General features: G+C 36.9%; 1 protein-coding gene across 4 annotated transcripts; it reads right to left on the bottom strand.

The window, feature by feature from the left end:
- Positions 1 to 91,765: 91,765 nt before the first annotated feature.
- LOC128860236 (Ig-like and fibronectin type-III domain-containing protein 2) lies at positions 91,766 to 279,161 on the bottom strand. Of its 4 annotated transcripts, none has more exons than XM_054097619.1 (19): positions 279,052 to 279,161; positions 184,285 to 184,379; positions 183,971 to 184,156; positions 183,775 to 183,906; positions 182,543 to 183,659; positions 182,257 to 182,470; positions 180,161 to 180,434; positions 179,809 to 180,039; positions 173,687 to 174,030; positions 146,175 to 146,319; positions 141,106 to 141,241; positions 137,567 to 137,759; positions 137,256 to 137,502; positions 136,494 to 137,172; positions 133,046 to 133,287; positions 132,645 to 132,883; positions 122,659 to 122,812; positions 94,716 to 94,741; positions 92,157 to 92,259 (listed from the first exon to the last, which is right to left on the bottom strand). In XM_054097619.1, exons 2-19 carry the CDS (start codon positions 184,364 to 184,366, stop codon positions 92,245 to 92,247), a joined length of 4,656 nt encoding a protein of 1,551 aa, XP_053953594.1. In that variant the 5' UTR covers positions 184,367 to 184,379; positions 279,052 to 279,161; the 3' UTR covers positions 92,157 to 92,244. The 4 variants fall into 4 exon arrangements, with proteins under 4 accessions (XP_053953596.1, XP_053953594.1, XP_053953593.1 ...); XM_054097618.1 differs by lacking the exon at positions 279,052 to 279,161 and adding an exon at positions 223,073 to 223,129; XM_054097620.1 differs by lacking the exon at positions 279,052 to 279,161 and adding an exon at positions 223,073 to 223,129 and having other exon boundaries at positions 183,986 to 184,156.
- Positions 279,162 to 288,358: the final 9,197 nt, after the last annotated feature.

The following is a 288,358-nucleotide window of genomic DNA, read 5'->3' as shown; positions in this document are numbered from 1 at the left end:
TTCTCTCTGTGAATCTGCTCCCCATTTTTAGGGATGCGAACGGCGAGTTGTTGTTTTTTTAATGGTGTCTTTATTTCTAACACGGGTACTTATTGAACCCTCCTCGCATGTAAACAAAATTATAGCATTGTTGTATTATAGAACTAAAATATATTAGAAGACCTTGCGTTAGAAAACTTTAGCACACGGACTTATTAACAATTTTTCCTGGTTCTAAGTTAATTTTAAGAATATTTTAAAATAAAGAGGAAATCCATTACTTTCTTGGTAGTTGGCTGCAGTGATCGATATCTCGTAAAGTGTAGGCCAAATAATTTCAGTCCATGAACTAAACTCGTAGTCAAGCTGACATTCCACGGTAAACATTTTTTTACTGTTGATGATGTTTATGGTATCGATGCTTCAACAGCTAATTTGTGCAATTTTGGTTTTGTCGATTCCGTTCAGATATTTTTGATTTTAAATTCATAAATTCGCTAAAAATTATTAAACATCGGAAAGCAAATGTCGGCGTTGCTAATTGTTTTGAACAGCTTGTGACTATGTATTTATTTTAATTTTTTTTTTGACAGGAGCGAGAGTCGAGTGGCGAATCTTCTGGTTGTCTGGTCGAACATTCTTTGCGTAGGTAGATGTACGTTTTTTGCTGCACAGAGGCGTGTGCGCAGTTTGGCTACAACATCTAATACACTAGAAGCGTGTCTTCCATCTATCACAACATGATCGATCTGGTTTCGCGTTTTTCGATCCGGGGACAGCCAGGTAGCTTGGTGGATCTTTTTATGCTTGTGTAGGCTAAATTTTCCGACTGTGGGACCAAAAATTCCCTCCTTGCCCACCCTGGCGCTGAAGTCGTCAAGCACGATTTTAATGTCGTGGCGGGGGCAGCGCTCATAGAAACGTTCCAAGCGCTCATAGAATGAATCTTGGGTCGCATCGTCCTTCTCTTCCGTCGGGGCGTGGGCGCAAATTAGCGAGATGTTAAAAAATCGCGCTTTGATGTGGATTATTGCGAGACGCTCGTCCACCGGAGTGAACGACAGTACTTGGCGACGAAGTCTCTCTTCCACAACAAATTCGACACTGAATTTGCGCTCCTTTACATGGCAGCTGTAGTAGACGTCGCAAGGTCCTATGGTTTTCTTGCCTTGCCCCGTCCATCGCATCTCTTGGATGGCAGTGATGTCAGCCTTTACTCTCACGAGGACATCAACCAGCCGGGCAAAGGCACCTTCCCCATTAAGGGACCGGACATTCCAGGTGCATGCCCTCAAATCATATTCCTTATTTCGTTTGCAGGGGTCGTCATCAGTAAAGGCAGTTCTCATCCGAGGCTTTGTAATTCTTTTCATTGGGGGGGATTTTTAAGTGGCGGGTCCCAAACCCAGCGCACAACCAGCTATCCTGGAATGCTTCGCCTTCTCACGTTAGCTCACTCCCGAACGGGTGTTCGGGAGCTACCCAGAGGATACGTGGGCTAATCCCGGCCGTTGTGAGCTGCTTGAACCATATTCAGGAAAATCGTCCTGGCCACTCCCAAGTGAATGGCGATCAGTAACTTTCCCCACTTGCGTGGACTTCTACACATGGAACCATCCTTGGCATTGGGTCAGTGAAATTTAAAGAATGCAAAGCATAACGCACAAAAGCTTTTTGGACACGTTCAAGCCTACTAATATGACAAGCATAATATAGTCTTCAAATGAAGAAGGCATATTCCATCTTTGAACGCACCAGAGACGTATACGAGGTATGTTCAAAAAGTATCGCGAATTTTCTGTTTTTTTCAAAAATTATTTATTTATTCATTAATATCCATTTTGTTCCCTTCAATGTAATCTCCACGATATATTATGCGCTTGTGCCAACGTTTTTTCCAATTTTCGAAGCACTTCAAAAAACCATTTTCTTGTTCAGCTTCTCCTTCGATGCCGTCTTTACCTCGTCAATCGTAGGTTGTCTTTTAATGGGCCTCTTCAATTTCGGGAATAAGAAAAAGTCAGAAGAGGCCAACTCTGGGGGATACGGTGGCTGCGGCATCATTAGTGTGTTGTTTTTGGCCAAAAAGTCGCGCACAAGCAACGATGTGTGAGCTGGGGCGTGATCGTGGAGCAAAAGCCAATTTTTGTTCTACCACAAATCCGGGCGTTTCTGGCGGATTGCTTCGTGCAAATTGCGCATAACTTGCTGGAAATAATCCTTATTGACCGTTTTACCCTGTGGCAACAACTCATGATGCACAACGCCCCTGCAATCAAAGAAAACGGGAAGCAAAATTTTTACATTCGACCGAACTTGCGGCATCTTGCATTGAGATGATTGAGTTTTGGTTTCCAGATCAAACCATAAACCCACGATTCGTCCCCAATTATGACCCTCTGGAGCAAATTTGGGTCGTCGCGGACAGAGTCCAACATCTCTTTAGCAATGTTCACGCGATGCTGCTTTTGGTCGAAATTGAGCAGTTTTGCTAAGAATTTTACGGGTCGCCTGCTCGTCATGCCCAAGTCAGTGAAAAGAATCGAGTGGCAATCGATATGTCTAGGTCCTCAGCAACTTCTCTAACGGTGATTCGACGATTGGCCAATACCATTTTCTTCAATTCATCAATTTTTTCGCCTGTTGTTGAAGTGCGCGGGCATCCGGAACGCTTTTCGTCGTTCACATCTTCTCGGCCTTCTGAGAACATTTTGTACCACCGATAAACTTTGCTTTGGTCCAAAGTAGCTTCTCCATATGACACAGTCAACATTTCGTTTTTCACACGAAATTTGATACAGGTTCTTTGATCCATCTTTTTGAATAGGTAAAAATCGAAGACGAGCCGAAGCATGTGCAAGCAAAGCAGCTGTCAACAATTAACTGAACATTCAAAATGGCCGAACTCGTCGGCATGAGTGAGAGACATGAGTACCAACATATCGCCACAAAAAATCGAAATTCGAATATACGTAACCTGCAAAAGTTCAAAATTCGCGATACTTTTTGAACACACCTCGAATAACAACTTTAGAGTATATGGATCAACAAAGTCCGAACTAAAAGGTCGAATAAGCGAAAGTACTGAATATGAAAAAAGAATTTAGAATCAAATACCGCACCAAGATCAATAATTTCACTTCGATTGCAGCAATGTCCAAAATATTAGGATCAATTGGAATGAAATCGGTTTTCAGTGATGTAATTATGTAATAGCAAGAATTCCAAAGATTTCTAAAGCGATGTATGTTTTTTATATACTTCATGGATATTTTTGGTTCAAACTCGGCACTATTTCGAGTCGTTTTTGCAGCAGCTGTCTGCAGAATGAGGTGAAAACATCTTATAGTCTTCTCCTCAGGTTTTCTGCTCTGGCCGAGGTAAAATTTAAGCATCTTTGTGCCAACTTTTATGCTACTCCTGCAGATATGACAGACCCAGATATTTCAATGAATTAATTAGTCAGTAAACAGTATGAATTTCATCAGTAATAGGAAGCGGCTAATAAAGCTGTGATTAGCCACCTTTCAGTACTTTATTTTTTCATAACGCTCAATATCAATATCCCCGTTCTGTCTTCGTTTTTTCTGTTAATTCGATTTCTCGTTGAAGTCGACCCTCTAACCAACCTAACTTTAAAAATCTTGCTAGTTATTTTAAAGTCTCATTGTCTGACCAACGCCTCTTTAATTCTCCAAGTAAATGCAATTGAATTTTTCTTCTTATTGGATGGAGAGAACATTATACTGCCTCAGCCAGTGTTAATATTGGTCGCAGCGACACCTGGCTGCCAAAATAAACTGCTACTCTGTGCCATTTACCGCAGGTATGGAATTTTTAGTTTAGTGGCAAGTTTTTTTACTAGTTTTCTGTGTTCTAAGAAACTGAAAAATGTGAATTTTTTTAAATAATTGTGAGTGCAAATGAAGCATCAAAATTTTAACTGAACTGACACACTGCACTTCCACTACATGTGCCCCATATGGTACATCGATACATATGCGCTCAATTTGTTGCATGTTGCTTACTTGATTGGTCATATAGATTTGGTAGTACTTGTACTCAAGTACAAACACTCACACACCCACGCAAATATACCGCTGCACAACAGATTGACGTTAAAGCTAACTCCGGGTGTAGTTGATTGAGTGGCTGAATGGTTGCATGGCAAACATTGTAGTCGCAGGCAATGAAAGTTCGAGTAGTTGCTGAATGTGTTGAAATGCATATAAATAAGAGGAATGATTGTAAGCAACACCAAGAAGATAAACTTGATGCGATGGTTCGTACATTGAAAGGGAGTCATTTGGGTTGAAGTGCTGCGCTCATGTCATCAAGTGAAGACCAATATTTAAAGTGATGCCACTACTTTTGGCCACATTTGTGGTTACTTGCAAATGTCAAATGGCAAATGGGTGAAACTTAAGGATCATTTAAATATGACTGTTGCATGGGGTGGGTGATTTGATATTGTTTAGTCTTTATTGGGAAAAATTGGGTCATCATTAATCTGTAGAGCTTGAAGAAGTGGTTGCGGTACTTTCACTTCGTTCTCTCTAACTGGTTTGTTTCGACGAGGCCACAAGGTGTCAATATCTATTAGGATTTCGTGCTAACACTTAAAATCACAGTTCTGAATCTTTATTCCGAGCTCTTGAAAATGTCATTTTCGAAAGGATAAGAAACGTTATTCACTGAAATGAGAAAGCTAACTACCAGAGAGCAGAATAGATGGAAGGATTAAAGTTCTCATTTCATATATACACACAAAAACCAATCGTCGCCCTTCAAACATACAGAGATGGACATACGAGTATATGTACATATAACCCCATTTAACAAAAGAAGTAAGTCAAAATAAGTTGACTTATTTTAAGCTTTAATTGCACATTCAACAAGAAAAGCACCAAGATCATAAATTAAAAGTAGTGATACATTACCATGCCAGCCATCATTCAGTTGAATTTGAAATTTATAGTTTTTGCAAGTGACATCTTACGTCAATCATATTTGGCACCTGTGAATTAGACAGTTGTAGTAGATATTGTTTTTGTTTTTGTTTTTTTGTCGGGACAGACTAGCAAGTACAGTACTCAGACTCAATTAAGTCCAAGGGAGCTCGGGTTCCTTTTTTAAATTTCTTTACATCTACTCGACCTCCGAAGAAATCTGAGTAGGTCTTGAGGTGCCACGGAGTCAAGGTGGTCGATATACAAACATAAAAGCAATGAAGTGCGTAAAGATCAGAAAAAAAATTTCCACCACTCAAAGTTATCATTTTTTATTTATATTAGTTATTAAAAAAAGCAATGTTGGATGATGAAGCGATTGCATGTCAAATGATCCAAGTATTTTCTATATTCTTGTTAGTTTTTCTGAAATTGGTACATATATTTCTATGCTCGAGTACATTCAGAAGTAAAGTGAACATTTTTTAATAATTTTGAGATTTATTCAATGTTGAAAATTTTGATGAAGAGTTCTGTGAAGATTTCGGCGCTTTTAAGCATTTTGATAATTTTTTTTTAAATATAAAAAAATGTATATACATAAATATTTAATTCTTAGAAATTTTATTTTGGAAAACAAATAAAGTGCTTTTATTAAGAAGTTTTGGGAATCATTTGTTTGCCACTTTTGGAAACCGCTTCCCCGCGAAGTTATTTCGTACGTTTGTCATTAATAGTTGAAACTGTGCCTAGTAATCCATAATTGAAATACCTTTAGGTTTTTTTTAACATTTTTATAATTTTTTATATTAAAAAACAAAAACCTAAAAATATTAAAATACAAAAAGAATTATTTCATTATAATTTTTATTTATTTAGTATTATTATTTTTGAAAAATGCCTCAAAGTCTTTTTTTACTTTTTTCACTAATAGCTGTAGCTATGACCCACAATCCTCAGGTGAAATATTTCCGGCTCTTTTCAACATTTTGTGCGTGTTGATTTTTTTATATCGAAAATAAAAACTACTGAAACAATTGGTTTTCGGAATAAAATAATTTGTTTTTGCTAAAACTTTTGTGAAAACCATGATACAAAACAATTGTTGAAAAAGTTTGTGAATTTTTTAGAAATTTTTGTAAATTACCTTCTCACTTTTTCCCTATTATCTGAAACTATAGCATTAATCGCTAAGTTAAAAAAATATTTCTTTGCTAATTTTAATTTGTTTTTATATTTTTTGAAAAACCCCTCCTCTCACAAATTGTTCGTTTTTTCACGAATAGCTGAATGGTCAATAATCCCGAAGTGAAATATATTTAGTTGTTTTCCAACAACATTTTTTTAAATTTTGTATTGAAAGAAAAACTATAATAAAGTTTTTTGGAATACAATATCATTTTTTTGGTAAACATTTTTGTGAAAAAAAACTTTTTTATCATTTTTGAAAAACGCCTCTCCTCAAAGTTTTTTCTTATTTTTTCCTTTCACAGTTGAAACTCTGACCCATAATTGAAATATCTTAGGATCTTCTAACATGTTGTTTTCTGTTTTTTTTTATAAAAAAACGAAAACCTAAAAACTTTAAATTAAAGAAAAGCATTTTTTGTTATACCTTCTGCTGAAATATGAACGAGACGTTATCAATAAAACGGTCCGCGGATGGCATATGGAAAAAATAATTTTTTTGTTTTTTGATAGGACTGTTATAAGCTTACATGGCAAATTTCAGCGTGATATGTCACATAGTTTGTTTTCTGTGCTACTGTAAACAAGTCAAGCTCGAGTGTGTTCTTCGAATTCTCTTTTATGACTTCAATTGTCTCAAAATGTTTTCCACGGAGCGGCAACTTGAGCTTGGGAAACAGGAAAAAGTCACATGAAGCCATATCAGGCGAATACGGTGCTTGCGGCACGATATTAACATTATTTTTGTTCAAATAAGAAGGTATTTGAAAAATGTCTCAAAGTTCCTTCTTCCTTTTTGCAGCAATAGCTGAGACTATGCCTAGTAATATATTTATAATTTATAGTTATAATTTAATAATAATACAATAATTTTTTTACAATAAAAAAAGAAAAAAATTCTTTCTAAAAAAATTTTGTTGGAAAAACATTTGAAAAAATATTACATTTTTTTGGAAACAAGTTACATGTTTTTGTAAAACAATGTCTGCCTCACATTTTTCTCTTTTTTTTCTATTAATAGCTGAAACTATGCGCAGCAACTCCTAAATGAAATAACTTCGACTCTGTTTAACATTTTTATGATTTTTTTGTATAACAAAACAAAACGAAAATTAAAAAAATTGCATTTTTTTGTTCGAAATGTTTGGGAGAAAAAATTGGTTTCATTATTTTTGAGAACCGCCTTCCCTCACATTTTTCCTACTTTTTTCATTAATAGCTTAAACTAAAGGGTTTTTCAATAAGAGGTGTTATTTTGACATTCAAAGAAAAATGCTAGTTTTTAATATAAATGATCGGATGTTTATTTCAGTATAAAGAGAAAGGTATGCCGTTGATAGTGGAAAATAACATCAGGCAAATGACCACCACGACAACGCTTACAGGACAATATCCTTTTCATGAAATTTTCCATAACCGAATTGGAAAGTGGTTGCCCTATGTCCTCGATAGCCTCACGAATTCCAGGTTTGAGGTCTTGAATCGACCCTGGGCTGTTGGTGTAGACCTTCTCTTTTACGTGGTCCCAAAGAAAAAAGTCCCAAGTTGTTATATCACAAGATCTCAGTGGCCAATTGTGATCACCTCTTCGAGAGTAACACGGTCCGGAAACTTTTCCCGTAAAAGATCAATGGTTTCGTTGTTTGTGTTGCAAGTTTTGTATTCACTTTAAGCCTGGTATTGACAAAAACTCTTAAGAATGTAGTGAGGTCTGACACCAAATTGCCATTTGCTCACTACTGCATTTTTCTTCAAAAAAGAGTTTATCTGGATATGCTTTAAGCGTTCCAGCACCATGGATAGATAAGCCAGGATAACGATTGACGGTTTTAGTAAGGAATGGTCTGGATATCTTCCAATAAGAATAAGTAATCCACCGGAACTTCCGCATTGTTTGTAAGCAGCCATAAGCGGAGAAAAGACAAAAAAATAAAAAAAAAAATTTTAAATAAAAAAAACCGGAAAAAAGAAAGAAAGAGAAAAAACCGAAAATAAAAAAAAAAACTAAAAAAATGAAAAAAATAAAATTAAAAAAAAAGAGAAATAAGAGGTCGTATATGATCTTATCTTGTGGAACAACTTCGACAAGCCCAAAAAACTAAAAGAGAATAGAATAATTGGAGGTTCGACTAAAGGCCTTTTGCGTTCAACCCAAAAAAATCTAATATTTATTAATAAATTATACTTCCCAAAAGTTATAAGTATGAAACGAGTTCCTTCCACGCGTAAACTTCATTACACCATAAGCACACACTTTCAATAAAAATTAAACTAAAAGCGAAAAAATAAAAAATCAATAAAAAATTAATGGTTCTCGCTGCAACATTTCCAAATCACCACTCGTAAACTAGTAATTTATCACCAATTTTATGTCATCGTCCCACTCGTGCCCACGACAAACGATCCACGATAGACGGCGTCACCGTAAATCTCACTGTCAACATGCAATTTTTCAACGCTATATTTCACATTTCAATTTGCTCTGCTTGCCATCCTCCCGCACACAAATTAGTTAGTTATGCTTTCATGTGCCCTACAATTTCAGCTGGATGATTATTTTGCAGCTGTTATTTACTTGCGGCAATTAATATGCCACATGCCATCAACCGTAGTTATGTAAATACTCGTATATACGTCGCACAATGGGCTTTGTGCGCCCATACAGTAGGCGAGCCGAATAATAATAATAATAATGGATAGATTTTAGGCTTGCCTTTGATTAGTTTGGGGAGTGTATTCAAGTTAAGACCGTAGTCATGTAATTAAAGCAAAGACAAATTATACGGCAAAGGGTGGCAATGGTAGGCACTCTGGTATTAAATTTGATAAATATGTGACATTTGTGGATATGCCTAAGACCTAGTCCAGATCAACGTGTCATTGGGAAAGTAGGTGGGGGAGATTCTGATGTATATCTGTATGCATTGCAATGCTATATTATTGGAGAGAATGTTTTTTCAGCTTCTTTTTAAGCGGTAATCTCGAGCACGAGTGAAGTGATTCTAAATATTTTCACGTTTTTTAGAAAGTTGCTATATTCTTAAGTGTGCAGTGTGTGAAGTGTCATAGAATATACCAAATAGTGTTGTGCACCCAGTTATAACATATTTCAGAAGTCCGAAATTGGTGTTACACAATATAAAAGAAGAAACTCAGACACTGCATAATGGATACAAAAAAAAAAACAAAAACAAGAATTTAAATATAAGGTGATCACAATGGAGGTACTTTTTCTCATAGCATTTTTTTGACAGTCAAACTAAATAAAATGATCATGGAACGACTTACGCTTCAACATCGTCTGCGATACTTGCCATCATCTATACGCAAAGGCCCAAAAATCTTCCGCAGAATTTTTCTATCAAGCACTCCAAGGGACGCCTCATCGGATGTTGTCATCAGCCAAACTTCTGCGCCATACGAAAGGACGTACAATTGTATTAAAAAAAAGACGCTCTGTGAAAAGTGTTCATCGCGCACTCCAGCCAACTTATGGTGTTCAGCGATGAGGACCATTTTTGGCTTAATGGCTACGACAATGATTGTCCAAAGTTATTCAAAAATGTCGTGTTTGGACTTGAGAGCAACTCGAAGCTATTCAAGAGCAGCCATTATATCCATTGAAAGCAAGCGTTTAGTGCGGCCTATAGGCTGGAGGGATCATCGGCTCATATTTCTTCAAGGCGAAGAAAGACGAGGCTGGCGTTTATGTAACAGTGAACGGCGAACGCTTTTGCGCCATGATAAACGACTTTTTGATGCTGGAAGTTGAAGTCCGCGATCTTTACAACATTTGGTCCCATACGTTCCGTGAAACAATGGATTTACTGCGTCGTTGTTTCGGCGAGGAATTTATCTCTCGTCTCGTATCTTGGCTACCAAGATCGTGTGATATCACACCTTTGGGTTCTTATTTGTGAGGATATATAAAGTCTAAATGCTTTGTAGATAAACCAGCTTCGATAAAGGTATTAGAAACCAGCAGTACAAAAGTTATTCAAGAGTTACCGATCGAAGTGCTCCAGCAGTTATTCAAAATTTGTGCTTACGGATGTCCGGCGCAATATTGCGGCTAATATTTGAAAGGAAAATAAATGTCTTGAGTGTGTTTGCACTAAAATAATACAGAACAAGAATCAATTTGATTTTTCATTGTTTCATTTCAATTTAAAACCCGATACCTTTGAATTTATGACCCTTTATATACAAGCCGCGAAAAAAGCACAACACCTCAATATTTGTAAAAAATTTAACTACTCATTTACTCAGCTTTTAATTGAATTTTTTTATAAAGACATAGTTCATTTTATAATAAAAACTATATTAATCTTAATATCAAAGTTTGTGGAAGATTAAAAAAAAATTTGACAAATTTTCATCAAAATTTTAAATCTGAATTTTTAGATATATTTCGAGTATTTAGTTTATGAGCCATTAAATATTGGAGTAACAAAATGCAAATTTCAAGTGGTTCGAAACTCTTATTGATTTTTTATAATTTTTTCCTTCGCGATTTTGCCTATTTTCTCTTTGCAGCAAACAATTTTGTGGCCATAAAAGCCTCACAAGCAGACTATGTGCAAACATAGATATGTTTTTGAGGCTTGAGACTTCGTTTTTTTCCTGTGAAAGCAAAAGAAAGTTGTAGCCTTTCTTGGTCATTCATTCAGTCGTGATGGATTTCTAAAATTCTGAAAGGTAAGTGAACAATTTTTTTTTATTTTAATTAATTTTACAGTGAATAAATTTATAGTACAGGTAACCCTCCTTCAACACGGCAACTTATAATACGGTGTCGCTATAACACGATAAGAAAATTGCAAAAACCTTTGTAAAGTACAGCGCTTTTACATCCGCGTCGAGGCTTGCCGTCTTTAAGCTACAGTGTTGCCCCTGAGATGTATACATACCTATCGCAGTGAGTGTTGAGGAAACTATTTTTTTTCATCTCTTTGGCCTGAAAACAAAATCGTCTCACGTTCCTAGTCGGTCGGCAGTCTGCTTCGTGTTCGGTGGTGTGCTAAACTTTTTAACTTTAAGTTTCAGCCCCAAACCATGTTCAAGAAAGATAAAAAAAAACGTTCAAGAGGAAATTTATTTACTTAGAAATAAGAAATCTTCATCAAAATCAAGAAATCAAAAGACGATCGAAAGGAGAAAAAGCTTCTCATTGGAAAAAGTCTTAATTTGAATAAAGCAACAGTCCGGACTATCAAAAAATATGAAAAAGAAATAAGAAGTGCAGTTGACATTCGCAAAATATGCAGCTCGCCCCCGGACAACAATAATTGAGAAAATAGTAAAGGCACTCAGAAATTGGATTGATGATTGCTGTTAAAAAAATCCATTAGATGGCAAACAAATTTATTAAATTAGAGTTGTGTTAAATTAAAATAAAATTTTTTGTATTTTTTTTAGTTCCTTCTTCACTCCACTCGGGAGCATAGGGCCTCGACAAGAGTCTTCCATCGTACGTGGTTTTGCGCTGTTGTTTTTGCACCGTCCCAGCTGATGCCGACAGCTAGTTCGCGCAACATCGACCTTCTCCAAGTGTTTTTTGGTCAACCGCGACCTCTACTTCCTTGCGGGTTCCAGTCCAGTGCCATTCTCGTGATATTATTAATAAAAACTAAGTTATTTATATATTGTAGAATTAAAAAAAAAATGTTTTTAAGGGCGAACGCCACTGTTGGGGGTCAAAAAATAGTCGAGTTTTAGGAATTTTTGTTTGTAAGTAGGAATGATTATTCGAGAATCAGACAAAAAGCAATTTATTGTATATGTATTAAACTATGTTGGTGCATATTTTTATTAAAAAATATTGAAAATTGATAAATTTATGTAAATAAATGTAACGAGTTAAAAAAAAAAATCACGTCATCTGGTGGCAGCGATACAGCAATGAATAATCATCTAAAATCAAAACAAAAAAAATTATTAATCTACACAATAGTGGCTATCGTTGTACGTAGCCGTTTTTTTTTTTTTTGATTTTTTTTTTGACAAAATGGTGGTGATATGAATTTCGATGTGTGTTTTTCACCATTTGTTTTATTTTCAACAGGACCAAAAAAATAGTTATTTTCAAAATTTTGAAAATCGGCTACGTACAACTTTAGCCGTGCGATAACAAAACTTTTGAAAAAAAGAAAATTAAAATCGGTTCATTAGTCTTCGAGAAATCGTTGCCACCGTATCAAAAAAAGTCGTTTCGAGAAAAACGCGTTTGAATTAAAGCATCGTATCGTAAGCCCTACGGGGCCCATCGGTGCTCACTTAAGTGCACATAGAATCAGGAATAAAGCGAATTTGACTTTAAAATTTTTACCATATTTTCCTGACTAACAATTTATGCAAAAAAAAAATTGATTTTTTTTAATTTTCACTGTGGCGTCCCCCCTTAATAAGTTTCCGGAACATAAGTTTTTTGTACTGGGTTTTGATTTTACACAGCACTGCAGCTTCTAGGAACCTATCTACCGTGCTATAGGAGGGTTACCTGTATACATATAATGGATGTATACTGTATCCAGTGGACCTGTATATGAAACTGCGGATTAACTTCAGTGCAGGCAGACCAAAAACAATTAGACCCCAAAAAAACTCCACATTTCAACACTGAAATTTCTGGAAATCATTTCGAAAACCCACGAATGTTTTATCAAATTTACCATTTTACTGGATTTCAGAATCAAGTTTTACGCAAGAATTTTTGAAAATAACGAAAGAGAAGTGAAAGCCAAAAAGACTACTGTCAGTTGATCTTCATCTGCGATCCTGAGTAGAGTTAAATACTTTATGGTTAGTAAGTGAGAATGTGGAGAGTGCCGCTCTACGAAGCTTTCACTAAATCTAAGCCCACGCCAATCTGACCACTAGAGAGTCTCTCAGGTCGTATTGACATCATAAAACAGGACGTTTTTTGGAACTTCTGCACTTAGTGGCGTTAATCGTCTCTACGTTGACGCCAGTTTGAGACACCAAAGGCGGTCAGGTCGTCGTCGACTTGGTCTTTCCAGCGATGGGGACGTTGTTTTTGGCGAGTTCCACTTGTGCATTTCGAAAAGAGCACCTGTTTTGCTGGAGCATTACTGTCCTTTAGATCAAAGTGATCTAGCCACTGCAGCCATGGAATTTTAAAGGTGCTTCACTTCGTCGATGTCGGCGTACAGCTCGCACAGCTAGTGGTTCCGTCCTATTCGATCATTCAGACAAATTGGAGCAGACATTATATGAAGAATTTTTCTCTCGAAAGCTCCTAATCGGTGCCAGCCATTTCAATGAAATGTTTATCATGTTAATGTAGTCATTAAATAGTAGAAGGACTTGATCATGATACGAGCTCCATGTCATAGGAATTTATCTGGAAACCAAGCAGCTGATCTCTTAACAAGCAGAAAACTAAATTTCTCATCAGTAAATTCTATGCACAATATATGTGTCGTGCGATTTTTGTCATATATCTGCTTGCAAGTGGGGAAAATCACTGTGTAAGCACGAAAAGTACTAACTACGCAGGCACACAATTGTGGGTAAAAGTAAGCAAAGGTATCCATGGCGTATACTTTATTTCGTAGGAGAATAAAAGTTCAACTATTTCTGTACGTTTTCATAAACAGCAAGGAGAAGTACGAAGTTTAGGTATGTAGTACTACAGATATTTATTTAGCCTTATTATATATTTTTCCCAAAATAATTCAGTAAGAAATTCCAAGGATATTCAAGTACAAATTTTTCAAGCACATTATTTTACCAAATTTATTCCGGCGAAAAGTAAAAAGAAATTTTGTTAAATAGCAGGATATTTCCGCTTTCCTTTGATGCCAAATTAAAATCATAGAATGAGTAGAAGTATTTAAAACCGTGTTTTGATACTGGTTTCTTTTGAAACTTTAAAGTCTTTCAAAAGAATTTAATTGCTGATAAGATGAAAAATGGAGTATGCAGTTAAATGCAGTCAAAAATTCAGTCAAGATATGTATGAAATTTTTCAAACACAACTTCCACCGTCTCACTGTGTTATATTATATATATTAACCTACATTGTCTATCCAGTTTGACAGTAACATCTCAAGAAGCGTCAACGGGCTTTACTTTAAGCCTTACGAATTGACACCAGCCTCTATCAAGTATGCATGCTTGTTCATGTTCTCAGTTATCTAAGTGCTGCTCATTTGAATCATAGATTCGAGAATGTCCAATATTTAGTCAACGTTAATTAATTCTCCCACGCTTTCATATCTAAGCTCAGTTGCTACGGTCACAAGTCATCGCAATAAATTCAAATTCAAATTTGCATTCATGGGCGTACACGAATTGTTAGCAACACGCATACTAAGTGTGGCATGCGGCATTTTGTAGTTGCAGAGTATGCATAGTGAAATGATTTGGTGCAGCTACGCAAATATAAATTTATACATTAAGGCTGTCCATTCTCTTGGAAATATATCACTTGAAGGGCAAAACAGTGCAGCTGCATCAGTTCAAAATGAGAAAAATCAAAATATTGTATTGGGTTGGGAATAAGTTCATAGCGTTTTTATATTGCCTTTTATTTTACAACGATTTGGTTGCTGTTTAGCAAAGGGTAAGTATTCATTCGATAGAATTCGTTCTTCCCTACAAATCTATTGTAGGTATGTTAATTGTATTTTTGAGTTATTTAATTTTTTATTAGCTTTGAGGCTTAGAAATGGAATACCCAGGGGGCAAAAATCAACGTTTTCGACACCTGCTCTTTTTGGTTTTCATCGAGGTCAAAAAGCTGCCAAAGCCGCCCGGGATATTTGCGACGTGCACGGAGCAGTTATCATAGCGGAGTCTACAGCACGGAAATGGTTTGCAAAGTTCAAAAGTGGGGCCTTTGGCACGTTCCACAGCGGAAGGTCTTCCGAATTTGATGAAGAACGACTCAACTCTCTTTTGAAGGAGAATCAGTCGAGAATTGGCAAAAAAATGAACACCTTCATTCAATGTGATTTACCGAAAAGTTTAGAGCCCGGGTGCCTCACGAGCTCAACAAAAAAATAATAATAAAAGAAACTCGCCTTCAAATTACTTCTTAGCTTCTCGCCCGCCATCGAGCAAAACGCGGTCATAAATAGCGGTTTTTGTACCAAATCATCACGGGAGGTGAGAAATGGTGCCTATAACTCAATATGAAGCAAAGAAAGAAGTGGGTGGCTCCAGGAGATACGCCAAAGCCAAGAGTCAAGCCGGATTTTCATCCAAAGAAGATCATGATATGTGCTTGGTGGGACTGAGAGGGCATGGTGCACTGGGAAAAGCTCGAAAAGAATGCCACAGTCAACAAGGAGCTCTACAATGCCCAGGTACACCGCGTGATTGAGGCTATTCGACTGAAAGGACCTGATCGTCATAGTCAAATTATGCCCCTTCACGACAACGCCTGGCCCTATGTTGCACAAGTTATCAGGGCCGCACTCCAAGAGCTCAAATGGGAGGTCCTTCAGCATCCGCCGTATTCTCCGGGCCTTGCACCGACCGATTACCATCTTTTCCAGGTCCTTAAAAACTGGCTCAACAACTTCTTTGACACCAAACCAAGAGATTTTTGGTGGAACGGCATCAATATATTGATTGAGAGGTGGGAAGAGGTTGTAAACAGCAACGGCGAATATATATTTTATTAACTTATTGATATAACTGTTGTTTTTTTTTTAAATAAAAATCTCCGGTAAAAACGCTACGATCTTATTCCCCACTTAATGGGAGTATATACAATACAAGGCGAAACCCAAGATAAATAAGACTGATCTAAAATAGAAACGACTGGAGCTTTGTTGTGATAACTTCAAGTTCATTTATTCGAAATAGTCCCCACTGACCTCGATACACTATTTTGCGCGATCCCAAAGCTTTTCGAAAGATTGTTACAGGTCATTGACCGGAATGTTGTTCAGGATGTCGGTACAAGCCTTTTGGATGGCCTCTACGGACGCAAAACGTTTTCCTTTCATGACCAAAGCAATTTTCGGAATAGGTAGAAGTCACAGGGAGCCACAGCAGGCACATAAGGTGAGTGATTGATGGTTAAAATGCGATTTCTAAATAAAAAAATCAGTCACAAGAGTGGACCGATGAGACGGCGCATTATCATGCAATAAGTGCCAGCTTCCTCCTTCGCGGTATTCAGGGCTAATTCAATGAATGCGATGCAACAAACGCTTCAAAACGCCAAAATAGAAAATTTCATTGACGGTTTGGCCCGTTGGTACGAACTCCTTGTGGAAAATTCCCTTGGAATCGTAAAAGAAAAAATGATCATAGACTTGATTTTTTACTTCTCCAAACGCGACGCCTAGTTTCAGGTTCATGTTGGAAATACCACGTTTCGTCACCAGTTACAATGTTGTAAACGAGGTTTTTCGTATGTAGAATTCTGAGCAGTTTTTGGTCCTCAGTTAACTTGTGCGAAATGAAATGTGCACAGACCTTTCGTAAGCCCAAATGATCAGTTAAAATGCGATACATAAATGTTTTGGAGATATTCCACTCCGAATGAATTTCAACGATCATTTCGGTTCATTTTTGATAAATTTACAAACAATTTTTTTGGAGTTTTCGGTGATTACTGATTTAGGGCGGCCTGTATGTTCATTGTCATTTAAGTCCTCGCAAACATCTCTGAACCGTGTTCACGACTCATGAACTCTGGCACTAGATCGCCAATCGACAATCATCGCCATACACTTTTTTCATTAATTCAAATGTTTCGGTTAACGTTTTACCGATATTAAAATAAAATTTGATATTAGCTCTATGTTCGAAACTCATTTTTGTACCGATGACACAAACATATTGACACTTTAAGTGCAATAGCTTCGCTTCCACTGAACCGAATGTCACCAAGCTTTCACTGGAAGTCAGCTAGGGATATAACTTCCAACGCACTAGCCCATCAAAAAGATGGCGCCATCAAAAACATTTTTATGACGCCAGTCTTTTTTATTTTGAACTTCACCTTGTATATGAGTATGCAAACACGTTAGTTCTATGACGTCAGTAAGAAACGTTGTATTTCTAGTTTTAGTAAATGTATAAATAAATTAATTGAAATAATGCACTTATTAGCTCTCGTTCCGCCTAAAACGCCAGAAATACCTGCCAAGAAATGCTCATTCAGGCCTTCAAGGGGTCTTATTAAATTGGCTTTTCAAATATTTCCATGCTTCTTATTGAAAAACATCTGCTAAAACTACTTTAAACTCAAAGTTATTTTCGACTGTTATTCTAGTGAAGAATGCTTATCATAGCCATAGGGAAACATTTTCTATTACATTCTATTACTGTATACCCACAATTTTTGCTGCTATGGTCGATTACCGCAGCTACTAGTAACGACCGAATTATTTATACTGCTTATCTTGAAAATAAATAAATTAAAATTTTACTGCTCCAATTGACGCTCCTTGTTAGCACATATGCAAGTACATACAAAATCATGCAATAGGGCATTAGTGGATTGTTTATTAGTCGATGTGTGTGAGTTTGCGCCTTCCATAGCAATGTTTGTATGTATGTATGCATTAGAGTGTGTGTAGTTGAGTGTAATAAATTCCAATGATAATTTAGACGCATATATTCTGCATTATCATTGTGGTTATTTGAGAATTTGCTCATGTTTGCTGGCGAACGCCAATGCCAGGCGCTCATGGCCATTTTTGATAAGTTTAAGTATCGTAGATACATACAGTTGAGTTTTGGGAATAGCCACAAATCACACGGAGCCAAATCAGGCGAATACGGTAGTTGCGGAATGATATGCGTGGAATTTTTGGCGAAATGGTCACAAAGAACGAGTGCAGTGTGAGACGGTGCATTATCGTGATGCAAAAACCAAGAGTTGTTGGCCCATAATTCTGATCTTTTCAGACGAATTGCTTCACGTAAATGACGCATAACGCTCAAATAATATTCCTTATTAACAGTTTGGCCAGGTGGAAGGAATTCATAGTGCACCACACCAAGAAAATCGAAAAAACTGTCATCATGACCTTTATTTTTGAACGACTTTGACGTGCTCTTTTCGGTCTGGCCTCCCCTTTAGCACGATATTCGCTTGATTGGTCGTTGTTTCAGTGTCGTAAGCATAAATCCAAGTCTCATCTCCCGTAATGATGCATTTGAGCTTGTCCTGATAGTCTGAAAGCATTGTTTCACACACATCGACGCGACGACTTTTTTCCAAGAAATTGAGAGTTTTCGGTACCAAACGAGATTTCACTTTTCGTAGGCCCAAATGGTCTTTCAAAATGGTTTTCACAGATCCTTCTGATATTCCGATCATATAAGTAAAGTCTTTAACAGTCAACGGACGATTTTTGAGCACTAACTCCTTCACTTTATTAACGTGTTGGTCATCTGTTGACGTCGATGGTCGTCCGGAGCGCTCCAAGTCATCAACACGTTCTCGACCCTCTTTGAAGTCTTTGTACCACTTATAAATATTTTTCTGCGACATGGTCGAATCACCAAAGGCCTTCTGCAACATGCTAAACGTTTCCGCAGCCGAAATTTCATTCCGCAAACAAAATTTGATGGCACTTCTCTGCTCAATCAAATCAGACATTGTAAAAATCGAAAAATGCACTCTTGGTCGTTTGGTAAACACAAGCGTAAATATATTACTGATAATGACATTCACATGAAAGTTGGCCCAGATGTTATTACCAGTGCTGCCAACTCATGAAAAAAATAACTAGAGCGAAATTTTAATCCCGGAAGTTTGACAAATAAATTCACCTTACTTTATGTTATGTTATGTTGTGTTTTTTTTGTTAAACATGGTTAACATTAAAAACTAGAAACAGCATCAAAGGTGCCGTCACACCAGTGGTATGTGGGGCATGCTCCCACTAACACTACAAGAACCCTTCTTACGGGCTGAGTTCCACCTTGGGGCCGTGGTAACATTTCGTCAAGGTGGAGCCGCGTTTACGTCTATTGACAAAACAGGTACCTGCGTCCAGCTTCCTCTTACATGGGCATATGGAGGTTATACGCTATCGATAGTATCCATTGCTTCCACTTCATAAATGGTTCTGCAGCAAATGGAACATCGGAGAAGGTGTCGTAAGTATTACCGACATGTCGTAGTCTGATACCGTCTTGAGCACTAAGCTCAGGCGTCTGTGATTTGTCGTCTGTTCGTAGATGTCTACCTTCAGTCAAAAGCTACTGCTGACTTCTTCGCTGCGTGTTGCGTTGCCACTCTGCGCGTTCCAGATAAAGCTCTATCATTGTTGCAAAATTTGTTGCTGCATTTCAGCAAATATTTGATGCGATCAGCTTGGTGATTAGATTTTTCGGGCACAGCTGACCACCCAGAAGTGATTCAAGCATTAGTCGCTCCTCTCTGAAACGATCGCAGTAGAATAAAATGTGTTCCGCACTTTTTATAGCCTTGTTGCAGTTTGGAGAGAACGGAGTGTCCCCCAGATTAAATCGATGGAGGTACTCCAAAAATCAACCGTGACCACTCAGTATTTGAGTGAGATAGTAGTCAACGTCTTCGAGTTTCCTGGTCACTCACTGGCTAATATTTGAAATAAGTTGACGAATTTGTTGACGATTCTCATCTGCTTTGTCATTCTTCTATCGAATGCAGTCTCTCTTCAGCTTTTTCTTCTAATGACGGCTCAATTCCTTTGACTGAATGTCGGCAATTACTTTTTGCTTCCAGCTGGTCTATGTGTCTATCCGTAAGTACAAGCGCAATATCATCTGCATAGCCTACAATAGTAACACCGTCTGGTAGTTTTCGTTTCAGGACCCTGTCGTACATGTCATTCCAAAGTATTGGACCAAAGACAGATCCTTGGGGAACCCCGCCAGTAATTTGGTATATTTTTTGGCCAAAGTCTGTATCGTATTGCAGAAATTTGTGGGTAAAGTAACTACGAATTATGCGCAGTAGATAACCCGGTACTCTTAGTTCTTTGAGAGATATTAAAATGTTGCCCCACTTTGCAGAGTTGAATGCATTTTTGATGTCCAGTGTAATGATAGCGCAGTACTTCATATGCAAGTGCCCACCACTGATTGCTTCGTGCTGAATGTCTGTCAAAGTCCTGGTCATCAGGTTGCCTTTCTGGTTTGAGGAGCAACATAAGTCGTTGAATCTTCCATAAAGTTCCCTCTCTAAGACAAGTTTCGTACAAATTCACAAAAGGGTGTGATTTGTGTAGCCATTTTTTATTGCATATGGAGGAAATGAGCAACACCGTCGTGGAAAAAAATTCTCGAAAACCAATGAGAAATTCGAGGCACTACAAACTTGCTTTTTGTTGGACCAAAATTGATTTTGCCATAAAACTGCATACTCAAAATTTTTATAAAAATTCTTATACAAAATTTTGAAATTTTGATGTAGGTAGGATTATCGAATTTTTATAAATTTTTTACGAAGTTTGAGACCTGGATTAAGGGGTTATATACCTTGTGTTTTTCAAAAAAATCAAAATAAATTTTATTTCTTTATCGTAAAGTACAATTCCTTGAGAACATTTTCCAAAAATTTCATAGAGATCTGAGCAATAGATCGAAAGTTACAGCGTTTTAAATTGTGCGTCGTCACGTCCTGAGCGTACGGCCTCATGCGGCGCTTGAAACTTTAAACGCGATTATCTCAAAAACGTGTTTTTCCAAAAATGCTTTTGCGGTGGACGCGATTGCAAAAAAAGTATTCAACCGATTTTTATAATTTTTTTTTGAAATTGTTCGTAATTGATGTCGCCTCTTAGTGAACGATCAACTTTTTATGTATAAATTTTTATTTTGCAGATATGAATTTTTTAATGCCAATTTTAGGACTGTAGAAGTGCAGTTTTTTAAAAACATGTTCCTATTTTCACAAAAATAAAAATATTTAATATATTGATCGTTCACTAAGAAGATATAACCCTATACTAATGAAATCTTTTCGATTTTTTGATTTCAGTTGACTTGGTGGACTTGAATCGCGTCCACCGCAAGCCTCTTCCAAAAAAAGGGTCTTGGGGGAAAACGCCATAACTCCGCCATTTTTAAATATTTTTACACAAACAAAGCCTTTTTTTTTTCTTTAAACATTGTAATATCCAATAATAAAAACTTTTATACAATAAAATTATTGCTACATATCTTTAAAAAAACCCAACTTTCGCTAATTTCACCGGACCACAAGGTATATAACCCCTTAATATGCAATCAACCATGTTTTTATAAGAAAATAACTTGAATTAAAAGATGAATAAAGAAATAGTGAAAACTTCTCACAATGTTGATGAATTATCGGATAAATACGGACTATATGATTCCGAAATACAATTGGGTGGAGAGATTCCGAAGAACAACAGAAGAAGAGGGGTGGAAAAGAGATATGAAACCTAGCCCCAATACGCTTAATATATTTACTGACGGCTTGAAAATGATAGACAGAGTAGGTGCAGGGACTTATCGCGCAGAGCTCGACATCAGGCGGCCAATTAAGCTCCCGGAACATTGCAATATTTTTCAAGCAGAAGTCTTTGCGGTAGGGAAGGCTGCAGAAATAGCATTAGCAAGGACATGGAGCAACTCCAATATAAATATATACGTTGACAGTCAAGCGGCTATTATGGCAATAAATCGTAATATATTTCATCTAAAAACGTTGTTAGGACCAGGAAAGCCATAGAAAGACTAGCCGCAGACAGACGGTTACACATCTATTGGTTACCCGGATATAAGGGCATTGTAGGAGCCGAAATTGTAGATGAGAGTGCCAAAAGCGCTGTTTACATACAATTCGACCAAGAACACGACATACTGAAACCTTAAAATACGTTACACAATGACATCATTGCGGACATGAGCATACGGATAGACAGGAGGTGGAATAACATTGTCGAACAAATTCAGGTTAGCAAAAATTAGGTCCATTCTGAGAGTGGCGGGTGAAAATAGAGGCGAAATTAGAAGACCCGTATCGCGCCGTTTTTTTATGTTAGTTCGAATTTTTTTTTAATCGGCCTTCGAAGTTCGAAATCGGAGCAAAATTGTTTATATGGTTTTTTGGCTATAACTCGTCGACTAATTGATATTTTTTCAATCTGTAAAAGCCAAATTATTGCTAGAGACCTGTGCAACAATTACAATTTTTGAAAAAATTGATTTCGAAAATTTTTGTGGTACTTATGAAACAATATACTGAAAATCGGCATTTGACTGCAAACTTCGAAGGCCGATTAAAAAAAAATTCGAGCTAACATAAAAAAACGGCGCGATACGGGTCTTCTAATTTCGCCTCTATTTTCACCCGCCACTCTCAGAATGGACCTAATTTTTGCTAACCTGAATTTGTTCCACAGTGTAATCTAGCCACCTGCAAAGCCGCGAAAATCCCTGTCTAGAAAAGAAAGCAGAACTATCGTAGGTATGCTGATAGGCCACAATTTGCCAGAGAGCGCACGCATACAAGATGGAAATTACAAGCAACGATAGCTGCAGATTTTGCAATGAATTGGAAGAGAGAGAAACTCTTGAACACCTTCTATGTTCTTGACCTGCATTAGCTAGAACCAGATTAAAATGCTTAGGAGCTCTACAGTATGAGAGGTTAGAATGTCTCTCGGTGTTAGAGCATCAGAGCTTACTTAGATTCGCAAAAATCGCAGGCTTAATACAAGAAGCCTACTACAAGGAAACGTAAGGGTCAAGCTCCATCTGGTACCACTAAAGACCAATAGGTCTATATGATGGCTTTCAGCCAGTCAGGTCTTATCTACCAGGTCTAACCTAACATAATCTGTCACAATGTTGAGCTGTTATGGTTTCTAAGCGGCCTGCAAATATTTACCTATAAAGTTATTCGCTTGCGCATGCAGGCTCTGCTAAGTGGTGTAATGCTGCTGGCATTTGCATTTATTTGGCTCACTGTTTACATATATTTTCATGAAAATGATGGCTACCATAACTCCGATGCGCGCTCGTACTGCATTACACCCGGCTTTACCCACCGGCTTGGCAATAATGAATGACTTGCGTCATATAGAAAATAGTGAACGATTAAATTTCCCAAATTACCACTTGACTGAACGACGGACTGTCGGTGCATACACATACTCGTCTCTGTATGCTTGACATAACAGGTAGCTGAGCGCAAATGTGGAGTGGGTGTTTGGCGTTTTGTGGTATATACCAGCTGTCAACTATAAAAGCACTCTTTCTCTGCTTTTCATCTTCTATGTAGAGACTATTTATTAAGTGTCGAGATTTTCAATGTCATTTCATTAAAATTCCAATTGGCGTATTGCATGCATACACGCGAGAAGTAGTTCAGTGCCTGAGTGACACGCGTTTCAATAAACACATATACATGCATGAACTCAATTATTGGAAGGTTTTCAAGAAATGCAAAAAAAAAAAAAAACAAAAAAAAAGGGTTTTCACGCATTCTTTACTACTGTTTAGCAATCAAGTTTAATTACCTCAAATTTAAAGCGTGAAATATTACTGCGCTTGTTGTTGTACTTTTCAGCACTCAAGTTTAATTACCTCAAATTTAAAGTGAGAAATGCAACTGCGCTTGTTGTGGAAAAATTTGGAAAAAGATCAAACCACAAATTCATGCCCTGTTTACTACCACTAACTAGGCCGGTCGCAATGGCGAAATACGAAACGCATGCCAGTGTACAGCTGAGGACAAAAAAATTCGGCCCGTAGAAAATAAAATAATGCTGCAGTATTTGCATATTATTTTTAATGGATATTGTTGATTTTTTTTTTTCTTCGAAATATTTTTAATTCAAGCGGTTAATTTTTATATACTAATATATCGGCTGTATAAAGAAAGAAAGCCATATTCCGAAAAACTAAAACCCATTTGAAATTTTGAATTCACTACGTTTCCCTAAGTAAAAATAAATAAATATGCTCTTCTATTTACACTGACAGCGTAATGTAGATCACCGGCCATCTTAGTCTAGCTCATCTAACGGTATTAACCATTAGTTGTCGATTTCTTTTGCCCTGGATCTCGTCGGCGTAATTGAATATGTGTCTCCTGGCGTGCCTGGGAGGTGGCTTCGGTTCAAGCAGGTGTCTACATGGGTAAAACCTGCGGTAGCACCCTAGCAGAAACTGTTTGCTGAGCAGTTTGTTGTGCTGCTAGTATACACCGGTATCAGCTTTCATACTGCTTAGTCGAAAAGCTGGTGAGTTGCGTTTTTTTTTTGGTTCGGCATCATAGTAGGATTCTGGTGGAGATTTCCGTAAATTTGGCTTATAGTTCCTTGTTTTGGATATCTCCTGACAGAGACATGGAAATGGATTCGAGTTCGGAAACAGCTTCAACGATTAAGAGGAAATTTATTCTGAAAATTTTTTCTCCCAAAATTTATCTAAATAAATACTGGGTTGAGATTTTCCTACCTGGTTTCCACCTCTCTTGGCCAACTTCGGGTTTTTTAAAAGTTCAGGTTGAATAAAATACCATAACTTGGGTATTAAATTCAGATAGCCTTAATACAAAATACAAAATTTTTATTATATTAAACTAATTTGATGTGGCAATCAAAATCAGTTAGTTTTGACAGCTTAAATTCAGTATCTTTTTTTAATTACGAAATTTTTATTTGGCTAGTGTGACGTGACAGTCACTCAAAGTTTTGTTGGCAATATTTTTTTAAATAAGGTTGCCACATAATTTTAAATTGAAATTGTTTCTTTATTTCATGAAATGTGATGCAAAAACCACTCAAAGTTTTGTTGCCAATATATTTAGTAGGGTTGCCACATTATTCTCAATTGACATTTTTTATTTATTTAATGAAATATGGCATGAAATGAGATGTATTTGTGGCAGCTTCAATTCAGAAATATTTTTCAAATGCGATTGCTGCAGAGTTCTCAATATATAATATATATTTGAATAAAGAAATGTGGCAATGATATAAAATTTAGTTCTTACAGTTTTAACGCAGAGATAGTTTTAGAGGCTTGATAACATTTAAATTATTTAAAAAAATAGAAAACGAAAGAAATCAACAATATCTTTTGGCAGCTTTAATTCAGTAATATTTCTAAATAGGGTCGCCGCACAACTTTTAATATAATGTTTTATAACGCAATTTTGCAATGAAAGTAAAGGTATTTATTGTCTTAATTCAAATATATAACATATTTGAATAGGGTTGTCGGATAATTTTTAAAACAAAATTTTCGTTTGATTAATGAAATGCGGCCAATTAATTGAAGATACTATTGGAAACTTAAATTTATATTTAAAAATCTTTAGGCAACTTAGATTTTGAAAAAGTTTTGAGTAGGGTTGCCGCTTATTTTTTTCAAAATATAATACTAATTTAATTAGTGAGACGTGGCAACCGAGTTAAGCGTATTTTCGACAGCTGTAGTAAAAAAATATTTGTATATAGGGCTACCGTATAGTTTTAAATATAAAGCTTCCATTTGATTAATGAAATATGGCAACCAAATTAAAGGTATTTTCGACAGCTTTAATTAAAAACTTGTATGGCGTTACTCCAATATGAAATCCGTATTATATTTATCATTTTATTTCAGAATATTCGTATAAGGTTGCCACACTTTTGTAATTATTTATCATCTAAATAAAATCTCTTAATATTAAGAGGCATCAAAGAAAAAGTAAAGAATGAATCATGAGTTAAAATTTTAAAAGGAATATCGTAACGAACTTTTTTTTTTTTTTTTTTTTTTATTGACAATTGTATTTATAGTTAACTATAAAATACAAAAAACAGCTTATAGCTATGGCTACTGCGGCCTTAAGCTAATATACTGGGTGTGTATATATGTGTATGTAGGGTGTTAGCTAAATTTCATTTAAGATATTACAATATTTTAAATAGTTTATAAGTTTAATAATGTTCTCTGTAGAATTGTTTAAAAGTAGATCAGTAGGTTTTGTGTTGTTTAGTGATTTTCTGTGGTTTGTAAAATGTGTGCAGTCGTCTAGGATGTGTTTGATGTTTGGAGCTGAGGTATTGCAGTATTTGCAGATATTTAGGTCTTTTTTTATTAAATATTCGTGTGTTAGTCGTGTGTGCCCAAGTCGTAGTCTAATTATTTTTGCTATTTCCCTTCTAGTTATGTTAGTATTATGTGTAAATGTGTGTTCATTGATCGCTTGCTTCTTTGGGTTAACAAATTTGTACCAGCTTGTTGTTTGTTCGAATGTGGAGTGTTGTGTATTTTTGAATATTTTTGTTATATGTTTTTTAATATCTGTGTGTAGGAGGTTCAGAGACATAGTTAGGGGGCGGTTTTGTGCTTCTTTTGCTGCTAAATCTGCTAGTTCGTTGCCCTTGATTTTAGCGTGTCCTGGTATCCATATGAGTTCGATTTTATTTTTGAATTTTAGTAAGCAGTTTCTTATGTAGTCTGTATAATAATTATTATTGTTTATATTTTTTATCATTTCTAATGAGGCTAAGGAATCGGAACAAATTGCAAATTTTCCAGGTGTTTGGCTAGCATATTGTACTGCTTCAAATATGGCTATCGTTTCTGCAGCAAAATTTGTGCTGTAATAAGGTAAAACCTTGCTAATTAATATTCTGTCATTGTATATAACGCTGAAGCTTGTTTGGTTTGCGCTCTTTGAACCGTCTGTGAAGATTAGTTTGAACTTTTTTTTTATAAGTTTGTTGGTTAATTCTGAGAAGAGTTTTTGGAATATTGTTGAAGGCGTATTTTCTTTTTTCCAATGGTGGAGTGATGTATCTATGGCATTGAAAGGTAGTTGCCATCCAGGAAATCGGGTGACGGTCTTAGGTTTATAATTGATGGGAATATCTAATTCCAGAGATTTTTCTATTATGCGTTTGAGTGTTGATTGAATTTTGTGTTTTCGTTTAGAAATTATTATTTTGTGTGTAAGTTTTGAAAGTGTTGACTGGTCATTAACGATTAGGTTTTTGCAAAGTTTTGTTGTGGCAAACTCCCTCATTTGTGTTAACGGAGGTATGCCTGTTTCGAACGTCATGTTGCGAATCGGTGTAGTACGGTATGCGCCTAAGGCGGTTCGTATAGCAGAGTTTAGTAATGAGTTGAGTTTGTTGATATTGGACTTAGGTGTGTAGCCAAAAAGGTATAATCCATAGTAAATTTTTGATACAATTAAAGATTTGGTAGCGGCAATGATTGAACTAGTGTTAACATTCAGTTTTGGGCTTGAAAGGCATTTTATTATATTCAAACGTTTATTTAATGAGTTGACAAGTTTTGAAATGTGGGCTTCCCATCTATATCTTTTATTAAATTCGATACCTAATATTTTTAAGTTTTCGGCGTTGTTTATTGTAAAGTTGTTGCATGTGATATTTGGATGACAGTGTTTTTTCCTGCATATGTGTATGTGTTTACTTTTTTCTGTTGAGAGGCTTGCACCTGAGTAATTGCACCAGTTCAAAATATCGTTGTGAATGTCGTTGAGATCTATGTTTGTATTTTCATGTTTATTCATTTTTTTTATGAGAGTGAAATCGTCTGCGTAAGCCAGAAAGTCTATTTCTTTGTGTAATGATAAAATGTTGCTGAGTTTGTGGTATGCTATAAGAAATAGTATGACTGAAATTGGGGATCCTTGGGGTATCCCATTCTGTAGTGGATATGTTTCGGAGAAGTGAGAATCTATTCTTATTTTAATTTTTCTGTTTGTCATAAAATTTTTGATATAGTTTAATATTTTAGGACCTATTTTCCATTCTAAGAGCTGGTCTAGAATGGTGTGTACTCCGATTTTGTCAAATGCTTTAGTAAAGTCGAGTGAGATGATTGACAAATGCTTTTTTTGGGATAGGGAGGACGTGATCTGATGGTCTAGATATACTAGATAATCAGACACTGATTTACCCTTTCTAAATCCAATTTGCTGGCTATGTAGTAGTTTGTTGCAGGAAACAAACCACCATAGCCGATTAGCTACTACTTTGTCTAATAATTTTGCGCAGACCGGATTCAAGGATATTGGACGGTAGGATTTGATGGAGGATTTATCTTGGTTTGGTTTATGTATAGGGAGGACGAGACTGCTTTTGAACATTTGAGGAATTTGATTGTTTAAAATGTTGTTATAAAGACAAAGTAAACGGGTTTTCATGGCCGCCGGTAAGTTTTTTATCATGGGGTAAGAAATTCTATCAGTACCTGGGGTGCGACCCTTAAGTTTTGACAAAGCTATAGAGAGTTCTATTGGAGTTATATCGCTTTCTATTTGGAGCGCAGTTTTGCTTGGGGTTAAGCTGTTAATTGGTGTTAAGGAGGAGTATTTGTGGTCTAAAAATGATCGTGTAAAGTTGGTGTCGCTGGCTTCATTTGACCAGTATTTTCCAAATGAGTTGGCTATTGTAAGTTTATTGGTTGTGGTAGTTTGGATTGGATCTTGTAGGGCTATACTGTGTATCGGAAGGTATGGTTTTAAGCCGCATAATCGACGTATAGTGTGCCATAACTGTCCAGTGGGTGTATGGGGGTGAATGTGGCTTGTAAATTTATGCATTGCCTTCTTTTTGGATAATTTAAGTTCCCTTTTAAATAGAGCATTTGCTCTTTTGTAATTTATTATGTTTTCAGTTGTTATGTGTCTTTTTACTTTATTCCAAAAGCGATTTCTATCTTTCTTCAATCTTTCGAGTTCTTTGTTCCACCAAGGTGTACATTTTTTCGTATTGTAATTCGTTTGAGGGATTGCTTCATTTGCGCTTTGGAGTATGATTTTGTGTAGCGTGACCGCTTCTTTATTTGTATTATTGCTGTGTGGTTTAGCTTGACATAGTATATTCGCTAGGGTGCTGAATTTTTCCCAATTAGCTTTATTAAGGTTAAACCTGGGTCTGATATTTATTGTGGTGTTTGATTGGTTGTTAAAGATGGTTGTGGTTATTGGGAAGTGGTCGCTGCCAAAAAGGCAGGATTCTACTTGCCAATTACTTTGCAGGGCTATGGAAGGTGAAGCTCTGCTGTTGCTTTTGTATTCATTAATATTTTGTGAATAGGGAAATAATCAAAGGAAAAAAATGCATATGGTTTATGAATTATTCCCATATACGTTTGTATGTGTGGGTATGCCATATATCAAAACTAGTGGTTTTACGACCACTCCAATAATTTCTGTAGCTTATCCTGAGTTTTTTTCAGAATTTTATTTTGCTGTTTCGTACTCGAATCCATCTTTTGGCCAGCCTAGCTTTACTCATCATATTTCAATTGCTTACCTTTTAATAATTGTCTTTGATTTTTAAAATATCATGGCACCCGAGTTCACGCTTTTTTAAAAGTAAATACCTGTGACGTGCCACACTGACCTCGAATAATTAGCGAAAACCTCCTAAAGCTGCATGTTTTCAACTTTTATTCTAAATGAGAATATTGAGTACTCCAGGTACACTTCAAGTAGCAGTTGCGTGTCGTTTTGAAACCATAATGTGGACCATTACCTGTGAAAAGATTTAGGGAAGAGAAAACCGTCTACAGCCATCCAGTGCTGTTGATGTAGTGGAGGAGGGGAAAGGGATCTAGGCTGGAGAACTTCTTCAAGTCATCCCCAAAGGGCACGCTAAGCAATCTCAAGCGCCTAGCCGCCAGAGCCGGACATTTGCAGAGAAAGTGTTCCACAGTCTCTTTCTCTGCAGGATCCCCACAGCTTCTGTAATAGGGGTTGTACGGAATTCCAAGCTTCTCCGCATGAGTACCGATCACTCAATGACCAATGAACACCGCAACGAGCTTGGAAATTGAATGGCGGGGGACTCTCAACACCTTAAGCGTTCGGTTTCTGTCGTATTGAGGCCATAGTGTTTTCGAAATAGCACACGATGAGACAGACCTTTATCTGTCTTGCGCTTTTTTTAGAAAGAAATTGTGCAGTGTCCTTTAACAACGGTCAAGGGGACACCGAAGCCTGAGAAGGGGACAGCTGAAACCGGTTCTGTCGACCCCTTTTTGGCAAGTTCATCGGCAATTTCATTTCCCTCTATATTCCTGTGCCCAGGAACCCAGCTAAGGGAAATGTTTCCTGCACGTTGGAGACGTTTGAGTTCCTCCTTACAAAATTTTACCAGAAGAGAACTGCAATACTGCGACGACAGGGCCTTGATCGCAGCTTGCCTATCGGAAAAAATATTAATGTCTCGCTCCCAACAGCGATCCCGAAGTATTTGACATTTTGAAAAATGCTGCTTGTTTCCAGCGGCTCATTTAGAGTAAGCCCCCGCCCCCGCTCCCACTCCAGACTCCATCTTGGATCCGCCAGTGAAAACCGAAGTATCAATATCCCTGCCGACTCTCCCCTCCTTCCAATCTTGCCTGCTCGGAAAGATAGCCCTAGCACAACCCTCAAAACCCAGTTTGCGGATGGAGAGATCAGTGCGAAGAATAGAGAAGGAAGTGGAGATCTGCTTCAAGATGCTATTATGTCCTACAGGAAGTTGTCTCCAGAGGCCATTCTCCTTCAATCTAATAGCGCTCTGAGCAGCAATGGATTTAATCTGCAGAATAACGTTGAGCGCAGCAGTGGGACATGTTCTACAAGTACCAGTGATGCCCACACATGCAGTTTTCTGCACTCTCTCTAGTTTAGTGGTGTTGTAACCCAGTTGTACATCCAGAGTCACATGCTTGAGACTGACCATTTTTTGCCAAACAGAGATTTACAGGTGTAGAAGGCTGTACTGACCTTCTTAACTCGATTTTCTATGTGCAGCTTCCAGTGGAGCTTGCGGTCAAATATTACACCAAAATACTTGACTTCCGATGAGAGAGTAAGATACTGGTTGCTTAGTCTTGGAAGCTTAAAAGGTGGAGGCTTGTATTTTCTGGAGAATAGCATCAACTCCGTTTTGTCAGAGTTGACTCTGAGACCGCAACTGGCAGCCCAACTACGAATATTGAAGACTTATTTCAAATATTTTTTTTTTAATCACACAAAACTTTAAAACCTAAGTCTTATGGTTTTTAAAGGAAAATTAAATATGTTTACATAAAAAGTTATTTAAATTAAATAAAAAACAAAAAACTTCTTAAGACTTCCCTATAAGCCTTTGTGTATGCATGTAAGATGTAAAGGTGATCAATTTAGAGGTTGAAATAAAATAACGAAAGTGAATGAGTGGGGAATCTTTATTATTTTTGTGTAGAAGCATGCGTGACTTGTATGTTTTAAAGTCCCTAAATACCAATTTTGAAACTCTCGCTGGAGGATTTCGCTCGGTATCTCTTGAATGAAAAAATCTACCTTTTTCTACCTGTCTTTCCCGAAATCCCTTATTACTTTAAGTCCAACTGGAACGTTATGAAAGGCCGACTTTTGGAAAGATGCTGGCCATGAAAACCATTAGCTCAAAGTCTTTGGTGCACTATTATTTTACTAATTTCACTGTTGCTGCCTAGGGCAGTTTTGAATACATTTTGCAAACTCATGCAGTCTATGCAGCAAACTTTCTTTAACTAATCTAATCTTTTCCTTTGCTGAGCCGACTATCATTTTCACACAACTGATTCACTTATAACTTGTCAAAAAGTATTTGAAGTAAAATCTGCTAAAATATATTTTTTCATTTGTTCTCTAATCAATTGCGTCTACTAACTTACATTTGTTTATACTTCAATTTTCCACCAACTGTTCGACAACTTTTCACAGAGCACAAATATCTCTGATTTCAATAAACCGTACAAAATTTAAAATAACTGGTTACTGCACACTAAAACACTAGTCTAAAATTATGTGATTGAGTTTTATAATTTAAAGTCAAAGCTTCTACTTATCTGTACGAACTTTTATGCTAGCCACTGTACATATGTAAAAGTATACACAATATATACAATATTACGCAAACGCCATGTCAAACTCTAGCAATGCACCATCCTAACTAGCTATTCGTGGTTTCATAAATTTATGTGGTCATAAGTCATTTTCTAATCGACATATTTCTATGCAAAATTATGGAAATTTCCAGTGCCGCAATTTATTTAAAATTCATATATTTAATGCCAAATACTGCCGCACACGTTTTCGCTTGGCGTCGCTCATACGCCTCGTTGACCACTTCATGCGACATTTTGCCAAATTTCGCACACACTTCGTTGCAAGCTCTAAGCACATAGGTTATTAATTTGTCGATCAAAATGTTGTAGTTGTTACGCACTTTAATCACTCATACGCACTGTTGAGTAGTTAATTAAAAGTTTGGTTTGAAACAAAATAGTGGAAGCTAATTACGGTTTGTACAATTCTGTGAGCAAAGCTTTCAATGAGTAAGGCTTTATTTTAATACACAAATATTTAAAAATATTTAAATATTAGAAAATAATTCTAAATTTGTAAAATTATTTAAAAAATAAATAAATGAGATGCAAAGCTATATAGAATATCTCAACAGGGTAGGATGAGTTTGTTATATAAAAGTGGAGAAAAATGTGCTTGCGAAGAGAAATGAATTTAGCAGATTTTGAGGTTGGGAGTAACATGGTGATATCTAATTGGAGGAAGCCTATCAATCAACGTAAGTTGTCGGGTATTGAAAATTCAGAGCAATAAGCACACAATTAGCCTATGATATGGGGATCAGATTTAAAACAGCCTCACCAGTACCTTACCTGTGTATTAAATTCGACTTTCTAAAAACTAATTAGAAATAACTAGAAACTACAATAATTAATTCCGTAAAGTCTTGAAATACAAAAGCGCTATAAGAATAGTTGAAGACTAATACCTACAATATTTTAATTAAAATATTTGGGTGCATCTACCACCATTTGGCTGCATCTACCTACGTTTTGCCTGTTGCCTGGATATAGCACAAAAGTAATATTTTGCATTTTTTTGGATGTCTCTGGTCTATAAAAAACTTAGTGGAGTAGTTCGTCGATTCCAGCCATTTCTTATGGACTGATGCGCTACCATGGTGAAAGGAAATTTTTGTACTTTTACTGTTTCAAACCAACGCAGGGTCCATTGATGGATTTAGCTTTCAGAATAAGCTATGAAGATAGTTTTTTCGGGCCCGAAAAGTTTTTTTATTATATAAAACTTGAAAATCTAGTTCTTATGGTTTTTATAGGAAAATGAAGTATATTTATATAAAAAATTATTTCAATGCGTGTAAGATATAAAAAGTGATCAATTTAGAGGTGGAAATAAAACAACGAAAATTGTTATTGAATGGGAAATCTTTAATATTTTAGTGTAGAATCGCTCATGACATTTAGTTTTTAAAGGTTTTTTAAAGACTACACCTTTCAAATATTGGCCGTAACTACGGTGTAACTCGGCCATCCGTAAACACGAATTTTGAGTGCCTCGCTGGAGGACTTCGGTCGATATCTCGTGAATAGCTTTAGTAATGGGGCCTTCCAGTACCTCAATCGAAGCTGGTTTATCGACAAAGCATTCTACAAAGTCAAATAAAGTTACAAATGCTTGATAGCAAACGATCTCGGTGGTCGATCCACTGGTCCGAGATGAGAGATAAATTACTCACCGAAATGATGACGCAGTAAATCCATTGTTTCACGGGCTGTACGGAAAGTAGCGCTATCTTGTTGGAACTAGATCTTGTGAAGATCACGAGTTTCTATTTCTGGCATCAAAAGGTCGTTCATCGTTGCGCGATAGGGTTCGCTATTCACTCTTAAATTGGCGCCAGCCTGATCTTTGAGGAAATATGGACCAATGATTTCTCCAACCCATAAGCCGCACCAAATGCTTACTCTCAATGGATGTAGTGGCTGTTTTTGAAAGGCTTTGAGTTGCTCTCAAGTCCAAACATGGCATTTTTGAACAACTTTGGACAATCATTGACGTAGCCGTTAAGTAAAAAATGGCCCTCATCGCTGAACAACATAAGTTGGCTTGACTGTGCGACGAACACTTTTCACTGAGCGTCGATTTTCGTAATTCAATTTTACGATTTGTAAACGTTTTTGTGGCTTACGTCTTCAATGCCAGTGAATACTCAAAAGTAAATATGTATTTTGTTTGACAGTAGTCACGCGTGATCTGCCAAAAAAGCCCTATTGGGAAAAGGACCGCCAATCCGATCACTATTTATTATTAATTCGTGTCTCTACCATTTCTTTTCATAACCACCTAATTGCTAAATTATTTATAATTAAAATACAACACCATTGTTTTTATAAGAGTATATTTCATGCCACAACAAAACTCATATAACCCCAAGTTTCAGACTTTATAAACTAAGCAAATTTCCGTAAAACCTTTCAATCTCTTAATCGGATTATTATGCAGAGTATCTTTGTGGCCACGTAGTCTGTGTGCCCATCGAACTTAAATAACACAAAGTACAAGTTTCCAGTGCCTAAAAAGGTCCGTTTGTTTTTTTGGCAATTGTTTTTTCGTTTTGGTTTCAAGCATTTTCCTCCATACAAATACTTGTTCGATTTTTTATGTGATCTTCGCTATTATTAAAAGCTAAAGGGTGATATTTGTTATTTTAGAGAAATCGATAATCGAAATTGCTTAGATGTTCCTAGTATTACCTTTTCGTTTCCAACAACAATAGGTCTCTTCGTAGTACACTACGTATACGCAACCGCACGCCTGCTGTTTTTTATTAATTGCTAGAGTGCCGGCAGGGGGGCGCAAAGAGTCGAAACGCCAAAACGCTTGATGTAGTAACCATAAAGATTCCAGTCAAGCGGGTTTTTCTTTGTTTTGAAGAGCAAATATTTTAATGCAAATTTTAGGCCTTTTGACACTTTGTATTTGATCTATGTTATTTAATGCAAAGTTTTTTTACCCCCCTTTGGTTTCAATACGCGAAATGCAATCTGGAAAATGCAACTCTTTTCACTTTGTGATTTATTAAGAAAGGCGCATTGATGGCCTTTTGACTTCGCGTTAAATAAATTTCGAACAAATATCAGTAGCTCGATAAGATTTGAAAGACAAAATATATATTTCCGTTGCGTAATGAAAATTGCTAGAATAAAGCGCAAGTTTGAAGTAGAAATGTTTGTTGTGCTGGCGTGCTTGCGCACTGGCGCCATACCTGTGATATCAAATAATCGCTACAGTCACTGAGCGGTGCCATGATTGAAGACCAAAAAAAAAATATTTTCCAAAGCCTGTAAAGCAAACTTTAATGAATTCATTCGCTAAAAATCTAGCAAATTTGCTTGTTTAGTTAACGAGAGCTTTACAAAAATATATAACAAAACTCCAAGCATAACTCATACGCCATGATGAACTCAACAATTTTTCTCATAATTATCCTTCAAACACAAACAGATGCACGGCAGAGAACAAAAAAATATGTGAGGTATAGCTTACGAAATATTTCGTTATTTATTTACAAATTTCTTAGTTTTTATTTGGTTTTCTTGTTTTATTTTTTAAGAAGACACATAGAAAGAGAAAATAATACCAACTTCTTTTCCCAGTTTCACGAATTTTTAAATAACGAACTGCACACAAAAATTTGTACTTGCTTCTCATACACTATTGATCTCTTTTTCTGTTGGCAACAATTTTTTTTACGAAATATTCCATTTACTTTTACTTGCGAGTATTTATGCAATCAATTAAGTCATTTGTCTGCCAATATTTGCACCGAAACAAAAACAAAATCTGCTGTTCAGCACACACATTGGCATAGTTGAGTGTATATATATACATACTAAGTAAATCAATCAAGAAATAAAAGCAAACAAATTGAATGATGAACTGGCACATCAGTAATTCATAAAATCACTCATACGCACTGTTGGTCTATCTAGGAAAAATATTTGTCGATAAAGTGTGCTTTGATTGAAAGAACATTGAATTTTATGTAGATTAATGGTCGCCTAAGTGTATTTTATGTGAAAAATGAATATTCTACTGTATAGAAAACATTCTTTGTTTGATCCCTAACGGCTGGTTGAAGTCATGTGTGTGTGCTACTAAAATTGATGAAATGTTTTGTTGTTATTAGAAAACTAAATAAAATTGTGGTTTCAGTTGGCATTCAACAATTCAGAAAGCTTTTCATATGCCTTAGTCTGTTTTGCACTGGAAGCCAACTGATAAACAAATACGGATGGGCATTTTTCTTCATACTGATATGGATATGGATATCAAATGAAAGCTGTTGATAAGTGCTTTAATACGGGGTAATTTTCATACCTATTGATGACTAGGGTCTCGAAATATATGCCAAAACGTGGACCCGCCGTGTCTTTGCACCGAATTGAACCAAACTTACGCACATTGTTAAGTAAGTATTGAAAATGGGATTCGTAAAGTTTAGTTGTAATTCGGAGCACTGGCAACGGGTACAGCGTTCTTTTGAACCAGCCATAATGTCGCTTACTTTTTTAACGCTTGGGGCGGAACTGAACTGTCAAATTGATAGTGTGAGTTACAATGTGTCAATATTTCTTTCTGATTTGGATGCCATAAGGAAAAAACGTAAGTGCAACATGTAAAAATTGTTTGTGAATTTTTTTGGAGTGGATTTTGGAACAGTGAATAATTTCTTACGAAATTTGAGAATTTAATGTGAAATCCGAATGAAATTATGTGTTCGTGGAAAAAAATTTTTTTTTCGTTTTTTTTTTTTTGAAAAATATAAATGGATAATGGTTAAAAAAGCTCCAATGCTTAATAAAACATATAAATTGAAACGAAAAATTCATGGATGATCAGGAAAAAAGACGATTGTTTATTCATATGCGTTGATTTGAAATTTAAAAACAATCTTCTTTTTTCCTGATTTTCAATTTATATTTTATATTTACTCAAAAACAAATAGAAAAACAAAAAATATTGTTTATGCCAAAGCGCTTGAATAAAGAATAAAGAAATAAATAATATGAAAATCATATATTTTCTGTTCTAAACCATATCTATTCTATTTTAGTGTGCCCAGCGAAGGGGGCCGGGTTTGCTAGTTTCATTATAAAGAGGAAGGTATGCCGTTAATAGTGGAAAATAACATCAGGCGAATGACCACCTTGACCACGCTTACAGGACAATATCCTTTTCATGAAGTTTTCCGTACCGAATTGCAAAGTGGGTGCCCTATGTCCTCGATAGCCTCACGAATTCCACCTTTTAGGTCTTGAATCGACCCTGGGCTGTTGGCGTAGACCTTCTCTTTCACGTGGCCTCAAAGAAAAAAGTCACAAGGTGTTAAATCACAAGATCTCGGTGGCCAATTGTGATCACCTCTTCGAGAGATAATGGTTTCGTTGTTTGTGTGGCACGTAGCGCCGACTTGTTGAAAATAAACGTTGTCCCGATCAATCCTTTTTTACACCTAACACCTGTTATTGGAAAACCCTTTATTTCTCAGATCTACTCGACTCTTAGCAAGAACAATATCCTAGGGAGGAGTTGAGAGGCCGCTTGCTTTCGGAACCTGACTAAATTAAAGGCCAGCTAAGCGTTGATAAAGTTACAGCCACAGTTTGGAGAAAAGTTATTTAGAAGAGAATTTCATTTTACTGTTAATGGGAAATCAGGAAAGTTCGAGCGACTTTGAACGTTGCCAGTACTTTTGGCGTTGCACTAATCTTATCTGCAAAAGTTTTGTTCTCCCTGGAAACGCCCTCGTGCGACTCCGATCCACACGTGTCCAGACTGCTCTCATGACTTTGCCCGTTTGTTTCCTTGTCCAGCACTCATTCAGTTTAGGCGAAGCCCAACTTTTCAGGATCAGAACACAGATAGTCAAGGGGATCTCAATCCTGTGATTTTCTGGTAAGATCATCGCCCGGATCTCCTATCCAGTTAGATTATTCGGCTGATGGTTTCCTGCAAAGTTCCTGTGGGCAGGTATTCAAATAAGCCTAATTTCAAAAAATTCGAAAGCGGCGGAAAGAAAAGCAGAGGAAAAGAGACTACAGTAATTATATCATAAAAGGAAGCAACCAATCCACTGCTTCCTTAAATACTGTTACCTCCGCTTTTTTTCAAAAAAATTAACAAAATAAAAGAAAACAAATATGGCGTAGCGATTAGTAAATAAAAAACGAGAATAAATTAGAAATGAGAAATCCATTTAAGTTATGCTTCCCTGAACTTTTGTGCTCAGAATTGTCACTAGAATACTCTAGTAGCCGCAACGTAGTAGGAAAAAATATATCCCACCCTACATATAGTGGGCAAATAGTGCAAAAACTTAGCGCACAATTTAATTAAAACTATCAAAATTGCAAATTATCAGATAATTTCGCCAGCTTTTCTTTTAATTCTCTTTTCACTACCTCCTTTCCTACTTGCTGCCTCGCTGCCGCTTCTGTAACCATCGGCACCACTTTGACTGTGCTTTTGGTACTGCACAAGTCAAGCAAAAACTTTTAGACCACCCATCCACGCCTTTATTGTTGACCGCTTCACTTCCTGACCACTTACCTGCTTCTAACTGTTTTATCTGCTTTTTTCTTATATGATTTCCTAACCAGCCAACTTGTTAAAGAAAATTTAAATTCTTTTTTTTTTTTTGTGCTTCTTAATGGAAAACTTTTCATCGTCTTCTACTTTTTAATGAATATTCTTTAATTCGCCAGCGAAATGTGCAACGGGCTGTTGTCGTTGTTTTTTGCCTCACTTCAAAGTTCAACGAAACTAACAAGGAATAATTTTAGCGGGCATTGTAGCTACAAAGGTTTCACTAACTAGCGAAGGAAGTATGCTGTGCAAATAAGGAAATAAGAAAAAAAAAGAAAAAAGGGCAGAAGGATACCGGAAGGAAGCCATAAAAAAAAATTTGCCTTTTAAACCAAGGCGTAACTCAACCCTTGAACGGGTCACGTTAATGACTTTAGAGTGCAGGGCGCGGAGGAAGAACTGTACATATGTACATATGAATGTATGTATGTATGTGATTAGTTTTGGCGCTAAGGGGCCATCTATGCAATAGTGCTTCATACGCCTTTTTCAAAAGCTTTTAAACAGCAATTTACATATTAAAATAACCAGCTAAAGGCACGCAGAAGGTCAGTTTAAATACGCGATGAGAAAATACCATAATTTAATACGCGATAGTCTTAGGGTCGCTTTGGTTTTCTAATCTCTACATTAAAGCAGATTTGTAAAGGCATAGTAAAACCACGATTTCGTTGTACTGCGATAGCTAATACTACTATGAATAGGTTATTAGCTAGTAATGACACAAAGCCTTTGGCGATGTATGGGCTGGAGCACTGCAAAGCTCGGAGAAAGGAGAATTTATAAATTCTGACGCATTAGCGGACGCAATCTAGCAAGTTTACGGCTGCCCTAGATATTATCCTCAATCCATTATTGTCGCTCAGGTCAAGTAAGCAGACAACACAGTCATTCTCTTTGTGTTTCTTGGGCTTTCGCTAGACTGAACGCGCGCGCGCCTTTTGTTTCACTGAACTACTCGGGTACGTCTTATGAAATTTGCCACTATCTAACTACCGCCTTTCGATCAGCAAGTGTACGGGCGCCCTGGTTTTAAGTATCACTTCAGCTACAGCTGTAAAGTTCTGGGTATTCACTGACATCCACATCTTGTCGTATTTGAAACGGGGTATGAGTTGCTGTCATACCTAGCAAGGCGTAAATATTTTTTAAATTTTCTTCAGCCTCGCAATTATGCGCGGATTTTCCAATTTCAGCTCGTGCGTTCAAAAATATTAAGCCGCACATATTATTTGCGACACTTAACTGATTTCATGTGAGGTGATCAAAGTATTTTGAATATTATCTAGAAACCGTCCAAAAAGAATACCTACAAATAAGGCTAAAGTAAGGCGTTCGCAAAAGGGAGTTCTTCGCGCTATTCTAGAAGCAGGTAGATGTACTGCAAAATAACTAAATAAACGTGGCACAATTTTTAAAAACCGAAAGTGATGAGTTGTTAAAAAAGCCACAAGTAGACATATTCAGAATTACGTAAAAAATAACCGCCCACTGCTCTTTGGGAGACCATACTAGGAAGATGTGATGGCCGTACCACTATAGTCGCAGAAGCTACAATTAAGAAGGGTCTAGGGAAACGGTCTTTTACTATCTCTGTGACTGCCTAAGCCCAGGTGCTCTACGAAAAGATGGGAATTCTCTGTGCTCAACTTGAAAGAAATTGCAGAAAAGGAAATAGACGACATGCGCAGATTCATAGTGAAGTCATAATGGTTCGACTTATCAAAAGTAGTGGTTCTTCAAGGGGTATATCAAAATTGCATCTTTTGTGCTAACTGCCACTCAAAAAACACACCCACCACCACCACCAAAGCTAGAGTACAGTAAGAAATAAACTGAAAATATTTCGGAAAAAATTTATAATTTTAAGATCTTTTCAATGTAGAAAATATTTATGGATAATCGATGTAGATTGATGATTTTCTATGTACAGAATTTTAAACTGAAATATTTTAGATTCTTTTTAATATTTTTATAAAAAATATCATTCTAGGTTTTTATGATACAATTAATATTATTTGAAAAAATGTATTTATTTTTATTGAAATTTTTTCAAAAGCAAAGTTTTAAGTCATTATTTAAAAAAAGTTTTTACAAATTAAGCCGGTGGTTTTAAAAAATGACCGAAACCTTTAACTATTTATTTATTTTCTTAAATACCTATAGGTATTGGCTTTAAAGCAAATTTCATCTTGAAACAATCGCCTCATTTCAAATGGTGTTTTTTGGTTGTTTCTTGAATGGCAAACATATGTACAGGATTTTCAAAAAATCGAATTCTTGTTTTTACAGATTACTATTCTTTATAGATTTAGGCGTATTTTGGGGCAAACTTATTGTAAAAGTTCCCCATAGATACCAAATTATGGAAGAAAGTGTAACGGCCCCACAAGAGTTTGATACGCTCAAGTAGCTGAGCGGAACCTTTCAGCCTGTTGGTTCTTTTGTTATTCTAAAGTATGTATAGGGACATCCATAAAACATTATGAGAGTATATGTAAATGTCATATGGGCGAATTTCTGCCATAAATAATAACACCAATCTATGAATCTTTATGTGGCGAACAATTGCTTGAAAAGTGCTTAGGTGGATTCACACAAAATGTTAATGAGAGTCTTAATTCGAAGGTTTGGAAGATTGCATCCAAATGTAGTCTACGTAGTCGGGGAGTAGTTTAAATATGGTAGCTACCAATGCGGCTGTATCTACTTTAATGACGGAGAAGAGAGTTTATTAACAATGGAAAGATTAGTTGAAATATCAACTGGATATGAGGGGTACCACTATTGTCTCGGAAAAAATTCCAACCACCTAAACATACACGAATCAAGGCTATGAAAGCAACAAAAGAGACCAGAACATCTTGTCGACTGAAAAAAAATAAACAACAACAATTGCTTACTGATCGGAAAAGCATACAATATCAAGCTGGAATGGGAGATTAAACGTAAGTTCATTTGAAGTTCTTGATTTAAATGCGCGCCACCTCGAGCGAAATGCACTTGAAAGGTTCATCGCGTTTTTCTCGAGACTTCTTAATATTTCTTGATGCGGTTTTTTTTAAATATTCGAAAGTTTTTTCTATATAGTTGTCGATGGATGGTATGACGTAAAACGCATACTTTTTTTTAAAAGGCCGTAAATTGCAAAATTTTTCGAAATTCAAAAAGCTGGCTCGACAGACTAAAACTACAACTTTATTTTACAAGGATTTCTTACTTTTTACAGATTCATCAACATTTCATGGAGAAAGGATGCAGACCGCGGATCAACTCTTTTTTAATTGTACTTTGGGTCACGTGGTTTTTTATATACTAATTTTTTTAAAGAAAAATTAAAGAAAAAATTTATAAAGTTTAAGTTCTAATAAATAATGCATTCATTTTTTTATATTTATTTCTTTTGTTATCTGTTCTAAAAACAGTTTTTCTTTTAGCGCATTTTTGGCGCTGCTGGGCGTATATAACCCCTTAATAGCGTGTAAAACGGAAATGAAAAAAGTTTTTTTATTTGTGCTTACAATATTGCGTTTCTTGATCTATTGTTAAAAATCAAAAAATTATTTTGACCATACGAGGGCCGTTCAAAAAATTTTAAGCCTTCAAAAACTGGTCTTCCAAAAAAGATATTTCGCTGGCAACACGTATTCCGGTACTCAAAGGACAAACAAGTTATTGTCGTGTGAGCTACGCTCTTAAAACAAATAATATTTGACAAAATGGCCGACGTTCAAAGAAAACCCCGTTTTTTTACCATTTTCTTGACTTTAAAGGTCCGAAAAAATACTAAAAAATGCTCTTTCCAAATCATCGCAGTTCACACGATAACGATATCAATTGTATGTCATTTAAATTTTATTTCATCAAAATCGCTTGAGTACAACCGGCTGCATCTGTGCTCATTGCCCATGTGAAGACTAGCTTTTGAAGGCTAACAACTTTTTGAATGAACCTCGTATGAGGTTGTTTAACAATTGATTACAAAATAAAGCATTCAAAACAAAAATTAAAAATCTTATTTTTTTTCGTTTTACACATTTTTAAAGGAACACCCAAAAAACACCATTTCAAATGAGGCGAAGGCCTTAAAAACGATTGTTTTTTCGTAACGTCTTCTTTTTTTAGTTTTGTTCACCGACAGAGGATTTTACTACTCAATTGCCTACTTAGTCCAAAGTAGCACTTGTTGGCAAGAGAGATTCTACGTTGGATTTCAAGGCTATAACGTGACGTCACATATTTATAAAAATTTTTAAAAATACCGAAGACATTTCTGTTAAAATCACTCTATAGAAAATGTGTGTACATAGCTCAACTTTTAGAAGAATTAACCACAATCTTTGAATTACTATACTTTGGCCACTTGACGAAGCTATGTCACCCTAACAAAAGCAATTAAGTACTTTGTGATGCTCTTCTGTTTTTTCTTTTGTGTACCATCCACTACCCTCTACTGATCTGTTCGCCTTCTATTTAGACGAAAGTTTAGTATTCTCCTATAGAGGTTATCAAATTTTGTATAGCCACCACACGAGGTAGACCATCACTATCAAATATATGTCCAGCTGGAGCTTTATGGCAATACCAGTCATCACCAAGTAATTTACAGAATAAATTTGAAGCCTAATGGACCACGAAATAAATTTTTCGAATATTTTGAGCAGAATGCTGCCGAATAAAACGATTTGTAGAGATATTAGCTATTCTAGTTGTGTCAAATACTTTTTTTGTTTGAACTACATTTAACCAGAAATACAGTTTTACAAAATATCTCAAGCAGATGCCTCTATATCAGTGCATTTTTTTGGAAACATTATTTTTTAACATTTAATATGTCCTAGGATTTGAGCTTAAATTGTTGTAGCTGTAATTTGAGAGCTTCACAGCAACGCTTACAGAATACAAAGCAATGAGACATTATTTTTCTGCCAAAAGAAATTTTAAAGAAAAAGCTTATATAAAAAAAAACAGAAAAATAGTGATAAGTGGTGAAAATGTTGAGGTGCTGCCGCTGGTTGTAACCTAAATGAGAATCGTCTTTATCACCAGCACTCCTTTAGCAAACCCACTACAGGTCAGCTTAAAAATAATCAGCTTATAGTTAATTGTTAAGGAGCTGTCTATTTCGTTGTGATTCCCATACATAACTAGTCAATTGAAGGAAAGTGAAGTGGTCACAGTTTTATTGGCTATTTGTTGTAAGTAGTGCACTTAAAGTTATTTTGAAGTTAGTCAAATTCGAGTTACAAGGCAGAGCGCCAGCTTAGAAACTGATTAAGGCAAAACAGCCTAGTTTGTTTTTATACTTTAGGTTTGTCTTCAAAGCAGTTGAGTCAAGCTGGGCATGCCAGTATTTCACTTGAGAACATTTAATCACCCACTAAAATTCCCTTAAATATTTTTCTATCCTAAATTTATTTGTGTTTGCATTCGAAAGTGCAACCAAGTTTTACTTGTTGAGTGCATTCTGCTCTACATTCCACTTTTCATTGATATGCAAGTTTTTTTTTTTTCAATTAATTTTAATTATTTTTCAGTTTTCACTTTCACTACTCATATACATACGAGTATGTGTTAGTTAATAAACAACAGACAACACAACATGGCTGCCTCAGCATGCCAACATCTACTCATCGCTATTAGAAAACTTTTGATATACACGAGTAAAGGTGCATATGCATGCACTCTTCTTTAATCCAATTTCCATTTACCTATATTTGCCAAATGCATTTAACCCTTTAATGGCTCTGGGTAATAATGTCTCACCTAATAAAAATAATTTAAATTTGTTCAAATGAGGCTGTACTACTTTTTACATTGGCGTATATTTTTTAGAATGGCTGCATGCATAGAAATTAATGGGCTTTATTTATAATAAAAAGCTTGATAAGAAATTCCTCTGTTCGGATACATTTTTACACAGAAACTACGTTCTTAGATTCGCGGAATGTTTAAAATCTAATTCAAAAGCGTTTTGGAATTTTGTAAATAATATTCCGTCCGCTTTGTTTTTGTAACAAATCTGCTAATACTCCAGCCGACGCCGATAATTTCCTCACAGAGTTCTTTAAATCCAATTTTGCATCGGAAAATGTTTTCTTCGATATACAACCATCTATTGACTTCGGCAAGCTAGTATGGTAAACTGAAGATGTCTTTAGAGACATTACTTGACTTAAATCTTCTTCAAACACTGATGCTCGTGGTTTGTCTGCGTTGTTATTCAAGCAGTGTGATTCTTTGCTATACCCTCTGTTGTCAATCTTTAACATTTCACTAACTTCGGGTACTTTTCTTGATGCGTGGAAATTTACTTTCATTTCACCCATTTTCAAGAGCAGTAATAAAAAGGATATTAGTAACTACAGCCCTATTTCAAAGTTTTCCGCCAACGCAAAGCTTTTTGAATGCATCATCCAGGATAAATTCCTTTTAGTTGTCAAGACTATGGTTCGTCCGGAGCAGCGTGGCTTCCTTCCCGGCCGCTCAACAGTGTCTAATTTAGTATTTTCGGATGATTGTATCGCTGCCTTCCAATCAGGGCACCCGGTTGACAGGTTGACCGACTTCTCTAAGGCCTTTGATCGGGTTTCTCATATGATACTAATAAAAAATTGTGGCTGCATTAGCTTCCCTTTAGCTTTCAAATTCAACTTTTAACGGAGAAATAAATCGAATAACTTAGAAATATTTGAGAGTTTCGATATAGGCATGTAACTGCATACGTCACTTTGGTTTCTTTATTTGTAAATAGGAGGCATCGATAAACTCACCAGTGCGAAGTGACACATGGAATAGTATTTCAAGAGGCACAACTAGCGCGTGACAACTTTATAAAATTTGATTTGAAAAAATCTGCGAGCAGATTGGCAGCACCACTGGAACTGCTAGAGAATTTGTTATTGCAAAAGACAGATGAGGGTATAAATCAGAACGATTTTTTCGACTTTATGAAATTACAAAACGCCTTAGGGTTGACATTTATACTTGATTCGAAATTAGCGATAGAGTCTCTGTAAAGGAGCCTGTCCAAACAGTTCAATTCTTTTATAATAAAACTGGTAATTATTATGGAAGGACTACTGGCTAAATTTTTTAACCTTTTGTGTATTATGGCAATTTATACAAGGTGAAGTCCAAAATAAACAAGATTGAGCTAACATAGAAACGACTGGAGCTTTGTTCTGATAACTTCGAGTTTATTTAATCAAAACAGTCACCTCTGGCCTCGATACACTGTTTTGCGCGATCCAAACGCTTTTCGCGAAAGTGTTTCAGGTCATTGACCGGAATGTCCTTCAGGATGTCGGTACACAACTTTTAGAACGCCTCTAAGGAAGCAAAACGTTTTCCTTTCACGGCCAAATGCAATTTTCTGAATAGGGGTGGATCGATGAGATCGTGCATTACCATGCAATAAGCGCCAGCTTCCTCCGTCATGGTATTCAGGGCGAATTCGGCGAATGCGATGCAACAAACGCTTTAAAACGCCAAGATAGAAAATTGCATTAACTGTTTGCCCCATTGGCACGAACTACTTCTGGACAATTTCCTTGGAATCGTAAAAACAAATCAGCATCGACTTGATTTTTCACTTCTCCAAACTCGATTTTTTGGGTGGTGGCTAGTCTGAGGCCTTCCATTCGGTACTTTATCACCAGTTACAATGTTGTGAAGGAAGCTCTCGTCTTTTCTCGCCTCTTTAATGAGGTCTTTCGAATATTGAATTCTGAGCAATTTTTGGTCCTCAGTTAAGTTTTGGGGAATGAAAGGTGCACGACCTTTTGAAAGTCCAAATGATCAGTTAAAATGCGATAATTCGATGTTTCATGAATTCCATCGACGACTTCGGTTCATTTTTGATAAATTTACGAACAATTGCGATTGAGTTTTCGTTGATTACTGATTTTGTGCTGGAAAGATCAATACATTGAATTTTTTAAAATCAGCAACCTCCAACTCTCTAAAGTATGCATTTATGCAAGAAGTACCGAATCTAACAAAAAATGTCCGCCACATGAAATCCACCATTTTACTATAAATTTGTTGTCTTTGTTTTGACAGGGATTTCGATTCAGCTCATCAACAAACCTTAAAAAAAAATATTTTACAAGTTTTCCAAATTTTCTTTTTAGTTTGTCAAAGGGTTAATTAGCAGCATGCAAAGTGGAAGAAAAAGAAAGAGTAGAAGTAGTTTGAAAAAGCCACTGACTACATCGCGCAAAATTGCCTTTCCAGAGTTAATAAAATTTAACCGGAATTCAGCAGCAATGCTGCGTTATCTACACTAGCAGGTGGCACAATAACAACTAATAACACACACGCACACATATACAACTGTGTGTGAGCAGGTACTTACATACCCCCATACACACACACACCGAAATGTGAATATAGGTGATTCAGTGTTTTAATGGAGCGTTTCGCCGAAAATGTGTTAAGCAAGTTTCCTCGTTGATTGTTTGTTTGCGTCTTGGCACTTAAGTTGAAATGCATGGACTTAAGAGGCAACTTAACAGTGTGTGAGTGTGTTTGTATTCGTACACAAGTACATACATAGGAATTCGCATAGGTAAAACGCGTTTTAAATATGCATAGCTACTCTGATATGCTCACATGCGCATCCATATAGAAGCGTATGATGCACCAACACACACACGCACAACACACGTACAAATGTGCGATATTTCTGTACTTGAATGTGTTTGAAAGTATCTGCGCTCCATTTAGCGCTTTGGCACCAACTTCTTACCTCTGGAAATTGCTGGAAGCTAAGCACAAAAACGAAAAGCAAAAACTAAAACACGAATTTTAAAAACTCTGTGGAAAGCAAAATCTACATTCGAGCGCTGGCACATCCTCGCCTAGCTTATTGACTTGGCTTGAAGTAGTTAAGTTTTGCTGCTTGCTTGCCTGAATTTTCTGAGATAAATTTGTTTGCATATGTAAGCGTATGAAAGGCTCATGTATATGCATATGCACATACACACCTACATGCAATCATAACTAACTTCATGCATACATAAACACGTATAAGTATCACATAAGCAAATGTATTGCATATGAAAACTTGCTTGTTGGCACTTGTGTTTCTGCATATGTATTAGTTGGCTAAGCTATTCAAATTAATGAGTACTTAAGCACAAAAACAACCACTAAAGTCCACAAAAGTGCATAAGCTTTGCATAAGTGTATGCTTATATGTACTGACAGGAGCTTATGAAAATTGGAGAGCAGAGAAATTTATAAACACCTTGCAGTGCAAAGGCAGACCACTCAGCAAAAAATCTAAATGAAACCAATCATAGAGAATAAACCATACTAGTTACCAAGTGACCTGAAATGTACTAGTTGCGCGATTAGATGTCAATTGATCCAAGTATTTTGGATATAGTCCCCAATTCCTCTGCCTAGAGATTGGACAGTGGTAAAGGATCTCTTCTTTTTTTCTTTGCAGAAGTTACACGTATCGTTCTAGACCAATCCCATTTTAGCTGCTGAGATAATGTTCCGCCAGAACTACAACCAATATTTTGCATTCCTTCCTTGGGAGTGATAGAATAAAGTTGGTTGTTTTCGTATTGCGAGCTCGTAGCATTATTTTGACGATTCTGTGGGAAGTCGAGGCTTCCCATATACCTATACTGTGTTTCTATAGTTAGTTCCTTTTGTTGTTGTTGTAGCAGTACCTTATATAGTTAGTTCCTCGTCTAGTTCGGTCTTCAAAACTGAGGGTGAGGGATATATTTTCGACTTACTCACCCCTAAGCAAGCGGATGCCTGCCTTAGCAAACTCGTTACCTTGTAATTTCTTCATATTCCCTTGTGCCCTGGTACCCAGTAAATTATGACCTGTCTACTTTCGCAGAGCTCGCCCATGTTGGATCCACAGTGTTGCACGCATCCGAGCTAGTCATTATTAGTGCTTCAATAGCGGCTTGACTATTGATGAAGATATTTGTGTGAGTATCGAAGGGAGTAAATCCAATGTTAATGTAGCTGCTTTTGACTAGGAAGCCTGAAAGTTTTTTCGAGATCAAACTGCGAGCAGAAGACACCCGCTCCTACTTCTACCGTCATTTTGGATCCATTGTTTGCCTGGTGATTCGAATTCTAAAATCCTCTGCCAACTATTCTGTTCTCCTACGAAAACCAGGCCTCTTGTCAAAGTTTACCAGGGGAATAGCGTAGTCTGGGCTTCTATAAATTGAGCAAAAAGCTTTCGTGAGAATTGTCCAGCCATCTTCAGTCTTCATGCAGATATTTTGGCTGAGTTTCTAACTACTCATTTGATTGGATGCCACTTGCAAAGTCTATGTCAGATACTCCTAAATAAGTGAGTTTCATCGTTCACTTATCGTCGATTTTTTTCTTGACCTAAAATATTTTTTGTGTGTAGAAAGTTTTTTTTCATTTGCCTGTTATAGTCGTTTATCATCGTTAGTCGTTGGTGAAAGCGAAGAATTGTGAGTAATTAAATTGTTGAGTATCTAAAGAATATCTGGTTGCCAGATATTTGGTTTTTAAGATTTATGTAAATGAAACTAGTTTTTGCAAACCATTTTAATTTTTTATTACATTTTGATTTCATTTATTTTTAATTAATAAACAGAGTGTGAAATTTTGAATTTTTTAAACTGACTATTGTCCTTATTTTTGCCACATACCAATGCTGTCTTTGCACAGGGTGTGCAGGGTGCCCGGTGGTAGAATTAGGAACTAAAAGCTGAATTAAAAAAGAAATATTAAAGTTTATTTGAATAGCTTTTGCAATCAAGTGCGCTTTCTTTTTTTTATTATTTCCTTCAAATGTTGACCGTTATGTCGGTTGCATTCTTGGAATCTGGTCTCCGTATTCCATGCGACTCGGTGGTGAAATGATGTCGGGATGCCATTAACCACGCGCACGATCTTCTCTTTAAGTACTTAGATGATCGCTGGGTTCGTTTCATAGACTTTACTTCTGGTGGTACCCTCCAGAAGAAAGTCCCTAGAGGTAAAATCGAGCGACCTGGGTTGCCAGGATATGACACCGAAACGGTTTATCAGTTTGTCACAGAAATTACTTGCCCCAAAAAAAACTGCTTCTTTCGAGAAGTCATAGTTAAACTATTACATTGCTTGACAATGCACACCATGCACACTATGGGATTGTGAACTGTGATATTTTAATAGCGGGTTGTGTCCTTAAGGCTTTTGCCTCATTTGAAGTGGTCTGTTTAGGGTGTTTCTTTAAAAGCGTGTAAAACGGAAATGAGGAAAGAATTTTTATTTTTGTTTTAAGTATTTTATTTTTCGATTTATTGTTAAAAAATAAAAATTTTGTTTTGGTCGTACGTGGTTCGTGCAAATAGTTGTCAGCCTTCAAAAAACTATCTTCCACAAAAAGGTATTTCACTGGCGACACAGATTCCGGAACTCATAGGTGTCTGAAATCAAAAAGACAAAAAGGCTCATTGTGAATGTCGTTATCGTGTGAACTACGATCTTAAAAAATAAAATAAAATTTGCCAAATAGCGGACGTTCAAAGATGAAAAACCTGTTTTACCCTTTTTTAACTTTAAAGGTCCGAAAAAAATGCGACCAATAACGGTTAGTTTTTTCCTTATATCGACTTCCATATAAATAAAAGTAGGTTTCATCACTCCGTACAAAATCGCTTGAATATTGGCCACAAAAATGTTTACTCGAATTGTACTCATTAGGCTTGAAATTGAAGTTTGAAAGGTAGAATCAAGAGCACCGAGAGATTTGATAACTCCTAAAACACTCAGGCTAAAAAGCCCATTGTATTTAAAGCTCTGAGGCGTAGATAGTCAAGGAGGAAAGGAAAGAAGCAACAGAAGGAAAGAGGTAGTTAGACCTGTGAGAATTTTCCAGATTCTTTGATAAATCTGAAAATATGCCCCACTTTGATATAACGAATTTTACTTGTTCTCATGACATCGAAATCTAAAATTCGTCGGAGAAAATGCTATCCGCCTCTTCTAAGCAAGACCGACAAATCGGGTACTCAATGATTTCAATGGTGGTCATATGCTGCCCCTATGGATTTCGTCCTGCAATAATACCGACCATCAACCCAACGTATTTTCTTCCAAGTTTTAGAAGAAACTTTGACATTTTTCTGTTCGGGCTTGTCACAAAACACTTTGCAGTTCTGCTGCGTTCTAGATTGGACTATCGCTCTTTATGTAAACTGCATACACAATTGCTGATGTAACTCATGATTCTTGCAGAACTGATTCCGATTATTGGCCCTGCTTCCTGTGGGGTAACCGCTGATCCACAATTGGCCAATTCATCGCCAATTTTATTCCCTTGAACCCCGCAGTGTCCTGGAACCCATATATGTACGAGCTTATTCTGTCTTGCAACATAATTAAGCTTCTTATTACATTCTTGACAATCTTTGAGGTTTGCTTTGCGTACTCCAGAGCCTTCAGTGCAACCTGACTGCCACTGAAAACTCTAACCGGTTTCCCGCTCCATCTCTTTTCCATCTGCTACTTTCAGAATGGAAAAAATGTCCGTTTTGCAAGCAGTTGCCATTCCTCCCATCGCGTAATGATACTAATTACTCTCGTTTCAGTACCATCCGTCTCCAGAGCCTATTTCATTCTTGGAACCGTCGGTAAAGAAAATATCTGTCAAGCTACACCTTCAGCCAAACATGTGTTTCCCAAGTCAGGCTCTTATCCGAGATTTCTTTTTTCCTTGTTCACTCCTCTCGGGAGCATATGACCTCGGCAAGACTTGGAATAACGCTTTCTTTACTGCTTACAGCGCCATCTGTGTTTCACATTTTTCTGCAGAAGGATTGTACAGATAGTTGAGGACTTCGCTAAATTTAGTGTGTCTGCGCTTTTACCGTGTTTTTCCTTATTTTTGTTTGTTTTGTTTAAATTTAAATCCAATTCTGACACCGAACACCCTGTATTTTGTATATATGCTACTGAAGATAATATATTTTGATTTTTATTTATATGGAACTGCACACTTTTATTGATGTTGTGTTAAAATGCGTATTTGCATATACACATCTTTGCTAAAAGCTATGCGCCGTCGGAGCATTCACTCAAGCAACAATTTTTCATTACAAAATGAATGTAAAGCAATTTTCTCCGGGGATAAGTTTGTACTATCATTATACATATGTATTTAGGTGTGTGTACTACGTGACTACATACAAATATTCGTGATACAAATAAATTGATAACATTTTTACCTGAAAACAATTTTGTGGGGAAAAAATGTATTGCCAACCGTCATGAAAATATCTACGCAATTTTATTGAATATTCTGTGGCAATGCTTAGACATGTGTCCTGATAAAAATAGTAGAATTTTGGTTGTAAGGTTCTACTCTATCTCTCCATTTCTGTTTTGAACTTATTTTTGCATATCTAAGTTTGTAGATAATTCTAAATGCCTAACTTGTTTATATTTAATTGAATTTGAGAAGCTGATTAAAGTTTGTACGCAAACATTTCCTATAGCAGCCATGGCTAAGTGCTACCAAAGGCACATACGGGCATATAAAGGTACATATATATTAGGCCGGGTCGATTTGTGGGGAGGCAAAAAAATCGGCCATTGCTCTGTGAAAATCTTATTCTAGGGGTCAAAATAAGAAACTTTGCCGAAGGAACCATACCTCTAAAATGAATTCTGATGCCCCCCAATTTGGGTCGAACTTTTTAGTTTCTTTTCTCATGTAAAGGCCAAAAATGGTGACATTTTGAAATGATTGTATGGGGAACCCCCCAGGGGAGTTCCAGGGGGTGTACCACTGGCATGGGTGGATCGGCCGTCCAAAGTTAGTGGGGGTCGGTCATACATTCGGACTCGATTGGAGCACTCTAAATGGGTCAAAGTGGGATTTTTCGTTCGACCCAAATTTGGGGACATCAGAATTTATTTTAGAGGTATGGTTCCTTCGGCAAAGTTTCTTATTTTGATCCCTAGAATACGATTTTCACAGAGCAATGAGCGATTTTTAAATCGACCCGCCCTAATATATATGCACATAGGAACTCATGCATGCACATCTGTATATTTATAAATTTCTGTATTTTCCCCCCTTAAAGCATCCACAGAACATTCACTTCTACAATTTTATTTCCACTTGTTTTCGGGTATTTTTACATTTTAGAATCTGTAGTCGTTCGACTACATGCGAAGAATTTATAGTTGAGCTATGCTGCATATTGGATTGTTTCGAAAATTTCTTAATCGTTTAAACATTTGAGTGGCTCAAGTTCTTCTAAACTATTCTGTTGTGTAATTCTATGACGAATAAAAATTGTATGCGAAAAGTGGGTGAACTTTTGACAAGACATGAATTGGCCTTTGCCTGGTTTCGCTTTTCAACAGTTATTTTTAGAAAAGGGTTTGGACTACATCCACCCAAAAGCTTAAGTATTTCATTAAAATTCAGGCACGCAATTTATTTAATTTCTATTCCAATTCGTTGAAAATGTTGTAGGGAGCGAGTATGCTTTATCAAAACACGGGTCTACGAGTGGTATAAGGCTTTTGCAGCGGGCCGTCAACGTCTTCAACGGATGCAAACGTCGACAAAGTCAAGGGAATGGTGCTGGAAAGCCATTAAACCACCATTTAAGTTTGAGGGAGGTAGCTCGTGACCTTAGCGCATCATAAAACCGCAACATTTTACACCATCAATTGGTTATAAGACCCCAAGTCGACTCGCTCCAAGAGAGGTGAATTTCTTTCAAAAAATTCATCCGAAAAAGGTGGCTAAAGACATCCTTGATCAAGTGAATTCGGACGCAACGTTTATCCAGTGCATCATAACAGGTGATGAGACATGGGTATATGAGTTTGACATCCAAACCAGTCAACAGGCGGCTGAATGGCGCTATCCACAATAGCCGAAACTTAAAAACCACGTCAAAGTCGGTCAAAAGTGAATGTCATACTACTCGTTTTCTTTGATTATCACGGTGTTGTGCACCCGGAATTCATTCCTAATGGCTCTACGGCAAATAAAGAATATTATTTGGGAGTTATGCGATGTTTGAGAGAGAATGTCCGTAGGAGACAGCCCGCAAATGCAACTGGAAAGAAAAACTCATGATAACGCGCCGTCTCACAAGGCTCATATTGTGAAAACTTTTTTGACCAAAATCTCGATATATATTATCGCACAACCACCGTATTCACAGAATTTATGCCCCTGTGACTTTTTCCTTTCCCCAAAACTTAAATTGTCACTCCGCGGACGCCGCTTTGAGTCGATAGAGGCCATTCGCTGCAAAGAATTCGCTGAAGGAGCTGAAGAAGACCTCTTCAAGCACGTTTAAAAGTGCTTTGATGACTGGAGTAATCGTTGGCTAATCTATGTGCATTGCTTCGAATGGAGCCTGGTTTGAAGGCGACAAAATAAATTTTGATGTTTCAACAATTATTTTCCGTTTTACTGAACAATGTCCGGTACTTTTTTTACAGAATGTGTACTTAGCCTTGCCATTCTGTGATACATTTTACAAGCATATGGGAAACAAATTCACACAAAAAAGTTTCGTTATATGTGCTTTGGTTTGCATGGATGGTATACTCATAAATTCGATTCAGTTTCGTGGCAAATTTCGCTTGTTAACAATGCAGTGGGAAGCTAAGGAAAATCGCTTTGCAGTGATTGCATTACAGAAGTGTGGTAAAAGTGCAAGTGAGCTTTACGAATAACTGAAAAAACTTAATATTTCGAGAATGTTTGCTTACCGCACGATCAATCGCTTTTCCTAAACGTCTAAAGTGACAGGGAGAAAGAATCCGGAGAAACCCCCTCAGAAAGCACAAATTCCCTCGGAAAGCAGAAATTATGTACAAAGAAATGAATGTTTCGATCAGATCCATGTCAAGACTAATTAGAGTTGATCTGCACATGAAAGTCTTCCATCGCTCAACTGGTCGAGTTGGATGTTTTTGCTGAGACTTGCTGTGTCATCTGCGTATGCAATTAATTGTGTAGTTATGTTTAATGTAGTCAGTTCTTTTTGCGCTCTTACTTCATCGATGGGTTGAAAATAATAAATGAGAACGTATCTCCTTGGCGCTTACACCTTTCTTGGGTGTTTGGCAGAGCTCTCCTCCTATTTGTAATGTGCGTCTTGATGTTATTCCACAAATGGAGGGAGCTACAGTTTTAAGCCGTCTCCGAACGTCAAAAGTTTTTTATGAGCAGCATTCTCTAGGCAGGAATACACTCTGTGGCTTGCCATTGGCTACCGAGGGGCAACTATCTTCTTCTTGATTGGCGCGACAAAACCGCTTGCGCGAGTCGTTCCATATACGTGCTAACCGGGGCCATTTGGAAACACCAAGTGCACCAAGTCCAACTTTCCAACGCAGAGGAGGCTTCCCTCTTCCGTTTGCTATCAACAGCTGTTACCGCATCGAAAGCTTTCAGCGTTTGTATCCATTGCTGCACTATGTCTATGTGGTCATGAAGTTCATACAACTCATTGCTCTATCGCCTGCGATACTCACCGTCACTAACGTGCAAAATTCCCAAAATCTCCGCCGAATCTTTCTGCCAAACACTCCAAGCAACGTATCAACCGTGTAAAGAAAGAGTTTGGTGTATTTGAACTTGTCTGTTCTCAAATAAACGGCAAATGGTTTCCCTGAGGAGGTTTATTATTGCCAGCCTGGGAGTCGCAAATAAGATCATCGTTTTCTAAAATCATAATCAACATCTTTTAGCCACTACATGTCTTTGTGAGCTTTCAAAACAACTCGCTCGTTTGCAACTTTTTCCAATTCTTTATCCCCAGTTGGTTGATGTCTTCCTCTAGTTCGTCGGCCCATATCGTTCTTGGTCTTCCTCTTTCTTTAGTGTTGAAGGCTCTGGCTTTTACAATTTTCTTCGACGCCCTCGTTCCGTCCATTCTTGTTATATGATCCAGCCAGCTTAACCGCTGCGTTTTGATGAAGTATTCCTTTTTCGTATTTAGAAGCTCGTCGAGCTAGTCGTTCCCACTTATACGCCACTCGTCTTGATTGCTACAAAGAATTTGTTCAGTATTTTTCGAAGGTTTGCAGTCTTGCTTAATCTATTTCAAGTAGTGTCCACGATTCAGCTGCGTAGCGTAAAATTGGTCTAATGATGGTTTTGTAGAGAGCCAATTATTATTGTTTGCTTACTAGCTTCGATAAAATCTCAGAAATAATCGAACATGAAACAATGTTAAGCCATTTGTGCAAAAACAAAGCCGCTGGAGCAAACGGACTTCAAGCCGAGGTGTCTGGAGGTGACGAGCTGACAAACCGCATGCATCAGCTCCTTTGCAGGACATGGTCGGATGACAGCATGCCAAGCGAATGGAACCTGAGTGTGCTGTGTCCAATACATGAGAAGGGTGATCTTGCAATCTGAGTAAATTGCCATGAGATAAGCCTGTTTAACATCGCATACAACGTCCTGGCAAGCGTATTGTGTGAGTGAAAGAAGCCCATCGTCAACAAACTGTTTGGGCCCTAACAGTGCGGCTTGAGACCTGGTAAGTCCTCACAATACACCAAATCCTGGAGAAAACTCACGAAAAACAACTCGACACGCATCATCTCTTCATCGGCTTCAAAGCCGCCTTTGAAGGACTAAAACGCTCACCATTCCCGTCCTTATATATGGCGCAGAAGCACCATGAAAAAGTTTTGGGAACCTTCGAGAAAAAAATTCTACGTAAGATCTTTGGCCCTTTCCGTTAGAGAGGAGTACCGCGTACGGTGGAACAGCGAGTTGTATGAACTATATAGGAACATGCACATACATAGTTAAGCGTGTTACAATACAGCGGCTACGCTGGCTTGGCCATGTCACCCGTATGAAAGAAGAATTTCCAGCAAGGTGAATTTGCGACCCTGTACCCCAAAAAAGAAGGCGTGAAAGAGGAAGACCACATCCCGTTGGAAATACCGAGTGCTGCAGGACCTGTCTTCACTCGAGATTTCCAACTAGCATCAACGAGCGCAGGACAGAAACAGCTGGCGCGTCTTTTTGGATTCGGCCAAACCCGACACATAGTTGTAGTGCCACCTAAGTAAGTATTTCATTGATTGCACGGCATAGCATAAAGTTGAAGATTGTGGATGAGCGCGTAGTCATTTGTCTTACTCCAGTATTAATTATAATAATTTTTAATATTTTATTTCCGTTTTGGGAATGGAACTCATAAGTTGCTGTACAAGCTCATGGAATTACTAATACGACATGCACCCTCAAGCAACTCTAATTAGCTATGATTACTGCTGTCAAATAATAGCAAACATTTTCCATGACACGGGCTCGTATGCACATTTGTGTGCTGTAACCACTGGCAAACCTTCTCCGGATTCACTTCTCCTATTGAAGAAGATTTTAGAAATGAAACAATGATTGGCGTTTTATGTATTTTATTTTTATTTTTTGAAAAGCCGCGTACAAACGTTTAGCATTTCTATTTGTATTTAGGTATATCTCCACATCTATTAAATTTCTGTCGCATATATATATAGATATGCCTCGGGCAAAAAAGTATTCATCCTCTTCAAGAGCCGCAACAACAATTTAAAAAGAGCGCGGGAGGGTGAAGAACACACTCGTTGCTTGCCTGCTTCACTATTGTGGGCCCACTTCGCGCTCTTCATTTGCCCACTTTGTGCGCTCTACATACCACTAGGGCAGCCACTTTGTTGGCATGTGAACTAACTTGCTGATATACATACATACATACCAACAAAATGTACAAATATACATGTACACACAATCACACATCCTATTCAAATTGTCTCGTACCGGGTATTATGTATAGGCATGTGAGCGTGTGTGTGTGTGCCCTCGTATACCGTGTATATATGCATGCATGTGTTGGCATGCCACTTCAACGCTTCAACACGTTCGTATAAATTTACAGCACGAGGCGGAAACTGCGCCATATTGTCTGTCAGCCATTATTGTCACACAAACGGAAGAGCGTGTTAAAATCCACCTCCGCGTTGTAAATGAGCATTGCAGTGACGAATCGAGTGGAGCGCAGGCAGAACAGGGAGTGAAGTGAGTGACGAGTGATGGAAAGGGTGAGAAGCGGGCGAAGAAAAATAGCACTAAAGTGGAAGTGGAGGCTGTAATGGCGGCAGCGCACAGTGGTGCCAGTAACAGCAGGAGCAACATGCTGTTCCGGTATTGCAGCCGCTCGTAGGCGTTGACATGAACTGCTACCGTTGTAGTGGATTTTGTTCGTTCTGTTGGATTTTCGCACATTTTTCGTACAAAAACGAGCAAATATTAATCGTAGCAAGTAAAGGTATTAATGATTGGTGCTTTGTTTTTTTTTGCAAGTAAAAAGCCAAAAAAAAAAAAATCGTTTAAGGAATTTCATCTCCCACCGGTCACAGGCGAATATTCTGGTACCAATTGAAACTTTTTTGCGATGCTGCGAGTATATAAAAAAATTTTCAGCTCGAGTGTGGATTTTAGTACTTTACAATGGCAATAAACTCTTGAAGGAGGTTTTCCAAATAGTCAAGTTTATACTCAAACACAAATGCCACTTTATTGGAGAAAATGAAAAAGACCATCAGAAAAAAAAACAAATTGGTCAAAAATCAATGCGACTTTTAAGTCACTTAAGTAGGTAGGTAGGTAGGTAGAGGGCTGTCCCCTCTCCTCAGTCTACATTGCCCTCATTGAATCAACCTGTGCCTTTAATATATCTAACAAGGCTTGTTATTTTTATATTGGCTACTACAACCAAGTTATTCAGGGAACTTTTTCCACTTTCACTTAAAGCCATTTAAAGTTTGCCGAAATTTTTCTCAAAGTTCTGACTAAAAAATATGAAAATTTAAAAATTTTTTTTTAATTTGCGCCAAGCTTGTAACTTGTCAATAAGTTCCTATGCTATAGTTATTTCAAGCTGTATTTATATAGTAAGTACAGGTATCCCTTGTATAACGCGGTCTTATACAACGCGATTTCGATATAACGCGATTTGGAAAAATTAGGTTTCAGTACAACGCGAAATTTAGGCTTATATAATGCGAAGGGGAAAATACATAATTATAAAATCTTAACACTAATTTGCGTACCACATATTTATAATATGTAATGTATTTTTAATGTAAACCGGGAATTACCCTTTTTTGCCTTAGATAGATAGAATAGATATTAATCTAGCACCTTATTACGAAATTGAAAAGGAGCTTAAAAAAACCACCCACCAAAAACTGATAACAGATTTTGCAATTATAAAACCAGTAGAAGAACCACAAGGTCCCACAACTAGTTTCTTATCCAATAGCGAAAACTATGTTGAAGAAATATCTTCTGATGAAGCTATTGCTCCCCCAAAACGCCCACGTGCAAAGATCTTTGAAGACAGTGAAACAGATTAATTACCATATGAAGTTTGAAGAATAACAATAAAGTTTTTAATAAACATTTAATTTGTTTTAGTTTGTTTTTAAATTTTTTGTTTTGTGTTTTTAATTGTGTAAGAAAGTCTGAACTTTAGTATTGAGTTGAAATATATGTGCATCTGTTATTTTGTATGTATTTTATTTAAAAAAAAACCTATTGGAACATAACCCCCAAATTTATATGAAAACTATGTTTTAGATAACGCGGAATTACATAACGCGCAATTCTTCTGGAACGTAACTATCGCGTTATACGAGGGATACCTGTACTTTCATCGTAGTGAGCACATTTGGAATTATTAAAATTTTGTATGAAATTCTTAGCTAACATATATGCACATATACATATATGTCATTCCCAGGTGGAACATAGAACCTCAATAAATAATTTAAAATTGGATTTATTTAAAGATAGGGATTTCACTTGCTTCCCAGAGCGTCCTGCCTATAGCACTTCTGCTTCTACAGGGTGGGCCATGTAAAATATGCTTATGAATGAAAAATAACATCGTTCAAATGACTGCCACAACTGGCTTTACAGTAGGTCATTCGATCAACCCAATTTTTAAGCACATTTTCGATTGTTTGGGCTCCAATTTCATGAATGGCAGCTTCGATTTCGTGTTTTAAAGCATCAATCATCTCTGCATGGTTCGCATAGCATTTGTCCTTAACGGCTCCTCACAGTCCAGCTCCGAGGCGGCCAATTGATATCGGAATTTCGGCTGATTATTCGGTTTTCAAAAACGGTAGCCAAAAGTTCGAGTGTAACTTTGGCAGTGTGGCAAGTTGCACCATCCTGTTGAAACCAAATGTCGTCCATGTCATCCTCTTCAATTTTTAGAAACAACTCGTTGAGAATGTCACGGTAACGCTCGCCATTTACTGTAACCGCGGCTTCTCGCTCATTTCCGAAAAAAATGGCCCAATGATGCCGCCAGACCAAAAACCGCGCCAAACAGTGACTCGTTGTGGATGCATTTGCTTCTCTACAGTAACGTGTGGATTTTCTGAGCCCCAAATCCGACAATTTTGCTTATTGACGTAGCCACCGATGTGAAAATCAGAAAAGAAGAAGAAGACTCACTACTTTGGAAATAGGTTTTCAATATTTCCCAATTTTGTTCAAGCGTATAGCGTCCCATTTCGTAAATGTCAAACCCTTACGTAAATTATGAACATATTTGATATGTCATTTGTGTTACCATTCTCAAAAAAATGGGTGGTTCAAAAAGCAAACGCTATATGGCCCACCCTGTACTAGGCTTCTTGCGGGTTCCAGTCGAAGGCTGCTTTGGTAATGTCTGCACTGGGTTTCCGAAGACTGGAGCCACTCCATTTCCATTTCGGACGCCGAATTTCAAGTTGAACAGGCGTTTGTTTCGCCATAGCCCAGAGATTTTTATGGGAGATAGTTTTAGGTCAAAAAATGCGCATGATCCAGTGAAGGCTGCGATTGATAAAAACTTGTAGGTCATTTATAACACTCAAATCTTGCATATAAGACAACTTATTTAGCATTGTACTATTCAACATTGGACATTATAGTATTCTGAGTTTCGTGCCTCTAGATATATGAGATGACCTCTAGACTTTGCCCATCAAACCGAACACTGCACGGCCTTTTGATATACGGCTGCGGCTTTCAGAACATAGTTACTTTTTAATATTTCTGTCTCAGTGAAATAACGCACTGACTGAAGTAACGTAAACATCGAAACCATAAGTGCTACAGAAAAATGGTAGCCAAAACAGTCCTAAGGAGTTAAACATTTTTTCATTAAATTGTGCGTTAAGTTCTTGAACAATGTTTTTAAAGATACCGTCACATTTACTCAGTTGGTGAAGCTCCTTGTCATTTTTGTCATGTGCGAAACCTATTGTGTGCCTATTGAAGGGTAAAATACCTTTTTTTATAATTTTAAATTATTTGGAATCTCGGAACATTGGGACACGCCGGAGCCTTTTAATACCCTCATTTTGAGATTAGACACACCGAAAAGAGACACACCATAGATCTGACGATTTATTTTGGAGTACTAAAAAAGGCTAAAATCTCTGGGCTGAGGATGCATTTAATTCAATGAATTGAGGTTCATAATATCAATATTAAAGCTTATTCGAAATCACTACAGGGAGTTAAACATTTAAGCAGCACGGGCTTCAGAGCTTTGAAATAAATCTACAATTTTGGCCGTACGTACACCGTAAATTTTTAGGTCTATAGCCATGACAACAAGGAAAGTGTTCATAAATCGGAAGACTCCCGCCCACATCAGATTCACCAGTTAGCAGTGTATCTACAAAAATGTATTCTTTAGTACGAGTTTTGCCCCAGTGGTGTCCTTGGTTCCTAATGTTTTGAAAACGAAATTAGTGAGACCATCGGTGTGAAGGCCGGGTACCTAAGATCGGTGCTAACTAATTTATTGCGAAACAAATTGAGCTCTATGCATGTGGAGGACGTATGACGTGAACCTAATAATATTATATTAAGTGCCAAACATCATAACAGCATTTCCAAATGAGCGACGAGGGGATATGACATCTCTTGCGGAAGTTACGTGAATTGGCCACGAAGATCGTACAGCTTGACCTCGCTAGACCATTTCTTTGAAGTTTTCTATATTTGTACGACTATGACAACATGGCAATATGAACCGATTTCACAAAGGTCATCAAAATACTCAAATTCAACCGTAGCTACCTGTATGCAGCAGAGTCCTTGAAATAAATAATAATTGTGTTAATAACTCACCCATAGCTTTTTTTATTGCATTCCGACTTGCATGCGACCAGTGGCCGGGAATATCGAGGATTCCTACAATTTCTTGGATAGCTCACAGGGCTAGCCAATATAGATAAGCTTCGGAAAATAAGGGAATAAATAAATACACAAGGAAAGGGCCAGGGAAGACTTGAGGAATATAGATGAGCCACACAAACTCCGGGGTGTTTCATGTTTTCAAACGTTGAGGAGAAAGCTAAAGCGGATAATTTTGGGGATTAATATTGCATTCCATAAACGCATAACAAAAAATTGCCCAAAACTTCTATAATCCGCTTCTCGCAGGAGTGCTCCGATACAATTGCTAGGACCGGTCCCAGATAAAATGATAATCAATTCAGCCGTTTCGGTGCGATTGTTTTGCGTATGAGACCATGCGCCTCAGAACTTTGGGCACACATTTTTTTAAGAGCCTAGGTAGTTTAGATACATTTTATTTAAGAAGCTGTTGAGAGTTTTCAAAATATCACTCTTTAAACGAGTAGCCTGACTCAAATTTCTCTCCGGATGTTATTATTACTTAAGCAATGTCTCAGAAAATATGTCCAGTAACGCGAAATAAATCAAAATTATTGCTTAAATCCTTTGCTCTGTTTTTGGCCGAGCTCTTCCTTCAATTTGTAGTGTGCCTCTTGTAGCTTTTTCCACAAATGGGTATAGCTACACATTTAAACCGACTCCGAATGGCAGATGGTTTTTATGAGGAGCTCTTTCGTAGCAGAAGTGTATTGGGAGGCAAGCAAAGGCAGCCGTGGGGGAAACAACTTTTTCTTCATTTTTCGTCTTTTACCGATATTTGAACCTACGTTTCTCCGAATTTCATATGTTAGTCACACACCAACTCATTTGGCTGCGGCGGCTCCCTTTTTTAGTACTACAAGCTAAACCGTCAAATATATTGATTTCGAATACGGGCACTATCGAGTGGTAGTTGCCCATATATCCTTTCGGCTATGAATCTTAGAATCGCACTTATTTTCCATGGAACTTTCCAATCATCTATAAATAATACACATTAAGTTCACGTCAGTATTAGCGATGTAAATTTAGTAGACTTTTTCGATTCCTGGATTTTCGGGATCTCGATATGACAATCCCGAAACCCCGGGACTAGTTCTGAGGTTTATTCATTCAGTATTTGACAAAAATTTAACAAAAAGAAAAAACATTGCATCAACATTGACTGAGAAGTTCTCGTAAAATATAATAAATATTAAATAAAGGGGCTTTAATTATACCATTTTATTTAAAGTAAAAATTATTGCATTAGCGACAAAGCAATAGACAATAGTTAAACATATATTTAGTACTACTTTAGCGCTTACATCCCTGACAAAGTAACTTAAGGGGTTAGGGGTAGTCAGAGGCCCGAAAAAATTACGATTTTCAATAATTTTTGTTTTTGCTAGTCAATTGCTTTATTTTACACAAATAAAAACATAGCATCAATATATCATGTTTTGACTTAACTTTAGCAAAATTTTAAATAAAAAAAAAATAATAATTGTAAAAGTTATTGCTGTTTGTAAGGAGCCCGTTTCTCCAGAAGTCCCATGCGGTGATTATCACAAGTCCTTGGAGATTCATCTAAAATCAATCGGACAAGAGAAATTCGATTCATTAATAGATAATATTGTGTCTGATCTAAGCTATTTTTTTTCAAAATTAAGAATATGGCGGCCTCAGGAAATATTTTTCAGATTTTCGACAAAAAAACCGACAATTAATTGTTAAAAAAATCGAAATTTTTGAAAAAAACCACCGATCAGGTACGAGTTTTTTATGTTTTTCAAAAGCAGTATAAATTTTATTGAAATCTACCAAGCGGTTTTTAGGTTACAGTGATCACCTGTTCAAGAAACATAATTTTGAGAAAAATGTATTTAAAGGGGGGAAGCCCATGTAGAAGCCTCAAAATCGGTAATTTTTTAAACACATTTGTAAAGGTGTTAAATAATTATATTATTTTTAAACTTTAACATAACTTTATTTAACCTTTCGAGAGTACAAACAAAAATTTGTTTAATTTGTTTTCCAAAATGGCGGCTCAGGATCATTTCTCAACGTCTGCCTACGGCGCGAGGTCCCAAACTGCTCTATTTATTACTCTTAATCTATCTATCTGAAACAAAAAAATGAAACTGGTTTTTTCTATAACATATTAACGGAAAGGATGAACATATAAAACTAAAAAGCAAGTATAAAATTAATTATAAAATAAGTCTTTGAAAAAAAGTCAGAATTTAGGACTATTTTATTGACATTTTTAACCCCAAAAACGTAATTTATCAACGCGAAATATCTGAAATTTTAGGTTTATCCTTCTGATAGTAATATACAGAAAGGCCTCACCAAACTTCACACAAATCAGTCGATAACTTTTTGAGTTACGATACGAGCAGTTTTTAAAAAAGTCGTTTCGAGATAATTGAGTTTAAAGTTTGAGGTACAGGAGCGCGTGGACCGCTCTCTACCTAGTTAGTGGGCTGTAGAGACTATAATATGAGGAATTTCCGCATGAAAATTTCTCAGTATATTATTAAGATACTATGCTTTCGAAATATCGAAAACAAAAACATCGACTTTTTGAAAATTTTACATGGACTTCCCCCCTTAAAGTTTTGCTATCGATTCCGGAGCGCCTTTTGTTAATTGTTGAATAACTCGAAAGGTATTTGTCGGATTCACTTCAAATTTTCCCAAAATATTTTACTTTAAGAAAATGCAAACAACCCAATTTTTTTTCTGACTATTCTTAATACCTTAAGTTTTGTCAAAAAAAGCTCGTTGCAAAATAATTAATTTGGTTTTTCAATGTCTTTTGTTAGTGAAAGAAAAAAGGTCTCAAACAATTTGAGCGGAATAAGCGGAAAGTAATAGGCTTTAACACATTTAAATTCAAATAATTAGTCCATGATAGTACCATAATCATAATGAAGAGTGCCATAATGCCATAATCCAAAAAAGCAAATTGTCGAGAGTACATCGGTTTAAACATTTTTTTTTCAGTTTTTCTGCCTCCCTAACTTATTGCAGAAAATGTGGGGATTCAACAGAGAAAGAGTCTTCTTTTGCAAATGTCCGGCTCTGCCGCCTGGCCGGGTTCAGCCTGTGTGCCTTTCGGGGTTAGCCTGAGACAGTTCTCTAGCCAAGCTCCAGTTTTTCTCCTTCACTACATCAACAGCTTGAGGAGGCTGTAGATGGGTTTTCTTCTTTTAAGTTGTGAAATTTTTTTCGTGGTCTAAGTTATGGTATGAAACGGCTCTCTAGTACCGTTTGAAGGTCACCCGTGATAGTCTTGCCATCTAACCTACCAACCTGCCTCTTTAAGTAAAAGTAGAAACATGTGTTCCTCATATGAAATACTCTTAATTGATATCGGGACGTATGGTTGAAACAACGTAATAGGGCTGTTTGTGGTAATTTCTGTATACCTAACGGGTGATCAATTAAGAGGAGTTTTTTTCATTTGCGTTTTTTTTACAGATCGCGCGCGAGTTGTGGCAAACTGTCATCGTGGATTTGTTGAACAGCGTTTGGCATTTCATCATGGAAAGACTCACACCGCAACAACGTCTACAAATTGTTCAACTGTATTATGAAAATCGGCGTTCTGTGACAAATGTTTTTCGTGCGCTTAGACCGCATTATGGTCAACATAATCGGCCTGCCTTAAACACTATTCGACATACCATCAACAAATTTGAATCCGAATATTCATTGGTGGATAATTCTCGACCGAATAGACCACGTCCAGCAAGAAGCATTGAGAATATAGCGGCAGTAGCAGAGAGTGTACGTGAAAACGGCGATGAATCGATTCGGCACCGTTCTCAGCAACTTGGACTGTCGTATGGAACAACTTGGTCAATTTTACGGAAGGATCTTCATTTAAAAGCATACAAAATACAGCTCGTACAAGAACTAAAGCCAAATGACATTCCTGCATGTCACCGTTTTGCTGATTGGGCTCTTGAAAAGATTGAAGAAGATCCGCTGTTGTCGAGCAAAATTTTGTTCAGCGATGAGGCGCATTTCTGGCTCAATGGTTACGTCAATAAGGAAAATTGCCGTATTTGGGATTAAGAGCAACAAGAACAGGTTCAAGAGCTACCTTTACACCCAGAGAAAACAACGGTCTGGTGTGGTTTATGGGCTGGTGGAATCATCGGTCCATATTTTTTCAAAAATGATGATGGCCGCAACGTAACTGTGAATGGTGCTCGCTACCGTACCATGATATCGGACTTTTTGCTACCTGAAATTGAATTTAATGATCTCTACGACATTTGGTTTCAACAAGACTGAGCCACTTGCCATACAGCTCGTGAAACAATGACTTTATTGAGAAGTCATTTCGGAGAGCAGCTGATTTCACGTTTAGGACCTGTGAATTGGCCACCAAGATCTTGTGATATCACACCTTTGGACATTTTTCTTTGGGGATTCGTGAAGTCCAAGGTCTATGCTGATAAACCAGCTACGATTGAAGCTCTGGAAGCCAACATTACGCGTGTTATTCATTCGCGACATACCAGTCGAAATGCTCGAACGAGTGATTGAAAATTGGACCTTCAGAATGGACCACCTTAAGCGTAGTTGCGGCCAACATTTGAATGAAGTCATATTCAAAAAGTAAAGTCAAAGAATGTCCTTTCAAATGATAAATAAAGGTTTTGAACATAATTTACATTTTTGTTTTTTTTTTTAACTATTGAAAAAAGCACCTCACGATTGATCACCCGTTACTTATCAAACATTCTTTTGGGAATAGTTTCTTTTAGAAAAGCCGGAAATCTCGAGATTAACATCCATAGTCAGTATGCACGTGATTATTAGTCCAATAACAATTAGTTGCCTTACTCTGCTCTCTCTGTCAGCTTCTTGTACCAGCAATCCTGAGTGTAAAAAATCGCTTACCTGTATGCTTTGCTTTAGCCTATGTATGAGTTCAACAGTGCACAGGACACTTGGCGTTTTTCCGTCATCGTTATTGTCTGCTTCATAGTCATCATTGGCATCATCAATTCGAAATTTATGCATTGACATCGACGAAACCAGCAATAGTAGCGCAAGGAATTCAAAAATCAACCACGACACCACCACCACTCAGACCGCAGTTTTGGCTGGTATCAAAAAGGTGTAAATGCTGAATGAAGTAGGCGAACGGGAGTAGCGTATAATTGAGCGGTGATACAAATTTTCACACACAACGGAATTGCGACAAGTGCTGCTATGTATGTATGTATATGGAGCAAGTTGAGAGGGTCACATGTTCAAACGCATATACACGTACAACATAGGACATATGTATGCAAATGTGAATGTTTATGTACTCAAGCATTTAAATATCATCTAAGCATATATGCAAAAGCAAACAGTTAAGAGCAAGTTTGCAGACAAAATGCCAGCAGGCAGACTAGTAGAATTCAAACACATCCACTATAACAAATATGTTAGCACACCCACATATGTACATATATGCAATACATATACATATTTTCAGAGATATATGCATAAATACGAACATATCTGGGTAAATTCTCTGCAGAATAAAAAAAAACTAGCAAAACAAATGCCTGGTTCACTATCAGCACCGTTTGGCCTACAGCAACTAGTTCGGTAATGGTTAGATCAACACCAGTTGAAAATTAGCCGGAGCACGCAAAGAGTACAATTTACATCCGTATGTGGGATAGTTCAACTAGTAGGTATGCTGGAAAAAGTTAGAGATGGAGCGAGTCAAATTAACTCACAATACTGCGACTTTATCACTATTTGGGAATTTTCGAAAATGGAGTACAGAGATCGTTAATGCCAACCCATCACATTTAGTATTACTTTCAGACTTTCCAAATACCTTTTTCCCCGGTGTAACTCCCTCAAAAGTGCTTTGCAGTCCTGGTTTGGCACCTAGCGATTTCTTTTTGTTCACGAACATCAAACGTCAATGCTTAAGAATCTGTCTGCTTTCAATACTTGAAGAATCTGTCGAAGTCTTTAAACACCTCGTTTTAATGGTATTCACATCCAAATTACAAAAGTGCTTTGAAAAGTGGTTCACGCGAACGCAGAAGTGTACAATTTGTTAATAATTTTTTTTTTAATAATTTTTATTTAATTAAAAATTAATTTTTAACTTTTTTTTGTCGGGACAGACTAGCAAGCATAGCACTCAGACACAATTAAGTCCATTCTATTGCACTTGGATTTACTTTTTACCAAGGAGCCAAGGTGGTCGCTTCTTAACACATCAGTGCCAAAGACCTCAAGCCTGATTCAAGCGAAGGCCGCGCAGACGCGCAGGAAGTGGTCCACCGTCTCATCCTCCCCATGCTGAGTAGAGTTCACTGTCTGAGATGTCATGTGCTGCGCCCATAAAAAGTGGCCCGTCATCAGTCCAACAATCTGCCTATGGTCTCCTCTGCTTATTGACAGAAGGAACTGCAACAGTCGGTCGAACATGACAGGTAACATCAGTTTATTCCATCTGCAGCCTCTCTCAGCCTGCCAAACTCGCTTGTGAGTTGTAGTAACCCATTTGCTAATCGTGGTTTTGACGGCTGCAGAATGGGCTCCGGGCCAAGAAAGCTGGCCTCAGAGCCCATTCCGGCTAAAGAGTCGGAGTTCTCATTATCCACGATATATACGTGATCCGAGACCCATGCTAGCATCAGGAGATTATGTCTATCGACATAGTTCAACCAGGATTTCCAGAACTCGACTACTTCTGATGTGCGTGGTGGGCTGTCTAAGACCGTGAGCGCTGCAGATCCATACAAATCTGCCTCTCCATCTATTTTTCACAACAAAGTTCATTGCTTCTTGAATAGCATACACCTCCGCTTGATACACAGATGCGCGCATTCCAAGTGCAAAGTGCAGTTTTGTCCCATGGATTCCACGTAGGCCACAGAGCTGGAGCCGTGATCGGTACTGGAGCCATCCGTGAAAATGCGAAAACAGTGTTTGCCGAACTCATTTTCAGAGTTTGACAACAACTGAGCCACTGGCAGCACCAAACTGTATCTCTTTTCAAGGACGACTCTGGATGGCATGGAGTCAAGGGGCGTGGTAAGGATCAGTGGATCGAAGTCCATGCCTACTCTGTTGTCCAATGCCGGACAATTTTTACTTAAAAAGTAAGAAAGAGTCCTAGTTATGAGTATTTGAAATCAATACCTAAGCCAAAAAGCACGAAATTTTGAAAATTTTTATAACTTCCACTTTTCAATTAAAAGAAAAAATAAAAATAAAAAAATAAGGCAGATAAAAAAAGTAGACACATGATTATCTCTTATTGCGATATATAACACACATAAAAACTTTTCAGTCAAATCAAAATTTTGGTGTTCATTTTTGATGATGAATTTACTGTTATATTCCTTTCATTTCTATAAGATTTTCTAAGAGGCAGTTTTTAACAAGAAATTAAAAGTTGCTCACTAAAAATTTTCACAAACCTGCCTACTTCGTTAAAGAATTCCCCATATGAGTAACCATATCTCACCACTCACACATATACATTAACCTGTATATTATCTCTTTTTCCGCTACCTCATAGCAACCAACTCTAGTTCCACTCCCCTTTTCCCCCAATCGACCTACAATGCTGGTAAACATACATGTATTTGCACTTCGGACTTGCTTTTTAGCTTTGGTTTTCCCTGATGGTTTAGCTTTATCTTTGCCATTTACTGCAAAAAAGTGTTATTTTTCCAAAAAAATCAGCTCAGTTTCGCATAAAGTTGCTTATCATCAGATTATGCTGTATTAGCGCTAGCTTTATATCTCTTTACGAGTACATACACACACCTGTATGCATTGTTGGCTTATTTTTGGTGTTTGTGGCAATGACTGAGTGGCATGTGGAAATTTTAAATTTGGTAGCATTAAGTAGCACACGGAAAAATTGTGTCAATGTTAGGAACTTCAAAGTTCTTGAATAAATTAGAGTGACGTTTTTAGATTGCGCGGTGGATAGACTTGTATGTGTGTATGCATACCTGCATCCATACATATATATAAACCTAAATGAAGATTTCTACAGGCAGAGAGAGAAAAATCGTTTGGCTGGCAGGCGGTGCAAAAGGATGGTGTTCGCTCGCCATATAATTATTTTAGTTCAGCGATGTATTCTTTTCTTGTTAGGTTAGTCATATCTGACTGATCTGAATAGATTTCACGTACACCACATGAGTCCGTAGTATAACCAGTGTTGTTGGAGTCGTGTGAAGCATAACTTAGGTCGTGATACATTTCTTGGCAAGAGCTTTTTTGTAATACTCATTAATAAGACGACGGAAAATTAGGTGAAGTTCTAAACCTTTATAACGATGAAAACTTAAAGGGACAGATACCTGTAAATTTTCGAAAACAAAATTTTTTTTTCATAAAATGTTAATATAATCCTTTACGAAAAAATGTTAGAACGTAAATTTAAGTATTTCTTATATTACAGATCGTCAACCGTCACGACTCTATTCATTTCGAGCGCTGGGAGGGGTATAGTTACGTTGTATTCAAACTTTAGACGCGTTTTTCTCAAAACTATATTTTTTGAATTGGCGTACACGATAACTCGAAAAGTTATTGACCGATCTCCCTGAAATTTTGCACACATCTTTTTTATGATATTACTTTCTAAAAAAAAATAATTGTTTCGAAGCAAAAGTAGTAGGAAAATTCGCCCCAAACCAAATTTTTTGAAGCATTTTATTCCGCGAATTTTTTTCCATTTTTTTAATTCATATAGAAATTATGACATTAGTAACCAAAAACCTTTTTGGTTTTTTGTATTCATGTCACTGATGCTGATGCTACAATGCCCGCCGATTGAGAAGCCCCGCTTCGACCTTCCTGGAAGAATTGAGTGTACATCTGCCATTTTAAATAATTAAAAAAAAAATTATGTACCAATTTTGAAAAAAATATATTGACTTCTTTATTTTAAAGATTTTTAATAAAAATCAGGGAAAATATGCAAAAATTAAATAGGTTAACAATATCCCTATCTCGAACAATGTTCAACCTCCCACAGGATTACCAAAATAATACTCGTACTTCCAACTTGCTCAACGAAAATAAGAAACTTTGCTTCATCACTCCGAAGGAAGGAGTGTAAAATATTCGTTGGAGTGCTGCCAGAACCTTCTCTCCACAGCTAAAATGGGATTGCTCCAGGGCGACATGTGCAACTTATGTGTAGAAGAAAATAATCGCATAAAAATTCTTACTGTTTAAATCCAGTTTTTTGCTGAAATGAATTTTGCAAGGCACTATAAATAGCAAGCAAAGTATTTACTAACAAATGCCTAAAAATCATGCGCCGAAAAAAATACAAAATTCTGCAACTTAACCAGCGGGAAACGCATAATTAAGTAAATCAAGAAAAAAAAATGGAGCTGGATTGGCCACACGCTATAAAAAGTCGCCTGACAATATGACAAGAGTGGTGCTAGAATGGAGTCCACAATGAAGCAGGAGTCGCGTTCGCCCCAAAATTATTGGATTGGGGAATAAGTTCACAGCGTTCTTTTATTTTACAACGATTTGCTTGCTGTTTGGCAAAGAGTAAGTATTCATTCATTAGAACTCTTTCTGCTATATAAAATTATGTTGATTGTTTCTTTGAGTTATTTAATTTTTGACGTGATAACGTCTTATAATTCGATTTAGCCGGCTGCACGCACGAAAAAATGTGTCGTTACTTTGCTCAATCGTCGTTACCTTGCTCAACGTTCGACATCTGGCTCTCTTCTACTTGAGTGAGCATATATATGGATGTATATGCGCATTTGTATATAAATTCACATACTTGTATTTGCATATGCCTTCTTCCTGTGTGCATGGTAATGAACCATTTCCCTGTTGAGAATAGGAGATGATAGGAAAAGTAGGAAATGAAAGGGGGTGTTTCGAGTGTAATGTGTCTTGAAAAAGGCAAATCGATGATGTTGCCTCTTAGTGTTGTTGACTTATTAACATCTGATGCACAATCGAAATCGAATATACCTTTCATGAATTTGATAAATGTTTCGTCATTTTTCTCGTTTGTGTAAATGTAACTTGACCTATTCCATTGCGATTCCATTTACCTCCTTCTCTATATCCATACAAAATATCTATCAAACAAATAAAATTAAAATTTTGTTTTGAAAATTGCTACCATTCCAACAGTATTTCCTTATGACGTTGTCACGTTAAACTATCGTCAGTAAACCCACTTTACAGACAACCTCTTTTTTTATTAGTTCTGAGGCTTAAAAATGGATGATCTATTTGTCTTCACGAGAATTCCCGACTTATCTCGCACAAAAGATATATTTTCCAAAATCCTTATAGACATAGACAGATGGGGTAACACTTCAGGTGCATCACTATCAATCACTAAATGCAAAACGCTGCACATCTGTAAAAAACATAACTGCCCTCCTCTTAACTTAGCTTTCAAAAATACACATATAGAACAACTCAATAGTTTAAAAATTCTAGGAATTATTTTTGATCATAAGCTTGGCTTTAAGACACATTGCTTAGGTTTAAGAAAAGACCTAGCTGCCAGACTAAGTATTATTAAACTATTAGCATCAAAGACATGTCAAATTCACACTAACGTTCTAACAAATGTCACAAAAGCACTAATTATGTCAAAAATTGATTATGGCCTGCCAATCTACGGATGGTGTGCCAAAAGCAATCTCCAAAAGATATATTCACCATACCACTCAGCAGTGCGCCGCAGTCTTAATGCGTTTCCAACTTCACCAACCAGAGCCATACTAGCTGAAGCCGGATTCTCCTCCTTAGAAGAAAGGGTAAAGGAAACCACGCTGAAATTGGTCCCCCGCCTAATGAATACAACAAATTATGTGCTATTTAATTGTTTTAAAAACATTTTAACCCACAAGCGGGTGTATAAACAAATATCCGCCCTAAGGCGCTGCGCAGCATTCTCCAAAAAATTAGATATTCTGCCTCCGAAAACATGTAACAAACCATCAGTCATCCTTGGTGGATCTTTAATAAATCAGCCATAAACGTTTGCCTACATCAGTATAAAAAGGCCGCAACTAGTCCTGAAGTTTACAGAGCTCTATTTCGCGTACAATTTGATAAGTATACTCAAGACAACTGGAGCTTCATCTACACAGATGGATCCAAAACCAATAATGTTGCCACATTTGCCGTAGTTTCCAACACAGGATTAATCATATCAGGTGGCTGGCTTTTCGGTGGAACCTCAGTCTTCACAGCCGAAGCACTGGCAATCAAAATTGCTATTGAATATGCGACAAAGCTGAAGGGGAAATTCGTAATATGCACAGACAGTTTATCATGCCTGAGTGGACTCCAAAGCGTAAACACCTCCAGTAGTCTAATTAAAAATATTAAAGCAGCACTAAATACTTATCATAAAAAGATCAACTTATTATGGGTCCCGGGTCATGCTGGGATCCCAGGTAACGAGGCAGCAGATGCGGCCGCCAAACAAATCCATCTCCAACCCTGCCTTACTTTTGCAACATTTGAAAAACACGATTCGATTAAGACCGTTGCAGCATATATTCAAAGTGAGAAAGATAAGAATTGGAAAGAATTTTCATCCTGGTACAGTAAAGCTAACCCATCAGGACAAAAGCCCCACTTTCCAAATAATAACACTCGGAGCCAAACCACTACCTTTATAAGGTTACGCATTGGGCACATCCTCTTGACACACGAACACCTCCTCACAGGGAAACCCAAAAACACATGTCCTTGGTGTGGATCACTTTCCACGGTCGACCACTTACTAGATGAATGCCCCAATCTCCGAAGTCACAGGATCAAAATATTTGGCGACATTAAACCCTCCGCACTTCTTGAAAAAACTTCTTCTGAAAACATTCATAAAATATATAACTTTCTCAAACAACGTAAGTCAATAAAGATAATTTAAACTCCATAATTAGAACTAAATCAACACAGGTATTAAATACTTAAAGAAAGAGTCGTAAGCCCTGGCAGCTAGTACTCCTTTATATTTAGATATAAGCATTTTGATATATCTAATAAATAATAATAATAATAAAATTTTGTTTTGAAAATTGCTACCATTCCAACAGTATTTCCTTATGACGTTGTCACGTTAAACTATCGTCAGTAAACCCACTTTACAGACAACCTCTTTTTTTATTAGTTCTGAGGCTTAAAAATGGAACACTCAGGTACCAAAAATCAACGTTCTCGACATCTGCTCGTCTTTGCTTTTCATCGAAGTCAAAAAGCTGTCGAAGCAGTAGGCGAGTCTACAGCACGGAAATGGTTTTCAAGTCAATGGCGACTTTGACGTCGATGACACGTCCTGCAGCGGAAGGTCTTCTGAATTCGTTCAAGAACGTGACAAATCACTTTTGAAGAACAACGATCGCTAAACTATTCGTGAATTGTTGGGGAAAATGAACTGCGATCACAAAACGATTCTCAATAATCTTCATTCAATGGGATTTTCCGAAAAATTGGCAGCCTGGGTGCCTCACGAACTCAATGAAAAAAAAAACAAAGAAAGTCACCTTCAAATTACTTCTTCAATTACATCTCGCCCGCCATCGAGTAACATGCGGTCATAAACAACGCTTTTTGTACCGAATAGTCACAAGAGATGAGAAAAGATGTATGTACTTCAATATAAAGCAAAGAACGGAGTGGGTTGAGATACGCTAAAGCCGAGAGTCAAGCCTGATCTTCAGCGAATGAATGTCATGAGATGTGTTTCGTGGGACTGGGAGGGAATGGCGCACTGGGAAGTGCTCGAAATGAATGTCATGGTTAACAAGCTCTACATTTCCCACGTGAGCGAGGTTATCGACTGAGAACACCTGATCGACTTTGTCAAACCATACCATTTCACGACAGCGTCAGGCCCTATTGCACAAGTCGTCAAAGCAGCACTCGAAGAGCTTAAGTTGGAAGTCCTTCAGCATCCGCTATATTCTCCGGACCTTGCACCGACCGAATACCATCTTTTCCTCTCTCTGTCAAACTATATGAAGTTCGGTACCTTCGATAACAAAGAGGTTTTTAAAAACTTCAAACTCAACAACTTCTCTGACACCTGATCAGACGATTTTTGGCGGAATCAAGAGGAACATTATAGGAAACGAAGATGTCATTTCATGTTCAAGCTTTCTTTGGAAAGAATTTTCCTGTAAATGAAGAAGGATTACCTCGCTGCTTTAATCCGAATAAACGTTGTCCAGATCAATACCATTCAATTCTGGCCATAAAAATCGTTAATTATCTCTCGATAGCGCAATCCATTCACATGTATCACCTGTTATTCGAAAAACCTTTAGATAGATGTTTGAATTGGTGATTTGATGAGAGTTTTTTGAAAAAACCATGAATTTGGGTTTTTTGGTGTTAATACTTAAAACGTATTGCAAGCTTCATTCGCTGACTTCTTTAACAAGATAGTGCAATTTTGTTAGCCAATAATTTACGTATAAAAATTGTATTAAAATGTATTCCAACCGAAGCCATGAATAGCTAATGAATAGGCCATGAAAACTCATCAGCTTACTGCTTATCAGATTCGTCGTACCAAGTCGTACTGAACTGTTTTGCCAAAAGCCCACGGATATGTGTATGTATGTATATATTGGTCTACCTGTGAACTAACAAAGTGTGATCACCATTAAATTTACAAATAAATGCATTAAATAGACCCCTTTATTTTAGCAACTGACCAACTAAACTTTTCCACACACACTTGATTTAATTTCTGTTATGATTGGCCCACTTTGTGTTTATTTGTTTTGTTATTTTTTTATTCTGTTTTTGGCAACTTTGCATGTACTGTCTTCGTTGGAAAATTTTTAATTAAATTCAACTTTAATTTCATTTTAATAGACCGCACACCGACAGCTCGTAAAAATGGCAGTACATAAGTGAGGCAGAGCGCTGGGTCGAAATCTGTCCGAAGCAGCCGAAAGTGTTAAAGGAAAATATATTACCCCACATAAATGAGAGAAAGAGAAACAAGTTAGCAGAGGGACAAACGGCCACAGAACAGGCAATCCACTAAAAGTTGATAGTTATACATTGCGTGTATATGTGTATGTGTGCTATTCGAGTGGAAGACAAGCAGTGGGTAAGAGATGGTGCTTCGGTCAGAATAACTGAGCAGCATGGTAAGTGAATCAGGCCATTTGAATAAGCCACAGTAGCGGCGATGGTGGCTGTGGCTACTAAAAGGGAATCACACACTCGTAATGGGAAATTATGAGGCGGGAAAAATTCAACTGAGTCAATGGCATCAAAGACAGAGCAACGGTTAGTGGAAGAAGGGTGAGTAAGGATATGCAAGTGTCTACATGAGCTTTTAGCGGAAGCGAGAATTTACTGCACATAGACACATTCCTACACACATACATGCATATAGGTTATTTCCGCTTGCAGACGCACTCGGGCGCCTATGAACAGCCTTACGCACACACACACACACATGCTTACATAAATACAGTGATTATACGACACAAGTAAGAAATGGATGGCCTAGCTTAATAAAGCCATCAGGCAAAGGCAACATGAAGTACGATCACAGCGTACTCGCATAAATGTATGTGTAAATGTATGCGTTCACTAGTGAATATATTGAAATGCGACAATTGCTTTCGATATCAAGTCACGCACAAACTCACTCTATCTCTCTCACTATCTCTGAAGCTTTGCGAAGTGATAAAATTTATTGACCGACCAGCAAATAGGCAGGATATTTAATTTGACTCTGTGCACGTAATTTGTGCGAAGTGAAGAAGAAGCGTGACGGTGATTTGCAACTAAGTTGCGCTTGTTATTGTAGTGTAAATTACCATTAAAGGTATGGGGAAGGTAAAAGTAGAGTGTTAGGCGAGCTTCTGCTAAAGGAAATACTGAGTAGTTTTGGAAAAAAGCAAAAGTGATTTCAATTAACACCCTTGGCAAAATTGTGAGTGTCGCTCAGTTGTAATAACAGTCAAGTAGGTCATACATAAAGTTAAGCAACGGTTGAAAGGATAAGAATACGACTAAAAATATTTATATAACTAGTAAATACGCTGAATAGGTATGAGGAGTGGTAAGCAAAGGCTATTAGGCTAGGAATAGTCCGCTATTTCGGTAGATGTCACTTTTGAAGCTGTCATTTTTTGATATTTGACAAGTAGAAACTACTCCATTAATAAAAGTGGAACGATAAATGTTTTAATAACGCACTGAAATTATTAAAATTCACTATAAAAATGGTGAAAATTTGGCAGAGACGGTTCGTAAAACTCGAACATTTTTGGGTTATCGTGAGGCACCTGGTCGGACCGCAATACAGAAATTGGTATAAAATTTCCAGCTGTTGGGACAAGTTAGTGATGTGACGAATAAAACCCGTGCACGTCGCTCAAGAACAGGCGAAAATATTACTGTTGTAGCCGAAAGTACTGAAGAAAACCCAGGTTTGGCCATTCCTAGTCGTTCTTTGGAATTAGGCATTCCATAAACGTCATTACACCGTATTTTGCATAAAGATTTGGGTCTTAAGGCTTATAAAGTCCAGTTAACACAAGAACTCAAGCTGGTCGATCATCAACAACGTCGTGTCTTTGCTGATGGGGTCGTTGAAATGCATGAAAATGGTCCGGAATTTCATCGAAAAATCATCTTGAGTGATGAGACCCATTTCCACCTCGTTGGCCTCGTCAACAAGCAAAATTTTCGGATCTGGGGCTCAAAAAATCAAAGAGATATTGTTGAAAACCCTCTCTATCCTCAGCGTGTGACTGTTTGGTGCGGTTTATGGTCCGGCGGGGGCGGAGTCATTGGACCTTACTTTTTCGAAAATGAAGCTGGAGCAACAGTTACGGTGATTGGATTGCGCTATCGAGAAATGATTAACGAATTTTTATGGCCGGAATTGGATGGTATTGATCTGGACAACGTTTATTTTCAACAAGACGACGCTACGTGCCACACAAGCAAGGAAATCATTGATCTTTTACAGGAATAACACCTCTTATTGGAAAACCCTATATAAGACTTGTTCCTAATGATAGCGGGACCATTCCCTTCAGTCACTGATGAGATCTTGCAAAGCTCATTGGCTGTACTCAGTGTCAGCTGCGGTCTCAGAATCAACTCTGATAAAACGGAGCTGGTGCTATTTACCAGAAAATATAAACCCCCAACATAAAATAACTAAGTTCTCCGCTTGCAGAGGAAGTTATATAGCTAGGAGTGATACTTTACTTCAAACTCCATCGGAAACTGCACCGGACAATCGGGTAGAGATGACCTGAAAAATCTATGATTGGCAAAAAATGGGGACTCAACCCACATGCCGCTTTCTGGATGTTCAACGTAGTGGTTGCGCAAATTTTAACGTATGGCTGCAAAGGCTTGCTTGTATTGGCATAACCGGAGCAGGAGCATAACCCAGTGCTGCCTTCAATTTCGATATGCAGCCACTTCAATCCACTATCACGTATTTTCCTCGCTCAAAGTGCAATCAGGTTAAAGGAGGTTGGCCTCTTGTGGCAATCTCTCATGGGGCATGGTAGCATTTTTAGGCAGTTAACTCCGTATACCTCTGAACTTTGTACAGATTTCTCTATCCACAAACTGGAGTTTGAGGGTTGTGCTAGGGCAATATTTCTTGGAAGGCAGGATTGGAAAGGGGAGGAAATCTGTACTGATGCTGTCAGCCATACCTTTATTGGCAGCTCTAAGGTGGAATTGGAAGTCGGAGCAGGGGATATCATTAAATCAGCTAATTAATCCATTTCCTTAAAACTACCAAATACTGCTAGTGTTTTTCAGGCAGGAATCTTTGCGTTCCAGCGGGCATGTAAAATACTCATGGAACGCAGGACCCAGGGAGATATCAAAATTTTGGCCGATAGTCAAGCTGCGTTCAAGGCTCTGACGATGCTATGCTGCAGATCCCAACCAGTGAACTCGTGTAAGGCAGAGATCAAATATCTTGGGTGGGCAGGTAACATTTCTTTGATCTAGCTTCATGGGAACATGGAAAGAAATGAAACTACTGATAAGCGTGTCAGAAAATGGTCCACTGAATTGGTTTCAGACATTTTCCACAAAGTCATTGGCCTTTATTTTAGTGTTGTTAAAGGGGATTGCACAACACATTTCTCAAGTAAGCTCAGAAAAGCTAGAGGTTAATTTTTTCATGTGGCGATTGAAAACCCTCCGGTCTCAGTACAATGGACGGAGGGCTCTGATATTCCTGAGAACTCCACACGATTATATTTCCATACTCGTTTGCTATATTAACCGGTTATTTGATGATCGGCACTCACGCGAAAAGCTGGATTTATCTTTTAATTCCCATTGCAAAAGCTGTGGCGACCTTTCAGAGAAGGAGAGTGTTGAGCACTTTCTCTGTAAATGTCCGGTTTTGGCAGCTGGACGATTAAAGTCATTGGGTGCTCCTTTCTGAGGCTGTGCGCCAACTTAAATCTCATGAAACCTCTCCCTTACATCAATAGCTCTGACTGCTGTAGATATCTGCCAGTTGGAGGTTTCATAATGGTATCAACACGGCATTTTACTTGGAGAGTGCCAGACCGGTACTTCAGCCATTTCCTCTACCTACCTAGAAATTGATCGCCTCTAAAACTCCATGATAAGCTGACTACCATAATAGCTGAAATTCATTTTCACGCTAATTAATTTAAGAACTCATATATGCAACTTGATAACACTTTTCTGAAGAATTTCAGCCAAGCATAAAAAGGCTATTTACTATTAGAAAAATATTGCAGTATTTAGGTGGTCTACTGTTAGTATCGATCTAAGCCGGTAGAGAGCCTCTAAATCATTCTTTGGATTACAAACGGATATACCACTTTGATGTTTTTTGATTAAGGGAATTGTTTAATAGAAACTGGAAAAAAATCTGTAACGGCGTTTTTTATATTTCTTTCAATCTCTCATAAATTCTACATTATTATTAGGTCCGCAACTAAGTTCCCGCTGTTTGTCAATAGATGCCGCCAGCAGCGTGTGCTAGTCGATTCGTAAACAAACTGCTTCGACACATTAGTGATTTTGTTTTGGTATCATATACTTTTGCTTTCGTGAAAATCACTGATGTCTGATTTTGTGCCGAATAATCGTCATTTGCGGGAGGTGTTGATTTTCCTCTTTCATTCAAAAAAACGGCGGCTGAAGTACATCGAGAGCTACAAAAAATTCATGGAGATGCTGCTTTCAGTGAAACAACGTGCCGAGATTGGTACTGTCGCTTCAAAGACGGTAATTTTAATGTTGACGACCGTCCGCGTGAAGGAAGGCCAAAAACCTTCGACGACGCTAAATTGGAGACATTGCTCAATGACGATCCCTGTCAAACGCGAGAAGAGTTTGCTTCAGTATTACGAGCTACCCGTCAATCCATTTCCAAGCGATTGCATGCTTATAAGTTAAAACCAATGGATGTTGAATGTCGTTTTTACGCCTGTGAACAACTGTTCCAGCGGCAAAAAAGGAAGGGGTTTTTTCATCGAATAATGACGGGAGATGAAAAATGGATTCATTACAGCAATTCAAAGAAAAGAAAGGAGTGTGGTCTCGGCCGAGTATTCACGCAGCGAAGGTTATGCTATGTATTTGGTGGGACCAAGTTAGTGTTATTTACAGTGCACTCGCGATAACTCGAACTAATTAAAACAGGCGCTGTTCGATTTATCGAATTTGTTCGACTTATCAATTGAGTGTGCTATGTTAAAAAAACAGTCATCGATATCGATTTTTTTCAATTAAATTTATTTATTTATTTACATATGGATATGAACATGAATATGTTTAAAATAATTAATTCGTTTCAATATTTTTCAACAAATATTTGGCAGTCTTTGTGTCAGTTACACAAAAAAAGTCAGCTTTAACAGAAAAGTTAGGCCGAAAAGAAAGTTGTAATGTGTGTTTGTCTTTTCTTGCCTGCAGCAATGTTGAATATGACTTTTTCACGCAGCAATTGAAGAGTGTTAACCTTTGCGGGGCTTACTTGTTCAGTTGTGGCCCACTGAATTTCCTTATTGAACGAGCCAACTGCCTCCTCAGATGATATCCGCTCACATGTCTCAGTTGTGTTGTTTAACTCAGACTCAGAATCACTAGATTCAATTATTACTTCTGTGTCGGTAAATTCGGCACCATCATTCCATTTGTTAACATCATAAAGCGTAAATTCGACCTGTCAATTATGTTTTTCAAGATGAGTCCACTTATTGGGTAATTCTTTTTTCTTTGGGACAGAAACCATTTGAAGCTTTTAAAGTTCTCCTCTTCCCAGGACCCAAAAACGTGTTGTTTACTGCTTTTAAAATTGCCTTGTCTTTCTTTTTTGTAAGACTTATGGTGGACTTGGCTACCCCATATTCCTTCGCTAGAGAAGTAACACTACATCCACGTTTAATTTTGTTAAGGACTTCAGCCCTCTCTTTTAATGTTAAACACTTCAACCTTTTACGATCCATTACTCACATGCACTGATACACTACAAATGACAAATTTAAAGCAATTTGGTCAATGCAAGATGTTGTTCCCAGAAAACTAACGGGATATTAACGTCGAAATATTCATATGGACAATACACTAGTATACATATAATTTATATATATTACATATACTATTACATATGTATGTATGTACAAAATGTACATGTTTGAAAAGAATGTGTGTACAAATAAATTTGTTTTTTTGTTCGAGTTATAGCGCTTTAATATTGTTCGAGTTACAAACTAGTCAATAGGGAAAAAAATGTGTTTGAGTTAGCACGTCGTTCGACTTAGCGGCTATTCGAGTTACCGCGAGTGCACTGTATTATGAAATCATCACTGAAGATCGATATCGACTTCAATTGATGCGATTGAGCCGAACACTGCGCGAGAAGCGGCCGCAATACGCGGAGATACATGAAAAAGTGGTTCTAGAGCATGACAACGCTCGGCCTCACTTTGCCAAACCCGTTAAGACCTACCTGGAGACGCTGAAATGGGAAATCCTACCCCCCCCGCCATATTCTCCAGATATTGCGCCGCCCGATTATCGCCTGTTCCGAACGATGGCACATGGTCTAGCTGACCAACAGTTCCATTCATATGAAGACATCAAAAACAGGCTTGATCCATGGATAGCCACAAAAGATGAACAGTTTTACCGCGACGCTATGCGAGATTTACCAGAAAGATGGGAAAAAGTAGGACCCAGCAATGATTCACTTGTAACCATTTTTTCAGAATAAAGTTGTATTGTCATCAGAAAATAGCTGGAACTTATTTGCGCACCTAATAATGTTGTCTGAAATAACTTGGTGCTTCACGGAGATTCGAACCTACGTTTTCCGAATTCCGAATGGTAGTCACACGCGAACTCATTCGGCTGAGGCGGAGGCATATCTTTGGTGTCAAATGGCTTTGCTTTTGTACTAAGTTTTGAACTTTAATATTTGTAAAACAATCTCAAATTGCCATCCTTACGCGGCGTGCACTTATATGTAACGGTATGTGGTTATACTTCTGAGCCCTGCAGGAAAAATGTAAAGATGTGCTTTAAATTTCAGGCGCACGAAAAAATATGAACTAGTTGGATGAAAATGTGTTTATCTTCAGTTGAAACTATAAATTAGATAAGAGTGTACGGTATTTTATAAACTGCATACATATTTTTTTAGTATTTAAAGTTGCTTTCAAGTACATTTTCCAATTACAAATTTTCAAATTATTTTTTATATATTTATTGAATTTTTTAAGGACAGAAGTAATTAAATAAGTTATTGTCAAGCGCCGATAGAGACCTTATAAATTTGACTTAATAATATAAGTCCCAGGAAATAAGCTACGTGCCATGATTTCGTATGCACTCGCAAGTCAAAAGTAATTTGAGCTGTTGAAGTTACCTGCCGGGTAAGTACTTATCTGTGCATGCTTTTATTTTTGCGGGAATTTTGGTTTAGAAAACTTTAAAAAGTTTGCAGTTGAAATTGTTGGAAAATTGTGCCTTAATTGGAGGAAAATGTAAAAAGTTAAAGTGTCAATTACAAAGGTAGGGGAAACAAATAGTTTTGAAGAAATAATAGTCTGGAAATTTAAGTAAAGCATTGCAGTAGCTTAAAGAGTTAGTGAGGAAGCGAAGCGGGGTAGTGCTTTGCTGCGAAATATTGAGATTTCATGTAGATTTTTCATGAGCTCCCATTTGCAGATAGATGGGCTGGGCTCATTCCGGACGTAGATTTCCACATTGTTGCTTCCCAACATCAATACCAAGCCTCAAAGTTCGATGAGGTCAATGCACTAAGTGGAGTTTGTTTTCTTAGAACAAACTCCTAGTCACTGTGTCATCTTAAGAATTTGGCCTGATATTTGAGTATTTGAGAGTTCTTATTGAAGGGGGCTGACAAACATGTTAATATTGACTACTTGGAAGCCAACAGCCAGCGAGGTAAATTCAGTTATTGTGCGTCCTTTTTAAGGTCCTCGCCTCATTTGGAGTGGTGGTTTTTGGATGTTTCTTAAAGGCGTGTAAAACGCCTTTCGAAAAAATAGCTTTTTTTTGTTTTCAGCATTTTAGTTTTTGATTTATTGTTTCAAAATAAAAAATATGTTTTGGCCACACGAGGTTCATGCAAAAAGTTTCCAGCCTTTAAAAAACGTGTGATACGATCTCTAAAAACAATAAATTTGAAAAATTGGCGGACGTTCAAAGATGAACATTTAACCCTTTTTGTACTTTAAAGGCTCGAATAAAATACTACAATTTTTTTCCAGACGCTACGATCGCACACTATAACGACATTAATTCTTCATCATTTAAATTTTATTTCATCAAAATCGGTTCAGTAAAACCGGCTATATCTGTGTCTATTGTCCATTTTTTGAAGGCTGACAACTTTTCGAACGAACCTCTTATGACCAAAAAAAGAATTTATTTGGATCTATGGATCAAAAAATAAAATACTCAATACAAAAAAAAAATATTTTTTGCATTTTTCACGCTTTTAAAGAAACACCCAAAAAACACCGTTTCAAATGAGGCGAGGGCCTTAATGGAGTGACTACAGAGTTATACTTCAATGTACTCTCCATGTTTTGCAGCTATTGTTTCCACATCTTGGTAGCACCAGAATAGCGTCTCTTCTTTCGAGGTGATTCATGAATCGATCCAATTTTTGACTTATTCAAAATATTCTAATTGTCGAACAGTCAGAGCCAGCGCCAGCGATCAGTAAAAATTATAATCGTAACGGACAACGTTTGGCGAATACGGTGGACGAGGTAAGACCTCATATTTCAGTTTCTCTAATTACGATGCTGAGTATTATCGTACTGGAGAAACTCGAAAAACAACGTAATGCGGCAATTCTCTTTATACCGTTACTATTTTTCTTTTTATGTCTAGCACAAACGTTTTGATTGCATTTGTTGCTGGCTGCTTGCGATAATTTCATTCATCTTTAATATATCACAGCCTGTTGGTCCTACCAAATACAGAACCTTCCTATGCCACTCACAATACGCACTTTTTCTAACTGCAATCTCATTTCAAGTACTTACTTGGCTCCTTGGAACCACAATATCTACTTAGAGATTTCTTCGGAGATCGGGTTGATGTAAAGAAAATTAAAAGGGAATCCAAGTGTTGTATAATGGACTTCATTAGTGTCTGAGTGCTGCACTTGCTAGTTGTCCCGACAAAAAAAAATCGTATTTACAAGCATTTGACGAATCTCACTCGCGATTTTGTTCAAATAGAAGCAGAAAGCCTAAGATTTCCTCAAATTATTAAGTAGTATTTAGCACAAGACCTGACATTTGTGAGAATAAAATTATGTAGCTAAAAAATCCACTAATGCATTGCTGTTGTTAGATTTTCTAGAAAACATTTTGGTATGCAGCTTTATAGCTTATTTTATTCTAAAATTATTAGCGGCAAGCTTGAAGTTGCTAAAACTTTTTTTTCCTGACGTTGTTTCGTATTTTTTCTATATAAAAAGGAAAGTGGCGTTTTGTATGTACATACATATGTGTATGCAGGTGCAAGAATAGCTAGGGTTGCTTCAAGATTTTCTCCTCGATGTGCCATGGAATGATAGACTAAATGTAAACCAATCAGAAGTTTAAGAACTTTTTCCTATTGAAGGCGATTTTTTGAATACCATAACGAAAAATCAGTATCAACAAGAAAACAGCAAAATATTATGAAACTCCAATAATTGCTCAGAAAATTAATTTATTGCAATAAGACTTAGAAGTTAAATTCAGTCATCAATTTTCCAAAAATATTTCAAAATACACAAATGTAATACTAATCCTAGGTGAAAAACGAACAACCGAGAACAGCAAAAATAGCTGCAATGTGGATTTTTGCTTTTTCTTTTTAGCCACTAACCTGAACTTCTTTGTAGACTCAACCAAAACTCAAAATATTCCAGCTAAAACTTAAATTTCTTTATGTAGGTAAATAGTGCCAACGTGAAATTATTTTAATAAAAACATATTTCCTTAAAATAAAATATATATTAAAAAAAAACGTATTTCAATAAAATTCGTTTCAAATTTCCTTTTGTTTCAAGTTCCACTAATAAAATTCGTTTCAAGTTTCCTTTTGCTTCAAGTTTCACTAATAGGATTACTTCGATTAAATTCATATATCTTCGTAAGTTTTTCTCCGATTTCCTTGAAGTTTTGGCACAGCATTTAGAAAACTATATGCTTTGGAAAAAAGTAAGAAACCAAACATTCAACATTTCAAAAATTAATAATTGAAATTCGTCTGAAGTTTCCTTTCTTTCAAGTTTCTCTAAATACACTACTTTGGTTTAAGTCTTCTATCCTTGTGAGTTATTCTTTTATTTCCTTGAAGATTTAATACAGCAATGAGATGTCGCGTTTTTTCATTAATTTATGCGAAATTATTGTGCACATCATTTAGCAAAACGAAGGCCCTGGTTTCCTTCCAGTACGGCTATCAGAAATCGATGTTGGTTGTATTTGTAGAAGAGTGTTCACTGCCCCTTCTAGATACCCTACGATGGCGATTCTGTAGAAAGAATGGCGCGTTATTTGCTTGTTTAGCCAACGACATGCGAAGCTCCTCGCTGAATCCTCATGGGAACCATTTTTGCTGCGTAGTTATATATGGTATCATTTTATTGACTTCAATTATAAATTATTTATTTTCAAAGTTATTTATTTCAAATTGCCGCTTCGTTGAGTATTGGTCCAGCAAAAAAATGGAAGTTATTATTATTGGTACAGCAGTTGGTGCATTACATCTATGCCTGCTTTTATGTGATTGAAGTTCCTGGTTTGTCCTCATCACTAGCAACGTCTGAAAGCGAAATGACTGAGTTGGTTTTTTGTTGCTCAGAGAAGCGCAAATATAGAGGACCCAGCAGTTCTTTTCTCTGTTTCTTCTCTCTTTACATCCGAGATATAGTACATGGCTTATTTCTGAGTAATGTTCCAACCATTGGGAAAGTATAGGACAGTATTTGGACCAGTTTGTTCATTTGTGGTACAACAACAATACGCACGCCACAAGTAAGAGGAGGAGCTAGACAAAACATCAAAAAGAGTGTAATATACAATACAATATGTACATATATTCTATATGTATCGACCAGTTTCAATTTTTTATTATTTTTTCCTTTTTAATGGTGACTATTTTTATTTGAAGTGTAGTTCATAAATCCACTTTTCAAATATAATATTATAGGAAAACTCCACGAACTTTCAGCAATATCACCAGCTAAAAAAATTATCAAAAAACAACGCGATTTTGAACCCATTTCACACTTGGGCTACATTATAGTAAAATTTGCTATGTAAAATTAAGATATAAAACTGCATACCAAAAATTTTTCTAGAAATTCAAATTCAAAACCATGAAGTCATGATGATAATTTAAGAATTATATAGAGTTTGTATTTATTAGATTTAGAATTTATTCTAATTGTTTAAAAAGATTTCAAATTTGTTTTTATATGATTCCTGGTAGCTATTGAGCTACACTCTTATAAAAAAATTAAGGGGCTTTAAAAAAGCTAATAATCAAGACTGGTCAAATTATTGATGTGCTATATCATTTTGTTGTGTACTGTATATTGTGTTTAGAGTTTCGAAGCAAAAGTTTTTCGAGAACCAGCAACGTAACAGTAAAAAGTCAAAAATGAAAGTTATGGGCAATGACAAACGTCTGTTGGTTGGTTAACGTGGTGATTCTTCCAGAATCCAACTAGCGCTTCCGCACCATTTTACTGTTACATCCTCGTTACCAACTTGTTTAACAGCTATTTACGGCAAGACTATATCCAGTCTGTGCAGTTTAGGAACCTTATTAGGCTGTTGACGTCTAAGCCAGACAGTTGTTCGCGATTCTCGAACAGCGGTTGGCCCAGGGTTAACATTCTGTCCTTCCATAAGGCAGGGCATTCACAGAGGAAATGCAAAATTGCTTCCTTTTCCACCGGTTGTTTACAACTATGACAGTATGTCTTATGAGGGATACCCATTTTGGCTGCTTGTTCTCCGATAAACCAAAAGCCAGACTGCCGTTAGTCTCCAGTCACGACGGGACGGTTTCATTCTTGGTAATGCCGATGACTGCTTGAGGTTGTAGGTGGGCCAAAACGTTCTGCTAATTTTGCATTTCGTCTGGTCTGTCCACCTACACTTCGCGATTCGGAGGTATTTTTGGGAAATTGTACTCTTGACTGCGCCTAATGGTGTGAAAACCGATTCTGCAAAAGCATTCATGGCAGATCCCCCTCTTGCTAGTTCATCTGCTTTTTCGTTACCTTCAATGTTCCGATGTTCCGGGACCCAGATTAAGGTATCTTTATGGTTTTCGCTCAAGATGGTGAGGCCATTCCTACTTTGTTCCACCTATTTAGAAGTGGTTTTAGCCTAACCCAGTGCCTGGAGTGCAGCTTGGCTATCCGAAAGAATAGCGATATTGCCCTTAAAAGAGTAATCTGTGATTAGTAGCCTACAAGCTGCTCCAATTGCCAGTACTTCCACCTGGAAGACATTGCTGGTATTAGGTAGACGCACAGATTTCTCAATTTTAATACAACAGCTACAACATCGCAGCCCATTTTACTGCCATCCGTATAGACTGTAGTGTCGAAGTGGTTTAGAGAGAATCCCTTATTCCATTCTTCCTTAGAGTGACAAAACTCCTATTGAATGTCGTGTTGTACGATATAGTCAGTTCTCACCAAGATTAGCACTGTTAGGCAATGCACAAAAAATATTAAAGATTTATTATCAATGCTTATTATTTGTTTAGTTTCTTGACGACTCGTTAGAAAAGAAGTTTCAAATAGGTAGGGCCGTCTATCCTTGGTGATATGATGTATATCTGCATTTCCAAGCAGGTATGAGCTTGTTGTGGTTCGCGTATGGTATTTTGTTTCTCACCTTCCCCACATATCTATAGGTTATTTCCCAATACGCCACCTGGTGACGTGTCCCGTCGGAGAAAGGCAACTCTGCACTCAACACGTACAATGTTGTAAGAAGAAATAACAAAATTGTATGTCTACAATAAAATAATTATGGCTCAAAGCATTTTGTTTGTTTTGTGTTTTTTCTGTTTTTTTTTTTGATATTTCTTACTCTCATGTCTCTCCTCCCTACAAATCGGTACATGCAATTGATCCAAGTCTCTTAGCTGTCAGCGCTAATTTTTTGTTCAAAATATTTATGATGGTTAAGTAAAATTTCCTGCTTATATTTTTCATTGTTTCATGTTACGTTTGCCCCTTTTTGCTTCAATAATTTTCCATCTGCTTTTCCAGCTAGAACTTACCATGTTACGTATACGCCACACCTTCCTACTGTGTTATCTTACCTCCTTTGCTGAAGAAGTAAATGAAACATAAATGAAAATTCAAAGTTTTTGCAAATAAATTTCAATATTTATTATCGTTCGTTAATTTGTACATTCATTAGCAAACGCCTTTTTTACATACATCGTAATTGCCCTACATATACGGGTGCACATTTACATGTGTACGTATGTGCTTGTGTGTGTGGCTACACAACTTGCCTATCAAATATGTTATTTGCTTGAATATTTACATAAAAAACAAGACTGTTAAACATGTAACTTACACGCACTCACACATACATAAAAGAAATTAAAACAAGAAATTGTGTGCATTGTAAGTTAATAAGTTAAGCGCACGCAAAGGCATTGGCGAAGAGCAGTGAAAATTGCATGTCAATTATAAAACCAGTAAACGAAGAGCTACAAGTGGGAAGAGCGTAGGTAAGAAACGGTGACAGCAGTGGCGGCTCAATAAAACAAAAGAAAAAAAGAACAACAAAAAAGTGGATTGCTGAAAAAAGTGGCCTTCATGTGAAGAAAAAATTTTAGGTATTCAACCGTCAAAAGTAAATGTCGCAGCGTGCAGAGGATAATTCAAAAACTCGCTGGTGAACATACTTTGCTGCAACTATGTAACTAAGCATTAAGGATGTTCTTAATATTGCGTATATTTTTAAAGTTTCCTTTCGTATTACTTCAAGCCTTCAGTTTTGAGACACAAAAAATGCGAAAAGTTGCAAAACGAGAGGCGGCAGTCGGGAGGCGGAACTTATTTCTCAGACATCTTATAATGGGTTATAAAAAAACTATTATTCTTATACTGACAGCAGTCTGAAAGCACTAAAAACCCATATATTTGTGTTAGAAAATGAATCTATTTTTACTTGAACAATATTTTGAAATCTTAGAAACTTAGTGCAAAGTGAGTGCTTATAGAAAAGCAGTCTCGAAGTGGCCACGTAAGCGGTTATCACGCCAATAAAGAAAGAATATCAGAAGTGGCACTTTTTCATATCCCCAGCTTCATTCGCAAACTAAATTGTCACCTTTGGTGATCGAAAAGTTCTTACATGATTGAGAAGACACCATTATTTCGGAGGAAGTGACAATTTGATGATGATTTTTGAGTGGATCGATGTTTCAGAAATTGCTGCTGGATGCGTTGTTATCTTCATAGAGTCTCAGTGATGGAAATTTGGGCCACCTTTTGAATCAATCATCATGCCATACAACTTATCAACCAATTCATCTCTTGGGCAGTGAAGCGAAGTTTATTTAATATCTCAGAACCTAAATTAGACTCCATTCTACAGTTTTTGTTTAAGAATTGCCGTTCAAGATCAATGATTTATTGATAATTCACAGTTGTTTTGGATGTTTGAGACAAATATTGGCAGAGTCCTCGGGAGATAGCGTGAGAAGCCTATATATACTTATGGTATATGAATGAATTAAAAAAAATATTTATCTGGTTTTTTGCTTTATTTTTCGCTCAGGAATGCCTGGCAGTATTCCGGGACATAGATATATTGAAGAAAATTGGCCGTTGAGCTAGCCAGAAAGGGTACTAATCTTCCACTTTCCACAGATGCAATATTAGAGTTCCTATGGCAACTTGCAAAGTAAGGATAAAAAATAATATTCTACTGGAGGCCAAGAGGTCATGGAGAGAAAAATATACTTGTGCTACAATCAGGCTAATTTGGCCGCAAATAGATAAGAAAAGATCAGTAAAATTGCTCCACCTCTCAAGAGAGAACATATTGAAGGTCCTGGCTTGTGTCAGTGGTCATTGGTTCTTACGTAGGCACTCTTCTAGGCTTGGAATATTTTCGCATGCATACTGCGGAGGTTGTAGAGCCGAAGAAGAGGAAGAAGAGGAAGAAAAAGTAGAACATTTCCTTTGTAATTGTCCAGCCTGAGCTAGCAGTAGAGAATGGCTCCATTTTGACTCTCTTACCGAACTAACCAGTGTTGGGTTAAAACCGATCCTACGCTCCATAAGTACGTCTAACTGGTTCCACGAAAAGTGAACAGTAAGTTTGCCGTGTAACACAGTGGTACCAGAATGGACCTGTATGATTTAAGTGAGTTGGCTACTCTAAGTCGACTTCCACAAAAATCTAACCTTACCTAAAGAGGTTTTTATAGTATATTTATATATATAGCTCTTTAGATCCCTGAATCCTTATTTAAAAAAGTGACTTACATATTCACAGGTTTAAGGCGGTATAAATGCATAAATTGATTTATTTTCAGTTTTGGCGCTGCGTTGCTTTAAGCACATTTTTGCTGAAACTAAAATTTTGCAAGTTGATCGGACTCATAGTTCGCCAAAAATTGACTTAACGGTAATTTCTGGCTGTATAGTAAGTAGTTATATTTAGGAGCACATTCTGTTTAGAAGTGTGGCCAGATTTTCTTGATATTTTGAATTTTTTACAATCTTTTTTTATATTTACTTAAAATATGATTTTTCGCCGAATTTTCTGTTTTTTGAAAATTGTTATATTTTTTTTTCTTTAATTTCCACTTTTTGAAAAAATTGGTGTATCGCAAATATTTATAACCCATACGTGTGTCTGCTCACAAGTTTATTCGAAGGAAAAATTTTTATTCACGGTAACATATTAGGAGTAGTTGGTCAGTCTGCGTCCTTCAACCGAAAAAATGCTTCGCTGCAGAAAAGCTGTTAGATCTGCTCTGAATTTTTTTTACATTACTTCAAAAACAAACAAGAAATTATTATAATAATAATTATCAATTTTATGAAATTTATTACGCAGAACTTTTTTTCACTATTCCGCTAGGGAAATTTGCAAAATATGCTTCAAACGCCGCAAGTGGTCTTTAGTCTCAAGTGGTCATTAAAAAGACACTAGCCGCTGTCTTCGCGTATAGCTCCAGCTGTAATTAGCTGTAAAGAGTGCTTAGACCCCACTTTTAATAAAATCAATAATTTTCTTCAACAAATCAGGGTTTCCGTTCTTCCATAGCAACCACCTCGCAAATGTATCCATAGAAAAGTTCAGTTAAATTAGGCATATTTTCCTTTGAAGAAGAAGAATTAAGAAGCCTATAGTTTAGTGAAATCACTTAAAAAAATTATATATGTTATTTAAAAAAATATAATATATTATAAAAATAGTCAAAATAATTTTCTGTATGCAATTTGCAATTCATAAAACACTTCCGAGCTTCTTTTTCGAATAGTTAATTGCATTGAGACCTCGACGAGCTCTCCATAAAAATGCATGTGATTGGCTTAAGATTTATATCTCATCTCGAAAAACATCTAAAAAGAACACTCTTACTATGCACATTGCATGTTTTTGCTTCACTACTACATTTACACTGCCAAGCAGTCTTTTAATGGCAGGTGATTAGCTTTAGCCTCGCTTGGCATATATTTTTTGGCCACCTCTGCTGCTGCTTTCATCCACGCGCTGCCCGCTTTCCCACTTGCTCTATACCCCTATTTTAAACTTGTTTTTTTTTAATTGCTCGCCTGCTCTCCAACCATTCGCCTTGTCCTGCGCCTGCTTCCTTACTGCTCCTGCCGCCTCTTGGCTGGTGGCTCGCTGTTGTCCAATGCCTGAGCTCGTAAGACTAATGGCCATTGGCGCTGGTAATTAAAATTCGTAGGCCTGCAATAAATAAACAATAAAAGAGAAAGTGAGTGAGCGGATGTGTGAGTGTGAGAAAGAGAGAGAGAGCGAGAAAGACCTATATAGTCAAAGTAGTGGCTTTTATGTGGGCGCCGTTTGCAGATTATAAATCAAAACAAATGGGAAGAGGGAACGGTTAACTGAGAATTTAAACGAAAAATGCTTGGACGTTGCAAGCAAAAGAATGCATGAAAAATGTTCAGTATGAAAAATTAAAAATAGTTTTTTTAATTAAAAATTCATTAATAAAGCATGTGGAATAATAATAAATGTGCGCTTTTATCGGATATGAAGAAAGGTAATGAATATTTGATTATAAGTAAAATTGTGGGGAGAGGCTAGCGGTAAAATTTAAGGGGTGGTCGTCCTGTGTTTATTTCTTTTTAAATCAGAGAGATGTGCTTTAATCATAGTTCTTTAGTTTTTCTTGAAAAAGTACAAGAAAGAGTAAGTTAAAGTGATCAATAAGTCAACGGCTGAGAAATGCGCTGCCGCGTATGTTCAACTTTGGATGCATTTTTATCTAAACACTCACATAGTTTGACACTATTTGGCCCAAATCTTTACTTTTTCACGTATAAGCATTGAATGACTTTCAATAGCAATAAATTTAAGGTCATTAGTTGCAAAGTTCATGAAGTGTAGTAAAAAAATTTCTACCAGTAAGTCAAAAGATGTAAATTTGCAATATTTTTAAAATATCATCGTTCCCGTTGTTCGGTTATTGTTGGAGCTGTAGCAGCATTAACATTGATGCTGAACTGACAAGCCTTGGCGAAAATAAATCCGCGTCGTACCGGTAACGAAGAACCTAGGGCAATGGGAGCAGTAGGCCAGGAAATTGGGATCACATTTTGTCTAACGTTTGATTGATTAAAACATCGTCTGATTGCAAATGATTTGAACTTTCAGTATTGTGGCGACCGAGCTGATATTTTCTCGTTAATCAGATATGCCTTCGTATATCTAAAGATTGACAGAAAATTAAAAAAAATTGGTATCTGCATAAAAAATGCTCCAAATATTTTTTATATGGAAGATAATACGCAACACTGTGAAAACAAAAAAAAAAAAAAAAAACAAATCAAAATTAACGCGATTTTGGAATTTGCAAAATAATATTCTAAAATTCAAAGAGGTACAAAATTAATTACCCAGAATTCCATCTGACTAAAAAGTTTGAAACTATGATGATTTTTTGTTTTTTTTTTTTTTGATTTTTACAAAGCTTAGAACTTTGACTTAAGCGTATATGGGTTTTTGGTTGTAGTTTGAACTATAATTTTATAAAAAATTAATGGAAAGTTGATGAATGTTTTTTTTTTATTTTAACCAAGTTTAGAACTTTGACTTTTATGAGTTCTGTTTGCAGTTTGAACTATATTTTTATAAAAAATTTATGGAAAGTTGATGAATTTTTTAAGTGAAACTTCTTAGGCGTCGATGGACGAGCGAGAAAGAAGAGTAAAATTTCAAGGCTATGCAACGTTTTGGGTATTTTCGTTCTGCGAGAGAGAGAAAAGATATAACGTAGTGGAAAAGGAGAGAGAGAGCTATACCTTAATTATATCTTAGATACACTTTAGGCCATTTTTTCTGAGTTTTTCCTTGTGGTTGCTAATTTCTAGTGAGAAATAACACTGCCTACTTTTTGGCGCTTGTTTGTTGGTGCAAACTTGTACGAAATATATTTTTGGTGCCTACTTTTTGGCGTTGTATTTCATTGGTGCCTACTGTTTGGGGCGTTTTTTGGTCCCAATTTTTTTGGCATTTTGTTTTTTTTTTTGTGCCTATTTTTTGGCGCTTATTTCCGTTTCCTGGCTAGTGCTTGGGCGTACTATAAAGTGCTATCCATTCCGCGTCGGATTTATTGGTATTGCCTGCGGTAATTTGTGCCGTTGCTGAGATCTTGGAATCGCTGCGTTTGTGCGGGAGATAAACGCTCAGAGTAGTGCGCGTTGTTGCCATTGCCTTCTCCGTTTTTTGTAAATTTTGTGTATTTGTATTCTCTGCAAATGTTGTGAATTTATGTAGATATATACTCTTTCTCTCTCTGTCTCTCTTATTCTCTCTCGGGTCTCTTCCTCTTTCTTTGTCTGCCTTGAAAGTTTTTCTTCTGTTATGTGTACTACGATACACGCATTTTTTTTTTTCAATTTTTACAAAGTTTGGAACTTTAACTTTTATGGATCTTGTTTGTAGTTTGAATGATATTTTTATAAAAAATTGATGGAAAGTCGAGATATATTTTAAAATTTTGTACCAAGTTTGAAACTTTGTGAACTACATTTTTATAAAAAAAAACTAAAAATAAATAAATAGTCAAAAATTTCCTGCTATTATTCTGACACCCACTACATGCGAGAAATCACACAATTTTTTTAACAGCTCAGAAATATTAAAACATATTTACACCGTTAGTGAATTAGACTTACCCACTGCACTTTAACTCGTAAAGCATCTGTATGTGACAATTCCATTGAAAAAGCCAGGCAAGAAAGAACAAATAAAGCACATGGAAAGGATTCAGTAATGGTAACAGTAGGACAGTTATAAAACATTTAGGTACATATATATCAATCTATTTTCTAAACATACTAACTACACCAAGATTACGATGATACTTCAAATATTTTATACTCTCTCTCACAGTACATATTTCACTTTATTAAATTTTATTTGGTTCTAGCTTATTATATATTTTGTCATGTTTAGTTGAATTTTAGAGATTTTTAATCCAACTGCTTAAATAAAAGAAGAAGAAATTATAAAGGGGAATTTACAAAGCTCCATTTTCAAATTAAATATTTCACTCAACCCAAATTATAGCTTTATGCAAATAGGTACTTTATGCATACATATATTTGTGGCCAGACATTCTAGGTAAAGGGAAAACAAAACTTTGTTAATAGGACTATGAATAAGTTCGTGCGGTTTTTTTCGAAATTTGAAACTTTATTGACGTAAAATGGTTACAAATTTAATATTCAAAATATTGTCCATCGCTTACTACTACTTTTTCCCATCTTTCTGGCAATTCACGGATTCCCTTTGTGAAAAATTCGGTCGGTTTTGCCGCAATCCACGAATCGATCCATTTTTTGACTTCATCGTAATTACGGAAGTGCTGGTCAGCCAGGCCATGTTGCATCGATCGGAAGAGATAGTAATCGGATGGCGCAAGGTCTGGACTATACAGCGGGTGGGGTAGGACATCCCATTTGAGCGTTTCTAAGTATGTTTTGACCACTTGTGCAACATGTGGCCGAGCATTGTCATGTTGCAAAATAACTTTGTCGTGTCTATCGGCGTATTGCGGCCGTTTTTCTCGCAGTGCTCGGCTCAAACGCATCAATTGTCGTCGGTAGACATCCCCCGTAATCGTTTCATTCGGTTTCAGTAGCTCATAATACACAACACCCAGCTGGTCCCACCAGATACACAGCATAACCTTCAGGCCATGAATATTCTGCGCCGACGTCGATGTTGAAGCATGGCCAGGGTATCCATACGTTGCCCGACGTTTTGGATTGTCGTAATGGACCCACTTTTCATCGCCAGTCACAATTCGATGCAAAAAACCCTTTCTTTTGTGCCGTTGAAGCAGTTGTTCGCATGCCATAAAACGGCGTTCAACGTCTCTTGGCTTCAATTCATACGGCACCCAATGGCCTACCTTTCGGATCATTCCCATGGCTTTTAAACGTTTGGAAATGGTTGATTGATCAACTCCCAAAGTTTTTGCAACCTCTTCTTGCGTTTGAGCCGGATCTTGATCGAGCAATTCCTCCAATTCGGTATCCATGAACTTTGGCGGCGCACCCTCGCGTTCTTCGTCTTCCAAGCCAAAATCACCACTTTTAAAGCGTGCAAACCACTTCTGGCACGTTCGCTCAGATAGAGCATGCTCACCATAAACTTCCACCAAGATACGATGACTTTCGGCTGCTTTTTTCTTCATATTAAAATAATGAAGAAGAATTCCCCGCAAAAACACATTATTTGGCACGAAATTCGACATTTTCAAGTGTGGTAAAAATATTGTTGTTTACGCTTCAAATAAAAAACTTATACTGACGTTTGTGCCTTACGACAGTAGCTCTCCAATGAATGTTTGGAAATGTGGATCGATGGAATAATAATCAAGTTACGCCATCTGTTGTAAAACCGAAACGGACTTATTCATAGTCCTATTATTATTTTTAAAGAAAAGTCAAACATGACAAATCACTTTGCACCCTATATTTTTTGGCGTTAAAAAGTTATAACTTCACATCACCATGCTCGATTTCAATATACGCCGAAATCAGGAGAAAATCGTATTTTGTAAAGCACACTGAATTAGTTTAGCCAAGTCCTTCGCCTGATGTATCAAAAGTTCTCTATGCTCTAGGCCTTCCTCTTCCTCTGCTACCATCAGCTGGTATCGCATCGAATACTTTCAGAGCTCGAGCTTTTGTTTCTATTCGGACGTCATGACCCAGCTAGCCAACGTAGCCGCTGGATCTTTATTCGCTGCGCTATGTCTATGTTGTCGTAAAGCTCATACAGCTCATCGTTTCATCGCCTTCTGCAGATATTTTCTCTCAAGCACTCCAAGGGACGCCTCATCGGATATTGCCATCGTCCAAGCTTCTGCGCCATACAATAACACGAGCCTTATATAGTGTGAGGTTTGTTCGTTGAGAGAGGACTTTGCTACTCAATTGCCCGGCAAACATTGTTATCGGTGTTAATGCTGGTTCCCAGATCAACGAAGTTTCTTACACCTCGAAATCATAATTGTCAACAGTGAAGTGGGTACCGATGCACGAGTGTGCCGACTATTTGTTTGAGGTGATACTTCGTTTCGTCGTGGTTCACCAGCAAACCCGTGCTTTATCCGGTTGGAAAAGATAGAACTAATAGCGCGCATGTTAATCGGTATACACCAACTATTGTACTCTTTTACAAAAATTGTGCTTAAGCGATTGAATTCTGCGGCTCGTACGATGCTCTCCAACATCAGGTTAAAGAAGTCCACGACAGCGAGTCACCCTCTCTGAAACCTTGTTTGGTATCAAACGGCTCGGAGATGTCCTTCCCAATTCTGACGGCTCTGCTGGTGTTGAGTAACGTCTTGCATAGCCCTATTGCGGAGATATCACATTCAGACATCGCGGCATACAGGTACCTTTTTTTGCACTGTCGAAAGGATGGTGGGCTATTCTCCGTTCTTTCCAAGATTTCCAGATTAAAAAAAAACAAATCATGGCCTACTACAGCTCGCGCAAAAACGATAGGATTTCAATAATTTGACCACTTTTAATGATTTTTTCTTTTTTTTTGTAATGTTGACTAGTTTTTTTTTTATAAAATTATAGCTTATTGTCTAACAGGAGCCATACAAATTCAAGTTTCTAACTCCATACCAAAATTAGAAAAGTTCCGCAAATGTTCATCGCACCTCCACTGTTTGGAATTTTTGAAAGTTTTGTGATATGCAGTTTCATAGCTTATTCAATTTTAGTATATAAAAGTGCCAGTTTTAAGGTACTCTAAATCCTCGTTGATTTTTGATAATATTTTCCCCTAAGGGTGTTGCACATTTTTTCCATTTAACGAATGCGGAATATCTTTTTCTTTTATTTGCAGAAAATGCGCATTATCGACAGAGAAAAAAAATATTGTATCAAAAATCAACGAGAACTCAGAGCCACTTAAAACTTGCACAAATTGAATAAACTATGAAACTGCATATCAAAAATTTTTGTAGAAACTCTGTGTAGGCAATTGTGATGAGACGTGTGTGGAATTTTTCTAATTTTCATATAAAGGAAGAAACTTGAATTTATGCGGCTTTTGTCAGAAAATTCGCTATAATATTATTAAGCAAACAAAAAACGATTATCAGCATTAAAAAAAAAAAATAGTCAGCATTATAGACAAGCAAAAAATAATACAATAATTTGCATTCGAAACAAAAAAAAAAAAATAAAAAGTAGTTCAAACTTTTCCAAATGTTGATGTGCTAGCGCTGGGTGTGCGCTTTAGTTTCAACCTGAATTGCGCTTAGCACAAACTTAATTATTTTATTACAAAATGATTGAAAAATATTATTAAATTGTATTAAATTTTAAGAACATTGCAGCTTTTAGGTAAATATTTGTATTTGACTCCTTTTGCCTTTGTTGATGTGCTAGCGCTGGGTGTGCGCTTTAGTTTCAACCTGAATTGCGCTTAGCACAAACTTAATTATTTTATTACAAAATGATTGAAAAATATTATTAAATTGTATTAAATTTTAAGAACATTGCAGCTTTGTATTTGACTCCTTTTGCCTTCTAATTTTGAGGAAATTTAATAGTTGAGTTGAAAATTTAAATTTCTTACTATTACTTGTCTCTTCATTTAAAACTTCAATGGAAATTTATTCAACAGATCTAAATTTGTATCAATTTGGGTCAATTTGGTTTTTATGTATCTCCTTACAATGCCAGTGATTACGCTTTACAATGCCATTCAAAGTAAATAGAGAAAATAGAGCTCTATAAATATTAAAATAATCCGATAAATACGCAAATTGCTCGTGTGATGCGCACACAGAAATACAAAATTTGCATAATACAATACATACGAATATGTTGTAAGTTGTTATGCACATTAGGGTGATCGAGCGGGAAATGGACTATTTCGGAGTGCTTTCAATGGCAGATGGTCTACGTAGTCTTCTGCTGTGGGGTTTTGCAAACGCTATTTTCTTTTCCCCGGAAAATTAGAAGTTGAATGCTGGTTAAATGGAACATCATAAACAGTATTGCAAAGTGGCCTGATTCGTAACTAGGATTTCTTCTTATACGAGTATACAGCCCGTGACTCAATTATAAACACTCACTATTTCTTTTTTATAAAAATGTAGTTTATGTTATAACAAAATCCGTGCAACGGAACGTTTAAAACCCTCTACACAATTGCACAAAATTTCTTTAAAACCTTAAACTTTGAACCACAGTCTATAAAATTTTTCTGGGTATGCAGCTTTATAGTGCATAGTCTATTATATTTTGTTACTGCAAAATGCCCTTTGCTTTGTTAATAGAGGTTAAAAAAATCTGCTCCAGGATTAAAGCAGCAGGCGAGCTAAAAGAAAACACGCACGGTCATGCATTAGTTCTACTATCTGTGGAACACTTCGACGCATCGACGCACCGAAATCAGGCTATCTGATTCCTGCGATTGATCTGAACAAAGACTATAAAACACAAACACCTGACAGAAAGGATTTGCAGATCAGAGTCAAATCAGATGATAGTGGTCATCAAATTTATACTGACCTCTCAAAGATGTACAATGGCACTGAATCGGGAGTGTACTCGGAACAATTACCGTTAAATTGCTCCTTTAGACTCACAGACCGATGTATCGTCTCCCAAGCTCAAATCTGCGCTATAGACAAAGCAGAAAATCGATAAGACTAATAGACTTACCTACGGCAAACCTTCCCATTTTTGTTGATAGTCGTTCAAGGCACTGGTCTTAGGGCGCATCAATTCACGATGTGTTAAAGAATGCAGGGTATCGCTCTAGCTATCCAACAACACAACACCATACTTTGTTGGGTCCCCAGCCAATCTGCAGCGGAGGGAAATAAAAGAGCGCATAAATGCGCAAAGAAAGGCTATGAGCTTGACTTTCAGCGTGTGGTGGAGGACATACATATACATTCCTCCAATCGAACTGTATACTGCGATTAGCTTGGGCCTAATCGCGGAAACCAATAGAAAGCGGTCTCTGCCCACTAACTGCAGGGTATCCAATGCACTCTGCCCATAACTGAATCTTAAACGGACAAAATGTCTGCTTGGATTTAACAGATCAACTCATAGGTGTTATAACGGGTCACTGCACTATTGATCCCTCAGCCAGTAGAATAGGTATACAGGGGTATGGGAGAGAGTTGTGGTGATGAAGAAGAAATTGAGTCGGTACAACACCTCCTTTTTGAATGTGATGCAATTCAAAGAAGCCATACCCACTTACTTGGCGATTATTTTTTTTGAAGACCTGGGAAATGGGAAATTTCAAATGTCTCATTGGAGGGACTAGTTAGCATCTTAATAAGATCTAAGTGGCTTAAGCAACTTAGTTAGGAGTTGGAAATCAAATACTGGTATCATAATCGGCCTTAGAGCCACCGAGTGTCTTGCCTTAGACAAGCAACCTGCCTAACCTAACCAGTATGTATATGTAAAGAGCAGACATTCGTTAAGTGCCAGTTGAAGTCTGAATCCGTCGGCGTGATTGATTTGTGTTTTTTTTTTTCAAAGTAACTTTTTAAATAAAAATAAGTTTTTTCTAATAGCGGTCGTGCCTCGGCTGGCAATGTCAAACCTCCGAGTGTATTTCTGCTACGAAAATGCCCCTCATAAAAATAACGGAGTCGGCTTAAAACTGTAGGTCCCTCCATTTGTGGAACAACATCAAGCTATACATATAAATTTTTAAGTGGGTCATGAATATGAGTGAAAAGCGATCGAATCGAGGACTATTTGTCACTCGTCTTAGTGGCGTACAGGAGGTCAAAAAAGCTGTAGTCGAGGTGCTGAACGGGTGAGATTCAAACGTATATCAAAGGAGTTTTCAATCGTAAGAGCGAACCTGAAATTGCTTTGTAGAGTTAGTGGAAGACGGCACACGCGTAACCACTAGGTTGCCATGGCCGTCAATAAACAAGAAAAATACATAGGAACTGTTTAGCCTTTCAAAAGAGGATATCTCGAAGAACGTGGCTTGTATAATTGGCCATTGGGTATTTCGCCGACATTCCTTGAGACTAGTAGTTTTTACCACGAATAATGTAGAAGTTGTAGAGAGGAGGAATTTGCAATTATCCAGCCTTTGCTGAAATCAAAACAAATTATCTAGGTAAATATTTTTTTTGCAATTCTCTTACGGAACTGTCCTGCGCTTCACAAGAGGCACAAAATAGTTGCACGAAGAAAAATAATTACGATTGCCGTGTCGCATAATGTTATCACAATGTAGATCTGTAAGATCTAAATAAGTTGGCGTACAGACCGACTTCCAAGAGTATTCAGAAGGTCGCTATATAAAATTTTGTTCGTTACTCAATTTCTCAATTTGCTATTATTTTATTCACGAGTCCTCCGAACTGTGCGTATTAAGAATCTTTCGAATTCGAACTTCCTTTCTGGTGGAGCTTTGTGCTGAAAGCTCTTGCGTTCAATGACATTTTTTTCACAAATATTATGCAGAAAATTTATAATTTACTAAAATAGGTTCGGTGAAACTTGAAAACAGCTTGGAAGTAACTAAAATCCACTACGAAAAACTGGTGGATCTCTCAAACGAATATTTCTCCGAATTTTGCAAGTTTTCGGTCTTAAGAATCATCAAATAAAGTCAGAATTAAAAAAGTGAATGTGAGTCGATCGGCGCGTTACAAGGCATTAAATCACTAATGCGTGTTCGTCTCTGAAAATATCGCAGTTGAAAGGAGAATGCATTAAAGAAGATCAACCTTAGCACCTTTTCCCTTATATAGAAAGAGAAAACAGCCATTGTAGGACCACTCCGAATTGGCCAACATAGTCAGTTTTGAGCTCTTGCATTTCTGTCAAATATGCAGCGCCAATGCAATTCCCGAAAATTTTCCTTCGCTTGCCCACTCTAATGTATATACAAATTTATAGGTGGACAGATGAAAAGAAAATTGGTCAGTTTTAATTATAAAATCGCATAGATAACTGTAATTTAGAGCCGATGCTAATGATTAATCTCAAGACTCGTAATGAAATGATAGTTTGCTGAAAAATTTAGTGCATTGTATGAATGAATAAATAAATTGTTGTCTCGTTATTAATTTAAAAGTGTGCAAGTGCGAAGACGCACAACGAAAAAATGAAATTGTATCCACTACATATTTGCATATCCTAGCGAGTATTTGCTTATTTCAATTTTGCTGATTTCTTTTAAGCATTGCTAGGAATGCATAGTGAAATATGAAGTGGCAAAATCTATTATAAAAATCGGAAGTCTGGTACACAAACGGGGCGCAGTTTGGGGATGGAAGGACTGGTGCGCGTGCTTTTGGCCGAACTTCAAAAGATTAATATCGGATCAAAAGATTAATACCTCAAAAGATTAATACCAGAGGTCTCGGTCAATTCGGAGCTGGCTTCCTCTCGGAGCCGCTCAACCTATCTCAATCAATTCGACTATGCCAGCGTGTTTCAGGCTGAACTATTAGCGATCAGCGAAGCAAGTAAATCACTAAAACTCTACAAGGAAGTTGAAGCAAGAGTAGCCATCTTTTCAGACAGTCAAGCAGCTCTCAAGGTCTTAGACTCCAACTCCAAGCTAGTCTTACAGTGTAGGCTTAAATTTACTCTGATATGGGTTTTCGGTCATAGGAACATACGGGGTAATGAGATAGCGGATGAGCTAGCAAGAAAATGCTCGACACAAGACATGGCAGAGGCGGTGGCAGTTGCTACCCCACTCAACATAATAAAATCATCCATTGCCGAATGAAGGTGGAAGCAATTAACTAAATGTATTACAACAAAAAAAAACATGGCCATCATACAAAATCCACAGGACGAATTACCTGTAAGGATGCTCTCGACCAAACATTTCACGCATCACTGCAAGACTTACAGGTCATTGGAAGGTAGGGAATCATCATCAGCCAGACTCAACCACCATTTCAAACCCAACTGCAGACGTTGTCATGTGGAAGGGGATAAGGAAAGTCTTTTCTACTACTTATGTGAATGTCCAGGGCTAGCTAGGGCATGACTTAGCTCTTTCGATAAGCAAATAAATGAGATCTCAGATATCGGGATAAAGAATTTGCTGCTGTACTTGGATCTCACAAAATCGATCTGACTTAGAAACAAAAAATAAAACAAAAAAAAAAACATCATCACACGGGAACAGTGGTAGAAAAACGGTGCTGTCGCTAATTAAGTTTATTTCATTTGAAATACTCAACCACTTCAACAACAACAACAATACGAGGGGTTCATAGCATAGAAATCTGTGGTAGAGAATGCCTTTGAAGTGGTACAACATCGAATCGCATCTGCATTTTGTCACACCGCTGGGCCGCCTTATGTGCACTGCAGTTTAACCTAATAACACTCACAGCGATGCTGGATGACTAAAGCAGTTTAACCCCTTCCCTCCGAAAAAGCATCAAATATAGAAAGGGTTTACGAACTGCCATTGAATATTATACGGGACATTCTATATTTTTTTATCCTTTCAAAAAACTAGAATTAACAGAAACAAGCTCCTGCCGTTTTTTTCGAGTTGGATGATGAAGCTCAAGAGCCCATTCTCTTCGAACTCGTAGCCGTCTCAAGATGTGCACCCGTACAACTATTGACAACTATAGATGACGTGACTCTAAGTTCATTGGTGGTGTTGCGATTATTGATTCATTACAATTCCGCGGTTTTGAATAAGAATTTCTTGGAAGATTTTTGCTATGAAGTTTTAAAGTTTATTAAGTTTTGGTATAATAAAATTCAATTTTCATTCATAATTTTTTACATTCACGCTTGTTGCGAAAAGTTGCAATGGCAACCCATCGCACTCTTCTATTTGTCATTCCCTCATTCGCAAGTAAAAATGTCAAATTTATTCCATTTGATTTCTGGATTGTTCAAGAGCGCACAGGCGCCGCAGCAAAGCAAAATGTAAGTTTTTTATATAATTTGTACACTTGATATTTAAACTTGCTATAATTGTATTAAATAAAGATTTCAGCCATTTGAAAGGACTTAAATATTGTTTTTATTGCGGGCCGCAATTGTCGGGACAACTGGTGGTATGGAACAAACATACTGAAGGAGCACTCAAATTCATCAGAAGCCTTCAATGAGTGGCTTGCGGTTAAGCGCAATAGACCACATTATAGGTCGCAGTGCATTATGGTTCGACAATAATATTTTTATATAAGAAGTGTTTTCTGTGCTTCTATGCAGCGACACTTACACTTCTCCCTCTCTCACTTTTCCTGCACATAAAAATAACATAAATATTAAATATTAGATAGTGAATATATTTTAGTAATAATTTAATATTTTCATATTCCCATTCTATTGTTCGAAAACCAATTAAGTAGGTCTAAAATTCATAGCAACTCAACGAGTAATAATTTAGAAATGCCCTGTCTGCTGAATCATAATATGAAAATCGATTACAAAATCGAATGCAAAAAGTTTCAATAGGTTATGGCAACCACAACAGGACGTGCTGACTCGCGCAACTTACAAAATACAAAAGTACGAGTGCTTAGTAAATGAACGCACACAAACTTATTCGACCACTTATGTGCGTGTGTGTGTGCGTGAGTGAATGTCTGTTCAACGTTTGACGCATTGGATTCATCAATGAAGTAGAAAATGAAATTTCGTTTTGAACCTCACAGAGTCGGTAAAGTAAACGAAAAAGTGTGTCGCTGCACTAATGAGAAATATACCATACATACCTACATGCTAATCGCATATACATACGCACACATGTAAGTATATTAATATCACAGTGGTGCTCCCTATGTAAACTTATTGATGTTCAAATAATAAAGGGTATTTTAGTTTTCTACTGAGTTTCTCTGTCAGCTGCCAATGTGCATATATTAATTTTGCCAGCAGCAGGAATGTGAAAGTTTTCCAATTTTGAGTTAATGGGTTGACTTTTGCTTAACATTTGGATGTCTATGTCATACCAATATCATGCGCACAAGGAAACTACTATTTTTTTTTTTATTAATATAATAGGACTATGAATAAGTTCGTGCGGTTTTTTTTCGAAATTTGAAACTTTATTGACGTAAAATGGTTACAAATTTAATATTCAAAATATTGTCCATCGCTTATTACTACTTTTTCCCATCTTTCTGGCAATTCACGGATTCCCTTTGTGAAAAATTCGGTCGGTTTTGCCGCAATCCACGAATCGATCCATTTTTTGACTTCATCGTAATTACGGAAGTGCTGGTCAGCCAGGCCATGTTGCATCGATCGGAAGAGATAGTAATCGGATGGCGCAAGGTCTGGACTATACAGCGGGTGGGGTAGGACATCCCATTTGAGCGTTTCTAAGTATGTTTTGACCACTTGTGCAACATGTGGCCGAGCATTGTCATGTTGCAAAATAACTTTGTCGTGTCTATCGGCGTATTGCGGCCGTTTTTTTCGCAGTGCTCGGCTCAAACGCATCAATTGTCGTCGGTAGACATCCCCCGTAATCGTTTCATTCGGTTTCAGTAGCTCATAATACACAACACCCAGCTGGTCCCACCAGATACACAGCATAACCTTCAGGCCATGAATATTCTGCGCCGACGTCGATGTTGAAGCATGGCCAGGGTATCCATACGTTGCCCGACGTTTTGGATTGTCGTAATGGACCCACTTTTCATCGCCAGTCACAATTCGATGCAAAAAACCCTTTCTTTTGTGCCGTTGAAGCAGTTGTTCGCATGCCATAAAACGGCGTTCAACGTCTCTTGGCTTCAATTCATACGGCACCCAATGGCCTACCTTTCGGATCATTCCCATGGCTTTTAAACGTTTGGAAATGGTTGATTGATCAACTCCCAAAGTTTTTGCAACCTCTTCTTGCGTTTGAGCCGGATCTTGATCGAGCAATTCCTCCAATTCGGTATCCATGAACTTTGGCGGCGCACCCTCGCGTTCTTCGTCTTCCAAGCCAAAATCACCACTTTTAAAGCGTGCAAACCACTTCTGGCACGTTCGCTCAGATAGAGCATGCTCACCATAAACTTCCACCAAGATACGATGACTTTCGGCTGCTTTTTTCTTCATATTAAAATAATGAAGAAGAATTCCCCGCAAAAACACATTATTTGGCACGAAATTCGACATTTTCAAGTGTGGTAAAAATATTGTTGTTTACGCTTCAAATAAAAAACTTATACTGACGTTTGTGCCTTACGACAGTAGCTCTCCAATGAATGTTTGGAAATGTGGATCGATGGAATAATAATCAAGTTACGCCATCTGTTGTAAAACCGCACGAACTTATAAATAGACCTATTATATATCAGGAACCAAGAATTCTAATTCTAACGAGAGCAATGCACTTTTAAGCTTGATTTCCCAGCCTTTCATTTTTCACATTCATGTTTCTTTATTTAATTTTCTGCAGTTAGGTTCTGTCATTTCATGTTGTTTTATATAATATTATTTTCAATTATGTTATATCATGTTATGTTTAGTTATACTGTTTTATATTATTCTCAGTTATATTACATCATATTATGGATGTTGTGTTAAACTTTGTTCTTTATTTGTTTATGTTATGTTATGTCATGTTATGTTGTGCTATGCTATGTTATGTCAAGATATGTTATGTTATTTTACATTAAATAGCGTTTTTTATATTATTTTCAGTTATGTTATGCTTTCTTATATTATTTTCGATTTTTATTATGTTATGTCATGCTATGTTGTTTTAAGTTATGTTTATTATTTTTTGTTATGCCAATTTATGTGATGTTGTGTTTAACTATGATTATTATTTTCAGTTAACTTAAGTCATGTTATGTTGTGTCATGCTATGTTATGCCATGTTATGTTATATTATTTTACATTAAATAGTGTTTTTATATTATTTTCAGTTATGTTATGTTATGTTTTCTTATATTATTTTCGATTTTTATTATGTTATGTCATGCTATGTTGTTTTAAGTTATGTTTATTTTTTTTTGTTATGCCAATTTATGTGATGTTGTGTTTAACTATGATTATTATTTTCAGTTAACTTAAGTCATGTTATGTTGTGTCATGCTATGTTATGCCATGTTATGTTATATTATTTTACATTAAATAGTGCTTTTATATTATTTTCAGTTATGTTATGTTATGTTTTCTTATATTATTTTCGATTTTTATTATGTTATGTAATGCTATGTTGTTTTAAGCTATGTTTATTATTTTATTATTTTTTGTTATGCCAATTTATGTGATGTTGTATTAAACTATATTATGATTATTATTTTCCGTTAAGTTAAGTAATGTTATGTTGTGTCATGCTATGTTATGTCATGTTATGTTATGTCATTTTACATTAAACAGTGTTTTTATATTATTTTCAGTTATATGGATTAGGTCTTGTTATGTTATGTTCTCTTATATTATTTTCAGTTGTATTATGTGATGTTATGTTAAACTATGGTTATTAATTTTATTATTTTATGTCATGTTTGTTATGTTATGTTTTGTTATGCTTTTCTTACTCGTTTTACGTTGCATTGAACTATCTTATCACTTACATATTTCATTTAATTTTGCTTATATGTTCATTCATACTATGAAAATGCAAGATTCTTACAGACTATAGGCAAATAAAAAGGTTATTATTAAAAGCATTGAAAATTAATTACGAAAACTTAGGAACGTGAAAAACTAAATATGAGAATGCAAAGTATTAATGAATTCATATTTCTCTAAAGAAAGATCAGTTGGTATAGAACTCGAAATCTGGTTTTATTCATTAAGTGCATGCGTAATCGCGGCATTTCGTGCATATTTGGCTTTCCAATAGGCAACCTAAACAATCGTACACTTCTCCTAGCTTCTAATGACTTAATGCTCATTAGAAGCAAGTACGAGTTATACTTCTAAGAAGGCATAGGTTCAGAAAAGCTCACAGATTGCAAAGCATATTTAAAAAATACCTTCTGAGCACGCGCAATGCGACTAATAGTTAGAATTCCTGTGATATGCTCTCCAAAATAACGCAAAATATTCCAAATTTGAACGTACGAAAGAGGTGTACAGGTATAGAATTTAAGCGTGTATGGATCAGAGAACTGAATAAGATTTCATAGCAATATTATCAATATGACTATTAAATGTGAAATTCGATGAAAAGATAATGCCAACACCTTTTTTTCGCCAAGAATTTAGAACAAAGTGTTAGATATACAGCACCGAGTCCACAAAATCTTTTTGCTAAAGTGATTTCGAGGCATTTTTTAGTATTTAAAGAAAGGAAATTCTGCGTACACCAGAGATGCAAGTTATCAATATCAGATTGAAGTTTATGTTCGTGATACAGATATTTTATGAAAGAACAAATGTTTAATACCGCGGAGCTAGCCTACATAGGAACAAGAAAGAACTCAACAATTATATATACGTGGACAGTCAAGGAGTAATAAAAGCAATAAGCTCATATTGTATTAAGTCCAAAAATGTTCGACGGAGCAGGGAGGCCATAGAAAGGCTAGCCGTAAACAATAGGCTGCATATCTATTGGGTAGCTGGTCACAAAGGCATTATGGGGAACGAAATAGTAGATGAGAACGCAAAAAGCGTTGTTAGACTACCTTTTGAACAAGACCGCTAAATACTACAATATATAGATACAAAGAAATGGACGACTACATGAAAAAACTAGTGGAAGCTAGGTGAACTAATTTGACCACATGCAAAACAGCAAAAGTTATGTAGTTCTACACGACAAAAAACTGACTCAATTCGAATTTACGCATTCGCGAAAGGAGTGCAGAACTATTATTGGTATGCTAACAGGTCATAATCTATTGGCTGTACAAGCGTACAAGATAGGGATTGCTAACACGGACAAATGCAGGAAATGCAGAATGCTGTGTGTCTGTGCTGCATTATTAAAAACGCGCTTAAAATTCCTGGGAGCCCCATTGTTTAAGGGTCTGGAGAACGTCTCAAAAGCGGATTTCCCAGTTCTGCTTAGATTCACCAAAAGCGCTGACAACCTACATGATGTCTACTTTCAGTATTCATTGAGGTCGTTCTCCATCTATGTAGTATCGCTAGGGACCAAAAGGTTTATGCGTGGCTTATTGCCAACCAGGCTACCCTAACTTAACCTAAATGTTTAAATCATCTACATATAGCGAAAAATGAGGCTAAGAAAAACAACTACCAACATCGTTAATAAACAAAACAAATAGTAAGAAGTCAAGAAAAATCTAGAAGGTATGCCATCAGTGGGGACAACACATCGTCTGTCAGAGAGATAGGATTTAACCTATTGAAGGGGGTTGTTTTCTATAATTTTACTCAGGCAAATTCCACTCATATTACGAATATCTCCAATTCTTGAGTTTTTTGAAATAGCACTCAGTTCACGCAAATATCCACTTCAAATCTCCTTTATGGGTTCGAAACGATATTCTTCTATTATCCCTTCAAGTTTACGACCTGCAGCCAGAAAGGTTATGCGAGTGGAACCATTTGCCCACACATTTTAAACAAAATGAAGTTGTATTTTATTCAAACACCCTGTAACATGAAAAACAAGGCTCTTCAACAGTGTATAGGGATTTATGTTGTTGAAATCAATTAAAAATTGAATGAAGCCGTTCGACACGGACGTGGTTTTATACACAAATCAGTTTCCTGTTGTTTTAGTAGTTGATGTATTTGGCGCGCTGAACTCGAACGCGCAATAGGTGGCACAGCGTTTTCAAATCACGTAAATTTGTGGGCAAAAACGAAAATGTGACACCAATTCACGACAGGTGGCTATGCTGGTAGGTGGCAATTCAATGCACGCGTTTTGCGTTTGCGAGGATTTTCAAAGGCACAATAGGATGCGCTTGCTGCATGTGTATAAGTGCATTCACACATACATATGTGTGGGATACATCGAGTATGTGTGGGGATTATGTTTTAGCGCTGTTTTCAAGTTAGAATTTCTGTCTTTTAGTTAACAGAAAAACCAGTTGAAGCGATTTATGCACCTATTAATATCCAATATAGTTGCTTCTATCACTAAGAACTATACTTACGTACTCGTCAATCAGCCATCACAATGTACTGAACGATAAATTTATGAGCATCTTTAATTGAATTTCGTGCAGAACTCTTTTTTATTTTTTGTTATGATATGCTACATGTACAAAAAATGGCCAGTCTTTCCATCTGCGGGGCCCTTAGGACTACACCCACAGAGGCACTAAATATTACACTCAACCTTTTACCAATAGAGCAAACAGCTGCCAAAGCAGCTCTCAGACTAAGAGAAATCGGCCTATTCAGAAAGAACCAAAGAGGACACTCTTCAATTTTAGAAAAATTCCCCTGCATTCCTGGTGCAACGAATTTCTGTAAGACCAAGAATATCAATTTAAATAAATCCTTTGCCACAGTATTTCCTTCCAAAGAGGAATGGGATAACGGGCTTATTGTTAAGAAAAATGATCAGTTTACTCCGATAAACTCGGAGTGTGCCAATCATTTCGCCTACCTGATCATTGCAGAGTATTTCAGGCGGAATTCAATGCCATAAAAGAGGGACTTACGGTAATAAAAACGAGAGTATTATCCACAAATGAAGTCTTCATTTACTCGGACAGTCAAGCAGCAATAAAAGGGCTTGAATCTAAAACACAGACGTCAAAAACAGTTTTAGAATGTTTTGAACTTCTAAATGACGCATCTAAGTGCTACAAAAGTGCACTTTATCTGGGTGCCAGGCCACAGGAATATTGCAGGAAACTGCAAGGCGGATGATCTTGCTCGAACCGGTACAACGCTTGATCTCCAACCGGATAAGACGCTGATACCCATGCCGTTAGCCACTTGTAAATTACTTATAGATAGGGAAACCATCAAAAAGGTAAATACAAGTTGGAAAAACTTCACAACATGCGAACTAAGCACAGACATGGCCGAACTGGAACAGCGGTCGATTAAAAATCTTGTTAAGATTTAAAAGAGAAGCTATAGGAAAAATGGTAGGGGTATTGACTGGTCATTGTTTAATAGGCAGTCACGCTAGAAGGTTAGGACTCCCATGCTACGGTTTCTGTAGAAGCTGTCTTAACACAGAAGAAGAGAAAACAGTCTGACACCTTTTATGTGAGTGTGAAAGCTTAGCTATGAGAAGGATCCGCATACTTGATACGGCATTTTTAACCGATGCAGCGGACATAGCCCAACTAATGAAGCTCTGCTCGTTTATTAAAGCCACCGGATTGTTTGAAGAGGAACCCATAGGGTAAGGATAAGCTTCAGTGGTATCACAATGGACCTGCGAAAGGTCGAAGTGTGTCTTTACGACAACCACCCAACCTACCTACCTACCTACGATATGCTATGTTATGTGTTCTATTTTATTTTCTTTATTATACAGAAAAATATTTTGTTATATTTTTTTTAAATAAATAAAATTTTGTTATTTCATAATTTGTTATGTTTTGTTATGCTATGTTATGCCTTGGTTTATGTTTTTTATAACACAGGATTATGTTACTATATCTTATGTTATGTCATACTATTTTATGTTTTGTTATGCTCTGTTATGTGGTTTATTTTATTTTAATACAATATTATAAGGGAAGTTTTTTTATTCTATTTTTATTCTATTCTATTCTATTCTATTTTTTTATTCTATCTATGCCATGAGTTTGATTTTATTTTTCTTTATTTCAAGCACGGTTATGCCATAATACTATGTATGTCATGTTATGCGTCGTCATCTTGCTCATGCGTCGTTACCTTGCTTGAACTGCAAGCGAGAGCGCGGAACGAACGACAAAGAAGCACAATCGGCCTTCGCCTTGGGCAACCTTCGACATCTGGCTCTCTCCTACTTGAGTGAGCATATATATGGATGTATATGCGCATTTGTATATAAATTCACATACTTGTATTTGCATATGCCTTCTTCCTGTGTGCATGGTAATGAACCATTTCTCTGTTGAGAATAGGACGATGATAGAACAAGTAGGAAATGAAAGGGAGTGTTTCGAGTGTAAAGTGTCTTGAAAAAGGCAAATCGATGATGGTGCCTCTTAGTGTTGTTGACTTATTAACGTCTGATGCACAATCGAAATTGAAGATATATTTCATGAATTTGATAAATGTTTCGTCATTTTTCACGTTTGTGTAAATGTAACTTGACCTATTCCATTGCCTATTCCATTTACCTCCTTCTCTATATCCATACAAAATACCTATCAAACAAATAAAAATAAAATCTTCTTATGACGTTGTCACGTTAAACTATCGTCAGTAAACCGACTTTACAGACAACCTCTTTTTTATATGTTATGTTTAGCTATGCTCTTTTAATTTTGCGCCATCTTATATTTGGCATGTTCATGCTATTTTTCCCATACTTGGAAAAAAATATAATAAAGTAGCGTTTTCCACTTCGGCCTTAAGATTTTTAGCGCCCTCAGTTGCTACTGTGGTTACTATGCTTTGTTATGTTTCGTTAATCTATGTTACATTTGTTACAGTTGGCTTATGTTATTTGATACGATTTATTTAACTTTATTCCGTTATGTTTTGCTATGCTTTATTATATTGTGTTATGTTCAGTTATGCTGTGTTTGGTATGTCATGGTTTCTTATGTTATGTCATACGACATTATATTATTTTGCTTTGAGAGGTTGTTTTATATTATTTTTCTTCGATATTGTATGCCATTTATTCGTTATTCAATTCTATGCTATGTTATGTGCTATTTTGTTCTCCTATTATTCTATTTTAGGTTTATTCAATTTTGTTATATTTAGTTATATTTGCTTTGTATTTATTTAAATCAAATGGAGGTACGCACAAATAAAATTTAAAATTCAATGCTTTAATTTGAAAATAATAAAACTAGCAGAAAATTTCAGAGGTAAAAGATAACGAAGATTCTATGTCTAACACATTTTTCTCATATCTTATAGTATGTGCTGGACGTTTGCCAGAAATTTTTAACTATTACTCTCGCATATATTTAAAAAGAGATTAAAATCATTTTGTAGTAAAAATAATTTGTTTTACCATCACACAGCGTGGAGATAACAGCTCAGTAAGGATTTGAAAATATTTGCAAATACCTACCTATGCCATATATTTTTGTAAGTGCATGTATGTACTTATGCACTGGTGTTATTTGTATGCACTTTAATTGGTAGTTTGTGTAGCTAAGCATCTTTACTATTACTTGGTTTGTCTGTTACTCTGTATGTGTATGTATGTATTTCTGGTCTTGGCCGACGGCCAACTATCATGATGGGTTTTACTTTTCAGCCTTCTTTAAACTACCTTTTGTGTGCCCGTCACTGCGACTGGCACCATTAGCTGGCATTAAAATGCAATTCAAAGAAGATTTTGTATAGCAAACATACCCATTTGGAGCAGAATCATGTGGGAAAACATGCAAGCTAGCCTCAAAGCATAGTGGGATGCCTTGAGTGGGCGCCTTAGAAGGGTATTCTATTTTTATACACACATATGTATATGGCATGAGGAGGTATTTATATTTTGTAAGGCTACCTCTCTGTAATTAGGATTTTTTATGAGTCTCTTTGTTTGGAGACCTGAAAGCAGAAATTTCTTGTTTCTGCATATTAATTTCAAATAATTTCAGGTATACAAACTATTCTGCTATATTTAAGTACAATAAAATCTGTATTTTTAGAGTCCTTCGTCTTTCACTCAGCTAATACCCAAATGTAATAAATGTAATAATAATAATCACAGGAGTAAACTATGATGTATAAAATACGCAGTGTATTTATATTAAGGGGTTATATACCTTGTGAGCCCGAAAATATGGAGGATTGTCATAATTTTTTTCAAATATGTTTTGCAACTTTGACTGAACCGTTCAGATTCACGAGCTTGTAACGTCAAATAATTAAAAAAAAGATGTTGTCTGTAAAGTCGGTTTACTGACGATAGTTTAACGTGACAACGTCATAAGAAAATATTGATGGAATGGTTGCAATTTTCAAAACAAAATTTTAATTTTATTTGTTTGATAGACATTTTGTACGGATGTAGAGGAGGGGTAAATGGTATTGCAATGGAATAGGTCAAGTTACATTTACACAAACGTGAAAAATGACGAAACATTTATCAAATTCATGAAATATATCTTCAATTTCGATTGTGCATCAGACGTTAATAAGTCAACAACACTAAGAGGCACCATCATCGATTTGCCTTTTTCAAGACACTTTACACTCGAAACACTCCCTTTCATTTCCTACTTGTTCTATCATCGTCCTATTCTCAACAGAGAAATGGTTCATTACCATGCACACAGGAAGAAGGCATATGCAAATACAAGTATGTGAATTTATATACAAATGCGCATATACATACATATATATGCTCACTCAAGTAGGACAGAGCCAGATGTCGAACGTTGCCGAACGCGGGGACCGATTGTGCTCTTTGTCGTTCGTTCCGCGCTCTCGCTTGCAGTTCAAGCACATTAGCTTACATTTGCTTGCGTACGGAATACATTCGTATATTTGATATGCCCATATGACTTGTATGCATCTTTACATATAGATTTGTTCCTTTTGAAAATTGCGCGAAATTGTATATGTATATTATATGCATGTTTATATACATATATTAGCATACAACATATCTTATAAGGTATGTGGTAAATATTACCATACATTTTTTCTTTCATACATAATAAAAAAATTAATAATAATAACATTAAAACAACATGTATTATTAACAAACTTGGTTTTATTTTAAATTCTTCAAGTAAATCAAATTAATAATAATCAATAAGAAGGCATATGCAAATACAAATACGTGAATTTATATATGTACATTTGCGCATATACATACATATATACGCTCACTTAAATAGGAGAGAGCAAGATGTCGAACGTTGCCGTTCGTTTGCTTTGTTCGTTCCGCGCTTTCGCTTGCAGTTCATTCAAGGTAACGGCAATGATCAAGGTAACGACAAATGAGAAAGGTAACGGCAATGAGCAAGGTAACACTAATGAGCAAGGTAACGACACATTTTTTCGTGCGTGCAGCCTGTTAAATCGAATTATAAGACGTTATCACGTCAAAAATAGTGTTTGATAAATAATAATCACCGCGACGGTAGTTTTCAAAAAACACGACTTCGAGATAGTCGCGTCTAAAGTATTGCGTGCACTTCATTTATGGATAAGGTCGTGCGCTTTCACGGTCTGTAACTTTCGTTCTAGTGCTCCGATCTTTATGATTTTTTGAATTTATATTTTTAAGAGGATGTACTTTTAGAATATGCCGATTTTTTATATATACCTAAGGTAGGTATTATAAGTTCATGAAGAGAAATAAAAAAAATTACACTATTAACTGACCAGAATTCAGGTGCTAAGTCACTAGACGGCGCTGGGATAGAAAAACTCATAAAAATCGTGTTTGACTCATTAACGAGTATACTCGTCTCTGGCAAGGTGTCACGCATTGCCAGCAAAGTATTCTCGTCCTACTTTAAATATATTATAACATGCAGGCTTTAGAATAAGCAAATTTTTTGTGACCACAAACACAAATATAAATATAAAGGGTGGTTAAATTTTAAAGACTTAATTTTAGATGTTATGCTTTTTTTCAACTTTTCATTTAACATTTGGCTATATGGACTACAGGTGTGGGGAACGGCTAAAAAGTCTCACCTAGTAAAAATTCAACGACAGCAATCGAAGATTCTTCGAATTTTGACCGTGTCTGACAGGTACACGAAAAATGATGACATCCACAGGACTTTTAATATAGCAACAGTAGAAGAAGAGACCAAAAAAATAGCAAGAAGCCACTTTGAAAAAATACAGGAACACAATAATGCAGAAATCAACAAACTTCTGGAAAGGGAAAAAAACACTGAAAGACGCTTAAAGAGAACTCGACCAAGCGACTTAATGAATGCTAGAAAATAATAAATGTGCAAAGGGGTTAAATTGCTGTTAAAGTTTTGTAAAATTGTAATTATGTAGAGTAAAACTTGTATTGAATATTATTTAATTGTATATAGTATTATTTCGTTTATTTTAATTTTTATCGCTTTGGCACTGGTCATTAAGCGATGTATGTAAATCCTGGCCAAATTGTTAAACAACGTACTTAATGTCAATGGACAGATGTATAAAATAAAGAGAGAAAAAAAAAAAAAAAAAAAAAAAAATTTAACATTTTTCAATTTCAGACTAATTCAATTTGAATCATTGAAAGATACGCAATCGAGCAACGCGTTAAAGTTACTCAGGCTTATTATGAAAACGGGCGTTGAAATCAAAATGCATATCGCGTACTTCGTGATTTTTTTGGGTAAATTTAATCGTCCTAAGTGGATTCGTCAATAAGCAGAATTGCCGCATTTGGGTGAATGATAATCCAAGAATGATTGCCGAAAAACCAATGCACCCACAAAGAGTGACTGTTTGGTACGGTTTATGGGCCGGCGGCATCATTGGACCGTATTTTTTCCAAAATGAGGCCGGTAAGGCAGTTACTGTGAATATTGTTCGCTATCATGAGATGTTCTAAAAACAGTTTTTGAAGTGAAAACTTCTTTAGAATCGTTGGGAGTGATTTGAGAAAAAGTGAAACGAAAAAAGCGACACTCTTGGCTACGAATATTACATATACACGTAGCGACGAACTAAATAACTTTTAGGCCAGCGCCGACAGCATGGCGCGATAGCCGAGCGGCTAGCAATGTGAGCTTCCGATCCAAAATCCTTGGTTCGAATCACAAGAAAAAAATTTTTTTTATATAGTTATTTTATTTTATTTTATGATATGTTTATGAGGAGTTTTTTTTCATGGCAGAAATACACTCGGTGTTTTGCCATTGCCTGCTGAGGGGTGAGCGCTATTAGAAAAATAGTTTTCCTTAATTTTGGTGTTTTCACCGAGATTCGAACTGACGTTCTCTCTGTGAATTCTGAATAGTAGTCACGCACCAACCCATTCGGCTACGGCGTTTGTTTAATTTTACTGATGCAAAAATGAGGAAAAATATATGAATAAAGTTTGCTTACTGTTTACACATTTTCCAAAGGTGACGGAGAACCAAAAAAAAAAGTCGATTTTCAAACAAATACTAGTGCATATGTGTAATTGTGTTAGAGTTTCGGTCACGCCCCAGCAAAACCTGCGTGCATATGTGTTTGTAACATTCAAAAAAATGTAATTGTGTTAGAGTTTCGGTCACGCAGGTTTTGCTGGGGACGCTCATAATAGCAACCGCGTGTGTATTTTTGTATTCGTAAATATTTTCATTTTTAAATATTTACCGCAATTATGCCGAAAAATAATGCAGAAAAGTGTCGTGAATATCGACAGAAAAAAAAATCAATAAATAGCATCACGGAATTCATTCACGAAAATTTAATAAAGTATACACCAGAAGTATCGCGGATACTTAGAAAAGATTACAATAAAGTTCCAATGATTTTAAGTGGCGATTTTAACGTAAATTTTGCATTGGACACAGCGGTTCCTTTAATTGACGTTCTCAATACAACATTCAATTTAAAAATGTGTAACAATCGCACTGAATCGACAACACGATCAAAAACAACCATTGACGCGGTATTTCAAAGACATGTTGACAACATCGAAACCAAAGCATTTGTATCATATTTTAGCTATCATAAGCCACTCGTATCATTTGTTGAAATTGAAAACATTGAGGATGAATAATAATAAAATGAAGAAAATGAAATATGAACTTTATAGCAATATTATAACGAACCTATAATTATCTTGCTCCTAATGCTGCTTTCGTCTTATTCTCTCTCAGTTTGTTTTACGGAAGGTTTCACTTCTATCGCGTCTAACCGGTAGACTGGTGTTTTTTCTTTTAGCGCATTTTTGGCGCTGATGGATGTATGTAACCCCTTAAAACGATATCCGCAACCAGATATATAGTGACTGAAACCGGAGCCATGAAATGGCGACATTTTTGGACAATACTGCTCATTGTTTTTGCACACCCCTTAAGGGGTTATATACCTTGTGTTGGACTAAAAAATCGAAAATTTTTTATAGCATATTCTAAAAGTACATCATCTTAAAAATATAAATTCCAAAAATTATAAAGATCGGAGCTCTAGAACGAAAGTTACATACCATGAAAGCACGAGTTACGTCACTCAACCATTCTACTCCAAAAGAAAATACAATTGAAGTGGACTGGTCATCGTAACTCGATACCCAACCAAATAAGTGCCATTGCACTAACGCATTTCACAAGCGACACAATTAGCTCGTAACATTCTCGAAGATATTCGAAAGAATATTTTTGAAAAGAATGTTACCTGTAATTGAGGATCAAAATATAATTCCTGAACATCAGTTTGGGTTTAGAGTTGGGCAGGACACACCAGAACAATGCCACAGAATTGTGAATGTTATTACAGATGCGATTGAAAGAAAAGAATACTGTTCTGGAACCTTTCTTGACGTACAACAAGCATTCGGCAGAGTTTGGCATATGGGACTACTCTTTGAAATTAAAAAACTTTTACCACCACATTTTTACTTAGTGCTTAAATCTTATCTAAGCGACAGGCACTTTTATGTAAAGCACCAAGATGCGTCATCTGAAATATATAGTATCAACGCAAGTGTGCCTCCGGGTAACGATTTAGGCCCAGTCTTGTATAAGATATTAACTTACGACATGCCGACAACAGAAAAGGTAGAAGTGGCGACGTTTGCTGATGATACAGCCATCATCGCATCTAGTGAGTCCCCTGCAGAGGCCTCCTCCCTGCTACAAAATCACTTACACACTTTAGAAACTTGGCTCAATAAATGGAAAATTAATATTAATCATGAAAAGTCTATTCATGTTACATTTAGACTAAGAAGAGAACGATGTCCTTCAGTGTATTTAAATGGTCATCAAATTCCTACTAGTACAGTCAAGTACTTGGGATTGCATCTTGATCGACGCCTCACATGGAGAAATCATATTAAAGCTAAGCATCAACAGCTTAAAAATAAAACCAAAAGAATGTACTGGCTACTTGGTGGCAAATCTCAACTTAGTCTGGAAAACAAGGTTAGATTGTATAAAGCTATATTGAAGCCTATATAGACCTACGGTATACAGCTTTGGGGAACTGCTAGTAAGTCCAATGTGGAGACTTTGCAACGCTACCAGTCAAAGACCTTGCGAACACTTGTTAATGCACCTTGGTTCATCACAAACGAAGCCATATACATGGATCTAGGTATTCCATTTGTTAAGAGAGAAATCTCGGTATATTCTAAGAGATACATTGAACGATTGTCAAATCATGTAAACACAAATGCTATTTGCTTGTTGGACACAACCAATGAAATTAGACGATTAAAGCGCAATCATGTCTTAGACTTGCCATTCCTTTAAATTTGTCAATTTAATAATAATAATAAAAAAACAAAAAAAAAAAGAGCTAAATATGAAATTGTTAAAATGCTCCAATAAATTTTAAAATTCTAATATAAGTTATACATGAAGTAAGTTATACAATTTTCGAGTAAAAATTAAATCTAATAACATAAAATATGCATAAGAATTGTAAAAAGAAAAAAATTCTATAGTTTTCTATGTAGTTTTGCACCAGTGTAAATACTATGCTGTCATTAGGTAATAAGATCTCTTTTGCTAAATATCTGTATTCTAAGATAGATTGCAAATAAAGTATTTTCATTAAAAAAAAAACAAAAAAAAACAATTAGCTTGTTAAGAAATGAGTGCAACGACACTTATGCAAATAATTTACGAAATTGAGAATAAGCAATATTTCGTTGATTCGCCAAATATTGTATTGTAGGTGAATCAACTATATATTAGCAATAGGTATAATAAGAAACCAGAAAATATTATAAATACCAGCTTTAAGCATATCAATATTGTATTTGAAAATTTCATTAAATCAATAAAGACGCGTTTCGACGCCACTTGATTTTTTTTTAAGCCACGACTTTCGCTTTGGCATATTTCGCGCGACCTTATCCATAAATGAAGTGCACGCAAAACTTTACACGCGATTATCTGGAAGTCGTGTTTTTTGAAAATGCGCGGTGATCATTATTTATCAAAAACTAGTTGGCCGATTTGCATACACTTTTTTTTAATTATTTGAAGTTACAACTTCGTGAGTCTGAATGGCTCATTTTTTATAAATATTTGCGTAGTTCGCTGGAATTAATTTTGTTTTTAATTTTTCACCCCCTCAACCCCCCGTTTTTTGGTGCAAAGCGGTTTTTATATCAAGAAAATTTTTTTTGGATAAATAAACCGTTAAAATTCACTAGAATTCACTTTTCTACAACAACCATTTAATTTTTTTGATTTCAGTTGAGCTGCTCATGCGCTACCGTGATCTCCGCGCGACTCTTTTAAAAAAGGGCGTTTTGGGGGAGGGGCGATATCAAAAATAAATAATAACATTTTTTTAAATAAAAACACCAAAAAGTATTCTTCGAGAGTTACCCTTCAGTATGATATATGCCTCATTTGAATAAAAGTTCTAAAACATATTAAGAAAAATTATGACAATCGTACATGTTTTCGGGCGCCCCTTAACTACTTCTTTTCGTTTTTTATTCAGATTTGGCTTCGAAATGCTTACTTGAGTTTTTCGAACTTAGTCGTTTTAATGTAATATACTTAAACTCGAATTTCTTTGTATAAAATTGTGCTGAAAATTTTTTTAATGGCAAGGTTAAAAAAATATATACACATATATATATTATTGATAGCAGCCTAAAAGGAAACTACAGGTTTATTAAATTTATTTTTATTTTTTTGGTTTAGTTTTTAATGTAAATTTAGCTGCTAAAAATTTATAATACATAATAATACATTTAAGCAAATACATTCATATACAATCTAATATTATTACATTTTGATACATATTGTACATACATACGTAAAAAGAAGCTAAAAAATGTTCATTCAAGCATACACTGGTCGCAATTGTTTGTGCTTCTATCGTGTACAACAACAACATTATACTTTCTACTTAGACTAAAGTGTTGAGCAACTCTATTTGCGTTGCTTACTTTACAATTATTTCGATTTTTTATCCATTTTTATTTTATATTTTTTTATTTTAAATTTTTTATTTTTTCATTTCTAAATTTTATATTTCTTCATTTTTAAATTTTTTCTGCAGTTTTAAAGCTAGGCTATAATATTTTTCGTGATTTTTGTTCTTTGTAAAATTCTTATGCTGCAACAGGCCTGTTCATAAAAATTAAAATGGTTTTTGTGTACTCCATGAAATTATAATCTATTTCAACCAAACACTCAACTGCAATTAAAAGCGCTGTGAAGTTATGGAAATATCGAGCATTTACAGCGCAATTCGCTTAGCCCAAATAGCTGAATTTTGCTTACATTTGAGACTCGCCGGCAGCAGTTGGCTAAAAGAGTTGTCTGCATTTCTATGTACTGAAGATCATTGCACAAATTTCTTGCTTTGGATTTGCCTTTCCAATATTTTGTTTTTGTATATCCAAGTAGTGAAAATATTAATTTCATTTATTATAAAACATGTTTGTTTGGCTAAATATAAAGGAAATGACTATTTTGCGTCCTGTACAAAATATTCACCACACAACACTTATTTTACGCTCTCACTTTTGTTTGTGCAGTTACGGTGCTGGCTGCGCCTGAAAGCAGGTTGTAGAAAATGTTAATAACTATAGTACAGCTATCACTATGCAGTATGGCTGTTAACTTAACATTTTCTGTTAGACTAGCACTGTTCGGTTAATTCTATACGGAACGAGAGCTTGCACGATTTGATACAGATCAAAAACACATTTAACGGTATTCAAGCGTAAGCTGTTAACTGTGTTTGTTGTTTTTGTAATAGCATGAAACATTGTCCATGGAATTTTGGCACGTTTCAGTCATTGGTCGATGTATAAACGGGGCGTTTTGGTAACAGAGAATCGACTGGCGATGGAGTTAACGTAAGCTGCTATATTAGATGCAAATAGGCTATATGATTTTTCATATAAATTTTCGATTTTTAGAGTATCTCAAAATTATATTGTAATATATATTTTAATTTTTATGAATTTAGGTTTAAATAAAATATTTTTGTTTTAATGTTTCGCTATTTGTTGCAGCATTTAATGGTTTTCGTTCATTTATTTGTATTTTTAATATTTTTTCTACATAGTAAAAGTTACGTATACGCCGAAGTGAGCGAGCGTCATACAACTACAATACAAATACAAATACCAACAGATGCTAACTACAGATGTATATTGTGTGTGTGTGTGTGTGTGTGCGTGCATAAGTGTGGTCTTTGTTTATATCATTAGGTTCCTGTCTGTACGCGTGTGCCTGTGTGTGTTAGCTGATATACTTTTTGCATGCGTTAGCTAACTGTTGCTTGCACCGTTAGCTAAGCATTTTTATCTAGCTTGTGTCATATTGTTTACTCTAGTTTACGTTGAGTGGCTTTATTCGTTTTTCTGTGTGTCTATGTGTTTTTGTTTTTTCCTATTTTTTGTCTAAGTGTGTGTGTGCGCGTATGACTTTTATTGCACATTTTGGCATTTATGGCACAAGTTTCTTGAATCCAGCACCTTCTTGGCCAAGTTTGAGCTCTTCATAAATTGTCGGATTTACTTCGTTGCATTGGGTGTGCGCGTCTGCGTTTGCATCGTTAACAATTCCCTCACGCTGTGCCGGCTGGGTGGTGGAACCCGCATGCGTAATAGCAGATGTCACTGTGGGCAGCTGTGGGTTCAGGATGAAAGCGGGGAGTGCAGTCAGGGAGTGAAGAGAAAAATGAAAGCCAAAACAATTCCAATAGCGGTTTCAGAGTTGGTGGGTTATTGTAAAGAGTTGCGGACCACAGCACCAGCCGCAGCAGCAGCGCAAACAAAGCCAGCAGCAATACGGAAAAAATTGCATTGTGAAAATAAATATTAAAGTAAGAGAATTGAATGGAAATGGCACAATGGCACAGTAGTTGTGGTCGGTGTATGGCAATAAAGGGGAGGGGAGGAGATGGTAGGAATGCAAAAATAAAAAAAGGAAATGAAAAATTAAAAATTGAAGGATGAAGGGTGAACGGTGAAAAAGAGCACAAATGCGAGCGTATTGTCAGCAGTATAAGTGGATTGTTGGTAGCATTTAGTAACAGTTATGATATTTTTTTTTTTTTTTTTTTTTTTGTGTTTTAATTTTCCAAGTTGCCATTTTTATGTTCCGTTGTTGTCATTGTTTTCGAAAGCATTGTAGTTATAGTTTTTTTTTTGTTTTTTTTGAATATTGCAATATTGTCATCGTTGCGTAGTTTTTTTACATTATTTTTGTTTGTTTTTATTTTGCATTGTTAAGCGCATTGATTGTTGTCATATTTTTTCCATCATACGCACGCCATCATAAGCCGAGTTTAGCCACACAAATGCAAACATACATCCATATAGCGAAATCGCCGTAGCCATAGCAGTCGCAAGCACCAAACGGCCATCGTCATTGTAACAATAGTTGTTGTACAAATATGCGTTTACAATAAACCGTAATAAAACCCGAAAGCAAAGGATGTTGTTGTTTCAGCGCCCGGACCACGCAAACAAATACACAAACATGAAAGAAATTTAAACGGGGGAAAAAGAAAATTGGAAAAATACAGATTAAAAACATTGAGTTAAAGTATTTTTACACATACAAGTACATATAATAAATATATAAAGTGGATGGAAAATTACAAATAAAAAACGAAGCGAAAGCCATTCACACACAACATACACACACACACATCCAAAGGGCTGAGAGGAGTGGCATAAAGCTAGGGCTGATCGGGTACGGGTATTCTCATGGAAATCATTTCTTTTCTAAAAATGGTTTACTTTTCGGTCCCTGCGAGGTCTTTACGGATTAAATATCCGTTCCATTCCAAAAGGTGCAGCACAAATTAGCCCGCAATGCTCCTATTGCGCGCTCTCTTCATGAACTCCAGGAGATCTCGAGTACTATTGTATTTTATTTTACTCCATCTAAGCTATGCTTTTCTGCTGAATTAAATCGTTTATTGTAATTTAACTTTTCGATAGATGTAGTGAGTAAGAATAACTGTAATTTAACTATTTTTCTTTTTGCTTATTATATTATACTTTTGTTGTAAGCAGTCCATAAAACCAATTTTTTTATTGATTTCAGAATTATTAATTCAAAAAGTTAAAAATCACAATTGAAAAATTTTAACATTCTTTATTGTTTTATTATATAATAACTATACAAAGTAACAATTTTCAGATTTTTCAAATCTCAAAAATTTTGCAAGATAAATTTTCGAAAATTCAGAATTTTTCAAATTTTTCAAATATCAAAAATTTGGCAACATAAATTTCCAAATTACAAAAGAAAAAAAATTAAAAATTTTTCAAATCTCAAAAATTTTGCAACATAAATTTTCGAAAATTCAAAATTTTTATTGACAAAAGAAAAAAAATTTCATTTATTTGCAAAAGAAAAAAATTTAAAAATTTTTCAAATCTCAAAAATTTTGCAACATAAATTTTCGAAAATTCAAAACTTTTATTGACAAAACTAAAAAATTTTTGAAATTGCAAAATGTTGCAACATAAATTTTCGAAAATTCCAAATTTTTATTTACAAAAAAAAAAAAATTTCAGATTTTTCTAAATCTAAAAAATTGAAATTGAAAAATGTAGCAACATATATTAAATTTTTGAAAATTCAAAAATTTTTAGTTACAAAAAAAAAAAATTTCAGATTTTTCAAATATCAAAAGTTTTGAAACATAAATTTTCAAAAATTCAAAAAATTCCTTTTATAAAAGAAAAAAATGTTCAAATTTTTCAAGCCTCAAAAATCTTGCAACATAAATTTTCTAAAGTTCACAATTTTTATTTACAAGGGAAAAAAATTTTCAAATCTCCCAAATTCTGCAGCGTAAATTTTCGAAAATTCAAAATTTTTATTGAAAAAAGAAAAAAAATTTCAGATTTTTCAAATATCAAAAATTTGGCAACATAAATTTCCGAAAATTCAAAATATTTATTTACAAAAAAAAAAATTTCAGATTTTTCAAATATCAAAAGTTATCAAAGATACATTTTCGAAAATTCAAAAAATTCTATTTATAAAAGAAAAAAAATTTCAATCACAAAAATTTGGTAACATAAATTTTCGAAAATTCAAAAATTTTTATTTACAAAAAAAAATGTTCAGATTTTTCAAATATCAAAAGTTTTGAAACATAAATTTTGGAAGATTCAAAAAACTCTATTTATAAAAGAAAAAAATTTTCAAATTTTTCAAACCTGAAAAATCTTGCAACATAAATTTTGGAAAATTCAAAATTTTTATTTACAAAAAAAACAATTTCAGATTTTTCAAATATCAAAAGTTATCAAAGATACATTTTCGAAAATTCAAAAAATTCTATTTATAAAAGAAAAAAAATTTCAAATCACAAAAATTTGGTAACATAAATTTTCGAAAATTCAAAAATTTTTATTTACAAAAAAAAATGTTCAGATTTTTCAAATATCAAAAGTTTTGAAACATAAATTTTGGAAAATTCAAAAAACTCTATTTATAAAAGAAAAAAATTTTCAAATTTTTCAAACCTCCAAAATCTTGCAACATAAATTTTCGAAAATTCAAAATTTTTATTTACAAAAGAAAAAAATTTTCAGATTTTTCACATCTCAAAATTTAGCAAATTTTTTAGGAAAATTTTTAAATTTTGCAAAGATTTCAATTTGCAAAGCTTCTAGTTGTGAGCATTCGTATAAATTTAACAACAAAACAATCTCTTTTTTTTTTCTTTTTCAAATTAAAAATATTCTTATACTTCTACTTATTTTTCGGTTTTTACAATGACCTTTTTATGGTTTAATCATTTGTTCACAAACTTGTCAATTTAGGAACTTCTAGGCCGCTAGGCGGCCGCCATAGCCGAATGGGTTGGTGCGTGATTACCATTCGGAATACACAGGGGGAACTTTGGTTCGAGTCCCAGTGTAAACACCAAAATTAAGAAAAACATTTTTCTAATAGCGGTCGCCTCTCGGCAGGCAATGGCAAACCTCCGAGTGTATTTCTGACAAGAAAAAGCTCTTCATAAAAATATCTGCCGTTCGGAGTCGGCTTGAAACTGTAGGTCCCTCCATTTGTCGAACAACATCAAGACACACACCACAAATAGGAGGAGGAGCTCGGCCAAACACCCAAAAAGGGTGTACGCGCCAATTATATATATATATATAAGCCGCTAGAAAAATTTCATAAGCACTGGCAGCTGGTACCCTCTCAATTCTCTCTCTTTATTTTTTGAACATGTGTTTTTGATATATCTTAAAAATAATATTTATAAAATTTTAAAAGTTTTGAAATTTTGTATTGTTTTAAAATATGCTCACATATTGTCTTCGAAATTCTCGTGGTAGAAATATTCATTTAGAAGGTAGCGCAAAATTAATCACTCTATAGGAAGATTTATAATTTTTGCTAAGGTTCAGCCGCAAGCTTCTGCTGCTAGCGCTGCGCTTGCTTGAGTTTACTTATAATTTTATTATCATTTAAGCCTTAAAAAATAAAAAATTATTGAAAATCATAATTTTTTCGGGTCTCTGACTACCTCTAACCCCTTAATAAAAACAAAACACGTCACAAGTGCATGACGTATCTCAGACGTACTAAATGTACCCAACGGGCTACGTTTGTAATATCAATTAGCTTAAAAGATTATAATTTTTAATATTTCTTTATTTTTATTTAAAGAGAAATTATTTCTAAGTTTGAGAAACTAAAAAAATAGCTTAACCTTTTTCTACTACTCTTTTTTGAAAACTTTTTACAATCCCTTTTTTAATTTTCTAAAGTTTGTTTTCTTAATATTTAAATTTTTTCTGCTATTTTTTCTAATTTTCATCAGTCCTTTTAATGTTTTTCAATATTTTGTTTTTAAGTTTTTGAAATTTTTTCCTACTTTTGTTTGTTATATGTTTTTATTTTATGAATTTCAATTTTTTGCAACTTTTTTCCTATTATCTGTTTTTACAATTTGTTTAGTATTTCCCTAGTTTCTTTAGATTTTCTAATACAGATTTTAATTTTTTTCCAAATTTTTGGTACTACGTTTTTTGCAAATCAGAAAGCAATCCTTTTAATATTTTAATACTCTCTTTAATGTGCCTAAATTTTTTTTTTATTTTTTTGCGGTTTTTTAACTACTTTTTTACAATTTTTTTTTCACGTTCTATTTAATGTTTCTACATACTACCTTTTCTTGCATTTGTGTCTAATTTTTTTTTTAATTTTGTTTTACTTTTTTTAATTGTTTATAACTTCTTTTAATATTGTACTATTTTTTCTAAACTTTCTAAAGTTTTTTCAATTTTGTTTTGTAATTTTTTTTTAATTTTTAATATTCCTTTAAAGGTTTTTCTATATTTTGTTTTTATGTTTTTGCAATTTTTTTTTCTAAAACTTTTGTTTTATTTTTTCTACTATTTTTGTATATTATTATTTAATTATCATTTTTTTTAATATTTTACTACTTCTTCTAAATTTTCTAAGGTTTGTTTTCTTATTTTTTTTCCACTAAGTTTTTTTAAATTTTTTAAATCCTTTTAATGTCTTCCTCCTTGTTTTAATAAATATTTTCTTTTACTTTTTTATCACTTTTTTCCTACTATTTTGTTTACAATCCGTTTAATATTTCACTACTTTCTTTAGTTTTTCTATATTGCAATTTTCCAACTTTGGAATTTTTTGTGCAATCTTTTTTAAGAAATTTGGTACAATCTTTTTAATATTTCAATACACTCTTTAATTTTTCTATAATTTTTTTTTTATTTTAGCTGTTTTTTTCAATGATTATACCTAATACTTTTTTTAATTTTCTACCATTTGTCTGTAATTTTTTTAAATTTTATTCTACTGTTTTTTTTCATTTTTGCAATTTTTTTAATGTTATGCTATTTTTCTTTTAATTACTTTTTGCGACTTTTTTCTTACTACTTTTTTCAATTTTCTAAATTTGTTTTTTAATTTTTACAAACTGCAGAAATTTTTCACATTTTGTTTTTTGTTAGTTGATAGTTGCAATTTTGTTCAGCTTTTCCAATTAGAATCTGTTTTATTAACGAATACCAATTAAAAGAAGAACAAACGATTTTGGTCGATCTAATCTGCGAAAATTTCGGCAGTCAAATAATTTTTTGTATTTCGTAAAACCTACAATTTCGCAAGTTTTCAGAGAACTCAAGCTTCAAACCATCATCCGACCAATAAAAAAAAAAAATAAATAATTGGCGCGTACACTTCTGTTAGGTGTTTGGCCGAGCTCCTCCTCCTATTTGTGGTGTGCGTCTTGATGTTTTTCCACAAATGGAGGGACCTACAGTTTCAAGCCGACTCCGAACGGCAGATATTTTTATGAGGAGCTTTTTCATGGCAGAAATACACTCGGAGGTTTGCCATTGCCTGCCGAGGGGCGACCGCTATTAGAAAAATGTTTTTATTAATTTTGCCTTCACCGAGATTCGAACTAACGACCTCTCGGTGAATTCCGAATGGTAATCACGCACCAACCCATTCGGCTACGGCGGCCGCCCAATATCGGATGAAAATAAAGGTTGTCAAAAAAGTCTTGCGGTATTTCCGCAAGCTTGTCTTTGCAAGCGCGTAGTTCTAGTTGTATTCGTCGCATCGGTTCACGCTAGTGCTTTTTGGAAAGCTCTTTTCACGTGCTAACACGTGTTTGATTAATTGTTGTTTGCTTTTAGTCGTTCGTGAGTTATAGCGTCGCAAACATGGAGCAAAATAAAGAGAAAATACGGCATATTTTACAGTACTACTACGATTAAGGCAAAAATGCATCTCATGCTGCCAATAAAATTTGTGCAATTTATGGACCCGATACAGTTTCCATTTCCACCGCACAACGATGGTTTCAACGTTTTCGTTCTGGTGCAGAGGTGATCGAAGATGCGCCACGGTCCGGAAGGCCTGTCGTCGAAAATTGCGATAAAATCGCTGAATTGATCGAAAGAGACCGGCATAGTAGCAGCCGTAGCATCGGCCAAGAGCTGGGCATGAGTCATCAAACCGTTATAAACCATTTGAAGAAGCTTGGATTCAAAAAGAAGCTCGATGTATGGGTGTCACACGACTTGACGCAAAAAAACATTTTTGCCCGTATGGATGCGTGCGAATCGCTTCTGAATCGCAACAAAATCGACCCGTTTTTGAAGCGGATGGTGACTGGCGATGAAAAGTGGGTCACTTACGACAACGTGAAGCGCAAACGGTCGTGGTCGAAAAGCGGTGAAGCTGCCCGGACGGTGGCCAAGCCTGGATTGACGGCCAGGAAGGTTCTTCTGTGTGTTTGGTGGGATTGGCAGGGAATCATCCACTATGAGCTGCTCCCCTATGGCCAAACGCTCAATTCGGATCTGTACTGCCAACAACTGGACCGCTTGAATGCAGCACTCATGCAGAAGAGGCCATCTTTGATCAACAGAGGCCGAATTGTCTTCCATCAGGACAACGGCAGGCCACACATCTTTGGTGACGCGCCAGAAGCTCCGGGAGCTCGGATGGGAGGTTCTTTTGCATCCACCGTATAGTCCGGATCTCGCACCAAGTGATTACCACCTATTTCTGTCCATGGCGAACGAGCTTGGTAGTCGGAAGTTGTCCACAAGAGAGTCCTGTGAAAATTGGCTCTCCGAGTTTTTTGACAATAGGGAAGCGAGCTTCTATAAGAAGGGCATTATGAAGTTGGCATCTCGTTGGGAACTCGTCATCGAACAAAACGGCGCATACTTGACTTAAATCGCATTATTATAACCAATTTTATGAACAATTGAAAATTCAATAAAAATACCGCAAGACTTTTTTGACAACCTTTATGTTAGTGCTATTCAACCCTAAACAAATTTCAATGAAATTAAGAGAGATAAGTATTTGAATGGATATGGCCATAGAATGAGAGTTCAACCCAAACTCCAAATAGGACTTCATAAAAGCCCATGCAATCGGTTTCAAAAACAGCATTTCACTTCTCTGCCATAAAATGTATGTTAAGTAAAGGACATTTTTTTACGGAAGAAAAGACCAACCCTAATGCAGTACAAAAAATTTCAATTCCCAAGGTTAAATATGTTTGTATGTGGGTACGTGTGCGTAGTTGGTAGATAGACACATATTACGAGTATTAACGGATATATAGTATACTATGCGCACACACATACAAATGTACACATGCACTCACATCAATATTGTCCTGGCTGCGTTCATTTCTGAAGTAAGTTATGTATGTAAATGCGCTTAAGCGGCCAGTTAAGCTGCTGCAGCTTCTGCTTCAGCTTTTACGCAAACAAAGTCAAATATTGCAGTTGGAATTATTCAGTGGGGGATTTGAGATTTACATTTTTTTACTTTTCTTTTTATAATAATAAACGTAAAAGGGTTTAAAGTTGTTCATATTGACAGTCATCGGGTGCTTTTTTTTTGTTTTTGCTTTGCGCAAACTAACCACACAAAACGGTCACGTAGAATTTATTTGGGGATTTGTGAATAAATACTGTGGGTTTCGAGGTGCGTAGTTGTATTTTTAAAATTGTGCATGCATTTGCTTTTACGAGCTTCGGCTTATGTGAAGCTGTGGCAAATTTAGTTTTGTTATAAAAAAGGATCCGTTATATGTAGCTAGAAAATAAAAATTTAACGGGTATTGCTAATTTTTGTTTTTGTGTTTTTATTATTTTTTTTACAAAATTTTAGTCAGAGAAATTTCTTTATACCTATAGTCGTAGACCACCTGAGTTGAAAATTATGCTTTCGAGGAAAAACCCTTGCAATATATCATAAAAGGTGGCGCAAGATGAAGCATCCATAAATTGTTTAAGAGAAAAACAGAAAAAAATATTTTGAGAAAGAAAAATAAAAATTATTTTGATTTAAGGCACCTTTTTGGTCTAAAATTTCGAAAAAATCGATTTTTTTCATGCTATGATGTTTATACTTTCAAAAATATACTTGCAAATTTTTATACTCAAATTCGTTGTAGTTTAGACGTTACAGTCCTTTAAAACGAGACCAGTTTGGAGTACGACGCCCAGGTATAAGCGCATTAACCGTGTTTTTCTCGAAACTGCGCCACCTTGTACATATGTTTATCAGAATTAATCTTATGAATAAAAACGATTTTCAATTGATACCGATTATTTTTCTTCAATTTTCAACGCCTTCAATTTTCACGTATCTAGACCAGAAAGGTGCCTTAAGGGGTTACATGGGTTTCGTGGGTTCAAAAAATCGATTTTTGTTTTTGGTTTATTAATTTCTACAATATCTCAAGAATATCATCCTAAATTTTCAAGTCGATCCGAATAATAGTTTTGGAGATATAGCCTTTGGAAGGTGTGCGCTCCAAGCCACTTTTATTGTTACTGAAAACTTTAAATGCGTTTTTCTCGGATCCGTGTTTTCAAACTCGGTCGTCAAATGTTCTCGAAAACTACTCAACCGATCTTGATAAAATTTTACACAAGTGTTCCAGATACAATTTATCCGTGCTTGCATGAAGAATTTTTTTTCAATTACAACTTAAAAAACAAAAAAAAATGTCAAGCAAATTTGACCGAAATTTTAATTTTTTTGGAAAAATATCTGCCAAAACTCCTATTTATACTGTTTTTTTTTTTCTTCAAGCACGAGTTTATGGTCTTAACTAAAACACTTATTTTTGTTTTTTTCTTTTTTGATGATCCTGTCAGGAGTTATGCTGACAAGGCGGACGCACCGTTTTTTCGAGCGGCCACCGGAAATGATGTCACAATGGAGAAGTTTTAATTTTTTTTTTCAAAATTTCTGAAATTATTCAGTAAATATGTATCTATGACAGAAAAAAGTTTGAATTAAATAAATAATTTTTTACATAGAAAAAAAATATTGAAAATAGGCCTTTTTTTACCCGACGAAACCCATGTAACCAGTTAAGAAAAAAAAAAAAGACTTGAACAATGGAATTTTTTTATTTTGACTGTGACGCACACCAGTGCTTGTCTGTTTGTGTACTGCAGCTGTCTAATTCACAAGTGTCAAGTATTGAACTTGCTAAAATTATAAATCTTCCGATAAAGTGATTAATTTTGCGCCACCTATATATGTATATATGTCACACAGAGGCCAATATGTTAAGCGAATATACTTTCATCAATAGCTGTTTTTATCAAGTGTAAGGAAGACATCTTAGTAAGTATTTTTGCTAATAGAACTCAATTCTTTCGAAAGTTGCTTTAGGTAGTCACTGCTGACCACAGTTACATAAATTCTTTACTAGAGCCACAATTTATCTCCTCTTTGCATCCTTCATAAAATTTAATTGCACTCAATTTGCCCGCTTCTATGCCACCTATTCTCTGCCACTGCAACCCTAAGCCACAAATATTTTTTCCCGCTCATACATAACCACTCATACATGCACACGTTCGTCTAAAGTTCTGTTACTACTACGCGTAAGTAAGTATCCACACTAAAATGTTCCAGTTATACCCTCTTCCCCACACATTCCCGCACTTACCTGCACTTGCTCCAGCCCACGCGTGTACGTTGGATTTTCGAATGCCACACCATTGCCGGCCTTACCGTTATGTGCACGATGACGCCGATAGAATACAATGGCTGCTGCAGCTAGTAGAACAGCCAAAATGCTCGCCACAATGCCACTGATGGTGCCGACAGCATTCGAATATGTTGTCGCCGAGGTGACATGATGATCGCCGAGCGTGAATTTCACTGGATCGGTGAGTACGCTGGCGCCTGAAAGCAAAGGAGAATGGCAACAATATGAAAATTAATCGCATTTTATTGTTAGCCTTTTTATTGTTGTACATGCGTATATATGTATTCATATAAATACACAGGATTACTGTTACTTCTACTACTACTTTTAAATAAACATCTGTGTGTGTTTGCTCTCACCAAAGGAATTGCCAGCTTTCACCACCAACTCGTACAGTACATCCTTCTTCAAGCCATCAATATTCACCGTGGGCTCCTTCACATCGATGCGCCTTATTTCGGTCGTATTTTGTATGTTTGTCACATTATAGCCCATGCCATCGCCGCTAGACTCACTGGAGTCGGGTGAGAGTATGGCTGCCTCGTGATAAAATATCCGATAACCCTCGACAACATTGGGATTCTTTTGTGGTGGATCCCATCTAAGCGAGCAGAAAGCAATGAAAAGCAAAACAGATATTAAAATATAAATAAAATATAATACACTTTTTAATAATAACATTTCATATAAATATTAGACGTATTAAATATACTGCGAACCAGGTTTGATGAAACCTAATCTTCCTGAAAGCTTGGTTAAAAATAAACTAGGCCTGAACAAATTTGATTTACTATCAAAACCAAGAATCAGATTACAATTTTCAGAAGGTTTCTAACGTTATGAGCTCGAATTTCAAAAGACGATTTCAAAATAGGTTTAAAATATGGAGAAATGTACTATGAGATAAGAGAAAGTTGTAACCTTTTTGCAACCTTTGCGCAACTTGTTAGATTTGTGAGAAATTCGGAAAGCTTACGTTCCTTTTGCAGAACGAAATTAATAAAGTCTCGTAAGGAGGAGATCAAATCTCTTGGATGTGCAGGTAACATTTCTCTGATCTGGATTCCAGGACATAAGAACATAGAGGGCAATGAAATTGCTGATAAGCTTGCCAGGAAGGAAACTTGGCCTCAGAGATCTTTCACCCGGTCATCGGAATCCCCCTGACAGTTGTTAAAGGAGAACTGTACAAATTATTTCTCCAGCGCAGAAAAGATAGTGCTCCATTTCTGCATGCGTTATTTCGAAACCCCTTTGGCCGAAGTACGATATACGAAGGACGCAGAAAGTCCTTCGGACTCTTCATAGCTATGTTTACCGGTCACTGGACGATTGGCACATACGCGAAAAAGCTAGATTTACCAATTAACCATCATTGCAGAAGCTGTGGGGATCTTTCCGAGAAGGTCACTGTTGAGCACTTTTTCTGTAAATGTCCGGGTTTGGCAGCTAGACGATGAGTGGCCCTTTGTTCGACAGTCTGGAGCAGTGCGCCAACTTAAATCCCATTAATTTTCTCTATTATATCAACAGCTCTGGCTGTGCTACTTGAGGCGCTTCAGTGCTACTTGAGGGGTGCCAGACTGGCACTTGAATCATTTCACCTACCTAACGTTGCTTTCAGAAAATGACTTCCGCGCATGAAAAACGATTTTAAACAGAGTTCCTGTGTACACACCCTAAAGGTCCAAAAATGTCACGTACATCTGCAGTAAAACATTTGAAGGAGTGGAAGAAGTTCATTAATAAATGGGGACAATGGAATACCGAAGTCAACGGACGAGGTCCAAAAAATATATCTCTCCACAAGCAGTCGCCGTACGCGCATGGACTTGTGCGATACTCCTATACAGAGTACGTAGTTTCGAATCTCCGTGAAACATCAAAATCAAGAAAAAGTGTTTTCTAACAGCGCTCGCCCCTCGGCAGGCAATGGTAACCCTCCGATTGTATTTCTGCCATAAAAAAGCTCTTCATAAAAAATATCTGCCGTTCGGAGTCGGCTTGGAACTGTAGGCCCCACCATTTGTGGAACAACATTAAGACGCACGTCATAACCAAACACCCAAACCACACAGAAGTGTGCTTCAGCCTCTGTAATCTAATCAGCGGTTTTTTGGCCAGTCAATATAATCACTTGAGATCTCGCTGAAGCTAAATAATTCTTGTGCGTAAATATTTTCTGTCATTACCGAAGAGTTTTGGCTGAACCTACGCGTCCCAAAACACAAAACCACCTATCATCAAAATTGAGAGATTAAATGTAACCAATCTCTTGGATGGAAGGCCAAGATGTCCGCTCATCATTTGGTTACTGGCATCTGTGCAGCCTACAAAATTGTAAAAGTTTTCAACAATTGTGGAGCGCTCGTAACTCACTTGCCAAGCTACTCCACAATTTTAACAAACTGAGCTGCCGCACGCACAAATCTCTACTCACACTTGGTAGGATAGACATTTGTTAAATTATCGCGGTCCTAACTGTGTGCTACTTGATTTGCTCACACACAGCCACAGGCCTGAGATGGAACTTGAGGAATCCAGTACAAGCTTACAAGCACCGCGGAGTTGGAAGACAGTCTTGTGGAGCTACAAAAAGCAGATCGACTGAACTTGACCCTGGTAGAGCATCGCGTTCACTTTGTCGAATTGAGCACTAAAGCTCACAAAACCAAATAGTTATAAATGGTTTTCCAATAACAGGTGTTACAGGTCAATAGATTGCGCTATCGAGAGATGATTAACGATTTTTTGTAACCGGAATTCGATGGTATTGAACTGGATAACGTTTATTTTCAACAAGATGGCGCTACGTGCCACACAAGCAACGAAACCATTGATCTTTTAATGGGAAAAGTTTCCGGTCCATGTTATCTCTCGAAGGGGTGATCACAATTGGCCACCGAGATCTTGTGATTTAACACCTTGTGACTTTTTTCTTCGGAGCCACGTAAAAGAGAAGGCTTACACCAACAGCCCAGGGTCGATTCAAGACCACAAAGATGGAATTCGTGAGGCTATCGAGGACATAGGACAGCCGCTTTGCAATTCGGTTATGAACAATTTCATAAAAATTTGTCCTGTAAGCGTGGTCATGGTCGTCTTTTGCCTGCTGTTATTTTCCACTATTAACGGCATACCTTACTCTTTATAATGAAATTAACATCGGATCATTCATATTCAAAAATTACATTTTTCTTTGAATATCAAAATAACACCTCTTATTAAAAAACGAGGTCTGATTTCTCATGTTTTGTTGTACACAACTACCAATATTTTGTAATTTTCATCAGCATGACGTGGTGCCATCCAGTGGTACCTAATTTTTATTTATTTATTTCCTACTTCACAAGTGACTGGGTCTACCCTAAAGCTAGATGTTCTTAGTTGTTCTATTTTCAATAGATGATCAGCTATGACTTAGTTGATGCTTTATATCTTAGATATAACCTCACATCCACCATTAATATGTATTATATATTATCAAATATCGTATCGTAATGAGCTTAGCGCGTATTCCCTGTTTAACTTCTAGTCGGAGAGGCATTATTTCCGTGTAAAATGATCTCTGGCTGGTAGATCTGATTACCATATGATTCAATGCTCATAACCACACAAAGCAATAATTTCACTCATATTTTTTCGATATATACACATTTTGAATATTCATAGATAGATTTTCAACCGTCAGGGTTAAGCAGTTCTTGCTCTAAAATGATGCAGTCTTTCAAAGAGTTCCACATTTCAATAAATGAATCATTTTCCAATCCAAATGTAACCACTAAACGTTGTGATTCATATACTCACCTAATCATCACTTCACTATCGGACACTACGCTGATTGCAATATTCTCCGGCGGTCCGGGCAGTTTATCTCTGTTCATCTCAAAGCAGCCAACGATCGTGCGCGCATACTGTAAACTGCAGATCTCCTTCGATCTCACCGTATCACCACGACACCAATTCAAACATTTTCGTGGTATATTCGCATCGGCACAGCAGCTACGATGATCCGAACCGTCTGCGGCACATTTCATCAGCTTATCAAAGTCCACAATACACTCCGGCTTATCGGCGATGGCTTCAATGTCCACATAGTAACTACAGGCGGCACGGCAGGCCAGCGAAACGTTCATTTGACGACAGCATTCCGAGACGTTGCGCCCAAGCGCAGGTGTGGTACGTATACGTACGGAAACGGGCGTCGTTGAGGAGCCAAACGCATTCTCGGCATGACAAAAATAGTCACCAACATCGACTGCCTGCATTTTGCTGATGCGCAGTGACATTGTATACAAATTGGGATGCGATTCATTCATTTTGGTGGAGATGTCAAAGTGGCCATCCTGTATGACAGGTACGCGGCCGTCGTGATCACGCCAGAAAATAGTCTTTGGTGTAGGTTTCGCATCGACTGCGCAGCGCAGCTCGACTTCATCGCCCAACGAAGCGACAGTGATGCCCGCAGCAGTAATTTTGGGTGCATCTGTAGAGAGGTGAGATCGAAATGGATTTAGGTAAATAAAATGTTTATATGAAACTGCTAATCTGTTTTTCCCCAATACTCACAGCAAATATTGACTCTTCTTGCGGCCTGCATGGGCACACCATAGCCGTTGTCAGCATAGCAGGAGATGTGCTCCATATCGGCGCTGACATTGTGTATAACGGTGACCATGTGCCTTGAAGTGTCCTGACGCACCAAATGACCACCCACGTAGAGTGAAATGGTGGGCGCTGGATTGCCCAGAGCCAAGCAGAGTATAGTCATTGAACCGCCTTCTGGTATATTGTCTGCCGGATGAACAGTGGGTGGCTGCAAAAAAGAGAAATTATGAAGAACATAGATTTTGAATTGTACTCCTTTAATGTCCACTTACATCAACAAAGGCAGGCAAAGCTGGATCGGTCCATGCCACAAGCGTCTCGGAGGGCAGAGAAGTCGCGTGCTCACCTATAGCTTCAACGTAGAGTATATGTTGCGAGCTGGGTTTCAGGTTGCTCATACGCAGCCATGCAACTTTAGTCTCGATTTTGTTGAACTTCTCCGATTTCATTGGTTTGTGGTAGATTCTAAGGTGTAGGAGTAAATGAAAAGGTAAAACAAAAATTATAAGTTATGAAATTTAAAATAATTTAACATGAAAAAGTAAAACAGAAGTTATGAGTTATATTGAAAATAACTTAAAATTCTAGGCTAAGCAACTGGGCTAGACGGCAGCGATAGTTGAAATTATATAATATCCACGCCCAGCTTGCTATGAAATCAGTCACTCACTCAATCAGTCTGGTGGAGCAATTAATTTCGACCCACTGTGCATAATAACGAAATAGTGTCCTTGTCAAGTCCGCGCATTCATATTTTCGTGAATTGAACTTCTTATGCAGTTAGTGAACTGAACGGGTTGAACGCCTCGACTTAAGATTTTCTTCGAGATGAATGGGTTCCTGGTTTACCACAATTTTTTCAAATAGAATTATTCCGTTAGAGCTCAACGTGTTGTTAAGCGAATTGAACGATATTTTTAAGTCGTAACAAGAAATGTGAAATTTTTGTAAATTTAAGGGCATATTCAGCCTGCGGCAAATGAGAGCACATCAAAATTTTTACCACTTTCCTTGTTTTTTGACTGTTAATAGTTTTTGTATAAAAGTACAGTTCATTGTCTAACAAAAACCATACAAATCTAGTTTAAAAATATTGTTTGAAAATTACGTAAATTCTGCAAATTTTTAATCTCAACTTCGCGGTTTCTACATAGCTTTTCTACAAAAATTGGCGGTAAGCAGTCATACAGCTTTTTAAATGTTGGTGCAATAAACTGAACGTTTGAAGCGGCCGAAAAATCTTGCTGATTTTTTTTTTTTAAATTTTCTCCGCCAATGTTGCAATTATACAGTGTATGGGAATAAGTTTCCGTCCTTCCTTAGCCAAAGTTACAAATAATGCAGAATTTCCATTAGAAGCTACAACTTTACTTCATCTTTCTGGCAGCATACGGATTCCTGTGACGAAAAATTCGTGTTTTTTTACGTGATCCATTCACTGAGCAACTTTGCGATGCTCTCGTAAGAAGTGAACCGCTCTCCAAAAAGGGCTGACTGCATTGATCGGAACAGACGGTAATCCGAAGGTGCAATGTCTGGGGAATATGGCGGGAGGGGCAAGATTTCCCAATTCAGGTCCTCTAAAAATTTTTGGACCGATTTAGCAACGTGTGGCCTGGCATTGTCATGGGCAAAATCAGTTTGTCCTGTCTACGGTCCTATTCCGGCCGCTTTTCTTTGAGAGCTCGATTCAAAATGCATTAGCTGCAGTGGGCTACGATCGTCATTAATGGTTTCGGATGGTTTAAGGAATTCATAATATATGACTCCCTTCTGATTCCTATAGATGCACAACATAACCTTTGACGCATGCATTTTTTTTTTTTGCTGCCGATGGACCTGGTTCACCTGGCAGACTCCAACATTTTCGACGCTTATCATTCTCTTATCATTATAGACCCATTTTTCGTCGCCAGTGAAGATGCGATGCAGAAAACCTTTTCTTTTCTGTCGTTCAAGAAGCATCTCACATGTTACCAAACGTCTCTCGATATCCCCTCCTTCAATTGATGCGGCACCCTTTCTTTCTTGCTTTCTACTCGTATCTTGCTACCTCCTCGACATGCGTCTTCATCCATTGTGGTTGAGTATCTTCGAATTTTTTCGGTGCCCCTTCGCGATCTTTATCACTCACGTCGAAATTGACACTTTAGAAGCGGCGAACCACTCTATACAAGTTGTATTTGATGGAGCGTGATTACCGTAAATACTGATTTATATACGACCCGTTTCAGCTGCACTTTTCTTTAAAAGATACTAATGAAGCACGACTTCCCACAAATGCTGTTTTGTCGGGATGAATGTGGACATTTTTGACGTCAGATAAAAAAGGGTCTTTACGCTTCACACGAATGTCAACCACTATGATCGCGAACACAAAATAGTATCAGCAACGACACTTCTTTTACGTGACCCTTCCTGTTAGTGGCTAAGTAAAACGATTCCTCAACCTAAGTGCCGATTTCGCCGCCAATTGTTTGCTGTAGACCTCAATCGGTAATAGGTGCAGCATGACATTCATTGCTGCCATGGGCGTAGTCTTTAGTGCCCCGCTTATGCAGAGACTAGCACCCCTTTAAATAATTTCTAAACGTTTTAGCATAGTTTTTTTCACATGTGCTGGCCACCAAACCAAGATACCGTATGTTATGATTGGTCTTACCACTGCTGTTGATAGCCAGTGTACTATTTTAGGAGTTGTGAGCTCCATTTTGCTCCTACAATTCTTTTGTATGTATGAAGGGCTGTGGCTGCTTTCTTTACTTCATTATTTGTCGTTTGTTTCCGCGAAAGCTTCCTATCTAATACTAGTCCTAGATAGCTTGCATCTTCCCCGACTGAGGGTGTGATTTCATCAAGGATGGGGCGGTTTTGAACAGGTATTCTGTGTTTTCTGGTGAAAATAATTAGTTCTGTTTTGTTGAGATTTACCCCGAGACCAATTAATTGAACCCACCTGCTTACATCGTGCAAAGCGTTTTGCATTGGACATCTGGGGATTTTCTTGATGGATCTGCGTATCGTCAAGAGACGCATCGTTGAAATTACGAACCTGCCTAGTAGCAACTATTCGATAAATTTTACAAGTTAATTAATATAATAAATTATTGCATTTTTTTAATCCTAATATTAAAGAAAATGACCGTTGTACATATTTTCTTCGATTAAGACTTCTTCCAAGGATATACTACACATGCTGTAATCTGAGACAAAAAAAATTGTTTTTAGACTCTGCTTTTTTTGTTTTTTTATATGAAGTTTTGCAAAAACGGTGCATTCTCATCAGAAAAATTATAAATTGTTTGCAACAAATCATCCAAAAATTATTCGTAAAGAAATTTAATTGAAATATACAGTTTCGAGAAAAAGGGGGTGTTCGCGCATCAACAGCGAAAGACGGCATTTTTCAGATATTTCTCCATACTAATTCTCTCCAACCATTCACATTAACGCAATAACAACGCATCTTTTGGGCAACAAATTTTTTTCTATATAGCCGAATGCCCAGTAACCACCGCTTATCTTTATTGGATTAACTATTTATTATAAGTTCTCATGTAAATAAATTAATTAAAAATTTCTCTACAACTCTGCAGTGGCTTAACACCTTAAATTCGCAAAATAGCCAAAATTTCATTCACTCCTTTACAATTTGTTAATGCATCTTTCTAATCAGCCATCCATTCAATTGCGCACATAGATTTTCATACTAAAAAAATTTCAATACGAAAGCACCGCAACTCAATTCAATTACCGCTTTTTGTCAAGCTTTTCATTAATTATTTATATTCACCCATCCGTTTGCACTCACCTGTATGTAATCTTCTCATGTGGATGCGAATACTCTGGTGGCTGCCAAGTCAATTGCATCCAGGTCGCGCTGTGTGATGTAATCGATAGCGAATGCGGTGGCGAGGGGGCGCCAAAGGTATTATTGCTGAATTTAGCTATAAATTAAATGGAAAATATGTAGTTATGTGAATGTGTGTAGATGTGCCAAAGTAAAATACCAAATTAAAATCAAGCTTGGATTAGCGAAAATAAAATCAAATTTCCAAAAATACTCAAAATAGCACAAAAAGATAGCCAATGTCAAATGCCGACCGCGTTTGATCAGCTTATAAATAGTTGCGTATGTGTGCGAGTGCATTTATATGCGTAATGTGTGTAGGGGCTTGTGCAGTATTATTACCTTGCAGGAAAAAGGTGAGCAAATATATTAAAATGAAGCGTCTACATTTTTTTTAAGTACTTCAGTTATCGTCAAATAAGCTACAGAATAGTTAATTGTTCTTCGGTCTGAACAGGCTGCTGTACTGCAGAATCCAATGAATCTATTTCAAAAGTGCTTTAGAGAGCATAAAATAAATTATATGAAATTATAAGGAAAAATTCGGCAAGAGCGGGGATCTAAAGTCATTTTCCTGCGCCCAATTTTGAAAGAAGCTATATTTAATTGGTCTGCAGTTAATATGGAGACCGCCGTAGCCGATTGGGTTGGTGCGTGACTACTATTCGGAATTCACAGAGAGAACGTAGGTTCGAATCTCGGTGAAACACCAAAATTAAGAAAACGTTTTTTCTAATAGCGGTCGCCCTCGACAGGCAATGGCAAACCTCTGAATGTATTTTTGCCATGAAAAAGCTCCTCATAAAAATATCTGCCATTCGGAGATGGCTTGAAACTGTAGGTCCCTTCATTTGTGGAACAACATCAAGACGCGCACACCACAAATAGGAGGAGGAGCTCGGCCCAACACCCAAAAAGGGTGCATGCGCCAATTATATATATCATAAATATAATATACATATATTTTTCGTGCTATGAATGTTACTTTTTGCCCAACAATGAATGGGCACGAAAAATATTGGTCGAACGAAAATCGTTACAACATGAAATTTCTATAAACTATTCAAACAATTTTTATTTAATTTTCTTTTTTATTAAGCGTACTATGTTAAACAAAAAACTCATGTAAATTCTCTTTGTTATAAACAAAAAAGCGCAATATAGATTTAACTTCTCTCATTAGCTGATGGGCATTTTCTTTTGGTACGGAATCTGCCGCTCTCTGCCAATTCATTTTAAACTGCTGCTCATTTTTAATTTCTTTTCTTTTTTAATTTTTAGCAATTTTCTTTTAATAATTACCCAATATTTTCTATTAACATTTTTCAATGGATCGCAATTGTTTGTTTGGTGGGTTGTGGTTCTTTTGAACAATATTTACCCCGTGATTTTCATATCAGTTGATGGCATGGCGGCTGTAATGACACGATGCTAAATTGGGCCAACAACATTTCTTGGTTTTTAGTGCCCGTGGGAATAAACGAACGTTCTGCTTTTGAAACTACACTGGCAGAAATGTAGCGATGCAGCAGCAAAAATACAACATTGGCTATGGGATGCGGGACTTATGCTGACAGCCCAAAAAACGAAAGCGGTCCTCGTTACTGCACGCAAAAAGAGGAAGCAGACGAAATTGCGGATTGGCGGTAACGAAATACTGTCGCAAGAGGTAATTAAGTACCTGGCTGTCTTGATTGATGCACAACTCAATTTTAGGCAGCATCGAATTACTGCGAACTCCGAAGCTGCAGTAAACGGAGCATTCGCAAGAGTTCTGCCAAATATCGGGGGTGCACAAGTTGCCAGAAGACGCCTCCTGTCAAAGGTGATAGATTCTGTTATTCACCATGCTGCTTCCATTTGAGCGGGAGCTAACTCATCTAACGTACAACACGTAGCACAGGTGTTAGGACGGAATGCACTAAGAGCCGCTTGCGCATTCAGGACCGTCTGCACATGGATATATGTACATACACGCCAAATTAGTCATCTATATGACAAGCAGGGAGCAAGTCCATTAAAGGAGAAAAAGGTACAGAACGCCTTCAATCCATAAAAGAATTGCAACATAGATGAGATCTATCAGTCAACGGGCGTTGGACTCATAGGCTTACACTTGATGCTTTCGGTTGCATTTTCACAATTTTAAGCTGGCTGACAACCCCTATTACCACACTGCTTCACCACGATCGAAGATGCAGAACATGTTTCCATTTGACCGTTTTCGCGACGCGAGTCAAACAATGGAGGTGCTACTTGGACTACCGTTGCAGATGAACAATCGGATACCAGCCGTGTGTGCATCAATCCATAACTAGAATGCTGTTAATCCATATGCAGCAAAAATCATACACTACCTCCGATGTAGGTAGGAACTCTTGAGTAAGGAGCCGCTAACTGTTTAACTCACGACAATATCAGATGGAAACGAGACGGTACTAACAAATTTGATATCGCATGCTTCCGATGGTCCATTTGCATCAAACAGCAATCTGCAATTTGCATCAATTTGAGCAATTGAGACTATCAATGACATAAAACTTCCATATGTCAAAAGGATAAAAAGATCTAGTCCACTACATGGACGCCGTTCTGCGATCTTCCGAAGTAATGCAGAAAGTAGTTCGCGGAAAGAAGTCTCCCCAAAAGGGGAGGAGGGATTTTTTAGTGGCCTCACTATTCAACGTAGTAGACGACGGTCGCTGTAAGTGCGAATGTATTTTCAACCCTAACTCCCCCAGCACAAAAAAAACACCAAATAGGCAGATGGCTCGCCAAACCAAAAATTTTTTGGGAACTTCTCCAACATTTTTAGGTCAAAGTCATCTAGGACTCTTCCTCTCTTCGTTGCAGTATCGAAGTCAGCATTCTGAATCTGCTTAAAGTCTTCTTTGACAAAAAAAGCTATTCAACCGAATCGTCTAAAATTGTAATATGTTGTTCACTCCATCAATGGCTATCGCCCGTACTAAAATCATATTATTATTTTAATTATTTCATATTTTTTTTATTAAGAAACTGAAAATAATACATGTTTAGAGTGTCAAATTCGAAACCGCGCCATTTTTTGAAATTGTTTTTCCTTATTCTAGTACGGTTATTTTTGGTTATTTTTGTGTTTCAGATAAATGGAAGAGCCAAAATGGACCACACCGTCCAGGTAAAATTTTACGGGAGGGTCAACTTCAGCGCCATTTTTTAAATTATTAAAATTAAAAAATTTTTTGTTTTCAGATTTGAGAGAAAACAGACGGATCTTCGGTGGCGCACTCATTTTATTGTCTGGTGATTTTCGACAAGCACTGCCCATTATACCACGTTCAACACCCGCTGATGAACTTAATGCATTCTTAAATCATCAGTTCTATGGCGTCATTTACAGAAATTTACTTTGAAAACTAACATGCGTGTACAACTACAACGGGATGCTTCGGCTGGAAATTTTGCAAAACAATTATCGGATATTGGAAATGGGCGAGTGGAAATGATGAATCTACACAATGTAGCACCCTGCCAGCAAACTTCTGTAAGATCACAGAAAGCATCGACGAATTGGTGGAAAAAGTTTTCCGCTGCACGTTCTTACATTGAAAATTGGCGTACCCATCATTCTTCTTCGAAACATAAATCCATCACTACTTTGGAACGGAACCAGACTCTCAGTCAAGAAAATGATGAACAATGTTATCGAGGCAACAATTTTGACTGGAAAATTCAAAGGTGAAGACGTACTGTTGCCACGTATCCCAATGATCCCGGCAGATATGCCATTCGAATTCAAACGTTTATAGTGCCCGGTGCGACTCGCTTTCGTAATGACTATTAACAAAGCACAAGAACAATCGTTACAAGCGTGTGGATTAAATTTAGAGAACCCATGCTTCTCACATGGACAACTCTACGTGGGTTGCTCATGGGTTGGAAAACCTTCTGCTTTATTCGTCTATGCGCCAGATGGAAAAACAAGAAATATTGTATATCCCACAGCACTTCAATTAACATCGAATTGAAACTAAACTTGGTAATATCACAATTTTTTCGAAATAAACACAATCAATAAAATGGTTTAGAATGAATTGAATATTTGTGTACTAATTTTTCTTTAAACTTATTTTTTTAGATTTATTTTAGTTGTTGCGTAGCAACGCGCGCCGGGTACAGTTAGTAAATAAATAAAAATCCTAGAAAATGTAAATATCGTTTTTCAATTTTTTTATGAAAAAGAAATTCCTGAAAATATCCTAAATTTTCGAGCTCTAGACCACCGGGACTCCTTTGCATGGGTTGAAATTGACCTTAAAGCTATGGTCTACTGTATTTGTTTCTTATGGAAAAACTGTTCTAAACAAAAAACATAGTTCCATAAAAAGTAACCCACCCTAATATATACTTATATATTAGTTTGGGAGGAAAGAATCCATTATTTAGAAGGCATTAGTAGATGGCTGTAGTCACCGATGTCTCGTAAAGTATCGATCAGGCAATTTAAAGTTTATGCTCGTTGCCAAGGTGACGTTTCCCAATAAAAATGAGTTTGCTGTTTTTATTTGTTCCATTCAGTTTTGAGTTACAGGGTGTTAACAATGGAAGTGCGAAAAGGTCGGAATTAAGATTTCCATCACTCAAAATCCGTACAAACTCATAGATCCCACTGATAACTGCATAGCTAGTAAGACTGTTATTGTTTTCTTTAATTAAATAAAAAAAAAGCTGGCGAAATTTTTTATCTTGCCACAAATCAACAAACGGTTGTAGGGATACAGAAGAAGAAAAAGCAGAAGAAGAAAGTTGTAGAGTAGAGCTTTGATTTTGTAAAAGCTCTATTTGCCAACTATTCTCATTCATATTCATATCTATGATATTTCCTAGTGGAAAAATGAATAAAATCCTACTTGAAAAAATGGGAATGAGAACTACTTAGTTGCAGCGCAAAAGTGTCCAATCACTTCGTGTTCCTACAGGGTAGCATATGTCTGTAGGTGCGCTTTATTTAATATTTGTATTTATTTTCTATACTAAGCCAAACTCACCATTCTCATCGTCGGTCGTATTGATCAGCAACATTGAAGATGGCAACGCTGTGCCAAAGCGTCCGCGCGTCACCACCATAATCCGATACAATGCGTGCGGCTCCAAATTCGTCAGCGCAATGCTGGTCTCGTTTGTGGTTAATTCCTGTATGCGCCATCGCCATATATGAATGCGTGCCACCAAGCGGACAAGTACACATGCCGCACACAGTATATAGTTGCAGTGGTAGTGGTGAATTTATATGCCATTGGTGGTTGTCGGTTGTCGGTTCGCAGTCATCGGTGTATTTTCCATTTGTAGTAAAGCAGCGACAGCAACATTGTATTAGCAGCAATAGCAGCCAATCAATTTTGAAGCAATCATTTAAAACATGCAATTGAAATTTGAAATTGAAAATGAAATTGCAATTGAAGGGGAAATATTTGAAACTCTATTCTAAATGTATGTGTAATTTTCGTTGCAGCATTAACAACAATAACATTTGTATGTACGTGTATATGTAAGTAAATGCTTGTATTTTGTAGATTGCGGTTTTGGGGTTTTTGTTGTTGGTGCGCATGCGAGAGGTATTTCCGTTAATGCGTTGGAGGTATTAGCGAACGAATAAAGCCTCCAGTTATGCGGAGGTTTAATGTTGGAATAATTGATTTTGACCGGCCGCTTACTAAAACCATGAAAAGTTATCAGAATTGGCGTGCGGTGCGTTGCAACGAAAAGAAACAAAAACAAAAACATAAAACATTGTATTGGGCTAAAAAACTTGAAGATAGTGTTTAAATTCTGGTCGGAAAACGGTCCACTTGCTAATGCAATGAACGCAGAGCTGCGATGAAGAAGTGTATTGGTGGAAGCCCTTCAGCTCTGATTTATTACCAAGGGTACTGGGTGCATCAAGCGGCGTTCTCTGGCGCATTCTGCGAAAGATCCAATTTTTTATAAAATATTTTCATTCAATCAATTTATTTTCTGAATAATTTTAAGTTATTGTCATTTTTAATCAGGGCGACTTCATTAGAGTTGGTGGCACTAGGCCAACAACAACATTTTGTACAGGGTCCAGCACTCGAAGAGGTAACCAATTTCAGACTGCTAGCGCATCTGATGCACGAGCATCAGCTGTCTGTTAGTTGGCTAAATGACAGTCCAGAGTATTGTTTACAAGCGCGGAGAAGCATTTGGCCGAGAGTAAACGTAAAAAAGGGAAATCAGTAATGGATTTCAAACGAAATAGTGTGATTACATTATATTTGGCTGGGAAATCACAACCAGCGATTGTTGGTGAGCTCGAGCACGAGCGAGTAGGGTTGGGGGAGCAGTATTCTGTGAAGAGCTCCCCATCAAACTCAAATTCAGGCTACAGGATCACTGCAGTGTGTTCTCCGATAGCCAAGCGGCAATTAGGGCCCTAGGCTCTATTATGGTGCATTCAAAACTGGTCAGGGAATGCCTGGTCTCTCTCTCGATTGCATCAGAGTTCTTTGATATAAAGATAATTTGGGTTCCTGGTCACAGTGACATTGCTGGAAACTGCGAAGCCGACGAGCTGGCCACACAAGAAAAATCAAATCAAATCTCAAAGTCAAGCCTTACAAGATCCAAAAGGCGCATGATCTATGATCTCACACCAAAGCAACAACAAGTCAGCCATGAGAGAGCGAAGGAATTGCTTCGCTTGGTCGAAAGCGGTCAATTTCCGAACATTGTGTTTTCTGACGAAAAAATGTTTCAAGTTGAGCAATTCGTAAACTTCCGAAACGATAGGGTTTATTTGACTGAATGTTCATAGGGGCATTTGAGCCATCGATTGGCCACCAGGAGGCAGGAACCGCTACAGGTAATGACTTGCGCCGCTGTAAGCGCAGATGGGCGCTCTGCAATCGTTTTCATCGAGCCTGGCGTTAAGGTAAATGTGAAATATTATCGGAAAAGTATTCTAGAGTTTGCTTTGAAGCCGACAAATATTTCGGTGGCAGACCATGGACGTTTCGACAGAACTCGGCACCATCTCACAAAACTCGAGTGACCCAAGAATGGCTAAAAAACAACCTTCCGAACTTCCTAACGTCCACACAATGGCTCTCAAATTCACTAGACGCGAGTCCGATGGATTATCTTTGGGCCATTTTGGAGAGCAAAGTCCGAACTAAAAGATTCACCAGTTTCGAGGTGCTGAAAAAAGCCATTGTCCGCGAGTAGGCCAAAATACCTGCAAGTCACATTCGGGCGGCTTGCGACTCGTTTCTGGACCATCTCAAGGCCGTAGTCAAGGCAAAAGGTGGTCATATCGAGCAAATGTAAATTAATTCTTAATTTTGTATTATTTTCACACATTTTTTGCTTTGAATTGAATAAAAGTAATTTTGCATACTAAATTTATGGATTTTATAATTGGTTACACTTCGAGTGCCGAAAAGAGGGAATAAGCACCACCAATATTGTAAATGGCGTTTTTAGCAAAGGTGAGGGTTGTATTTTTGAAGCGCACTTTGCGTTATTTTTAGGTTTCCACATTTTTAATTTCGACACTTTTTTCGATTTTCGAAATTAAATTTTTTGTTTTTACTTTTAGTTTCTTTTAATATCGATATTTTCTTGCTATTTCGGTATTAAATGTTTTTGAGTTCAACCTTTGAATTTCCGACTCACAAATATATCACAACAGGTCAGATCAGATCATAAATAGACAAACTGTGAGATAAAGTACGGCAAATTATAGTTACACATAAATAATTTGCTCTTAATAACGGCCAGTGCAAATATAATTGTTTGCGTAGTCATACTGCAGTAAAGCTACTTACAAACAAAAAAAAAGTAAACATAACTAAACACTTAACACTTAGCGTTGTACGTGGGCAATGCTCATAAACGGTCGGCTGAAATTAGTAGCAACAACAGCAAGCCAACCATCAGGCAAGGTTGCACCTTTTTACAGCTACTGCCACTGATACCAGAGTTTCTGTTGTTTTTCAATTTTTTCTCTCTCTCTCTCGCTCTTAATGACAGCTATATGACATCATATGGCCTAACACAGCCGCACGAACAACGACTCAGGCAATAAAGCAATAAATTGCTATGCTACGCCACTTGATGCGTTCAAAGTGTACGCTTTAATGTGTGGCGCATGCGCAAACTGCCTTGCCACACCGGGTCACGCCGTTTCACAAATTCGAAACTAAGTCAATGGCAAAGCAGCTGTACCCAATTTGGTGTGCGTTGCAATGCTGTGCCACCTGCTTCGTGCAATGCGTTTTCGCGCGTTGCGGTGATTATTTCTGCGATAGACTGCAGTGGCAAATGGTCGGACGGGCACTAAAGTTTAATGAACATTATAAATATTCATATGTTACAAGTAATTTAACCCAGTGGTTGCCAAAGTAGTTTTGATTGCACCGCAATGGTGATTTTCGTTTTTTTTTCGTGATAATGCAAGTAGATAAATGTGTATATGTATATGAATATGTACCCCATCACAAGATTTATAAGTTTTAGAATTGGCGATTTAATAAAACACAAACGGTTAATTATTGTTCAATTTGTATTTTATCTCCTTCAAAGTAATCACCATTGGAGGCGATACACATATGCCAACGCTTTTTCCAATCATCATAGCATTTCTGGAAGGCCGATTTCGGTATGGATTTCAGTTCCTTCTTCGAATTCTCTTTTATGACTTCAATTGTTCCAAAATGTTTTCCACGGAGCGCCAACTTGAGCTTGGGAAACAGGAAAAAGTCACATGGAGCCATATCAGGCGAATACGGTGCTTGCGGAACGATATTAACTTTATTTTTGTTCAAATAATCGCGAACAAGACGTGATGTGTGAGCTGGTGCATTATCGTGATGCAAGAACCATGACTTGTTGTCCCACAATTCCTTCCTTTTAAGACGAATGTTCTCGCGCAAACGCTTTAAAACGTCTAAATAATATTCAGCGTTAACCGATCGGCCTTGCGGAAGGAACTCGGAGTGCACCACACCTTCGTAATCGAAAAAAACAGTCAGCATAACCTTAATTTTTGAGCGACTTTGGCGTGGTTTTTTGGGTTGATGTACGGCCCTCTTTGAACGATTTGTACCACTGAAAAACACGTGCACGCGATAGAGCAGAGTCCCCATAGGTTGTCTGCAACATTTTTAAGGCGTCTGAAGCCGAAATTTTGTTGGAATAACAAAATTTCAAATAAATTCTTTGTTCAACTTGAATTTCCATCGTTAAATTCGAAGAACACACTCGAGCTTGACTTGTTTACAGTAGCACAGAAAACAAACTATGTGACATATCTCGCTGAAATTTGCCATGTAAGCTTATAACAGTCCTACCATCCAGCAAAAAATTTATTTTTGCCATATGTCATCCGCGGTCCGTTTTATTGATAAAGTCTCGTTCATATTTGAGCAGAAGGTATAAACTGCCAAGCACTGGGCCACCTCCCATTACCTGTGGAGGAGCAACCGCTTTTATAAAAAAGCATTTCCATAAATGTTGGTGTTTCGTACCCAAAGCGGGTTTTGAACCCAGTCACTTCCCACAATAATGGCAATATGTCGCAGAAACAAGAAGGTGAAGATATGTTTTTCGGCGTTAACGATGATTTTAGGTAAAGCGACATGAATTTCAAAGCGGATAAAATAATGAAGATGGCATCTTCCAAAACCGTTACTTTATTTTTCGCGATTTTTACAAGCCTGACGTCAGACTCCTTTCCAGAACAAAACAATCAAAAGGGGGAGAAATTAAAATGAAAATTCAGTGAATGGCTTGGTAATATTGTGATTTGTGGGACTTACAGTAAACAAAGTAAAGAAAAAGAAGTGCCGCGTGTTCCCTTTCCCTATGAGAGCTAATGTTATTTTATGTTTGCAGATTATCTCTCGAATTTTGACAAATCAGCTTATCTATCTGACAATTTAGAAATATTCCGATCACTAAATTATCGTGTGAGACATGCTAAGATCTTAGAACTTAACTTGAGTACAGTTTAAAAATTAGTTGCTTGCATTACAATTTTTTTATATTTAGTTAATACTAGCTTTAACCCGCGGCCCCCACTCGCGTTACAAACAATAATTTCATAGAAAATAATTTTTTTATTAATAACCATAATATTACAATACCCGGCATCCGTTGCTATGCCTCGTTGAATAAACTCAAAACAACCAATCATAAAATATCAAGCAAAATTATTTTTATTAATTTTCTATCTCAAACCGTTTTTGAAATTTGCATTCGGGTCATAGTTGAACAGCTTATGCGGATTATGAAGTCTAGAGTGTGCTATAAATAGTGGGAAATAGGAAAAACTAAGATTTTTTAGATAAAATTTAAGCAAATATTCGATTATTAGTGACGAATGAGAGTGGTGGCGCGGCCTGGGGGCTGTGGGAAGGGAGTTCCATCATAAAAACATGCCTATAACCTTCATTGGGTGAAAATATGAAAATATATAAACATTTTTTTGTCATTTGGTGTTGTCGTTTCGCAGTGATGCGCGGACTTCGTACAGATATTCACCTTTACAGTACAGAAGAAGATTGCCTGTGCCTAAATCACCAACAAAATGTATACTGACGAAAGCCAATATCCCCACAATTGGAGAGAGATTCATGGCGAATATAAAGAAACTTATATCTAAGATATTTCTTTGCTACACCCGCGCTTTATACGAAGCAATGATAGGCGAGCTTCAACGAAGTAAGACCGAATGTCGCAAATCGACAACTGCAATGCGCATCGATTACGCCAGAGTGATTGGTATCGCTTCCGCTTCACTTCGCCAAAATGAACTGTTTCTGCCCTGATTGATGAAAGAATCTAGTTTAAAATTAATCTTAGCGAAATATGGCAAAAATCACACCAGCACCACTGTTTACCAACGTATTTTTGTAAAAGTCACAACTCCTCTGCTTCCCGAATGGAGCTTAATTTTCACCGATAGGTCAATAATTGATACTAATACTTCGTTTGCAGTTGTCAACTCGCAAGGAGAAACAATAACGACCGGCCTTCTCCCTAGGTATTACCTTCGCAGAAAACTCTTTACCAGTCATTTACTCGATATATCGAAAATAATCCAAACAGGATAAATCCAAACTACCTATTAAACTTCCATTGCAACGATATCGAATCATTTATCGTCCTACGACTAGGGTACGCAACCGCCGTCCGTGTCCAGTGGTGCCCAGTCCAGTCCTCTATGCTGCCAACACTGTCACTCATCGTCTGTAACGGTCTGCCATCTACTCGACGACTGCCCACAGTTTGAACAAATCAGAAAACGTATCTTCCATAACCAAATACCCTCTACTTTGTTAAGAACTATTTCCTCATAAAATATATCAAAAATATCAGAATTTCTAGTTAAATCAGAATTGAAAATATTGATTTGATGTTTTCTCCTCTTACATGTATACTATATTTTTACCAGTCTTTTAGTCTCAATTAATTAAGTTTTCTGGTCTTACTTTTACATGGAAGACCTGTTAATTTTACATCAGCGAGTCAAAGGTACTGGGAGCCAGTACTCCTCTTTTACGTGTAAGAACAATTCTATTACCATATTATTTCACGTTTGTAATCAAATAAATAAAATAATATTGAAAATGTAGCAAAAGCGAAATCAAGTCCCAGTTGGCATTTAAGATCTCGAGGGAAAAAGTAGAGATCTTCATTCACAAGTTCACATCATTTGACACCAAAAATATAATTTTTAATATTAGACGCATTTCCACTGAATAGCTGCTATTCCCTCAACCACTTCTACTGTATACCACCCCTTGTCAAAATTGTACCAGTCATACCCCAATGGTCATTGTATCGCCTGTCTTGTTATCTACATATAATCTCACAGCTGACTTCTTCACTGAGATCTGTGGAATAAAATCTAAAAAGTGCAAGTTTAGTATATTTCCTAAAGCTGCTGACGAAATTGAGTATATTTCCCTGCAAATTCCGCAAAAAAAAATATATCCGCTGATATTCGTTTTTACTTATAACCATGACATCCTATTACAGGTACATGAATTTTTATCTATTCATTTTAGCATCGATGCATCTAAGTGGCGTAAAAATTATGCAAAATCCGTGAACGCACTTAAGTGACTAAGTGGGCACATTAGAAAGGGTCGAAAAAAAATTCGCTAAATCACACAATATTTGCAGGCTTATGCAAACAGTATGTGACAACAAAGAATTGTTTTTTATTTATTTCTTTATTTTTTTTTTATTCAGGCTTACGAATTTCACCTAAACTATGTGATTTAAGGGGGAACAGAAGGACTATTTATTGGGCCAACCCCATTTTTCGGGTTTAACAAAAATAATATAAAACAGAAAACCAAAAAATTGATCCAAACAACAATCAGGGAACACTGGAACGGCACAAACTGCCTTAATCACTCCAAAAAGTTTTTGAACTTCAATGCCAACAGAGCAAAATCTGCTCTAACCCTAGACAAAAGGCCTCAGACTACTCTGTGGAGCACTTACAGGTCACTTTGCCTGCAATAAACACTTTAACACAATAGAATTATCTAGTACAAGATCATGCAGGTTCTGTTGTTATGGAGAGGAGTCTGTGGAGTACTTAATCACCAACTGTGAGACAGTAGGCCACAGGAGGCAGAGAATCCTGGGCTTGTACCTACTCGAGGAGGAAGTCCTACAATTGCTCCCTCCTAAAGAGCTGGTTCGATTTCTCGGTATACTAAATAATTATAATTAAGTAATTAGGGGCACCCAATAGATCAATCTGGTTGCAGTGCGTAAAGACCTTAGCCTAACCCTTACAACCATTACCATTACCATTAGCATTACTACTACCATTACCATTACCATTACCATTACAATTAACATTACCAATACCCTTACCATTCCCATTACATAATTTTTCAAATAGAGTGTATTTTTTAAGCATACCGACCCGACCTAATGTGTAAAGTAGAACACCAGTATATGCATAATAAGAAGCTCTTAAACGTAACTATTTACGCACTGGCATGCATAGTTGAAGGGTGTGGTACTCAACAATTATCACGTAGCTGTTGATAGGCTCATGCATTTCATATGCATGACAAGAAAGATGCGAACGTGATATGAAATTAGGGTGGCCCATAAGAGTTTGCGATGATAAACGCATCGCTGCGACAACTTCCAGAATTGTTGGATGTATAGAAAAAAAATCGGTATTGATATTTGATGATGTCGGAAAGTCGATGAAGTTATTATGCATTGTTGTATGTGCATACATATGTATGTATAAAAGAGAAAAGTATTATTTTTGGGAACGAAAAGATGAAAAGAAGTGCATTATTTTCTCGGTAGATGGCTGTAGTGATCGATATCTCGTAAAGTATAGATCAAGCAATTTAAAATTTATGCTCGTTGTCAAGCTGATATCTCACACTAAAACTTTTTTTGCTGTTTTTTTATTCCATTCAGTTGTGAGTTACAGGGTGTTAACAATGAAAGTCAACAAAGAGGAAATTCGGCACATTTTACAGTATTTCTTTGATATAGTCGAATCTGCAAGTCAGGCCGCTGAAATTCTGAATGGTGTTTATGGTGCCGATACTGTAACAGTAAATTTCGTGCAATTTTGGTTTCATCTATTCGGTTCAGGTATTTCTGATGTCAAAGAAAATGTCGATAATGTCTAAAATGTCGATAAAATCACAAAAATAATCGAAGCTGGCATGCATGTTAGAAGTCGTAGCGTCGGCCATTAGCTAAATATCAACCATAAAACAGTTTTTAACCATTTACGCAAATTAAAAAATAAAAAAAGAATTTATTTTCCCCAAAACTAATAATAATTTTATATGAATTGTGACCAAAAAAACTACTTTTTCCAAATAGAAAGCAAAAAATAAAATAAAAAACGAATTTCTTTTCCCCAAAGCTAATATTAATTTCTACTAATTCTTTATAAATTTTGCCAAAAAAAAAGACTTCTCTGATATAAAACATAGGAAGCATCCACAAGCTTAACGGCACCATTAAATATCAACAGATTTCAAAATGAGAAAGTGCGCGTAATTTTCCCCCAAAATAGAAAAATTCTTGCTGGTGTTCACTATTTTTCACTACTTCAACATTTCGTGCACCACCCTAATGTGCATGTCTCGATATGTCCCTTGTATAACTGCCAAGCGTTAAGGTATGCAAATTGCTTTAGTCGCAGCAGCAGCAGCGACATGTACACAATTCCCCACTTCGTTAGCGGCGAACGCACAAAATTGGCAGTTAGCAGCAAAATTGGGTATAACCAGTCAGGTGGGGAGTTGTTGCAGCAATGCAAGTAATCGCAGCGTCCCTGCTAATATCTCCACCATAACTAAATTCTGCCGCAGCAGCTATTATGAACATTATTTGCATTAATTACCAACAGCATCACAGCGCAGAACGAGGCAAATGCTTGGCAGTGAGAAGGCCGACGAAGGTCGTTAAAAGAGATTAAACGCGTGGCGAAGCATTTAGATCGCCGAATAGTATTCATTGCGGGCGTTTGAAGTACTTATGCGGCAGAATCATTATTTGTAATTTATTTATTATAATGTTACGTCTTGTATTCAAATACAGTGCATTCGAAAAACTACTTTCTAGAAAAAAAACCGAAAAAATGCCAGTTAGTCATCTTCTGTTAAACTGACTGGCGTATTTTATGTAGCCTGGTCATATTTGTTTGTTTTTGCTGCACTTGTAAGTAGAAAAATTTAATATTTTATATACGAGGGTTGCAATTTATATATCTGGCTTTGGCCATTTCTAGTATTATCAGGCGCCATCTGACGTTTCTATGGGAAAGCTTGAGATATTTTACTGTAAGCGCACTCGGAACATTTTGAGGTGTGAACCATATTAATTAGTAATGCGATGCACGAACTATTGATGAATTTTATTCAGAGGTTTTATAAAAGACGATCTCGAATAATGAAGAATAAGAATAATGATAATGAAACAGACGATAAGTAGTAACAGAGGACACGCATAGTGTTACCAGATATAACTTCAACACTTGTGGTGTGTGTTGGTTACAGTGGCTTTAACATTTGTCATGGCAAAAAACTGTAGTTAACCCTTGAACGATAATTTTTTACAAATTTCGGCGTGGACAAGACACAAATTCATCGCTTTTAGTATCTCTTTACGGAGCACCGTTAAAACTGGCGCAATGGGTTTTCGTCTGGTCGCTGTTCACTCACCGGCGAGTACCAGGAACGTCACTCAAAAGGTCGACTACATCATTTGGGCGATTTGACCAGATTCGATTGTTTTCCCTGGGAATATATAGAGTCGCCTACACCGATAAATCAGAAATAATTGTCCCCTTAGAAACCGAAATTCGCGCTTTTTTACAAAAATACAGCCTGATTTACTCCAAAGAGTACTAAAGAAGAAGGTCTCCATATCTCGTCACATAAGCTTCAAATTTAGCCGTCAAATAATATGAGTAGATTAGAATTATTAACCTTATTTGTTGCAAGCTTAAGCATTTGTCTATGTTTTACGTGGGCGATGGCTTTGGACTTCTCCCGATTCAATTTCCAAACTGGTAGCCGGGTTTACCCGTCACCGGATGATCGGCACACACGCGGAAAAGCTAGGGTTACCATTTACTCCCCATTGCGGAAGCTGTGGGGACCTTTCAGAGCAGAAGACTGTAGTGCATTTTCTCTGTAAATGTGTGCCTATTGGAGGTCTCATAAAGGACTCAAAACGGTGTTTTCCGGCGACTCAATAAGTGCACGTGTTTGATGACAGAGGGCGTTCCTGAGGGTAGTTGGTATTAGCATCGTATGCTGCCATCTTTCAGACGACGGCAAAAGAAATTTCAGACTGATTGATAGGTTAGTTTGGATTTGGCTGCTATTCGAGTAAGACGTATTTCGTGATTTTCGCTAAGATGGAAAAAGTGCAACAGCGTTCGGAAATTTGCCTTTTTTTTTGGGATGGGAAAAAATGCGAGGAGGTAAGAGAAAAGTTGGATGCTATTGGGACGTTTCGCCCACTATCTATGACCACAGTTAGATTTTTGATCTACGAATTTAAAAGTGGACGAACATTCGTTTTTGGTGAGGAGCGACCAGGACGTAGTTACAGAGGAAATCATTCAAAAAGTCCGCGACTCGATACTCGCTGATCGACTAACGAAAGTGCGCGAAGTAACAGAGGCCATAGGTGTGTCGCCCGGAATGGCAATTAATATTTTACATGATAAGTTAGCGATGACAAAGTTGTCGGCCCGATGCGTGCCGCGATTGCTCACAGTGGATAACAAGCGGATGCGGCTGTTAACTTCGAAACAGTGTTTGGAGCAATTTAAGCGAGACCAGAAGGAATGTTTGTCGGATCGATTTGTCGTGTCGATTTGCCATACCAGAAACTAAGCAACAATTAAAACAATAGATTTCTCCCGATGTGTCTACTCCAAAGAATACAAAGACAGTCCCATCGGCCGGAAAGGTCATGGCGACGATTTTTTGGAATGCGAACGGCGTCATCCCTATGGATGTTTTAGAAAAAGGAAGAACGATCACTGGACAATACTACAGTGAGTTATTGGACCGCTTTCGCAAAAAATTGAAGGAGACCCATCCGCATTTGGCGAAAAAGCAGGCGCTGTTTCACCACGCTAACGCACCAGCACATTTATGCGGAGTTGTCGCCGCCAAATTGCATGAATTGATCTCCGTATTCACCCGACCCCGACCTGGCTCCTTGCAACTTTTTCTTGTTCCTTAACATGAAGAAATGGCTCACGGAAAGAAGAAGAAGAAATTTAGTTCAAACGAGTAAGTCATCACCGAGACAGTATTTTGGACGGCTCGACAAATCCTATTTTTGGAGGGGTTTAAAAAATGGCTGCAGCGTTGGGAGAAGTGTATCTTTCTAAGATAGGACTATGTTAAAAAAAAATTTTTTTTAAATTGTGTCTCTATTTCCCCTTGTTTTCCATTTAAGTTTGTCTGCAAAAATAGCTGTTTTTCGTATTCAAAGAGCAGTTGAAGCCAAAACAGACTTGAAACAGAACCTCATGTTCAATATATGTAAGCATAATTTTATCAGAATGCTCTATCACATCTCAGTTCACAGATAAAAAGCTAAGTCTAAAATCACCTTTTTCTGAACTGCTTCAGTTACTCACTTCGACTTTTATTGATGTTTTGCCTGAAACGGCAATATTTTCCTGTGCAACTGACTTACTACAGGCGTCCCTCGTATAACATGGTTAATTCGTATCGTACTATATCGAAACCTTGTTATACGAAACAAGGTATACCGTGTAGTATCGAGACCTTGTCTTGTGTTATACCGAAACCCTGTTATACGAAACCTTGAAATAATATAAATAAAGGCAATGTGTACCGTGTTATATCGAAACCAAATCTTAAGGTGTAAAATTTTTTAAAATTTTTTTTATGAAAAAGGAAGTTACTTTGAAGTTTTTATTAAGAAAACTTTTTCAACTTCATTTACAAAGGACAAAACGCATATGTACTTTCACTTCTCAAAGTGGAATGAGATATTTTTTTATAGCATTGAATTTGCGGTATTCCCCTTATTGAACGGAAAAAAAGTTCAAATTTAAAATGCATATTTTTCAAAACCGTGTTATATTAATATCAATTCTTGTACCGCGTAATATCGAAACCGTATTTTACAAGTACCGTGTTATACGAGGGACGCCTGTACTTGCGTGGAACTCAGTACGAGTACGACTCGAGTTATCTGTGAATGCCCATCTTTCTTGGTAGTGGTTGTCGCATGCAGCAAAATCTTGATGAGACCATTATCTATGTACCTACATTGCTTACTGAGCCCATATTTTCGGTAAGCTCCAAGTTCAAAGGTGAGTAAAGAAAATGTAATTTAACGCCATTTTATACTAGCTGTCTAGCCACATGGATATCTAGTTAGCGGTTTTCTTGTTACCGCGGAAACTGGTTATGACTTCAATGAAGTCTTTCTATTTTCATTTTTAAATATCGCTGATATTAGTTGGAATTAATGAATCTTTGACTAGGTTCTACTAAAACGCGCTCTTTGACTTTTCGACACTAAGTTAGGGAAATACTTGCTTGTGGTAATGGAATGCAGGGATTTGCAAAATTTTGCTTAAGTATTTTATAAAATTAACAAAAAAATATTTGAATGCAAAATGATAAAATAGTCAATCGATGTCATAATGCATTGACTCAGTTCGTATTATTAGCGAGACAAGTGGCATTTTTTAATTGTTTCTCTTAGGCAAACAATTCAAAATTTTATAATACTTAAAATAGTACACCACGGCTTATATTGTTATTTTTTTGCCAAAGTCTACTAAATAGTAAGTTGGCTCACCAAAGAAAGCTGCGGTCATTCCACTGGAATATATAAACATCATTCTCTTTTGAGGTCCTTGTTCAGTATGACTGTCGATATCGTGTGAAGAACGGTCTTAAAAAAATATTAACTAAATGGCGGACATTCAAAGCTGAAAACTCGTTTTTTGACCCTTTTTTTGACTTTAAAGTTCCGAAAAAAATATTAAAAAAATGTTCCCCGAATGATCGTAGTTCACAGGGTAACGTCATTTATACTGAATAAGAACCTTTATGTCGTTTTGATTTCAGGCATCTGTGAGTCGCGGAATCCGTGTCACCATCAACATACCGCTTTTTGGAAGACCATTTTTTGAAGGCTAACAACTTTGTGAATGAACTTTGTATGGACAAAAAAATTTTTATTTTTGAACAATACATCAAGAAATCAAATACTGGAAACAAAAATAAAAAATCTTTCTTCGTTTTTGTTTTACACGCTTTTAAGGAAACAACCAAAAAACACCATTTCAAATGAGGCGAGGCCTTAAGACTTCACCCAAAACATTTTGGAAAAACATTGAGATTTACCTATGATCAAAAAGTACCGAAAATGTTTAATTTAAACGAACCGCGCACATGGGAACCGGCCCATATTTTTTTCTTATGTTGGTAGGGATGTACAGGTAAGACACACCTCTGTCACTTTCTAGCGCCATCGGATCATTATTGTCTGCCTGGCCGGTCGGAAATGTAGGTAAACAATTCTTGGGTTTTGCATGATGATAACGCGCCATTGCACCGATTCCAATTTGTGCTGGATTATTTGACCAAACATCAAGTAAATACCATCGTGTAAGCACCGTGGTCACCTGATATGGCCCCGCACAACTTTGTTTTTGTTTCTCAAGTTGAAGGAACTTTTGTGGAAGGAGCTTTCAGTCGATAGAGGCGATCAAAGAGAAAGCGACGCTGAAGACCATCCCTTCGTCCGCCTATTAGGGGTGCATGGAGGACTGGGTTAGACATTGGCGCATGTATGATGCTTCAGTCGGGTCATATTTGGAAATAATAATAAATTTGCACTGAAATTTAACTCTGTTTTGTTTTATTTAAACATTCCCGGTACTTTCAGATCAAAGGGTACGTAAAATGTGTTAATTTGGAAATATCTCCAGAAGGCAAGCCTTTTATAAATCAAATTATTTAAAAAAATATATATTTTCCGAAAAAATATTATTATTTCTAATAAATTTTCTCAGATGCTAGAAGACTTTAAGTTGAAAAGGTCTACATACAAAAATTTCAAAATTTTATCAGAGCAAACAAAATAATGAGATTTAATGGAGTTACTCTCTACCTCAACTCACGTAAAACTTAATATTTTTCGAAATTTTTTTAGCGAAAATTTTAAAATTATATTTGTTATTTCGATGAAAAAGCAGTACCAACTTATTTTTGTAAGGGTACTCCCGCAACATATTCCTAAATTAATGTCAAAAACTGTCAATTTGGACAAGTTATTTTGGCAGCTACCCCTATTCAAAGTTCTCAGCATCTTAAAGCCCACCCGTTATAAGCTATAAGCCGACTGTACTTATTTGCATTTTTTTTGCAGGAAATTTTAACAAAATATTGCGCAACTGGATTTCCTGAAAATGTTCTAAAATTTGCCTCTCATTTGCTGCACATTTGCTAAACATCACATCCTTTTCAACCCACTCAGCAACAAATATTTTACGCAAGTGCAAAAATGTAATCCACAGACAAAATAACTTTTAACGATGCCATGAAAATGCCCATTTCAAATAATTTATTGTTTTTCATATAATAATATTTAGTTAGCACATTTCCATTTTTCTGATTTTTTCTTTTTGCATTTCTCTCCTCTCTGCCTGTGAACGCATTTGACTGAATTTAGGTCAACGAAAATATTTTTCGCTTACTTGCTAGCCAACTCGCACACTCAACCTGGTTGACAGCTCTCTAATATGTGGACACATTAATGCCAATATAAATTCCATTAATAATAGCCGAAAGGTGTGCGGCGTGAAAACAGGAAACGCATATTTATGCAACAATTTGTCGGCACATATTGTGCGCAAAGCACCAAAAAAAACAACAAAATTGCAACGCAGCAAATATCAGCTAATGAATGTATATTGCGTGCAGGTATGTGTGTGTGTAACTAAACACAGCTAGAGCCGTGAAACCATAGCAATCAAATAAAATCTGCAACCAAAATTCTGCGTCAAATGTCAACTATGCGGTTGTGAATGTAGATATAAGTCTCGGTGTGGAAAAAAAAGAAAAAAATATATAGCACAAATATTCAGCCAGGATGAGTGAGTAAACGAATGTTGATCAGATTGCTTATGTTTTCATTCTTTTTCAAACACAAATATACATTAACATACACAGCTAGAGGGGATATTAGGGCAACTATTGCTTAATTCGAAGGACCACCCGGGCGTATGATTGCTGGAATTATGGTTCACTTTACACGACCGGTGAGGTATGCGCCATAGTAATTGCCGTACAAATATTGTAAATATGTGTAAATGCCCTGCGGCAGTCATTATTGATCTAGTAAAAAAATTCGGGCATTTTTGCGTTTAATTTTGAAGGATGAAATTAGCAGAGTTAGAATTATCTGGTTTAGATCGAAAATGTGCCAGTTTGTTCGTTTAGCTTTGTCTATTGTGAATACCAACTCATAATTCAGTGATTGAAGAAGTCCTCGTGTCGACTGGTAACACAACTTGAGCAGCTCTATTTTACAAGCCTCTATGAGGACAGTTTTGTACCATCAAGAAAGTTTTGCAAATACATAAAAATGGATAATCGTTGGACAGCTGGTTCAGACTATATGGCGAATGCGATATAAACTCTCATCCAAGGTCGCGAAGCTTCTGATGTCTTATTATGCATGTGTTCGACCTCTAGTTGTTTTCATGAAGCACAATAATCTTCCTAATTGCAAATTCTGATCGCCTATCTTCAACCATCTGCTTTAATTTTGGTCAGCTGTGGACAGTACAGTGGCATCTGGTAGTCGTTGATGTGATTGCAATGCCATAAAATACAAAGCAAAACCTTTCGGCGTCGTTAGTCTGGGCTTGGGATCATTTAAACCAACTGACCGCAATTTGAAATTGAAATTGAGCCAAGGAGTACCAAGAGATTTGGTGGCTACTAAAACACTCAGGCTAAAAAGCCCATTGTATTAAGAGCTCTGGAAAGAGGGTAGATACTCAAGGAGGGAAGGAGAAAAGTATCAAAGAAAGAGATAGGAAAGAATAGAACAGATATAAAGGTAATTAGGCAAATCTTTAAATAACCTCCAGTTTTAGAGAACGAATATTACTCATTCTCACAACATCGGAACCTAAAACTCGTAATCTAGCTCTAGCAAAGGCAGGACACTCATAGAGAAAATGCTCAATGTTATCCGGCTCCTCCAAGCAAGATAGTTAGTCACGTTGGGTTCTCAATTTAATCACAATCTTATTTGGCTTTTCGTAGCCAGTTACCAACCACTTCAAAAATAGCTCGACTTCGTTATGTTTGAGCAAAGAAAAATTGTAGGCATCGATAGGGCATAGAAATCATGAAATATTAAATATTTAGCCTGTGTGCGAGACCGTTTTAAACTTTATAAGGCGGCATTCACTTCAACCGTACCTAAATTGAGTACATAGCCAGCAACTAAAAGCTAAAAATCATAATTTTGCGTGATTGCGCAAAGAACTAAAAACTCTTTATAAAATATTGTTTATACTGCCATAAAAGTACAACTGCAGAGATGGTTCTTAATTCTACTAAGATAATAAAGCTATAAACAAATTAAAAAATGTTTGTTTTCACTGAACCTTAGTACAGAATGGTCACGTCAATGGACACACCGAACAGCGCACGTTCCCAACCACAATGAGTCATTTCTGTGAAAGCCATAAATTTTTGCAGCTAGCAGTAACAATTAATGTTTATAGCTAAGTATTTTACAAAATTGAAAGGGCAACAATAAAGCTAACAAGTTTTTGAACCTGTGTAAAACTGTTAAACTCCATCAACAGCAAAGCTCATGCAATTTAAACAATCATTTCTATTCCGCGTCTAATTCAACGGCGCTTGTGCAAAGCTGGATACCGCCGTCATTACCGAAACCTCAATGGAAAAGCTATTAAGAGCGTTTTTCCGCAGCGTTTGGGGCGGGCGTAGGGAAATGTAAACTCAACATAGACCATAGATGTAGATAAAGTAACGCTGTAGTAAAATTTGGTATAATTTCATAGGAGAACTAGTCTCGAACTGGTGCAAAACGGATAGACTGCAATTGAGAAATTCTGATAGTTCGATTAAACAACTACAATTTTGAAATTTGGATAGTCTCATTGCATAACTAGTCCCGAACTAGTACGAAATGGACCATCTGTAATTGTTAAGTTGGACAAAGTTTCATGAAGAATCGGTATTGAAGTGGTCCAAAATAAATAGATGGGCTACGATTATATCTTTTGAACAGTCTTATAGAAGCATTAGTTCTAAATTGGCGCAAAGAGATAGTTAAAAATTGTGAAATTTAGATAGCTTGATAAAAGAAATAGTCTTGAGATAATTCATGCAGACAGACAGTATACAATTTTGAAATGTGGATAGTAAGTTGAGTAACTAGCTCCTAACTAGTGCGAAATGGACCAGTTTTATTAAAATATGCCTAGTTTCATTAAAAGCCAGTTGTGAAGTTCCGCAAAATGTATAGCATACATTTTTGAAATTGAGAATTATAACGTTTGAACAGTCTAAATTGGCGCATAGAAATAGTTACAAGTTGTGAAATTTAGATAATTTGATAAAAGAACTCGTCCTGATATAACTCCAAGCAGATAGTACACAATTTTGAAATTTCCATAGTTAATTGAGTAACTAGTACCCAACTAGTGAGAAATGGACCAGTTTTATTAAAATATGCCTAGTTTCATTAAAAGCCAGTTGCGAAGTGGCGCCAAATTTATATCATAAATTCCTGAAATTTAAATGTTGTCAAAAAACTATTGAGTTTTTGTTTCGAGAAAAACAAACGGCAATTAAGTATTAAAAAAATCGAAACGTTTGAAAAAAGATCCTTCGATCAGGCACGAGTTTTTTTTTGTTTTTCCAAAGCAGCATAAATTTTGTTGAAATCTAACAAGCGGTTTTGAGAAAAACGCATTTAAAGTTTTGCTATCGGCTCCGGAGCGCACGCGCCCTTTGTTAATTGTTGAATAACTCGAAAAGTATTTGTCGGATTCGCTTCGAATTCTCACACAATATTAAAGGAAATGCAAAACAAAAATTCAATTTTTGAAAATTTTGATTACCCCTAACCCCTTAAACAAAACATTTTTAGAAACTTTTCGGGTATATATTTAGAATTTTGTAGCCACGCAACTATACTCGCACTTGCACGCTAGCACGGCCCTCCCTCTCCATTTTTTCATACACAATTTGTCAGTGAAAAGAACATTTGCGTATGAAAAAATTTTCACATTTCTATTCGCGAATCGAAAGAGTAATGAAAACGGGAAATACTCTACGCTTCACGTTTCCACAGAACAAGAGTCGACTGCCTCCACTGGTTCGCTTTACTACTGGGTCCGTATTACACTAACAAGTACGCATGCATTTGCATTATCCAAATGTATGTATGTAATTGGTTTTGTGTGCAGCTCTGCGAGTAGGAATACTAAGTATCTGTAATGCGCCCCAAATGCTCTTACAAATGCCAACATACACACATACACACACATATAAATAATGCAATATAAATATCACAGCACGCATAAAATGTCAATTAGCAATAAGTTGTAAAGTAGCAACAACACAAAAAACAACACCAACATTAACACAACTATAATATTGCCCAATGGCAGGGATATGTGTTGTTGTTATAAGTGCGCGTGTGATTAAGGAAATTACGGCATCCGTAGAGCGCACGCACATACAGGGAGTACAATCGTGCATTTACATGTATGTGTTTTACCCAAATATATTTATGTATGTATGTGTATTTGTGTCTGGTCAACATTCTAGTTAAATAGCACAGGCGACGGCTGCTTAAAATTGATGTTCAATGATAATATTATTGCTATATTATGCGGTAGCGTAAACTGCACCCCAGAACATATACGAGCAAGCGTCATTGAGCGAGACATCTGTACATTCATACATGCAGTTGCATTCATGAAAATATGTAAGTCTTTCACTGTAATCTACGTCTGATGATGCTAAATTGCGTGAACCGTTTTACGGTTGATGTTTCTTCGCTCTTAACGACATCGGCAGCCGAAACCGTGATATTCTAGGCCAAACGACCAGTACGGTGGCGGTCCTGCTCTGCAAGGTCTCTTGTGGTTAAACTCTGTTCGCATCGAGCAGCTAAACGCCGACTAAAACAAAAAATAAATAATTGGCGCGTACACTTCTATTAGGTGTTTGACCGAGCTCCTTCTCCTATTTGTGGTATGCATCTTGATGTTGTTCCACAAATAGGGGGACCTACAGTTTCAAGCCGACTCCAAACGGCAGACATTTTTATGAGGAGCTCTTTCATGGCAGAAATACACTGGGAGGCTTGCCATTGCCTGCCGAGGGGCGACCGCTATTAGAAAAATGTTTTTCTTAATTTGGGGGTTTCACCGAGATTCGAACCAACGATTTCTCTGTGAATTCCGAATGGTAATCACGCACCAATCCATTCGGCTACGGCGGCCGACTACTAGTTTGCCGCTCCGTTGCATATATATTTGTATACCGCAGCTGTCCAGTTCACAAGTGTGAAATATGATTGATGCCATTTGCAGAAATTATAAGATAACATAAGATAAAAATCAAATCGCGAGATATGCCGAAAAACGATTCATGATAAATGATTTAAGGGGTTAGGGGTAATCAGAACTCTCAAAAACTTAGATTTTTTTGCATTTTCTTACAGTATAATATGTGAAAATTTGAAGTGAATCCGACCAGTACTTTTCGAGTTATTCAACAATTAACACGGGGCGCTCCGGGGCGTTCGAGAGCAAGTAGCAGAAACCTTAAGGGGTTATACGCAGTTATGACTTTCAAAAAAATCGATTTTTTTATTGCATTTTTGTAATGTACATATATTCAGAAGTATACGCACGAAATTTGAAGTAGATCTAAGCAATACTTTCGGAGTTATACCTAAATATGTAGAGATGCCTCGGCACGTTTTAAGGTAGGTATTGAAACTTTAAACGTGTTTTTTTCAAAACGGCATTTTTCAAGTCGGTGTACACGATATCTCGAGAACGGCTTGTTTGATCGGTCAACCGTTTTAACTCAATCTTTAAAGATACATTTTCTAGTAATTAATCGTTCCTTTTGTAAATCTGATACTTATTTTCCATTTTATAATCAATTTATGGCCAAATTTTAACGTAAAAATCGAAATCATTTCTTTTAAAAGCTGCCATTTTGTGAAAATTCACTATTTTGATTAGCCGAACGATTAATTACTAGATAATCTAATATATTAACAAAATTTGTTTGGTTTTTTGATTTCAGATAATCCAATCCTGAGTTACGATGTACACCGTAAATCGTCTTTTTTTAAAGGAGGTTCCAGAAATCGCCTGCAGCGCGCTCTATAATCAACATTTTCATAAATAAAAAATTTTGTTACGTTCTTGAAGGATGCTTTTATAACCGCCAAAAATTTTCAAATTAAAATATTCTGAAGTTTCTTCAGGATAAATCCTTGACAACCCGTCTTTTATTTGCTTCATAACTGCGTATAACCCATTAAATTCGCTTTCTCAAAACTATGTTTTTTGAACTGGTGATCACTGTAACTTAAAAACTGTTTGCTATATTTCAATAAAATGTATACTACTTTTGGAAAACATGAAAAACTCGTGCCTGATCCAAGGATTTTTTTCAAAAATTTCGATTTGTTTTAACAATTAGTTGTCCGTTTTTTCGAAAATCTGCAAAATATTTCCTGAGGCCGCCATGTTGTTAATTTTGAAAAAAGCTTCGATCAGGCACAAGATTATCTATTAATAAAGCTGGTTTCTCTTGTCTGATTACTCAGAAAATCGGCTGGCAAATAATCTGTTCAAAATTGTTATAAAAAAAGAAGTCTTCTGGATTAGAGATTTAAAGAAATTTTTTGGTAAAAACGATGTCATGTGGCAAATAGATAACATACAATCAGAAAGCTGAATAGGAGATGCAAAATTGCTCTTAATAAACCACAAGCAGATAAGTTTGAATGTGTACATATAAAAAGCCTTAAGGGGTTGCATACTATACGTCCAGAATGTTGAGCCAGATGTTTGATATGTTTATTAAAAAAAATTATAAAAATAATTAATTACGTAAAACGTATACCTTTTGTTTTAAATGCCTTAAATTGCAAAATATTTCGAAATTCAAAAATCCGGCTACACTTTATTTTACAAGATTTTTTTTACTTTTTACAAATCCATTAACATTTCAAGGAGGAAGGATTTAGACCGTGGAGCAAATTTTTTTCATTGTACTTTGGGTCACGTGATTTTTTATATACTAATTTTGGTAAAGAAAAATTAAAATAAATATTTTTAAAAAGTCTAAGAACTAATAAACAATATATACATTCTTTTATATTTATTTTCATTGTTATCCCTTCTAAAAAAGGTTTTCTTTTAGCGCATTCTTGGCGCTGCTGGACGTATATAACATCTTAAGAGAATACAGAAAAGACTTTCTTCGGAAACTGTACCTTAAATGATTCACAACTGATTGAGATGCTCAATGGCGAAAATGATCATTGAAATACACTTTTGCGTTTTATTAAATATGCCTATAGACACAGAGATTACTTAGTAAAAGAGTTTAACTGGTTTTAAAAACAGAAAACCGCATAATTTTTTTGCACGAAGAGTAAATTTGCAGACGGCTCATGGCATGGCCATTAAATTATTGTAAATCTTTTTTTTTTCCTCTTCTTATTCTTCTTAATTGGCGCGATAACCGCTTACGCGGTTTCGGCCGAGTTTAACAAAGCGCGCCAGTCGTTTCTTTCTCGTGCTAACCGGCGCCAATTGGACACACCAAGTGAAGCCAAGTCCTTCTCCACCTGATCTTTCCAACGCAGAGGAGGCCGCCCTCTTCTTCTGCTACCACCAGCTGGTACCGCATCGAATACTTTCAGAGCCGGAGCGTTTGTATCCATTCGGACGACATGACCCAGCCAACGTAGCTGCTATGTCTATGTTGTCGTAAAGCTCATACAGCTCATCGTTCCATCGTCTGCGATATTCGCCGTTGCCAACGTGCAAAGGTCCAAAAATCTTACGCAGAATCTTTCTCTCAAACACTCCAAGCGTCGCTTCATCGGATGTTCTCATCGTCCACGCTTCTGCGCCATACGTTAGGATGGGTATGATGAGAGTATGGTGGAGTGTTAGTTTTGTTCGTCGAGAGAGGACTTTATTACTCAATTGCCTTCTCCGTTGGATTTGAAGGCTGACATTGTTATCGGTGTTAATGCTGGTTCCTAAGTATACGAAATCCTTTACAACCTCGAAATGATAACTCCCAACAGTGACGTGGGTGCCGATACGCGAGTGCGCCGAATGCTTGTTTGAAGACAGGAGGTACTTCGTTTTGTCCTCGTTCACCATCAGACCCATTCGCTTTGCCTCTTTATCCAGTTTGGAGAAGGCAGAACTAACAGCGCGGTTGTTAAGGCCGAGAATGTCGATATCATTGGCATACGCCAACAATTGTACGCTCTTATAAAAAATTGTGCCTGAGCGATTAAGTTCTGTGGCTCGTACGATCCTCTCCAACATCATGTTAAAGAAGTCACACGACAGCGAGTAATCCTGTCTAAAACCTCGTTTGGTATCAAACGGTTCTTTTTTCTCTTAATAATATTTTTTTCTAGAATAAGCAATTATCAAATTTTGTATACTTTACTTTCATTTGCAATATATAGTATTACCACTACTACTATAATACTACTACTACTACTACCACAATATTATTCATTTTTAGTGAAGTTCCAAAAGCCATCAATTTTATTCGTGCACATATTTTGTATCAGTACAAATTTATTCAAAAGAATTTTGCAAGTTGCAACAATTTTATATCGTACAATTTGGAGGTTTGCTACGCTTCCAAATTTGTGGAAGCTATTAAATAATCTATTGCAACAGAAAATTCGCTGAGAAGACCAGAGCCGTACCCCTCCAACAGTTCGTATTAGGTTAGCGGAAGAATCCCGCCAAGCACTAGCACTTCAGCGGCATTTTCCAAAAATGTGTGGGGAATATTTTATGCTGTTACAACAGCAGATTACAGCTTTGGTAAATGGTTAAAGAGGCATTGTCTCCAGAATTTGACAGAAAGTAAGCAAGAGAGTCGCTACGTTGGTATGAGACCATTATAAATAATAAATCATTTGCCAAAAAATATTAGAACAAAAATATATATGATATGAAATATTTATTTTAAATTACGTTTTTTGGAATTTTGTTTTATTTTTTTTTTTTTTTTAATAAATAAAATAACCACGATTTCATGAGCATCATAATTTTCTTATTTTCTTTTTCTATTAAAGCACAAAAATGGTTTAAGCAAACGGAATTGCATATCTTTTTATTAAATCAAAAATACTTATTTACAACTTTTATGCGAACAATGCACTTCTCATTTGATTTGATATTTGGATAACTATCACCCACCGCCTCTACTATTTTCATGAACACAGCTGTAGTATGAAACAACTGCACTCTTATATGTATAAGTCCGTCATGAATGGCTTTCAACTTATATACAATTTGGCCTAATTAAGGATAACTGACAATACGGTCATCACAGTTGAGCGGTTTCGGGTTTGATGCTAATAAATATCAAACTATCACATGAAATCAAGGAAAAAAATATTAAAACTTGTGTTCACATATCGGCGTGTAGTGCGCTTTCAAATATTTTTGACGTATGCCGTTATTTGCAAAAATTATGTATCTTTCCATAGGGTAATTAATTTTGCGCCACATTGTACGAGTATAAGTAGAATTTTAAGACAAGAAGAAAGTAAGATCGAATTCGAAATAGTGTAAGATTTAACCATTGGATAGATACAGCAAAATAAGTCGAGAAAAGTTGCTAGTATTCGGCGAAAATCACAAAAGAACTAATCTTAAAGAATATGTAGGGGTATGTTCAATCGCAATCGGCATTCCTGTTGGCGCGTGCACCCCTATCCAACAGTGATTAAAGTCAGTAGTGAGTAAGGTAGTGAATTTCATATGAAGAGTTAAGGCCAAAAAAACACAAAGGTGGCAAAAACTGCCATTTGTAGGAGTTGATCCGCCGTAGCATATTTATATAAATTCCCTAAGTAAAGGCAAACAACTTTCATGTAGGTTAAAAGTGCTGAAGACAATACAGGCTTGCTTTTCTCGCTTCGCTTAACTTTGAAAGGTTCAATGGCCAAATGATGGAGATCAGAATATTAGGAGAGAATTGTGCTGCGTGTGAAATTGAATCGTCTAGGCCATCAAAGCGCAGTCATATAAAACATTGCGTTATTCGTAGGTTTAAAGTGGTTCAATCGAATCAATATACTACAACAGTTTTCTATCATTTTTTCGCATTTTTCGAAGCAACGCCGATGACTAGTTTGTAATTGTAATGGCAAATGATTGTATGCATCAGAAACGATAAGGAATAAGCTAGATGAAGGAAGCATGCATATTCTCAGATTTATAACCCCTGTGACTCTATACATATTTTCATTCCCAATGTGAAGAAATGGTCAAGTTAGGTCATCCATGAAACAAACGCCTACTTTGAAGGGTTTTAGAGGTCATATAAGGAGGAATTTTTGCGTCACGTTGTCACCGTTGTCATCAGAAACTAAGGAACAATCGAAACAATGGATTTCTCCCGGTGAATCTACTCCAAAAAGGCGAATACAGTCCCATCGGTCGAAAAAGTCATGGTGACGATTTTTTGGGTTGCGAACGGCGTCATCCTCAAGGATTTTTTAGAAAATCACTGGACAATACTACAATGCATTCTTGGACCACTTTCACAAAAAGTTGAAAGAGGCATGACCTTATTTAGCGAAAAATAAGAAGTTTTTTCACCCTACTAACGCACCAGCACATTCATCCGGAGTTGACGCGGCCTAACTGCATGAATTGCTGCCGCACCCCCTGTATTCACTCGATCTAACTTCCTGTGACGTTTTCTTAATCCCTAATATAAGGAAATGGCATGGAAAAGAAGGAAAACATTTTTTTAAAAAAATGGTGTCTTCGTTTCTAACACGGGTACTAATTAAACCACCTCGTAATTACAGGTCAGTATTATTAAACCTTCTAGGAAATGCCGATCTCTTACAGTAAAGGCAAAGAATTTGGAGAAACGTTGGATAAAGTATATCGAGCGCATAAAAAGTTATATTGAAATATTGTATAAACAATTTTTTTGCTGAATTAAGTTTTACCATATTCGAATTTGTAGATCCTCATTAACCTAGGCTCGTATTGTTATAATTTCAGTTGACCAGACAGTAGTATGGGCGGCTCTTGAAGCTAGTATAGTACATCACGAACTCTGCTCATTACCACAACTCTGTTATGTGATTGCTCGTAACCCAACAGCCTAAGTCTGATTCTAGAAAACGTCGGATAGCTACAGAGAAAATGCTCCATAGTGTCGTAATTCTCAAGACAGGTTAAGCCTATTGGATTGCCAATAATTCTCATGGTATCCATATGCTAAGCACTGGTGTTGTGTTCTGTGAACGCCACGAATCACTACTCTCAGGTTTTTCCTGCTAAGTTTAATAAGAAAAGTAGCTAATTTCCTGTTTTGTTCTTTCAGAAAATAATTGGCTACGCCGCAGACGTTCAACTCTGACCACCGTCTTCAATGGGTAGACCTCACGAAGTTATCAATCCATTGTTGAATCGATGCAGAATTGACACCTTGAAAGGGTTCAGGGCCTAGTGGCATACTTGCAGAGCCTTCATTTGCCATTTTATCAGCTTACTCGTTCCATGTAATACCACAATGTCGAAGCGCCCAAATAAGGCACACATTGTTGTGTTTTGCAACTCTTTTCAGTTTTGTCTTACAATCACCGACTACTTTCGAAGTGCAGCTTGGGTTAGCAGGGGCTTTTAGTGCACTCTTACACATAATTGGGTCCAATTAAACACTTTAGAGTCTCGTTTTGCTTTAAATACCTCTCTTCCAAAAATCACACAACTTATGACCTTTTCATTAGCCCCTACGATGAGTCTCGGTAATTATGAGATTAGCAGTTATAAGCAAATATTTTCTATTCAATAGAAACTATTAAATGTTTCGCAGAAGAGCACAATTATAAATGTTGTAATTGCTTTTTCCAAGAATATGAGCAGTTGTACTACACTCGTATTACAGATATTTTGCTTGCAGCGATTAACCAAGTTTGAGAAAAACTCGTATTCCAATTGAAATTCTCTTTGAGTTAAAAAGAATATAAGGAAACTAATTACCTTAATTTCCCCAAAATAGGTATTCAAAGATTTTCCATTACACAGTTAGCTTAGCAAGGGAAACTTATCAAACGTGATTGATTGCACTTTTCCCCATTCTATTGGTCTACTTGAATTCTGTACAAATAACCTAATTAGGCAAATTTTCCAAAGAGAAATATTTTCGTATTCCATTTATGCCAATTGGATAGCCAAGATTTGCAACGCAGCAAACACAATTAACCCAAGCAAACAAAACCAAAATTAAACAGCTGCAAAATACTGCACTCAAGCTGCTCTCGACTGCAAGCCAGGAGGATAACTTCGGTCAATAGTAAGCAGTGGAAGCCAACTATTTAAAAGCCAAATTGCAATAATGTAAAAGTGTACTCACACCAGGCAATACTCATGGTGACTTAGTTGGGTAATTTGCATGGAATGGAAAAAAGCCAAAAACACACACAAAACGCTAATAACTGAAACTCGGCATCCACAACTCAGCTGTGGGTTAGTGCAGTCAGCTGCGGCAAATGCATATACCAAGAGCCAACAGTTCAAAAGCAGCTCTATTAAACTGAGTTCGAACATACGCGTACATACAAACATACTAATTTGCCAGATGGAAGTCAATTGGAGTCCAACAAACATACAAAAATAGTTGCTCTGAATGATACTCACATTTTCCAGTTTTGCCACCGTCTCGTAGAGGGTCATGTTATTGACTTTGCCATATTGCACGATAAAATCGATATCATCATCAGCAGTGCTAGCTGTGGACGCATCACTGGCCGTGGCAATGCCATTAGTGGCAGAGGAGATGATGTTGTCACTATTGTTCGCGTTGCTAGTGGCGGAATTGGTCTTGTTGTTGCTCTCGCTATTGGAATTTTCTTCATTGACTGCAGTTGTGGGTGCAGAAGCGCTCGCCTCGTAACCGGGTTGCCGCCAGGCCAAGCTAATTGTGGTATTTGTTACCGAAGTGGCACGGACATCTTCAGCGGGGCCGGGTATGCTTTCGGTGCCTACAACAGTGGAGGGAGAAAGAAGGTAGAAAGTTTAGTGTATTATGATGGCAATAAGCGGAAAACACTTCACAAAGATGATTTAGCGGTACGTTATGGTGAATTTGAGTACAAATATGAATACGAGTGCATACACGAATGCACACAGGAGCACGAATACGAATATGAATATGAATTCAGAGCAGTACGAAATGAGTACGGAATATAAGGACGGCTTTGCTATATTTCTAAGGTAAAAAAAACTAAATATCATTCAATAGACAATTTGATGTTGAAGGGGCAAAAATTAATCGAAATTTAAATTACTTTAATACAAAGGAAAGTTCAAAATAAACGAAAGAAGAAAGATATAAATATAAATATAAAAAAATTAATAATAATAATTTTATTCCTTAACCGCAAAAGCTTATCCTTTCCATCTTTACTCCCGTACAATAATCTGCGCATTATTTGCATTCTGGCTGCTAAGCAAGCAAAAAACAAAGAAAACCACACAGTTACACAATTCATCAGTGGCGCCAGCAAGACGAAGCGGGCGACCGCGGTAATAGCACAGACACACCAAATTTAGCGAAGTCCTCAACCATCTGTACGATCCTTCTGCTAGAAAAATGTGAAACATAGATGGCGCCCCAAGCAGTAAGAAGGCGTTGTTCCTAAGTAACGACAGGTGGGAATTCCCACTACTTAGGACTGGTAGTGGCAGGCTAATCACATAGGAAGACTGAGTGATGTCGGGGCTCTATGATCCCGAGAAGAGTGAACAAGGAAAAAAAAATATTTTTGACAGCCAAAGGCTTCCTAACAATTCTTCAGACTTTATTACCATCACCATAGACTTGAGAATAGAGTTTAAAGTAAATTTCCCCACGCGAAAGGAATGCGACTTAAATTCAGTAGTGAAAGTGCATACAACTGCAGTTTACTCTCACAGATCCAAATGAATTAGGGCGTCCGTGCATATTCGAAAGACCTCAAAGCTTCCAAGTCTTTTCGCTTAAGGAATTAAAATAGTATTTTTCAAGCAGAAATTTTCGGGATAAGGGAAGGTTGTAGGATAATTAGAAACCATCCAAAACAACTATCGGAGGTATATATTTTTTCAGATAGACGAGCAGCCATATTAGCTTTAAAGCCACCTATAACCAATGCAAAAATCATCAGACAATCCAAATAATGACTTAATGCTTTAGCACGCACGACAGACAGCCCTTTCATCTGGATACCTGGCCATCGGAACACAGAAAGAATTGAGAAAGCTGATGAACTAGCAAGACAGGAGGCATCCTATAATGAATTCGAAGCGGTAGAAATAGGTCATCGCCAAGGCATGCGCAAAAGAGAGATCTTCTCTCTACTCAAATGTGGCCCAATCAACAAATCCAGAACCGACTAGTTGTGCAGAATCAATCAAAATAATCTGCCACTGGGCTTTGGGAGACCATGCCAGGAAAATGGGGTTGCCGCACAACGATAAATGCAGAAGCTATTGTACAATCAAGAAGAGTCTAGGGAAACAGTGTTTCACTATCTGTGTGAGTGCCCAAGTCTGAGTGCTCTACGACATAGAATGCTGAGGGAATTCTCGATGATTGACTTTAAAGAAATTGCAGAAAAGAAAATAGACGACATGCGCAAATTCATAGTCAAATTAAGATGGTTCGACTAATAAAAAGTAGTGGTTCTGCAAGAGTTATATCAAAATGCCAACTTTTGAATAAACTAAAATTAAATAAATTAGAATAGATACTAGGGGAATTTTCGACCACAGACTTTACTAGTAAAAATAAATACGAATACGAGTGGGAATACGAATACGCAAATAAAGTTAAATTTGGTTATAAATACATATACAAATACAAAAAAAATCAAAATAGTGTATATATTGTATGAATACAAATACGAATACGAATACTACTAGGTAGTTCAACAAGTTTCCTGCTCGATACGAAAAACCCAATTTTATGGTTTGAAATTCACTTTATTAGTCAGTATAGTCTTCCTGAGCATCAATATACTTGTACTAACGAGATTTCAATTTATGAATTCCATGGCTGAAGTGAGAATCTGGATGGGCTGCAAAAGACGCTCCCGCAGCTGTTGTGACCTCTTCATTTGATGAAAAACGTTTACCATGCATGAACTTTTTTAGCCCTGGAAACAGATGGAAGCCGCTAGAGGCCCAATTCATGAATCTTAGATATTGTCAAAATGCTCTTGTGAGACGGTCCTGATGAAAAAAAAATTTTGGTTAACAAACTGGATGTTTTTCCCCGAACTTTTTCCTTCAGCTGCTCTAAAAGGTTACCCAAATATTCTGCATTTATTATTTTACCAGTTTGCAAGTAAGTCACAAATAAAATTCCCTTCGAATGCCAAAAAACTGATGCTAACACCTTCTTGGCCGACTTCAGGACATGAATTCGTTTCCGAGCCGAAAAACTAGGTCCATGCCACTGTTTAGCTTCGAGTTTTGTTTTAGTATCAAGGCAATAGACCCAAGACTCGTCCATAGTGATGAATCGACGCACAAAATTCACTTTATCTTTTCGAATGTTACTGAGAAAGTCGCATTCGCGTGTGTTTTTGTTCCATTGTTGGCGAATGTGGCACCTATGCATTCGGTACACAGCTTTTTTAAACACGACACTTCAGTAAAAATATTACTTACACTGCCCAATGAGATATCTAGTGCTTCTACTAAATCTCTTTCAGTTACTTGACGAGGCCTTTTCGACCACGTTTAAATGCAGCAACCCATCTTTCTACTGCCGCACAGTGCGGCCGATTCCCAAAAAGCTGGCCAAAAGTCGAAAAAAAAAGTTTCTAGATGGGGGTTATTGTCTTTAGGTTGGCTACAGTAATGCCTTGAGTAGTGAAAACCGTTCATAGCAACGTCATGTACCCTAAATATCCTCTGTATTTTCAGTCGCAACGTGGCCTTCGTTTGAGCATCGTATTACTGTCGATGAATAGTGAAAGTTGTACACATTTGAAAGATTTTGTAATGGAGTAAATTGAACAAAACCAAATGGAATCATCTTCGGAAGGTTAGTAAAATACGAGAAATCTTTAGTACATATCAATACCTCGACACAAAAGTTTTAGCTGCAGCAATACGTAGATACATTTTTTGCAATTTTTTTTATAAAATTTGAGTTTTCAAACTGTATAGTAATACAACGCCGTAATATGCTGCTTTGAAACCTATTAAAGGTTACTCAAAAAAGTAATGGTTACTGAATAAAACAAGATTCAGCTGCTACCGCTTGCTAATCAGCGACCCCGAAAACATATAAATTTACATGCATCTTGATTATGTTCTTGAATATACGCTATTTCACGTGAGGGGGTGGCCAATAAGGGTGGAAGGGGGAGGATTTTCAAAATTTTAAGATCAAATTCGTAATCAGCGACCCCGACAACCCCCGAGTAAGAAATTTTGAATCAATTACTTAATTTTTTGAGTTTTGGCCAGCTTTTCGGGAATCGGCCGCACTGTGTGCCGCGGCCGCCGTAGCCGAATGGGTTGGTGCGTGACTACCATTCGAAATTCAGAGAGACAACGTCGCTTCGAATCTCGGTGAAAGATCAAAATTAAGAAAAAGTTTTTTCTAATAACGGTCGCCCCTGGGCAGGCAATGGCAAACTTCCGAGTGTATTCCTGCCATGGAAAAGCTCCTCATAAAAAAATATCTGCCATTCGGAGTCGGCTTGAAACTGTAGGTCCCTCCACAACATCAAGACGCACACGCACACCACAAATAGGAGCAGAGCTCGGCCAAACACCCTAAAGAGGGTGTTCGCGCCAATTATATAAATATATATATATATCTTCCTACTGCTCTAATTGATGGCGTAGGTTCTTATGCACTTTCCACATTCGGTCATAAATTTCTGCTCCTTTTAAACCTTTCAAAAATAAGATTTCAATCACCTTGAATTTTTCCATGGTAGCCGGCACATAATTGGTTGTAAATAAAAAATGAATTCACAGATTAAAGGGTAAGGCGTAGTCAGAATTAAAAAAAAAAGATTTTTTTTTTTGCATTTTCTTAAGGTATAATACCTTAAAAATATTGTGTGAAAATTTGAAGTGCATCCGGCAAATACTTTTCGAGTTATTCAACAATTAACAATGGGCCCTCGGGCGCTCCGGAGTTCGATATCAAAACTTTAAATGCGTTTTTCTCAAAGCTATGTTTTTTGAACTGGTGATCACTGTAACTTAAAAACCGCTTGGTAGATTTCAATAAAATTTATACTAAGTGATCGAAGGATTTTGTTTTTTCAAAAATTTCGATTTTTTAATAGTTAATTCTCGGTTTTTTCTCGAAAATCTGAAAAATATTTCCTGATTGTTAATTTTGAAAAAAAGCTTGAATCAGGCATAAGATTATCTATTAATAAAACTAATTTCTCTTTCCCGATTGATTTAAGATGAACCTCCAAGGACTTGTGATGCTGACCGCAAGGGACTTCTGGAGAAACGACTTCCACACAAACAGCGATAACTTTTACAATTATTAATTTTTTTTAAATTTTGCTAAAGTCAGGTCAAAACATTTTGTATTAATGCAATGTTTTTATTTTTGTAAAGTAGGCATTTGTAGGTAAAGGCATTGACTAGCAAACAAAAAAGATTACAAATCATCATTTTTTCGGGTATCTGACTACCGCTAACACCTTAAAATTAAACTTCACATGCATTCATATGCAAAGTGTACCAACATAACAAAAAAATAAAATTTTGACTAGTAGCAATGCCCTCTCTTATCGAACCGCCAAACTTATTGAACAACCTGGTGTCTATGAATATGAAAATTACTAAAAAATATGAGAATGAATGCGAAAACCAGTACAAATACAAATACAAATACAATTACGAATAGAAATACAAAACCAAATGCAAATACTCACAATGCATTGGTGAATAGAGATGTCAATAAGCCCAAATATCCCATTGCATTTACTCACATTCATTTACCACAAGCAGTACTGCCTAAGCATACCGATACAAACTTGATGTAACATACATACATACATACATTCACAGATATTCAATGACATGCAAGTTAGTAAGCGTAAGTCAAGTACATGGGTAAATATTTGTGCGTATGCCAGCCTGCTTGACTTTGTGTGCTTTAGTGAATTTACTCTCGAATTAGTGCGTACAGGTTAGTATGATTCTCAATCAAATTGGCTTTAATTGTTACTTAATTAGCAAACACAAAGGCCATTGCAGCCACTCATCTATGTAGACATTGTTGGCAACTGCCTAATATTGTTGCCAGTAACTTTGCTGCCGTTCTTAACTAACTTTGCCAGTGCCACAATTCAAGGCTGTTTGTTTGACTTTCTGTGCATGCTTGAATGCTTCTTGACAACGTTAACACAGGTGGTTAGTGCTTATGTACAACAACGTTTAGTAGAGGAACAAAACTAAAATAAATTGCAAACAAAAGCGAGTCACAAGCAAATTCCAAGCACGTCAGTCGTGTGCATCTCTCTTCGCCATGGTCAATGAGTCAATAAAAGCAACAAGTGTTTGCGAGTAAATAAACAACTGCAGCTATAATAACAACATCATAATAACAACAGCAAAAGCTTCCATAATAAGCTGCGCCTTTAAAAGCAAGGCTAATAACAGCAGCAGCAGCAACAAATAAATATGCACTCGTACACAGTCATCACCAATGTCAACAATGTGTAATCAACAACGTGTAAACAACCGTCGGCCGACCAGACGGACAACCTGCAAAGCGTCGCAGTACTCACCTTCTTCGATGCACTGCAAGATATTGCCTGCATAGGACAAACAATCGCTGGTGGTGGTGGCGTTGTTGCCGCTGTAACTGCTACCACTCAAAGCGCCACTATTGCTGCCGCCACCATTCGCGGCAAGTGGCATGACGCCACGACAAATGGACATGCAAGCGGTGGGTACGCCACGGCGCTGACAGCAGGGTGTATGGTCGCGTCCACCGGCAGCGCACCGCACAATGACAGCTGCGATAAGAGCGCAAAAGAGAAAAGAAAATAGTTGAAAAAAAAGTTGGCAAATTTCAGTAAACAATTCATATTCATTAAATTACTACTCCTCTATCAAATTTCCGCCTTCAATACTTACGCATTTGCGCTCTACACGCCGGTCCAAGCTTTTCGATATCCGACAATTTAATGTTGTACGAGCAGAGTGGCGCGCATTGCGGCAGTAAACCAGACGCCTGACAGCATTTTGTCATGTTGTAACGAGGCTCTGGTTCATCCACAGCCTCCGCGGGTTGTGTACGTGTAATTAGACGCGGTGAAGGTTCACTCTTGCCATACTGATTTACTGAGACCACATAGAACTCATAGTAGACTTCAGGTTCGAGACCTTCGAGAATGAGTGGAGGATTTTTCTGAAAACGGAAATTCATATTTTTATTAATTTTGTACTCGTCAAGATGACACATTCCTTTATTATTTCCAAATTAAAAAAGATATTTCATCTAAATATTTTTCTAATTTCTCATTAATACTTCTAGATAATTTTAAACGTCGGTTTGGGCTATGTCTTGTACTAACTTAAACAACATTTGGAGGCAGTGCATGGCAAATACGTTTACGGATGGCTCTGAGTTGGACGGAAAAGTTGGTAGGGGAATATTCTGCGAGAAACTCCCCATCCAGATCAAATTTAGGCTTCCGAAGCGCTGTCGCGATTTCCAACACAAAGAACCCGCAATTAAGGAAGCAATGGATTGGTTGCTTACTTCTGTAGTTACTGTAAAGGATGTATATATCTATTCCGAAGGTCAAGTGACAATTAGCGCCTTGGGCTCATTGTTTATGCATTCGAAACTAGTCCGGGAATGCCTGACTTCTCTCTCGACTGGATCCGAATACTTTGATATTAAGCTAATTTGGGTTCCCGGTTACAGGGGCTTCAAGGGAAACTGCTGGGCTGATAAACTGGCTAGGCAGTGGGACCCTGGAGACGGTCTCATCGCAAAATGGGAGGATTGAGTTTGAGAACCTGTGGTCTGCTCCTAGAAAAAGTTGGCTTCATGTTAACTCAGCGAGTGCTGGGCTAGTGCGCAAACGTGCATAATCGCGATTCTGACCGAGGGTAGCTCGGGGGCGCTCGATATAACTTTCAAAGCTAACATAGCCGTAGCCCTCGAATTTGGTGAATATCCTTAGCGGAAGTTGTCCGTTAGGTGTCCATGTGGTGAGACTTGGCATTGCTTTAAGTCCTTTTTGCAGAGACTGACTAGAGGAGGAGGTGGAATCATCTTAGCACCTTTTTCTTAGCTGGCCTGCTCTCGTCGGGCTAAGTTTTAGACATCTGGGCTCTCACTTTTTCGCTACACCTGCGGATATTGCGGGTTTAAATATCACACATCTGTTGAAATTCATCAGTAGCTTGAAGCAGCTAATACGAACTTAAATCGCCACAGTTGGTCGTCGTCCTGTTATTCAAAGCTCCTTCTTCCGTCTGTCCACCTGTCGGCTTCCTTTTATTCTCCTCTCTGCTCCATTTCTGGGGTAATTCTTATGTGACTGAGAGCTATATAGTAAAATGCTCGATATGTGCATATATTTTTTTGGGCGTTGTGCCGAGCCCAACTCCTTTTTTTGGTATGTGTCTTATTGTTTTCCACAAATTGAGGGGCCTACAATTTTATGCTGCATACGAAAGGCAGATGAATTTTTATGAGAAACTTTTTCATGACAGAAATACACTTAGAGGTTTACCATTTTCTGTCGAGGGGCGACCGAAGAAACATTTGATATTATTTTAGTGTTTCGTGCACACAGCGAATCCAGGCTCTACCAAGTGGTAGTCACACACCAACGCATTCAGCTATGAGCCGTTGATTCAGAAATAATTTTAGGACAAAAGAAAAAGTGAGCAACAAAAACTGTAGGAGGAACTCACTCCCAGGCTTTCCTAGGCTTCAACCAGCTTAAGTAGTGGAGTCTCAACTAGTTAACTGAAAGTATTGCTTTTTTGCCGCTCAAAAATCATTTAAATTGTCAATGCGGGCTACATGACATCATCAAAATATCTTCTTTCAATTAGTTATGAAAGCAAGTAACATTACAAATACTTTTCTACCATCCTGATCTCTATAACTTCCTCGTCATCCAAAGCCTTATTTGCTTTATATAGTCATTCTGCTTTAAGACCAGAAAGTCTAAGCAAAAAATGTATGTCATTATATCTATCAGTCTTACCTTTACCACCGTTAGATAATCATCTCCCTCTCCGAGCCGCCTAAACTTGACATGATAGGTGCTAATCGTATCAGCCAAACGCTTTGGTTTATCCCAGTCTAAAATAATAAAGCTATCCGCTTTAGCCACCGTACGTATCGTCGAAGGCGGGTCTGCCAGCACACCGTAGCCTTGGAACAGACAACTGCTGTACTCGGACATAAAGCGTAGGCACCTGAAAAAAGAGAAAATTGTGGAGAAGTAGAGCTTGAAAAAATCTTTTAAAACTCATCACTCTCATACTTACTTGAAAAGACTAAAGTCCAACGTTGAGATCTGACCCGAGCACAATGGGAAGCAGACAGCCGGTATGCCACGCGCTCGACAGCAAGGCGTATGATCCATCTTATTCGCCAAACAAGTGAAGGTAATATTAGACCAAGGTGCACATACCATAAAATCGGGTAGCGTGGCGAGATCGGTCTTTTGCGGATCGCACATTTTATCGAGACACATGCGATGTGTCATGCCGTTGGCCTCGCAACAGCTGCGTATATTGGGCAACCCTGGCATGCTGCTTTCCACCGAAGCAGCTGTCTCGACATCACCATCTCCCGTTGGGGCAAAGACCTCACTGGTATGGGTGAATACACGCAACCGTTCACTCGGTAAACTCGACCCGTAATCATTATGCGCCGTCACCACTATTGCGTACATTGTGAGTGGCGTGAGATCCTGCAATGTCAGTGTAGTCTGGTTAACGGGCACGGTACGTATTATAGTCTGCTCTAGTGGACGCTTTTTCCACGCAAATGCATTGGACAATTCATCCTCATCGAAGCTATGCAGAGCCGTCAAATTGATGCTGTAATAGGTGACCTTATGTGCTAACTTCTCTGGTTCATACCAATGCACTGAGACGCGCGTCTCGGAGACATGATCGACGGTCACACCCGTCGGAGTACTGGGTATATTTTGTATACCTTGCAGTATGCATTGTAGACCACTAAGGGTGTGGTGTACGCAAGAGACGCGTGTCTTCAAGAGATCCGTGAACGGTGTATACTCACCGCGGCACATATCCTGACACAGATCGGGTATTTGTTTCTCAACACAACAAGGCACATGATTGCGACCGTCAGCCATGCAGCGTACAATGTTGGGAAAGCTTTTCTCGCAGGCCTCCGGCTCGATACCCGTCGTGCCGTCAATAATATTGTGCACATTGCAAAAACCCATGCATTCGGCACTGACATTGGCGCGCTCACAACACTCGGTGAAATCATGAGTGATTTGCGGCGCGACAGTAGGTGGGCGCCAAAACGAGCGATTGTCGGTGGCATCGAGTGGTGGCGGCACAAGATACACATCACTTGATTCCGTTGTGGTTGTGATATTCCCATTGTTCGACGGTAGCTGTTTAACTGTGTGTGTAGGAAAATAGGAGAAGGTAACAATTGGAAAGTAGTTTAAAAATGCATGAAGCACTCGGCTAGAGATTCTGTGCCACGTTTATTGTGTGGCCTTCATTAAACTTACCTGTGAGGATGTGTATACTACGCAGCACCGGCTCTGAATTCAGCTCACATATATAACTACCTGAATCATCAGTGGTGAGTCGCTTTACAAGCAGCACCCACACCTCACCACCGGACTCGAGTCCTTTGGGATCTGTACAAAAAAATATGTATGCATAATATTATAAATATCATTTTGTTGCCATTGTAATATGTACCCCTTTTCCACTCACTCTCGTCATGCAACACGCTAATGCGTGTGTCGCTTGTCACTCTCACCATACCGGCTGTGAGTATTTCGTCGGATTTCTTCCATATCACAGTGTGATTGGCGCGATTCTCTGACACTACACACGTAAGTAAGGCGTCTTTGCCCTCGTAGATCAGTGATGGTCCACCAGTTGCTGGGGATGTCAAGAATTTTTTATTAGAATTTTTTTATTTAGAATATTTTATTAGAATTTATATAGAATTTAAAAATGCGGGAATAGTTTCTGTGTTCAAGTATTACGTAGTTTATGTGTTTACTCACCAATTGGTACCCCGGAATTAACAGTTGAAAAAAAGCATGTTGATGTTGTTAGTACCACCAGCAGCCTAAACATTATTTCCATTAATAACGATCACCTGCAAAAACAAAAAAGAAAATGAGCTTCTTTGCATTTTATATTGTACACTTAGGGCTATTTTTACATGCAAACGGGATATGGGAGACCGGAAAAATTAATATTACTAAAAATTATGTGGCAGGAAAACTAATAATTTGAAATCTTTTCTTCCGTCTATTTTGAAAGGTCACGAGCTCTATTTGAGCTAGATTGTTAACACTAAACAGCAATATCAAAAAACCAAAACAAGCCAAAAACAGTTCGTTACGTATATACCTGCTGCCTAGTGTATTAAGGGGGCCTGGTGGTTTAGAAATTTCAAAATATCGATTTTCTTTTTTCAATATTTCGAAAGTGTGGTATCTTAAGAATATATTGTGAAATTTCCATGCGAAAATTCCTAATATTATAAAGGGTTTTCCAATAATGGAGTTATTTTGATATTCAAAGAAAAATGCTATTTTTTAATATAAGGGTTCGGATGTTTATTTCATTATAAAGAAGAAGGTATGCCGTTAATAGTGGAAAATAACATCAGGCAAATGACCACCACGACCACGCTTACAGGACAATAATCTTTTGATGAAATTTTCCATAACGGAATTGCAAAGTGGCTGCCCTATATCCTCGATAGCCTCACGAATTCCACCTTTGAGGCCTTGAATCGGCCCTGGGCTGTGGGCGCAGATCTTCTCTTTTACGTGACCCCAAAGAAAAAAATCACAAGGTGTTAAGTCACAAGATCTTGGCGGCCAATTGTGATCACCTCTTTGAGAGATAACACGGTCCGGAAATTTTTCCCGTAAAAGATCAATGGTTTCGTTGCTTGTGTGGCACGTAACGCCATCTTGTTGAAAATAAACGTTGTCCAGATCAATACCTCCAATTCCGGTTATAGAAAATCATTAATCATCTCTCGATGATCTCAGGCTATTCAAAATAACACCTGTTATTGGAAACCCCTTTAGCTTCTATAGCCCAATAACTAGGTAGAGAGTGGTCCGCGCGCTCCTGAACCTCACACTTTAAACTCATTTATCTCGAAACGACTTTATATTTAACTCGACGATGATTATTCTGCATGTGGTTCAAGCAGCTCACAACTTCTGGGATTAGCCCAAGTATCCTCTTGGCAACTTTAGAACACCCATTCGAGAGCAAGCTAATGTGAGAAGGCAAAGCATCCCAGGATAGCTGGTTGTGGGCTGGGTTTGGAACCCGGCACGTAAAAATTCCCCCCTCAATGAAAACACGAACAATGCCTCGGATAAGAAACTCTTAGTGTTACACCGCTAAAAACAACTTTACGAGAATAAGCCGGTATCAACTCGATCGATTCAATAAACAATCCATTAGAGCACGAAAAGGTCGTTGCTACAACCTGGTTAAGAGTACCTAATACATATTAATTTCTTAAATCGACTTCTAAAAAGCTGATCTTACTTCATAGCGAGTTTTTAGTATAACTCTGGTAGCTCTCGTCCAGTTTTCTATAAAAAAGGATTGTTAATTAATGAAGAATCTAATATCTAATCTATCTAAATAACTTATTTATGCAGAATTTCTTAAAACTTGTATTCCCTCAATTTCCAAAGCAAAATAAAAATTCGAATACGTCTCGGTTTTCCAAGGCGAATCTATTAAAGGTGGGGTTGGTAAATCAGCTGATTTTTTTTTCTTTCGCTGTGTTCATGTGGCTGTCAGCTCAGAATGACACAAGTCGAATTGATTATTTGTTTGCTAGTTTCGCAATACTTTGCTTTGACAGTCAGACGTACGGAACATTGTTGTTGGTCTAATGACACCCACCTTTAATGAATGCGCCTTGCGTTTTTCAATACAGAGCTCGTACAAAAATGACAGTAAAATCAAAATCTTTTTGGTCAGCAAATGGTTCGGTTTGCAAAATAAAAATTCCTCTAAAGTTCATACAACTGTGTTTGAAAATTAATTCGTTACAAAGTGCTGCTATCTGTTCCACTTGATCTATTTTACATCATCTCAATATCCCGCTCCTGCCACGCTTAACATCTATGACAACAAAAATCAATGGGGTGTGAACACCATAAATTGTGGGAAAAACTTGGGCTCAAGTGCCGGCATTGCTAGTTTTATTAGGATTGCCGGAAAGTTTCAGTTAATTTTTGGTTTGGGAAACAAAACTAATTTAGTACACAGATGGTTCTTTAATACCAGAACTTATTTTTGCTACTTCCACCAGTTTAATTAGGCTAAGCCCCCACTCGACCAAAACCCCCACTAGTCCCTAACTTTGTTATCCTAAAAGCAATCACGCACTTATATAATTTTCGAAACACTTTTGAAGTACTTTTTATGACCACTCACACACTCATGAGCTGGCTACCATCAGGCCATAGTGACAGTATAAACAAGCTCATAAAAATATAATAGCATAACAAGTGCGGAAGGAGTAAAAGTGAAAATAATGGGATGTTAAAATGGAGTGAACAAAAAACCGAGCACTTGACACGTGCCACGCAACCTTACATAAATACAATACTTACATCCATGCATACATATTATAATCTGTAAGTGGATAAGCAATTACACACACATATAAGCATTTATCTTGTAAAATCCTTTTACTTTTTGCCCAAGCCTCAAAGCATTACACTCCACATACACAAATACGAGTGGCTATAACTCAACTAACCTCAGTACCAGCAACTAATCCCTTAAGCAGCCTAATGAGTAGGAAAATTGCCACAATGCAGCAGGGGAGAGAAGAAACTTAAAAAAGATGAAAAATGTAAAAGAATGAAAAAAAAAATTATTCCACTCTTATAATGGAAAAATCTGCTTTGGATAGATAACGAATGTTGGCATAGTGAAAGGCGAAAGGCAAAACGGTGAGGACTTTTGCGGAGGAATTAATGCAAAAGTGTTGAAAAAGAGGTATGGAAAAATGGTAAATTAAAAAGCGGTGAAGAAACGCGGTAAGTGAATTGAAAGATAAAAGAAAGCATATATATTAGTTTGTGGAAAAAGAAAACCCCAATCTGATGTAATAAATAGAAAACATACAAAAAAAATTGCGTAAGAGCTTTTAATTTGTGTGAACAACATGCACACATATACACTCTAGGCCATCGTCAACAAGTGAGTTGGGTGGTGGCTACAACTATCTCATATCATCTACCAAGATAACGTGAAACTCATCATTTCTAGGAACTAATTTAATGGATGGAGCGGCAGGCTAATCACCTACCCTGTCAGAAATCAAAATAGATTAACAAAACCAACGCAAGATTGAGTATTGTCTAGGCCCTATGCTCCCGAAAGGAGTGAACGGGGGGAAAAAACGTATAATACTTAAAAATCGAACCGTTGGAATGCAACTATTCTCTCAAATAGAGATTAAGTTTAGCATAACTTAACTTAGGTTGCCGTGGTTGTCACTCTCCATAAGAGTGAAGAGGAGCACACGAAGGCCTGGACGCTCATTGCGAACCGTTAGTTTGAGCTCAAATTACCGCTTTAATACCCAATGTGGTGCAACCACTTGTCTCTCTAGCAAACGATGAACTGCTTTGAATGGCTGTGGATGGCTGCAGGTGCTAAATCTGCCACACATCTACAAAAGTTAGAATCTAGACAGTGATGTCGCATTGTGGCACAAAAGAGATCGGCACAGTAGCAGAGGAAATGTTTAACGCTCTCCACCTGCTTCATGTTCTTGCAGCTGCAACAGGTGCTCATTAGAGCGAAACCAGATACGTTCCCATTATGCAGTGCTCATTGATGATATCAATCGCTGCACTAACAGAAGGCCCATCTAGATAAATGAGAGAGCTATGCTCATTCTATCAGAGCCAGACCTGTGTTCTGAGCTCCGTAGTCCATCCAATGTTGCCTTGCGCTTTGTAGAATGATCAAATCCAAAGCGCGATCAGATCCAGAGCTTGCTTTAGGATAAAAGGATACCTACAGATTGGGCATAAATAACTGATTTTAGATCAATTATCCTCTTTCCGGGAACGTATGTGCATCTAGGGACTTAAACAGCGTTCATGGTGCACCGCTCATTTAGAGCAGTTTTACGCTCGATTGCTTTAAACTGAAGTTATCTCTGCGTGCAGTTCTGACTTTACTGCAAAAATCTGCGTAGTTTCGGTATTCCGCTTCATTGCACTGAACCAAAAAATTGAAAAACAATGAGCAGAGGTTGGAAACTTTTACTTCCCCTAAATAAAATTGAGACAGAAACTTTCAGGTTGGCGAAGCACGTAGCTAGGGTTCAGAGCCCATTGTTGGAAGCTTGTTGTATTGGAAAATAATTCGGATCGGTCAAATTTGCCCAAAGCTTGCCTAGCACCTAGTTGCCCTGTCTGAATACTCTCAGTCAAATTTGTACAACTGCCTCAATTTTCGTCTGATTTTCTTGAAATTTTTACACAAATCTATGGAAGCATCAGCCTTTTTAAATACATATGTAAAAAAGTAAACAAAAGGGTTGAAAACGAAGCTCGGTCAAATTTGCACAAAGCCTCCTCACCTCAGCGAAATGTAGCCTTCGTTCGTACAGAATATGCTTTTTGTTGTTATAACAGCATAAAGAGTGAACATAAATTTTTGGGGGATGCTGCTGAAGTGTTAGTCATGGGCCGGATAAAAATCCGAGTCCTTGCGGAAACGTAAAAATGAGTCTCGCGTAGAGTGTTTCGTCTTTGTTGGAAGCAGTTGTCCTACAAAAGCATTTTTTCCCCAATAAAAGTCTAAATAGAAATTGGTGAGCTTTCAATGAAATCGTTCATGGCCTGTTTGTAATGCATGAAGTCAAAGGAAGTTATATATATGGCACGCTTTATAGTTCGCGTGATATCACAGATATCAACTCGAGTTGTTTGTTGTTGTTTGTGTATGTAAGAGTGGCGCTATTCGCAAGTGACATTCACGTGGTAGGCGTTCAAGAAATTGTTCATTGTCCTCGTTACTTGGCATGTCCTAATCTATCCTTCAACCTAAACCCTAAACCTATCCTAACCTTACATACCTGACCTATCTTGATCACTTTGGGAACCCGTGTAAGTGGCTTATGATAGTTTTACAAGCTGGCACGAAGTTTTGTAGATTGCAGTACCATCACAATCATACCTGCTAGCAACTAATAAGAGGTTTGCTGCGTAAATTGTATTAAACAATAAGACAAACTTTGGCAGCACTTAATCGCGCATTGTATTTGCTAGCTCTCTAACTTCGTCCTCTAGATCATCCTCGTAGTCCTCGTAGATCATCCTCGCTTAATTTTGAGGCTTCATCTGATCGCGTGTTAATTTTAACCAGTAGAAGTTAAAAATTTTCATTGACTTTTTTTCTTGTTTCAATTTCAATTTCAATTGACCATGCGAAAATGCATCTAAATTTTTTGCTAACAAAAAACGAAAGCCACCAACACATCATAAGAATGCTCGTCTAGTAAAAAGCCGTAAGCAATCCACAGTTGGCCCCCAGAATCAAATCAACGCAGTGTCAGCATGCAACAGTCAACTTTTACCGCCGCCACCCTTTCATCCTCTTTCCTCGAAAATCCTTTGTAAAGTCCGCCATCACTACCACAATTTCCCCCAGTGGCACGGCAAACATTTCACCACGCAATTGCTTGGAGTTACATTCTATACCACTGCCCTGCGCACATCTATGCGTAAGTGTGCGTGTGGTTGTGTATGTAAAATGCCTCTAGCGCAAAAGTCTCCACTGCGGCAACGCATTGTGTCAGTGAATGCTGCCAGTTAGCATCCATTTCAGCGAGACGCCCAATTTTGGTAGCCAAACACCAATTTGCAAAGTACGCCCGCAACTGATTGTTGGCTGCCAACTGCCAGCTTAAGTTGCATTGCAACATATGTAGCCATATGCACCGGCACGTCTACTGTTCGTACTGTAGTTGCATTGTATTGCATGTTGTTACGTTCTTATGCAAGCGTCTAGCATTCGCTTCTACATCTTTAATTTTGTTGTAAAATTATGCAATAAAAAATTGTTAAAGTTAAAAAAATGATAAAAAAAAGCACTTTCTCCAGGTTTAATCAAATAAAAATCACAACTAACTAGTTTGAATAATTTCTTGTTGTATATCATTTGAAAGGTCTGACAATATCATTTTCAAAACATATAAAATATTGAAAGTCGGTGAAAAAATTACTGAGATATCCGTAGATTACCGCGCAAAGTCTGAAAAAACGGTTTTTTATAAATAAATAAAAATTGGAGGGTACAAAAAATATAACAAAAATATTTGTATGCATTATTCGACCATATAAACAACCTACAGTGTGTAATTTATCAGGTGTATTTCGTTTTTTTTTTTTTGTAGCACAGTGTAATCGGTCGTAAGGTGGTTTTTAGTTTCGAGAATGAAATCAAAATAAAAGCGTTGGGAAAACGAGATTTCGTCTTTTAATTGCCAGATAGTTTCGTAGCATTAAAGATCACAAATAGTTGTAAATATGTGGCTGCTATGGTAGAGTAGAAGACATATCAGACTGCAGCACAACTTTCGATTACTTTTTCAAGCACTTCAAACCGCACATAAAGGCCATGAAGCATGTTGAAAATTTCATAGTGGGACTCCATTAAGTTGTTGAGTTATAGTCAAGAAGAGGTAAGATATTGCTGTCGCGAAGCGCTAGCAAACGTACTCATATATTAAATCCGTTTGGAAATCGATCGCGGCATTCATAGGTACATTAGTTAGCCGATACATAGAATTTTTCACCAGTTCGCTGTGCGTTATGCGGTTATGAAAATCACATTAGGTACTATATTTTCAGTAATTACTCAGCATAGTCTCACCTCTCTGAGGGGACGGCTTATTTCAAATGATAAAATACTTTTTTTTTCAAATATTTAGGAGAAATGAAAGCAAAGAAAAAAAGAATTAAACATTTTTTCCTTTTCTTTTTCAAATATTTGGAACAAAAAAAAAAAAAAAAGAATTTTCTAAAACAAATTTCTCTTGAAAAAACGTGTCTTATAAATTAAATATTTTTCTTAAATTTTTCTCTTACAAAATTTTTCTTTTTCATTTTCAAATATTTGGACCAAAAAGAAAAAGAAATTTTTTTTCCAAAATTCTGTAAAAAAAAATTATATTTAAAAAAAAAATTTTCTTAAAAATTAAAAACTTTTCTTAAAATTTTTTCTTACAATTTTTTTTTTCTTTTTGGACCAAAACAAAAACGAAATGTTTCTTCTAAAATTTTCTAAAAAAAAATGTCTCTTATAAATTGAAAATTTTTCTCTTACAAAATTTTTCCTTTTCTTTTTCAAATATTTTGACCAAAAAAAAACACAAATTTTTTTTCTAAAATTTTCTAAAAAATATTTTATCTAAAAAAAAATTCTTAAAAATTCAAAATTTTACTCAAAATTGTTTCTTACAAAATTTTTCTTTTTGTTTTTCAAATATTTGAACAAAAACAATAAAAAGAAAAGTTTTTTCTAAAATTTTCTAAAGAAACTTTCTCTTGAAAAAAAATTTTCTTGTAAATTAAAGATTTTTCTGAAATTTTTTTCTTACAAAATGTTTTTTTTTTTAATATTTGGACCAAAAAAAAAAGTATTTTTTCTAAAATTTTTTAAAAAACATTTTATCTTAAAAAGAAATTTTCTTAAATATTTTTCTTAAAATTTTTTCTTCTCTTTTAGGAAGAAAAACTATGTGTCAAAAATTACACCAAAGTGGAAGATCTCACTCAAAGTAGAGTAACGAGAGCTCCCAATAAAGTAGAAAGTAAGGAAAGGGGAACGAACGAGAAAGAAACAGAAACATTTTTAATTTTTAAGAAAACTTAAATTTATTAAAATGTTTCTTAAATATTAAAATATTTCTAAAAAATTTAAAATTTTTCTTAAAAAAGGTTCAAATATTTCGACCAAAAAAAAACTTTTTTTTTTCTTAAAAACATTTCTCTTAAAATTTTTACTTAAAATTTTTCCTTAAAATTTTTTTCTCACAAAACTATTTTTTTACTATATATTACCCTAAAAATTTATTAAAATGTAAAAACCCAAAAAACCTTTTAAAACCGTACGTACCACAATTTTCAATATTGAATAATTTATTTACAAAGTTATTGCATTTTTTTCAAAATAGACCAGTTTTCAGAAAAATTTAAGATCATGTCCAAAATATTTGGATTACCTGAATGGAATCACTCGGACATTAAAATTAATGTAAAAGAAACACCCGATCGGATTTTTACTGACGCAAAATAAAAAAATTGTGCAACTGGCGAACTCACAACTAAAACAAAGTCCATAATTGTGCTGAATTTGGAAAGCAAGAGAAATATTGAAATATTTTAGCTCTATAGATCTCAGCCGTTGCTGGAGGCTGGCACAATAAAAATTAATAAATAATTGGCGCAAACACTTCTATTAGGGGTTTGGACAAGATTCTTCTCCTATTTCGTCCCCTTAGTATAACAATAGCCTATGTGCTCATAGGCTATTATTTTTTTATTGAATTTTTGGATTCTCCATCGTCGATTTTATATGTGGTCAAAATTTTGTCAAATTCTAGTTCCACAAAGTGGGTCAAAACGTCAGTGAAAAAATAATAAATATTTACAGACATAACGAGATTTGAGTGAGAGCTACTTTCGACAAAAAGTTTGAAATTCATTTTCTCAAAACATCAAAAAATTTATAGGCTATTTTAATACTAAGGGGGCGATTTGTGGTTCGCGTCTTGGTGTTTTTTCACAAATAGAGGGACCCAGAAATTCAAGCCGACTCCAATTGGCAAATAGATTTTTATGAGGAGCTTTTTCATGGCAGAAATACACTCGGAGGTTTGTCATTGCCTGTCGTGCGACAACCGCTATTAGAAAAAAAACTGTTTCTATCATTTTCGCTGTTTCGTGCTCGGAGATTAAACCCTACGCACTCCTGAATGGTAGTTATGCACTAAACCATACGGCTACTGCTACCGCCATTTCCCGCAGTCTAACTATCTCTATTGGTAGATCGAATCGTGAGTAAAACAACCGGACGTTAAACACTTTTTCAATCAAAGCTTTGATACGATTTTCAGGATTTATAAAGATTAAAGTGGGTTTTCATTCCATAGTTTTTGACCTATTTAAATTGGATTGAAATTTTCTTAATGGTTAAATGAGTAGCTCTTTTGAAGTCGATTTCTTTTTCTAACCATTATTGCACTTATTTGTTTTTATTTTTTCCTGCTCTTGTATTGCAAAACAAACCTCATTTGATGGCACGCTGACATTAGTTGCACGCAGCACTAACTCGCATTACCAATCTCATCAGCGTTGTTTGCAACACTGCTTACACTCCCACATCACAGCAATATTTCGTTGTTGTTGTAGTAGTAATTTCGCAAGTTTTTTTTTGTACTTGGCTATAGACACAAGTTTGATAACGTTTTTGCACAAGAACAGCCACCGAAATAGCAGAGTTTTGCGAACACGAAAACAACCAAAGTTAGACTCATTCACAGGCGTTTATGTATGTGTGGATATTTTCTATTTATTTGCGGTTTGATATCAACGCCTTTTGGCATCGCTACTCGTACACAGTAACTTTCACATTTTATATTAATTAAAATTCCGTAATGTGAACTATTTCGCGCGCAAACAAACTTAGAAGCGCGCACACATACACACACAACCAAGCGGATGCGCGCAAAGTACAGAGTGAGATGTAATCACCACATGTGGTCGGTGATATGTGGCATGTGGCATGTGGTGTGCGGCACATGTATGGCGTAGAAGGATGAGCGGAGCTTACACGGCGCTGGCGGTTAAGTGCAAATATGAAAGATTGTGTGGCATACGTTTGCTGACAATGAGAAATTTTGGAATTTTGCTGACAGCGCAAGTACTAACACATACATACGCATACATTGGCAAACAACAACACACGCACATTCAGAGCTAGAAGGTAATGAAATATTCATATTCATATTGCACAAGTCAAGCTGACAGTGAACAACAAAAATGGAAGCAAGCTTGTGGCATGCTGCAAATGTAGAAGGGATAATAGCTTTTTTGTGCTTATTGATGTACGAGTACTTGCCTTCACTTGGATGTATATGTGTGGCAAACCTGGAAACTACTTTTGTGGTAATACGCAAAAGCGTCAGCTGAAGGAGAAGGTGCTTTAATTACCATGTTACTGCTAACTATCATCACATGGAAAATAATATCTTCCAGTACTACGAGCACTCCTAATCAGATCAAGTACCATAGCCTAGTTTAAGGTGCACTGCCATAAACATAGTTGCGTTACCAAAATAATTTCCGAATTTCTATGGCAAACTTTGACTTGGCTGCACCGCACCTTTGCCGTCATTAGTCTTTCTTCTCCCACAGTAATTAGCTGCATAATTACCAACATTATTATCTGCTCATAAGCTCGCTTCTCACTCCGTTTTATCACAACTACATCTTTCCTTTTTTACTTACAGATTTATTAACTAGTAATGATTTTAAAATTAAGTGCCGAGCTAACACTTGAACTAGCGGCACTTCACATACAAACAGTTTGCAAGTTATGCCCCACAGCTCCGTGGCATGCCGGTTTGTTGTTCTGAATTTGGAAATTTCTGCAATGTTTTGCATCAAAGTTTTGCACAAATTTTTCTTGGCATTTACCTAAGATGGTTGTTCAGTACTCAGTCCATTGCAATGGCAGTGCCCACCCCCTTTTTTCATCTCGGTTAAACTTTCTAGCTGCATAGCGCAATGTCTTATATGAATGCACACGATTTCGAGAAGTTTGGTAGATTTCAAAACTTTAGCATAAAAACTCATATACTATAAAAATTATCGCAGATTTAACTGAAACGGAATAGATTTATAAAGTGCGAGAAAGCTAAATAAAATAGACCAAAATTTCATTAAATGGATTGAGTAGAAATGAAATTAAATGAAATGGAATGGAAGATAATGAAATTTAATAAAAATTCTGGAAGGAAGCAAAATGAAAATCAAGTCAAATTTAATGGAAATAACTTGAATTGAAGGAATTGGATCGAAATAAAATGGAAAACGAGTAAAACAAAAACAAAAAACGGTCTAGGTGGAAATGAAAAATGAAACAAAACGAAATTAAATTGAAACTTAAATTGAAATAAAAGTTTCATTTATAAGTGAAATTAGAATTGAAGCGAAATTGATATCGAAATGAAAATGAAATGCCATCCGATATTAAAATTAAAATAAATTGAATTGAATTCATTACTGATGTTGAAACTTAATTTATAATTGAAATTCAAATTGAAATTGAAATAATAACAAAACATAAAATTGAAATTGAGACGGAAATTGAATGGAACCTAAAATTAAAATTGGCGGCCGCGTGATTACCATTCGGAATTCACAGAGAGGTCGTTGGTTCGAATCTCGGTGAAAGCAAAATTTATAAAAACATTTTTCTAATAGCGGTCGCCCCTCGGCAGGCAATGGCAAACCTCCGAGTGTATTCCTGCCATGAAAAAGCTCCTCATAAAAATATCTGCCGTTCGGAGTCGGCTTGAAACTGTAGGTCCCTCCATTTGTAGAACAACATCAAAACGCACACCACAAATAGGAGGAGGAGCTCGGCCAAACACCTAACAGAAGTGTACGCGCCAATTATTTATTTATTTTTAAAATTAAAATTAAAATAAATTGAAACAAAAACTTATAAACTCAATGCAAATTGATATCGAAATTAAAATTTAAGTGAAACAGAAATTGAAACTCAAATTGAATTTTGACCATAAATTTAAATTGAAACTGAAACAAGAATTAAAATTCAAATTAAAGTTGAAATTAAAACTGAAATTCAATTTATTACAGAAATTGAAATTGAAATGCAAACTGAAATTAAAATTAAAATAATTTGAAACTGAGAATTGAGTTTATAATTGAAATACGAACTCAAATTTAATTTATAACTATAATTTATGTTATATTCAAGTTCAAATTGAATTTAATTGAAATGAAACTGAAATTAAAATTGAAATTGACACCGAAATTGAAACTGAAATGCTAAACTGAATTTCAAACCCAAATTAAATTTATAACTAAATTTAAATAGAAACTCAAATTGAAATCAAAATTAAACTGAAATTAAAATTGAAATCGAATTTATAACAGAAATTGAATTGAAATTATTTATAACTGATAAAATGAAACTAAATGCAGTAAAATTATTTTCAAATAAAGAGGTAGGTTTTATCTTTTATCTTTCTAAAGAGTTGGTTTAAACAGCTAACGCACGTTTCGTGTTTTGTTTCACTGTCAAACATCTTCAGTTTGGTCTATAATTTAACCATGAATTGTCTTACAAACGAGAACCGTTTGCAAATCATTGAATTTTATAATAAAAATGCATGTTCTGTTAAGAAAGTTTAAGATCCACTTCTTTATCGAAAAATTGTGTTCAGCGACGGAGCTCATTTTTGGATCAGAATTGCAAGAGCTACCAATGTATCCAGAAAAGGTCACAGTTTGGTGCGGTTTATGGGCTGGACTTATCAAAGGACCGTACTTCTTCAAAGACGCTGCGAATCGTAACGTAATTGTGAATGGTGAGGGCTACCGTGATATCCAACTTTTTTTTGCCCAAAATGCAAGAGCTTGATTTGCATGACATGTGGTTTCAGCAAGACGGTGCCACATGCCACACAGCACGCGGGAAAATGGACTTGTTGAGAGGCGAGTTCGGTGAACATTTTATTTCACGTTCGGGACCTGTCAATTGGCCACCCAGATCGTGCGATATAACGACTTTAGATTATTTTTTGTGGGCCTATGTTAAAGCTCATGTCTATTCAGACAAGCCTGCTTAAAACATTAACTTATATGGTCTGTACTATCGATTTAAATAAAAATTTCATGCATTTTTCTGCATTTTACGTGTGTTTTTTTTTTGAAAAACTTTCCTATAGCTCTTAAAAAATCTCCCTTTATAATAAATTAAATGAAACTTAACGATAATGAAATTAAATTAAGGGAAATGAAATAAAATTTAACGAAGCAAAATGAAATGAAATTAACTTAAAATTGAAGTTGAAGTTGAAATTGAAATTGAGACCAACATTGCAATTAAATGAAACAAAATCATCGTATTTTCGAACCAAGCCAAAGTGAAATGAAATAAAAGTATATTAAATCGAACTGAAGTCGAGCAGAGGGACGCGAATTTGAATTAAAATGATTCAGAAAAAAAACTATACAGAAAGATTTGTATGGTCATCAATCATTGTTCTCTGCTAAAAATTTATGTTAGAGTGAACAAAATCATAAAGTAATAACTAGACACTACCTACAGAATTTTAAACATCTTTTCTTAAACCCTTGTATAAACTATTTCTTGAACTTTCAAAAACTAATTTTGTTGCTAAAATTTTAATTTATAAATCAACAAAGGAGTTAGTTAGTTATTTTGGTAGAAATGCGCAGCCTATACCGCGCCGGCGTTCATATTGAGTATTTTCCGATGTTTACTGCAACTGCTAAGCAAATGACCATTCCGAATTTTTCTTGAACTTGGCAAAACTTTATGAGCGTTGAGGCCCGATAAATAACGAAAAATTTGAATGAACCCGATAATTTATGAATTAAATGCTCACTTAGAAGACTGTTTCGATAAGACCTCTTCTCGACCCCAATAGTGGGAAAAGTATACAGAACGGACGATTAACCTTCAATGTTTCGATACGCAACCTGTGTCGGGTTTCAATTTTTTATTAGGTGCGCATATAAGTTCTCGTTGTTTTTTTTTTATGAAAATGCAACTTTATTCTGAAAAAATTGTTACAAGTGAATCATTGAAAGTATTTTCCATCGCTAGCTACTACTTTTTCCCATATTTCTGGTAGACCTCGTATACCGTTTGCGGTAAAACTGTTCATCTTTTGAGGCTAACCACGGATCATGCCATTTTGTGATGTCTTCATATGAATGGAACTGCTGTTCAGCTAGACCTCGTGCCATCGATCGGAACAGGTGATAATCTGACGGCGCAATATCTGGAGAATATGGCGGGAGGGGTAGGATTTCCCATTTCAGTGTTTCCAAGTAGATTTTAACAGGTTTGGAAACATGAGACCGAGCGTTGTCATGCTGTCGAATCACTTGTTCATGCCTCTCCACGTATTGCGGCCGCTTCTCGCGCAGTGCTCGGCTTAATCCCATCAATTGAAGTCGATACTGATCCCCAGTGATGATTTCGCTTGGTTTTAACAGTTCATAATAAATAACACCAACTTTGTCCCACCAAATACATAGCATAGCGTTCGCAGCGTGTGGCCGAGGCGACGACGTAGAATCATGGTCGGGCAGTCCCCATGACTTTCTTTTCTTTGGATTGCTGTAATGAATCCATTTTTCATCACCCGTCATGATGCCGTGAAGAAAACCCTTCATTTTTTCCCACTGGAGCAGTTGTTCACAAGCGAAAAAACGACGTTCAACAACCCTTGGTTTTAACTAATAAGGAACCCAAGTCCCCTGTTTCTAAATCATTCCCAAAGCATGCAATCGGTTGGAAATGGATTGGCGGGTAACTTCTAATACTGAAGTAAGCTCTTCTTGCGTTTGACAGAGATCCTCATTGAGCAATGCGTCCAATTCAGCGCCTTCGAAGGTTTTTGGCCTTCCTTCATGCGGACGGCCGGCAACATTAAAATCATCGTCTTTGAAGCGATGGAACCAATCTCGGCACGTTGTTTCACTTAAAGTAGTATCTCCTAAACTTTTTGTAGCTCTCGATGCACTTCAGCCGCCGTTTTTTTCGAATGAAAGAGGAAAATCAACACCTCCCGTAAATGACGATTATTCGGCACAAAAACAGACGTTTTCACAAAACCAAAAGTATATGAAACCAAAACAAAATCACTAATGTGTCGAAGCAGTTTATTTACCATATGTCTAGGCTTGGTTTATGACGTTTAGGTTATGTTAGAATCGACTAGCACACACTGCTGGCGGCATCTATTGACAAACTGCGAGAACTTTGTTGCGCACCAATATATAGGAATTCCTTAGTACGATTATGTAAAATTTGCTCTTATGAGTCCTATTTGCCCCTTGAAGTCCTATTTGAGCTAAAGGATGTTTCTGATTTGGATTCTTCCCTACTTTGTGTAACTATCATGGAGCCTATTCATCATTATTTTTAGATAATAAGTAAATATGTTTATCTCACAGCCAGTAAGAATTAAAACAAATAAGGCATTTGTTGAAATCCTGCTCAATTTGGATAACCTTCTAGAGTTCTCGCACATCTCTACAAATTCACTGAAGGTGAAAAATTTTCCAAGTAATTAGCGAAACGCTTTTGATAACTGAATTAAATATCTAATTAACGCGGTGCTTGAGTGAAATTACATTTTAAGGAAATGGAAAATTAAATGAAAGTTTCTAAATTGCAAGTTATTTCTGCTCAAGGGGTGAACTCAACGAGTCTTAGCTGTATATGGCAATTTCGGCATATCACGCGGTGGGTATGAGACATTTTCTTGGTGTAGAAGAGATTCGAGTACGTAAATGCTAAAGTAAAAACTCTTGGCGAATTGAGTTTGCTAAATAGAATTTTGCTCGTACGATGCACCGCCCAACTAGGAAAAGTGGACTCGTTGGTGGTAGCTTTAAGCGCTTATTACTACTGAAATGTGCAAGTTTCCCCCCTTAGCGTTCCGCGCGTCTTAATAGAATATGCCATGTGATTTAGTAAATTGCTAATTAAATTTGGCAACCTTGGCAACGGCGTTACTTGGCATTGTAGTTTTCATCAAAGCAAATGCGTTGCTAAGCCACAGTGCGCTGCGCACGCACGCACGCAAATCTACTCAAACGGTTGCTTACGCTTGATTACACTTACCTACCAGCGAAATTTGATTGCATACCACAAACATCCCAGCACACCAGAATGCCCGCTGCTTCCAAAAATAGCAAATGTCAACGGCGCAATGGCGAGCTCTGGCTGTCAATGTAGGAGAGTGGGATAAACAAAGCCCACAGCTGTATGTGAAGCGAGGGGCTCTACGCGAAGAACGCGTATTAGGAAGCGCATAAATTGCTTGAGTATGACAAGCAAACTAAAAGTGAACGCAAAGTGACAATAGCTTAACGCATCCGCTCAACGATATAAGCGACAGGATGAAAATTGTTGTAGTGGAGTGTGAAGGCAGAAAAGCAAAGCGACAAAAACAAAATGCCAAGACGCGTCAACCCGGCTAAGCACCAGCAATGTGACAGAGGCCGCTTGCTGACTAAGCTGCTACGAAAAGCTGTGCTAGAAGCCACCAACAGTGAAGTACAGAGCGCAGTCGCTTGCCAGCGCATTTGAATAGCAGCTGGCACTAACCACCAAGCCAGATAGTCCAAAGCAATTGTAGTATGAGTTCAGATTTGCCACTTTCTTATGCGACGTGACAGACGTGCACATCAGCGTCAACATGTCCCGCGATTTCTGTGACATCAGTCGCGCTTTTATGCGCATCCTGTTTTTGCCTGAGTAGAGCTGACAGGCTTAGGTAAGCAGTTGAAATGCGCTTCACTGCTTCGCTTACCTGGCGGCATGCACATTTTTGGTACATACACAAACATACAAGGGCATACACACTTACAAAGGCGCTGGGCACATAAAACTACAGCCAACTTCAGTGTTGTGCCGCATTCCATCCTTTCCAACATCCATAAGGTGGCCGTGTGCTATCGCAGCTAGTCCTGGCACGGCTTGACTTTACTTGGCTTCATGTCGCATCAACTTGTGTTGCAGGGCTTTGATGATAGTGTGACAACAAAGAACCCAACAAGAATTTCGGAACGTGTAAGCTTAGTACCAACTTAAAAAGAGCCTTCTCATTTAGGAAATTTTTTCTGCCATATGTGGATTTCCCTAAAGTTTTAAGAGCCACTATTTTGATTCTGGCGGTATTTCAAAGTACTCTGAACCCTTCGTAATGGCAGTTTATTCTAGGTATATGCATTCTTCTTCTTCATTTTGATTGACGCAATAACCGGTTTGTTAAACTCGGTCAAATCGCGACAGTCGTTTCTTTCTCGTGCTAACCGACGCCATTTACACCCGCAAGACACACCAAGTGAAGCCAAATCTTTCTCCTCCTGATCTTTCCAACATAGAAGAGGTCTACCTATTCCTCCGCACCCACAACCTGGCACCGCATCGAATATTTTCAGAGTCCAAGCGTTTGTATCCATTCGGGCGAAATGACTCAGCCAAAGAAGCCGTTGGATCTTTATTCGTTGCACTATGTCTATGCAGACGTAAAGCTCATAAAACTCATCATTCCATCGCGTGCGATATTCTCCGTTGCCAACGTGCTAAGTTCCAAAAATCTGCCGCAGAATTTTTTTCTCAAACACTTCAAGGGACGCCCTATCTGACATTGTCATCGACCACGCTTCTGCGCCATACAATAGGACGGGAATGATGAGAGCCTTATAAAGGGTAAGTTTTGTTCTTCGAGTGAGGACTTCACTACTCAATTGAGGTATAGGCATTACACATGTCAATATAACTGATAAGCATCACGAGCTTAGTGAGCTCATATGATTAGCCTAATGGGTATTCTTCCTCGCCACTTAGTTTCTGTCTCAGCTATACCAGTTAGATTTATTGAGGAAGTTAGCCTTAGCGCAATACTTTCAATTTGGCAGAATCCATTCACTTCCCGTGTGAATGCCGCGTACTTTGGAGAATGCGTTTTGGAATCTTTTCTTCAACCACTCAGAGCCATTTAACACACTTTCGCCGAAGATGTAGTGATAGCCATATTTACTGTGCACGCAAAGACCCGCTGCGACTATCGAGTGAGCTCCTTTCAACCTCTCTAAAGTAGCCTAGCCTTACTGTATTTTTTTTGGGTTTGACTTGGATTTCTCTTTGCCCTTTGTGCGCTGACTTTCCCAGAGGGAGCCACCCAGTCACATAAAGTCTACAGGCACATCCACGCCTCTGTTTGTGTGACGCTTTGCAAGTGCACTCTTGACTTCTTGGCACCCACTGTTTGGTTGCATGTTGTTGTTGGTTTTGTCCGCTATTGTTGCCAGAGTCTTAAAAAAAACCTGCTTAAATCAAGCACAGGATTCAGGAAAGTTGAACAGGAAGTGAGCGTTAAGCGGAGAAGAAAGAAGGTGAAGGACACAAAAGAAAAATATTTTTGATACGCCAATGCATGCAACAACGATATAAACAGAAACACTGAGAAAGGTAAAATGGAAACATTAACAATGAAAATACACCAAATAATAAATGCCAGTTACTTGCAATACAGCTGCATACACACACACACACGCACATGATAATATCGCGCAAAAATTTGTCATGCAACGCACGACAGCAACAGCAGTGCAGCAGCTTAGCAAAAGAAGCGCCGTTGGCTGCAGCACTGAACTTGCCACACAATCAATCTGCTGTTGCAATGTGCGAGGCACAGAATACAGCTTAAATGTCACGTAGCGGCTCTAAGTAGGTAGCTGTATATGGTATGTGTGTGTTTGTGCATGCCTGCTACCGAAGGTAAGTAGCCGCCACGGGTTGCGTGTGGCTTACACTTGACAATGGTGGCGGCAATGCTTGCTAACGTGACTGTTGCAAGTAGCATGCTGCAAGGGCTAAAGAATTTCCGCGCGTTTGTATTTTAGTGCTGTGTGTGCATTATGTTGCACGTACATATGTGTATGTGTGTGCAGGCAAGCTACCACTTCTGTAGTGGCAGTGGCAGTCAGTCAGCGGAGCTTTAAAGCTTTTGAACAGCTCGAGCTCTTGCATGGCGTCAACGGGTGTTTGTGACCTGTTAGTAAATGGCAAAAGCAGTCACCACAAGGAGCAGGGGAGACACGAGGGGAAAGTACGAATGCATATACTAACAACAATGGCCTCAAACAAGCGGCAGTAATACTGAAATCGTATTACATCTACAGGCCATCAAAGGACAAAGCGAAGTAAACGAACGGTTCGGGTATGTAGGCATCGAATACGTAAAGGTAAGGCTTGGTAAGGTTCTGTGAAGGTAGAGAATATAGTTTTCAGTTGTTGTATTCTTAAGTTGTTGGCTTCGTGACACAAAAAAAATATTGTGAGTGAGGGGACATGAGGCCTCAAGGCACACAAAATTTCGCCCAAAACCAATGCGTGAAAGCGTGTAATATTAAATTTTCATTGTTTTGAGCCATAAAACCGAAAAGGAATTAAATAAATTTAAATTTAGAACTTAAAAAAGGTTATTATGATATTAAAATGTGTATGGAAAATTCCTTTGGTATTGTGCTTGGATAAAACCTGCACTAATGAAATCTCCCCTGATGAAAACTCTGCTAATGAAGGCGCCACTAATGGATGCTCCACTAATGAAAGCTCAACCCATGAAAGTTCTACTAATGAAAGTTCAACTAACTATAGCTTCGCTCATGAAAGCTTCACCGATGAAAGTTGCACTGATAGAAACTCTGCTAGTGAAAGCTCTTTAATGAAACCTCCACTAATAAAACTTCTATGGAAGAAAACCCTCCTAATGGAGGCTCCACTAATGCATGCTCCTCTAATGAAAGTTCAACCAATGAAAGCTCTTGAAAGTTCAACTACTTAAAGCTACGCCGATGAAAGTTTTACCGATGAAAGCTTCAGTGGTAGAAACTCTGCTAATGAAAGCTCCAATAATGGATGTTCCATTAACGAAAGTTCAACCAATGAAAGCTCTACTAATGAAAGTTCAACTAATTAAAGCTCCATCGTTGAAAGCTTCACCGATGAAAGCTTCATTGAAAGAAGCTTTGCTAATGAATGCTCTTTAATGAAACCTCCAGTAATAAAAGTTCCATTGAAGAAAATTCTCCTAATGGGGGCTCTATTATTTGAAGAAAAGCTTAACTAACAAAAGCTCTACTAATGAAAGATCTACGTATAAGAATTCTCCTAAGGAAAGCGGTACTAATGGAAGCTCCACTAATAAAAGTCCCATTGATGAAAACTCTGTTATTGGAAGCTCCACTAATAAAAATTTAACTAACAAAAACTCTACTAATGAAAGATCTACTTATAAACGCTCTACTGAGGAAAGCTCTACTAATGGAGACTCCGCTAATGGAAGCTCCACTAATAAAAGTTCTACTTCTGAAACCTCGGCTAAGGGCCTTCGATAGAAACATAAGCGCTGTTATGATGTAATCTATGATAAATATAAGTAAAATATTTTAGAAGTAGGCTAAACTCGAGCTTTCTTTTTCTGTCATACAGGTATCATATTAAGATTTATTTTTCTTCTTGATGTTGTAAAATAACCCATAAAGGTATAACTCGTAAGGGTGTTGATATGTACCATAGACTTTTATGTATTATAAATCACTACGGCAGCTCATGTGCTTCTTGGCCCCATGAAATATGTTTCCTTTCCATCGATCTAAGTAATTGAAGGTTTGAAGAGTGCTTGGCGCGGTGCGATTGCAACAAGGTTCTGTTTGCTCTTGTTATGGATCATTCCACCTGTAATTTGATTTTTGATGAAATAAAGACGGCTAAAAGCAACTTCTTCCCAGAACAACTTCCCACTCAAATCTTGGTAATTCTGTGGCGACGAACTATTTATGCAAAAGATATTCCTTACACTGATTCACCAAATTTGAAACTCTTATTTCTATCTACTTCTCCGCAAAGATAGACTCGAAAAACAGCGAAGTCGTAAAATATTCGACGGAGCATCCAGGACAGAGGCAGGCCAAATAGTTTATCCATTCTTCCATAAGAGTTTCAGAACCTAGATAAAGACAACATATGAACTCTCACTGGATATTTTGTGGGACATTGCAGCATTCGTTATCATTTGAAGAAACTAGATTCAGTCTGAGATTGTCTTAGACTTCCTATCCCGCACCTGGTACCTCCAGTTTGTGCTAACCTGGTCTCTGTTGTCCGAGTCAAGACGGTATAACCTTTTCATTAGCGAGAAAGAAGTTCTTACGGCGGCAAAGCTGGCAGCACTACTTGGATGCAGAAGGCTAATCATCTACTCATCTCAAACTTGTGAATTACTGAAAGCGAGAGGCTCCATATTCCACCAAGAAATCACAGGAAAATTCATATACATATATATAGTAGGAAAAAGAGTATACTTGTGACAGGTTCGAATCTCCCTGCATGACAGAACATCATTTGCCGTTCGAAGTCGGCTTGAAAGTATACCTATCCCCATTTATGGAACAACATCAAGACGCACAAATAAGGAGAACAGAAGGGTACGCGCCATTTATTTATTTTATTTGCACCTTGGGACCGATCACGTTCCAGCTCTTTGTAGGATATGATCTGATCATCCTAGTGAATGGAATGCCGGCGCGCTATTACAATCTGCTTATTATTACAGATATATGCATAGTTCTGCCATGAAAAAGCTCCTCATAAAAATATTTGCCGTTCGGAGTCGGCTTGAAACTGTAGGTCCCTCCATTTGTGGAACAACATCAAGACGCACACCTATAGGAGGAGGAGCTCGGCCAAACACCTAAATACCTAAATATGCAAACAGATAACGAAACCGTAGTTAGGTTTAATCAAATTAGTGCAACTGTAGGAGGGCACTTTAAATTTTTTTAGTAATTTTTAATTTTGCGTTTATCTCAAGAACCAGAGTCAATTCAAAAAATGTAATTTCATACTCAATATATATAATACAAGTGCTAATGAAAACCATTAACAAAATTATTGCCGCAGATTTTTTTTTTTTTTTTTGTTGTGTTATTTATTTTTTATTTTTATATGCATAGTTCGTCTCAACGGCTTTCCCTCAAAGTTGGCAGTACCAGCTAGTATATTAAGGACAAGAGATGAAACCGCCCATTTTTCCCGAGAATTTTGTCACAAGAATTAAAAATTAGGTGCTCACTTGTCGTGGTGATATGTTTCATATGCGAAAAGAGTGAGATGGGATAAGTCCGATGAAATGTGCAACCCTAAGGCTCATTTTACATGGCATAATCCACCTACAGTTTAGTTTAGGTATCAGCATGACTTCCAAGTATTTAGCACACGAGTAGAGTGAAAGATATTGAAACTTAGAGAATAAGAGGTTGGTTGAAGTTATTAGATTTCCTTCTCAGATTGAGAAGAAGCACTGCGGTCTTTGAGGGATGTAATATAAATCGTACAGTTAAAATAATGGCTTTTTTGTATTTTATTTTTTGTAACTATACCGGATATTTGCTAACTAGAAATGTATACTTCTATCTCAATACCATTCAAATATTACAAAGAAAAAACGATTAAGTGTATTAAGTTATTATACCCTAGAGCCTCTGAGCTGCGTTTACATTCAGTTAGGTGTTTGTAGTTTAAATCCAAAACGGTAAATATGAACAAATAAAAGCTTGAAAGGCGACCTTGCCACACACAGTGGAATAGCAGCACTAACTGAATTACGAAAGAAGTTTCTAAAAGCCAAGCCAATCTAATAGCTGTGAGCGCAAAAGTGTTGGAAGGTAAATAACGGTAACAATAGCTGCGGAGAGTCGTAATAATAACAATAAAAATGCCATAAAAAGCGAAATAAAAAACAATTGCGCGACTTGCCAATGCACTTGCAACAGTGAAATTGTAAGAAGTGCAACGCAGTGGAACCAATTGTCAATGCAACAAATACAATAAAATAATAAATAGTGGGGGCAATGAAAGATGCGGAAATTAAAGTGAAGAAATAATATATTAATAAAGTCAGAATAAAGGAAAAAATACAAAAGCTAACACACGCGAATACACTTGTTCCGTCAACAATTCAAAGTAACAACAAAAGTTCCAATGCGAATACGCAGAGCGACAGCATTGCCACGACCAAAAGTGAATCAGAGTTAACAAAGAGTCGGCAAAGGAAGGCGAGTATGTAAGGAGGGAGGCTGAGTAAACTTGCAACAAAGGCGAGATGAACCAGAGAACCAAAGGAAGGTCGGATTCGAAAACAAAAAAAAAAAAGTTTCGCAGACATCAAAGAACAACAGTAGCAAAACGTGTTGAGAAGTCCCTAAAGAGGCACTCGTCTTATGAGGCACTTGCCAATTGCCACTAAAAGCGCTCGCAATGGTGTCACTAATGGCATCAAAGTGGCAACAAATTTGATTTCCAAGCAAATGCATAGATAAAAATAAAACGAGGAAATGCGACTAGTGAAAGGCATAAAACAGAAGCAAGACGGAAATGAAGCAACGTATAACGGCGATGGGATGATATGTAAATGGCTGAAGAGGAGAGAGGGCTGAGGGAGAAATATAAAGCGAGGGTTCCCCCTGAGTGAACTGAGGGAGAGGAAAAAACTGAGGGAGAAGAGAAGTATGGAATTTGCTAATAAATTGCAGCTAAACAAAACAGCATAGGGGAGCGAAGTTTTAACACTTCTGTGGGAAGCAGAGCAGAGAGTTACTCCTAAGGAGGAGCAACAGTGAAGAATTTTAGTATCTGTTGTTCACTAGAGCCGACTTGCTTTCTGAGCTAATTCAAAATACCAAAATCAAAAGCAGATTTCAAAAGAAGATTCTTTGTAATATTAACTCTTTGCCGAAACTTGTTTTCAGTTGCCAATATTTGTTATATTTAAATAAAATGTCAGTCCCAGATGTGAATTCAGTGAACCCATAAGCTATCTGAACAAGTTACCACTGAAATCTACCAACTACTAGAGTTTGCACTTGAAAGAGTTACAGTTTTTCATACCTGAATTCTGCTTTTAGCTCATAAATCTTTTAAAGGCATCTTCTTTCTATAGAATCTGCATCATACTGCTATGGAATTTAACTTGCAATTCGCAACCAGTAACATGTGAGTCCCTACGACTTATACGACCCACTACCTACAAGAGAGTTAGGAGATAATTTATAATTTTACAGGCATGCGGAGCACAGAATGGTACCCAGATTATTTTTAACCGGTGAGCTCCTGGAAAATAAATTTGAAATTTTTAGCAGCCTCCTGCAACAACTGCGTATGTTCCTTCTTCCTGGCTATGCAAAATGAATACGATTATTGTCAAAATAAATGTTTGCAGTCTTTCCTTCAGCTCGTCAAAAGTAGCCCACACAACTCGACTTTGTCACCCCAACCTCATTTTAGCCGTCGTACTCTTCTTACCCAGTCATCCTGGACGGCAAGATAAATCTTGAAAGTGCTAGAAAAGGTGGTTCTCCCGAAATTTATTTGCATTTTTCATAGATGGGTATCCTTAACGGGCATTGTCCGTTTGGTATCTACACGGTGAGATTGGGATTGCTTCAAGGCCTTTTTGCAGAAGGTGAGTGGAGCATGAATTGTAATCAGCTTAGGCTAAGATTCAGACATCTCACTTTTTGCTACACCTGCGGATATAGCAGATTTAGTTACCGAACAACAGGCGAATTGCATCGGTGGCTTAAGGCGGTTAATAAAAATGTATCCAGCCACTGGTCGTCCTGTAAGTGGTCACCTCCTTCAATCGTAAGACCTTTCTTCTTTTTTCTTCTTCCACCTGTTTGGTTCTCTTTCCTCTGTTTGGTATATGGTATCCCGAATTTTGATTATTTATCGAAGTGTGCCCTTCACGTGGGCAGCCATTTCTACTAGCCTAACCTAGCTGGACTTTCACGCACGAAGCGTTTAATGGATTATGTCTGTAATTTACCTATACAGCTGGTCCAGAAGCCAATTAGTGAAACTTCTGTAATCAACTTCAGCTCTGTCCGGAAAATCTTTCAGTGTTAAAGAGAGCGGAAGTTTCCTCCAGGCTTTATTCCAATATCGTACCGCTTGTGATACGAGGTGTGTTCAATAAGTATCGCGAATTTTAAATTTTTGCAGGTTACGTTCATTCGAATTTCGATTTTTTTGTGGCGATGTGTTGGTACTCATGTCTTTCACTCATGCTGACGAGTTCGGCCATTTTGAATGTTCAGTTAATTGTTGACAGCTGCTTTGCTTGTACATGGATCAAAGAACCTGTATCAAATTTTGCGGGAAAAACAAAATTAACGAAACGCGGATGCATTCCAAAGGTTGACTGTGTCATACGGAGAATCTACTTTGGACCAAAGCAACGTTTATCGGTGGTACAAAATGTTCTCAGAAGGCCGAGAAGATTTGAACGACGAAAAGCGTGCCGGACGCACGAACACTTCAACAACAGACGAAAAAATTGGTGAAGGGATTCGATTTTCTTCAATGATTTGGGCATGAGACGGGTTGCCGCAAAATTCGTACCAAAACTGCCAAAAACGTTGGCACAAGTGTATAATATCTCATGGGGATTACTGGTAAGGCGACAAAATAGATATTAATGAATAAATAAATATTTTTTTAAAAAACACAAAATCGCGATACTTTTTGAACACACCTCATATATCGTCTTAAACAGACTGCGGCGAGAACTCCCTTTTCTTCTGCTTCTATAACCAGTTACTTGAATTTAAAAGCAAGTGGGAGAATAGAAACTTGGTTCTATCCATCATTTTAAGGATATGCCAAGGTACACATATATGTATATTATATACGAGGGTCGTTTGAAAAGTCCGTGCAAAAATTACTTCATTGTTTGTGGTAAGCATTTTTATTTTTCGACATAGTCTCCTTATATGCTTATACACTTCGTCCAATGCCGTTCTAGCTTGTTGATCCATTTCTCAATAAAAGAATTTGTTCAACTCTAAAAAAAGCCATTCGTTTCTATGTACATTCACCTGCTCGTTTGAATAAAGTATTCTTTTCGCAAGCCATTTCTTCAAATTGGGGTCAAATAGTACTTCAAGGGAGCCAAGAGGAGGTAACACAAGCTGGAACTCCATTTGCATTAATTTTGCAACCACAACTGCTGATGCGTGAGGCGTTGTCGTGATAGAAAAGAAAATCACTCGGCTTCCTGAACTCAAGCGAATGCCAAACACAAAGAAATATACCGATTTGGTATAGACCGAAGAGATGCTAAACATAACCGCGATATGCACCAGTAGTACCATCTCTCCGACTTTGCATAGACTTTTCAAACGACCCTCAAATACCGACCATCAGATGAGCAGCATTTGTATCGATAATACCTGTCTTCTCTTTCAATGTCATCCTCTTACTTCGCTATGACGCTTACGATCTTGCGAGCTGGATACCATCTGGTAATCACAAAGATCTGTTATCAGAAAATTGTATGGGTGACGAGCTGGCTAGGCAGGACACTCTATGCCTGGTTTCGCTTTTAAAAGGGAAGATAGGCATTCCTTTACATACCTTTGGTCAGTCCTTAGATAAGTGGGTCTCGAGTCAAATCAGCTAATCAGTCAGTGCTAAGCGAAAACACCGGCACGCAAGGTGGAGAGTTCCTTTTGATAAGGAAGAGCTCGAGAAATAATTTTAGTGGCACTTCTGCTCGGAAACAGCAGAACAAGAATTTGTGCGATGAAACTCGGGACAAGTTTTCCACGGGAGTTTATTGGAAGACTAAGAGGTGCAATTATCTCAGTGTAAAGTCTTCGTTGTTGTTGTAACAACATGAAATAATATCTATATAGCTTTTGGGAATGCTGCTGCGGCGTCAGGTCATGGCCGGATTTAAATCCGGATCGTTGCGGTAACATAGAGGCTACTGCCAGGGAAGGAGGTCGACTCCTTAGCTGTCTTACCTTATCGAAGATTAAATTAAGCTACATTAGTTTCACTTTATAAATAGGAGACCTCCGAAGCTGAATCGATAACATTTCGGTCTCCCGTTTTTAGTTTTGTGATATCACAAAGCACAGATACCTATCCACTTATCCAGGTGAGCAAATGAGTCGTGGAAAAGCATCCAATGTAACGCTAACTTAACCACCCCGAGTTTATCAATAAAAAATCACTGCACTTCTAATCACTACCAAGCGATTGAATAATAGCATACGAGGTTGTGAAGACTTCTCGCTCCCTTTCTTTTTCTCTAATTCTCTTTTTTACTTTGTTACGAAGGCGTCTGCTGTTTTACAAATGCAACTCAATAAATCAGAAGAAGTGTCTAAGCAAAGCAAGGAATGTACAGGGCGTATGCGCAGCCTTTTAGTGCAGCATTCATATCAACTCACTTAGCAGCACATTTAAGGGTTATTCCAATGATGCATCGCCTTACTCGAATTTTTCCCAGCCAGGTTTTAACAAAACAGTGATTGAATAGCGGTTTGTTCGTCAGGTGGTTTTGTATTGAAATTAAAGGCAGGAAGTAAAGCGGATTTTTCCTATCTCCTCCTTTTATTACCAGATTCGTTTTCTTACCTTTCGCTCCATAGCCGAATGATATATGCATAGAGCCTCAGGGTGAAAAAATGGGATAAATTGGAAATTGCAATGAACTAACGCTGTTAGGGCAAAAAAAAAGCAAAGACACCAACTGTGGCCAAGCTGCTAGCCGTTAGATAGGCAGTCATGTAAATCATTGTATTGCATTGCATTAGTATTGGTACTAAGTAATGGGGAAAACCGGCTATAAAGACAAAATTTATACCGTCCATTACAACAACAAATAATACTAGTTTTAGCTGCATCTGTAACTGTTCACAACGAATGCGCGCTTCACTGCTCAAAACTTCATTAACTTCTCCCGCGACCTTCTCATGCGACGTTACTGTCCATTAGCTGCCTATTAGAACTTACTCAGCCATAACTGCCTTAGTCGCATACAAAGATGTACAGTAGCGACGCAAGTTTTGGGATCCTGGTATTTTTGAAGTTCCGGAAAAACCGGGATTAACTTCCATTAATTTCGGGATCCCGAAAATGTTTAAATAGAAAACCGAAAGAAATCACAACTTATTTATTGTAAATTTTTATTAGCATAAAAGCTTTTAATTTGCACGCAAACTTGTTTTAATTTACTTCTACAAATTGGATTAAATTTTCAGAAAATGCCCATAAACCTTTTATGATATTAAAATGAATAGCAATGGAAAGAAAATATATCTAGCTATTAAAGAAATTCTATTCGAGTTCATTCTCCTTGCGAAAAAAATAACTGAACTTCTTATAAAAAATTAGTTGAACTTCCCTCAAAGCACTTCCCTCATACGCAAAAAAAAATGTTTTTTAATTGAAGGATATTTCGTCTTTTGTTTGATATGAAAGATTTCATTCAATAGAACTCTATGTGCTGTACAAAACTATGTTGATTGTATTTTTCCGTTATTTAATTTTTTATTAATATAGTTTTGAGGCTTAGAAATGGAATACTCAGAAGGCAAAAATCAACATTTTCGACTTCTGCTCTTCTTTGCTTTTCATCGAGGTTAATAAGCTGCCGAAGCAGTCTAAGACACTGCGGCGTGTTTGGAAAAGTTGTCATAGGCGAGTCGGCCCGGAAATGGTTTGCAAAGTTCAAAAATGGCGACTTTGACGTCGATGACACGCTCCACAGCGGAAGGGCTTCTGAATGCGCTCAAGAACGTCTCAAATCGCCAAACCAGTCGAGAATTAACGGAAAAAATTAGCCGCGATCATAAACCGATTCCCAATCGCCTTCATTTAATTGGATTTACAGAAAAATTGGGAGCCTGGATGCCGCATGAGCTCAATGAAAAAAACAAAGAAAGTCGCCTTCAAACTGCTCTTCAATACCTCGCCCGCCATCGGGCAAGACGGGGTCATAAACAGCGCTTGTTATACCGAATGATCACGGGATATGAGTAGTGGGGCGTATACATCAATATGAGGCAAAGAAAGGAGTGGGCGGCTCCAGGAGGTACGCCAAAGTCAAGAATCATGCCGGATCTTCATCCAAAGAAGATCATGATATGTATTTGGTGGGACAGGGAGGGCATGGTGCACTGGGAAATGCTCGAAAAGAATGACACGGTCGACAAGGAACTCTGCTTTATCGGCGTGAATGAGACTCTTCGACTGATAAGAGCTCATCGACTTGGTGAAACCCTACTACTTCACGACAACGCCAGGCCTCATGTTACACAAGTCGTCAAAGCTGCACTCCAAGAGTTCGAATGGGAGGCCCTTGAGCATTCGCCGTATTCTCCGGACCTTGCACCGACCGTTTACGATCTTTTCTGCTCCCTTACGATAACAAAGAGGTCCTCAAAAACTGGCTCGACAACTTCTTCGACACCAGAACAGACGATTTTTGGCGGAACGATATCAACAAATTGGTCGAGACGTGGGAAGAGGTTGTCAACAGCTATGGCGATTATATAAATGATTAACACCTGGTTTTTTATTTAAATAAAAGTAGTCGGTAAAAACGCTACGAACTTATTCCCCAACCGGATATTTAAAATGAAAATTAAGTCCTTTGAAACTTTAAAGATCTCTGAAAAATAAAATTTCTGATCAACAGTATCACTACAAAAACTTTATGGTTCCGCTTAGATGTGACATTTTTCCTGGATAACAAAAAAAGTTGATTTTTGTAGCACGGTGTGGGATTTAAAAAATAGTCAACTTATTCAGACGAACTCAGTAGACTTTATTTATTTATCATACAAATCACTCCACTTATCTTAAAATTTTATTTTATTTTTTTTTTATTGTATGTTTAAATGGCTTCAGTTATTGAATTTTGATTTATCTTAAGAAAATTACCTCCCAAGTTGATATCGGGACTACCTTCGAAATATTCTGAAATTCCGGGATCAACACTTCCCGCTAATATTGGCATCTCTAGTATACAGATATGTGCGTGTGTGCATATGCGACTGAAATGCGAACCTGCGTGGCTGAATATACGCCAACATCCTTCAACTTTCTGCGTCCACCTATGCAAACTAGACGAACTGAATCAGTATTTCATTGGCACAACCTCTACTGTACCCTTTATGTGCGCTGTTCGCAACTTTCTAGCCCACTCTAAGGTATTTTCTACTGTTTTTTTAATTTATTTCCTAGCATTTATAAATGCATTTGCTCTGTTCTCTTTCTAAGCGTATTTCCTAAGTAATTCGCAAGGGCCCTGCTGCATTCGTAAAACGTTTACTTCGAAAGCAACGGTGAACAGAAATGTGAATGGCATGATAACTACTTGAGCACAGGGTGAACCATACGAGCATTTGCGGTGAATCGTTTGCGTAATTTATTTATTTTTATTCTATTTATTTACATTTTACTTATTTTTATTTTCTTTATTTCCAATTTTATTTGTTTTTATTTTATTTATTTTTATTTCTAATTAATATACATAAATTCAGTCTGCCCCCCTGTCTCATAAAATGTAAATTGAACTTAAATGATTTCGCTTTAGCAGCTTAAAATTTTATTTTATCGCAGTTCTTTTTTTCTTCTTTCTCCCACAGGCGTGACTAATATGACGTATCCTGCACTAATATCATTTGCTAGAGTACCATCCGGGCGCCAGATTACATTGTGGTGGATTCCTGACTTTTAGCTTTATTTGCGGTCAACTCAGCGAGTCGTCAACTGCCGTGAATCAATCGCGCAGGCTTCGTGTCCAAGATTCTTTGGGTCGACCTCGACGACGTGAGTCTTGTTTAATTCCAGTCTAATGACCTTCTGCTGATCTCAGACGCAAATTTTCGCAAAGTGTGACCAATTCATTTCATCATCTTCATTTACGTTCGCGAATCTCAATTTTAACTGACTTTAGCTCACCTCGGATGAGTAGCTCATCATGTGGCATCCAATTATCAGGCCACCATAAGCGCAGGATGATTCTAAGGTGGCGATCTATGAAGTTTCGAAGCTTTTTTGTTGTTGCATCGGTCACATACTAAGTGTTTTTATATTGTCGATTTTACGTTGGCGTTGAAAATCCTTAGCTTTGTTTCCGGAGTTAGCTGTTTGGCATACCAAATACCTTTGAGTGAGGCAAAGGATGCTATAGCTTTGATTATTTTGCATTCAGTGTCAGCTAGCGTGGCACCGTCTGAAGTTATTTGGCTACCTAATAGAGGTAAATTTGTTGATATTTTCAGTGGGTCGATCGTACAACGTGAATTTACCAGGTCTAAAATCATTAATGGCCATTGACTTTGCCTTTCTCACATTTATACGTAACCCAAACCATTCTGCAGGCGTAGCTACATCGTTGAGCTTGCGATGCGTATGCCACCTTTGTTGCGATATCAAAGCAATGTCACCAGCATAATCGAGTCCATCTAGATGATCTATGCTGATTGGCTTCCAGATAGTGCCTCTGCTAGGTTGAGAGTCAAGGATGAGGTTGAGGGTCCAAGGTTCCAAGGGTCAATTACGATCAGGAACAAAAGCGGCGACAGAACGAAACCTTGTTTCACTGCAGAAACTGATTCAATGAGACCTAATAATGCGCCTTCGTGCAGCTCTCCACATTGAAAATTTTAATATTGAATGTTAGGACTGCATTATATACCCTGCACTATTGAGGTTAGGTTAGGTTGCGGTGGTTGCCACTCGCCATTAGAATATAGAAAGATCCACTCAGCCAGACATAAAAATAAGTAAGGAATTACACAGCGATGTCGCTTTCCGGCCAGAGCTACCGTGCAGCTACTGTGGTAGTCATTAAAAGGGAACCACATACATTTCCGTAGTATTTCCGTACGACAGCGCCCAGTGAAACCGCCAACCACTTTTTTTTTTTTTGTTTTTTTTGGTGGGTGAAGTGCCTACCTACTTACACCGTCACCTACTACATCGAGTGGTGTGATCACCAAAATAATCCCTCCTCTCCTTCTGGGGAGACACTCTTGCCGGGAGTACTTTCTGGGAGAGCGAAGACGGGAACCTCAAAGAACCAATTCTATTCAGCCACTCTACGTGCTACAGGCTCGTCTTCTTATTTCCCTATCTGTGAGGCTTCGCTTTGTGGCACAGTGTCGAGATCTATCTATTTTTTCATGTAAAACGTTCTCGATGTATTTGTTTATTGCCTTCCAACTGTCCTCCCGTCAAGCATTTTGCTGATTATTTTGCTCGCCGCAATGTCGCCAATCTGTTTCTTCAGAGCATCTCTGTCCGCGAGCCACCTAGACTAACTAAAAAACGTGTCTTCAGCGTCATCGCTCGGCGCTCCACAGTGTATGCACTTGGGATCGCTTACCTTGCCCACGCGGTATAGGTATCTCCGGAAGTATCCGTGTCCCGAGAGGAACTGAGTTAAGAAGTAGTTCAATTCCCCATAGTTCGTTTGAACCCATTTATGAATTTATGGAATACATCTCGCCGTCCATCTGCCACTCGATTCAGTATCCCATCAGATTTGCCACCGCAGCATGGTTTGGCATCTCCGTTCCGCGACGCTAGTGATGACATGTTTCTTCTTGAAGTCACACGCATCCGTTCGTTCCCGGACCATGAAGTCGACGGGTATCTCCCCACTGATCACAGAGTTTGCAGCGCCAGAGACAGTGCGCTAAGCTGAGGCAACTCTGAGCGCCGCTGTTCGTTGCACAGCCTCCAGTACTTCGCTGCAGTACAGGAAAATTGAGTTTGAAAGAGCTGTCTAGATTGATGAGGGACCTAGTTTTGTGCTCACACTTGGCCTGCACGTTATAGACCGACTACATTCAAAGCTTACTTGAGGATCATGGGATGCCCACATGTTGAGAGAATATAAAAATTGCGCCCATTTCGTACCGGTAATTCACTCTCCGTGATTTTGGACAAAATCGGTTTGTGGAACGTCACTTGTTATTTGTATACTTTCTCCTTCTTCCTGAGTTCCTATTCGTATTTTCACATTTCTCCCACGCAACTGCACCAGTATGAAGACACACAAAAATTACTTCAAAAATCCTCTCTGCCCCTGATGGACACGATCTTTTTTGCTTTAATTCCTACTCACCCTGTATATATTTATAAAGAGAGTGCACTTAGTTCTAGGCCATTTCTCTAGGCCCCGTCCACGTCGGTCCATTGCCATATTTCTATTTGCTATTCATTTACTACTACTTCTGTCTTTATTTTTATTTCATTTGTTTCTTTACAATTTACCTTCGTGTAAGTATTGAGTTTCTAGTTTGCGAGTGTGTGTGTGTGTGTGTGTGTGTATGTGGTTGGCTCTAAGCACAATACATATACAGACAGCTTTGTTGTTAAGCACAAATGTTTGCTTGCTAAATATTTCACAGGTACATACGGAGACACACATATACACGCACATACTTGCATAGCTCGTGTGGAGTACTTAGTTGCCCTACTTGAAGCTACTTCAACACAATTTAACCAACTTTGTGGTACAATTAAAAAGAAACACATCATTAACTTAGCATCCCCAAGTGACTTTTTTTTTGTTTTTGTTTTTCAGTAAATGGAGTACTTCAAAATTGTTTTCTTAAATAGTTGATGCGAAGCCAGGGTGATTTTTATGTTCGAGGTAGATTTTTTTTTTCAAAATTCTAGATGCCTAGACGGCAATTAATATTTTTAGAGATTATCGATAAAGAAAATTGTTTATTTATATTAAATATTTGATATTGCTGAAGCTGTTGAACATTTAAAATGCTGCTTACAACAAGATACCTGCCCTTAGAATGGAAAATAATGAATGGGCTAAAAGCGACTTCGAAAGAGCAGCGACATTTGCCCGGCACTTAAAAAGAGTATTTACCCCACACTCAATAGCCACTTCACCCGGTACCCTGGAAGACGTAAATTCTCTACTAACACAAACCTATCAAATGAACCCACCCACATGTAACTTCTCAAAATTTGAAGTCAAATCTGTCTCGAAAAATCTGAACATTATAGTAACTGGATATTTTCTTGCTCAACGGAAAGTGCCTCAAATTAAAATGGTCCTGGGGCCAATATTATGCCTACTCAACACATATGACTTACCCGAAACTCAAGGAAGTTACTCCAAGCACATTTGCAGATAATACAGCTTTACCAGCAAGTGACACTTTGCCGCAAGCAGCTTCTTCTAAACTTCAAAAAAAGACTCGTCAAAATTAACCTATGCCTCAAAAATGGAGAGTAAAGTCCAATGAAACTATATCAGTACAAGTATCATTCACTCTTAATCGAGACACTTGCCCACCTGTCAAACTCAACGATATGAAAATATCACAAAGCAATGAAACCAAATATCTAGAAATGCATCTATACAGAAAATTAACGTGGAAAGCACATATATTCTCAAAAAGAAACGCACTTGGTATCGAAATGAGAGACCTTCTTCACTGGATTTTAAATCGTCATTCCCAAGTTCTTGTCGAAATCAAATTGCTTTTATCCTCAGCAGTTCTAAAACCCGTGTGGACATATGAATTCAACTTTGGGGCACTGCAGCAAACTCCAATATCGAAATTTTACAACGATTTCAGTCAAAAACATTGACAAAGATCACCAACTCCTCCTACTATATTACAAACTCGCAAATACAAAAATACAAATATCCACTACTGTACGAGGGATGCCTTTTATATTTCGGGAGTATAGAACAAAAACAAATTTTAATCATCGAAAATCACGTTGTTGTTTATCAAAATATTCTCCATGAAGATCTATACACTTTTGCATGCATTTGAACCAATTGTCGAAGCACTTTTGCCACTCTGAATGAGGTACCTCCAAAACATGCATTCTGAATGCCGCAACCGCTTCTTCAGGTGTCGAAAAACGTTGACCTCTCAGTTTGTTTTTTACGTACGGGAATAAAAAGAAGTCATTCGGTGCCAAGTCAGGACTACATGGCGGATGACCCATTAATTTGATGTTTTGGGTGCTCAAAAATGCAGTTGTTTGAGCCGATGTGTGAGAGCTCGCATTGTCCTGGTGAAGAGTGATCCGTCTTTGGCGATTGGTTTTTCTAATTTCTTGGAAGACAACTGGCAAACAAATGGTTGTGTACCACTCAGAATTTACTGTTCTGCGTTGTTCTAGTGGTACGGTTGCGACATGTCCAGTTTTTCCGCAAAAACAGGCGACCATTTGCTTGAAAGTGCTTCGTGCGCGAACAACTTTTGTTGGATTTGGCTCATCTTGAAAAACCCATACAGTCGACTGCTGTTTACTTTCGGGCTCATACGCGTAAATCCATGATTCATCACCTGTCACGATGTCATAGACGTGTTTCGAAGCCCCGCGATTGTATTTTTTGAGCATTTGCTTCTACCAATCGACACGAGCCTTTTTTTGAGCGATTGACAAATTGTGTGGGATCCAACGCGAACAAATTTTTTTGACAGTCAAATGTTTATGCAATATTGAATGTATGCTGGTCCCAGTAATGCCTAAGATTGTCTCAATCTCACGATAGGTCATATGACAATCTTGCAATATCAGTTCGCGCACAGCATCAATGGTTTTCGGAACAACAACTGATTTTGGACGACCTTCACGAAATTCGTCTTGGAGTGAACTACGACCACGATTGAATTCACCATACCATCGATAAACGCTGGTCCTTGATGGAGCTTCATCGCCAAAATATGAATTAAGTTCATCCATGCAATGTTGCTGAGATAATCCACGTCGAAAGTTGTAAAAAATAATCGCATGAAAATGTTTACGATTTAATTCCATTTTTGGACCGAGATGAGTCTTTTAAGTTACTGTAAACAACACAAATAGCGCTGGTATTTCAAAACGTTCTGAGTTCGCAAAAGCCAAAAAATGTCAAACTTTGCGATACAGCTGTCAGTTGCCAGATTGCAACATCAGGGTTGCCAAATCCCGAAATATAAAAGGCACCCCTAGTATAAGAAATAGAGAAGGAGTAAGGTCGATCAGGTCTTTTCAGTCGAATAGCCTCATTCACGCAATGTATCTGGGCAATAAAGAGCCCCTTGTTGACTGTGGAATTCTTTTCGAGCATTTCCCAGTGCACCATGCCCTCAGACGCCCACCAAACACATATCATCATCTTTTTTCGATGAAGATCCGGCTTGACTCTCGGCTTTTTCGTACCTCCTATCTTCAATTTGATGTATAGGCACCACTTCTCATCTCCTGTGGCGATTCGGCACAAAAAGCAAAATATTGATTTTTGCCTTCTGGCTATTCCATTTCTAAGCCTAAAAACTAACAAAAAATTAAATAACTCAAAAATAAAATTAGCATAGTTTTATACAGCAGAAAGAGTTCTATCGAATGAAAACTTACCCTTTGCAATTTTACTTTTCTCTTTGTTTTCTAAAAGCTACTTTTGCTTGCCCATTGCTTGTGAGGAGCTCACAGTTTTTTATAGAAAAATTCCTTATTCCAAATATAAAACCCTCCTCTCATCATTAATTATTTTCACAAATTCTAAGTTACTATTACAGACCTTTACTAATTCTCACAAATTCTCATAAATTCATATAATCAGATTATTTTCCAATTAGCTTTTAACTATTACATTTCCTTGAACAGATTACGCAAACGAATTTCTTACAATCTTTACAGTAATTAATTATCTACAACAAAATAAATTTTAACAGTATTTGCTCCATAAATCACTGCGCAATGGCATGCAATTGTTTATAAAAAAATACGTAAAACTGATTGACGTGCACAACACCTAAGTAAGTAAGTGTGTGTTGGCGCCCAAAAGCAGGCAATCAACAATGCAACGTAACGAAATATCTTATCTGCACCAAAAATTTGAAAGTAATTCTCACAAAATAAAAGATTTATAGCAGGCAGGCAGCCGAGTAGGCAAGCAAGCTAAAGCATTACAGAAAATGCACGAGAGGTAAAAAGCCAAACAAAGCGACAAAAGTGTAGGTAGTGAAATGAAGTACAAGTATATACATACAAGCACACACGAGCGCATACAAGCACATACACATACATACATATGTATGTACATGCTTGCATGAATTTCTGCTCGTTTGCTAGTTTCCCTGTTGCCGCTTTGTGTTTTTAGTGCTACCAAATATTTCATTATTGCATTTTGATTTAGCCATACAACACAAAAGGGATTTCATTAAAAATTTAAATCTTCTAGCAAGTTCGAAACGAGGTAAGAAATAAATGCTTGGCAAAGGAAAAAGGGCAACTAGGGTATTTGCAGGCATTTGAAAGGTGATGGGGGAGGAGTGCCGAACAGCAAAAGCAGTTAAACGAAATGGAAATGAAGAAAATGTAAACTATGACGGGTAGATTTTTAGATATCTTGATAGAAGTAAAACTGATTTCCTTTAGACTTAGCAAGCGCCTAATACCCAGACAATTATACCCAGCGCGCGTGCAGTTAGGGTATGCCCACTGAGTTTTGAAATTGGTCACATTCGTGTCAAGGCACATTAAGGTGGAATAGACGCTTTAGGTGTTCTCTTATTTCAGAGATGAAGTTTTCGTATAAGTAATTTGATGTAATCTGTAGCGGTAGGCTAATCACCTACCCTCACAGAAATCAAAACAGATTAACGAAACCAACGCAAGGCTGAGTCTTGTCGAGGCCCTATGCTGCCGAGAGGAGTGAATAAGGAAAAACAAGAACCAATTTGATGTAATCCTAAATATTATGAGCTAAGTCGCAGCTACTATTGAGGACTAAATCCTAGTAGCCCTAAATCGCCGTTTTGCTGCCATTATAAGACCTCCAACGGGCAGATGTCTACAGCCAGCCAGAGCTGTTGATGTGACGGAGAACATTGATGGAATTTAGGTTGGAGCAGTGCCCCAGGCTTAATAACAAAAACAAGAAAAAATTCTCCGGGGGATGTTTTTCACGATTTACCAAAGAAACACGAATTCCTCAAAAATGTTTAAGACTGTTTTTTGACCACATTTTTTTACCTTAAAGATTCGAAAAAAATAGTACAATTTTCCCCCCAAATTATTATAGTTCACACAATAATGACATTAATTTTCCGTCATTTAAATTTTATTTATTGTAGCACCGCCTGTATCTGTGACCATTGTCCATGTGAAGGCCATTTTTTGGAGGCTGACAACTTTCTGAACGAACCTCGTATAACCAAAAGAAAGTTATTATTATTTAAATTTTTTAACAATGGAACAAAAAATAAAATACTCAACACGAAAATAAAAAATTTGTTTTTCTTTCCCTTTTACACGCTTTTAAGGAAACACCCAGAAAACACCATCTCAAATGAGGCGAGGGCCTTAACAAAAAAAATTTTATGTTTTTTGGGGACGTTTTTTCGTAAATCTTTTTTATCTGAAAATGTTAAAAAGAATACCAAAAATATCAACTTTGCATAAATTTCAAAATTATAAATTTTTTTCCAAATTTTTGCAGTTTACTTATAATTTTTCTCAAGCCTACAAAAAAACAGTCTATTCTCAGACAACTTGACGACAACGCCAAGCTCCGCCTCCTCCTATTTGTGGTGTGCGTCTTGTTGTTGTTCCACAAATGGGGGGACAGTCTTATGCCGACTCCGAACAGCAGATATTTTTTATGAGGAGCTTTTTCATGGCAGAAATGCACTCGAAGGCTTACCACCGTCTAACGAAGGGCTATTAGAAAACACTTTTTATGTTATTTGATGCTTCTTGTCCGGCGACTTGAACCTACGTACTTCCGAATGGTAGTCACACACCGACAAATTCGGCCATGGCGGCATCACTCAAGTCGCTGCTTAAAAATTTCAAACGAAAAAGTTCTTTACCACAATCACGTGAGCTTCACAGAGGAGCGAACTGCTTTTAGAACTTTATTTAGCTCAGTTCGGGAGAAAGTTTCTTAAAATTTTAGTTTCAACTACATTTTTTTCATTAAATAAATGAATCAAACTTTAATTTCTCAGGACAAACAAGAGCCCCAAAGACATGAATTTGAAATATACACTAATTTTCTGATTATTATTCTACTAAATACTTTATCGGAAAAAAGGAAATAAAAAAAACTCCCATACTTACACGAACGTTTAAAGATTGTCAAACATTTGCTGCCGAATATTAAATTGTTGCGCTTACCTGTAATGAAAAAACACAAAAAATTAATAAGATTTTTATTAATATACAATATTTTTATTAAAAATTGTCATATTTTATATTAAGATGTAACTTATATCCTAAAATTAAGTGAAATATGTTGAGGATTTTTATTTTTTAGAGTCGGCTAAAAACCGTTGTTTGTTTAACAACGTCAAATAAGAAGAGGAGCTCGGCCCAACTCCTAATTAAGCGTAAGCGCCAATTATATATACCATAAAGGGTGATCAATTAAAAGGTATCGGATTTGAAATGAAAATAAAACAACGAAAATTCAAATTTATTGCACAATTTTTATTATTTTTGCATAGAACCATTCAATGCATTTATTTCTTAAAGACAAACCCTTTCAAATGTTGGCCACAACTGCGTCGTAATGCAGCCATCAGTAAACACCAATTTTTGAAATCTCACTGGAGGACTTCGGTCGGTATCTCGTGAATAACTTTAGTAATGTTGGCTTGCAATGCCTCAATCGAAGCTGTTTGATCAACAAAGCATTTAGAATTTACATATCCCCACACAAATAAAAGTCCAAATGAGTGACATTGCACGAGCTTGGGGATCAATCCACGATCGGTGGTCCGAGGCAAGGGATAAATTGCTCACCGAAACCACGACCCAATAAATCCATTGTTTCATGAACTGCATGACAAGTAGCGCCGTCTTGTTGCGCCGTGAACCAAATTTTGTAGAAATCAAGAGATTCAATCTCCGGCATCAAAAAGTCATGGCGCAATAGCGTTCGCCACTCAATGTGGCATTGGTGCCAGTCCCGTCTTTGAAGGAATATGGCTCGATGACTCCTGCAGCCCGTAGGCCACACCAAACGGTTGTATTAAATAGATGTAATGGCTGTTCTTGAATGACTTCGAGGTGCCCTTCAGCCCAAATATGGCAATTTTGCTTATTGACGCCTTCAAGTCGAAAATGCGCCTCATCGCTGAACAAAATTTGGGTCCCAAAACACTTTTCACAGAGTTTCGATTTTCGTAATAGAATTGTACGATTTGTAAACGTTGTTGAGGAGTAAGTCTTTACGTGATGAAAATTCAATGAATACTGATAATTTTGTTTGACAGTAGTCACTTTTTGGGTATTCGGCCGAGCTCCTCCTCCTATTTGTGGCGTGCGTCTTGGTGTTGTTCCACAAATGAAGTGGCCTACAGTCTTACGTCGACTCCGAATGGCAAATGGTTTTTATGAGGAACTATTCAATGGCAGAAATACACTCGAAGTTTTGCCATTGCCTGCCGAAGGGTGGCCGCTATTAGAAAAAACGTTTTCTTCATTCGTTGGAGTTTCACGGAGATTCTAACCTAAGATCTCTCCGAATTCCGAATGTTGGTCACGCACCAACCCACTCAGCTATGACGGCCGTATTGCGAGTCCTAATTTACGCAAACAAGTATTTTATATTGTATATTGCATATTCCAGCAGCCGTATATAAGATCATAAGATCAGAATTTACTAACCAAATATAAAGGCTATCTATGTGTAAAAGCAAGCGTGTTTTTCATTTTACGGTGTATTTGTTTATTTGTGTACCGCCAGAAAGCCACAATAAGCCCACGAACTCAACAAAACATCTGGCATACGATTTCAGTAAGAAAAGTCAAGAGAAAACACTTCTAAATCTGATAATAAGCAAAGCAGCGCGATGGTTGTGATACAAGGAGAGGGTAGAAATATGCGCAGCAACGCTTTTTCCTCGTCTTCAGCTTCTGCTACCATTTCTACTACTTTCTTCTTCCCCCCCCCCTTCTCCTCTTCAGCTTCTGCTACCAGTTCCACTCCTTTGTTCTTCCCCCTCCTCCTCATTTGCTTCTTTCGTCCTCTTCAGTTCTTCCTCTTTATTGGCGCCGCAACACTTCGCTTGCGATTAAAATCTTTGGCAGGAATAATGAACAACGCCTTTCAAAGCCACACTTTGCCGACTTCCTGCCGGATTTGCATGCTTAAGAATGTCGATTTCTTCATCCACCACTCGCCACTCGACCAACTTCTGGCACTTCCGCTTCAGCAGTATCTCTCAAAATGCAACTTTGCGACTGTATTTCCTTGCATTTCCTAGACATATTTTGCTCGCTGCGCTCGCTCATAAACCCCTTTTCGGTAATATCTTTTCACCACTTTTTTCTTCGCATAATCTGCATAATCCTACATACACACTGTCCAAAGTTGCTCAACAACTCTGCTTGTCTCTCGCCCCTATGGCAAATGTTACTCTATGTCGCACTCAATGTTTTGTTATCATTTTTGTGCGCCTTGTTGTTGGCTGTGTTTGCTATTGTTGCCACTCTAATCTGTTTCCTTCTTGGTTTCTGCTCAATTTGAATTGCTTGCTGCTCACTCAATTGTATGCCTGCTCCTGCACTGTTATTATTGTTGTTTGCATGTGTTCATGTGTTGCAAATGCAAATTCCATTTCCACTTGCCTGTTTTTTTGTTGCTTTTTAGTCCAGACAAACATTGAATTTGCGCATACGCCCACCTAGCATAGCATAAGCTTGGTGAATGCGCACCAAAAACTTAGTAGCAACTTAACTGCCGATGAATATCAGCACCACAAAAGCACAGTAACGAACAAAAGACTTAGCAGACGGCGAAAGCGAGGAGGGATAGTAGGGGGGGGCATGTTGGGTGTAAAGTAGTTGCAGTAGAAAAAAGGTTGCACAAACTTACTGCGATAGATAGGCAGCACATACTTGCAAGTGATGTAATGTAACACTGCAGCTAAGTGCTTGAGACTTGCACACCCACACTAGATAACTTTATTTGCTTTTGGCCTACTAAATACCACTTGCAACAGTATGGCGTGTGTGTGCCTGATTCTACTACACAGCAGCTAACTCGGTGGTATCTGCATTTGAAGGCTGCTGCTTTGTTCGTTGCTAGCTGTTTACTGAGTCAGTTGAGTGAGCATCCCAGCTTTCTTCTTTTCGTCTGCGCTTGGCTGTTCAACTGCGGTGTTTTTTTCTCGAAAAATTGCGGAAATTTTGCGTGTTGTCAAGCGGTTGCAAGTCATTGCAGTTTTTGTCGCTGAGGAGAAAAAATTCAAGCCAAGCTTGTAAGTCGAACTGGGCGAGGAGAACGCGGAAGCGTTTGAAATGTGTGTTTACTTGAGGCCTGCTTGCTTGAAGTGAGCAAACGGGAAAGCAAAAAAACGGCCCGTGGTAATACTACCGATAATAGCTATAAAATATATTAAAACAAGCAAGTGCACGCGGCTTTGCTTGCTTACAAAAAGGAATGATAATAGAATAGATTAAAGATTGGAATAATCAATGCAAAATACTTACCAATAATAAAATTTTGAAATGGTTAAGCAAACAATTTGGCTTTTAGTTGACCCTGTTGGGCAGTCGCTTTTAAGTGATGACATTTATGAACCCCACCATGGCAGTCGAATGAGTGTTGCGCAAGCCACTTCATATCGAGGCCAAGCAAGTATAGTGCATATGTATAATGGTGAGGTTTCCTCTTAAATATCTTCTTCTTCTCTACACTGAAAACTTTTGTTCTCAAAAAATACTTCAACTTTTGCTGCTATTCTATTAGCATTATTTGTACTGCAATGGAGACGCCACAAAAAAGTACCATAGTCAAACAAACAATTGAACAATAAAAAAAGAAACGCGGCCACCAACTGCATGAGTTCTTAGTCAAGAACAAAGCCAATTTTTTGTTTATTAAAAAAGGATAAATAAAACTCAAGTCAACGAAAACTAAAACCAAGTCAACAATAAACGTCACAAAGTTGTAAGTCGCTTGACAAAAGGCACAAATGGAACAAGAGGCTACTACTACTGACAAAGAAGGCAAGATCATAATAATAATAAAGCGAATAATGGTGAAAAGATGAAACCAAAAATGATGGTACTGGAAAGGAGTTGACTAACTGTAACTGTGACAATGGAATTGAATGAGTGGAGCAAAAAGAAAGTACGAGGAAGCACGCGGGAGACGAGCGTAAAAGTGGGTGAGTGAACGAGTGCTGAAATTTTCTTAAAATAAATAAACCGGACGGGCGGCCGCCGTAGCTGAATGGGTTGGTGCGTGATTACCATTCGGAATTCACAGAGAGGTCGTTGCTTCGAATCTCGGTGAAAACAAAATTAATAAAAACATTTTTCTAATAGCGGTCGCCCCTCGGCAGGCAATGGCAAACCTCCGAGTGCATTTCTACCATGAAAAAGCTCCTCATAAAAATGTTTGCCGTTCGGAGTCGGCTTGAAACTGTAGGTCCCTCCATTTGTGGAACAACATCAAAACGCACACCACAAATAGGACGAGGAGCTCGACCAAATACCCAAAAAGGGTGTACGCGCCAGTTCTAAATAAATAAAAATAAACAGAAACTAGAGCTGACTAACAGTTAGGCAGAAGAAAATTACTTTTATGAGAATGTAGAGAAAAATAAAAAAAGTATAAAGATAATTACTAAGAAATACTAGGGACCACACCCAGACTGACGAATCGTCAACCACTTGGTCTACATCAGCACTCTCAGCTCAATCTACTCGGAGTGCTTTCGAAATACGTATTCAATATTTTAGTGACCCAGACAGTAGGCCATCCCCACCGAAGTAACACTAGAAGGGCGGCAATCGCTACCTTTGCATTACATTTCGTTCATCTTTCGTCAGTCCTTAAATACATGCAGGCTGACAGTAACTAAAAAACAACATTTTGTGCAAATGGTTTAAAAAACTGGTCGATATTTAGCTCCTCGGCGATGCTACCACTCAGCCGATGCTACCAACAGCCGGTCAACTTCTATTCTGTGATTTTATCGACATTTTCTTTATTCTTCCTTGCCTGAACGGAATCAACGAAGTCAATATTACGCGTAATTAGTTATTGTAGTATCGGCACCATAAACACCCAAACCACCATTCACAATTTCAGCGGCGTGACTTGCATTTTCGCCTATATCAAAGGAAAAACTGTAAAATGTACAGAAACTTATCATTGATGACTTCCATTGTTAACACCCTGGAACTCACATTTGAATGAAATACTCAAAAAATAGCAAAAAAAATTATTTTACTGTGAAATGTTGCCTTGACAGCGAGCACAAACTTTAAGTTTTCGATCGATACTTTACGAGATATCGATCACTGCAGCCATCGAGAAAATAATGGATTTCTTTTTCTGCAAACTAATATTTGATTTTCATCCTAAGTCTAGGACTACATCGGCATTGCATAGGTCATAAGAGGTGATGAGAGGTTAATTTAAGCCAGAAAAGGGGTGACCTCCACATTTATAGACCCAGAGCCAGTTCTTGGCCTAGGAAAGGGTAACTGCCGTTCTCTTATTCAGGAATTAAATAAGAATAATTTTAGAATCATTACAGAAATTCCAACCGGGTATTGTGGATTGAGTAGTCATTCTATTAACCTGGGAATATACGTCAATGGAATTTTCAGGTTCTGAGAAAGATAAAACTTATACTAGGGATGATGCATTCGCGACACGAACACCTGGGTAAGCATATCTTTTCAGAGTAGGAAATAAAACTTTACGAATAAATATAAAAATATGAATGAAATATTAAAATTTATTTCAAAATGTTGGGCTTTGAATCCATGAAAGTGGCACAGTAGATTTTTCAGTTGGCAGTACTAAATCCTCTCTTAATAATAATAATACTTTAATTTACTTCCAACTTAAGAAAATGCACTACAACTTAATTATGACATAAGAAAGACGAGGGAAGGCATACATTTAATTTAGTTCATTTTTAAGTGATGGGTCCATTTGGGAAATCTCAATTTACATGGCAGGTTATTTCAAAGATGTACAGTAAAAAATGAAGTTCACTTTCAAATAATGGTAAATTCAATTTCATGTAAGAGAGATAATAAATGAAGTTCATTTGGTGACTTCAACCATTCGGAAGTGCACAGGTACGAATTTCCGTGCATGCAGTACCAAATGAAAAAAGAGTTTTTCTAAAAGCGATCGCTACTTGGCGCGCACTAGTAAACCTCCGAGTGTATTGCTGCCACGAAAGAGCTCCTCATAAAAAACCCATTCGCCGTTCGGAGTCGGCTTGAAACGGTAGGTGCCTCCATTTATGAGAAAATATTAAGATGTGCACCACAAACAAAAAGAGAAGATCGACCAAATACCCAATAAAAGGTGTATATGTCGTGCCCCATACTTCATCCCAGTTAATAGTATCAATAACCCTCTCAAGCTTGCTATAAAGAATATACTTCCTTCTTCTACAAAAGCCATATAAAACCAAGCTGCCGACTTTGTGAACATTCAAAACAAAAGTCTACAAATTTTCATTAAAATTTCAAACTTTTTAACCAGAATTTTTAGAAAAATGTCAGGTACGTCGTTTATTAAATTTTGATATAATAAAGTGCAAGTTTGAAATGGCTCAAAAATCGCATAGATTTATGAAATTTTTTTCTGGCGGCCTTGTGTATTTGCTCCATATAACGAATGATCGAAATTTTGTTTTTATATGAAAGAAAACCCCCAAGACCCTTCAGAAAAAAAGTTCTCAAAAGTCAATGAGAATTTTGAGCTGTTTTAAACTTACATTTTGTTGCATTAGAATTGAATGGACTATAAAATTGCAAGTCCGCAGTTTCTCGTAAAATTCTGGTAAATTCATAAAAAAAAATTTTAGTTCTTATGAGAAAATTACCTTATTCGCACGATAAAAAATTCTGATTAAAAAATGTTAAATTTTATTAAAAATTTGTAGAATTTTTTCTGAATTTCATGAATTTCTTGAAATTTGCTCAAGGTTTTATACAGTTTTTAATAAGAAAATGAACTTTAATCTCGCGAAAAAATTATGAAAATTAATCGATAAAAAATTCTAATTTTATGATGATACAGTTGTGACTCTGATGAAAACATGTTAGCTTTTATTGAACATTTGATTTGAATCTTCAATTAGGATGGATTTTATAGGAAAATAAACTATGTTTTCATAAAAACTAAAATTTTCAAAATTAAACGGTAAAGAAAAAATTATCAGCACTTGTCAATAAGTCCCTGAGCTATACTTTTTTTTACCAAGTCTATAAGAAAAATTAAGTCATATTTGGAAAACTAGCTACAAGCTATACTTTTTTTACCAAGTCTATAAGAAAAATTAAGTCATATTTGGAAAACTAGCTACAAGGAATATGTTGTTGTGGAGAATACCAGACTGTTCATTGACCAGAAAAATATTGAGATAGGTACTATCGATTTGTGAGCAGTGTGTAGGTCTCAAACAGATAACAAATAGAGAGAAGGCCAATGTTTATCATATATAAATCTTATAGCTATATATATATATATATAGCTACATATATAGGTGCGTACACCCTTTTTGGGTGAGGAGGAGGAGCTTTTCCATGGCAGAAATGTATTTGGAGGTTTGCCATTACCTGCCGAGGGGCGACACTCTTAGAAAAACTTTTTCTTAATTTTGGTGTTTCACCGAGACTCGAACCTATGTTCTCTCTGTGAATTCCGAATGGTAGTCACGCACAAACCCATTCGGCTACGGCGGTCGAAGGTGGTCAAGGTAAATTTAGCGCTAAGCAAACCAGTGCTGCATTTTCAGATATGATTAGGCTGCGGCAAGACAGGGCAAGTTTTCCGAAAAAGACGGTGAAGGAAGAGGACTCAATAATTTTGTTTGGCTTGCAGACACAGCCTTTTAAAATTTTGTTCATTTTTATAAGGATTTATATAAAAAAATATTCAACTGTAGGTACTGGTAGTTGCGGGTATATGAACTCTTCTTCTGTACTGCAACCAAAACGGGATGTCGAATTCTAGCATAGCGAAGTAATTTATACTCTAGCATAGTGTGGGGAGTGTGCTTGTAAAGTTTGGACTAAAAATGCAAGGGTTGCCATATAGATGGAAACTAAATTGTGTCAAATAATATATGTGTTGAGCTACAATATGAATGCCAAGGGAAAAAAAGAAATATATTAAAAAGTATTTCATGTATATTACTAAAATATTTCATAATAGTGTTGCCAGCTATATGAAAACTAAATTGTATTATGTATGTAAATTGAGTTACAATACAATATGAATGCCAACGGAAATACATATATTAAAAAATACTTTTGCACTGAAATATTTCTTAATAGGGTTGCCATCTGTATGGAAATTAAATTGAATCAAATATGTAAGTTAAGTTACAATGTGAATGGCAAAGGGAGAAAATTGAAGATATATAAAAAAATACTTTTGTACCAAAATATTTTATAATAGGGTTGCCAGCTATATGATAACTAATTTGTATTATGTATGTAAATTGAGTTACAATACAATATGAATGCCAACGGAAATACATATATTAAAAAATACTTTTGCACTGAAATATTTCTTAATAGGGTTGCCAGCTGTATGGAAATTAAATTGAATCAAGTATGAAAGTTGAGTTACAATGTGAATGGCAAAGGGAGAAATTTGAAGATATATAAAAAAATACTTTTGTACCAAAATATTTTATAATAGGGTTGCCAGCTATATGATAACTAATTTGTATTATGTATGTAAATTGAGTTACAATACAATATGAATGCCAACGGAAATACATATATTAAAAAATACTTTTGCACTGAAATATTTCTTAATAGGGTTGCCAGCTGTATGGAAATTAAATTGTATTAAATATGTAAGTTGAGTTACAATATCGATTTCAAAGGAAATATATTAAAAAATACTTTTGTACTTAAATATTTCTTAATAGGGTTCCCAGACTTATACATCTTTACTACTACTATTTTATAACTGTTGCTATATTCGTTTTTTAACACATTTTGTCATTTTTGTTTTTTCGTTAACCCACAACCCTCATCCTAACTTTTCTTTTTACCTACCCATCCTAGAAAAGCAATACACTGTACCTTGGATCAATTCTAACCCAAAAGTGTCTTGGCTACGCTACTCAATCGATCTGTTGCGCTTGGCTGATAGCTTTTGGCACGTGCCTACAGGCACTTTTGAGTCAATATTAGTAAAAAAAACACCGCAACTACAAAAACAGCACAAGAATAAAAATAAAATCAGACAACAAGCAAATGCCAGTGGCGGTGGCAATGATAGTCTAGAAAGCCAAGCATGAAAGAGAATAGGAAAAGTAGCCAGAAATAACAAAATAATACATAAAAAGCAAAAAACAAAAAAATGTATTGCACAAACAACCAAGCAAATCAGCAAAGCCAGTGAAGTCAGCGAAGCTGTCCAATGTTGGTGTGCGCGTGAGACGAAATTTTACTAAAAAACAAAAGGGTTTAGCAGTGTGAGGCAGACCAAACGCAAAGATTTTATAAAAATATAAATGAAAACTCAACAAAGCAAAGACACAACAAGCTTTGAGTTTGGATGCGCGAAATTGTTGGACAAAAAAAGCGTTGTTGTAATCTAGAAATTTTTATTACTTTTCGAAGTCACTAATTTTTTTTTTTTCTTTTTTTTTTCTACATTGTTTTATTTTATTTTTCTGCAGCTCTGCTGTTTTTGACTTTCCGTTTACATTATTTTTCGAAGATTTCAAAAATTCAAAACTTTCCGATTTGAGTCAAAGTTTTTTCTTTATTTATTTTTTACATTCCTTTTATACTTCAGCGCCAACTGATAAGCTGCTTCATCATCTTCTTGCGCTGCCTGCTTTGTGTACTTCGTCGGTTTTCGCCTTCATTATGTCTTTGTAGTTGAGAGTTGTGCTTTGCTTATTTTTTCCGTTTGCTTTTTTTCTTTAGACAACTTAGCCAATGACTTGGCTTTTGTTTGGGAATATATACAACAACAGGAATATCAATAGAAGTAACAGAAACAACAAAATCAACAAGATGAAAATTTTGTAAGTAACGAAAGTGAGCAATAACAAGTCTGACAATACAAAAAAAACACACACAACAATGAAGGGAACAACTCACTTCAACACAGCAAAAACAACAACAATTTGCAGTCTGCAAGCTTCACTATATACCACCAAAACTATAACAACAACATGATTAGTTGCCGACACTTTGAGTGTATACGCGCGCACCCACGCCATTGTTGGTTCCAGCAAAAACGAAAAAAATACAGTAGTTTGGAAAAGTTTGCTTCTTAATTTTTTTGCTTATAAATCAGCCAAACTAGTGTAAATATATGTACATACATACAAACAAATAAATAGAAATAAAATTGTACGTGTACAACTACTAACTTGTCAGCAGCTGAACTTAATTAACTGTGGTTAAAAAACAAAAAAGCAGATGAAAAAACTGATATTGATGACTACTTCACCCTTGCAAAGTGAAGGCATATTGCGTTGTAGGAGCAGAGAACTCAATTTAAGTAGCAAGAAAAAGTTGTGGAAATAAGAAAGTTCGCTTGAGTGGCTAATTTTTCAATAAAAAAGTTAAGGCGCGCAATAGCAGCTCGAGTTACTGCTGCTGAGAAGCTATCGAAGAGGTCATGAAGTTTCCAAACAACGCCCCTCGTAATCGAAGAAAAGAGAGGAAGCACGAGTATTGAAATTATGTAGTTTAAACTGCATTGAAAGAGTTAGAGATATAAAATCTGAAGCACTTCCATGCAACACTTTTTGCCACTACTTTTATTGGTATTTTCTGCTACTATTTATGCTACGGTTTTTAGCTATAATTTTCTCCCTCCAATACTACATTCATTAAGCACTTATGTTTCCAAAATCCACCGCCATTTTTGTCCTAGTAATAATTATTATTATTATGAATCTAATGAACCTAACTTAGGACGGTGCGTTAGGGCAACCGATACCGCGTCGTCGAAGTTATGGGATCGCTGGTCAAACAAAAAGTTCCGCTGTCACATAGACCTTAAAGGAGTTTTAAAGCTCCATAATGAATTTTTATGAACTTATATGGAATTTGTTTTAACCAAAATCCCCAAGGCATATCATAATAGGTCTATTTATAAGTTCGTGCGGTTTTACAACAGATGGCGTAACTTGATTATTATTCCATCGATCCACATTTCCAAACATTCATTGGAGAGCTACTGTCGTAAGGCACAAACGTCAGTATAAGTTTTTTATTTGAAGCGTAAACAACAATATTTTTACCACACTTGAAAATGTCGAATTTCGTGCCAAATAATGTGTTTTTGCGGGGAATTCTTCTTCATTATTTTAATATGAAGAAAAAAGCAGCCGAAAGTCATCGTATCTTGGTGGAAGTTTATGGTGAGCATGCTCTATCTGAGCGAACGTGCCAGAAGTGGTTTGCACGCTTTAAAAGTGGTGATTTTGGCTTGGAAGACGAAGAACGCGAGGGTGCGCCGCCAAAGTTCATGGATACCGAATTGGAGGAATTGCTCGATCAAGATCCGGCTCAAGCGCAAGAAGAGGTTGCAAAAACTTTGGGAGTTGATCAATCAACCATTTCCAAACGTTTAAAAGCCATGGGAATGATCCGAAAGGTAGGCCATTGGGTGCCGTATGAATTGAAGCCAAGAGACGTTGAACGCCGTTTTATGGCATGCGAACAACTGCTTCAACGGCACAAAAGAAAGGGTTTTTTGCATCGAATTGTGACTGGCGATGAAAAGTGGGTCCATTACGACAATCCAAAACGTCGGGCAACGTATGGATACCCTGGCCATGCTTCAACATCGACGTCGGCGCAGAATATTCATGGCCTGAAGGTTATGCTGTGTATCTGGTGGGACCAGCTGGGTGTTGTGTATTATGAGCTACTGAAACCGAATGAAACGATTACGGGGGATGTCTACCGACGACAATTGATGCGTTTGAGCCGAGCACTGCGAGAAAAACGGCCGCAATACGCCGATAGACACGACAAAGTTATTTTGCAACATGACAATGTTCGGCCACATGTTGCACAAGTGGTCAAAACATACTTAGAAACGCTCAAATGGGATGTCCTACCCCACCCGCCGTATAGTCCAGACCTTGCGCCATCCGATTACTATCTCTTCCGATCGATGCAACATGGCCTGGCTGACCAGCACTTCCGTAATTACGATGAAGTCAAAAAATGGATCGATTCGTGGATTGCGGCAAAACCGACCGAATTTTTCACAAAGGGAATCCGTGAATTGCCAGAAAGATGGGAAAAAGTAGTAGTAAGCGATGGACAATATTTTGAATATTAAATTTGTAACCATTTTACTTTTTAAATAATTTTTTCTATAAAAATAAGTAAAGGGTGTTTTTCTTAGAGGTTAGGGTTTCAAGATGAAATAAAACGTATATCATTTAATGTTATGGCCAAGAATTTAGCTTTATTATAAAGATAAGGGTTTGCCATTATATTTTAAAAATGATTTCGGGCAAGTGGCCGCCGCGGCTGGCTCGAATAAATTCCAGCCGAGAGGCCCAATTTTCGACCACTTTTTGCAGCAGTTGGGGCTGTATGTCAGCAATAACGCGCCGAATATTCTCTTCCAAGACGTCAATCGTCTCGGGCTTATCTGCGTAGACAAGCGACTTCACATAGCCCCACAAGAAATAGTCCAGCGGTGTTATATCGCACGATCTTGGAGGCCACGCCACAGGTCCACGGCGCGAGATAATGCGCTCACCAAAAGTTTCCTTCAATAAATCGATTGTTGCGTTGGCTGTATGGCATGTAGCGCCGTCTTGTTGGAACCAAAGGTCGTCCACATCAACATCGTCCAATTCAGGCACGAAAAAGTCATTAATCATGGCTCTATAGCGCTCTCCATTGACTGTAACATTATGGCCAGCTTCATTTTTAAAGAAATATGGACCAATGATTCCCTCTGCCCATAGAGCACACCAAACAGTGACTTTTTGAGGATGTAACGGCGTCTCAGCAATGGCTTGTGGATTATGTTCACTCCAAATGCGACAATTTTGCTTATTGACATACCCATTCAACCAAAAGTGAGCTTCATCGCTGAACAAAATTTTCTTGTGAAAATCGGGATCGGTGGCCATCTCGTTTTGGGCCCAAATTTGCACGATTTGCAAACGTTGTTCAGGTGTAAGTCTATTCATTATGAAATGGCAAACCAAACTGAGCATAAATCAAGTGACAGCTGTCAAAAAGACCATCTACGAAAAAAGTAGTGCCAACTTGAAAACCTAACCTCTAAAAAAACACCCTTTATTCGGAAAAACAAAGAGTGCCTAATTTCAGCAATGAAGACATTGTGACTGCGAGCTCGAAAAGCACTGCCGTAAATTCATGACCGATGTCGGCCTAAGTGGCACACCAAGACACCGACGCCAATTCCCACCCGACCTATTACTGAAGTTAGGATATTAGTGTAAGAGCTGAAAACTAGCGGCTTCATTGACTGGATCATATCGTTCGAAGGTATACAAATACTCCGACTCTGAAAGTATTCGATGCGGTACCAGTTGATGGTAGCAGAGAAAGAGGAAGGCATCCTCTGCGTTGAAAAGATGTGATAGAGAAGGACTTCACTTGGTGTGTCCAACAGGCGCCGGTTAGCACGCGAAAGAAACGACTTTGGAGCACTTTGATAAACTCGGCCAAAATCGCTTAAGTGGTTATCGGACCAATCAAGATGAAAGTCAGCCACTTTTTTTTAATCTTAACGAAGATGTAATTATCTGCAACAGAGGTTAGGACCCCACTTTCTTTTTGTTCATTTTAGGTATATGCAATTCTTTCTCAATGAAAACCCAGCTTCAAATAACCTCGTATAGAAACCTGGTCAGCGCAGACTAGGATTTATACTACAGAAGTCTGCAGGATTTCTTCCTGGAAGCACCATGGAATACATAAGATCTCTCAGAGTGATTGGTCGATGAGACAGGGGAGGTATTCGCCTGAGCTTGCAAAAGTGCTTTTGAGAGCTCTTGTCCACCATGACCGCTTCTTAAAAAGAAAAGCCTAAACGGGGGCTTATGATGAAAATTATGCGCAAACATGGAAGGTCGCCATAAGTTCGCGAGGCTCAGACTTTTTCTCTAGAACAATCGATGAGGGTCGAATCGAGAAAAGTCACTAGATTTACTTCTCCACGCTCATTTTCCGATGAATTCAGATTCGAGCAACATCAGGTGTGCTTGCTAAATAAGCGAAGCCTAGCTTGAGAATTTGACTCTTTAAAGGCCTTCACGCCACCTGGTCTCTTCAAACCCCTCAGTTGCAGACATCTGCAGAGGTATTTTGCCGTTGGCTTGCTCCTATTTAAGAGAGTTATATACCCAGGGGTATACTATATATCCAGGTTGTGGAGAGTTGTGAGAGTCAATTTCATACCTTCTTGCTGAAGATCCTCGAAAGGCTGATTGACTTCCATATTCGTTGTGAAATTCCTCGCGCGCATTTGTCGAGTTTGCAATGGGAACCCACCTCGATTTAGTCTTAATATTCTCGCGGCAGTAATCACAAAATCTCGGGCTACAAAATACTTAACGACAGAGTGACAGACGAAACGTATTTTTCCAGGAGCAGGTGAGTAGGAGTGTTCGGCAAGGCAGAGCACTGATTTCAGCATTACTCAATTTCAAACCGATAACCAGTTGAATTTTCCAAATTGATAAACTCCAGCGAAAGTTAAGGGGTTTTGAAAAAAAGATGACAAAAAACTTTAATTATTAACTTTAGAGATATGAATGTAGAAATAGAAAAAGAACCGAAATAGCAAATCTGCAACAAAAACTTTTGGGTGGCTCACTTCAAAACAATACGTGGAGGCAGGGCCTGGTGAACTTGGATTGAAGTTGGAAGGAAAGGTTGGTGGGGTGTATTTTGCGAGGAGCTGCGCATCAGACTCAAATTCAGGTTACCGGACCACTGCAGTGTGTTCCAGGCAGAGGTAGCCACAACCAAAGAAGCAGCTGATTGGCTCCTCACATGCGTACTAACAGTCAAGAAAGTAAACATTTACTCCGACAGCCAAGCAGCAATTAGGGCCCTCGAAACTGGTCAGAGAATGTCTGACCCCACCTTCGATTGTATCCGAATTCTTTGACATAAGCCTCATATGGGTTCCTGGTCACAGCGACATTGCGGAAACTGTGAGGCGAATGAGCAGGCCAGGCAAGGGATATGTGAGGTGATTTCCATGCGAAGAGAGAGAATTGCGAACCCCTTGACTACCTGCGGTCCGCTGCGGTCTCTGAAAAGATAGGTTTCGCGCTAACTCAGCGAGCTCTGGGCAAGTACACAAACTTGTAAAGTCGCAAAATCCGGCCATGTGTGAATCGGGGGCGCTCGAGCGAATTTCTGAGTTTGTCATCAAATCTCAGCTCTCGAACTTCGTGGGTTTTCTCACACGAGACTATGTGCGAGGTGTGCACGCTGTAAGACTTGAATCTTTTTGTGCCGGGTGTATGGGGGATGGGGTGGATTCATCTCAGTTTTTTCTCCTTAGCTGCCCTGCTCTCACGCGTCTAAGATTTAGGCATCTTGGCTCTTACTTCTTTGCTACTACTGTTGATATATCTGGCCTTGATATTGAGAATCTGATGAACTTCATTAGCAGCATAAACTTGATATTGAGAATCTGTTGAGCTTCATTAGCAGCATAGAGCGGTTAACGGATCCGCAGCACAGTCTTCGTTCATAATCCGCATCACTAACCCCACACGTAAAATATGTGAATTTTTACGCCTATGAAATTTAATCATTTTTTATGGTATGTTTTTTATTTTATGTTACATAAAAGAAAATTTCTGAATCAGGTGATCTCAGCTATGGGCATTTTTTTGACAACCATTTACTTATGGATCTGTACAATGGTTCTAACATAACTCAACTCCGATTACTAAGATTCACATTTTCTCTTAATTTTCAACCGATATCTATTCCACACAAATCTACCTAAACTAATAATTGACCAGTAGGATTGGCAGCTACAATTCAGTTGCTTCTCCATATTTAACTTTCTTCTAGGTGTGTGCGGTGTGTTTGTGTGACGCTTAAGTTTTTATTAGATCTGTTGAAGTGCCTAAAGCCAGACAACACCTGAGCAATTTGTGCGTCAACAAATCTTTGGAAAGCAGTAAATTGAAGGCAAGTCGAAGTCACAGTTTGATAATTGTGGCAAATAGCCATTGAACTATGAACACAGCAGTCATATGGCGCAAATGCGAGAGCAATGCATTAACAAAATATATCGAAATGTAGGCAGAGGAGGTGATTTGAAGCATTGTAAATTTTGCTCGTATTCAGAAAACAAGCAAGCAAACTGCCGCACAAATAATCATACACACAAACGAGTTGCAAGCTATGATTGGAAGTACTACTTTATTGTTGGTACAGGCACAATATTTGCAATTATATTTACATGGCCGAATATGAATAATTATGTAAGATTTACTTTGGTGCTGCAGCTATTTGAATGTTGATATTGAAAGTGCCTTCAACAAAGATTAAATAAATAACAGGCACTTGGCATTTCACTAAGAAAAGTGCTGCTCTAATTGCAATTTCAATATATTGTTTGTACATTCAAATATTTATGTTCACATGTTTTCCGTCTTGCTTGCTTGTGTTTACGAATCTTCATTTGTATTTTCTTAATATTAAATTTTGACCGCATTCACTTGATTAGCCAAGCCACCACATAAATTATATTGATATTCAACCGAAGCTAAATTATAATCAATTCTGATTAATTAATAAATAAAAATTTATGAAATTCATATTCGAGTTGTAACAAATACTAAGCAAATGCTTCGGTGAAGTAAGCTAGGTAGGTAGGTAGGGTGGCTGTCGCAATGACACACTTAGACCTTTCGTAGGTACAACGTGATACCACTGCAACTTATCCATAGGGTAAGGATAGGGTTCCTTTTCAAACCATCGGGTAGCTTTAATAAACGAGCAAAGCTTCGTTAGTTTTAGATGCGCTGTGTCCGCTACACCATTTAAAGATGCCGTTCAAGTGTGCGGAGCCTCCTCATAGTTAAGCTTTCACACTCACATAGAAGGTGTCTGACTGTTTCCTCTTCCTCTGTATTAAGACAGCTTCTACAGAAATCGAAGTACGGGAGTCCTAACCTTCTAGCGTAGCTGCCTATTAAACAAGGACCAGTTAATACGTCTTTCATTTTTCTTATAGCTTCTCTGTTAAATTTTAGCAAGATCTTCGATCGACCTCTGTTCCAGTTCGGCCATGTCTGTCTGCTTAGTTCGCATGTTGTGAGGTCTTGCCTGCTTGTATTTACCTTTTTGATGGTTTCCCTGTCCATAAGTAATTTACAAGTGGCTATGGGCATGGGTATCAGCGCCTTATCCGGTTCGAGATCGAGCGTTGTACCGGTTCGTGCAAGTTTATCCGCCTTGCAGTTTCCTGCAATATTCCTGTGGCCTGGCACCCAGATAAGGTGCACCTTGTAGCACTTAGATACGTCATTTAGTAGTTTAAAACATGCTAGAACTGTTTTTGACGAGTGCGTTTTTGATTCAAGCGCTTTTTCTGCTGCTTGACTGTCCGAGTAAATGAAGACTTCATTTGAGGATAATACTCTCGTTTTTATTTCTTTAAGTCCCTCTTTTAAGGCAGTGACTTCCGCCTGAAATACACTGCAATGATCAGGCAGGCGAAATGATTGGCATACTCCGAGTTTGTCGGAGTAGACCCCTCCACCTACTTGGTTGTCCAGTTTTGAGCCATCTGTGTAGATGTTTAAGTCATTTATCTTGACAATGAGCCCGTTATCCCATTCCTCTTTGGAAGGAAATACTGTGACAAAGGATTTATCGAAATTGATGTCCTTGATCCTACAGAAATCCCTTGTGCTGGGAATGCAGGGGAATTGTTCTAAAATTGAGAAGTGCCCTCTTTGGCACGTTCTGAGTAGGCCGATTTCTCTTAGTCTGAGAGTTGCTTTGGCAGCTGTTTGCTTACCGTACTGCTCTATTGGTAAAATGTTAAGCATAATATTTAGTGCATCTGTGGGTGTGGTTCTGAGGGCCCCGCAGATGCAAAGACTGGCCATTCTTTGTACGTGTGCCATGGTTCTTTTGATGTACAATTTATCTAAAGCTGGTCACCATACTAATATGCCGTATGTTAGGATTGGTCTGACAATTACCGTGTAAAGCCAGTATACGATAGATGGGGAGAGACCCCAACTTAGTCCTATTAGCTGTTTACAAGAGTATAGTGCTATTGTCGCCCTTTTTACTCTATCTTCGACATTTGCCTTCCATGTTAGCTTTCGGTCTAAGTAGCGGGCCTCATCACTAAATGACAGTGCCGTTCCATCTAGAGTCGGAGGAGTTATATTTGGAATTTTGTGTTTCCTGGTAAATAGGATGAGTTCAGTTTTATTGGGGTTGACGCTTAGCCCATTTGCTTTTGACCAGTTTTCAACCATGTTTAGTAAATCTTGCACGACTTCTCTAAGTGTATTGGGAAATTTCCCTCTTACTACCATTGCAACATCATCCGCATATGCTACGACGTGTTGTCCCCTCTCCTCTAGGCTCTTTAGCAAGAAGTTTATTGCCAGCACTCAAAGGATTCCCCTCTCCATTCCGCCTTAAGGTGTTCCTCTACTGACTATTTTTCTGATCTCGATATCAAGGAAAGCTACCAGTCTCTATTCCTTATTGTAAATTGACTTCTCGATTTCTGTAAGAAGTTAGTTAAGTACTGTTTCTATAGATTTCCCTAAGTAAGCTATGTTGAGTAGTTAAAATATCTTAGCACTCACAGCCGAAATTTGTGGGCAACAGTGCCTATTCGTAGCTTCAGCTCGGCCTACACAGCTGGCATGTTAATGAGAACGCTGTGTGTGTATGAGTAGAATCTACGAAATTATAGTATAAGAAATTAACTAGAGTCTAGCAAATTGTCTTGTTATTAAGTGTCAAAAAAGTGCAGAGTTCAGTTTTTCTGGAAGTGACGCTAGCTGTCTTGTAGCTGCCTTAAATTTTGTTTTTTTCATCATCTTATTACTTAAGCTATGATACTACAGGGTGCGCCATCTTTTATGCCGTTATGCAAACGCTGAATAACTTTGTCATTTACCAACCGATCGATTTCAACATATGTACATGTTTTCGATACGTCAACTCAGTACAATTTCAACCATGGATCGAAAATAGTCGTTCTATCGTCCTAACTCAACGCGCATATCGCAAAAATTATCGCGGAAAACAGGCACCGTCTAACAATACTACTCGTCATTTGGTGTCGAATTGTTTTGAGTACGGGACAGTAAGAGATCGTCAACATGCCGTTCATCAACGACCAAGACGATCCAATGAACCTGTTGAAGCAGTGAGGAAGAGCGTTGCCCAGGATCCAAAAGTGCCGTATCGTCGTCACGCTCAGCATTTTACCATCAGTGAAACCACAATGCGGCGCATTTTAAAGGATGATTTGAATTTGTTTCCATCTAGAGTGCAATTGACACAAAGAATATTGTCGACAGACCATTCACGTCGCTTGGAATACGGCCAAACAGTCGCTCGAATGGTTGACACTGAACCCAATTTTTTGAAGCAAATTTTAATGACTGACGAGGCATATTTTAACCCCTCTGGCAGCGTGAATAAACAAAATTGCCGCATTTAGGGAACTGAGAATCCACACGAGATCCATGAAACACCATTGCATGACCGGAAAGTAACTGTTTGGGCCGGAATTTGCGCCAAAAACATCATTGGGCCACATTTTTACCGAAAAAACGAAACGGTCGATGGAAACCGTTATCGATGGATGTTGGCTCATTATGTCTGCCCGCAAATGCGTGAAAAAGGTTTGGACGATTACTGGTTTCAACAAGGCGGTGCGCCTGCCACACTGTGAATGCCACAATTGCATTTGTGCAACGAAAATTCCCGGGACGTCTAGTGTCCAAAAGAGGCGACATCGACTGGTCCCCCCGATCATCTGACTTAACCCCCCGGACTTCTTTTTGTGGGGTTATCTGAAAAGTTAGGCTTACGATAATTATTAAAAAATTGTTTTTTTAATTTTGCACGTGTCAGAGGTCTCTATGAAAATAAGTTTACTTTTTTTTTAAATAAAGCATAGGGTATAATTTTTTGGACTTTAGCGAAGAAAGAAAGAGAAGATAAAAAAAAAACGATCTGTAAATTTATTTTATAGCAAATTTGCGGAAAAGTTAATTTTTTTCATGGCAATTCTCGAAGCATTGTCAGCACTAAATGAATAAAAAATTGTCTAATTTTTTTGGAAACACTAAATGAATAAAAAATAGAAAAAATATCTAATTTTCTTGCCCAAAGAACAATATTAGAGGTAGAATAAGTAGACATTTCTAAGGGCCATCGTAGTGTGACATATATATATAATGTAGATACATACATACATACATACGAGTATATGACAAATTCTATTTGTATTCCTATTGATTTTTGAGTTGGATTTGGATTTATTTATTGCATCTTTTAAGCTGTAGCAGTTAATTCCTTGCTGGCATGCAGAACTGCTGCTTTGGTGTTCACACATAAATAAACGCACCGGCAAGCCGAAAGCATTCAATTTATGTCAACAGTTCGACCACCAGAATACAATCGATATTTATATACACTTACCATTCCTGATTTACTTACTTTTCAATTATAAATAAAATATTATATATTAATAAAAATATTTCCTTTAAATCACAATCAATTAAATGCTTGCATTAACGCAAAGAAACTTTATATCCACGAGAATCACACCATAAATAAAATTGAGTCGTATGCATGTGTTCGCCAGTGTGTTAAAGGAACAACATTTCAATGAATTGTATTTGATTTTTGTTCTTGTGCGGTTGTGCGCAAATTTCGTAGCATACATTTTAGTGTTGCTCGAGCAGTTGCCTTATTTAGCTAAAGTTGTTGGATTAATTTACATTGTTGTTAATTTGTATTAGAAATAATAATCAAATGTGATTTTTGCCATTATTGTAATTTTGTAATATTTTAATACAAGTAAAGCTGCACACACACAAATATCTGATCTGCTTGTGTATGAGTAATAATGCAACAAGCCGTAAATTTCTGCCCTTTAATACATGTATTTATCGTTTTATTGCCCAAAGCTATTAAACAAGGCCGAAATCAGTTCAAATTACATTTGGGTTGAGTTTTCAAAAACATATTTGCCAAATTGAAAATGGTGTTAATGCGCAAATGCAATTGGGCCAACAGGTTATTGGCCAATTTATATTCAATACAAGTTTTACCGATTATCCTAATACTAAGCACTTTGATTTAAATTTTGCTTTGTTAATTTGCCTTAACAGAACAAGTAAATGTTGCTCAACATGTTGTTTTTTTTTTTGCTTCACAAAAATAACTACTTGCTGTATATTGAAGGTTTTATCAACGACATTACGCTGGAGAATGTCCCAAATGCACTGCCACCGTTTGAAGCGGGCGATGCCCAGCTGAAGTTTGTTTATTATATTTTAAATTATACAGGGTGGCGCACGAATCGTGCTACAAAAACAAAACGTAATAACTTTTTTTCTAATCAATGTATTTAACTTTTTGTTTTTTTATTGTATAGATAATTCAATTTTATTTTATGTAACTAATTAGTTTTGAAAATAATAGAACGTAAATGACCTCCATGCTCATGCACGCATATGCGACACCTGATGAGAAAATTGTTCATTGCGCACTGAAGGGTTGAAGTCGGGATCGCCTCAATTATTGTTGTGATGGACTGCTTCAATTCAGTCAAATTACTTGGTTTTGTTTTACACACCTCTTGTTTGAGATAACCCCATAAAAAAAAATCTGGTGCAGTGAGGTCAGGTGACCTTGGGGGCCAGCGGAAAGTGGAATTTCTGGATATCAATTTATTTCTAAATTTTCGTTGGAGCTCCTCCATAACCGGTCTGGCTATATGTGCAGTTGCTCCATCTTGCTGGAACCAAATGCTGTTAAAAGGGATACGTCTTCGCCGCAGTTCTGGATAAAAAAACTCCTTCAACATGTTTAAATAACGGTCCCCATTTACAGTCGCTGTTACACCGTTTTCTTCGAAGAAGTATGGCCCGACAATGCACCTTGATGAAACTGCGCACCACACTGTGACTCGTTCCGGGTGCAGTTCCATCTCATGGAGTATTTGCGGATTTGATTGACTCCATATACGGCAATTTTGCTTGTTTACATTGCCGTTTAGATCAAAATGGGCCTCATCAGACATAAACAAGCAATTTATGAAGTTGTTGTCTTCTTCGGCCATTTCAATAATTTTTTGGCAAAATTCCAGGCGAATAGGCAAATCCAGAGGGTTTAATTTGCTTGTGATTTGAACTTTGTACGGAAACAAGTTTAAGTCATCATGAACTATCCGCTGCAATGACCGTCTGCTAACTCCAATTTGCGCCGACAAGTTACGAGTCGAAACTCTTGGATTTGCCTGAATTGACGATGCTACAGCCGCGATTGTGGCTTCGACCCGAACATGGGGATCTCGATGGTACGGTCTGCGTGCGATGCTTCCAAATTCAGCAAACATGTTCACCAGCCTCATAATGGTCCATCTGCTCGGGGGTGCCGCCAAACTCCCGCCTAAATTCCCTTTGGACGGAAATGATGGACTGCAAAGCATGGTACCGCTGCACTATCCAAATCCTCTTTTCGGTATCCCAAGCCTCCATTTTTTGTAAATCTCAATACTAATCTGCAAAATAAAAAAAAAAAACCGATTACTCACACAGAAAAAAAGTTATTACGTTTTGTTTTTGTAGCACGATTCGTGCGCCACCCTGTATAATAGTAAAGCGACATTTGGAGAGCTGAGACAACAAATCTGTTAACCAGGGCCGCATTTCATGATGGAGTGATTACTCCACCATTGTGAACTTACATTGACATATCACCAAATGGAATGGGGGTAAAGTTTTCTTGTAATTTTTATTTTTATTACATTTGCGATGATTTAAACGTAAATATAATAAGCGTTACCGGAAATAAACTTTTTTTGGCAATTAAGAGTTTTAGGACGTACATTACTTTTATTTCTTTGACATATTGCGGTCATGAGCGATTAATTATTTTTAAATGTTTTTAGGGAATTTATTTTTGACTTAAACGCATTCGAAATATTTTGAATTTCAACAAAAAAATAATTGGTAATCCGTTAACCATTTTCTGTCGATTTACTGTTATTATTATCGACTGATTATTTTTACTATGATTTTATTATTTATTTTATTTTTATTATAGGATTCATTACTTTTATTACATTATAGATTTATTAGCGAACAAAGTAATTTCATAAATTTTTTTAGATGTACCAAATATATCCAAATTTGTCATAAGAACCGTTTTCTATTGTTTATAATTTTGTCAATCATTGCGGCGACGGCCGCATTAGACATTTTAAACCCCCTCCCCCCGGGAAAAACAAAAAAAATTATAAAATTATCGATTCATTAGCGAAATACTTTTCTTCAAAAGTCGTTTTGTTAATATTTTAGTATTACAAAGGCGCTGAAATTTTCCATACAACTGATTTTTGTCGATAATATTTTTACCGATGTATTATTGTTATCGATTTGATAATTCTTGTGAAATAATGTTAATATTTTAGATAAAACATATTCTAAATCCATTGAATTTCGCCATAAGCCGTGATTTTATATTATTATTATTGTCATTTTATTAAGGAAATATTTTTACTTTTAAAATAATTTCGTATTCTAAATATATTGAAATATGCAACTAATTTCACTAACTTTTTCAAAAAAAAAAAACAACACATTCTAGATATATCGAAGTTTGTCATAAAAACGGGTTTTATCGATAAAAATGTTATCGATTTTTATTACTCTTATCACTTTATTATCGAAATGTTTTTTCTATCAAAGCAATTTCGTTAATATTTTATATTAAGCGCATTGGCATAAGACGATTTTTATCGATAACGAAAGTATCGATTTATTAGCAAAATATTTTTTCTCTTATGTAATTTCACTAACTTGTTAGCGGAAACGCATTCTAAATATGTCATGAAAACTATTTTCATCGATTAATGTTTTATCGATTTATAGATATTATCGATTTGTTATCGAAATGTTTTTTCTTTCAAATTTCTTCAAAATCTTAGATAAAACGCATGCGAAATGTACTAACACTTGCCATAAGAACGAATTTTTTTATTTATAATAAATTTAATATGTCAAGTAATTTTTTATCGATTTATTAACAAACTATTTTTTCTCTTAGTAATTTCGTAATTTCGTTAATATTTGAGGTAAAACATATTGCCATAAAAACGATTTTTATCGATAAAAAACGTATCGGCTTTTATTATTATTATTATCTATTTATTAGGGAAGTATTTTTTTTTTTCAAAATAACTTCATTAATTAAAAGATTTTGAAAGGTTATTTATCTGCTAATATTTTGGTTATACTGACTTATGTTTGGCTAAATATTTTGGAAGCTGCATTCAATAAGACAAAGGTACTTTTTTTCGATATTTTCAAAATCGGGGGGCACGATAGGTCACTATATGTGAGGGGAAAAGAATAATGTACATGGATTGGAAATTAACGTTTTAACTTTTATTTATAGAGTATAAACACTGCACATGTCATAAAAGTTAGAAATTTTTCTTTAATTCATCACGCGAGCACGTAATGTTTCGAACGGAATTTTAAATTGTTTAGAGGCTGATCGAACACTAGCGCCATCTCGGACTGCCGCGATTGCGTTTTTTACGTCCTCTCCACTTCGTTTCGGCGTTTTTCGCACATAATTACGCACCATTTTGCAGCAAAAACAATTAAATTTTATTTTATTCAATTAAAAGTAGTGACCTATAGTGCCCCCAAGCACATGTTTTATGTTAGTGTCGATATTTTTTTTAAAAACAAAAATATCAAAAAACTAACACATTATTCGTGTTCAGCATTATTTTCTACGTAAAATAAAACTCACCTGACAAATATTATATTTACATACATTAAATGCACTGCACCGTAGAATAAAAAAAATGCTATGTCGGAGAAAAGCTCACAAAAAACTAAACGACGCCAGAACTAGGATAACTAATCAATGGTGACGGCCGAAATGACAGTCGCGAACGTTGTTTCCCACCACGTATTCAATTCACATAAGACGAGGGACCTCTGCAAAAACAGTGCGACGAAAACCCCACCTACCTATTGTGCCCCCATACCTATCTTACCCCATTCTACTTTATTACTATTACTTTGTTATCAAAATATTTTTTCTTTCAAGGTAATTTCGTCAATATTTTAGATAAAACGTATTTCAAATATGCTGAAACTTGCCATTACACGATTTTTAATGTTGAATTATCGATTGATTAGGAAAGCATTTTTTCTTTTAAAGTACTTTAATTAATTAATTCATCATCGATAACAATTTTATCGAGTTAGTATTATCATTATCACTTTAATATTCAAATATTTTTTCTATCAAAGTAATTTCGTTAATTTTCTTGATAAACGTATTTTAAATACGTTGAAAGTTGCCACAAGAACCATTTTTATCGATAAAAAATGTATGATGCATTTTTCTTTTTATCGATTTTTTGGAGAAATACTTTTTCTTTCAAAGAAATTTCATAAATTTTTAGGGAAAATGCATTCTAAATATGTTGAAGTTTGCTATAAAAATTATTTCCGTCCATAACAAATTTTTCGATTTATTAGTGAACAATTTTTTGCTGCAAATAAAATTTGTTAACTTAATATTTTAGCTTAAATATTTAAAATTTGCCATAAAAACGAATTTTATCGATAATACTTTCTATAATTATTATAATCGACTTATTATTTTCATTACTACTATAAGTCATTATCAATTAATTCCTATTTTTTATCATATAAGTAAATGTTTAGACCAGTTTTCCAGAATGTGGATGGATTTATTTGTGCATACGAGTATATAAGGATAATACTTCTCACAAATGTACAATTTAAAGTTCACCAATAGAGTCCTTTTAATATATTATTACATAACTTGAATGTGCTAGACCCTTTATAATTATTAATAATTTTTTTCGTGAGTTTTTAAATCAACATGTAAACTTTTAGTGTTATTCGCCTTGTAACTTCTAATATAGTTTTACTCGAATAATAATTTCTAATATAATTTGCCCTCGAATCATTAGGTTAACATAATTTCACATAAGTGAGCTATTTTTATCTGTCAACCTTAACCGCCATAAACACGACCGCCCAAGCATTCCAGATGCTCCTTTTATCATCATTTATCATAAGAAAGAACGAATGTGTTTGTGTACAATCGAGAGGATGTATTTTCATTGTAAAAGGACCTTTTAATTTTTTTTTAGTTTGAGATAGCAACACTTTTATCAACAGCTCCGGCCAACACTGCGACACACAAACACGACAAGGCGACAACTATAAATCAACTAGGCCAACGGCAGTAAATGAAAAATGAGTAAAACTAACAAAATAGGAGGTGGAAAAATGGGCAACAATCCTAAGCGGAGATAAATGGTATTGCGGATGTTGGGAGCTATTCTGCTAAGTAGTTCGATTAACTGCTATTAGTTTGCTGTCAACAAAGAGTTTTATGAAAAAAAAACAAAAGTAAAAAATGGATTATACAGATAAATTCCGGAGGATGCAGGGAAACTATTTTTTTTTTTATTTATTAATTTTTTTTTTAAATTATAAATAAGATTCGATAGCCTATTTCGGTATCCCGCATTACTAAATGCACAAAGATAGACTAGAATTCATTCAAAACCAGTTTTTATTTTGTAACTTTAATAAATTGTCAATAAGACTCGGAAAGTCCATACCCCTGTTTGGGGGAGGTACAATGCTGTTATGCCGTAGAAAACAATAATTGAATTATTCACAAACATCTAGCCCTTAGCTCGTGCCGAAAATTAACCTTAATATCAGGTCAGTTCATAAGTTCGTGCGTTTTTTAAAGGTGGTTTTAAAATTAATAAAAAAGATCTCCCAACGTTTAGGTAAATTTTTAATTCCCTGCTCTAAAAATTTGTTTGGCCTTGGAGCCAAAATACGCTTCGATATCCCTTTTTATTGCTTCTTTTGAGGAGTAACAAGAACCCTCATATGGGATTGAAGTCCACGGAAAAGATGATAATCACAAGGTAAAACAAATTACGAACTTAATGAATCTTTACAATAATTTTGCCAAAATTTGTACCTTCATTCTAGCGCTTTTTATATCGGACTCGCCTTTTACCGCTAAACAGAGTTGCTATCAATTTTAAATAAATGAGTGACGCTATTATAATTACTACTCTTTTAAGCAAATATGTGAAAAGAATTAAAGTAAAACTGAAAAAATTCAAAAGAAAAAAATTAATAGTAATAAAAAAGTAAATAAAGAAATACAAAAAAATAAATAAAAAGTAATAAAATACAAAAACGTATGAAAAAAATACAAAATTAAAAAACGTCAATAAAAAAAATTTTACTAAAACTGAAAAAATTAAAAAAACAATAAAGAAATACGGAAAAAAGAATAAATAAAAAACGATTTTTATAAATTTATAATTAAATTACTTAAAGTGAAAAAAATACAGAAATACAAAAAAAACTAATAAATAATAAAATGCAAAAAAGTATAAAAAAAATACAAATTTTTAAGAAAAAACATCTGTAAAGAAAATTATACTAAAAGTGAAAAAATTAAAAAAAAAAATTAAAAATACGAAAAAAAGAATAAATAAAAAACAAAAAATTACTAAAAGGGGAAAAAAATAAAAATTTATTGTTTCTTTTTTAATTTACAATAAATTTATTAGATAAATTAATTTTTATCGATTTATTATTATTATTATCGATTTATTAGCAAAATATTTTTTCTCTGAAGTAATTTCATCAACTTTTCCAAGGAAACGCATTCCAAATATGTTGAATTTTGTCATAAAAACGATGTTTATCGATAAAAATGTTATCGATTTTTATTACTTTATTATCGAAATGTTTTTTCTTTCAAAGTGGTTTCGTCAATATTTTAAATAAAACTTACGATTCTTATCTATAAAGAAAAGCTATCGGTTTATTTTTATTATTATCTATAGGACTATGAATAAGTTCGTGCGGTTTTTTTTCGAAATTTGAAACTTTATTGACGTAAAATGGTTACAAATTTAATATTCAAAATATTGTCCATCGCTTACTACTACTTTTTCCCATCTTTCTGGCAATTCACGGATTCCCTTTGTGAAAAATTCGGTCGGTTTTGCCGCAATCCACGAATCGATCCATTTTTTGACTTCATCGTAATTACGGAAGTGCTGGTCAGCCAGGCCATGTTGCATCGATCGGAAGAGATAGTAATCGGATGGCGCAAGGTCTGGACTATACGGCGGGTGGGGTAGGACATCCCATTTGAGCGTTTCTAAGTATGTTTTGACCACTTGTGCAACATGTGGCCGAGCATTGTCATGTTGCAAAATAACTTTGTCGTGTCTATCGGCGTATTGCGGCCGTTTTTCTCGCAGTGCTCGGCTCAAACGCATCAATTGTCGTCGGTAGACATCCCCCGTAATCGTTTCATTCGGTTTCAGTAGCTCATAATACACAACACCCAGCTGGTCCCACCAGATACACAGCATAACCTTCAGGCCATGAATATTCTGCGCCGACGTCGATGTTGAAGCATGGCCAGGGTATCCATACGTTGCCCGACGTTTTGGATTGTCGTAATGGACCCACTTTTCATCGCCAGTCACAATTCGATGCAAAAAACCCTTTCTTTTGTGCCGTTGAAGCAGTTGTTCGCATGCCATAAAACGGCGTTCAACGTCTCTTGGCTTCAATTCATACGGCACCCAATGGCCTACCTTTCGGATCATTCCCATGGCTTTTAAACGTTTGGAAATGGTTGATTGATCAACTCCCAAAGTTTTTGCAACCTCTTCTTGCGTTTGAGCCGGATCTTGATCGAGCAATTCCTCCAATTCGGTATCCATGAACTTTGGCGGCGCACCCTCGCGTTCTTCGTCTTCCAAGCCAAAATCACCACTTTTAAAGCGTGCAAACCACTTCTGGCACGTTCGCTCAGATAGAGCATGCTCACCATAAACTTCCACCAAGATACGATGACTTTCGGCTGCTTTTTTCTTCATATTAAAATAATGAAGAAGAATTCCCCGCAAAAACACATTATTTGGCACGAAATTCGACATTTTCAAGTGTGGTAAAAATATTGTTGTTTACGCTTCAAATAAAAAACTTATACTGACGTTTGTGCCTTACGACAGTAGCTCTCCAATGAATGTTTGGAAATGTGGATCGATGGAATAATAATCAAGTTACGCCATCTGTTGTAAAACCGCACGAACTTATAAATAGACCTATTATTTATTAGGGAAGTATTTTACTTTCAAAGTAACTTCACTAATTAAAAAAACGCAATCGAAATATATAAAAACTTGTCATGGAAATTATTTCTAGCAATAGCAATTTTTTTGATTCTTTTTTATTATCGATTTCTTTAAAATTTTAGATCAAATGTATTCAAAATGTACTAAAACTTGCCATAAGAACGATTTTTTTTTTATTTATAATAAATTTATTACATAAAATAATTTTTATCGATTTATTATTATTATTACCGGTTCATTAGAGAAATATTTAGCCATTTTGTCAAGTAATTTTGAAAAAAGAAAAAAAAATTTTTTTAAATACAAAAACTATATGAAATCTATATGAAAACTATATGAAAACAAAATAAAAAATGAAAAATGAGAAAAACTTCATTATAGAGTCCCAGCAGCATTTCTTCAAGTGCAACCGATTGCCAAAATTTAAATTACGATTACGAATTATTACCTAAATTTTTGTTTTTCGAAAATTTTTCACCATACGTATATTCTAAATCTTATCTAACATTATATAAATTTATATTGTTTGCATAATTGTATTTTTCTTATTGATGCATTTTTTTCTGAATTTGAATAATTTTAGATCTCGACGTTTAACAATCACGCCTTTCTTGAGCCAGTTTCAAAACAAAACAAAAATACTCAGTACATCATGAAGACTATCGTCTGTATCCCAACTGAGCATTGACCTGTTTTCCCATATACAATTACAGCCTATCGTAGATAGGCAACGAATTTCAGCAATAAGCAATCAATATCCCACTAATGCAATGAATAAAATTACAATTTTTTTCTTATGCAGCTTGTTATGTATTAATTTAAATTATTCATTTTATCCGCATGTATGTACTGTATCAGTTTACATTTGTATCAGATTTTCTAAATGGCTCCTCATATTCCCTCCCATTAGCAGATAAAAGCAGGTTACGTATACGCAGTGTATACGTCACACAATGAAGAATGGCAAGTATTTAAATGGTGAATAAAATAAATTAATCAAGTCTTAATAGAAAAAACATGGAAATATCAGCTATCAGATAAAACTGTGTATTTATATATTTAATAATTATTTTTGTTACGGCCAAAACAACTTGGCTCTGCTTTAGTTCAACTTCTCTGAGCTTCTGCTTTGTTTTTGGATTTTGAGCGGAAATAAAACCTGCTCGCTTGCAAAAACTATGACGGTGTCGGTTTATACCTTTATATTTAGCTCGTTCAATACACTATTCTTGTAGAGTGAATGGCAGTGAAGAGCTGTTAAGTCACAACAGTTCGTAAACATTAAATTATGCCAAAATACGTTCACTTGCCTTAAGGCAGAAATACAAGCGCAAGTAATTAATCACGTAAACTTCGTGCTTTCGTAAGTTTAGTAATACTGCTGCTGTCTTTAACTGGCAATTTTATTTTTACATATCTATTTATTGGTTTTGTTAAAAAATCATTATAATTTTTTTTCCGATTTTAGTTTTGTATGGTTGTGTTAACATAATTGAGCAGAAGTTATCAAGTTTCGTAAACAAAGTGAATTACGCTACTCCCGAAAAGTTTCTGTCTCATTAGTAAACCCATTGAAAATACTTTCAGTTGCCTTGGCGTGTCTTTAAAATGGCTCAGATGGCTCGACTTACGCACCATATGCCTGCTGCATCCAAACATTACATAATTTCTCTCAAATAGCCGATTGACTCCAAAGGTGTTTTTCCAGTGGCAAAAGAGGACATCCCCTTAGGAAGGTAACATTTCAGTAAACGTCAAGGATCCGATTACGGTTAATAAAGCGGCAACCAGGGACCTCTTAGCTTGCAATTAGGAGACTGAAGATGCCTTTCCCTCTTAGCCGTCAATTAGGAGGCTGAAGATGTTGTTATTGTTATTGTAGCAGCATAAACATTCCCCATACATATACGGAGAATGCTGCTGAGGTGACAGTTCTTCGTAGAATATAAATCCGGGTCGTTCCGATTACGTAGAACCGGCTGTCGTGGGAATGTAGGCTGAAGTTGCCTTTGCTAGATTTTTTTCATTTTTTGCCTAATACTAGTTTGGGGAAAAGAAATCCATTAATTATTAATTTGTCGATAGGTGTAGTGATCGATATCTCGTGAAGTATCCATCAAACATTTTCTCGTTGTCAAGGTGACCTTTCACACTATTAAAATTACTTTGCTGTTTCTTATTTGTTCCATTCAGTTGTGGGTTACCGGGTGTTAACAATGGAAGTCAAAATATATAATGTCAAATATGTTTATAAAATCACAGAAATAATCGAAGTTGACTGGCATGTTAGTAGTCGTGGCATAACCCAGGAGCCGACCTTAAAACAGTTTTAATTCATTTACGCAAATCTGGATTCAAAAATAAGCTCGATGTTTGGGTGTCACACAAATTAACCTTCCTACTATTTGGGCAAGACGTGTTCTACAAGTGCTCCTTCGGAAGTGACGATAAGTTTGGGGAAAAAGCTCGACGGTAGTGACAAAAAGTGTGCAAGTGTGCTTCCAGGAGTTAAAGCAATAACCAGTGATTGCTTCTGACTACTAAGGGTAAATACAGCCATTTTTTGTCAAACTCTAAAAAAGTGAAAAAACAAAAAAATTAAAAAAATATTAAGTAAATGGTGGAAAGTGTTATTGCTGAGAGAGAGAACCGTTGCTTATTATAAGCACATCTGCTCAGCCAATTGCGTAACTTTTTTACTAATCTCACAATAAAAAAAATTAAAAAAAAATATTCATACGCATATACCTATGTAAAATAAAAATTAAGAAACTATTTAGCTATCGGAAGCTAAACAAAATGAGTACCGAAACCATTGATCTACTCAAGGAGGCTTACGGGGACCAATCTCTGCCCAGTACCCGGGTAAACGGTGGCACAAGTCGTTCAAGGAAGGCCGGGAAGACGTCGAAGACGAACAGCGCATGTCGAAATCCAAGGTCAAAACCATGCTGATCATCTTTTTCGACTCTCGAGGCATCGTCCACAAGGAGTTTGTACCTCCAGGAAGCACTGTAAACGCGGCATTTTACAAATAAGTGCTCCTTCGGCTGAAAAACCGCGTCGCCCGGGTTCGGCCCGACCTCGTTAACAATTGGACCCTTTATCACGACAATGCGCCGGCGCACACCGCCTTCCTCTGCACCTCTACATTGGCCAAGATGGGGGTCCCGGTGCTTCCCAACCTCTCTTACAGTCCAGACCTGTCCCCTCCGGACTTCTTCTTGTTCCCGCGCTGAAGGGAAGGCGTTTCGACTCCATCGAGGCGATCCAAAAAACTGTGACAGCCGAATTGAACGCGATTCCGGCGGATGAGTTTAAAAAATGTTTCCTGCAGTGGAAGGACCGCTACCAGCGGTGTAATGACGCTCAAGGGTCCTATTGAAGAATATTAGTTGTATAAGCCAAAAGGTTTAATAAAACTGCTTAAAAAATAAGGCTCATTACTTTTCAATCAAACCCTGTATTATATGCGGAAAAGTCTTCTAAATAAGACCATATTTTTCTTTTGTGTTTCAGGCGAAAGAGAGAGGCTGTGGGAGATCCCTCATATGTCCGCCATTTTGTTTTTTTATTTATGTTAAAAAATTGTTTATTCCTCTTAAATCATGCGTTCAAATAAATGCAAAAGATTATTCCTGTGTCTCGCTTTTTTCGCCTCGAAAAAAATTGAGAAAAAACACCTTTTTTGGAAGCTACTGATAAGTGCCCCTTCTTAAGCACACCAGTCACCAACTGCCAACTCATTACGAAGGGGGTTTTTTTAATTTTTTTTTTATTTAGAAAAAACTTTTTTTTTTTTTGAAGGAATTAGGGTTAGGTGAAAAAACTTCAGTACTCACAATGAAACCCAAATGCAGTCAAACGGCAACGACAAAAATAGAATATGAGTCGGTCATAGATATCTCACATGCAGAGCGGAAGTGCCATGGGAAGGCTGCTAACTGGCCTTTACGCAATCGGGAGATTCACGGTTCACAGTTTTGCGCCCCCACAGTAACAAAGCAATAAATGAATACATGAAATAATACAAATAAATAAGTGAATGAAAGCATACATTAAATTTATTTGCACTAAATTTGAAACAATCAACGGAAAATATGCGAAAACAAGCTAATTTTATTAACTTTTAATATTTTGTCTGCGGTGCACCTGGTGGTGGAAATACCCACATGTAAAAATAACCGCAGTTTACCACAACTGCATGAACAAAAAACATGGAACTAAAATTTCGACAACTATTTTTTTTTTCTTGTTTTTTTTTGTACAGAAACACACACTTTAGCACACACACACACATACGAGTATGCATTTGCAGGTATTTATTTGCTACTCAAAATAAATAAATTTCGATGTGCAAATTGCATGGCAGCTTCCAGCATTTCAACGAATTTCGGCAAACAAACTGAAATGTGTAGATAAGCGAAAAGCGACACATACATGCATACACACATACACATAAATAGCAGCGCAACAACTGCGAAAGCAAATACTATACCAGCATTTATATGTGTAAATAACTAATGACGACAAAACGCAACAAACAACAAGCAATAACAAAAACCCTGTGAAACACTTGAAAAAATAAAATAAACTGTGGTAAGTACAAAAAGCTGGCAACACCAGCAAAACACTCAAACGAAATGCAAACAAACTCCTTAAATACAATTATATTTATATCAATACGGCGCTCCTTGTTTTGACAGGAAGTCCTCCACCCACAGCTCACAACTGTGCAACAAGCAAGCGAGCAAGCAAGCGCGGTTTTGTGTGGCAAGTTTGAGGAAATTTCGTGCGCTCTCGGGCGAGTCATTCAAGTTGGTGGGGCACGTTGCAGCGGTACGAGTTAATGAATTGCGGTGCAAATGAGAATTTGTTTATGCAGCTAAACGAAGAATAATGTTAGCAAGTGCAACAACAACAATGGTAATAGAAAAATAGCAACAAACCCCAAACTGACTACCACAGATACCAGTTGGCAGCTTACATAAGCAACAAAAACATACATACATACGAGCTTATATGCAACAAGACAACAAAAATGTTTTGTTTATTTCAACTGCATTGCTAGGAAAATCGAATATTTGTATGGTTTCATGTGCGCGTGTGTGTGTAGGGGAAATTAGGGTTGTTTCGCAATTTTATGGCTTTTAGGCAACATTTATTAAATGCGAAAATATTTGTACTGTAAAGCGGTGTTGTTGTTGTGTTTGTTGTTGTTGTGGTCGATGATAACGATGATGTTGTTCTTGTTGTTTTTGTTTTGATGTTGTGAATATTGACGTTGTTTTTATTGGTGTTCTTGTTTTTGTTGTTGTGGTTGTTGTTTTTTGTTTTTGTTGTTATTGGTGTTGTTGTTGTTGTTGTTTTTGACGTTGTTCTTGTTGTTTTTGTTATTGTTGTTGTGACATAAAAATACCCCATACATATACGGGGAATGCTGCTGAAGTCACAGTCCTTGGCCGGATATAAATCCATGTCGTTCCGGTTACGTAGAACCGACTGTCGTGGTAACGACGGAAAAGCGTTGATACTCGTTGTTGCACATTTCATCAATTTTTTACCTTATAATTCAACAACATAGGCTGATAGGCACAATTTCGTCAATACAGCCAAATTCTTTCCGTTTTCGTTTTTCATCGCTCGAAAATGGATTTCTTCTTCCTTCGATAAAATTATTTATACCAGAATTTCTCTCAATATTCTTATGCTGCTGCTCGATTTTCACCGCTTAAGCAACAGCTATATTACAAGCCGTTCAATACTGCGCGAAAAGCATGGGTAAACACATAATTTGCTCCGACAGTTTGTCCAGCTTCCAAGCGATCCAAAACCACAACAAGTCACGCAAAATCATTGACTGTATTAAAAACATACTCATTTCCCATTGGAGCAGCATCAAAATTATGTGGATAGCTGGGCATGCTCCTGCATACAGGGTAACACACTGGCAGATACAATTGCCAAGGATATTTCCGCTACACCAACGGGGACATCCGAAGCCATCCGAAGTCATCCTACCCAGCGACATATATCGACTTATTCATGAAGAGAGGCAAATAAAGTTACTTCGTGAATGGTCGTATTATAAACACCATTATTCGAGCATTAACCCCAAAACATCAAATATACAAAACCTACCTATGCATCATCGGTACCCACTAACCACATTACCCCACACACACGGCTCCGTATTGGGCACACCATAATAACTATCGCCTACCTACCTATTACAGGGCATTATATCCAACATCGGCCTCTTCTGCCAAGCCGCAGTCAATGAGCATCACCTACTGGTGTCCTGCCCAGAATTTGCTTCTCAAAGGCTTCACCACTTAAGCAACACAGATCCTCTACAACTTTTAAAAGATGCCACTGAAGATAGCATAAGAAAAATTAACACATTTCTAAAGGACACCGACCTACTCCGTCGTGTTTGATTTGCTGCTAGCGCTGCGTTTGCTTGAGTTTACTAATAATTTTATTATCATTTAAGCTTTTAAAACTACAAAAAAAAGTAAATAAATAAATTCTTATGCTGGATTAGCTTGTATTTTGCCTACAGAGTTTCCTAAGTTCATATTGAAAATATTAAGTCAAACACCACCCATAGGAGACCTGGGGTACCCCAGTGTAGTACTCTTAGTCCAATTCTTTTACTGCTTTTCCCTTTGCTCAATGCGAACGACCTGAAAATTGCTTGTAAAGGCATCCGAGTTTAAATTGAAATAAAGCAACGAAAATTCACATTGATTGGGAAATCTTTATAAGTTTCGTGTAGAACCATTCATGGCCTTTATTTCTTAAAGATAACCACTTTCAAATGTTGGCCGCAACTGCGTCGTACATCGGCCAACCGTAAACACGAATTTTGAAGGACTTGCTGGAGGACTTTGGTCGGAATCTCGTGAATAACTTTAGTAGTTTGGGCTTTCAATTCCTCTATCGAAGCTTTTTTGTGCACAAAGCATTTAGACTTTATATGCCCCAAAAATAAAGGTGCAAAAGTGTGATATCACACGATCTTGATAGCGTATCCATTGCTGCGAGACGAGAGATGAATTCCTCAACGAAACGACAACGCAGTAAATCTATTGTTTCACGAACTGCATGGCAAGTAGCGCCGTTGTGTTGCACCAAGAACCAAATGTTGTGGAGATTGCGGGCTTCAATTCCAGGTAGCAAAAAGTCGTTTATCATGGTGCGAAAGCGTCGCCATTCACTCTTATATTATCGTAAGCCTCTTCCTTGAAGAAATGTGGGCCGCTGATTCCTCCAGCCCATAGGTCTCACGAAACTTAATATCTCACTCTTGAATGACTTCAGGTTGCTTTTCAGCGCAAAAACGGGTATTTTGCTTATTGACGTAGCCATTAAGTCAAAAATGGGCCTCATCTCTGAACGAAATTTCGTCCCGTAACATTTTTCACAGAACGTCGATTTTCGTAATTCAATTTTTACGATTTGTAAGAGTTGTTGAGACGTAAACCTCTCCATGATGACATGTCTATGAATACTGAAAAAAACTATGTTTTTAATTTGACAGTAGTCACGCGTAATCGGTCAAAAAAACCCCATTCGAAAGAGTACCTTCAAGCTGATCAGCCTTCATGCCAGATATTTGTCTTTGCAAGGAGATTTTAATAGCTTTGCTAACTGGAGCTACAGCTCGTTGTTGACCTCAGCTTCCTCCACAATTCTTTTCCCAACATCTCGATCCATAGCCATACTACTACAACAATAAAAAATCAGCTTTGATTCAAGAGAAAAATTTCCTCAAATCCACTTGACACTCAATATGATGGAGATGCCTAACACGCGGCAATTAAAAACTAAACTAGAAGTAAAATATCAATATAAATATTACCACCCTACTGCATAAATAATTCTCGCTCGCTGTTTGCCGCCAACCACCAATTACGTACATTTACAGAAACATTTCAGTAAACGTTAGGCTTGTGGGAAATGTAAAGCACGTCGTACATGCGCACATAATAATATCGTTTCCCAGAGCAACCGTAGTCGGTACGCAGCAGTGTTGGCAGCCACAAATGAACGACCAGCAAAACATTCGAAAATACCACAAAAACAATAATAATTTCACTTGTATGCTTATAATTGGGAAATTTAATTATTTTCGTATTTCCCATGTGAGTTAGTGCGAGTACCAAAGCAGTAGTTTGCATGTGTGTGTGTGTGTGTGTGGTTGCGTGCATATGAGCGTATGATTGTGGATGCTGGCTCACTCGCGCTTCACTGCACAGCGCTGACAACTGTCATTGGCTTTGGCGTTGAATTTGTTGTGCGGGGGTTGTTGTTCTGGTTTTTTGTTTGTGGTTTTCTGTTTTACTCAGTTGTGTTGTTCTTTGATGGCGGACAAGCAAAGCGTGTCCCTAACAGAAAAAAAAAATACAAGGCAAACACCGAACTGTTGTGGTAGAACTAAAAATGAGTTGTATAAGTACAACAATAAAAAAAAGTGTTTGCCCCCCTAGGAGCCATCCAAAGCAGCATTTTTAACATTTTTCATATTAATGGAGTGAGCACTGACTTTCTAAGCCAAAACTGTGTGCTTGCGATAGAACAACTTAAGACGACTTAGCACCTTTTTTTCTGTAAGGCACTGAATGCCTTGCTTTCTCGAAATGTTTGATATTAATCAGCTTTGAAGCCGTGCGCAGACAAACATTTTGATGGCAGACCATGGACGTTTCAACAGGACTCGGCACCGTCTCACAAAGCTCAAGTGAACCAAGAATGGCTAAAAAATCAACGTTCCGAACTTCATAACTAAACGATTCACCAGCCTCGAGGCGCTGAAAAAGCCATTGTGTGCGAGCGGACCAAAATACCTGCAAGGCACATTCGGGCAGCTTACGATTCGTTTCTGGACAGTCTCAAAGCCATTTGCAAGGCAAAAGGCTATCATATTGAGCAAAAGTAAATTGATTCTTAATTTTGTATTATTTTTACACTTTTTTATTTTGAATTGAATAAAAGTAATTCTCCAATATAAATGTATGGCCCTTTTATTTGGTTACACTTCGAGTGACGGACCCTGTATATATGGATGTACTACTCTCTTGTATGTTCCATTCCTTTTGCTTGAAACAATCAACTCCTTTACCAGTAAAATCCGCTGCCTTTATGATTTTTTTTTTTAATTCTAATATTTGCCGCTTTTTATTCACCACATCTCTGCTCGCTAGAGAACTCCGCAGCACGCCAGGCTTTAAATTTGTATGAGAAGACAATAGCAATGTAATGACGATCAAGCGAATTTGTTTTTAGCCGCTTAGCTCACAAGCGCTTAACTTAGGCCAGTGCTTTCAAGTACAAACACGGATCATTTTTTTCATTGGATTTCGTATGTAGAATGCTTTGAAAAGCAATACTTTATGTAGGATGCTTTGAAAAGCAATGGAATTACTTTTACACTCGTGTAATAATTTGAGCAACATCTGATGAAGATCAGGGCACTTAGGTTTTGAACGTCCTCCGACGGGATCAAGCCATTTAACAAACAAAATTCCAGAGCATAAGAGGAAGGCGCATAAGCGGAAGTGCTAGATCTCTGATCGAACATGGGATCTAATAAACGACCGCAGAATAATAAAAAAACAGCTAAATTGCGCGAAAACCAGATCATGTAAGGCAGAGCTGCAGCAACGATACAACATTATTGACAGACGAGTAAGGAAAAGTGCCAGATCTTATAAAAGGCTGTGAAGCAACAACCTAGCCACTACAGCGCAGGCTGCTGCGGAAACGAACCGTGCCCGAGACCTTTATCGCACGATATATCAATTAACAAACAATAATTTTAAAACGACCAAGCCGCTCAACGACGAGGACGGCGAGCCAACAATATCTAAGAACAAACAAGTCAACATCTGAGAGCGCTATTATAAGAAGCTACTGTCAGCCTATTCTGTCGTGTAGCTGCCAACGTCACATTTCAAGTCGTGACATCCGCATGATATGTCCGGATGAGAGCGAGATAATAAATGCGGTAAAGTCTCTACACTATTGCAAAGCTTCCGGGTCCGTTAACATCAACCCGGAACTACTGAAAGATACTACTGCCCTTATTCAAAAACATCTGGAACTCCGAAGGAATACCATCTGAGTTGAAAGAGGGGGCTATCACCCTTTTCCCGAAAAACGGTAACCTATCTGAGTGCTAAAATTGGCGAATAATCACGTTGCTAAGCACGGTGCACAAAGTAATAGCACAAGTAATGCACAAAAGGCTGCCCAAGTCATTGAATCAGAACACGCAAAGAGTAAGCAGGGTTTCGTCCCCACTGCTCTTGCGTGCTTTTATTGCCAAACGATGGGAGTGCATGCGCTGCGATTAAAACTTTTTTTAATATTTTTCATTTAAAACGAGTTTTGACGATTGAAAACACAAACAAAAAATGCACAGCTTTATTACAAAAATGGCAACCCCACTGCATCGAATTATGCCTAAAAATTTAATACTCACACACTTACGTAATTAATTACTTATTTATAAAAATTTTGTTTTAGTTGGGTGGCAGTCCTAACCAAAAATTTTGTCAGATTAAAATTTTCTAAGCAGCTTTCGTCTAAATCATTATTTATTTACTATATTTAAGTAGTAAAATATTTTTTGGGAGGCAACCCTGTTAAAAAATATTTGTAGATTTTGTTTTAATTCGAATCGATGTTATACTGTTTGAGTTAATGTTCATTTCACAAAATTATATGTTAGGTGGCAGCCCTTTTTAAAAAGATGTTTAGTTTTAGGTGTTTAAGTACCCCTTATTCGGAATGGACATTATACTATTTTAGTTAATTCTCATATTTAAATAATTAAAAAATATTTTTGGTGGCAACCCTACTTAAAAATATTTTTAAACTTAAGTGTTCTAAATACACCATTTAAGAATATTCTTTTTATTTAAGTATTGTAAATACCATTTATTTGGCGTCCATATTCTAATATTTTAGTTAACTTTTACAATTAATTAAATCAAAGGTATGTTAGCTGGCAACCTTATTTAAAAATGTTTTTAGATTTAAGTGTTGTAAATACCTTTTATTTGAAAACGATGTTATACTATTTTAGTTAACTTTCACATCTAATAAAATAAAAAACAGTTTAGGTGGCAGCCTTATTTCAAAATAATTTTAGATTTAAGTGTTCTAAATACCTATTATTTGGCGTCCATATTCTATTATTTTAGTTAACTTTTACAATAAATTAAATAAAAAGGTATGTATAGTAGATGGCAACCCTACTTAAAAATAGTTTTAGATTTAAGTGTTCTAAATACCTTTTATTTGGTATCAATATTATTCTCTTTTAGTTAACTTTTGCATTTAATTAAATAAAAAGATATGTTAGGTGGCAACCCTAATTAAAAATATTTTTAGATTTGAATGTTCTTAAATATCTTTCATTTGACACCTGTATTGTAATATTTTAATTAGCTACACATTTTCTTAAGGCTGGCAACTCTATCTAAAAAGGATTTGAAATATCTCTACTTTGACAAAGAAAATATAGTATTTCAGTTAACTAGCAAATTTCAAGCATTTTAATTTTTAGATGGGTGGCAATTCTATTAAAAAATGTGGTGTAAATAATTCCGCCTCAAACCAGCATTCAAAATGTGAATATTTTTTCGATGCCCACTGCTCTGTGAAAATCATATTCTAGGGATCAAAATAAGAAACTTTGCCGAAGGAACCATACCTCTAAAACGAATTCTGATGTCCCTCAATTTGGGTCGAACTTTTTAGTTTCTTTTCTCATGTAAAGGCCAAAAATGATGATATTTTGAAATGATTGTATGGGGAACACCCCAGGGGAGTTCCAGGGGGTGTGCCACTGGGATGGGTGGATCGGCCGTCCAAAATTAGTGGGGGTCGGTCATACATTTGGACTCGATTGGAGCACTCTAAATGGGTCAAAGTGGGATTTTTCGTTCGACCCAAATTGGGGGACATCATAATTCATTTTAGAGGTATGGTTCCTTCGGCAAAGTTTCTTATTTTGATCCCTAGAATACGATTTTCACAGAGCAATGAGCGATTTTTCAATCGACCCGCCCTAACGAGTATACATATATTTTCCCGTGGTTCCTAAGTCGAATAGTACCTCAGAATACTTAAGTTATTTTAAGTAGTACCTTTTATCACGTAACGCTTTTGAGAAAGAAGTTTATCTGCAGGACTCTAAGGTAAAAAACAATTTATGAAAGACCAACTTAGCGCTACCATGTTTGGCCCGTTTTGCATGTCGCCTAATTTAAAGGACAAATAAAAATGAATTCGTTTTAAACGTAAAAGTTCTCCTTCAATTAAATCGCGCCCTATTTTTTATATTGTATATAAATTTTTCGATTACTCTTAATGTCTCATCTTCTCATTGCCTTAAAGTTTTTTAAATATATTCTACGTAGTTAGATTTATTTTGTCTTACACATTCACATTCTTTCTTACATACAGACATTCTTTACATTTATTTATCATATATATGGTTTCACATTTTGTATGCATTGTTTTCCATAACTGTATACCACTTCACTCTTTATAGGAATTTTCACTACCCATATCTTCTTGCATGAACTCCTTTATACTCATTCCATTTGGTTTATTTCATTTTACGCGTTCACATCCAGTAAAACGTCTGTTGTTGCTATGTGTTTCATTATTTTAGCAGCCCTTTTACTCATCTCTACCCAAAGACGTACGTACATATATTCATATGTGTATGCCATGCACTCGTACCACATGCCGTATACGTAACATTCGCTCAGCAGCCGCAGCACAGCTCTTTGAAGAGTACCTTACATCAAAGCAATTGCAACCAGCCGACGCTATGTATGTAAATCAAATATAATTCAATGAGCTGGTGATTTAATGGCAAGAATTTTATTTATGAATGAAACTATTTTTCAACTCCTCGAATAGTTTTAAAAATGGTACAAAAATTTGCATATTTTTTTGTTGCCATTACTTCACTCGATATTATTAGATTTGAAATATCGCTGGCAGCAGCCAGAAGCATTTGCATGGAATAAACTTTTCCTCTGAACTCATAAAAACTGATTTTAGTATAATATTTATATACACGTTTTTAGAAAAATAGCGGAGTTGCCAAATGGTCTGCCATATAAAGAACGATGCTAAAAATTTTAAACGTCAGCTTAATACCGACAATAGCGAATGTCATAACATATTTTTTTAATATAAGTTTCACAAGCAAGTTGTTGCATGCCGTAGAATTTACACAAAACTATGAGTACAGAACGACACAACAGGTCTTCACACAGGGTGATCAGATACGGAGTGACCTAAAAAATTTAATTTTTTAATCAAGACTGAAGTTTAGAAGTAAAAACGATGTTGTTTTTTTAAAAAGGCTTAAATGTACTGCAAGAAATTTTTGTATTTTACTTGCACTTAACACCTTTTTAGCTCAAATTTTGCTGGATATGACTTCATATTCCGACTCAGGAGCAACTTTTATATAAGAAATGAGAGTAAAGTGCTATGGGGCAAAATCATTGTAAACTAGTGCATTGATTTATTCGAAAAATAAGTTTATTATAATTATAATTAACTTCCCTTTAAATTTATATTTTTTTATATATTATTTTTTTATATTTCTTTCATACATTTTTTTATTTAACGAGGAGTGAATTTATTCTTAACAGTGTTGCCATGTCATTTGGTTATAAGCTACGACAATGTGGGTGTCGAATGATTGGTTTTGTATTAAATGCATGCACGCCTGTATTCGAAAATAAAAATTTTGGGAATTTTAATCAAAAAATGTTAACAGCGTTGCCACATAATTTTTTTCTTCAAAAGATTCAATAAGAACTATCAAGCCCACCATGCATTTATTATTTTTCTCTTCTATTACAAAAAAGTTCAAACATACTACTACTAACAATTTTTAACAGTGTTGCCACATAATTTCATTTTTTTTACTTTTGGGTAAAGAATGGTAGCATTCACTATTTTTATTATTTGATTAAAAAAATCCTGACCCCAGATACCAACATATAAATATTTAATATTTGTTATTATAATTTTTTAAATAATAATGAAAGCCCTTACATGGTCACACTTATTAATATATATTAAAAATTATATTTTATCTCACTTATTGTTAACAAAAATGCACAAATCGAATTCTAGAAGCCAATGTTTGAATATATTCAAACTGTCTCAATTACGTAAATACTGATGAAAAATGGTAGCCCTTAATTCATTCATAAATAAATTTATTATCACAAAATTTCAAAAATCAAATTCTAGTGGACAAGTCTCAAATACTATGTGTTGAAATAGCTTTAATCAAAAAATCAACCCTTACTTGCCACTCAAAACTATATTTATTATTATAAAAAACATCAAAAATCGAAGAACACAAGTTTATATATAAAATATTCACAAGTAAACAGTCTTAGAAAAAAAAGCAAAAATGCAACATGGCAACCCTTATTCCCTCATTCTTAAAAAAGTTGCAAAAATCGAATGCTAGAAGAAAAGTCGTGCATATAAACTGATTCAATTGTCTCAATTTCAAAAAATACTAAGCAAACTGGCAACAGTTAATGCGCTTAAAACCCAAAATAAAAAACGCAAAAAAACTAGCTCATGCAGATAAGTCAAAATAAATTTGCAAGTAAATAATCAAAAACTATAAACTAAAGAAAAAATAAAAATTATGAAACGGCAGCATTTGGTATATCAGAGCTTATATTTACTATTACAAAAATTCCAAAAATCGAAGGCATGTGCTCAAGCTGTCCATAGTTTTAATTTAGTTATAAAATATTGTTTTCCTTTTTTTAATTTTTAATGTATTAAAAGTATTCCAATTCAACAATAAATATTTACTAATAATGGCATCAATTAAAAAATACTTAATGAAGTGGCGGCCGCCGTAGCCGAATGGGTTGGTGCGTGATTACCATTCGGAATTCACAGAGAGACGTCGGTTCGAATCTCGGTGAAAGCAAAATTAATAAAAACATTTTTCTAATAGCGGTCGCCCCTCGGCAGGCAATGGCAAACCTCCGAGTGTATTTCTGCCATGAAAAATCTCCTCATAAAAAATATCTGCCGTTCGGAGTCGGCTTGAAACTGTAGGTCCCTCCATTTGTGGAACAACATCAACACGCACACCACATATAGGAGGAGGAGCTCGGTCAAGCACCTAACAGAAGTGTACGCGCCAATTATTTATTTATTTTTTTTTTAATGAAGTGTTAACCGTTAATAGATTCAAGATATATTTATTGTTAAAAAAAATGGTAAAAATCAAATTCTAGAGGACAAACCTCAAATATTACAGTCTGTGTCAGAAAAAAGGAACCGCGATTATTCATGAAGTATAAAAGATATATATAAAATTTTTTTTTACATGAAAGTATGCACAAAACTACGAGTCGCAATTAATTAAAAAGCCGTGTAGTCTTCATCGTTGTCGAGTATAGCCTGGCATCTTCTTCATGCTTTGAACCAGCTTTTCTGCGTAGCTCGTCAACAAACACGACTAAATTTAGTGAACTTAAGGCAAGATACGTTTTCATAGTTGTCCACACATTTTCAATGGGGTTGACGTCTGGGGACTGGGTCCAATACTGTGACGCCATTTTCTTGTTTTGTTGTTTCTCAATGTGTTTTTCTGAATTTTGAAGATGTGGGACGGTAGTATATGTTCGCCTCCTTTAGTCGGCATTCGATGGTGTTGATACTCACATCTATTCCCATTTTAGCAAGAATTGTACGTGCTTGGCGTAGTCGCAAAGAAGAGTCCCGCTTAAAAAATTGGACGATCACTTAATCCTGCTTTTTTGTCGTCACTCGCTACAAGCCGCGCTCGGAAAAAATCATCAACATTTTTGTATACTTTATGCCGCTAATTCCACATCACAACAAACTTTTTTGATTTCTAATTACTTTTTCAGCCGTGACGTAAAATAATTTCGGCTCTTTCGAATGCGTGCATAAAAGTACTGCCTCAAAACGCTTCGCGTACTTCTCACTCATTTTTGTTTGGTTGCGTTTACGGGAAATTTTCGAACGACACTAACCTGAGTCAGCACTGGCGTCCTAGCCCTTGAGTGGGACTATTACGCAGCAAAAAACAGAACGAAATATACCTTGAAGTTACAAGAAAAAAAAACCAGTCCTTCTTCTGACACAGTATATTAGTATTAAAATAATCTGAAACAAGGAAGTTAGAAGGAAAAATGGCAGCCCTGGAAGGACAATCAATTAATCAAGCTTACTTTTTATAAACTATTCAAAATTCTATATTTATTACAGTTAAGTATTTATTTGAAACTCAAATTTAAAATAATGATTTAATTTTGGGAAGAGTAGACAACTTGTTTTATTGACAAAAAATTGTGAGATATAGTATTTTTAAAAGTTGTTATAAAGTGAAAATCTTTGTTAATAAACTCTAACTTTTTACAAACAGATTTATTAATTGGCAACAACTGTTTTAACAGACGATAAATCTGGATTGTGGTTTTATACTATTTTCAGTATTATTATTATTATTTCAAAGCGTGTGAAACGGATAGGAAAAACGATTTTTTAGTTTTGCTTTGAATATTTTATTTCTTGATCTATTGTTAAAAAACAAAAATTTTGATTTTCAAGGCTCGTTGAAAAAGTTATCTATCAGCCTTCAAAAAATGGTCTTCACATGGGCAATGGACACAGATATTGCCAGTTATACTGAACCAATTCTGATGAAATAAAATTTAACCCTTAACGGCCGAGAGCTTTTTTTGTAATACTCGCCCATAAGTCGACGGAGAGTTAAGTGAAATTTGGAAATGTTTATAAGGATGAAAACTTAAACTAAACATTTTAACTGATTTATTTAGATATGAATTCATTATATTTACTTGATTTATAATTTGATATGATCCGCAAACTACAGCGATGATAAATAAATGAAGTTTATACTGAAGAAAAACCTTTTTATCTTTTTTAATTCAGTCACCTATGAGTCTCGTATCCGTGCCGCAAGCGATATACATTTTCGTGGAAGACCATTTTTTGAAGGCTAACATCTTTTTGAGCAAACCTCGTATGGCCGAAAACAAAATTTCTATTTTTTGGCAATAGATCAAGAAATAAAATATTCAAAGCAAGAATTAAAGCCTATTTTCGTTTCCGTTTTATACTCTTTTAAAGAAACACTCAAGAAACACCATTTCATATGAGGCGAGGGCCTAAAGAATTTCTTTGAATATAAATTCTTATTATAAATTATTTTTGTTGTTTTTTAAATAATTTTTGTTGCAATATAATTATTTTTATTTTTATTATAAAGAATTTTTTGAGTGGAAATTAATCTCAGTAATGTAAATAATGGGAATTTTCCTTATTTACTCTTCAAAAAGCCATAATTAGAGCAACTATGAGCTGTGTTTTCAGTGTTTCAGAATAAACGCAGCAAAGTGGTTTAAGGGGTAACACCACTGTAGAAATTTCAAAAAATTAATTTTTTTTTATAAGCTTAAAAGATTCTTTGAACCTTTTAAAATACAGAACAAAAAGTTTTTTACGTTACCGAAGTTTATTTCATAAATATTTTAAGCTTTTAACCAAGTGTTAGTGACTGCTACCTAACGACTTCTCCAAATTTCCAAACTTTAAACGCGATTTTCTCAAAACACGTTTTCTGAAATTGGCACGCAGCATAACTCAAACAATTTTAAATATTTTTAATCAGGTTTTTCACCAAGTCTGTAGAATAACCTTCTTAAGAGAAGAGCGTAGGGGATTTTCGATAGATTCATTTAAACGATTGTTATAATTATTTAAGTGCCGTTTTTTTAGTCCAAAATAGAGTGTTTTTCTTCAAATGCTTGCTTATTCCACAAAAATAAATATTTTTTAAATCCCCTACGAGTTTCTCTAGCTATTGTTATTTAGATTAAGAAAAAAAATGTTTCTTTGTTCCAGATTAAAATTTGCACCCTCTGTGCTGCGCACAGCGGAGCTCCTTCAAGAGAAACCACATTACAAAAATGTGTCCAATGCCGCCATTTTGTAAAATTTTTCGATCAAACTTTGTAGTTTTGTATTTTAGTATATAAGTAATAACTTCCCAAATCAGAGTGATTGTTTTCCCTTTCCTTCTATACAAAAAAATTCTTTAAAAATCGTGTTTATTTTACGCGTGTACTGTGGTGTTACCCCATAAAGAGCTTTCGAATGGATGTTTTGGACTGCCAACAAAATTTGTTTTACAAAATGAGATTAAGGTTATTCTATTTAAAAAAAAAAAACAAAGAAAGTTTCTGGCTTTCATTTCTCCTAAGGTACTTTTCAGCAAATATTCTAGTGACAAAGGCCTCTGTAGTTTATGGGTCCAAAGGAGTTTCGGCAACTACTCCGTAACTCAGTTCCTCTCGGGCCACGAATACTTCCGGAGATGCCTTTACCGCATGGGCAAGCGATTCCACTGAAAAACTGCGAAGCGCCGAGCGATGACGCTGAGCACATGCTTTGTAATTGTGACAGATGGCACGCGGAAAGAGGTGCTCTGAGGTAGGAGATTAGCAACATCGCACTGATCAACGAACAAGGTATTGCAAAAAAAAAATAGATCTCGACACAGTGCAACAAAGTGAAGCCGCACAGATAGAGACGAGCCTATAGCATGAAGCTTCATACAAATATGGTGAACCCAGACGTGGGTGAATAGAATTGGACCTTTAAGAACGGCGTTCTGGGCTCTCCCGAAGTATCATACTACAGAAAGTAATTCCGGGAAGATTGTCTCCCCACGAGAAAGAGAGGAGGGATTATTTTAGTGGCCACACCACTCGACGCAATAGACGACGGTCGCTGTAAGTGCGAAGGCATTTTTAACCCTACCTCACCCACCAAAAATAAACACAAAACATTTATATATACACTCTCATCTCAACTACAAATGTAAAAGAAAATATTGAGTATTTTCCACGCACTATTGTCACCGTTTATACAATACGATTTTTAAACCAAGATGCCCGGGAGCAATAATTGCAGGCAAGCAACCGATATATACATTTGCATGCAGATAATGAGGCTGCATGTTGCTGCCAAGCAAAATGGCAGCTGCCCCTAACGTACCAACAGCAGCAGAAGTGAACAGTAACAAATGGAATGACTGAAAGGGGAAATGGGCTCACAAGCGGGCTGACTGGCTGATTCATGGGCTGGCTGACAAACGGATTGGTTCCATGTGCTCGGCGCCACATGCAGCCGCTCGGAATCGCCCCCATAAACAATGCATAAGTTTGCAAGAATATGTGTGCTATTTTAGGTGCATAACTACGCAAATATATCCTACTTATGTTAATGTATGCCATCCCAACACATTATTCATATGTAAAACGACATGTTAGTTGTCATTCCATTTCATTTATCACAACGAACGACATGCAAATAACCAAATAGTCAGGCATTCATTTTGAACGCAGTCAGTGCTCAGTCGGCGAGAGAAACAGATAAACAGTAGTTGTTGTTGGCAGCTACTCAATGTAAGCTGTGAACTGCGATTGCGATGCCAAGAGGGGCAACTATCACACTCACTGACTCTCTGCTGCCTGCTCGCTGTTGTTTATCCCGAAGGCCAACGCTGGCGTTGACTGACTGACGCAACATCAACTTCAACTTTACTCTGTCGCAGGCAGAAAGCACAAAGGCATTGAGATTTGATGGAGTAGTAGTAAATATGTATGTATGTATGTATGTATGCATGTAGTTTGCACACATCTGCCACGCTTTTATGTCAAACTGCTGCTAGCCGTTGTCACACATTAACTCATAGCTTTGCGCTTGTGGTTGTTGGCTACATGTTATCCGTTGCCGTCGCTGATTCCTGCTGGTTGGCGTTGATTTGTTGCTGTCCTGCGGATAGAGTATAATTTGACCGAATGTTGCCTTCCAGCTGCATGCACTGCTACGTAGGTATTGCTGTGTGTTGCTCTACACTCCTTGGGCTATATTTTACATACTAAGGCACGCCTGCTGAAGAGTAGACCCCTCTGCTGCCCTATTTTTTATCGCTTGGTAGAAAAGCCGTCGCTTTCGTATTGCTTGCGATTCAAGTCGACTGTTTTTGTTTGTTTTTATGTCAACAAAGGTGCTTATAGAATTTTGTTTGTGGTGTATTTTTTTAACTGTGACCACTGACTCATAAGTGAAACGGCTAAGCTTATCATCCACAGCCTGCGAAAATACTATAGGACCACAACACTTCTAACAGTTTAGACCATTTTTTAACTTTAAGCCAAAACAAGAAGAATTTGAAACATTTTCACCGAAAATCATATAAAAAAAACATTTTTCTCCATATAACCACAGTGCAATGATGCAAAGTCTGCCAGGTAGCAATGGCATTCATTGCAAACTCGGCAAGTAAACACTATTTTTTTCATCTTGCCTTGATTCTGCCCCATTTTTCATAAAACATTTTGGAAAATGTAAGTAAAGAAACAAATGTGCATACCTCAAGTTGGCATGCGACAATGAGGTACTCCAGGTCGATTTTGGCCCATTACTCTTGAATAAATTTACGTAATATAAGTTCATTTTAAGATGCAATGGGCTATTAAACTGGCGTCCCACTTCCTAAACTTGCTTGCTAAGAATGATAGCTTAATTGCGGGCCACTTCAGCACAGAAATATTTTTCGACGCGAAAAACTTCTTTCTACGCTTAGCGCTGTGGGTTGGAGGATTTTTCTGTTGATACGTCCAAGACGCACAGTGAAATTCCTCAACGAAACTCTGTGAAAATATGATCCAAGATCTCTACGTAATTTTCTGCATTCATCTCATGCGAAATAAAATAAATTGGAGTCTTACCACGATAGCTAAAAGCACCTCATGTCATAAGAGAGCCACCATGGAAGCTTACCGTGACTCGCGCATATCGCTCCAATACTTCTGACAAACATCAGGCCCATTGAGATTACATTTTTTTATCACAAAAATTTATGGACTGCCATATATCATGCCAGAATTTATGATTATCGGCGAAGTCGCGTGAAGCTGCTTTGTGGCGTGGTGTTGGATTCGGTTTAGCCAGTTTATTTTGATATTTTTAATTAAAATCTTCACTCAAAATTTGCTGTAGAGAAGTGTATTCGTAATATTGCAAGAAAGTTCACATCTAATTTGTTTAGGGCAGATATTTTCATTGACAGCCAACTGTCTTATCTCTCTCTCTCTTACACCTGTCATCAATCTTAGGCTTTGGGCCAGTTCTTTTAGTTTTTGCCATATCCATCAGGATTTTTCAAAAAGTTGTGAATGATATTTTTATTTCGATTACTTTTAGCACTATTTAGTGAACTGAGACTCCCAATTCACTATCATATATGGAATGCTAGCGCGCTCCTCGTTAAATAGCTGCGTTGCTCTTCGCGTAGTGTCCTAAAAAGTTATTCTCCCCGCATAAAAACCATTTAAATGCATTGCAAGCCAACGCAAGAAAATATTATGCGGCTATTTTAGAAGAAAAATTATAAAGTTCGTTTTCATATAAGGAATACCAGAATTTTTTTATATTTAAAAAAGGGGCAACTTTTTAATTCTGATTATTTTATAAATTTTGCACATAAAACATTGATTTACGAGAATAGGACACTTGTTTCAGAAAAAAATTTGTTTGAGAATTAGGAGAGTTAATACCTTGCTTTCCAAACTTGTCAAAATGTTTAGATCCCGCATTGGTTTTTTTTTTTGCCAACTGCCTTTCTTCTTCTTAATTGGCGCTATAACCGATAACGCGATTTTAGCCGAGTCTAACAAAGCGCACCAGTCGTTTCTTTCTCGTGCTAACCGGCGCCAGTTGGACACACCAAGTGAAGCCAAGTCCTTCTCCACCTGATCTTTCCAACGCAGAGGAGGCCGCCCTCTTCCTCTGCTACCAGCAGCTGGTACCGCATCGAATACTTTCAAAGCCGGAGCGTTTGTATCCATTCGGAAGACATGACCCAGCCAACGTAGCCGCTGGATCTTTATTCGCTGCGCTATGTCTATGTCGTCGTAAAGCTCATACAGCTCATCGTTCCATCGCCTGCGATATTCGCCGTTGCCAACGTGCAAAGGTCCAAAAATCTTACGCAGAATCTTTCTCTCAAACACTCCAAGCGTCGCTTCATCGGATGTTGTCATCGTCCAAGCTTCTGCGCCATACGTTAGGACGGGCATGATGAGAGTCTTGTAGAGTGTTAGTTTTGTTCGTCGAGAGAGGACTTTACTGCTCAGTTGCCTACTTAGTCCAAAGTAGCACTTGTTGGCAAGAGAGATTCTACGTTGGATTTCAAGGCTGACATTGTTATCGGTGTTAATGCTGGTTCCCAAATACACGAAGTCTTTTACAACTTCGAAATTGTAACTGTCAACAGTGACGTGGGTGCCGATACGCGAGTGCGCCGACTGTTTGTTTGAAGACAGGAGGTACTTCGTTTTGTCCTCGTTCACCACTAGACGCATTCGCTTTGCCTCTTTATCCAGTTTGGAGAAGGCAGAAAGGCAACTGCCTTTAGCCCCTTTTAAAGTAACCATCTTCCGATAAAATAAACTTTTCCACCCTCTGTGATGTTTTCAATACACAAAGCTTTATTTCTACTCTTCTTTCTACTTTTCCTATGTGAACTTTATGGTATGATTCTGACCTCATACAGCGATACAATACCACCTCAATTGTAGTAAATCTACCTTCTTTTAGGGGTATTTTCAGTTTTGAGAATAGTAAACATACAAAGCTAGCCAATTCCAGATCTGTTTTTTTTTTCGTTTATAAAATATTATAAAGCACACCAAACCATTTCATAAAGCTTAGAAGCATTGGTCAAAAAATAAATAAAAATCTTAAATATAAATCAAATCATGCAAATCATATATAAGCTGCCTAGTATTTTGAAAACACATTTTTTGTAAGGCGCTCGCCTAATTTGAAAAAAGAAAATGGATCAAAAAATGAAATACTGAAAACAAAAACAAAAAATGTTTTTTCCGTTTTCGTTTTACATGCTTTTAGAGAAGGTACTTGCCTTAAAATGAGGTCCTCGCCTTAAAATGTATAATTCTTAATATCTTCTAGACCAAAACTGGCTCTTCATTTATAGTAAAAATGCCAGCTACGCACTTTACCAATGGGACGTTCGTGCGTATTTTTCGTTATATTTACGTTGTTTAGAGCTCGTTCTCCTTCAGGAACCTACTCTCAATTCAACTCAAGTCAATCAAAAATGTGTGCTATTCAACCCAACATAACCCAACCCAACCCAACCCAACCCAACCCAAATCGACCCAACGCAACACAACCCAACCCTACCCAACTCAACCCATCCCAACCGAAATCAACCGAACTCAACTCAACAAAACTGATACGTAGTCAACTTACCTCACCGCAACTCAGCACAATTTAACTCATGTAAACTCAATTCACCCCAAATCAACTCTTCTCAATCCTCTAAACCTCTTCATAAATATCACAATATTTGTTATTTTATATTTTATTCCTCTCCAATAGTTTTCTTCACTTCAGCGCCTTCTATTCATTTCCTTCTCTACATCTACCTCTACGTCTTAAACATTTTAATTTATAAGGGAATTATTTAAATTTCTTCTTTAATGGTATTAAATAGTTTACAATCACCTCTAACCATTGTCGGTCGTCACAATGCATTTTGTTGTCGTAAGCTAAGAAAGTTATTGTTGCTAATGTTGTTGTTGTTGTTTCTACTGTTGTGTCATCTTGACTACATGGAATATGTTAATGTGATTTTCAATTCAGTTTCCCATCAATCCGCAAGGCTCTGCATCTGCTATAATACGTACACACACACGCACATCCAGTTACCCTCGAACCAGTTGCTTATTAGTATGCAGAACAGCAAAAGGGAACAACAGCAGCAGCACACCCACATACATACATATATCCAACATCCAATGCGACAATCATTTGCTGCTGTTGGACTGTCATCACTGCAGTCGGTTAGTCTCTCTCTGGATGGAGTGTATTTGAAAGTATTTAGCAGATGAGTAGGTGGCTATTGGATGTAGGTAAACATATAAGTACATACTCGCGCAAAATTAATCATTTGCTTTTATCTCACTTGTTTACTAAATACTGCAGCTCTCTAGTTCAGAAGTGTCAAATATGATTGACGTGCTACGCCATTTGCAAAAATTATAGTTAAATACCATATTTTATTTATTTAAACTTAAAGATGAATATAAAAATAGGCAGACAAATGAAGAGAACATGCAAGAATAGGATTAATAGTAGAACTGCGAGTGAGAGAGAAGTAAAGGGTGATTATATTGGAGGTACTTTTTCTAATAGGGTTTTCTTGACACATCACGTATGACTAATGTCCTATATACCACGTTCTTGGAGGATGGTGAGGGTCGCCTTGATTCCTAAGGTTGGAAGAGATGACAACACCAGCGTCAACAGCTTTAGATCCATCAGTATGACTTCTTTCATGCTGAAAAGTCTCAAGCGACTAGTGGAATTGCTCATACGTTAGAAGTAGTTGAAGCTTCACCGTCTTTCTCCATTTCAGCATGCCTATCAAAGCGGAAAATCCTGCGCGTCGGCACTGCAAAACCTTGTTGCTTGGGTAGAGCTGGCCATCGACAGGAGGGTCTATGCTATGGACATGTTTTTAGATATAGAGGGGGCGTTTGATAATGCCGCTTTTGATAGTATGTGCAGCTCTGCTAGTAGCCATGGCCTAGACCGGGTGCTAGTGAATTGGATTCCTTTGATGCTGGCCCAAAGAACCGCCACGGTGCTAGCAGAGGAGATATCTGCTGGTGTCACGCGGGGTTAATCGATATTGTCCCCAAAGTGGTGTGCTGTCTTCAATGCTCGGGTGCGTGGTGATCGATCCTCTGCTTACCATCTTAACGACTCGGGAATCTACGCACAAGCATGAATGCGGGCGACATTGCCCGTTTAGTAACAGGCCTTTCACTTATGAACATCTGTAGAAAAGGGCAGAAAACTCTGGATATGATTGACATTTGGTGCTGTGCGAATGTGCTATCGGCAAACCCCACCAAAACTTGTATTGTCTTCTTTACCAGAAGAAGGAAGCATGATGGACTTATCCTGCCTGAGCTAAAAAGGGTCATAATCCAGCTATCGAACGAAATCAAATATCTTGGAGTAATCCTAGATAGTAAGCTCCTTTGAAAGTCACACGTTGAAACAAAGACACCCAAAGCACTGAAAGCGTCCTGGCAGTGCAAAGGTGTCTTTGGAAAAGCGTGGGGTCTTTCTCCTAGCAAGGTCCTATAAATCTACACGGCTAGGATAAGACCTATTATCACCTATGCATCAATAGTCTGGATGAGTAGACTCTCTCTCTCTCGTGGGAGAGGAGGACATTTTCCCGGAAGGCTCCAGGACCGAGCACGGTTCCGGCTCTGGTGTTTACGTGGAATTCAGTGGGACAAAACAAACACTTTGGAATGCACGCACCTGTGTTCCAAGCGGAGGTGCATACTATTCAAGAAGAGTTCAACTTTGTTGTGCAAAACAGATGGAAAGATAAATCTGCATGTGCCTGCAGTGACAGAAAAGTTACGCTTATGGCCATAGACAGCTCTCCAACCACTTTAAGGTAGTTGGGTCCTGTAAGTTCAGACTGAACTATGTCGGTAGACATAATATCCTGAAGCTATCATGCGTCCCGGGACTCGTGGGTATCGCGAGTAACGAGATCTCTGACTCTTTAGGTAGGATGCGCTATGAGGGCAACTTATTTGATCCCACAAGCGAGATGGAAGCGGCTGCAGATGGTCAATACTGTTGTTGCCTGTCATGTCCGACCAACTGGTGGCAACAACAACAATGAAAGAAGCGCTTTAGGGAATAAATGGTACCAGAAGCGGTAATTTCCAAATAAAGAATATTGAACGAAGAAGGTCGAGGTCGGTTTATCATTCAACAATGACAAATGGCAACTATTCATTTAAGAAGAAAAACTTGGAGTGGCCAAAATCAGTCCAAAAAATTTTGGTAGGACACACCTAACGCTGGATTGAAGCGAAAATCAAGACACGTAGAGAAATTATTTCTCATCCGGATAAGGCTCAAATACAAAAGAGCGCTTTTTTTCAGAACCAAATGCTGATGCCGATAAACTTGAACAGTCTGCACAATAAAACCCCATACAGCTTGAGATTTTTGCTGTTAATTCAGGCTTAACAGAAATTCAGAAAAAATGTTTACTCGCTTCAATTTTGCCCTCTAGTTAAATAGTTAACAGCGTGCGAAGCACTGAAATGGAAAATCACATACTTTAGGGGGAGCATCCATTTATCACTCAGTCTTTCCTCTATATAATAATAATAGTTATTTTTCACACTTTACACTCTGCTTTGCCACCCAGTTTTCATATTTTTTGTTCAGTCTGATATTCAGTCGCAATCACTTTCACACTGCACCGCTGACTCAGCTTCTTAGTCTCATCTAGGCGACATTTTCCAAGGCATTTGTCATGTCAACCATTTCTCACTCATATTTATTTATTTCATATTTACGCTTATAAATATTTTATATTCACGCATTTCACACTCTGCGCGCCACATACCTTCTTCCTCTATTCCCTCACTTTCCCTCCGTTCACACTTCTCAATGTGAAATATTATTACAAATTGCCGCCACTTGACTTGATTGACTGCAGATCCAAATGCGAAATGCAGAGCCAAGGACATGCAATGCAGAAATATTCAGTAATACAAAATATGAGTAAAAATGAACAACACCAACAAAAGTAAGAAACAATCAACAGCAAGTGCAGCACATCAGCTTATACGCGCTGAGAAAGCCAACATGGCTCACTCGTCTCATTCAATCACTCTTACGTCGCACTTATCCTTAATATTTTTACGCTCATCAATCTCAAAATACTTATAACCCTTTGTCGTTCCTATAGCTCACTTATTTGTCTTCTTCTTCCTTTTCTCATCTATATCTTTGGTAGGATTTTCATTCAGTTGACTACCATCACCGCATTCGTTGTAATGCCATTGGTTGATCTCTGCTTGCAGCTCTTGTAATCTTGTAAGCTGAAGCGTAAATTCCCCGGAGCGCAATGAGACGCTTAAGTGCATTTTAATGGTTTCTCAGCGTTCCACGTTTGAGAACGAGTAGTGAAGAGTTTACGTGACTGCATTCATTAAGTGTACGCATGTATTGGTGGGGGAAATGGAGGTTGCTATAGCTCAATATGTAGCCCTGCGTCAGTATTACTATACGATTTTTAAACACGTATCGAAAATTGTGGTGGAATTTGGAATTCATGTTATGTGGCTGCATGAAAAATATTGACCCACTATCAAGTGCTGTGATCGATATACACGTATCATATGCGGCGAATAAATGACACAAAGTATTTTTTTTTTATTGGAACTGAAAAGCGATCATATTAATTATATAATACTGAAAGAACACTACGAGTAGACTATTTTTGTATAACAAATTCATAGTCCCACACTTAAATTTTTTTTTAATCTACCAAATATTCTTTATTTTGGCATCAAAATCTTAAATTATATTAAGATTAAGACATTTTTTTAGACCAAAGAAATTATGTTTTCATGGACTAATTGATAAATAAATAAATATTCCTTCAAGGAAATACTGTAGAGAAAATTTCATAAAACGAGTGACGTTGTGTTTCACTAGGCTAAAGCAAAATTTTGAAAAAAAAACCACAAAACGAAAGACGTAGAATCCAAAGTTCCCCTCAAAAGAATTTTTTTTCACCATACCTAACGAGTAAACCTGGTATCTATCATCCTTGTACTTCAGGCAGATGTATATTTCTTGCTCTCATCTGATAAACCGCATCTTAGCAAGACTTGCTCTGCCGATAGACACTCTTCTATTGGGTATCAAACTTTATCAGTTCCTCCGTCCGAAATAGAAAATAAGGAATATCATAGGTACAAATGTGCACAATAATAAGCAACAAATTACATGGGGTGCTGTTGTCAAAGAATTAGCTGCGCTTGGAACGGAAAATAGTCGCATACTATCTGCGCTAAATGCTCTGCACGAAGAAAAAAAACAAATCACACGAAAATCAGATGATCTTCTTGCAGAAATTCGCTCTTTGCACGCTCTTTGCAAGCTTTGCATGACGCTCTCTCTCCCTACGCTAACTACTGAGGTAAAAAATCTCAAAAGCATTGTTGCTACCTCTGCTAATATTCGCGGTAGTGCAAATTCAAATCATACGAGCACTTCGCACTCTCCTCTTCTCGCTCGTTGTCCGCCTGTTGACTATGACAACACTGTGGTAAACTCTGCTGCTGCTGCATCTAAGCCTGCGTCGCAAACATTTGCTATGCACGGTTCTGCCGTCGCTAAAGAAAAGAAAGCTGAGCCTACATCTAAGTCAGCCGCTGCTATTACAACTGCACCTGCAAAAGTAACCCTCGCTTCTATTGCTGCTTCATCTCAAGTCGCCGCGACTTCTATTTCTAATGCTGTTACTGAATCTGTACTCGCAATGCGACAGACATCCCTGTAAAAAAAAATGGTTAAAAAAATTTTAAAATTTACTTTAAAATGTTACTTACGTAACATAGGTAAAAGAAAAAATATTCACAATAAATTAATTAAAACCAAATAAACAATTCGTGTCTACCAAATCTATCAGCAAAGCAGAATCTTTACAAATGAGCAATGCACAATCGCACACACATGCATCACATGTTCGTATGCATGCGTATATGTAAATACAAATATGCCAGTATTGGCTTTTAACACTAAATTTTCTAGTTTAAGTTCAACTAAATCAGCTTTTATGGCCGCACAAGTGAAATAATTTTAATTGCATTGATGGCTTATTAATGTGATCAGAGCTGTTAACATATGATTGCCTTTAAGCCATATCCATCATAATAAGCAATCGGTACATAAATATAAAATTATTAGTCATTTACCATTCTAGTGAGATGAAATATAAATTATTTAAATTGAAAGTGAGAAACAAAACGGAATGCCGGAACTTAGACAAGTTCGAAGAGTGATGACATAAATTTAATTAATTATGCTTAAAAAAATTAAAACCAAAACAAAATAAAATACTGCTTTGAAATTACGAGACGAGTAGAGAGGGCTCGACTTGAACCAACAGCACCAAAACTTGAGAACCTGGTAGAACTCTACTGAAGGAATGGAAATGCATTAGTTAATCTTTGACCACTTTTTATTGGCTTAATGAGAGTAAAAAAAGAAAAAAACAAAAAACAATTTAATAGAAGAATTTCAGTTAATAAAAGGTTTTTGTTCACTAAATGAAAGTAAAAATTAAAAAAAAATTTAAAAAAAGTATTTCACTTAAAAAACGAATTTCACTAATTAAAAGGTGCATACATATGTGAGAAAACATTCATCCCCTCTGAACACTCATCTCACACATGCATCAACTATGTTAGAGAGAATGGAAACAAAAATGGAAGAGCTGAGAGGCTCAATCATCCAACAATTGACTGCAGGAATGGTCACTTCAGAATAGAGGGTAATACAACAGATTGGCGAGCTGGGTGATGAAACGGCAAATTTAAAGCTCACGATAACGGACATTCTGACGGCAGAGTGAACTAGCCTCTGCTCAGGCTCAAGTCAATGCAGCTCTTGAAAGCAGCGCAGTTTCAACAGATATTATTATTAACAGAATACCTCTAGCTGCTGACGAGTGTTTGCCAGAACTATTCGTTAAAAATTGCATTGCAACTCAGCACAAACTCCGCCTTTGCGTGATGCTATTCGGCTGCGTAGTGCAAAAAGGAATGGGAGAAAAAGCTACAACAACTGCGCTATAGTTGTTAGCTTTTCTCTGCACATGATCCCAATCAGCTCTTAAATTCTATTTCTGCATTCCGGAAATCCAAAAAGAGATCGCTTGCGCTCTCTGATGTTGGGTTGCCGTGATAGGGTTCAATTATTGTGCATGAGAGCCTGCCAAAAATGATGCGTGAAGTAGTGTCGTATGCGTCAGAGCTAACGCGAAAAAAGCAATTATTCATTAACGAAGTAAAGTAAAATGAAATGTCCGATATTTTCCAAACAGTCCTTCAAATATTCCGTGACTGTTCAAATTGATAAAATGTTTCATTTGAATTTCTTTCTTTATTTATTTATTCTAAAATCGACAAAAACTTGATTTGCATTCTTCTACGGCATACTTGAGCGCACGCATGTTGAGAGACTTAAAAAGTTTGCTTTTCGCTCATAGAGAGAGATAACTTCACTAATCAATTGCTTTCTCTGTTCAACTGTTGCTACGCAGTGGTATTGCAAGAGAGATTTTCGATTGGATTTCAAAACAGGCATTTTTATCGGTGTTAATGTTTACTTCAATGTGAAAGAAATTCTCTACTATGGAGTACTACTAAATTATAATGGCAGTGAGGATATGCCATTGTAGGAGAGGCAGATTGTGCATATTTTGAAAAGCCAAAAAAGCCAGAATTTAAATTTGAAGCCTGTATTTAAAAATTTGAGTAAATAGATTTTTAAACAAACTTTCAAACGATAAACCTTTTGAGTAGCCTGTTAATGGATTCAAAATCAGTATTTTCGACAAACAAATACAAGGGCACACTTTTCGTCGTTGAGTTGCGGTATTTAGAATGATTCAAGACTGTTTCAAATTGCTTTGGTGGTTATACTATTTAATTTCTCTATGCATTTATCTAACTATTTGTCGTGCGTAAATCAGCTGATCGCTAAGGTATCAAATGAAAAGAAAGCATACGAATAGAATAGCCACAAACTAGTGAAATGAATCAAAAATCCATCAGCTGCGGTGAAGAAGTGTCCATACATATACAGTATTTCCCAGATATGAGCACCGGTTAAAATGCTCGAGATGCGGTACTTACAAAGTGGCGCAAAATTAAACATCCAACTTAGTTTTCGAATAACATAATAATAATAATAATAAATCAAAAAAAAATAAAAATAAAAACAATTTCTACTGCAAAAACTGTCAAACATTTTAAATGTTCTAATAGGGTGACTAATTTTGCGCCACCTTGTATAAGCCGGACGAGCTTAAATGCAAATACCTCTTATTAGCGCGCACTTCGCACATATTTAAATCATCGGTTTTGAGCATTAACGGTACATCTAATTGAACGAAACGAACTACTACTTCAATAAAGTAAAATAAATGGAAACCAAGCCCAAATTGAGATTCCCTTCATTTAAAATAACAAATTTCAAGTCAGCGATCAATAAACAGTTGTATTGAATTTTGGTCCATTCAGTGAGTTCTATACTAAATATGAAAAAATCGTTGGTTAATATTTTCAAAGAAGTCGAAATAGTACTGTTTTATATATCCATCTCAAGCAGAAAATTATTTATAGGTATAAGTCAAAAATCAGATTTCAGTGCCATAAACGGAAAGAGACCCAATTTTTCGGTGCTAGTAACCGTGCAAGTACTGTACATACAGTGGAACATACATATAATTATCCAAAATATAGGTTCATACTTCATTTGCACTAGGAAGTCAACAATGAGTGATTACACATCGAAAACATACAAGCAATTAGTAATTTCATAAGAGCCCGTAAGCAAAAATTAATAAACATAACATAATTCATAAATTCTACCTGAAGTGCGTACTTGTTCATAATTTTCGATACCAGTTTTCAAGTGCAAAGTTATTTATAACTAAATCTGATTAATAGATATTTAATGATGGCACATAATTATCTAATACTTGTCCGTAGTTAGGTGAAACAAGTATGTAAATGTGAGCGACAGTTGATATGAACAAACAACCACTCAGTGGCGAGATTCGGAGCAGAAACTGGATTTGAGTAGAAGCTGTAATGCAATACGGCTGTAATGAATTGAAATGAACTGGCTCGAGTGGACGTTTAAAATTCACGCCTATGCATGCAGATGTCGGTACGTGTTTTTTTTTCTTCTTCTTGATTTCTTTTTTAATCGATCTTCTGGCCATAAAAGCAAGGCACAAGTACGTTTGACTAAAAAATACATAAAAAGAATTGAGTGTAACCAATGGAACGACCATTTAAGTTATTCCAAACGCTTCAATGGCAAACGAGTACGAACAAATTCATTCACACAAATTTAGCTACTTGTCGCTATGCGCTTACAGGTACATACATTGCAAGTTATATAAATAGTACATACCTACATGGGAATGTGTACGCGTATGAATATACTTAGTTTTATGGCGTTTAGAGGCATTGCAGGTGTGACTAATATGGGGAGTTTTGGGGTGTTAAAACGTTTATTAAAAAAAAGAGGTTGTCTGTAAAGTCAGTTTACTGACGATAGTTTAACGTGACAACGTCACAAGAAAATACTGATGGAATGGTTGCATTTTTCAAAAGAAAATTTTAATTTTATTTGTTTGATAGATATTTTGTATGGATATAGAGAAGAAGGTAAATGTAATCGCAATGGAATAGGTCAAGTTATATTACATTTACACAAACCTGAAAAATTATGAAACATTTATCAAATTCATGAAAGATATTTTCAATTTCAATTGTGCATCAGACGTTAATAAGTCAACAACACTAAGAGGGAACATCATCTATTTGACTTTTTCAAGACACATTACACTCGAAACACTCCCTTTCATTTCCCACCTTTCCTATCATCTCCTATTCTCAACAGAGAAATGGTTTATTACCATGCACACAGGAAGAAGGCATATGCAAATACAAGTATGTGAATTTATATACAAATGCGCATAGACATACATATATATGCTCACTCAAGTAGGACAGAGCCAGATGTCGAACGTTGCCGAACGCGGGGGCCGATTGTGCCTCTTTGTCGTTCGTTCTGCGCTCTCGCTTGCAGTTCAAGCATCATAACGCCGCATGAGCAATGTCACGCCGCATTTTTTGTTGCGTGCAGCCGGCTACATCGAATTATAAATCAAAATTATGTATATATATAAAATAAATGTATGAATAGTGTGATAAAACATACTAATTTTATTTAATTATATAGGGCTAAACTCAATTTAACCCAAGAAATATATTAAAAAATAAGCATTTAAATACAATAAAGTGTATTGAAAAACAATAAAAAACGAAATAAAACAAACAAAAATTAAATGAAAGAAAATAAAAAAATCATATCTAATTAAGAGGACAGATACCTGTAAAGTTTCGAAAAAAAAAAATGTTTCCATAAAATGTTAATATAATCCTTTAAGAATATGTCAAAAAAATTTTAGAACGTAAATTTAAGTATTTCTTATATTATAGATCGTCAACCGTGATGACTCTATTCTTTGTGTTCGAGCGCTGGGAGAGAGAGGTATAGTTACGTTGTATTCACACTTAAATGATTAAAATAAAAAAAAAATTGTGTATTATTGTATTGTATAATTGTGCTCTGCCAGCATACATGGTATCGACCGGGTGCTGGTAAATTGGATTCGTTCAATGCTAGCCCAAAGAATAGTCACGGTGCGGGCGGAGGAGGATCTGCTGGTGTCGTCCGGGGTTAATAGAGACTGCTCCCAGGGTGGTGTGCTGTCTCCATTGCTCCAGTGATCGATCCTGTACTCCCCACCTTAAATTCTCTGGAGTCAACACACAAGCATATGCGGACGACGTTGCCCGTTTGATAACGGGCCCTTCGCTTATGAACATCTGTAGAAAAGTACAGAAAACTCTGGATATGATGGCACTTGGTACTGTGCGAATGGGCTATCGGCAAACCCCACCAAAGCTGGTATTGTCCTCTTAACCAGAAAGAGGAAACTTGATGGACTCGTGCTGCCTAAGCTAAAAGGAGTCACAATCCAGAAATCCGAAGAAATCAAATATCTTGGACTAATCCTCGATAGTAAACTTCTTTGGAAGTCACACATTGAAACAAAGACATCCAAAGCACTGGCAGCTTTCTGGTAGTGCAAAGGTGTCTTTGGGAAAACGTGGGGTATTTCTCCTAGCAAGGTCCTCTGGATCAATACGGCTATGATAAGACCTATTATCACCTATGCATCCGTGCTCTGCCTGAGTAGACTCTCTCTCTCGTGGGAGTCAGGAGGACCTTATCGAGACTGCAACGCACTGTGGCCATCTGTTGCACCGGAGATTTTCCGACAACTTCACGCCCGGCACTAGATGCTCTGATTGGTTTGCCACCACTTGATGGATGAAAGCCAAGAAGAGGCCTTGAAGGCCATCTGCAAGCTGAAACACAATGGGAACTGGCACGGCCCCTGTCTTGCATTAGAAAACAGAGAAGGCATGGGCTTCGATCCTACGATTCTCTCCATGCTCCTTGACTCCAAGCCATCAAGAGTCGTACTTGAAAAGAGATACAGTGTAGTGTTGCCAGAGGCTCAGTCGTGGTCAAACTCTGAAAATGAGCCCGGAAAACACTGATTTCGCATTTTCATAGATGGCTCCAGGACCGAGCTTGGCTCCGGCTTTGGGGTCTACGTTGAATCCAGCGCGACAAAGCTACACTTTGTTTTTGGAATGCTTGCATCTGTGTTTCAGGCGGAGGTGTGTGCGGTTCAAGAAGCGATGAACGTTGTTGTGGAAAATCGATGGAGAGGCAGATCTATATGTGTCTGCAGCGACAGCCAAGCTGCGCTCATGGCCTTAGACAGCACCCCAACCACATCAGGGGTAGTCGAGTCCTGTAAATCTAAGCAGAATTATGTCGGTAGACATAATAGCTTGATGCTAACATGGGTCTCGGGACACGTGGGTATCGTGGGATACGAGACCTCTCACTTCTTAGCTAAGATGGACTCTGAGGCCAACTTCTTTGGCCCACGGTTAGCAAATGGGTTACTACAACCCACAAGCGAGCTTGGTAGGCTGAGAGAGGTTGCAGATGGACGAAACTGATGTTACCTATCATGTCCGATCGACTGTCGCAAACCATTCTGTCATTAAGCAGAAGGGAGTGCAGACAGCTGGTTGGACTGATGACGGGCCATTTTCTGTGGGCGAAGCACATGGAAAGGGTGGGCAACTAAGACAGTGTACTCTGTCCAGCTTGTGAAGAGGAGGATGAGACGGCGGACCACTTCTTGTGCGTCTGCCCCGGCTTTGCTCGAATCAGGTTTGAGGTCTTTGGCACTGATCTGTTAAGAAGCGACCACCTTGGCTCCTTGGCACCACAAGATCTACTCAGAAAGAAAATTAAAAGGGAATCCAAGTGTAGTACAATGGATTTAATTAATGTATGAGTGATGCACTTGCTAGTTGTCCCGACAAAAAAAAAAAAAAACAAAAAAAAAACTGTATGCCAATTTTGAAAAAAATATGTTAACTTCTTCATTTTAAATAGTTTTAATGAAAATCTGTCCCCTTAATACTCGTAATTCTTAATAACCCCTAAACAAAAGTCTATAGAATTGATTGATGAATTGCAAAATTAAAAAATTACGTTAAATCTATGCAGTTTCAGACAATTTGCAATATATTTCAATCATTTCATCACATTTGGCTTTAAAATATAATTTTTCTTTATTTATATTGCAAAATTTGTAATTTACTTAAAATATTAATTTTATTTTAATATTTTTTTTTTCTTTTTTTTTTTGTTCGTCTCAGCAGCACTTATGCCAAGTGGTTTTTATGCATAAAATTTAATTGCTGCTGTTAATAATTAATACCCATTTTTTACATGTTTTTTTATCTGCACTTTCTGATTAACGTTTTTTAGAAACCTCACATTCAGTCACAACTCTTTAAACGTAATTGCTGTTTGTTTATACACAATTCTTTGTCAAATTTAGCACTTAATGTCACTGCCGCACTCGATGCTAATAGTCGGTTAAAATGTTGGCTACCATTTGATTATTATTAAATTTTTTTTTTCTGCCAAACTATACCGATTTTTTGCCATCTATGTTT

Source organism: Anastrepha ludens, chromosome 4 (genome assembly GCF_028408465.1).
Source record: "Anastrepha ludens isolate Willacy chromosome 4, idAnaLude1.1, whole genome shotgun sequence".
NCBI classification, from domain to species: Eukaryota; Metazoa; Arthropoda; class Insecta; order Diptera; family Tephritidae; genus Anastrepha; species Anastrepha ludens.
This window is presented reverse-complemented; position numbering and strand designations above follow the sequence as displayed.

What these genes read in the sequence shown, in the direction of transcription:
- LOC128860236 (XM_054097619.1), bottom strand. Translation starts at nt 184,366, where the DNA reads ATGGAAATAATGTTTAGGCTGCTGGTGGTACTAACAACATCAACATGC. An exon ending in CTTGCAGTGCATCGAAGAAG is followed by an intron (nt 174,031 to 179,808) that starts GTGAGTACTGCG and finishes CCACTGTTGTAG; the next exon opens with GCACCGAAAGCATACCCGGC. An exon ending in GATAGTGAAGTGATGATTAG is followed by an intron (nt 133,288 to 136,493) that starts GTGAGTATATGA and finishes CTGCTCGCTTAG; the next exon opens with ATGGGATCCACCACAAAAGA.